The following is a 278,769-nucleotide window of genomic DNA, read 5'->3' as shown; positions in this document are numbered from 1 at the left end:
GGGGTAAAAATTGGTTTTTCGTATTTTTTACCCTATAAACTTAAAATTTAGCGATTTCTTTCCATACCGTTTTGTAGAGCTTAAAAACAATTAATTTAGTATATTAAACCGTTGTTAAGCGCCTAATGGTTACGGAGAAAATTTCAAAAATCTGTAAATTTAAAATGCTCATTTTATTCTCATGGAGACTAAGTAAACTGTTGTAGTTTGCTTGTTTATGAACATATTTTGATCAAATTTGGAAAATGCATTCATTTCATACCAAATTATTACATTTTACAAAAAAACACCTTTTTACCCTCCCTGTTGCAGCAAACCTAGGTACTCGTTAAACTTTTATTTAAATGGGGAATAAATGTGATATTTCTAAGGGGACATTTTAGTGTAAATCCAATCAGGGAAATGGAAATTCGCCTAGTCTGCATTTTTGCTGTGGCGGGGGTATTTTTAAGTGTGTTTCAGTTTGTTTATCATGAATAAATAGTTAAAATTATCGTAACATGGGTTGTTTCCATGGAAACCTAATGTAAAACGGCTGCATTTAGCAATGTTTTTAATTTTTTGTAATTCTGGCCTTTTTTAGTGTGCTCTAGTGGCGAAACGGTTCGTCGTAGAAACAAACAATATATAGGAAACTTGTAGTAAATTTTGTCATCTTTAATTTTACATAGCAGGATTTTCTCAAAAACCCATACTTACAGAGATTTGCCCGAAAAACCAAAAAAAGTGCCAAGATTTTAAGGTTTTTCACAAAATAACCAATGTTCCGGGAAAAATATCTGTCAGCAAACCTCATATTCGTGTTCAGCGACCCAAAAAACATAAAGAAAAGTGATGATTAGGACTGTACCTAAACTTTCTGCTAACTTTCCTAATATGCCTAGACTATTTATGATGTAACTCAATATATTTTCATAATCCTCAAAGGCATCTTGGTAAACAAACACAAAATTATAATGTTAAACCCACTTCCATATGGTAATTTTCAATGGATTGATCCAATATTATTAGGTGATGTAACAAGTATCCCAAAAAATGGAGACACCGGATTCATAATGGAGTGTGATTTTGAATACCCATCCACACTTCATGATCATCACTATGATTTACCTCTATTAGCTAAATCTGAAATACCACCAGACGGAAAACATCCTAAGCTGATGATGACGCTTAACCATTGCCCACCCATATAAGTTATTGGCGTCAAAATACCCTAAATAAACTGATGGGTCCTCCTTCTTGAAGTTTGGAATGTGTTTATTATTTGCTTTGACATGCCTTGTTACACTCTGGGTAAGTCCCCCACGGATACTAGATTCAATCATAAGCACCATATCAATGTCTGTTAACAGCTGTAACTACAGCATATTCTTCCACAGATCTCAGTAATCCTATCCATGACTTCCCGTCCGTCTATACATTTCCTGTCCCACGGTGGTGTAACGTTCAGCTGCCGATGCATCAATCGTGGAGAGAGACAGAAGACAATCTGCAAGCTATGTACTTTTTGACATCTGCACATCAGTCCACGTGGACTGTCTTAACCAATCAGAGAAGATTAACCAACGATCACACCCTCTGATTGGCTGTCTCTATAGGCGGACAGGGGGACGTCTATTCCACCAAAAACCCAGGAAAAGAGTCTCCAGGAAGTCTTCGGTCGGGTCACCGCGTTCGGGAGTCGAAGTTTTCGGTCGCGAGTGATTCGCGAGGTGAAGTGATATTTTAACCATGGTCTGTTGCCTTTAAAGGCAGATTAAAAATTATTTTGTGAAGTGTCCAGTGCATCAACCCAAAAGTATGTCAATTTTATAATTATTTAATCTAAAAATGTAAGTCCTGCTCGCTTACTCAGGGATAATTAATTTAAGGCTTTAGAAGTTAGATTTTCAAACTTTGTTTTAATTCTATTCAATTCACTTCCTTATTTTTGAAGGTTATTTAATATTTTATTTTTTTGTTTTACATTTTTAATTCATATTAACTCCAATTACCAATTTATTTGTTAGGATAAAGTATAATTTTACCTTATTCATTTGTCTATTCACTGTGCTGGTTCATTTCCCCTTGTTTAACTGTATTCGATTTATATATTATCATTATATTTTGTTTGATTGACTTTAGCTTCTCCTCTTTTTAATAAATTGTAAATTCATTTAGTAACTCTAGTTTTATTCACAGTCCCGGCCCTCACGCAATAGCCAAGCGAGTACATTAACTAATCTTCTATTTACTTTTCTTACAAAATAACAACAAAATGAGTTACATGGTGGAGGCCGGTTTTTTCCGTTAATTCGGAATGATTTCTGGATAAATGGTTATTGGAGTTTGATAGGAATTTATTCCTGAGTTTGCGAGCACAATGTGGTCACGCACAATAGCTATAAATTAATTTAAGATAATGATTATGTCCATGTAGGTCTACAATGCCTAAAATCTCAGATCATGTACAATAAAGCATGACAAAACTTATATTTAAGATGAAAATAAAAACACTAATCAGTAGTTAAACGAATTAAATAAAATAAAGGTCCTATGAATAAATAGTTTTCTGCCACTATAATAATAAATTTTAAACAAATAAATCAATTTTTTCCTTAACTTAAACAACAAGGTTGATAGTCAAGTTTTTAAATGACCAATTATTTATGGATTTTTCAATTATTGATATTGATGTTTACGCTCTAAACAAAGAAAATGCGCTTAGATTAGCTAGGGACTATAAACTAAAAATCCCATCAGATCCCCAATCCATTACTGTCGCTGAGCTTAGGCAGAAACTATCACTTGTCAAAGAAATTTACAAAAAAGCTAAACGAGATGTTGTATTTCAAGCAATTTTACACAATTTCCTACAAGGCGGTAGTATTTCGGAAAGAGATGGTGAAGAGTATCCACAACTTTTACAATTGAGAGAAGCATCAGAGAATATTTACGACAGCGTAGCCGAAAGTTATATACAACCTATACAGCAACTTCTAACACCGCTTCTAACATTCCTAACTACGAAAACACTAAGGCTAACTCACCAGATAGATTATTATCTCGAAGAAAATCCTTACATCTAGAGAATGCTTCACAGCCCTTTGACGCTAACTTAAACAATAACGAATTAATTTTAAAGTCATCTTATCCACCAGAACAAAAGATTCAACCAGCTATTCATTTAAGTACTAACAAAAATATGGACGAATCAGAAAGACTAGCATCCATACAAAATTTGGGTAATACAAGGGACCCCAATGCTGAAAATATACCCCTTGTAAAGCCTACAATATTTAGTGGTAAACAGCATGAGAATGTTTCAGAATTTCTAAAAAAGTACGAACTAGCAGCTAAATGCAATCGATGGTCAGAACGAACTAAACTAGATTTATTTGGAACTTACACAACAGGAGTAGCATATAAATGGTACTCTGATTTTATGGATACTCAGCCCACCAGTTCTTGGGATGATCTCAAAAGTAACTTTGAAAAATCATTTGGCCAAGCTGGATTCAAATTTGACCTTCAAACTACCCTTGACAACAGGATTCAGAATGAAAATGAAACACCCTTACAATTTTTCTTTGAAGTTCGTAGCTTGTGTAGACAAATAGATCAATCCATGGACGATGAAAAAATAATCAGTTACACTATTAAAGGCTTACGTCCTAACTACTTTGATGAAATTGTTAGGATGGAAAGTTCCAATTTGCAGGAATTCCAAGAAAGACTAACTAAATTACAAGCCATGCAAGCCCTCAAGCAACAAAACACTAGAAAATACAATTTGCACTATGGATTTGATTATGTACAGAGCGTTAACCCTGTTGAAAATTGTACCAGCACAATACAAATTCCCAAACCAAAGAGTGTACATTTTGACACAAATTCAACTCAACAACAAGCTAAAATCCCTGAACTACTAAACGCAATAACTGATTTAACAAAAGCTGTAAATGATTTGAAAGTGAATTATAAAACTAGCAGAGATCCATCACCCAGGATGGATATATCTCAGGTTAAGCATGATTCTTCGGCTCGACATTATAGTCGATCACCCAGAAGAAACACTGGTCAGGCATATTACAGGCGAAACTCACCTTCTCCAGGACGGCATTATAACAGAAGAGAATACTATACAAGCTATAACCAAAAACAACCACATTATTATCAGAGAAACTACACGTCCACCTACTACAGACACCAGGCGAGACGATTCAATTGTGACATTTGTAAAATGGATAATCACTCAACTCAAAACTGCTATTTTAATAAAAGAAATCCATCTGCTACAAGTTTTGCAGTCCGTAACCAGGACTCAAACAGATCGAGGCCCAGAAGCAACAGTTATGACCGAAATCGGAACAAATCCCCAAGCCAACCTAATCAAAAAAACTAGGTTGTCGGCGGGACGCCCGGAACGAATCTCTTAACCAGGCATCTCGCCATTGGCATAATAAGTCCTACGACAAAATGTATACACAGAACAGCAATAATCATGTTTTTAATGATGATTCGTCTCCATACCATGGTGAAACATTATGTTATGAAAATAAAAATAACTACCATCAAGTCTTATTTCCTGGTAAAACATACAATGAAACATTTCCCACATTAGATGAATCATTCAAGTCAAAGCGTAAACAAAACTACACAAGTCGACAACTAGAAGACTTGGCAACACTGGTTGAATCAAACAAAATGGCAACACGGCAGTGCGTAACACGAGATGACATTGTATACAACACGCATTCGCACAATTCCATGAGTCCGCAAGGTCGACAGTGCAGCGACTCACTGATTACCTCCCCACTTGAGATAACACCTTCTTCAGTATCCGTGCATTATGTAAACAAACAAGAAAATAATATAGGTAATATTTCGGAAACTACATTAACAAATGAACAATTACTGTTAACTCAAGAACAGGAAGTTAACTTTCAAAATCAGTCTTCAGTAATAAAATCAGATAATGTATCAACCCACAAACTTCTATCACTAGATGAAGCAAGTATATTATCTCAAATTATAGATAACAGTAATGAAAAGGCAAAAGCCGAAACCTTAAACCTAAGGAACCTAATTAAAACAAATCAAAGAGAATCTAAATCTGTTCTAGTAGAAGTTTATGACATATTATTTGGGACCAAAGAAAATGCAGCTTGCTCTACATTAAACTTTAATGTACTAATAGATGGGCTAAGCGGCAATTTGCAATGTCACATTGACACAGGCACCAATTATTCATTCATTAATGCAAACTTAGTAGGCAACAGAACTATGCAAACAGATAATTTGCCCAAAATAGTATCAGCAAACAATCAGCCAATAGACATATTAGGTCGAACTTCCTTAGTTATAATCATAGATGATAAACCCTACACCGCATCATTTTTAGTAGTACATAACCTAGCACTCGACTTAATAATTGGAAATAAATTTCTACTGGAACACAACATGGAGATTTCCTTCAAACATAAGGAAATTCGTATTTACAACAGCAAAAGAAACATTTATGATATCATTCCTATGTCCACGTCTTGGATACTAAATTTGGGTAAGAAACATATTCTTTCATCCATTATTGACTCGTCCAATACAGAAGAAATAACTGAAGTTAGAGCAGACAATAGTTATTTGTGCAACTAGTGAGAAAAGTGAGCAATTGACTCACTCGAGAGAAATCCTTACTCACGAGCCGTAGGCGAGTGAGGAATGGGTTCTCGAGTGAGGCAATTGTACTTTGAACTCGAGTTGCACATTATACTTTTCCTACAGTTACCATAAAAAAATAAATTGGTGAAGAAACATAACCCATTTTTACACAGAAGTGAACTTTTAATATAACATTTAATGTGAAGTGACAAATACAACAGTACAACAGCTGACCAGCTGATTTACAGCCAGTGCTGCCAACATATTTCGCGCGCATATGACGTTGCCTGCATGTTACGCGCTCACTATTTCGTGCCTTCACGTTGCAAATCTGGAGTGAGACAAAGCAATTAGAGTGAGACAATGTTAACATTGTCTCACTGATGAGCGAATTGGCCACTTTGCTTTCTCAAATCAGTGAGAGAACATGTACATTGTTAGGTAACTGTAGGAAAAGAATATTTTGTAAAGCCCAGACAACATTTAAAAGTAATTGATTTACCAAATAGTATAAACACATTTGAATTTGAACAGAATTTGGATCTTCAAAATAGACGAAAATTATATGTATACATTGGCACTGACTTCCATACTGACACAAAATGTATTCAAGTTTACAATTCAGGAAGCTCTTGCAAAAAGATTAGGGAAAATGCTTTATTAGGATATTTGAAAACTGGTTTTAAACCCAGCAACGCAAAACCCCAATCATCTTCAGCTACAAGTGCAAGTATACGGAGTAACTATGTAAACAGAACGTTGTCTCAGCCTCAAAACCCAGACAAAACTCAAGTAACTGACAAAAACGGCGACAAGTTAAACATCAATCCTAACTTAACCGTAGACCAGCATAATCAAGTAGCCAATGTTTTAAACAAATACAAACACATGTTTACGAACAAAACAGAGGATCTCACACAATCCACATGGCCTCATGTAAGATTAAAACTTAAAGAAGACGCAAAACCTTGTTATATCCCTCCCTACAGACAACCCTTATGTGAAAAACAAGCTCTTCAGGAAGAAATAGATAAACTGCTTAAAGCTGGAGTTTTAGAGGAAGCAACTGAATACACAGACTTCCAATCTCCTATATTTTTAGTCACGAACAAAGATAAAACTAGAAGATTAATATCTGACTTACGTCAAATAAATTCAAGAATAGCACAAGAACAATTCCCCTTGGTTTCAATCGACACAGTACTAGCGTCTTTATCTGGCATGCAGCACTTTACCAAAATTGATGTAAAAAATTCATTTTTTCAAATCGAAGTAGATCCTAGAGACAGACATATTTTGACTGTTGCTTCTGAAATAGGAAAATATCAGTATAGAGTATTACCTCAAGGATTGTGCAACAGCACAGCAATATTTCAAAAAGTATTAAACAAAATATTATCAAAACATTTGTTCTCAAAAGTTTTGAGCTACATTGACGATCTGGCAATTCTCGGAAATTCATTTCAATCACAGCTAGATAACTTGGAAACGATTCTACGAGAATTGGACAGGTTCAACATAAAACTGAATACAAACAAGTCAGAGTTCATGTCTGAAAATATTGAAATCTTAGGCCATGAAATAACAAAACACGGAATTAAACCACTTCAAAGGAACATAGACGCAATCTCCAAAATTGAAAGGCCTAAAACAATCAAACAAGTTCGATCAGCGCTGGGTGCATTTAATTTCTTTAGATCACATATTCAAAATTTTGCCGAAATAGCTGTACCGCTCACTAACCTCATTAAAGAGTACAACAAAAATAAACAGTTTAAATGGTCGCAAGAATGTGAAAACGCCTTAAATAAACTGAAAACCATATTAACCACAGCACCTCTTCTCGCTCACTTTAATCCAAACTTGGAAACTAGAATTTACACGGATGCAAGCAATTTTGCAATTGGCGCTGTTTTTTTTTAACTACGACCCAGAAACCAAAAAAGAAAATCCTGTCCAGTACTTCAGCAGAAAACTTCCTACACAGCTTTCCTTGAGTGTAAGTGAGAAGGAATTTTACGCATTAGTAACTGCATTAAACCGATGGAGAGAATATTGCCTTGGGAGAAAAATTCATATTTATACAGACAACTCAGCACTACAGTTTTACAAAAACTTCAAAGGTTCCTCCAGTAGATTAACAAGATTAGCTCTTCATATTTCCGATTATGATTTGGAAATTAACCACAAGGCAGGAAAAACACTCACACTACCAGATTTTCTTAGCAGAAATCCTATTTCCACAGAAGAGAAGAATGAACCGGATACAATAGAAATTGAAACCCTGAATGCATTAATTCATGTCGACTTAGCAGAGCTCCAAAGAAAAGATGACAAGATTAACAAACTTATAATTGAAATTGAGAACCCATTGAGAAAAGCAAGAAATAAATTTAAAAAATTCAAAATCCTAAATAACATTCTTTACAGAACAAAGGAAGGGGTAAATATAAATTATGCAGTAGTACTCCCTCCACAGCTGAGAGCAGAAGTACTTAAAAACTTCCATGATGACCTTATGTCAGGAGGACATCTAAATGCCGACAAGACGTACAGAAAAATCAAAGATAAATATTATTGGTACAAAATGAGGAATGACATTGAACAATGTATAAGATCATGTGATAGCTGCCAAAAGCGAAAAACTCCTAACCTAAAACCTGCTGGTTACCTACAACCCATTGCCCCAACCCTCAACCCTTTCACTAGAATACAAGCAGACATAATTGGACCTCTTTGCCCCAGTAATAAATATAAATATATTCTTTGCATAACTTGTGTCTCCACAAGAATGGCTTTTGTATTTCCTTTAACATCAGCTGATGCACCCTCGGTAGCCAAATGTTTGTTAAAACTCATTCTTACTTACGGTGTATTCAACATTTTACAAACCGACAGAGGCACGACATTTACAGCGCAAGTAATTAACAATTTGCATACAGCTTTAGGCATGTGCCAGATTTTCTCATCAAGTTATTCGCCTAACGTGAATGGCTTAGTTGAATCCTTTAATAAAACTTTAATTAACATAATTTCACACTTAATAATTTCATTTTTGTAACGCAAAAACCTTCACAATGGTCAAGTTACCTGCAACAAGCAGTCTTTGCATACAATAACACTCCTCATAGTTCCCATAATTATAAGCCTAGTTACCTGTTCTTTGGATTTGAGCCGAAAATGCCAAGTGACACACTTTTAGTTCTCCCAAACACAGAAAAAGATATTTTAGATAGTTTAAAAATTATAGAAGATGTGCGAAAAACAGTTCCTAACTTGATAAGAAAAGAACAAGCTAAACAAAAGCATTATTATGATAAATATAGAAGGGATTTAGAATTTAAGTCAGGAGACGAAGTTCTTGTTTGGTTTCCGAAGAACTTAAGGGACAATACAACAAAGTTTTCTTATAAATATAAAGGTCCATTCATGATAATAAGAAAATTAACTCCAGTATCCTACGAAATAGAAATGCTCAAGAATGGCAAATTAGTTAGAGATAATATACATGTACAGAGATTAAAACTATATCATAGGCGTGATCACATTGAGTAAGATTAAAACAACTGTGCTAAAAGTAAGTAAAGAATGTGATAAACAACAGTATTTCAGTGACACGGTATTCATTTAGAGCCTAAATAACTGTTTATTTTTTCCTTTGTAACGATTTCTTAGAGAAACAGTCAATACACGTTAAATATTAATACAATAATATAAACAACCTTGAACTAAATTATAAGTTTTTCCTTGTTATAAGATAAGCAATTTAAGTTTGTAAAACACAACCACACTTCACGCACGACCGAAAACGGAGACTCATGTAAATAATTGTAAATAAAGTGGCCACTGTAGAATAGGAAATATATTTAAGAACACATTATCGTATTTTAATCATTATCTCTAGTGCACTCAGTGTGCTTCGTTATATTAAACAAAACGTGATTACCATGTCAATATATTGAGACTTAACCATGCAATGTATAAACGACAACTTACATGACAAATACATTCCCGATAGTGACGCCTTAAGCATTTGTTCAATGCAATATTGTAAATAAATACTTGGCCAAGACAATCATTATATACATGAGGATATTCATGACCTCACATTATGAACACAAACAAAACTAGTTTGACTAGACAAAAAAAACCTCTTAAAATAAGAAAATCTTCTCACCATATTATTTTATTAGCCTGATCAACTAATAATCGTAATTATTTGGCTAGGGAAATTATTCTCTAAGACAAGAAACCACTATGAAGACTGAGCTCAGCAATTAAATAATACCAATATGAGACTAGTAAAGTCATAAGTCATATAAACTTATAACTTATACATATAAGTTTAAGTTTACTTATATGTAGTTATATGTAGTTATATATGTAGTTAACTTTATATGTAACTAATACATATAACTTAAGTCAAAAAGGATAAACTAATTTGTATATATATATATATATATATATATATAGAATTATGGAACACTATAAACTTATTAAAATAAAGAAGTAATAGATAAGAATGTTAGCTAGGAATAAAGGGTTTTAACACTCATAAAACAAATAATTTTGTAGTTTAAACATATGTGTATAACAATAAGAACAAGGAACAATTTATCAGCAATTCGTGTCACTGAAACTACTCTCAAATGTCAAAATAGTTCAAATCATATTACTGTAGTTATTAGCTCACTCATTATTCTTAATAAAAGGGGAAAATTACCAGCACATAAGTAGTAAAGCAGCAGGATTTTTTCTTTGTTTTGTAATTACAGCTCAGCTCAACAGAGACAACGCCAACGAGTGACGAGTCCACAACGCGCCGTCATCAGAACCTGACCTCCTGTCATCTGCTCTACTACGGCGGCGACCCCACGTCATCTGCTGAGTCTGACCAACGCTGCACAACAACACACTGCACCACCTGATCTCTACCCGCTGACCTAGAAACTCAACCACAATGAACTCTTACACAATGGGACTGTGCATTTTAATCATCTCAGTCTTGTCACTATCATCAGCTGACATACCTATACATATAATCTCCGGTGTGCAATTCACAGAAATCCCAACTATAATACCCTACCACTCAACTACACAGCTCCTTTATAAATTCCCTTATCACACTAAATCTTCTTACGAAATTCCAACTTCAACTACAAGAAAGACAACCTGCCAAAATTCCTTCTTCAATTCAAACAAATTCTGTACCAACCAAAACTATCTTCAAGAAATCCAAAATCAAATCAACTCAATTTTTAATACCAACGAATTGAATCTCGATCCTAAATTCAAATTACAATCTTACAACACCACATCCCGACCACGAAGAGCGCTTGACTTCATTGGATCTGCATTATCGTGGTGCTGTAATACAGCCACCATGACTAATCTGAAAGATTTATCTAAAAACGAAGAACAAGTAGATAACAAAATGAATGACCTGCTTGACTATGTGAAAGAAGAACATACAGATAGTACACTGGCCGACGAAAAAATGAATAATTTTTCAAGTAATATAGATCATGTGTTAAAACAGCTGCATGATTCCCTAAACAAATACGAGAGGACCATCCAAGAAGATATTAATATTACAAGCACAACAATCGATGAAAAAATTCTCCAAAACAACCTCGAAATTATGTCCTACATCTACTTGACCGCACACTACTCATCTCTCTACAAGGTGGAACAAGACTGCCAACACAACTACATACCGGAAGATCTCCTTAATATGCAAACCCTCCAATCAGACTTAAAAAAACTCTCATCAAAACTAAAACCATTCAATCTAACAATTGCCCTTCCTTCTTCCAAACTATTCCAAATTTATGGTCTACCTATTGCCAAATGTTATTTCGAACAAAATAACCCTATATTACAAATCAAAATCCCACTGATTCCTTCCAATACTTCATACAACGTATACTCCTACAACCCTTTACCATTAAAGTGGGAGAACAACATCTGCAAATTGGTGGAACACAACTTCATCATAATAAAATCTTCTTCAGCACCCACAGTTATTGTCGACACAGATGACAACCCTCATTGTAACTATCGTTCTTCTAATTTATGCCTCATCCCACGTTATTCATCCATTTCCTCGCCAGCCTCAATATGTGCAAAATATCTAATTAATGACACCAACATTTCTGAACTTAAGCATCACTGTGAATTTCATTGCACCCCTGCACCGGAACATCCTATTGTCACCGAGTTAAACGTAAATAAATTCCTGATAACTAATTATAACCATCATTTACACATAGTTTGTAATAATCATGAGATGACAACAACCCTGCCAGAAATTAAGTTTGGCACGCTTGAAATTGAACTGCCTTGCAATTGTAAATTATTGGACGGATCTGACATAATAATTTCTTCTATAGTTCCATGTGACTCCAGAGACTTTTCTTCTCCTTCAGCCTTTCATCTTGTACCGCTTCCTTGGACAAACCTAAATCACCTAAAAATTGATCCTTTCACATCTGATAGAACAGAATTTCTAAACATCAGTTCTTATTTATTACCTGCCTGGAATATTTCTGTCCCTACTTTCTCTACAAATAAATTAGAAAGAGTATCACTGTTCAAACATATTAATTTAACAAATACTTGGGCTGACATTGTCGATGATAGAAGAATCATGTTATATATACTAATAGTTTGGTGCATAATTTTAACATTACTGCTACTTATAGCTCTCTACAAACAAGACCTTCAACCACCTAGATTGCCACCTAGACTTCGTCCAGCACCCTCAGCTGCATCTATTCAAAATTCTTCCTTTTAAATTTTGCACCACGCCAAACCCAGTTTGTCGTTTTTAAGCAGGGGGTGTAACTACAGCATATTCTTCCACAGATCTCAGTAATCCTATCCATGACTTCCCGTCCGTCTATACATTTCCTGTCCCACGGTGGTGTAACGTTCAGCTGCCGATGCATCAATCGTGGAGAGAGACAGAAGACAATCTGCAAGCTATGTACTTTTTGACATCTGCACATCAGTCCACGTGGACTGTCTTAACCAATCAGAGAAGATTAACCAACGATCACACCCTCTGATTGGCTGTCTCTATAGGCGGACAGGGGGACGTCTATTCCACCAAAAACCCAGGAAAAGAGTCTCCAGGAAGTCTTCGGTCGGGTCACCGCGTTCGGGAGTCGAAGTTTTCGGTCGCGAGTGATTCGCGAGGTGAAGTGATATTTTAACCATGGCCTGTTGCCTTTAAAGGCAGATTAAAAATTATTTTGTGAAGTGTCCAGTGCATCAACCCAAAAGTATGTCAATTTTATAATTATTTAATCTAAAAATGTAAGTCCTGCTCGCTTACTCAGGGATAATTAATTTAAGGCTTTAGAAGTTAGATTTTCAAACTTTGTTTTAATTCTATTCAATTCACTTCCTTATTTTTGAAGGTTATTTAATATTTTATTTTTTTGTTTTACATTTTTAATTCATATTAACTCCAATTACCAATTTATTTGTTAGGATAAAGTATAATTTTACCTTATTCATTTGTCTATTCACTGTGCTGGTTCATTTCCCCTTGTTTAACTGTATTCGATTTATATATTATCATTATATTTTGTTTGATTGACTTTAGCTTCTCCTCTTTTTAATAAATTGTAAATTCATTTAGTAACTCTAGTTTTATTCACAGTCCCGGCCCTCACGCAATAGCCAAGCGAGTACATTAACTAATCTTCTATTTACTTTTCTTACAAAATAACAACAAAATGAGTTACACAGCTGTAATGTACATTTTGTTTCTTTTAACATAGCTTGCCAAGCTAATCCAGGCGAGGTGTATGAATGTAGAGGGTCTAATCCGTAGGCCGCTATACAGGTGTTACGGAATTCCTCCATTATATCACAAAGAAGTGTTACATCTAACTTCACATAAAAGTCACTATACTCGCCTAAGGTGTTCATGTTTAACTCACTCCATACCTGACAAGCATGTTGATAGTCTTAAGGGTCAATATTAGAATCATTTAACTGACTGTAAAATGCCTCAATGGGTGGTAGTGAGGTCTCGTTAAATCTTTCAGGATTATCAATATAATCATAAGGGTACACTCCTTTACGAAGAACCAAATCCATGTGATCAGATGCGACAATCTTTTGAGTTTCAATAAAATGTTCTCTTTGCAAATTAGCTGTCAATTTCTCTAAACTAGAAGCCATGAATCTGAAAGAGTCTACAAACCTTAATTTTATTTTACCCACTTTTTTCGAAAAACTAATAAATTTCTCCGTACTTGTAGCTAAAACATCAATCGCCCCTTTGTCCCTACCTAATTCAGGAATTATGAAATGAGAGTCATATCCACTTAAATTGTGGAACACTATTGGGATAAACTTTGGTAATTTAAAATTAATGTTACAACTGTTGCAAGCAGGGCCTTTGTAAAAACCAGTCAGGTGATCATGATCCCGAACACGCCTGTTGTCTTCTGTAAAACTACAGTCACAAAGGTAACATCTATCCGCACTTTCATGGAATGTCAATTCATCATGTGTAAGATTAATCATTGGAACTACATAACTATACAGTTTTTCCACCTTATTAGCTATATCATAAAGGTTATCTACAAATGACTTAGCAGCATTTTCACCGCGATATACAAGTGGTTGGGTTGTTAACCCGTACTGACGTAAATGATCTTCATCCAAAGTTGATTTAAGCATTAAACAAAAGCTGTTTGGTTCATGAAATTGAATTTTTTTAATTTTACTTTGATCACACTCATCTAAAACTAAAGGAACTAACGATGACTCAAAGTCTGCATATATAACAATTGGTATTCGATATTGTTGAGCCGTTTTGTTGAATTTAATAAAAGCTCTATTAGGGTGAGGTAATTTAACCCTTACTTCGTCCTTACTATTGCAGAGACGTTGGTGGTCAAGTAACCATTCCTTACCCCCCAAATGAAATGGTTTGGCAGCGTAGCAAAAACACCGTTTGCAAATGGTGAGACTCATCTTCCTTTTGGATAACTGTCTTGATAAAAGTGCGTAAAAGTTTTTTATGTAAACATAATGTGAGATTTTACCATTTGTAAGAAGTTAAAGATCTGTTTGGTCTCTACGTTCATGAGATGTAATCTGAATAGGAAACACATTATTAGACTCATCCAATCCATACACATTAACGGATGAATTAAGATTTTGTTTTTCGAATTTCTTGATATCTTTTAAAGACACTGGGTAAGCCAAACCTGTAAAATTATATTTATGAGCCACTTCACTATAATAACGGCTTGGTCTATAGGCATGCCTGTCTTCAACAAACTTTGCTAAAACAGCATACTTAAAACACTCATGGTCCTCATTTTGAACATTTATGCAAGTTCTTGTATTAGCAATCTTTTTGGGCAGTGGGATGAAACTACTACCTCTATCACCATACCCATGTTTATGTACACGTATATCTAAGCTGTCTACGCTTAACAAAGACCACCCAGATCCTCTTCCTTCATGTTCAGATATTTTAACAACAATTTCTTCCAAGCAACTGTCGACTTCAGCCTCCAGATCAGTGGTTACCATGATGGATTTATTTCGTGTTATAAACCCCCGAGGGGACACCTCATTTTGTACATTTGTAAATCTAGTGTCCAAGAGCAAGCCAAATTTGACAAAATTAAGTCTGGCATGAGGATGCAGTTGCTACCACATCATGTTTTAAAGAATCACGTATCTCTCATGTTCCGGAAAAACAGGTTAACACACGTAAATTTATAACAAGTCCAATATTCAACTCAAAAACTAAATCTCAACAAGTAACGTTGCTGTGTGCTGGATGTGTTGGCACTGATCATAAAACATACAACTGTGCCAAATTCTTAAAACTATCACCACAAGACAGATTCCAGGCAGTAAAATCACATCACCATTGTATTTCTTGCTTAGGAAATCATAGTTCTCAAACATGTCAGTCTCAGTCAGTTTGTAAACATTGTAGTAAACGTCACAACACCTTATTGCACTTTCCAACTGAAGAACTGACATTCACAAATAAAGCTGGACAATCCAATTCACACAAACGTAATGAACAGTTTCGTCCATCTAATCTTAATACAGATGCACAAAATCCAATCAACTTACATGTCCGTAATCCTCGAACCACTGTTTCACAAACAGCAATGGTCTTATTGGGAACTTTGTTAATTAACATACGTAGTTCCAGTGGACAGGTTCAAACATTTCGTGCGCTTATTGATACAGGAAGCATGGCGTCTCTTATTTCTGAACGTGCTGTCCATTTACTGAATACTCCTCGAAGTAGATGTTTTACTCAAATTGTAGGCATCAGTCAGCAAAGTACGAAAACAAAGGGGCAAATTACAGCAAACATTGAGACTTTATCGGGAATTACACTACAGCCGAACCATTCATTTGTTATACTTGATAAGCTTACACTGAACATTCCTCGTTGTCCAGTAGCTCCAGAGGTCGTTTCACGCTTGAAACATGAACAATTAGCAGATCCTAATTTTCATCTTCCTAACCGCATTGATGTCATTTTAGGAGCATCCTTGGTACCTCATTTATTCACGGGTCCTGTTACATCACTCGGCAGCACATTGCCATCAATAATTGATACTCCATGTGGTAACATAATTATTGGTACTACTCCATGTACACCTGATACATTGCAATCATGCACATCTCAATCGAGTACTTTAAATATTTGTTTGCATACAACAAGTTTAAATGACATACACGATTCCATTCAAAGATTTTGGCTTTTAGAAGAAATCCCAAACCACAAAAAACAATCCCAAGAAGATATTCATTGTGAAAAGTTATTCGCAGACACTCATACCAGAGACGAACTCGGTAGATACATTGTACGGTTACCATTTAAAGGCTCATCCAAAATGTTAGGTTCGTCCATTGATGCAGCTAAGCAACGTTTAATTGCAATGGAACGTAAGTTTTCGCGTAACGAACGTTTTTCTATGCTGTATAAAGATTTTATGCATGAATACTTATCTCTTGATCATATGTCTCACATAGATGTGTCGTCATTAACTCCGCAACATTATTATTTACCTCATCACGGGGTGTTAAAAGAATCTAGTTCAACAACTAAGCTTCGTATTTGATGCAACAACTAAACTGTATTTGATGCAAGTTGCAAAACTGATTCTGGCCATTCACTCAATGACTTGTTACTGACTGGTCCAGCATTGCAACCTAACATAGCTGACATTCTGACTCAGTTCAGAAGACATCGTATTGTCATGTGCTCAGACATCAAACAAATGTATCGCCAAATTGTGATTCATCCTTCGGATCGTAACTATCAGCTGATTCTATGGCGCGATTCACCAAATAAGCCTATGCAAACATATCAACTTAACACTGTTACATATGGTATGAATTGTTCTCCATATCTAGCTATTAGAACCTTGCACCAGCTAGCTACTGATGAAGGTCACAAGTACCCTCAAGCAGCCTATGCAATAAAACACCATACATATATGGATGATATTATTACTGGCTCAGACACTTTGGAAGAGGCCATACAACTTAAGACTCAACTTACTCAGTTATTGCAATGTGGTCAATTCGAACTTCGCAAGTGGATGTCAAACTCAGAACAGTTGCTTCAAGATCTTCCTGAGTCACATCGCGAAACTCCAAAATTTGTGTCTGAATCCTCCTGTCCTCAATTTACTGTATTAGGTCTCCAATGGTCACCTACGTTGGACGTTTTCACTTACGTTACCACTAATCTAGATTCTAACGCAAATCTTACAAAATGACATGTTCTTAGCGCAATCGCTAAAATCTATGACCCGTGTGGATTCTTAACTCCATGCATCATGATAGCCAAGTGTATTATGCAACAAATCTGGACTCTTGGAATCAGTTGGGACAGCATTTTACCTGATTCTATTATCGATCAGTGGAAACGATTCTCCGATGATACTCAATATTTATCAGACATCACCATACCACGTTCTTTAAATCTGCATTCTTTAAAAAGCATTGAGCTTCATGGTTTTGCGGACGCCTCAGAAACAGGATTTGCTTGTTTAATTTATTTCAGATGTGTTCATCTTGATGATTCAGTCACCATAAACTTTGTTATGGCAAAAGGTCGTGTCGCTCCATTACGTCGCACCACAATACCTCGTTTAGAGTTATGTGCAGCTCATTTGCTGTCAAAGTTGACATCACATTGCACATCATTGTTTCCCAACATGTTTAATACAAACAACATCTTCTTGTGGTCTAAATCCACAATTGTCTTAACCTGGATCAAAACCCCAGCTTACCAACTTAAAACTTTTGTCGCCAATCGAGTTGCCGCGATTCAAGAAACGCACTCCACTGAAGTGTGGCATCACGTTAACACTAATGACAATCCTGCTGACTGTGGTTCTCGTGGTTTACGAGTCAAACAGCTGGTAGAAAATCATATGTGGTGGTCAGGGCCATCATGGCTTTCACGTCCATCAACAGATTGGCCAAAGCAAGAGCATCCAAAAACTGACTTTAATTCTGAAGTTTCGTCCGAATTAAAACCAACACCATTGCCTGTGTTTGTAACTACAGGTATCACTGAATGGCAACCACTCAAATTTTATTCATCGTGGACAAAACTAGTACGTATAATTGCAATTGTTTTACGATTCAAACACAACTGTTTGAATAAACAGAATCGTGTTATAGGTTTCATCACAACTGACGAATTGCGCACAATATCTACATTGAAGATCTTTCACAGAGTCCAATCAGAAGTCTTCGCCACTGAAAAACGGGAACTTCGAGCTAACCACACTGTCCTAACAAACTGAAACCACTCCATCCGTTCATGGATGACAATGACATTATTCGTGTCGGAGGGCGTCTTCAGAATTCTGAACTTCCATACCCGTCAAAACATCCGATATTATTACCTAAATCTCACCACATCACAAATATTTACATAGACTACTGGCACATTACCTACTTGCATGCCGGTCCTTTATTCATCCAATCCATCTTATCTCGTTGTGTATGGATCTTAAACGCACGAAACATCATTCGAAAACGGATCCACAACTGTGTCACATGTTTCCGACACAAACCAACAAACACCATTCCATTAATGGCGTCTTTACCGAAACCCAGAGTCACCCCATCTAAGCCATTCTTGCATACTGGAACTGATTTCATGGGACCATTTGATACCAAAATAGCTAACATGAGATTTCTTAAAATTACCAAAACCTATGTCTGTTTGTTCATTTGTATGACTACTAAAGCAGTGCATCTAGAACTTATAACTGACTTGACAACAGAAGCATTCATCGCAGCGCTCACTAGATTTATTAGTCGTCGAGGAATTTGTTCTCACATCTACTGTGACTGTGGCACCAATTTCAAGGGTGCTGCTAATGAATTAAACCGTATCACACAGCACACCATCGCTTCTTCAGATGCACGTGATAAATTACAAAGCCACTTTGCTCCATCAGACATCAGGTTTCATTTCAATCCTCCTTGTGCCCCTAATTTCGGTGGCCTATGGGAAAGAACAGTTCAAAGCGTTAAACGACACCTAGTTAGAGTTATTGATAAAACCATCCTCACACTTCCTGAAATGATGACATTATTAACGCAGATTGAGGCAATTCTTAACTCAAGACCTCTTACACCTCTCTCGACCGATCCTCAAGAACTAGATGTACTTACTCCAGGACATTTCTTGACAGGTGCACCATTAGTTTCCATCCCTGAACCACGTCTACTCGATGTGTCACCCAATCGACTTTCACGTTGGCAACAAGTGCAACAATTTTCACAACATCTATGGAAACGATGGAGCCTAGAATATTTGCATAATCTCCAGCAACGTCACAAGTGGACAAAATCGACTGAAAACATCAAGATTGGTGATCTAGTTCTCCTGAAAACCTCAACCCTACCATGCCATTGGCCAACCGGCCGTATCAGTGAATTACTTCCTGAGAAAGACAACATTGTCCGTGTGGTAAAAGTCAAGACCACTGATAGAGAATACATTCGCCCAGTGTCCCAAGTCTATCCAATGCCAATGAGTGACACCAACTTTGGTTGAACCAGACGTTCAACGGTGGCCGGCGTTGTTGCGTACTAGTTCATCACTTTTCCATATTTTCATTCAAAATTGATTTCAATATATTATAATTTTATTTCTTCTTTGTTCTGAATACAATTTCCTATTTTTCTTTCCCATCCCAATTTCTTGACAGCTGAAAGTTATTTAATTTAATGTTTATTTACATCATATTCTTGATTATTATAAAAAAACATTGCATTTCTATCTTCAGTACAATCACTACATATCATTTTTATTCTCAATTTTATTTTATAACTCACATACAATTTTCATGGGATTTAGGCAAATATTAATCATTTTAATTTCAACTACATTATACAATCCTTATTGTAAACATCATTGTTAAATTCTACAAGAAAGAAAGACATTTTTTAAAAGTGATATTTCAATCATCAAGACATGAATGAACTTGAACTTAAACACCTCAAGAAACTATGAATCCATCAAGACGGTTCCACCAATGAACTTGAATATAATGATTGACATTCTTGGTGAGTTTCATCAATATTAAGTTTTTTTTGACAAATTATTTTTCAGAAATTGAACAATATTGTATATTAAACAGAAAACTAGTCTTGTTACTTTTTTAATAATTATTTATGTAAAATATTTAGCTGACAAATCCCAACATTATCAATTTTGAATTGTTTCACTCCTTTGCCTAATTTAGGCTGGTCCTTCGATTTATTTCCTTTATTATTTTTCTTATTTTCAACTACCTTTCCCCCACAGTGACAAAGTGTAATGGTTGCTAACCATTTATATATTTGTTTTCTATGTCTTGTAAAGTTCAACACTACTTAAGTATAAAATGTACAACTACTATTCAAGTAAACCTGTTAACGAAGATTAAATGTAAAGGAATTAACCTTAAAAAGTTAATGCAAATAAATTTTGTGTTTGTTTACCAAGATGCCTTTGAGGATTATGAAAATATATTGAGTTACAACATAAAGTGTTACACTTAATTTATACAGAATGGCAATGAAGATCTTTGCAAAACACGAGATAAACATAATATATCTTTTAAATGTCCTTAGAATAGTTAATTTTACAATATAGAAAAATGTTGATGTAATATTGGACAACCTGAACAATCAATATGTTTTCTAAAATAACTTTGTCAAAATATTATACACGAAACTTTGGGAACACATTGTTAGGATATAACAAATTTGATTCTAATGTTTTATGAGTAAATTAGATGGAAATCTCTGATTAAAATAATTTATTTCCAAAATCTCAAGGTCACTCTTTAAATGCAAAAATTGGGAACGCATTTGTTAGGCTATAACAAATGCGTTCCCAATTTTTGCATACTAAAGGAGAATTTAGAGGATAATTAAGATCAATTTGAAACTAAACCAATTTATAATGTTACAGATGCCCATCCCGAAGACCGATCACGAATTATATAGTATCGGTGGGTTGTATTCGGGATGGTCATGCCTCTGGGTAATTTAAGTCGGAACCTGTCATTTCCTTCTCTTAAAATGACTTCACCGATTGGTGTCATCAGTAGAATTTCGAATTTACGGTTTTTGGGTAGCCTATCAATTCTGGTTTTTTTCGCTTGAATTTGTGGTGGACGACAGGGTCGAGCAAAGCCTGACGTTCGTGGTTGGCTACGCAAAATCTTGTCTATCACAACAACACGTGAGGTGCTCGGTGTTGGATCAGATGTACAAGATTTTCCCTGAGCCTGGCTTTTGACGATTATTGATGGTCTTTCAAATGACTGAGGATTGGTAGCGACAGGTTTGCTGCTAATAATTTTAGGTTGAGTGGGTACCATCCTGCTTTTCCCCTCAGTGTGGAGGCTGCACACATTAGCATCGGAAAAGCAGGACTTTTCACAACGCTCACCTTTTTTCACCCCTTTTTGGAAAATATAAGAACATTGTGGCTTGGGCTTAAATGCAGCTCGTCTTTTGGCCATGAGTTTTACCAATTTTTCAGAAGGGTTTGAATGGGAGGGAAGGGATTCTTTTGAGGATTCAGTTTTAGTAAAGAGTTTTCTAACAACGGTGGGTGCAGCAGGGAGGGATTTGGGTGGGGGTTTTGGAATGGTAATTTCAGGAGAATCTATGTCAGGCATTTGGTTCGAGGAGGAATTTAAATTAGGAAGAGTTAGGCTATGTGTTTGAGGTTTTGGAGATGGCTTACGTTTGGGAGTGGATGGCTTTTCTGGAGATTTAATAGGAGATAGCAAGGAGAGAATTATGGGAGAGAGAAGCATGGATAGAGGGGACTTAATTGTTTGATTTTTGGACGATGACGTAGAAGAAGAGGACGAGGACGATGAAGAAGACGAGGAAGATGATGACGAAGAAGAAGAAGAGGAAGACGATGAATCAGACCGTTTCTTCGACGAAGTGTTACCAGAAGAAGATTTCTTCAATCTATCTTCAAACAAAGCAGAAGAAGATCCTGGCTGCGAAAGAGTCTTGGCGGCAAGGGATGATCCAGGCTCTTGGGAAGATTGAGTTGATATTGTAGTTGTTTTCTTTGCATCGTCAGACAAAGCAGAAGAAGAGGATCCCGGCTGCGACAGAGTCTTGGTGGCAAGGGAAGATCCAGGCTCTTGGGAAGATTGAGTAGATATTGTAGTTGTTTTCTTTGCATCGTCAGATAAAGCAGAAGAAGAGGATCCCGGCTGCGACAGAGTCTTGTTGACAAGGGTTTCAAAAGGAGTTGATGATTTCGTCTTCTTAATACCTCCAGTCAACGCCTCCTGAAGTTTAGATCTTTTGATGCCTGCCACTGGCTTCATTGGCTTGGTAGTCTTTCTTAAGCAGGGGTCCATGGCTTTTCTGCAGGCTGGCAACAGAATTATGTTGTTAACCAATATGCTCTCTCATTTATACCCACCCTAAGTGGTGGGGGATATAGATAGACAGAGTGGGGGAAGATATGAGTGTGGTAAAGAGGTGGGGGAATAAGTACATCTAAAAGGAGGAGTTGCATGTGGGCAGAGAAACTATTTTAAAGATAAAGTTTCAAATAACCAATAATACAAGTAGGTCAAGGTCATTAGTTATTTAAAAAAACATGCAAAGATTCAAACCACTAACACCAAGTCACAACTACTAAAGCAAATTATCTAGCAAGAAAGACTAAACAGTACATGCATGAAGAACTTTTAGACATATAACATAGGCAAGGGCTTGAAAGGAGCAGCTTGGGTTTACCACTGCTGCGTGTTAAGGAAATGCAAATGGTTTTTCCAGTTTGCACGTTTAAGAAGGATTTAAATACAGCTTGGTTTTACCACTGCTGTTAAGGAAGGATAGAAATGCGACTTGGTTTTACCACTGTCGCATGTTCAGGAAACGCAAATGGTTTTTCTAATTTGCAAGTTAAGGAAGTATTTAAATACAGCTTGGTTTTACCACTGCTGTATGTTAAGGAAGGATAGAAATGCGACTTGGTTTTACCACTGTCACATGTTCAGGAAACGCAAATGGTTTTTCCAATTTGCAAGTTAAGGAAGGATTTAAATACAGCTTGGTTTTACCACTGCTGTATGTTAAGGAAGGATAGAAATGCAGCCTGGTTTGACCACTGCTGCAAGTTAAGGAAGGATTTAAATACAGCTTGGTTTTACCACTGCTGTATGTTAAGGAAGGATAGAAATGCGACTTGGTTTTACCACTGTCGCATGTTCAGGAAACGCAAATGGCTTTTCCAATTTGCAAGTTAAGGAAGGATTTAAATACAGCTTGGTTTTACCACTGCTGTATGTTAAGGAAGGATAGAAATGCAGCCTGGTTTGACCACTGCTGCAAGTTAAGGAAGGATTTAAATACAGCTTGGTTTTACCACTGCTGTATGTAAAGGATGGATAGAAATGCAACCTGGTTTGACCACTGTCGCATGTTCAGGAAACGCAAATGGTTAAGGAAGGATAGACAAAGATTCATTCAAACCCTAGATAGACAAGGGTTTGAAAGGAGACGGAACATGATGTGTACCGTGCGAGTACACAAGATGTACAGTGAAGTTTGAAAGAGATTCAACTAGTTTTGTGCGCTCTGGTGGGGGTTGGACTAAGTGGAGGCGTGGTCTACTCAGCCAATCACAGGACAGGTAGCGTAGTGGGGACGGGGCTTGCTGGAGGCGTGGTCTACCCACCCAATCAAAGGATATGAGGTGTAGTGGGGGACTAGCAAGAGCAGCCATTAATTATTAATATTTATTTTGATATTAATATTATTTGAAAGATAGCGGAATAGCCGTTTTAATAATCCAAAACAAGATACGTGATTTTATAATGCTTATGGAGATGCAAATTACAATTTAAAATATATTTTTTAGCTTAAGAATGTTCAATAATACAAGAAACAATATTAGTTCGGTCTCAAGAACGAGATATGAAGTCAATTAAATTATTAACCGAGCTAAGTAAAATAAACACATAACAATCGTAGCATTTTACAAATACTATTAACTAAAATATATTTAGTTGTACATGTATTTTTTAAGGAAAGATTACAAAGAGATAGAAACCATCTGAACTATGCGTAAACTAAGATTTTTCATATAATTACCTGTAGTAAATCAGGAATACTCCGTGTTTCAAGTAAAGCTGCGTTAGTTAACTCTAGAAGAAAAAAAAACACACTAAGCAATTAAGTATTAGAACCATTTTATATGTTTATTTTGAGAAGAACAAATCATATGTTAAGAAAATAGTATAAAAAACAACCAATTGAATCGAGCTGTATTTTAATAAAGTCAGCAACTGACTATGAGAAGTACCTTGATTAATATTATAATTTAAGAGCGTAACAAAAAGTGAGTCAATTCATGTACGTGAGAAAGCAATTTGAGATAAAAGAACAAAGAATAATTTAATATAAAAATTGTTAAGTAAAATATATAGTTTTCTATTATGATTATTAGAATGTGAAGAAATTTTTACGTATGTCAATAAAGCAATCCTCAATAAAAAACAAAGTATAATTTTAGGCAATCACATTTTACCTTTTTTAACCCAAACAAGTTAATAATTAATGTATTAGAGTCATATTTAGATATCTCGTTTTGTGAAGAACAATTTATACGTTTATACATTGTTAGTTAAGAAAATCGGTAACCATTTTTCAATCTTAAAAATGTTTAGTTATGGTAATTATTAATATTATCATTAGGACTACAACAAAATATGAGGCGAACTTGAATAAACATACATTTATTTTGACAAGGACAATGTATATTATAAGATTTTTTTTTATCCTAAATCATTTATTTTTTATTATAATATAATGATTTGAGGTAAATGATATAGTTTTTTGTTTGTATATATCACAAGAAAGATTATTTGCGGTATACATAACATCTGTTACAAAATGTGAGACATTAAATACGTATAGTGATTTAGCGATCGTAAATAAATTGTGCGATATTGGAATACCAATTTTCTTAAAAACATAAAACCATTGACTATACACAGAATAGACTTCCCAAGTAATGTAAAAATTTGAAGCAAAAAAGAAACGTAGTGCAATCTGTTAAGTGATAAATCAATCAGCTGTTTGCTATGTACTGCATTAGTTTTAATTAATATTCAACAAAATACACTAGTAAACTCTAGTGAGATGGTCCAGAACTTCATCTATTTTATTGGCCTCAAATTTTTATATCACGTGAGAAGACTAAAAACTCACTGCCAATACCTAAAATATTTCTAATCGAAAGCCGTTTTATTCTGTAGAAAAGTATTATAAGATAGGCGGTAAAAATGGTTGTAACGTATATTGTTGTATTCATACAGCAAAAAATTTTTGAGTAAAGATAAGTGTTTTGTAAGTGCAAATTTACCGAAATATTTGTTTATAGCCTTGTAAAGTTTTCATATAATTAGGATTATATTTGAAAGATATGTTAGTTTCGTTTTTATATTATGAGAAAGGTTGTATTTAAATGATTATACGAAATAGTCGTAGGATCTTTCATACAAATAGTTGAGCTAATTTAAGTAATGATTAAGGAGTGAGGTTCTTATAAATAAATAGTAAAAGCTAATATATATTAGGATACTATATATATATATGTATATGACAAGAAAAATTAATTACCTGTATATTTAGAGAATATTCCACAAATCACAATGGGGCGACGTGTATCACAAACTGGAAACACTTAAACTTAAAATACAACAGGGAAATATAATTAAAACTCCAGAAATTACAAAATGTGACAGGATAAAATTGCTTGACACAAAGCAGTACGCAATACGAATGAAGCGTGTCTAGTTTGCACGACAAACAACAATCTTGATCACAATGCAGAAACAATAATAGGTTTCTTACCTCCTACATAGATAAAATCATCCATTAACAAAAAGCCGTAACACCGCTAAGCGTAATCAGTGACGCTAGAAAAAGTAAAGCAATAACAGTTAATCACATGTCGGTCCCCCGCGAGAACGAGTAGGCCTAGTTATTTATAAGCGCACACATGCGACCACTCACATCCGTTGTCGTTCCGTGAGAGTCATCTCTCGGAAAATTGAAACGTCTTTGTCTTTGTGCAAACATTTAGAACTTCTGTAAACACTATATAAGTGTTAACAGAGTAAACTACAGATCATTTGACTCTTAGCTACCGTCAGGAAAACATGTCTACACGAAATTCAGCCATTCAAGATCCCAAAATATCTTCAACTACTAATATCTCAAATAATAATATTCAAGAACAAAACACTCAAGAACAAAACGCAGTAGACGTAACTATGTCACCGATACAGAACGCACAAGTATCTAGTACCTCGTACTTTCTCCGCCCAGAGTTCGAAGATTATATGAGACAGCTAGTTGATGGATAGTTAAATGGAACAATACATATTTTTACAATCCAGTACATGGTATATTTGAAACATTAAAGCTGAACATTAAAAAAACACATTCAGACAACCTTGACCTAATAACAATACCAACCAATCTACAACATACATCGCCAGAGTCGCTGCGTAATCCACGCTGCTCTACAATCTCAAAATACTTACCAATTACCTAATTATGACGTCACGGGATTACCCCCGTGTTTGGCTACTACTAAGAAACTATCCAAAATGGAACTGGATTGGCTAACCTGAATTCAAACGAGAAGCTCAAGTATGAAAAGCTGCTGAAGGAGAAAAATGTTTCTCTTTTGGCTCAAAATGTAGAAATGAAACTGAAAGAGATGGAAGGACATCTGCACTACTTTTCCCGAGTGAAGAATATATAACACTATCTGAGCTGGCTGGGTCATCTGTTTTTTTTATTGTTGTCTTTGCACTTGCCTTCTTGTTTTATAATTATTTTTATTTCAATTAGTTTTCTTTCCTTAGCTTCTTTTTTCTTTCTTTTCATCGTCCTTTTTCTTCAAATATCCCTTGTATACACCACCACCAGTTGACGTCTGGATCTCGTCATATATAAAGGTCAATTAATGGACTAATTTCTAGTGTATTTTTTCTGCCTGATTAGTGACTGTTTCTATCATTAATTTATATTTATCACATGTTACGCATGTGTCCTTACTGGGCTGGTGAAAATCTAAATTGTATTCATGGTTGAACACATTGCGATAAAATGACTCTGAAACTGGCTCTTCATTGTTATCAGTGCAACAATCAACATACAAGTTGTACATTATTTTTATATTTAGATTCTCTTGTAAATATTTTTTATTAGGATTATGTGCTCTCGTATAGTGTTATTGATGAGCTGGGAATGACTCAATATGAGCACGTACTTGTTGAACACGATTCTCATCAATTTTATTAGCTGGTGTCTGTTTTCCTCTCAAGTCACTACCAGGTTCGAAACCATCACGTACTTTTTTTAGAGTACGAAAAAGTCTCCCATCTGATATCTTAAATGTATCCAAGAAATACTTTTTACATACATTAACACTGTCATATGGCAACTGAATGTAATATTTTATACTAGTACTACGTGCTCCACGGCTTCCTGTCCGTATTCGGTGTTTTTTGGTGTGTTTTGCTTACACAAGCCAATAATGTAAGCGTTTTGTGCGCTAAATTGCCCAATCTTATAGAAATTTTCAAAAACAATTTTTCTTTGATCATTTGAAATTTTGTTGTTGCACTTCATTTTACACATACAAGGTGCATTGCTAAATTCCTTTTCTGCTACAATCTTACCTTTCTTGGTAGTATATTGCTTACCACTATTTCTTTTAATTTTCCTCATGTCTTTTTTATTTATGTTCCTTTTCCTTTTTCTAGATTTTTTCAGGACACCAGGGCCACCATCATCATTAGTTGCTTCAACTTCATCAACAGGATCCTCAGGATCTGTAGAATTTTGATCTGAATTTTCTTAAAAGAAACAAATAGAATTAGCCTAGGTAGGCCTACTTACAGGTAAATAAATACTTAGGGAAGGAAATTTTCAATTATATTTTAGGTTTTTAAGTATAAACTACAGAAACCATTTTATGAAAGGTTATTGAATTCTTAGTTCACAGCTAACTCTTAGGACTCTTTTAGGACAGAGCCACTAGGCCTAGGTATAGTCCTGATAACCTACTTTAAGAGGATTTGATCTCATTATGCCTGATTGTCAAGGTAGTAAAAGTGATATACATATAAAAAACACACAAAAATACTTTAAATCCTATTTTTGTCCAAAAGATATAAAGTAAATTAAAATTAATAAGCACAAATATTTTTTTGAGGTTAAGTACAAAATAGCAATAACACTTACCTGATTCATTATTAGAAGGTACATACTCTGAGCCTGAATTCTGCAAAATAGAGGGTTCTGACACATCAGAATCACTTTCCATAACTTTTGTTTTAAATATGAGACAATAAAATTAGTCAGAATACAAAATATAGCACTGTCACAGAAAGTCGACAACCTAAAATGGTAAGACTGTTTATGGAAAAGTGAAGTAAGTCACTATCATGTTACTTACACCACTGTTCCTAGCAGTTTAACAGCTGATTATATTTTGATACTTTTACCTAACCCGCCATGTTAATCTTCCATATCCCAAGCGTGATGTATGTAACTTCGTTACTTCTCGAGTGATGTAAAGTTGGAAAAAACTCACTCGGTGATGTAATGAAACCCATTTAAATAACATTGAGTGCTTAACTTAAAAAATATACCTCTATGGAGCCAACGACGTTCAACGCTAGAAATCACCTGTGCGCTTGAATTTTACTGTCATGTTTTGAAGAATGTTCTTAACCTAGCTTTTGTTTGTAAATGAACGTTACTGTTAGAAGGTGAGTGAAATGGATAATGAAAAATATTGTTCGTAACCAGGTAAAACCAAGGTGTAACCAGGTATATTGTCGGGTCAGGTAAAATCTTGTACGTTACACGTTACGCAAGAGCGTGTTTACATCACTTCGGTAAATTATGCAACTCGCTTCCGCTCGTTGCACAACATTCACCTGCGTGATGTAAAAACGCTCTTACTACACTTGTAAGGTAAATAGCTATTTTTGTGCTGCCTTCTAGATTATTATATTAAGCTGAATGACTTACACCACTATTCCTTGGATATATATGGATGAAAACTATCATTTTCACTTATTATCTGAAAAATTCAAGTTTGTGACTTACACCATTTTTCCTCTCACAGGCTCATATAATAACAAAATCTCGATAAAGATTTTGTTTAATAATAACATTCTCAAGACTTAATTAATTAATTTATATTTTATATTTCTAATTCAAGCACACCATGATGACAATTAAAGTGAATGGAGGTGTTGTTTCCTCTCATTTTTTGTATGTACACAAAATCTTTTCATCATAGGCTTACTTGTAGCATTGGTATATGCTTCCTCTATAAACTTTGGATTTTCAGGATGGATCTGCCTATAATGTGCATTTAATCCCTAGGACTTATAAAACAAACCAGATAAAGATCATTTAATGATATCTCTCTGCCACTACTCCTGGTGAAAAATATCTCGAGCTATAAAAAATACGCTTATATTCCTATGATGACATCCTTTGGTAAATATATCAACTACTGCATTTTTTCCTCAAACATCATATCAGTTATAACCACAAGTGTTGGATCTTTGCCTTCAAAGTCTTCTAAATTAGGAAGCCCCTTCTATGTAGTTTATTTTGGTAGCATTTGTATTACCTGCACCGCCTCCGGTGGTATAATACCAGTATATCTTAACAAATTTTGTATCGCACATTTCTTTTACATGATTGAAACAAAGACTGACTTTCCACTACCCAACGGTCCTGCAACAGTTGCAGAGAAAGGATGTGACCACTTCAAACTCATCATTAGTGCTGAGACCAAACACTTTCCTTAAATCTAAAGTATAATTTTGGTTAAGGCACATGTAAATCAATACAACTGATTGCATATGTTATAATGTTACTATGTTATGCTTACAAAAACTATCAAAATGTATAAAGGTTATTTAAGCATACGTCTAATACATTCTTGCTTTACATTAGAATATTCAAAAACTCCAATGGTGTGTATCTGCTACCTCCCCGGGCTGCGTGCTTCACCAAGCGAAGACGGTCACCAAACCCGTTGTTGTAGGGATCGATATCTGTATTGCTCAGCGCAGCGTTGAATCGTCTTGGTAGATAGACCCGCAGACAAATCATCTCCGGCTAGAGACTCCAGGGTCACAACGACTGTCTCGCCGTATGGAGATTTTACTCCCTCAAACATGGTGATTAAATAAGGTACTTCCATCAACAAGTCGCCAACTCTGGTGTAGGTGGGGTTATTGGACTAGAAGAAGTCGAGTGCGTCTCTGAGATCCATCGGTGCGGCTGATAACATCAATGGAGTGGAAAGCATCGACTCTATAGGCCTAAAAAAGACCTGCTACTGCTCAAGGTTCTGTGGAATGCCAGTGTCCACCTTGTCGAAGTCTGATCTAATCTGACTGGTGGACTATCCTTACTTTATGGGCATCGATTAAGGATTGAATGAACAATCCTACTCATACTTGGTTTTCAATTTGTTAAAATTATAAAGGATACTCAACTGGTCATCTTCACGTATAACCTGGAAGCAGATATTCTTATTGCAGCTGAAAAATGAAAATCCTGGAATACTGGTATGCAATAATACAACCTTTAACATAAATTACAACAGTATTCCATTTAAATGACAAGTCTTTGAGAATTGGAATCGACCACTTTTAAACCCTTTTACGGGAAAACAGCAAATTTACGCAAAAATAAAACCCCATTATGAAATTTTACTTATAATAATCTATTAGTAAAACATAAAAAAGGTAATTTTCTATTAGGTAACTTAAACTGCAGTAGACTGTACTGGTATTTGTCATATTCAATAAGCTCTCATAAAAGAATGATGTAAAATATTATCATTAGTTGATGTAGTGTAAGCCTATGCTAAGTAAAAGATGAATGAAATGTAGTCCCAGTCAACTACCGATGCGAGTTCAACGAAATGTTTTATGTTGATATTTTTCAAATCTCTGTAAGACACAAATTTAATCTTTTTCTTTTTGACCATTTTATGAGTAACTTTATACGTTCTATTTTTTGTTGGTTCTTTTGTTTCCTAATGTCTTTTGATTTTTTTTTAAATTTAACTCTTTTTTTCTTTTAGTTGGGCCGATAACCAAATTATTATTCTGATAAACCTTTTTCTTTATCTGGAAATGCTATGTTAAAGTAGTACATAAAGCTGTCCAAAAAAATATCAATTTTTTTGTCTACTGGTGCCTGATAAACTTCCAGCCATGATTCATTTTCGAATAATGATTTGAAAAGGTAAATATTTTCCTGATCAAAATTTCTTTAAAACAACATAATTTTCAAACATTGGCCACTATAACATGGTTACAATTCCATCAACATACATTAAATTACTGTATCTCAAGGTAGTTCACGAATTTCTCGTTCTTCTTCGATCACATTGCCTATACCTCATCATGTGACCACCGTTATGACAGGGCTTTTGTATTTACCGCTTGCCGTCTTTAGAACAGCCTACCCCTACACATTAAATCCCTTGCAGTCGGGTAGATATAGGCACTTGAGACAGAAAAAATTCCAACAAATGGTTTTTCAACGGTTTTTGGTTGTAATAGATGTAGAAAGTACTAGGAAAAAAGTCTACCAAAATCGGACAACCGGAACTCGGGTTTTTCCAAGATGGCCGCCGTGAGGCTCTCAAATCTACAAGATGGCAAATTCGTTTATTCGTTGTTTAGGATTGGCCGATTCAAGGGAAACAAAATACTGCCCTTTTGGAGTTCCCAGATCCCGCCCTGAATCAGGGTAATCAAAACAACCAGTGCGAGTGCCCATGATGCAGTTCGACCAAGCGACACCAGACGCCAAGATGCACGCCTTCAAATCCTAACCTCTTTCTTTGTGTTTGTCAGTTAAGACTCTACTCAGTTCAGTTTGTCATTTTGCGTCGTTTGTTACTCGCATTGTTGCAATATCAGAGTTTTAGTCATAAAGTATTTCCAATCAAGTGAAATACGTATTTCAATATTCAATTGTTTTTGTCTATAGTTAATTCTATAGTGCCTGTACGATTTTAGAAAATTAATTTAAGAAGACTAACTGCAACAAAAGTGCTTGTGAGCCAACGAAACATAACCAAAGGTGAGTTTCAACAAATCTTTACATTCTCTTAATAATATTATTTTCCATCCTTACGATGAACCGTTCCCGTTCGTGTGTGAATGTAAATCATGACAAAAATTTAAAATCTGATGTAAAATATTTCGGGAGCCTGATTTCAAAAGTAAAAAAAATCATTGACAAAATTTTGATGAATCTTTGATAATTTAATTTCAAGATTTAGAATGACATCTATATTGATCCTTCTGACACTGCCATTTTCGTTTTTTGCAGTAAAATGGTCATAGATTTGTAAGTCGTCAGCGTACATGTGGTGTTTACAGTTGGTTAAGGTCGAGTTTATGACAGGATTTCTTTATCTACACACCACGAACACCAATGGCTAAATATCGTACTACCAGCAACTAAAGACATTGTGTCAACCATGTTAGGAGAAAAAGAGGCGAAACAGATTGATTCACTTTCGCTTTCTAACAATACAGTTTCAAGAAGAATAAGTGACATGGCTGCTAATGTAAAGGAAACACTACTCATTAAAATTTAAAAAAGTAATTATTTTGCTATTCAAATTGATGAAACAACTGACGTAACTAACATGGCTCAGCTAATGTGTTATGTTAGGTACGAAGATGGAAATACTGTCGGAGAAGACATGTTATTTTGCGAAAATTTGCCTTCACACACAACTGCAGACGAGATATTTGGAAAATTAGACAGATTTATCCGAGAAAACGAGCTGAACTGGGAAAAATGTGTAGGAATTTGCACAGATGGGGCAAATGCAATGGCTGGAGTTCATAAGGGAGTTGTTACTCAAGTGCAGCAAGTAAGCCCAAAAGCCAAATTTATTCATTGTAGTCTTCACCGAGAAGCCTTGGTTACAAAGAGTTGTCCAGTGGAACTGAAAACTGTATTAAATGAAGCAGTAAAGACTGTAAATTTCACCAAAGCCAGAGCACTGAACTCACGCCTTTTCCATAACTTGTGTGATGAAATGGATAGCATTCACAAACAATTACTTCTGCACACAGAAGTAAGGTGGTTGTCAAGAGGAAGAGTTATTTCTCGAGTTTTTGAACTTCGACATGAAATATTAATTTTTCTATCTGACACAGACTTTCAGTATCGGGACCGTTTTTCAGATGAATTGTGATTGGCGTATTTGGCAGACATATTCAGTATGTTAAATGATGTTAACAGGGAATTACAAGGAAGCTATAACACCCCATTCCAAGTTATGGACAAAATCAATAGTGTAAAACTAAAACTAAGCTTTGCAGAAGGGGAAGCAAAGAAAAATAAAGTGTCATTGTTCCCATCTCTAGAATCTTTTGTTAAAGAAAACGAACTTCTCCTGAATCAAACAATTTTGAATGATATATCAGATCATTGCAGCTCCCTCCGAGCTAGCTTTACAAAATACTTTCAAGAAGACCTGAGTTCGTACTCATGGATAAAAAACCCTTTTGCTGATATTGAGAAAATTGTTCAAGACAGCTTTTCTCTGAAACTCAAAGAGGAGCTTTTTGAGTTAAACTGTGATTCGGACCTAAAAGAAGTATTTAACAAAACTACGCTTATTGATTTTTGGATCCAACGACGCTCAGAGTACGGTGAAATTGCTGACAAAGCAGTTGAGTTTCTACTCCCGTTCCGAACTTCCTATCTATGTGAGGCGGGATTTTCGCATCTGTTGTATATCAAAAATAAATACAGAAACCGAATGCATACAGTGGAATGTGATCTCAGACTCAAGTTAAGCCCAATTATGCCAGACATCAGCAGTTTAAGTCGTTCCATTCAAGCTCATCCTTCACATTGAATAACTGATTACTTTCGTGTGACAGATTTATCGTGTGACATTCACAATTCTGAATTTTGTATTTTGTAATTTGATTATAATTAAATAAATGTATTAATGTAGTTTCTTGCATTTTATCATTCCAACCTACTAAGTTTCAACATCAATAACTAAAACAAAAGTAACTAGGTGGCGTTCGCAGAGGCATCCACAAAATTGAGCGGAGTCATCAAGGGTTCATATTATATTGTTTTTGTCATACTGCAGTAAAATCGGTCGTTTTTAATACCTGCGTTGCGGGTCTAATGTAGCATTTTTACTCTTAAGGGAGTAAAAATAGTTTTTAGCCTCTATGGAGTAAAGATCAGCTGTTGTCAACTCAGTTGTAAATTTCTATTATAAACGACTGCATGTATCGAAATATGTATCGATTCGTGCTTCGTAATCATTTTAACCCACAGTCTACAGTCTCTTCACATAGCATTTTAGCATTGCAGATACATCAATCCATTCCCTCACTCAACACTTCTCACCTTTACTACTTCCTTCACCACCCCCTACGTCGTGGACCTGTTTCCCTCTCTTCCCATAGCCTTTTAGGATTACAGATACATTAATGCAATTGCCAAAGACAGTTCCCACACTCAGCACTGCCAGCCTTTACTACTTCCTTCACCATTTCCTACGTCGTGGGGCCTATTTCCTTCCCTTCTCATGGCATTTTAGGATTGAAGATACATTAATCTAACTGCCACAGACGGTTCTCACACTATGGCCATACTTTACTACTTCCTACATCGTGGACCTGTTTCCATCACTTCCCATACCATTTTAGAATTTTAGATACGTTAATCTAATTGCCACAAACATTGCCCACACTCCGCACTGCTAGCCTTTACAACTTTTTTTCATTATTTTCTATGTCGTGGGCATGCTTTCATCCCTTATCATAGCATTTCAGCATTGCAGATACATTAATCCAACTGCTACAAACGGTTTCCAGTTCCCACACTCCACACTGCTCACCTTACTATTTCCTTCACCTCTTCTTACGTCGCGGACCTGTTTCCCTCCCTTTCCCTAGAATTTTAAGATTGTAGATACCTTAATATAATCGTCATAAACAGTTCTTACACTCCAGACAGCTCGCCTTTACTACTTCCTTCACCACTTCCTACGTCACGGACCTGTTTCCCTCCCTTTCTACAGCATTTTAGGATTGCAGATACCTTAATCTAATCGTCATAAACAGTTCCCACACTCCGGACAACTCACCTTTACTACTTCCTTCACCACTTCCTACGTCTCGGACCTGTTTCCCTCCCTTTCCTTAGCATTATTGGATTGCAAATACCTTAATCTGTTGGTCATAAACAGATCCCACACTCCTAACAACTCGCCTTTACTACTTCCTTCACCACTTCCTACGTCTCGGACCTGTTTCCATCCCTTTCCATAGCATTATTGGATTGCAAATACCATTAATCTATTGGCCATAAAGAGATCCCACACTCTGGACTGCTTGCCTTTACTACTTCCTTCACTACTTCCTACGTCACGGACCTGTTTCCCTCCCTTTCTATAGCATTTTAGGATTGCAGATACCTTAATCTAATCGTCATAAACAGTTCCCACACTCCGGAAAGCTCGCCTTTACTACTTCCTTCACCACTTCCTACGTCACGGACCTGTTTTCCTCCCTTTCTATAGCATTTTAGGATTACGGATACCTTTATCTAATCGTCATAAACAGTTCCCACACTCCGGACAACTCGCCTTTACTACTTCCTTCACCACTTCCTACGTCTCGGACCTGTTTCCCTCCCTTTCCTTAGCATTATTGGATTGCAAATACCTTAATCTGTTGGTCATAAACAGATCCCACACTCCTAACAACTCGCCTTTACTACTTCCTTCACCACTTCCTACGTCACGGACCTGTTTCCCTCCCTTTTCATAGCATTTTAGGATTGCGGATACCTTAATCTAATCGTCATAAACAGTTCCCACACTCCGGAAAGCTCGCCTTTACTACTTCCTTCACCACTTCCTACGTCACGGACCTGTTTTCCTCCCTTTCTATAGCATTTTAGGATTACGGATACCTTTATCTAATCGTCATAAACAGTTCCCACACTCCGGACAGCTCGCCTTTACTACTTCCTTCACCCCTTCCTACGTCACGGACCTGTTTCCATCCCTTTCCATAGCATTATTGGATTGCAAATACCATTAATCTATTGGTCATAAAGAGATCCCACACTCTGGACTGCTTGCCTTTACTACTTCCTTCACTACTTCCTACGTCACGGACCTGTTTCCATCCCCTTCCATAGCATCATAGGATTGCAAATACCTTAATCTAGTGTTAATAAACAGATCCCATACCCCGAAAAGCTCACCTTTACTACTTCCTTCACCACTTCCTAGGTCACGGACCTGTTTCCTACCCTTCCAATAGCATTTTAAGATTGCAGATACCTTAATCTAATCGTCATAGACAGTTCCCACACTCCAGACAGCTCGCCAGCTCACCTTGACTACTTCCTTTACCACTTCCTACGTCGCGGACCCGTTTTCCTCCCTTCCCATAGAATTTTAGGAATGCAGATACCTAAATCGAATCGTCATAAACAGTTTCCACACTCCAGACTGCTCACCTTTACTACTTTCTTGACCACTTCCTACGTCACGGGCCTCAAGCTAGTGCCGTCATTTGATTATATATATGATCAATACCGTTTATGTTCTAATATCTGTGAAATAATGCTATCAGCTATTTTTTTATCTACTGCATTCAAAAGTCAACAGCTGATCATATGTCTTTGTTTATGTGTCAAATACTGCTTCCATAAGGATTACATTGAAACTTTGAGACCCAGTGGGGCGGATTCCTGAGAGACTTTTTTAACGCCATATAGATGTTAGCACTCACCGATATGGTCTTTATCACCATGCAAAATTTGAAAACGATTGCTCCAGCCGTCTAGGAGGAGTTTGCGTATTACGAAATGCATAAAAGTCGGTGTATAAGAGCTTCGCTCGCTCCGCTCAATAAAATAGTAATTTTATATAATATTAAAAATCTTGTGTTGCATTTTATCGTTGAAATTCAGATTTTATAACATAGGTCATAGTAATGATGAATGCATATAATAACTTGGATTTCTTAAAGCAAACTTATGATACGTGTACATTTTTAAATTAATTGTATTGTTTAATTGTGTTGTTAAATTAATTGTGCCTTAATACATAGTACGAACTAAGGGGTACATCACCAAAAAAGTTTGGGAACCCCTGCTCTAATCTGCGTTTTTTTTTTATAAAGCAATAGGTCTTATTTACTTATAAAAGTTATAACCAAACAAGTTGAAAAAACCAAAGTGAATGAACTTAACCAATTTCAAATAATAATAGGCCTAAGTTAATACTATCTATAACCCTTTAAAATTTAGCCAATACATAGTGTAGGCTACTTGAGTTAAAACTTTGATATTCGAATTCATCGCCTCATATTAGTATTGGTGTCTACAAACAAGTCAATCTATTGATTACCGGTTCCTAAGTTATTTCACCTTCAATTAGTTACGGTAATCATATAGCCTAGCAATAATGGTACATTCATTGAGTAGACGTAGGCCTATTAATGAAAAACAAAAGTAAGAATGTAATGCACAATACGCTATGGTTGACGCGCCGAGACCCTGAGTCCTTATCTAACCCAACCCAACCACAATGCAATAATATCATTGTTTTAAATTATTCAAAAGTTTTATTATCATTAGTCGTAGAATCAAATCCAATCGACAAATTATAAATATGAACGACTAAGATTGATTAGTAAGAACAAAGTAACTTACATATAGACTAAATTTTGTGTAGGCTACTTCAATGTTTATTGGCAATCAAACTGTCGATGTGTTCACATTTTGTGTTTTTCATACTAACCCATTAAACTGTCAGCACATTCAGGAGCCCGGAACATTTAAATTCGAAGATAATGTGTGTTTTTAATAACTTAGCTGATTTGTTGTCACGTCAATTTATTACACGTTCTTATTAGAATATTTTGAAATAATGCCTTAGGCCTATGCAAATATCCTATCCTATACTCTAATACGAGCAATGTTTGCTTGTATGTATGTATGCTTGCACCAAGATCTCGAAAACGGCTCCGACGATTTTCTTCAAATGTTGTCCTATACTCTAATACGAGCAATGTTTGCTTGTATGAATGTATGCTTGCACCAAGATCTCGAAAACGGCTCCGACGATTTTCTTCAAATGTTGTAAATAGTTTATTTTTGGCCTAAAAACGAGTTTACTGCAGTTAGAACTGCCAACAAAAATCTAATTACGTAGAAAAATGAAACTGAAAGTCACATTTTTTTAACATTAGTCTTATGGGTTGCTAAGTAACCATGTTGGTTGTATTGAATAACAAGGAAAAAGTAAACAAAAGACTTGTAAGTAGTCTATCAACAGTATACTAGCAATTACAAAATACAGTACAAAAGAAAAAACATCAGTTGTTACTATTGAGCAAAGATTATACTGAAGATTACTCGATACATTGTAGCAGGGCTTTTTATCTATGATTGTAATAAAGACTAGAGGTGTGGAGTGTGGGAACTGTTTATAACGATTAGATTAAGGTATATGCAATCCTAAAATGCTATGGGATGGGAGGGAAAGAGGTCCGTGTCGTAGGAAGTGGTGAAGGAAGTAGTAAAGGCAAGCAGTCCGGATTGTGGGAACTGTATATGACGATTAGACTAAGGTATCTGCAATCTTAAAATGCAATTGGAAGGGAGGAAAAAAGGTCCACGACGTAGAAAGTGGTGAAGGAAGTAGTAAAGGCGAGCTGTCCGGAGTGTGGGAAGTATTAATGACGAATAGATTAATGTATCTACAATCCTAAAATGCTAAGGGAAGGGAGGGATACAGGTCCACGACGTAGAAAGTGGAGAAGGAAGTAGTAAAAGTGAGCATTCCAAGTGTGTGAACTGTTAATGACGATTAGATTAATGTATCTGCAATCCTAAAATTTCATGGGAAGGGAGGAAAACAGGTCCGTGACGTAGGAAGTGGTGAAGGAAATAGTAAAGGCGAGTAGTCTGGAGTGTGGGAACTGTTATGACGAAGAGATTAAGGTATCTGCAATTCTAAAATGCTATGGGAAGGGAGGAAAACAGGTCCGCGACGTAGGAAGTAGTGAATGAAGTAGTAAAGGCAAGCAGCTCGGAGTGTGGGAACTGTTTATTACGATTAGATAAAGGTATCTGTAATCCTAAAATGCCGTGGGAAGGGAGGTAAACGAGTCCACAACGTAGGAATGGGTAAAGGGAGTAGTAAAGGTGAGCAGTCCGGAGTGTGGGAACTGTTAATGACGATTACATTAAGGTATATGCAATCTTAAAATGCAATTGGAAGGGAGGGAAAGATGTCCGCGACGTAGGAAGTGGTGAAGGAAGTAGTAAATTCAAGTACGGCAGTCCGGAGTGTGGGAACTGTTTATGACGATTAGATTAAGGAAGCTATAATCCTAAAATGCAATGGGAAGGGAGGGAAACAGGTCCGCGACGAAGGAAGTGGTGAGGGAAGTAGTAAAGGCAAGCAGTCCGGAGTGTGGAAAGACGATTAGATTAGGGTATCTGCAATCCTAAAATGCTATGGGAAGGGAGGGAAACAGGTCAGCGATGTAGGAAGTGGTGAAGGAAGTAGTAAAGGTGAGCAGTCTGGAGTGTGGAAACTCTTAATGGGGATTAGATTAAGGTATCTACAATCCTAAAATGCTATGAGAAGGGAGGAAAACAGGTCCATGACGTAGGAAATAATGAAGGAAGTAGTAAGGCTAGCAGTGCAGAGTGTGGGAACTGTCTATGGCATTTATGTATCTGCAATTCTAAAGTGGTATAGGGAAGGAGGGCAAACAGGTCCACAACGTAGGGAGTGGTGAAGGAAGTAGTAAAGGTGAGCAGTGTGGAGTTTAGGAGTGGATTAATGTATCTGCAATACTAAACTGCTTTCAGAGTAAACTAATGATTTCCCCGAGCAAAGCTCGGTCCCCAGGTACTTTAAATAAAATGAATAATGTTAAACTCTACTCTTTGACAAGCAGTCCTGGTCATTCAAGACCCCAGCATGATTAATATTGACTACAATCATACCGATAATTAAGTTAATCTATTATATTTGTTTCAGAGCAAAAAGTGTTGATGTCGCAACCATCAATGATTAGGATTGGAGTGGACGAAGAAACATTTATTTCCATTTTATTTGATTTTAAAAGTGTTTTCAATTTCTTTACATAATTTGGTTTTAACTTGCATAGAATATAATAAATAGTTTTGTCTAAACTTTGAGTTTTTATCCACCAAAAGTTGAAAAATAGATTTATTTTTTAATGTAAAATTTATAGTTGAAATGGATAACTGAACCAGACACTTTGTGTGTCACCAAATATTGCGGCTTTTCACTGTTTTAGTCAAATAATTGTAATGTCCAATTGTACATAAATCGAATTACAGTTTTATATAAAATTGATTATCAATTGGACTAAATTTACACATCAATGTTTGTGACGTTTGTACATCCATTGAACATTAAATAGTCTCAATTTGTACAAACATGAATGTGCATATAATGTTCACTAGATGTCCAATTGAACCTTAATTTAACCTAAATTGAATAACAATTTGATGTAAAATTGATCATCAATTAATTGATCGAGATATGCACATCATATGTATATCGATGTTTGTGACGTTTGTACAATAATTAAACGTTAAATAGTCGTAATTTGTACAAACATGAATGTGCATACGATGTTCAGTTGAACATTCTTGAACATCAATTTAATGTTCAATTGATGTACATGTGTTATATGGGGTTCCACTTGTCTAAGTTTGACTGAACGAATCAAGAGAGAAGTAGATATTGCAAAGAAGAACCGTCTTATTACGGAAAAGAGGGTGCACAGATTAAAGTATAAGGCGTTTTATGAGAAACTGCAGGATCCTGATGAAAGAACATTAATTCTGTCTTATGATTGTCAGAAAAATCTACCACTCCCTAAAGTTTTTTGATCAAAGCACTTATTATAGCAGACAAGTCTACGTACATAATTTTACCATTGTCAAAGGAAATAGCAAAGCCTAATTGACGCCAGCAAATGTAACTTCATACTGTTGGACGGAAAATGAGTTTCCGAAAGATTCCAATATTATTTCGTCTTGTGTATATGATTTTTTGAAGTCGACTGATATGTCAAATTTTAAATCCATTAGACTAGTGTCCGATGGATGCATTGGACAAAACAAGAATTCAACGATTGTGACTGCGGTGAGCTTTTGGCTAACTTCACTAGGAAACGAGCACATCAAACAAGTGGAAATTCTGTTCCCAGTGACTGGTCACAGCTTTCTCCCCCCCGACCGTGTATTTGGAAACATAGAGAAGGAGCAAGACAACAGCTGTATCGTACGTGGAGAAGTCTCCTATAGGTGTGATTTTCAAAAGTACAGAAGTTTGATGAAGCAAGGAAGATCATTTGTCAATGTGAATCCAGATGTAATGCTTAAGAGTAATAAGCTAAATGAAGCAAAGAAAAAAGATGTTGACAATCTTTTAAAAAAACATTTTGGCGACCAATGGAGAATGATTCCTCTACTTCAATTTTATATTCACATCGTCGATAACTCAATGGAAGCTACAGAGACTGAAGATGTGATTATGTGTGAAATGAGAGAGGAGGAACCTACTCTTATAATTTGATTCAAAAGAACTCAAGAACAATCTCTAAACTAATAACCTTTCAAAGAGTAGTTTTTTTTTCAATTTTAACATTTTAGCCTACCAAATTAATATTATTAATAGTAGTATTAATAGTATTTTACCAAAGTAATATGTTAAGTAACGATGTTACCAAAGTAGGCCTACTTATTTTTAAAGTGTTGTAATAAAGTTTTTTTACAAAGAGTAATTTTTGATCAATCCCTGATACAGTCATTAGATAAAGCCCTTTTTATTACCTCAGTCGGTAATTACAATAAAGTCTCTGCTTCAAATTAAGAGTGGTAATTTTAGGCTATTTTAAATGTTCCTACAGGTAATCAACAGTAGTAGTAGGTATCAACCCTCAAATTAAGATCAAAACTCACATAATCCGTAAGTGTTAGAATCAAAAGTTACTTAATCCAAGTGTCAGAGTCAAAACTAACATAATCCAACATTTAAACTTAAATCTAACTAAGACATAACTAAGTTAGCTGCTTTTTATCACGAATATAGCTTTTTAAGAACATATTCTATAGATTTACATATAAAGAGTTTATTTAAATGAGTTTTTTTTTAATAAGACAGCTACTTTGAGTTTATTTAAATGTGCTGGATATATATGAACTAGTTTTTGTGGTTTCCTGAAAAATCGACTATTGGGATTTTGTGACTTTTGATTCTAGCCCCCTCAAATAGATAATCTACAAAGATACTATGGCCTAGCCATTATAAACGATGTGGAAAGTGAAGAAAAAAAATGAAAGACGCTGTGTGGACAAACTTGTACCACAGGATCAGCGCATAGGATATCCACTGCCGATGAGAATCCCTGTCACGAGTACTGTCTGGTGTTAGCTCATGGTCCAAATGTAATAAGGCCCAAGCAATAAATGTCCCTTTTCATCACAGTTCAGTTCACCCAGAACCTGTTATGTCGGCCATAAGACCAACACTGGACACAATGATTCCAATCCAATCTAAAGAGAACATTCTACTTAAATGCTTACAGAAACGTAGGCAAAACCCAAACGAAAGTTTCGACAACTGCATCTGGAAAAAATACCAAAAATTGATGGTATCACTGTTTCTTCTATGGATCCAATAGACACCTAAGAAATGACTATCCTGCAAGCAATTCTTACTGTAAAGGTTGTGGTAATAAAGGTCACCTTGTTAAGATATGAAAGTCTTTATCTCAAATATATAAATAACTATCATGAAACTCAAAAATTGAGCATACAACTTCATCAGGCATAAGACACATAAGTTATTCTTCAAGTTAGCTCTAGGTCTTTCAAAAGCATTTGTCCCAGTTAATGTAAATGGTAAAGCAGCTCTAGCTCTAATTGACACTGGTAGTAACGTACCATTAGTTTCCTGAGTAGTGACTTAGTAAATAAACTGAAAATGAAAACCTATCAGTCAAGTATCAATGGCAGCATCTGAATTAACTTCTAAAACTAAAGGTGAATACAAAGTTAGTTTGAAGATTCTTGGTAACTTATACAATAATGTGATTTTGTGCATTTTACCTAACCTCTTTTGTGATTTGATAATAGGTCACGATTTACTCAGTTGTCATTCTAAATTAGAACTTACATTAGGCGGACCCGGACCAACAACGTCATTTGTTTATGTTTATTATTCATACCGGTATTTTTATAGTATTCATGGCGGACCCGAATCACCATTTGCTATAGTATCTGTAGCAGCTGCAAATGTACCACAAGCTTCCTTTCACATGATTGTCACCCTTTCTTGCATGAAGGGGTAATAGAACCAAGACGAGTATCTCCATGGAGAGCTCAAGCTTTTGTTACCAGCTCCGAAAACCACAAGCAGCGTAGGGTAATAGAAACCACAAGCAGTGTATGGTAATACACTACTCTAACACTATAAACAGATTTACAGTCTAGATGCTTATTCGATCCAAACTCTTGAAGATATTGCCAACAAAACTGCTAACTATGAAAAGTTTGGTGCCATAGATTTAAAAATCGGTTACCATCAAATATCGATCAAGGGATGAAGATAATCCTTTTACAGCCTTTAAAGCTCGTGGTCAGCTCTATCAATTTACCAGAATTCCCTTTGGGGTGACAAATAGTTCCAGAGAGTTATTGATGGCATAATAAGGGCAGAAAATCTTAATGACATCTTTGCTTATTCTGACATATGTGGTAAAACATAAGAGGAGCATGACAGGCACCTAAACCGGTCAATGAACGCTGCTAGTAAGTATAACCTGACTATTAATGAAAATAAATGCTCTTTATCAATGAAATCTATTAGCATTGATTATTGTATACTAAAGGCTATTAGCCTCAATTTTGAAGAACAACCTTCCTGGAGAGGAGTTTTTTTACAGAGATGGATTTTTTACAGAAATCCTGACCTCCACCTGCGAATGAGCCGCAACACAACACATAGGCGAGCCAAAATTGGCCATGAAGAGGTCTCACAGTATTTCGAGAACCTAAAAGAAAGCTCAAAGAACAACTCCTGCGACCAACATCCTAAATTACGACGAAACAAACCTTAGTGATGACCCGGTATCTACCAAGTGCATATTTAAAAGGGGGACAAAGTACCCTGAAAGAATCCTCAACAGCTCAATGAGCTGCATTTCTATGATGTTTGTTGGCACGGCGAGTGGACATCTATTGCCACCTTCTGTGTGTTACAAGGCTGAGAGGCTGTATAGTGTATGATGCTTGGGTGGCTGGTGGCCCACCCGGAGCCCGTTACAATCGGTCAAAATCAGAGTGGATTAATGAAGAGACATTCGCCGATTGGTTTAAGACAGTAGCACTACTATGGGTAAAATCCTTGGAGGGTAAAAGGGTAGTGATCGGGGACAATCTTTCAACCCATTTTTCCGGTGATGTTTTGAAGATGTGTAAACAACACAACACACGCTTTGTGTGCTTGCCACCTAATGCGACACACTTAACGCTAGACGTCGCCTTTTTTAGGCCTCTAAAAGGAGCTTGGCGTCAGATACTTTGCGATTGGAAAGTGAGAACCAGTTCCCTTCTCTGCTCGCAAAGCTTTGGGAGACCGTCAGTGCCAATCAAGCCAAAAATCTGCAAGCTGGATTCCGGGTGTACTATTTTACTAAGAATTAAGTGGATGCACTGTTTTATGTCATAACTCAAACTCAACTAACTTTATTTACCTTTTTACAAACATGGAATAACAAATACATATATGATTATAATTAATAGAAATTAACATGTGGTATTAAATAAACTGTTCTCACAACATCGGGCATGTGGCATTTATCCGCTCTATCCAAAACATGTTCTTGACAAGTTTGCAAAGCGAATGGAAAACCAAGTGATGGAATCGCCTTCCAAGCAACCAAGGAAGCTTGTCGGCGAAGCTGTCATTCAATTTTTATCTGACTTGCGTCACAGCCCAGGGCAAACCAAGCCAATGAGGTAGATAAAATTGAATGTTTCTCCTGGATCGAGTATCTCTGCCAGCGCCATCCAGACTCAAAACCCAAAACCTTCAACCAGTGCGGAAGAACCGGTAAAGAAGAAGGTCACTAAAAAGAGACTAGAGTAGAGTCGTCCAGTTCAAACGATGAAGACGATTTTTCAGTTCAGACTTTTCTGATGATTTGAACTTTTCCGACCCAGATGAACCTCAGCCGCTTGGTAGTGATGGAGTTTTCAAGGACCTGGCTGTCGGGGATTGGTTGCTGGTGAAGTTCCCTGGTGAACGAGAAGTTAAATATTACTTGGGAGTTGTTGAGCAAATTGTTTCAGAAGATTTGGATATAAAGTTTGCTCGCAACATCAACACCACATGTTTGTTCAAGTGGCCAGAACCGGCGGATAGGTGCATCGTCAACTATGACCAAGTAGAAAGAAACATTGGTGTGCCAAGTTTGAAATATAAAAATGATAGGTTGGTCAGTTTTAAGTTCCCTTGTTCTTTTGATGGCTTCGCCATTCAATAAATGTACAGTGTAATGTCTCTTTTGTGTTCAATTACTTATTGTTCTTTTGATAACTATACCATTATATAAATTTAGGCCTACTATGTAATGTTGCGTCTTACTCTATGCAATCTCTCCCAACCTCTCACCAAATAACTTTAAGCACAGAATTATATTCTCTCAAATGGCGCGTTGTTCTTGGACCATGGTTTTTCTTGTTGTTTGGCAGATTTGTGAGCCAATCCTTGTCCCTGCACATGGGATCACACTTCCAATTTGTTTTCCTGGGTGCAGGTGCGAGGGCGTGGTTCAGATGGTAGCAGAGCGTGGTTCAGATGGTTAAGGTCTTGGCTCCTTGTTGTGGACTTCACAGTTTCACAACTAGGAGACTTACTAGGAGGGATCCGGTCACTGTCCACGTTCCGTAGTGTTTTGAAGGACCGTGGATGGATTGAGTTCTCAGAGAGTACTAGCCTGGCAATTTTGGGAAAATTGTTCTTGTTGTTGTGGTAGGGGGAGTGCACACTGATTATTTTTTTTATTCAGAGTTAGTTCGCCCTTTAGCCGAGGAACTGTGTGGAATCTAGTTAATGACTTGCATCCTCCGGGAGCAAGAGTTTCAAAAGCATGGTCACTCTCTCAAAAAAAGAAGAGAAAAATGTTTGTGTGTGTTCACCCCATCACACAAGTGTTAGGTGTTGTTTAGTATATGTTTCTGTGTACGTATGTGTATATGTGTATGTTGCGGTATAGGCGGTATGAATGGGCAGGTTCTTTTTTTAGGCCTCATCAGGTGCGTAGGCATTCACGTCCAGAACCATTAGGAGTCAAGTTGTGATTACGTAATGTTTCTTGAATGTGTTGAGTTTGATACTGATTGGAAGCAAGATGGGTTTGGAAATGTTGTGTCGGGGGGAGATAGGGGCGCAAACTCAAGGGTTGTTTGCATCTCTGCGTCTGTTTTAAGTGGGTATTGTCCGGTTAATGGGTTGGAGGTGGTACCTTTGCTGGGGTTTTTGGAGAAGGGGCTGTACCTAAGGGAGTTTTCGGGTGTGACGGGCCCGGTAGTGATGGAATTACTGGTTCCAATTTGCTTGAGGCCTCTTAGTGAGAGGTTGTTAGATTGTTTAACACGGAGTGTGATTTTGACACCTTCCACAGTGAGGTGCTTGAACTCTTTGTCACCCTCAGGGTCAGAAAGAGATTGAAAGTTGAGAAGTTGTTTCGCCCTCAAAACTTTGATGAAGCTCTTAGTCAGTATTTTTGTGACATTCGTATAGTGGAAAGTGTCTTGCGTCTGGGAATCGGTGAGCTTGAGCTCATTGACATTGTGGTTCAGGGGTTGAAACCTGAGGAACGCTCTCGGTTAGTTTTGGCACCGTAATCATTTGCGGATCTGGACAGGCTCTCCATTGTTTTGAGAACTGTCCAGGACCATGGGGTACCCAGAGAGGGGAAGGGGGGCAGCTGCCCCCCTGGAAGCCAGGATAAGGTATAACAAATTGATTGACATGAAAGCGTTTCAAATTTATTCCAGGATGTAATGAAGCCTGATGCGTATTTAAAATAATACTTAATTATGGATTTCAATTTTATTTAAAATAAACTAATATCCAATTTGTAAACTGAGGCTCTTTTTATTCATCTATCCTATTTTGGTCTCAGTACAGTTTGTCGGCTACCATATAAATACCACATTTGATCTAATCATAGATTAAAGACAAAGAGTAGACCTTCAATGTCCGTAACCGATCGGGGACGCTCGGCAATGAATTTCGTTCGTATATTTTCGTTTTTGTTCTAGCCCTAGCGCCGGTCGAAGGCGGACCTATACCACGTAAGCGTGTAGTGTGTGACTTGCTTTTTGTTGTGGTGTAGGTTGGCCCAAAAAATCCCCCTTTCTCCCTCCAATTGGCAATACAATCACAATGGTACCGGCTACGTTCCAAGCAGTGCTGCAATCTGTGGGAGTTTTAGTGAACTACGTCGACTCTCATCGTAAAGCAGGACATCTCCGCACGTTATTTGCTATTCGTCAGACCGAAATTTAAAGCCAATCACAAATCACATACGGCAAATCGGGAGTGTTCGACCTTCTGTATCCAATAGTCAATGGTTCGACGCTGCGGGCTGCGCGCGCCGCATTGGGGCTACGTCTGCCATTTTGATGTGCCGCAGCGAAGCGAACGTGTAAAGTTATTGCTGTTCTTGAGACTCTGTAGTCTGTATGGAAGTAGAATCAATGTGATTTATGATTTGCTGTTTGAGTAGAGAAGCCGAAATGGACATTCAGAAGTGGTTTCAAAAAGGTAAGTTGAATACTAAAAACCAATTATACGTATAAGCTGCAATTAATTATTGTAGGCATAGGCCTACACAGTACACATTGTTTTTTAGTGAGGTTAGATGACCAGACTCTGAGATTCTTAGTCCTACTGGCTCACAGTGTTGCCAACCTCTCATTCTCAGATAGATGGAAACATGGTTAATTGTAAAACGTTTTCGTACCTAATTTAAAATCCACATTATTGATATATAACAATAAAAATATTAATATACGGGTATTTCCAGCCAATGAACCTCACAAGAGGAAAAAAGACCAAGATGATGTCAGAAGTGGAAGCAAAGATGGCAATGAAAATAGATCTAAAAGGCCTGAACTATCTGGACCAAACACGCATCCTGAGACATCCAAAACAGTTTCTGGACATGATGGCTACAATGAAAATGATATTGGTAATTATATTGGTCAGGCCACCAAAATACAGCCAGAAAAGAAGAAGGAATTACTAACCAACCCTTGGGTCCCACCATCAACTTACGATTTTAGTTCTGATGCCAGCCATTTAAAAAGAAAATTCAACCATTCCTGGTTGGATCAATATTTTCCTTGGTTGATTTATTCAAGCAGTTAAAAAGGTGCTCTTTGCTTGCACTGTGTGTAGTTCCTCCTGTTAGTGGTACAATTAAAGGGGTTTTAGGATCGTTTATGGTAAGGCCATATGTAAAGTTTAAGGACATTCATGAAGATTGCAAAAAACTCGCCACCAGTCAATACCACAAAACTTCAACTGCCGCTGCAAAAGCTTTCCTTGACAGTGTCGCTGTGGATGTCCAGCTGCAAAGTGATCACCAGAAGACTGTTGAAGAAAACAAGCAGATATTTTCATCTATTATCTCATGTATTATATTTTGTGAAACACATGATTTGCCGCCTAGAGGAAAAAAGGAAGACGAGGGCGTGTTCTTTGATTTATTAAACTTGAGAATTGACTCTGGTGATGTAAAGATGAAGACTCACTTGCAGAGATGCCGAAAAAAACGCAGTCTATTCTTCACCAAAAATTCAAAATGAGATAATAAGTTTATGTGGTGAAGTAGTCAAAGAAATGATCATTGAAGATTGTAAAAAAGCAAAAGCTTACTCTGAAATGGCAGATGAAACCGCAGATATCGCTGGGAAAGAACAACTGTCTATAGGCTTGCGGTTTTATGATGAGAGACAAGAAAGAATCAGAGAGGAATTTGTAGGCTATGTTGAGTTGAAATCTCAAGATGCCGCTACAATTACTAGCACAATTGACAGTTTTTTAGTTTAACAGAATCTTTCCACAGAGAACTGTGTTGGATTTGGTTTTGATGGCTGCTCCACGATGGCTGGAAAAAGAAGGTGGTGTGCAGGCTATTCTTAAGAAGAAATATTGTAAATATTCCTTTTTCCATTGCTCAAGCCACAGACTAAATCTTTTTGTCAATGATGCTAGCAAACTACCTGAAATAAGGAACGTGATTGCTACACTTAAGGATGTAATAACCTACATTAGAGAGTCACCAGCTCGCAGGAATTCAGCTCCCAGTTGTTCAAGACTCTGTGAGACCAGATGGTCCGAAAATTACAAAAGTATTAGAACATTTTCAGACAACTTTAATGAAATTGTAAATGCATTAGAACAGCTTTCGGTAAAACTATACAACAAGAAAGTCTGCCTACCAGCTGCACTCGGCAGTTACTAAACCATTTTTCATTGTTGGTGTAGTCATCATTGCTAAGTATTCAGCAATTTTGGAACCGATTGTCAATGTGTTCCAAGGTAAAAATATGGATTTGATTATGGCGAGGAATCATATTAGTCAAATACTTGATGTCATCAAGAAGAACCGACAAAAAATTTATCAAGTTTCTGAAGAATTGCTTGAAAAATGTCATGCAATGGCATCAACAGCCGGGGTTGAATTATCAGTGCCCCGGACTGCACAGAAACAAACACATAGAAGTAATCCACCATCGGAGACTGGGGTTGAATACTGGAGACGATTGTTGATGATACCATATTTGGATTCTCTTGCCATGTCACTAAATGTTAGATTTTCTAAAGACAATACACCAGCATTTGCCTTGTCTTATTTATATCCTGCTTACATGCTAAAAATGCCATCCAAAGATTTAAGAAAACAAGCAAACTCTTTCATAGACTTCTACGAGTTGGGTGGCATTCAAGCAGAATTGGATGTGTGGTACAATGCTTGGAGAAAAAGGGAATTAGCTGAAGATCAATTGAAGGACATTGAAGTGGCAGCTCTTTTCGAGGAGGCGAATATTTTTTTTCTTTTAACAAGACACGCACTCTCAATTGTAAGTGCTTTTCCGTCCACCACAGCTACTAAAGAACCTTCTTTCAGCACGCTGCGAAGGGTGGAGACCTGGCTCAGGAATACCATGGGAGGAGATAGGCTGACAGGGTTGTGTCTGATGAGTGTCCATAGGAAAATCTTCAATGAAAATCGGGTCTTGATTCAAAGAAAAGTACTAGAAAAGTTTTCTTCAAATCCCAGAAAAATGTTATTACTGTAGTATGAGAGAAGATAAGTAAGATAGTTCACAGAACTTTATGAAATTTTTTGACACGTTATCTATTGTGAGCCGCCCCGAGCGAACCCCGGTTTCAAGAGCGCTTTTGTCCCCCCCCCCTAGTTTTGGTCCTGGGTACACCCTTGTCCAGGACGCTGACTTTCAAAGAGACTAAGCTACAGGGCATCATCCCCCAGTTGGCCAACATCCCGTGGTAGCACCCGTGGGGTTGGGTCCTGAACTGCCGCAGTGGCATTGGCAGCCCATTGTTTGTTTCGTTTGTGGTCAACCAGGGCATATCAGGTGGTTTTGTCGTTAAAAGTTGCATTATGTGTCTTGGCCAAAAGCACTTATGGGAGTGAAAGTGGCGCACTCAATTTGCCCACGTCTCAACATCTTGATAGGTTCCACGGTGCAGAAGGCCCTGGTGGATTCTAGGTCAGTCCGTTGTCTCATTTCCTTGTCCCTGTTTGAAAAGTTAAAATCTTCTAGGCTAATCAAGCAAATTGAGGGAAAACCCCTATCTGCTGGACCGCGTCAAATTCCCCTCTTCCTATCATCCATGAAGCCCACTTAAAATTCAAAATTGAGCATTTTTCTTGGGTTTGGAGTTTTTGAGTGGCAAAGGACCTTTGTTTACCTACCATTTTGGGAGCGGACTTCATCAACTTGGATTTAGGTAGAGGTCAGTGTTTCTTCCAATTTGCGAGACTGGTATTAATTTCTTTTGCTGATGAAATTGGTGGGGGTGCTGCGGTGGTAGAGCCTGAAACACCCAGCAAACCAACAATTGATCCGTTAGGGCATCTGACTCCTTGTGAGTCGAAGCTATCAGAACCTTGTGTTCTCGTTTCCCTGATGTGCTGACGCCAAAGCTCGGAGTCACGAACCTGTTAGAGTATGAGATTCGTCTGACACCGTCCTGTGCGTTCTCACACATACATATTAGCTCCACCCAAAAAAAATGTTTGAAACGCTTCGAAAAATCGTTGTTGAACTTTTGGAAAATGGAGACACTGAACTGTCTCTTTCTAGTTACGCAAGTCCGGCATTTCTCGTCCCAAAGCCCAATGGCAAGTCCTGAATGGTCCTGGACTATCCCAAATTGAAATCTAATCTATGCCTCTCCCCGATTTGCATTGGGCGTTTGATTTCAGTAGCTTTTTGATGGTTCAAAACTGGACCCAGCTGTTCCTGATCATTGGGCTTTAAATAAATGATCCTGGCTAATGAAACAGCTGATCTTAGTCAGTAGCAAAGCTACACAGATCATCTCACTCCATTCTACACTCATCCTTCACTCATATTTGGGTTAAAATACGCACCTAAGTGGCGTCCCCATCTTAATGATTGATAATTGATAATAATTGGTTCGGTAAGGCCAAGTATTTTTCTGTTTTTGATCTGAATCAGGCCTATCATCAGATTCCTTTGAAACCTGAGTCTTGACCTCTCACTGCTTTCTGTATTCCGTGGAATTTGTACCAATTCACACGTGGTACGATGGGTCTAGCTGTGGGGGCCCAGACTCTCACCAGACTCCTTGATTCCATCTTTCATGACGTCAAGTTCAAATTTGTGTTCAATTATCTCGACGATCTTCTGGTGTACAGTGAGTTTCAAAGACCATCTGATTCATCTAGAAAAAGTAATGAGTAGATTGAATAGGGCGGGCCTTACAGTGAATCCTGACAGGGTTAGTTTTGCGAAGCTGGAAATGTTGTCCTTGGTCATCATTTCTCATAGAGGCGACTGCATTGACCCAGCTCGGATCCAGGCTATCAGGGAGTTTCCTCCTCCCAAGGATGCCAATGGTGTTGCCAGATTCATCGACATGGTAGGTTTCTACCAACATTTTATCCCCAATGTTGCTAAATTATAGGCTCCTATTAATGAGCTTCGGAAGAAGGGTGCCAAGTTTGTGTGGGGTAAAGCGCAGCAAACCTCTTTTGACCTTCTGAAGGAGGCCACCATGCAGCCCCCTGTTTTGGCAATACCGAATTTCAAACTAAACTTTGTCCTTCAAACTGATGCTTCCTCCGTCGTAATTGCGGCTGTGTTGTCACGAGAATTGGATAGTGTTAGGCAGCCAATTGCGTATGCCTCGCGCGGTTTGAATCTCTGCAAAAAGAAAAGCTCTCCTGTGTATGAACTTGAGTGTTTGGCTGTCGTGTTTGGAGTTAATAAATTCAGACGTTTTTTGGAGCAAAAAGAGTTTATGTTGGAAACCGACAACCAGGCACTCTTATGGCTCCTTGCCCATCCTCGCCAGCTTGGGAAAATTGGTCGTTGGGTTGTCCAAATATCAACCCTTAAGTTCCAAGTGCAAACATGTCGAGGCGAACAGAATGTGATTGCGGACTCGTTATCTAGGATGTATCACTCACCCGACGACCATCCTTCTGATCAAGAGAAACCGGGGTGTGCCGTGCTCTTGGAGTTTCCCCTTGCTTTCTCAGATTTCATTCCCCACCAGTTGAAAGATCCTGAGCTAGCTAAGATTATTGGTGAGCTTCAAAGTGGTTCAAGGTGGCCCACCGCACCCCCCCATATTTTCTGTCCCAGGGGACCCTTTGCTGCCGTGCTCGGCAGCGAGGTAAACCTAAAGTTGTGCTGCCTAGTCTTCTAATACCTATGGTCGTTGAGTATTTTCATTCTTCTCCTGTGGGTGGGCATTTAGGGATCCACAAAACCATCGCGAAGGTTAGGGAAATGTTCATCTGGAAGGATATGGATTGGGACCTTTCTCCTGGGGTACGTTCTTGCCAAACGTGCTCGCTAAGCAAGCCCGCTCAGAATTTTAAGTTTGGTTTGTTGTCATCTGAGGTAGTGGAGAGACCTTTGGAGAAGGTTTTCATTGACTTTTTTGGGCCTCTCCCATGTAGCAAGTCAGGATATAAGTTCTTGCTTGTTTGTGTGGATGCCTTCTCCAAGTTTTGTTGGCTTTTTCCCAGGAATACCACTGCACAACACCGTTCAGGTACTTCGCACCCATCTTTTCCAACATTTCGGAATACCTGCCACCATTGCTTCCGACGCCAGAACCCAGTTTATTTCCCATCTGTTAAAAAAAATGTGCTTTGGGCACGGTATTCAACATGTGATTCCCCTTACGATCCACAGCCTTCTCACGCTGAAAGGTTCAATCAAAATCTTCGATCCGCTCTCATAGCTCTCCATGCTGACAAGCAGACCACCTGGGATCAGGAACTCCCCTGGCTCCAATTTGCTTTTAATACTGCTCACCATGAGAGTCACAAGGCGGTCTCTTTTGAGCTGTTTCTAGGCTATCCGCCTAAAAACCCGTTAGCGAATGTGTGAGGAATTGGAGACCTAATGCCACCTCCTGGTGCGGCTGATGTCAGGGCAACTTGACAAGCGGCCAGGAGAAATTTGATCAGAGCTAGGGATTTGGTCCGGAGGAAGCATAACCGTGGCAGAATTGACAACCCTTTCCAGGTGGGGGATTTAGGTGTTTTGAAAGGCTCATTCAGCCAGTCCGGCTGTGAACAAGAGAGATGCAAAGTTGTGTAATCGGTGGTCAGGTCCAAACCGCATCATGAGGTTTTCGACGCCTGTTACGGCGGAGCTAGGAGACCCGTGGACTGGAAAAGTGTTCCGGAGGGTGCACATTTCTTATCTAAAGCCCTTCTGCAGAACTCTCCCGTAGGTAATTTTTCCTTCCTCTTGTGTCTGGGTGGGAAGTGCAATGGGCCAGAGAACCTGATCAATTCTTCTGTCCACTGTGTTCTGCAAAGGTTTTTCCTCTAGTAAATAGTCCAGCTCTAGCGAGAGCAAACCCTGGGGGTGAGTTTTCCCCTCAGTTTCCCCTAAGTCCCTTGGCGTTCCCCACCCCAGACACCTGAGTTGTCTTATGGTGTCACTTTTCTTCAGGAATGGGGAGAGTGGCCTTGTTTGTTTCTTTGGAGAGGAGTGTACTCTTTTGGGGGGGGGGGGAGGTTGAGCCGTGACTACTTTCCACCGACGAATGTCACGACTCATTTTCTGTTTCAATGTTGAAGTTGTTTTGTATAGTATGTGTTTTGCCATTTAACTGTTCCGACGTGACCAGTGAATCTGCGTGTCACACACTTCTTCTTTTTCCTGCCGGGCAATTGTCCTGGCTGCCCCATGGATTATGGCCCCTCTCCGCCCTGCTTTGTCACCTCTTCGGTGCTGTGCACCTGCCCAGAACCAGAACTAGTTACCGTCCTACCGCAAGTGTTATTAATTGTTTTTTTGTTTTATATATATATATATAGATTTATTTGAAAAACAAACTTTATTTATTGTTCAATTTTTTAAGCACACAACTATATTCATTGTTATTGTTTTTTCTTCCAAAGTTTATTCAATAGCCTTTTATTAATCTTTTAATTTATAAATAAATAAATAATAAATAAAAAGGCCTTTATTTACAAGCGAGTTTCATATACATGATTTTCAAACTTACTCAAGTCAAACTAAAACTAAACTAACCTAATATATACAGAAATTTAAAATACAAAAAACTACAAAGAAAAACATTAACAATTTACATTTGTTTTTATACATTGCGGCCCTGAATGAGCCATACGATTTGGAGCTCTTTATGTCCTGAGGGAGGCCATTATACAACTGCGGGCCAAAATAAGAAAATGACTTTCTTCCAACCTCAAGCCTCACTTTAGGAAAGTGAAGCCTGCGGTCGGAACGAGTACCACGCAGGCAGATCTCCCCCCTGTACTTAAGCCTCTCGCTGAGGTACTGAGGCTCTCCCAGCGTGAGCACTTTGTGGACCAGGCAGCAGGTCAGCCTCCTGCATATTTCATCCATTGGGATGAGCTTTGCAGCATCTCGGAAGGAGGACACGTGGTCAAAGCGGTTAAGGCCAAAAATGAACCTTACTGCAGAATTTTGAATTCTTTGAACTCTTGCCATATCCTCCTTAGAGATGCTGTTTCCATATGCAGGAAAGCAATATGTAAAGGCTGGGAGGACCAAGGACCGCATGAGTTGCATTTTGGCATATTCTGGCAGTAGAGTTTTAAATCTGCTAAGACCTCTCAGTCTACCCACTGCACGTTGAACTGCAGATGTGACATGGTCAGAAAAAGAGAGGTCTTTGTCAAGTACAACACCAAGTGTGTTGACAGTGTCGCAAAGTTTATTCAAATTGGGGCCATTTAATTTTTTTACCAGACTAAATGCTTTAAAAGGAATATCTTAAATAACTGTTGTAATTTATTTGAAAGTTAAAACTTATTAAATTCTTTAAATGAAAATATTTTTTTGGATTATTTTAAAGAAATGGTTGTGAGCTAGTAGTATAGATGGGAATTCTAATTTTCTGAGCTTTGAGAATTATTTAGGCCCTACATGTATTATTATTGATGTTTTGTTGTTGTTTTCTTTAAAATTGTTATTGTCGTTACAGCTGATTTCTCTCAAATGGGGCGTTATTCTTGGACCTTCCCCCACGGTTTTTCTTGTTGTTTGGTAGATTTGTGAGCCGCTCCTAGTCCCTGCACATGGGATCACGCTTCCAATTTGTTTGCCTGGGTGCTGTTGTGAGGGCGTGGTTCAGAGCGGAAAATGCCAGGGCTTAAGAGGGCATTAAATAACATTGCAAGGTGTGCTGCAAGGACGGGGGCACAGAAATTAAGAACACTAGGTGGTATCTCATCCGGACCAGAACCCTTGTTGCAATTGAGAGCCTTGAATTTAACTAGGATTTAAGTTGCAGATACTTCCAAATAAGACAAGGAGGAGCCAAAGTCAAACAATTTCACAGTAAAAAGCTTGAGAGAAAACGGATGAGAAGTGCTGAGCAAATAAGCATCAGCAAGAGTAGTCCAATGCCACAGACTCGTCCAGCATCAATTTAGGTGTTATATATGGATTTCCAAGGCTATTAAGTATTAACATATGACAAAAACTAAGTTCTCCATATTAAGGGACTCCCCAATGGAACTAACAATACCAGACCTCTTAACTAAGGAGAACGACTTTGATTCCTTACCCGCTATGAGACTATAGGCGATAGGAGAAACAATGACTAGCAACATGGCAATCTTAAGATGGTTAGAGCATGCCTGGTATTTCACATAGATGGTAGTCAGAATGATGAGAGTTTGGGGTTTGGGATTTATGATAGCCAACCAACATCTCCCGAGCACTGGGAAGCACAGCGACAGTTTTTCAATAGGAGGTCCTGGCGATTGAGTGCTGTGCGAAAACCATCATGGACAAGAACCTGAGAAAGGGGAAAATACTGATCCCCTCAGACAGCCAAGCCGCAATAAAGGCACTGGGGTCTTAAGCGATAGTGCCACAAACAGTAAAGGGGTATAAAAACATCCTTAAAACACTAGCAAAGAGGAATCAAGTTAATACAGGGTGTTCATTTGAAAACTTTCCATATCTGTTGTGTGCAAAGGTAAGGCTTTTAACACTTGTTTGATCTCATTTCCCCCTAATTTGGACATGCCAAATCCAATAAAATTATTTTCAATTTTGAAAAATGCCCCAAAAGGGCCCAATTTGGGGGGTAGGGGTGCTTTTTGAGAAATTTTCAAATGTAAACATGGGTTGTGTGATACATCAATTTAAAGGTCTAATCACCCCGATCATTTTGGTGCAAAAAAAGTTTAATTATCTTTAACCGTATTTACAGGGTGGGTCAAAACGTTTTAAAAAAGGACTTTGAAGTTAAGTACCGTATTACCCTAACTACTGAACGGAACAGCGCCAAATTTCTTTCCAAGCTTATTCTTGAGCTACTCTTTAAGATAACTTGTAGTAAGGGCATTTTCCAAGTTATTTTCTAATTTTTAAAAAATCTCAAATTTTAAGAATAAAAGAAAGCTGAAAACTCAAAATTCTTAAATAGCAAGGTATAACAAATTTCATACCACGTGAAAGGTCCTTTTTTAACAAACATTTTACGTATTTAAGTTTTCTTTCTATCTCTTACCGTTTAAAAATTGCAGTAGAAAAACATAATTTTTTGTGGTAAAATTGTAACTAGTTTTCTAATAAAACAGCCAAAATTCGTCTCTAGACACATTAAATGGTGCAATAACTGAAGGAAACAATTCATAATTATTTTTAGGCAGATAGGCAAACAAGTCATTACGTTTTACTTTGTGAGAAACAAGTTTTATAGCTGATGAGAAAAACCCAAGCGTGGGCCGCTTTCTGTGGTACCATTGACTAGTCAATGGTAGTACTAATTTCAAAAGTACCATTTCCTGTAGTACCTAATCAAATATGGTGTAAACTTAAAAAAATATACTTTATTTTACTTATTGGTCATAACAAAAGTGTTCCAGGATAACTGCAAAGTGTTTAACAATAGATATCCAGGTATAATCTTGAGTCATATGGCTGTAAATGATTTAGTTAGGAAGTTTTCTGAAACTGGCTCAGTTACCAATGAGAAAAGAACAGGATGAAGGGTCCAAGATGAATTCTGACACACGTAAAAGTAGTCGATCAATTTGTTATGAATCCTACTACATCGTTGAACAAAGTGCAATGTGTTTTATTAGAAAACTAGTTATAATTTTACCATGGAAAATTATGTTTTTCCACTGCAATTTTTAAACGGTAAGAGATAGAAAGAAAACTTAAATACGTAAAATGTTTGTTAAAAAAGGACCTTTCACGTGGTATGAAATTTGTTATACCTTGCTATTTAAGAATTTTGAGTTTTCAGCTTTCTTTTATTCCTAAAATTTGAGATTTTTTAAAAATTAGTAAATAACCTGGAAAATGCCCTTACTACAAGTTATCTTAAAGAGTAGCTCAAGAATAAGCTTGGAAAGAAATTTGGCGCTGTTCCGTTCAGTAGTTAGGGTAATACGGTACTTAACTTCAAAGTCCTTTTTTAAAACGTTTTGACCCACCCTGTAAATACGGTTAAAGATAATTAAACTTTTTTTGCACCAAAATGATCGGGGTGATTAGACCTTTAAATTGATGTATCACACAACCCATGTTTACATTTGAAAATTTCTCAAAAAGCACCCCTACCCCCCAAATTGGGCCCTTTTGGGGCATTTTTCAAAATTGAAAATAATTTTATTGGATTTGGCATGTCCAAATTAGGGGGAAATGAGAACAAACAAGTGTTAAAAGCCTTACCTTTGCACACAACAGATATGGAAAGTTTTCAAATGAACACCCTGTATAGTTGGGTGCCTGGACACTCGGAGCATGAGGGAAACGAGAAAGCTAATGCATTGGCCAGGATGGATCCATAAGAACAGCTTACAGGGCCAGAACCCTACTGTGGTACCTCGATTAGTTCTGGAGTAGCCCAAGTCTGAGACTAGGTAAAGGTCCAGAAGGCAGAGGCTTGGAGGACCAACCCAGGACCAAGGACCTCAAAAAAACAAATAGACCCCTCAATGAAAAACTAAAAGGCTTACTGAGCCTAAATAACGGGGCAATCAGATGATTAGTAGGGATGCTAAGTGGGCACGGACCTATTAGAAAACACCTTAAAACCATAGAGAGGTCACAGACAGACAGGTTCTGTGAAAACAAGGTGGAAACCTCTGAAAATTTAACTTATGGCTGGAATGTCCGGCGTTGGCCCAAAAAAGGTTGATATCTCTGGAAAGGCCACAATTGGAGCCTATATAGATGAGGAAATTGGGTGTCTCACAGCTCCTAAGCTATGCCAAAAAACTAGGACTGTCAGACTGAGTTGAGGGGTGCAACAACAATATTTTGAAAGGGCGAAGTAGCAAGGGGAGATTACTTTATCATCTTGACATTTGCCAGTTTTTATGTAATTCAGTTAATATACAACTATTTAGAAGGAAGTCCAAAAAGGCATGCTGCATTTGAAAGCATCATGAAATCAACAAACTTGAAATTGAAATATCTTAAATCACTGTCTGAGACCTTTTGGGCCTGTCGTTCTGAAGCAGTATCTGTGGTTCAAGCGCAGCTGAACATTATCGTTAAAGCTTTGGAGGAATCCCTGGAAAATTTGTATGATGCCAAAACTAAGGCAAAAGGCAAAGGTATTCTGTACCAAATGAAGTCCTTTGATTTTATAATCTGTTTGGAAGTAGTTCATCATATTCTTCAACTTGTAGTGCGTGTTAGCAAGACTCTGCAGTCACCTGACGTAGATCTTTGCCAGGCTGTTGATTTAGTATCAAGTTTGGTGCTTGCCTTGGAAGAGTTCAGGATTGAAGCTACTGTGTTTGATGGGATATTCTCAAGAGCAACAGATGCATGCCACAGTCTCGGCATTGATATACCTGAGCAAAAAAAAAAAAACGCAACATTTCTGTTTAAGTTGGACAGCAATGCAAGTAATTCTTTCACAGTAGGAGATATGAAAGAAGAATTTAGACTGTTTGTATTCTACCCTATTTTAGACAAGATGATTGAGTCATGAAGTTCTAGATTCAGCCAGGAAACCAAAGAAGTTGTTTGTGCTGTGGGAAAAGCCATGTCTTTAGGTGTTGGTTCCTACAAGATGGAAGCCAATGATTTTGAGTACCTCTCAAAACAGTTTAGCATAAACTTCTGAGCTAGAGGCAGAAATTAGAGTTCTGAAAACGAAGAAAGTGAACACTTCCCTCCTTCAAATGCACCTGGTTGACTGTAGTGGTTGTCAGAATACAACAGAGAAACCAGGTTTTCAAACTTTAAGACAGCAATAGAAACATTTTCTACCATTCCTGTGACAAGCTGCAGTTGCGAAAGGAGTTTTTCAAAACTTAGCATCGTGAAATCAAAACGTCGGTCCACTATGCTGCAAGATCGTTTTGAACATCTTCTGATTCCTTTAGTCGAGTAAGAACTCACTGCAAACAATGATCTGGACAATGTCATTGAAGAATTTAAACAAATGGTGCACTTCAACCGACGGATGAATTTGTAGATAGTAAATAAGGCTTATTTCTCTCTTACAAAAACTCGTTTGTTTCATAAGGATAGTGCCACGTAACAACTTTACACATGTTTTTTCATGACAAAATAGTTATAAATATTAATAATATAGACATATTTTTTAGAGGAAATCCTATGTATTTTCTTTAAATTCATGCTTAAAAATGGTGTTTTCAGAGACAATATTTTCAAAAATTTTCCCGGACCCGTTTGCTTGGGGGGGTATTCTATCCCCCCCCCTCGAAGGTCTGGCACCCAATATTCCAAGACCCTGCGCACGCCTATGTTAATGTAGACTTTCCATCCTAGTATTGAAATAATTGGCAGAAAGATAAAGGAGAAAGACTGTCCATTGCAAAGATTTACCAACGTCAAATTCAACATGGCGAACTATGCCGTTTCTCAATTCAATGTTAACATCTGTGCCACACAGTCAATTATGATGAATTCTTCAAAAGAAATATAATTTCTGGACAAAAGAGATATAACAGAGGTTAAAATGTCCTCTGAGCTTCTGAATTTGAGGGCTCACGTACAAGAAATATATTAGCTGGTTCTTGAATAAGGGAGTAATGTCTCCCTTTTACAACCCCTCAAAATTGTGTTTGATGTGCCATTTTCACCACAATTGTGTCGTCTTTGCTGCCATCAAAATATATTCCTTGAAGCCAGTGGCGGCAGTAAGGACCCAAAACCCCCTGGAAGTTTGTTTACCGGACCCAATAATCTTTCAAAATTTTAACAGGTATTTCCATCTAAGCTTGCTCTTGGGCTTGGTACGGCATCTCCCGAGGCGTCATCGTATTCCATAACCGCCAAAATATTGAATATATCCCGCAGCTACAGGGACATTTTCGTCGTCACTCGCAGGGGATTGATCTCGTCTACATCCGCGATTGCGGTAAAAGCGTGAATCTTTCAATCTTGAGGGCATGATCCTCGCAGACGCATACTGCAGTCACTTATCGTGGCCGAATCCAAATCACTCCAGTAAATTTTTTGTACTTAGGTTAATAGATAATTTCTATCAACGGGTCAAGTAGTATTAGTTAAACAGTTGTAAACTACTTGTCCTAGCGCTCTTACTGGTTTTAATCAATTTTGTCAACATATTACCTATGATAGTGCTCATATAAATATTATGCTAGGGGGCCATTGTTATGCTAGAAACACCATAACGATCTAACCAATGCAGTTTAATCCTTTCCCATTTGCCTACCAGAGGCTTTAGATTTGGAATTTCAGGTAAAGATTCGTGGTTGCTGTCGCTGCAATCGTCATTTTTTATTGGTGAGCACAGGGATACATTATCAGCACCAACCTGTTGTTCAATTTCGGAAACTTCAACTTCGAAGTTATGGTTTGAAGTACTTTCACGAGATTTTCTTTTTAATGGTTTAATGTGTTTCTTTGTTTCACTTAAGTCTACCCCTCCAATTTTAGTGATCCCATCTACTCGTGAAGAGTAAATAAACTTTAGCTCAATATATGGTATCTTATTTGATTTCTCACAAATACAAGTGATAGTACAGTTGCACTAACATAGCCGGGAGTCTCATTGCACTTGCAGCTAAGAACAATAGGGCATTTGCAAGCTACAACATCAAATAGTAGCGAACATTTTTTTCAAGTCTTCTTATGAAAGATTTTTAATTTTTATTACCAGTAAGTGATTCTTGCAAGTCATGGTATTTATCATGTAGTGTATTAAACGAATACAAACATATGATCTAATTGTATACCCTAATCGTAAATTTACAAGTTGCACTGTTCTTTTATCTTTTCTCACTGTTGAATTGATGACTATTTATACAAACTAATTACTTTGTTAGCTAAACTGTGTTGTTAACTATGAGTGTCCACGGTTTTAATAATTTAGTTGTGTAATGTGATTGAGAGTTCAGAGCTCAAGAAGCGTTCAGGAAATCCTGCAGACGCTCAAGTAGAGCTATATCATCCTCACCCTCAAAAGTGTATTGAGAATTTTGCCTGGCTTAGAGAACGACTGTGTAGGTCTGACGAGTATGCCATCCAGCCAATTTGATAAATCTAACGTCTTTCACATAAAGTTGTCAAACAAAAATTAACTAAGAGAGATGAGTGAGTGTACAAGACATTAGTTTACAAAAAAGGAAGTAGTAGTGAAAATTCCTACAGAATACAAGTCATAAAAGGCCAACTTAGTATAACTGAAACAGAGAATTTCTTGTGGCTTAAAACCTAACACTATCATTAAACAATAAGGTTACCAATTAAAATAATTTATGTAAGGATTTATCGACATAGTTAGACAAATAGAACTAGTCGGTTCTAGAATGTGACAAATAGAACTGTTCAGTTCTAATTTCTAGAAAGATTACTTTATGCCTAACAAACGATACGGTAGTCACCGCTGGTCGCTGGCAGGCAGGGACTGGCCAAGTCTAAGATGAAGATGGCAAAATTTATGGAATATAATAAGATATTTAAAATCAAATTTTGCAAAAAATCGTGGTAGAACGTGAGTACTTATATAGTCTAAAAACAAAATCAAGTAAGATAGGCTTAACTACCATTTGAATAAGTATCAACATGTAGAAAACTTAATAAGTTATATTTGTAGGTTATAAGTGAGCTATTTGGTTATACTATTAAAGTGTGGTACTATTCTTTATTTTAATAAAATTGTGGATACTCTCAACACTTGGCTAACAGTTGTCTAAAAAAACATCTAAATATTGTAGATTGAATTTGATTGTAGCCAACAAACACTTAAAATATTTCTTTATTCATAATATGTAGAGATAGAATTAAAAATTCATCTATCCTTCTAATTGATGGTAAATTTTCTTGTATTTCTTGGGCTTTCTGCAACATAAACCTGTTTTCTGTGTCACTTGTACTGTGAGATTAAAACTATTAATAGAGTTAACACAATAAAGTTTTCTCTAGGACATTAATTGTTTCAACATTATTTTGATCAACTACGATTGACAATCAATAAATAATTTGATATCTACTCTTGATAATCCAATTTCAAGTTACAGTTAAAGTTAACAGCTTAGAAAAATGTACAACCCATGTCCTTGACTCCAGCCAGCTGACTCTTTTTCTTACTAAAAGAGAAAGAGCTTCTTTATACTCACAACATACATATTTAGAACATCAGTTTTTACAAATACAGCTGAATATAATAAGAAAAACACTCTTTTTATACCTTTGAGTAGTCAGTATTATTTTTAAGTCAAATTTCACCTGTTAAAATTAACTATATGTCAAAGTAAAAAGATTGTATCCTGAGGAAAGTGAAGAAATAGAAATAGATACTTCTGAAGTATTTATTTTGATTATGTAACAATAAATAGCTATGAACAACTGTCAATAGTACTGAGACAACTACCCTCAGACCAGAAAAGAAACAAACAAAAATTGCAAAGAAAAACAATTCCTAGGCTAAATAAATAAATTAAAAAAGGACAAGACATTCTAATAAGGTGAAAATTGTTTGTTTAATGCAAGTAATGTTATTTTAAATATTGTACAACTGTTAAGTATAAAAAATGCAAATATAGGCTTGGTTTTATGATGTAGTAGATATATTTTTTACTGTAATAGAAAGAACAGGATTTAATTTGTGCATTAATTTGAATAATTTTTGTCACCTATGATCAATCTTGTTACTATATCATTAGTAGTAACTGATCTTGAACGCTAGAAAATAATCATACAGTTACTAAAAACTACTTCTTTGGAATACAATTTTAGTCTTAGATTCAACTTATGTTTTGATAAATTACATTGTTATAAAACTCTCCAATTCTTGTATAAGCTGATCTCTCATTAAAAGGCAACATCGATAATAGATTACTATTGTATGCGACTTATACTCACTTACAGAAACTTTCTATATGACAAAGTAGAAAATAATCAGATAAAAGTCTGCCTACTTTACCCTAAAGTTTCAGCTCTGTGTTTGACACATTCGTATTAAAATAATAAATATCACAGTTACATTAGTCATAGGGAATACTGACAAATGGGAAAACCCGTCTTCAGATGAAGAAATATGTTTAAAGAAGATAAACGTAAACCTCAAACTGAAAGCATTTTCCCTCAACCAAAGTAACTAGGATATGACAAAACTAAAAATAACACAGAACTAAGAGACATACAAATAAACCCTGTTAGACACTGCTCAATGGCATCAATTATTTTTAAATGCAGTTTCACATTAGGCACAACTTCAGCCAGAATGAAATAAAAGGTTTAGAAAAATGTGAACTAGACTCAAATAAGTCTAAATCAGCTCTTACATTAAAAATGTAACATACAACATAATGGACTGGGTTTTACAATTTCCTTAGGATAGTAGGCTTATCCAAAATGGAAAGAGCCAAGTCTGACACAAAAAACACAAAAAAAAAAACAATTAGCCTACACACAAAAATTTGAATATTTTACTACTACTAACATTTCTCTGACGACTAGGGAAGACGACTCAAACCTTCCTCGGTTAAAAATGCTGCCAGCGACAGTGATATTATCTAATTTCTGTGTATAGTTTAAATTTATTTGTGTTTCTTGTGCCAATGTTAGTTGTGTTTCTTGTGCCAAGGTTAGTTGTGTTTCTTGTGCCAGAGTGGACTTTCCACTCAGGTGAGACTTCTCTATCCTAACAAAAATCTTTAAACACAACTCTTAGATTAGTTGGTTAAGATATCAAAGGCTATGTCAAATAACCAAATATCAATTTTGTCAACCTGCAATTTAAATTATTGGAATGAAAATCAATCATCCATAACTTAACAGTTTTGAAATTCATTTTCACTTGACCCTCAATAGATCTGAAAAACATAAAAAACGTGAAACTGCAAGAGGAAAACCGAAGGAACAATTTGATAAACAAATTACAAAACAAGTCCACAACCGTCAGATTATTTCACAGGTGTTATCAACTCGTGGTGATAGTGTACGTGACAGACTCTCCCAGCCTAACTGACTTGCCGTTCTCTTGGGCCAGAACAGACTTGGTATCAAAGTCAACAAGCAGGACGGTGTCCCTCGGCAACTGAACTCTCCCCTCCAGAGGACTGGCACAGTTGGGGATCTTACGAGGCCCCAGGTCAGGATCTGCCCACCTCCATAGCTCCACTGTGCTGGCGTCTGACAACCAAACAAACTGTTAGCTGCTTAATACCTTTACAATGCAACATAGTGAAGAAGTAGAAATGATAGTAGTACTGATGGAATCAGCTACATGTTGTCAGCATGGAAGTATTGGATCTTTAACTACCTTAAGTAGTTCAGTGTTGATCCTGAAAATACAAAAATTACTAATTCTGGCAAATAAATAAATATAGGATGGAGAGGACACAGCTAACTCACCTGATGAAAGGTTGCAGACGAGTCAAAGAACACATAAAATCACACACATAAAATACTTAATATTTCGCCTCTTTCAGAGGCTTCTTCAGAAGTAGGCCTAGATGGTAGTTACAAAACAACAGTTTAAATAGGATGACACAGTTTGAATTCAAAATGTCTGACAGGTTGTCCAACTGACACTGCACAAAGCACTAAATACAGGCACATTGCAATATTGTATTTACATATAATATGTATATTGAAAAGCAAATTAGTTTTGTCCATGAAAATAAATACTTAAGAGTTAGCTGTGAGGGTGAGGATATGAGGATATTATCTAATGTTGAGGTTAGGTGGGGTTCTGGAGTTGGTCACAAACTGGTAAGCTAATTCCCATCTTCTGAGCATTGAACTATTGCATTGGTTCTTTGGCAATGATTTTAGAGCTTTTATGGTGAAACAGTCATCAAATAGAAGTTGGTGGGATAAGGCATGTTGTGCAACTGGTTTTTCTTTGCTAGTTTTAACATCATGTCGATGGCCGTTCATGCGTTTTCGGAGAGTCTCGGTTGTTAGGCCTATGTACTGGGCTGGACAATGTGAACATTGAAGCTGGTAGATAAGGTTCTCTGAGCTGCAGGTATGATGGCCTTGGATTCTGTAATTTTTATTATGGTGTGTGCTGGTAAAAGTTTCTGTAGGATGGTGTATCTGGCAAGATTTACATCGGTTTTCATTGCATGGGTATGAGCCCGGTCTTGGTTTCTCAGATGGTATTTTTGATGGATTTGGGAGTTTTGGGTGGACTAGCATATTTCTCAAATTTGGGGGTTGCCTATAGATTATGGAAGGGGCTCTTGAAAGGAGGTTTTTGGTTTGGCTGGAGGACTCTAGGATTTTGAAACCTGTTTTAAGGAGGTTATTTAGTTGTTGCAGGCCAGGGTGGTAAGTGGTTATCAAATTTACTTGAAGATGGTTGGTATTTTTCTTTGTAGTTGGACGTGGGTTCTGAGCCGCTTGGATCTGAGATTTTACGAGAGTACTAGGATAGCCTCGGTTTTCGAAGGCTTTTTGAAGTTGGGTTTGGTATTGTGTACGGTCTTTCGGTTCTGAAATTAGGCGATTTCCCCTTAGGGCAAGACTGTAAGGAAGTGATCTCTTGGTGTTATTCGGATGACAACTAGAAAAATGGAGGTATTGTTGGTGGTTGGTCGGTTTTATGTGGATAGATGTGGTGAGGTTATTGTTCCTTAGATGAATTGTAAGGTCTAAAAAGTTGATGGAAGTCTCAGAGAAATCCCAGGTGAAATTTAGCGGTCCAAAACTGTTGAGGTCTTCCAGGAACTTCCGTAGTGATTCTTCACCGTGGGTCCAAATTATGAAAATGTCGTCAATGTATCTAAACCAGCAGATGGGGAGGTGTTCACGGCTAGACAAAAACTTTTCTTCATAATTCCCCATGTAGAGATTAGCATAAGATGGGGCCATTCGTGTACCCATGGCAGTGCCCTTGATCTGTAGGAAGTGTTTGTCCTGAAATTGGAAATAGTTCTTTTCCAGAATGAATTTTATCAGTTGAGTTATAAACGAAGTGGTGGGTAGGGATCCTTTGGGTCTGTTTTGAAGGTAGTTTTCTGTTGCTGTTAGGCCGTGGACATGAGGTATGTTTGTGTAGAGTGAGGTGACATCAATAGTGGCCATGAGAGTGTTAGCGGGGAGTGGTTGTCTGACATTGTTAAGTTTTTGCAAAAAATCATTGGAGTCCTTGATATATGAGGCCAAGTTTTGTACTAGCGGTTGTAGATAGGCGTCTACGTATGAAGAGATACGTTCCGTTAAAGAACCGCAGCCTGATACTATGGGCCTTCCTGGCGGTGGTGTTATGCCTTTGTGGATTTTTGGTAATATGTAGATTTTTGGGCAGATGGGTTCTTCTGGTATTAACAGATTTGTTGTTTCTGGGGAGATATTGTTGGATTTGGAGTGTTTGTAAATTATTTCCTTGAGTTCAGCGGTGTACTTTATAGTTGGATCTTCTTTCAGAGGGAGGTAGGTGGAAGAATCACTGAGCTGGCGTTGGATTTCTGACACATAATCAGATTTATTCATTATCACTGTGGTCGAGCCTTTGTCAGCTGGAAGGATCATGATATCAGTATTTGATTTTAAAGTTGAAATGGCTTTTTTCTCGGCTTCGGTGAGGTTATGGAGTGTTGTAGAGGTTACGTTGTTTTCGAAAGTGGGATCTGAGATGTTTTGTACCAAGAAGTTGATGTATTGTTCTATCGGATGGTCTGCTGGTAACGGTGGGGGATCGAAGTCCGAGGGTGGAGCAAACTTCGCTAGGGAGGGCGCCACACTGTTGGATTTCGAGTTGTCTTGATCTTGTGAGTTGAAATAATGTTTGAGACGTAGGTTCCTAGCTAGCGACATGATGTCTTTCACTAGGCCAAAATGGTCAAAGCGGGGTGTGGGACAAAAACTGAGACCCTTGGTCAAAACTGTTTTTTCTATTTCTGAGAGCTGGTGGTTGGATAAGTTGCAAACTTGTTGGTCATTTGTAGAGGTTTCAGGGTTGTTTGGGACAGAATTGCTCTTGAATGGGGAGGTAGGAATCTTCGGTGGTTTAGGTAGAAAGGGTTTTTGGCCTACTGGTATAGGTAGTCCTAAGAGGGAGGCCAGACAAGGCCTATCTGAGATTAGAGGAACCTGATGTGGTTGGGTTTGTTGGACTAGGCCTATAGATCCATATTGATGTATATGTTTGATACAAAGGTTAGAGAGTTTTCTGAGTTTTCTTTCAGCTTCTTTGTTCATATTAATTAAGGCTTTCTGTGCTATTGAATTGAGATTATCTGCTAGTTGTGGTTTGTCATTCAAAATCAACTTTGTGAGGTCAGAAAGAGCCTTTCTGTGGTTATACATTTGTTCAGAGTACAGTTGTAGGACAGATTTAGTAAAATCTATTGATTGTTTGTAGGCTAGGGCTAATATAGCAGGCCACATATTAGGGGGCATGCCACTGATGGCTGGTTTTACAGTTAGGCCCACTGGAGTTAGGCCTAGAGTAAGGCAAGAACTCAGGAAATGTACATGACAGGTAACTTTTGATAATTTGAAAGCATGTTGTTTGGCTTGTTTTAGCCAAAAGGAAGATAGGTTCATAGTGGATAGGATAGTTGGACAGTAACACTAAGGAAACAAAGGAGTAAAGGAAAGAGTGAAAAGATTTGTCACTTTAAGGTTATGTTTTTAGGAAAAAGCATTTAGCTTGGATTAAATAAATAAATATAGGATGGAGAGGACACAGCTAACTCACCTGATGAAAGGTTGCAGACGAGTCAAAGAACACATAAAATCACACACATAAAATACTTAATATTTCGCCTCTTTCAGAGGCTTCTTAATTTCAGAACCGAAAGACCGTACACAATACCAAACCCAACTTCAAAAAGCCTTCGAAAACCGAGGCTATCCTAGTACTCTCGTAAAATCTCAGATCCAAGCGGCTCAGAACCCACGTCCAACTACAAAGAAAAATACCAACCATCTTCAAGTAAATTTGATAACCACTTACCACCCTGGCCTGCAACAACTAAATAACCTCCTTAAAACAGGTTTCAAAATCCTAGAGTCCTCCAGCCAAACCAAAAACCTCCTTTCAAGAGCCCCTTCCATAATCTATAGCCAACCCCCAAATTTGAGAAATATGCTAGTCCACCCAAAACTCCCAAATCCATCAAAAATACCATCTGAGAAACCAAGACCGGGCTCATACCCATGCAATGAAAACCGATGTAAATCTTGCCAGATACACCATCCTACAGAAACTTTTACCAGCACACACCATAATAAAAATTACAGAATCCAAGGCCATCATACCTGCAGCTCAGAGAACCTTATCTACCAGCTTCAATGTTCACATTGTCCAGCCCAGTACATAGGCCTAACAACCGAGACTCTCCGAAAACGCATGAACGGCCATCGACATGATGTTAAAACTAGCAAAGAAAAACCAGTTGCACAACATGCCTTATCCCACCAACTTCTATTTGATGACTGTTTCACCATAAAAGCTCTAAAATCATTGCCAAAGAACCAATGCAATAGTTCAATGCTCAGAAGATGGGAATTAGCTTACCAGTTTGTGACCAACTCCAGAACCCCACCTAACCTCAACATTAGATAATATCCTCATATCCTCACCCTCACAGCTAACTCTTAAGTATTTATTTTCATGGACAAAACTAATTTGCTTATCAATATACATATTATATGTAAATACAATATTGCAATGTGCCTGTATTTAGTGCTTTGTGCAGTGTCAGTTGGACAACCTGTCAGACATTTTGAATTCAAACTGTGTCATCCTATTTAAACTGTTGTTTTGTAACTACCATCTAGGCCTACTTCTGAAGAAGCCTCTGAAAGAGGCGAAATATTAAGTATTTTATGTGTGTGATTTTATGTGTTCTTTGACTCGTCTGCAACCTTTCATCAGGTGAGTTAGCTGTGTCCTCTCCATCCTATATTTATTTATTTAATCCAAGCTAAATGCTTTTTCCTAAAAACATAATTCTGGCAAATGTAATCATATTCCTGCTTGAATGATAAATTTGTATTAGACCTTACATGTGCCAAGAAAAGCAAATTATAATAATCAAAATTATTAAAGATTAAAGCATTATTTAATTTTTTCATATTGGCATTACTGAACACAGTGGCGTTGCTTGGTTAAATTCCGGGGGGGTAGAAGCCTCAAATTTCCCAACTGCTTAACATAGATTTCCCATTTTTTTAAGAAATCAATTTCTGTACTATTTTTAAAAATCTACATATTATTATACAGGGTGACACAAAGGAACCGGACGTTTTTTAAATAAGTAGTACACAGTAGTTAAAAGGAATAAACTGGTTTTAATACTGTACATAGTGAGGTAAACATTTGCCATTTGTTACAAAACCGTCATTTTTTGAAAATGACGTCATGCATACGGCGGCCATGTACTTATCTAAAAATGTTCATTCTGGTCTGAAAATCCTCTGAAACTCGGGTCAGGAGGTTCAATGCCATTGATATCTTCTGAGATTGCAAACTTCAAATCCTCTAGAGTGCGTGGTTTTCTGAGCATGAACACGCTCCTTAAGAAACCCCCAAAGGATATATAATCACTAGTGGACAAGCCAGATGATCTTGGTGGCCATGGCATGTGACCAAAGCGAGAAATCACCTTGTTAGGAAACATTCATTCAATACTGCTCTCACTCTGGCGATGTTTTCGGGTGTTCTCAAAGTTTTAACAAGGCCTGGTGGTTGCTTTCTTGTTATATTTCCAGTTGTTCGGAACCCTGAAACCCATCTTAATAGCGTATTTCGGCTTGGAACCGTTCCATGGTGTTCAATATTAAAATATCGACTAAATTCCCGCTGGATTTGACGACGGATTCACCATTTCGGACTAAAGTATTTTATGCAAAAACGCGATGGTCTAGGGTCCACTGACCCATTTCAACAAAAATGGCAAGCCTCACTGAAGGAAATGACATAACTTCAATCTTCCTACCACGTGCAACAACAATGGAACAGCTGTTTAAAAAAACGTCCGGTTCCTTTGTGTCACCCTGTACTATAGTCACACTCAATACAGTTTATTAACTTGCATTAACAAAACATAGCTAGTTTTACATATATACAAAATTTCTCAATTCAAATAAACTTCTAAAACTTCTACAGTTGAACCTCGTTTGTACGAACCTCGATAAAACGAATTCCTCGATAAGACGAATTTTTTTAATCCCCTTGACACTTTCATATTGGTCAATGCTAAAAACACCTCTATACAACGTAGTAATTAAGTTAAAAACCTCCATTAGACGAATTTGTTTGTGACATGGTCTAGAACTGATTAACCTCTATACAACGAATATTCTTAGGACAAAACCTCTACAAGACGAACGTAACCTCTATAAGACGAATTTATCATAAGCTTAACCTCCATAGTACGTAGTTTTCAAAACAAACACAAGCTTGTATCAACATGAAACCCCCACCCATCCCTCCCCCTTCCTCAGTCATTGTTTGGAGAAACCTTGGAGCGAGGAGAAACCTCTATAAGAAGAATAACAGCAGCATTAAACCTCGATAAATCGACCCTCTTTATTAAGAATACCTCTATAGTACGAATTTTTCCCGTACCCCTTGAAATTCGTCTTATAGAGGTTCAACTGTACCATAATCATAATGAAATTTTATGACTTAAAAAAACTTGAATAAGTATTGTTTCAAATCCAAAAAACTTTACAAACCATCGTGGTAGCAGACGTAGCAGTGTACAATTTTAGGTATATAAAATAAGCTTAGTACAACAAATTAGTATAGAAAAAATATTTTATTACAAAATAATGAAATTAAAATACTTTTAGAACTTGATATCAAGATCAACATTTTAACTTTCATAAAACTTACAACTAGGCCTAAACAAGTTTGTTATGATCAAATATTAATATCAGTGATGTGAATAACATTATTCTAGTCTAGAAAAGAAAAAAGAAAAAAACCTAAAATAAGACTCATATCAAATAAAAACGTTCAACTTGGTTGATAACAAACTTACACATACAATAAAAATGTTAACCTTCATCTTCATCAAACTAGAACTTAGACAAAAATCAAACTTAGACGTGAAAGTAAATAATCAAACTTTAGGTTATGTTTTGTACACGTAGATCTGTTTCAGAGTGATTAGTTGATTCATTTTTGTAAATCTTTAATTAAGAATGATAAATAACTTTTGTAGATTTTTTAAATATATTCAGAGAATAAATATTTCATTTAGGTTATTAAAAAATAAGAGTTTTAAAGGTAATACCGATACACAAAACCTATCTTTAATGTTATTTTAATCTACTTATTAGCAAGTATTCCTGTCAGTTAGCCTGCTCCAAATACTACAAAAAAAGATATAAAATATATTTCATGTTACTGAAGTGAAAAATATTTTTGAATTTCTTGTAAACACAAACAAACAACATAATTGAACTGAAGAGCTACATCGCTTGCACTTTCAAAATTCAAACTCGCAGTCTCGCAGACGAATCATTCAGAATCATCAACACAGGACAGGATCACAAACTATACCGCTAATTGATTAGTTTAAAAATATATTTTTCTTGTATCTGACTTCCCAACTGTCCCAACTCGTGGCAAGGAAATTCCCAACTTTTCTCTTTCCCAGATTCTGGGAGCCCCCTTACCCCCCCCCCCCCCCCCCCACCGCAACGACGACGCCCCTGACTGAACATGGTCTAAACCTGAATCACCCATTGTTCTGTTCTACTGAGCTAAGTTAAACCAAAGATGGGAGACCCTATATTTGTTAATTAGAATTATCAAACCTCATTTATTGTAATACCATATTTCTTGGTTCATTATTAATAAACTTGTATTGTAAAGTAATCCTTAAGATTTGCCAATTTTTATATTTTAATAACTTAGGCCTAGCTTAATCCAAAATGCAAAGAATAATAATAGGTAAAAGGTGGATGGAGAATCAAGATTTATCTGTCAAATTCAAAAGGCACTACCATTAACAATTTTGTATAACACCTGAGCCAATTGGGTAGTGACAGATACATTATTTTCACAACGTAGGCTAGCATTAGGCTACCATAACAACATACGCATCAGCTAACAAACTAGATTTTATTTTCCCAGAATCCATACTCACCCTTGATATTCTTGTCCTGGCGGGCCAGTGCCGTGGCTAGCTTGGCCGCAGTGTCGCCGTGTCTGACGGCCAGCCAGTGTGTCAGGTGACCACTCAGAGGCTGAGGGTTGACAAGCGCGAGCGGCACGCTCGGTGGCGGCGCTCGGAATGTGATGAACGGCGCTCCAGGACAACAATCCTCCTTCACATTGTCTGGCGCTCCTTCACTGGTTGAAGATGCGATCTCTATCTCCTCCAACTACAACAAACATCAAAGGCATTATTTAACTTGTATAGTGGTAATGTTGGGCATATTACTTATAACTAATAGAATAAATTCATTTCACAGTCAAAACTGTCATTAATTCTTTGGTAAATTATTAGTTATAGGTAATTTTTATACGTTTACATATTTTTATACGTGATCATTACCCAACCTTCACTGTCTTCAGCAATGCCGGATAACAACCTATGTATTGGTAATTAATTATTGTGTAAATAAATTTCTTGATTGATTGAATGGTTGAACACAGAAAATAAAAGTTGTTGTACATATGGTAAAAATAATTGATGAATCACGTACCTTTGTTGTCAAACCTGATCCTGGCTCTAAGTAATTGTCTTCCATTGAAACACTTACTTTTTTGAGTTGTTGGTTATAAATAGTATAAGATAAAGTAATTCTCCTTCAGTAAGCCCATTTCTGCCCAAAATAACCTTTTCAGATTGTTGAGTTAAAACATAAGTTAAACAATTCACACTATGCCAGAAGCCACAGTAGTAGGTATTCAAATTTTAAGCGGCCTACACACTACACGTGCATTGCACGCCGTGCCAAAAACTGACAAAACGTGCAAGTGTGTGGTGAACACCGTGCAAGCACGGCGTGCATTGGCATGGCACGGTGGAAATCAAAACGAGTTTGATTTTCGGCGTGCCGTGCCAAAGCACGCCGTTCCAACGTGCTAGTGTGTAGGCGATCCCCGTGCCACGTGCTGGTAGTTCAACCACTTTTGACAGGATTTGGCCCTATAATAGTACTTTCTTATTAGTGAATCAACGGCATTTTGTCTTGGCCATTTGCAACACAGATTAAATACGCACATAGTGGCGTCCCCATTTTAAATAATTGATAATTATTGATAATTATTGATAATTGATAATTGATAATTATTGATAATTTATAATTATTGATAATTGATAATTGATCATTTGCACGACCATCGAGATTATAAACATAATGGATCGCGCGCTGTATGTGATGCGTGACCCGAGACGCAGTCATAGATCTCTATATAATATATCATATGTATATATAATATACTATCATATGTATATATAATATACATCCTCCACCACAGTATTGTGAACCAAGTGCCCTGCCGGCGTATATCTGTACGGCAGCGAGGTGCAAGGTCTGGACTAACCTAGGCACTTAAGGCGGCTTAGTGCTGCTGCCTTGTGTCTATTTTTAATGATTAATCAATAATGTCTTTGAAAAACACGTGTGTGTTCTGCATTTCATTTGTACGAACAGACGATGTAATTTAGCACGTTGCAGGCTACACTGGAGATCAAGTGTGTGGGCAAAATGTGCCGTGCAAAGCACGTCGTGCCAATATAAAAAATGGCACGGCGTGCAATGCACGTGTAGTGTGTAGGCCGCTTTAAGAACATGGCAACAAATATAAATTGACAAAGAAAATTTAGGTTTCAAAAAGCGTAAAATTAAACATTTTGATATATATTTTAATCAGTTTCTGTGAGTACCCCTAGGACCACCCTTTTTACTGGAGGCCCCTCCTATGGAAAAGTCAGAGGGACGCCCATGCCCATGGGGGCATATTGCTGCAATTAGAGGAAGTGGTCATGATGTCTTTGCGACCAAGGCAGGCTGGGAATGTCAAGATATTGCCTCAATCACCAGTGGTGGTGATTTAGTTTTCATGGTTTTGGGGGAATTTGCATGGCTATGGAATACTTTTTTAAATGTGTATTACAACTATTGTATGATAACTACATTTCATTATATACATTTGTCATTAGAACTCTTTCCCTTAAAATTGTAATGTTTTTTTGTTTGTTTATAAAATGACTCAGCTGACCTTGAATTTTCAAGTTAGCAGAAAAGGAAATGGAGAATAATTTAACTACTAACCCAACAAAAATATATTAGTTAACATGATTGCCAACATCTAGCCTATAACTTTAAATTCATTCTTAATATAAGTCAATTCATTGAGTATGACTTGAATACAGGGTGATTGATATAAGTGTGCCAGCCGTTTTATTCGAAAACTATAAGAGATATCAAAAAATGTTAAATGGTAAGTGCCTTGGATTTTTTATTAAAAAAATTATAGTCAAGTCAAAAATTATTTTAGCCGCCATTTTTCCAATATGGCCGCCAACTTTGATTTTTCTTATGGAACACCCTGTATTTTATGATGTATTCTGGTAGAAAAGGTAATTTTAAGACAACTTTATTCTTGTGATTTTTTTCATAAACCTAACCGTTTCAAAGATAATAATGGTTTAAGTTGTGAAATTTTGAATGGTTTTCGAGCAAAACAGCTGGCATGCTTGCTTCGAAACTCTTTCTCATGCAGAAATTTCAAAACTTTAACCATTATTATCTTTAAAACGGTTAGGTTTATGAAAAAAATTACAAGAATAAAATCGTCTTAAAATTACTTTTTCTACCAGAATACATCATAAAATACAGGGTATTCCGTAAGAAAAATCAAAGTTGGCGGCCATATTGGAAAAATGGCGGCTAAAATAATTTTTTTGACTTGACTATAATTTTTTAAATAAAAAATTCAAGGCACTTACCATTTAACTTTTTTTGATATCTCTTATAGTTTTTGAATAAAACGGCTGGCACACTTATATCAATCACCCTGTATATGTAAATACTGGATTGGTCATTTAGTGACCAAGTGACCAATGACAGTACACAAAGAACCCTGATAGGCCATTAAATGACCGATCAGCAGTTCAAGGGTTAAGTCATTTTGATTCTTAAATTTTCCAAATTTCCTTAAGTTAGCGTTGTATACTACTACTAATATTTATTTTACCTATTTTTTCACAGTAGATATTTATTATTATGTTTATTCAATAGTGTGTTCTGTGGTGAAGTGGGTAGGTTTAAGCCTATGTTTTAGAACATTAGATGATTGAATGTAATTTGTTTGCCACACACAAAACATTTTCCATGTGGGGAACATTCAATGTATTTGTCAGTTATATGTTATTTGTAGCTGTGTTAACATGACTTGAACAAAACTGCCTGAGGGTGCACATAGAAGTCTGGTACTGAGGTGTATTTTATGTTCTGCTCACATCAAGTGTGTACTCCAAGTAGTTCTTGTTGATGGTGAGGACGTGTATCTCGTCAAAGTCGAGTGTCAGGTTGAGAGCCTTGATGCCGCTGTTGGTGACCTTCTCTCTCGTCGCTTGTACAAACGGCATCACTCGCTTCATGTACTTCTTCAGCTCAGGCTTGGCCGACAGTGCCACTGAGATCACCTTGTTGTCAGGGAAACTTCCGTTGTTGGTCTAAACAAAAAGGAGATATGATTTTAGCATTTTATAATTTTAAAAAATTTAAAAAAGTTAAAGATACGTTTACAAAATGGTTTCCTCCATTGCCAGATTACTGTTTACCACTACATTACAAAATTATAACATCTAGTTATAGTATGAACAAGTGTGAAAAAAACTCGCAAGAACAAAAACTCTAGGTCTGTCAAAAATAGGGGTCTGCGGTACAGAAAATTTAAGGTCGGTACGGTTCGGTACGGTACAATATTTTGTACCTCAGTTCTCGGTACAAAATCGGTACGGTACGCGGCTACCTGTATTTTTGCGGTTTTCTTCTCAGAACTGTATCCAAACCATTATTTTTAACTTTAATACATAGACATTACTATGAAAATGGATAGTATCCTACATTCATGGTTTTCTAACAACAATTACTGTACCACATATTATTAAAACAAAACCTTTTACTACTACGAGGATTGTGTCAAGAAAAATCACAGTTGAGATAAAGGCTTTACCTATTTTACTCTGAGATACTTTGAATAGCATGATAAAGTAGTTTAAAAATAGGATGAGAGTTTTTATGAATAAACATGTTTGAAACATTTATTGACAAGATAATTTCACAAAACTGATAAATTATTTCCAACCAACACAATGTCTAGTTGTTTTTTTTTATTTTAAAAACATATAAAAGCATTCAGTAGAAGACAGTGTAGTTTTGCCAGCTGTTCACAGCAGATGACAATGAAAAACTGGAGGTTATGATGAAGTAATGGCAAAGACCATTTTTTTTATCAGCTTCAAAACTAGTTAAGTTATAAGATGGATAAAATTCTTGCTAAGTTTTTTTCTGAAACTAAAATTTGGATTATCACAGAGTAAGATTTGATGTTGGGCAATTAGACTTTATAACTGTGTAAAAGGTGTGTATCCCTGAATTTATAAATTGCATTCTACAATTATTCACTGCCAAACATAATTCAGTAGAACCTTGATGAACCGAGAATTACACTAGCCTACATAACTTCATTACCCCAAGTAAAATACCAAGATAATTTTTATAATTGTATTTGAATCGTATAATCTTAGTTTGTTAAAAATGGATTGTATGTTCAACAATAATTGCAGTCCATTATTGTTAAGCAGTGTGGTCCCAAATTATTGTTTTTGATTTTGAAACATCACAGTTCATTTGACAAAATTATAGTTGAAGCAGCTCAATGTCAAGTCACGCACGCTTGTGCAATAGTTTGTTTACATGCTTTCTCCAGACCACGGGGGAGGGGAGGGTCTGATAAGCCGTCTATTGTTCACCCCCAAGAAGGTCCGACCCTCATTAGTGCCACTCGGCTGCACTCAGTGGGGAACCCAATACCACAAATCAATCTTTTAAATGAATACAAATTTTTGGTAATAATTGTTTTATTAATATTCACCTTGAAATTTCAATAAATTTGGTGTAAAATTTGACAAAAATCTGCCATTTGGACCGATTATTAATACAATACCAAATACCAATAAAGTAGTACCGTACATTCATTGGTAATTAAATAATAGTTAAAAATTTACCGATTTTCGTCAAGTTTTACCCCCTGCTGTGCGCTATGTCACAAAAGCTGATAACGATATGGGTGATTAGTAACCATGGCAACTTGTTGAATGCGTGATGAAGGGAAACCCAAGAAATAGAAGAACAAAGAGAAAGAATGCCGTTGTTATCTTTATACCCTTTTTACAATTTCCGTTATTGTTATCTTTATGTAAGATTTTATGATTTTGTTTTATAGGTTTATAAAATAATAATTCTTTTTAACTACGGGAATATCAATTTATAATTTATCAACGTGCTTCTCTTCTGAAACAGCAATACCGGATGCATAATAAAGGTCAATGGCCTAAAATATCACGATTGTGCAATATTGTATTTTGATGTTGAAATTAAAATTACGACAAAAGTTTGTATATATCCATGGTCGTCAATAAAAAGATAAAATATCCATAACAAATATTTAATTTATAAAATAAGATTGTAGATTTGTTACAAGTTTAATATGTAGCCATAAACAGTTTTATGGCAGTAGGCAATGGCCAGCGGCAAATTCAATATTCACGAAAATACTGATTAAGTTAGAGATAACATTTAACAGTCATCATAAAACTATTATTTTTATGATAAAACAGAATTGGGGAAAGTCGTAAAGAAATAAAAGTGATAAAACTCAACAGTTCTTGGAAGTACTTCAATACAACAATTATTGTCGTGATAAAATGTTAATGGATTTGGGACTGCTAATGGGTTTTTTATTGCATCATCAAGCTAGTAATAAATTATGAAGATCGTAAACAAACATCTGATAAGACTTTTATGTGCTCGGAACCAACTGCCGTTGACTACGATAGTAAATTGAAAGTAATTTATTATTATAATAGGCTGTACCGAACCGAATTTGTACCGTGTAAAATGCTGTACCGAACCGATGACGGTAATTAAGCTTGTACCGTACCGTACCGACTTTTTCGGTGCACCGCAGACCCCTAGTCAAAAACCAGTTACTGATTCACCAAAACTGATCATTAATATGTTGCCTACTAGGCATCACACTCCAGCTGTATGAGTGGTCTCGTGTCCCTGGTAGTGAATGTGTTAAGCTACTTAATGATAGTTTCACGTGGAAACTTTTGAGTGTGCCGATGTTGACTAAATATAACCACGTGTGTTTCATAGCAAAAATATAGAGTAATATTGATCTTATGTTAATGAGAGTTAAAAAAAAAACAATTTTAATAAGCGGTTTTTAACGAATAAAGCATATTATTAAATTCATGTTTACGGAAAAATTGGCAATTATCAACAGAACACGAGGTTTACCAAACATCTTTTTGATGATAGTATCATGTTGCCAACACACTTGATAAGCCTAAAGTAATTTTTTATGTTTTTGTTTTACAGTACAAGAAAATACCTAATTCAGGGTTTTGAAAGTTCTTATTGTGGACAGTTTCAGAATGCATAAAATATGCTTAATTTTGTAGAAAAGGAAGACGAGCAATAAATGCCCGAAACGCAAGAACAACTACTTCTGGCAATGTTTTGAGATAGTTGAATGTAGAATACTTGCTTAAAAACAATGCTTTTCAATATGTATGTTAATTTTACAAAATTTTAAACAACAGACCTTATAAGGTATGGTAAAAACTATCTGTGTAATTCTCTCAAAACAGACCAGTCTTTAACAAATTACATCTTCTAATCATATGCATCCATGCAGGATTATTTCTGCCTGAATTGCCAATCTGGCCAAGGTAGGTATTTCACTCCGTTGACAAGAATGGATAGAAAATTGCCGTATTGTTTCGAATCGAGTTGCATCGATTCAAATTGAAAATCTTTTGAATCGAATTGAAAATCTTTTGCTGCTTCGCACACCCCTAATAATTGTGATCTGAGACAAATTGCTAAGTTAAATTATTTTTTAGGAAAAAGCATTTAGCTTGGATTAAATAAATAAATATAGGATGGAGAGGACACAGCTAACTCACCTGTACAGCTAATGGTGAGTTAGCTGTGTCCTCTCCATCCTATATTTATTTATTTAAGTTAAATTATTGAAATAAGATGTAACTTATTATATCTACAAATGTTGTTTTAGTTTATTGTTTTATTAAAAACCATGAAAAGTGATCTCAACTAGCTTTCACTGCTATGAAAGCAATCCTAGTCATTAAGTCCTTTGAAAGATAATGCACTGTGAGGGACTAGAAGGAATCATTGGCCCTTGACATGTGTCTGTAGTTATGGGCATTGATGGATGGGTTTCCTGTATAGTTCAGGAAACAATGATTTAGAGAAAGTTATTCTTGATATTGGTAACTGATCTCTTGGTTCAAGAATGTGGAGTTTTTTTTAAAGAGGCCTCTTCTACAAGTGAATACTTGTGGAGGTCTGTTGTTACGAGTCACAGACTTGGTAACATCGATGAGCCTCGGATGTGAGGTGGTAAAGTTGTCTTTTTTTAATATCTACAACTACAGGTTGTTTTGAGGACGAGTATAATGGTTGTCTTTTTTGGCCTTGTTGAGCATAAATGGCATTTAATTCTTAAAATAATTTTAAGCACTTAATGACATGCAAGTAAGGAGAAAATTTAGTATAAATATAGTCATGGGAGGATTGATTTATGAGGTTATTTGCAAGTGTGTGTCTAATGACTAACCGTGTGCATCTCCTTCATGGTGGTAAGCACGGTGGACTGCCAGGGCGGATAAGTCTTGGCCACCCAGACAGTGGCGTGGGTGGGCTTGTCTCCGATCTGGTCAGGCGGAGGAGGCTTCTTGCCCTTCTTGCCTGAAGTCAGATGGTTCTTGTACTGCAGACGGAATGAGTGAGCCGCTTCCATGAGATAGGCACTGGAGCGAACCAGCGTTTCATCTACCGGACCTGCGACCGGCCAATCTGCCCGCACTATACTGTTGGTCTGGAACATCGAATGGAAACATAAAAAACTTTGTCTATGTGCAGCAGTAGCTTGTAGAGTAAATAACATACCTGTGTATCCTAACCATTTAAAATTTACTTGATGGAATAGAAGGCTCACCTAAATGGGGATAAAAATTAACAATATGTACAAAATTATTTAAATGATTTACTGTCACCCACAACAGGATATTTAACCAAGGAAGGTTCCATCTTGGTTTTTGAAACATTCCTTCATATAAAACATTGTCAAATTCAAGTACGCTACTTGTCAATTCTTGAAAGGTTTTATTTACTATGTATGGTAGTAGGGTAAATATTTGGTTTTCATTTGCCCAAATGGAATCCATCCCATTCAGGTAGGCTTGCGTTACCAACAAACATTCTTAAAACCTTGGCCCTTTGTGTCCTTCTTGCATCAATAAAACTATTTAATACGATGTTTTAGTTGATTTGAACATTAAGTCTAAAATGCCAAAAGAAGTACCACAAACTAAACTTTATCGTCTATATAGGTGAAACTTAATGCACAAGTTTCTTCTTCAACCATATTTTTTTATATAGGTAGCTATAATAAATAATATCTTCTAGGCCTAGATAGATGTGCTTTTAAAAATTTACAACTTATTTTAGATCAGTAAAAACCTAACCTTTGCCTTCATTGGAACAGAATTCAATGGATCAAGGCTTAAATATTTTTATCATTTATACAAGCAAAAGCAGAAGTAAGAGACATGATTATCTCTTGATTGTAGCAAAATACCTTTCCAATGAGAGAGTAGACGTGCTCAGCCACATGTGGACAGATCGGTGACAACAACAAGGCTTGTAACTCAATAAACCTGTAACATGTTTAAGAGATCAGACTTACAGGTGGATTTAGTTTTATTCAAAAACATCTTAAATTTTATATTACACAGTAGAAAACTCATAAGAGAAAGTTTGACATAAATGATATAGATTGGCAAAGTGTTAACTTTTAGTCCATTAAAATTCTTCTTTCTACTCACATGTTTCACTGGGAGGTAAGAATTAGAATATTGCTCCCTCATGATTGAAACTCTTACTTGCAAGACATATTACAAGTGTTTCTCCGTCTTTTGGACTAGACACCACTGTGTAAAATCACCAACATTGTATGATGGCATTTCAGCCCTGTTGCATATAGCCATATTCAGAGATGTAAAGTCGCATGATCTGAAGATGGCCATATGCAACAAAGCCAAAAAGTCATGGTTGTACATTAATAGCGTCAAATAAATTAAAACTAATACTTAAAACTAAGATAAAGCCATTTTCAATTCATCTAAAGAGTATAAGGACAAGAAGGACAAGTCCATTAAATAGGCCTTAAAAGGTATTTTTAATACTGGGTTTTAGTTCTGTTTTAATTTTAAAAGGAATAAATTTTAAGATAAAATCACGTCCTGCATTGACAGTCTTTTTCTTTAAGAGCTCTAATTTATGATTTCTATTACACAGTTAGGCCTATTTATATAACATGTATTATAGTTACAATTGTTTTCTTTGTTTGGTGGATTGAAATTTTGTTCTTGACAAACATAATAGTCGAGGACAATTAAACCGTAAACAGTGAGGGTTCTTAAATTCCTTGTCGGCTAAACTCACATTCTAGCAATTCAATCCTGTATAATGTGCTGTTACCTGATGATAAGTTGACGATGCATACCACCGCTGACCTGACAGAGCTCTCGGTACTTGTCTCTCACAAGCTGCATTTCAAAGAAGCCAGTCCTCAGTGCCTCCTTGAACAACATCTTGTTGTAGTTCTCATCCGTTTCCTTGATTTTCTGGTTCATCTCACTAAAACACAACCGCAACTTGTAAACAAATCACTTTCTTTGTAGATATTTGATAAGATTATGAAACAGGTTATAATGTCAAGGGAAAGTGTTTGAAAATATTGTGCAAGTAGGCTGAATGTGTTGTTGGATTATAAATTGTTGTGCTGACTGACATAAGCATTCCACTTCTTGACCAGTTAAATAAGGTCAATATATTTGATCTGGAGATCAGTTGACAAGATGACCACAATAATCTACACCATTACAATGCAATATGCTGTACAAATCTTAAACAATCCGTGGTCTTACTTGAGTGGAGTAAGGACAGTTATTTAGTGTTGGCATATAAAACATTCAACTGACTTCCAGTCAAAGTCCACAGATTAATCATCATAACCGCTAAAAGAGAGAATTACTTCCAGGCTTTTAAGAGCTTGAAGAATCTGTAAAAAGTTATTACATTTTCTTAATATTGGCCTAATTTCCCCAAATAACATTGAAAATTGAAACAATGTTGACAAATATTAAGACAACATAATCAAGAAAATTTATTTTTATATCAAGAAAACGTTTTAACAATATTGTTACCAAGTTGATTAGTAATGGGGCAATATTGAACTAACCTTGTTTCAATGTTGATAACATTGAGACAATATATTTATGCTAGCATCCAATAGTGACCAAACTATACCGATCATAAAATATCTGAATCGGAACCTCCCAATATCCAATCCGAATCGAGCCTTAACTAATCAACCTGAATCTGATCCAAAATGAAATTTCACTATCCACACACCTCAGGCAGGACAAGATCTGTCCATATAACCTAGGGAAGGATTGTACTGTTTGGTGTGATATGTAATAGCCTTATCCAGTTGCTTACTTATCAATACCAACTGAACCCACTTTAGGGTAAATGCAAAGTATGAATGAAAGGGCCAAATATTGAAGGACATCCCCAGTCTGGGGACAACCATAGAAGAAGCAAGATATAAAATGATAATGGGGGTGAATTGTTGGCAAGGCTGAAAACCTCTTGACACATTAGATGCTGCACATTTGCCATATTGTGCACGCTTGGAGCTGCTCAGGCAGACGGTGACCTGGTCAGTGAGTCAAACCTATGGCTCTACTATCTCTTTGAATTTTTTTTAATGGAAGAAAATTTAGAAATGTGATGATATAAATTAACTTAATTTTATTTTCTATTAATTTTCATACCAAATTTGAGGTGAGTAGGTGAATTAGTGAATAGAATTTTTACTTGTTTCTATCTTATACTATCATATTAATACCTAACGAGGTGTTAGCCCGTCCTACGTACGGGAATTCAGTAGTCAGTTAAAACCGTGTACAATTCAGATCAGCTAGTTTACACAAACAAAGGCAAAGTTTCTTGCAGTTTTAATGTGAAAAATCATGTTGTAAACACATGTTTAGTGATCAAATATGTTTTTATTCCATCATAGGCCTATACGATATGCATTTTAAATCCGATAATTTTACAATAAAACAGCAATTCTGCAATTTTTACGATGTTAAACGCGTTGAAGTGAGATTTGCAGCCGATTCGCACAGACGCACACTGATTATAAGTAGCCTACAGTAGAGAGAGAAATAGTCAATTGAGAAGTGTATAGACCTAGTCAACGATACCACCTTCCATAGCATACATGCCTCTTCCATAATTATTATCACCACACTACAACTACTATACACAATTTCCAGTAGGTCTGAATAGAAAAGACCTAAAACAAAACGATAGTATCCAATAAAATTCACAGTACACATAATTTAACTTTGGTGTCCTAACATCAAAACTAATCGTCACACCTATCCTTTATATTAATTTCACTGCATTTAATTGCTAAATAAATAAGCGTAAACAAAGAAAAGTAAAAACAATAACAGTTTGTTTTAAAACAGCTGTTTGGTTTAAATAACATTCATTTGAAAAAAAAAACCGGTCACATGTAGCAGGAATATAAAAAGTAAACACGCTAGTAAAGCTAATGACGTAATTGTCAATGTTTATTATCCATACCATTATCAGTTCTATCCTTGATAATTACCCACCCTCATTGAATAAATGTACATCGTCATTTCCCATATTAGTTAATTTAAACTACAATATATTCATAGTCGAAATAAAAGTGATATTTTCACGTTTGGGGGCGCTGATATAGGCACCCCCAAACGTAACCACAACTGAACACGATTTCATAAAAAGGATGGTTTGTCTAATTGCAGTATCCTAGGTCAATGTTGGTGTTGTGTTCAATCTATGTCATCCATCTGTTTCTTTGTATAAAACCCGGCTGAGGTTGTGGTGGTAATTTAAAATCGTGATTCCTGATTATTCTTGATCTTCTTTGAATGACATCAATATTTCCGGGCCTAATCCAAACAAAGTTAAAGCAGACAAACATTAATTGTAAACAAAAAGCTACCATGAAGAATTAAAACATGTAAACATTGTTATTTGTCTAATCTTTCCTTGAAAAGTGGAGCAGTAAAATAATTTGCTTTTATCCTTTTTTATTAAGACTCGTGTACAGAGCCTCGATTTGTACTGTGGTTTAATTAATTTTGGTTAAAACTGTGGTCTAATTATCTCTACTAATCTTACTTATTTCCTATAATCAATGACAAAAATAAAATAACCTCATAGTCCCATAGTTTATATGTAACCAGCTGTTAGTTAAAACAAATTATATTGCTATAAAATAAATCGAAGATTACAAAGATTGCTTTAAAAATAATTTGAACATCCTAGTATTTTACTATGTATATTTCATTAATCTCTCATCCTCCTACAGAAGAATTGAACGTATCAATGATTAGCATTACACATAGTATAAATAAGTCAACCCTAAGTATGTCTTTACATTTTTATCCAAATGCTGAATTTGTGACACAAAAGCTGAATGTTTACAGCTGTTATGTTAAGCAAATTATTTAATGCCAAAAGCTAGTTTAGAATCTTAGCGTCGGCTGCTAGACTTTTTAAAAATTAAAACTTAATTTCTAAAAAACTGGGACCCTAAACTAAAATTATGGCTTCGACATTCCCTAGTTTTCAAAATTATCTTGCTTTCAACACAAAAATCGTGAAAATCCGTCGAGTGGTTGATTCAGAATCGTGAAATAAAAAAACACACTTTCGTTTTAATATTATAGATTACATAATTCACCTTAGTTCCAAGAAATATTTAGAGTAGTAACATGACCTACAATATTATTATTTTCCGTCTTAAAATTTAATGTATCAAAGAAGAGTTAAGTGGGTTATTTTAGTTTATTTTTTCGTTCCATAAGATGAATTCCAAGCCGTGATGTTTCTTATAGTTTCTAATTGTTTAATGAACAGTGATATTGTCTACAGAATCAAATGAATTGGTGAGAATTCAGATCAAATTTACTGACAGGTTGTAATTGTAAACAAACTTACCTGAGGAATACAAGATCGTTGAATGAAGTAGCCTGTCCAGTGCGGTATGTGTTTTCTGTGTGCATCACTTCTTTAACCCACTCAATGAAGTTGTACAGTCTAAGGATACCTGCAAGAATTAATATGGCAATTTGAATATTTTAAAATGTAGATGTAAATGTAGATGGCCTACAACTTATCTTTCTGTTTTTGTGGTGAGGAATTGATAGTAATGTTTGTTGCTGGCTTGCATGTTTAATTTGATTGTTTTAGGTTAAGTCGTCAGATCGTAAATTAGTAGAAAAATACAAAACAGTTACAATGTTTAGGAGGACAGTTAACATCTTATGTTTTCATATTGCTACTACAAGGTGGGTTAATTGTATCATTGACTTTTAGACACAGGGTCCTATTCATAGTCAACGGCTTTATTGTTAACATTAAGAGCACCATTGCACATAAAAACTACACCACTATGATAGTATGAAACTGAAAATTATCCTTTTATTTGTTTGATGAAGCAAAAAACAGACACCTGAGAATACCTGACATTAAGAGGAGTGATGAAGCTGTGGTAAAAACAAATATGGAATGAAACTTTAGATGGAAGAAGACCCTCTGGATTCCCAAAGAAAAGGTGGGATCAAAATACAAGAGAGGCTAACCGAATACATGAGATTGCTTTGTGAGGACATTTCTCATCACTGTTGGTAAAAAAGGTTGTCACGATGTTTCAGCCCTTAGATAACACATATATAATGTCAAGTAAACTCATCAGCACAAAAAAAAGAACCTTTTAAACAGAGTTCACAGAGCCAGTGATGAACGCAGAGGATCGGAGGAAGTGAAGGCAGTTAGTTAACGAGGCCAAACACTTTCTTGGGTATTAAAACCTTGTAAGGGTAAGTTCTAAGTGGTAAGTCACATTTTTTATAGACTTGAATAATTTTACAAATAATTTGTATTCAATGTATTTTTTTATAATCAAATAACACACCTATTTGTTTATTCAATATTTTGTCACCAGGATTGATGCATCTACAATGATAAACCAGGTTAGATGTCTTATTGTCATCAACCCACAGATTGTTACATAGCAGAGGGTCAACACAACAAGCTATGTAACCTACTTTATCGTTGACTTCTCTTAGATCAAATTGTAAGTGTTTAAGTCCTATAAACCAAAGTATTAGTGAATAAAAAAAAAACACAATTTAAAGATTTTCTCAAAATAAAATTTAAATGTAAATGTTGTAAGTGTTAATAACAGTTGTTTTTTCTGTTTATAATAGGTTAGGTTAGGTTTTCTCACCTGCATCTGCAGTGCTCTCGACAAAGTTTGCGTCTTCAACAGAGTCTCCGGAGTCTGCCAGACACAGTCGCATCCCGTCTGCACTGAACTTGTTAACGGCATCTGTCAGTGTTAGGAAGTTACCTTCCGATTTGGACATCTGTATAAAACAATCATGAAGATAGAGATTATGAAATCTGCAGTAACAGTATATCTACATTTATTGTATTTCTATTATTTTACTGAACAAAAATTGAAAAGAACAGTATATCGTCTCAGTTGCATATTGGATATAAAGCTTGGCATCAAATCTAAAGGTTGCTGGTTTTATTTGGTTTATTTGGACCAAATAGCCAATTTTCATTGATACTTTCTAAGTAACAAAGTACGAGGGTCGTCTCAAAAGTAAGTTACACCTATTTCCAAAATAAATAAAAAAGCCAAATTTGGTTTGAAAAGGGTATATTTTAAAAGATACATACATAGACTATTTTTCTACGTAGTCGCCATCTTTTTCAAGGCATTTTTTATAACGTGGCAACAGTTTTTTTAGTCCAGCATCATACCACTCTGCCGCCATTTTGGTTAGCCCTTGTTCCACCTCCCGTTTCAGTTCGTCTTCGTTTTCGAAGCGCTTCCCGCCTAAATGCCGCTTCAACTCCGGGAAGAGATGAAAATCACTTGGAGCCAAGTCAGGAGAGTAAGGTGGATGGCCAAAAACATCCCATCGGTGTCAATGACCTTGCGGACATCTTCAACAACTGTCAAAGCGCGGGAAGTGGACGGGCGGCCACTTCGTCGTTCATCGTGTAACGATTTTCGTCCATCAATAAACGATTGACGCCAGCGGGAAACCATTGGACTAGACATCACATTTTCACCATAAACACTTCACAATTCTCGATGAATTTCGATCGCATTTTTATTCTTTGCAGTCAAAAATCTAATTACTGCACGGATTTCACAATCGGCGGTGGGAACAAGTGGTGTCTCCATGATGGCCGGAGCGATACTGGAGGGGCAAGTGCCGTAGGCGGCCGCGACCTTTACAGTGTTGCCACTACATCCAGATGAAAATTCCCCGCGACTCCCAGCTTTCTAGCGCTCGACGCTGTGATTTAAAACAAACTAGTGAACCTGTGCGGCTCAATGCCCCGCAAAATAACATATGAATTTAGAAAACAAATTCATCCTGTTATTAATATTGACTCGACGTCGAAAATTTAATACAGTAATAATAAAGCCTTAGAAGGGAAGCAGTCCAGTCATTTTCTAGCTGTATGTGTATTATATTTAGTATATTAATAAGTGTTCAAGTTCAAGTGTGTTCCTAGTTATTTGTTAAAGATTTTAAAACACATTTAACAAAACATTTTATCATATCAAACCAAAAGGCCTATGAAGCATATTTTGAGGGTCTTACAATGCTGTTTGAAGAATATACTTTTAAAAATAAACACTAAAAAACAATATTTTTATCACAAAAGCACTTCCACGAATACTACGATTTTAGTCTTAAAGTTACCTTCAGGAAGATTACCCTGGTCAGAATTTTCCGTAATGAATATGCGTATCCTATTAAAAGATGTAGCCTTACTTAAAACAACATACAATATAGTTGCTCATGACTGAAATTGATCTGGGTAAGAACAGTGCTGATCTTTAAATAAAGGGTTTGTGCTGCAAATGCCAAAGATAACATAAATTAGCATCTTTCCATTTTAAAAGGTAACTTAAGTTTGTTTCAGACGGGCACATTTTTATCCTCGAAATCAACATATGTCCCCACTTACTTGTCCCGGTTAAGACTTTACATTCTATTAAGCTGTTAACCATTCTGATCACATGAAGCCTTGTGCCATTAATGAGGCCCTTTTGATGTATTAATATTCCACATCAATAAAACCACTGCCCCCTTTTATTAGTCTAATCTGAGTCTTGGCAATACACTGACCTCTATATTTAAAAACTCAGTTGGATTTTCTGATGGATGTCTCCGCCTTTGTCTGTTTTCGAGGACCCACTCTTCTTCCCCTTGCCATACTGACAGTTAATTACCTAACTTGTCAAGTTCATGTACTAATTCATTAATACTGTTAGTTTATAAAGAAAATTAGATAAAAGTTACTTGCCTCGGTGCTTTCATAACTGCAAACTCAAAATACACCCAGAAGTAAAAAAGACTCAAGTTATTGGTAAAAAAAAACTATGTTTGTGTAACAACATTATTCACATGAAGTAGATGATTTGTTTGATTTGTCAATCAGCTGTTTTATTTACATAAAACGATTTAATAATGTCAAAGATTTGTGAGTTTAAATACATAAACTATTATAGTAAAGTTTTCTAAATCATGGTAACTTATTCTCAACTAAATTTTACTATTCCCAACATTAAAATAAAGTAGGGCCTATTAAGATCCATTATGGGTAAACTTTAAGGTACACAATCCTTGATTGAAATGTAGTATACATTAACAGTCATAACACACAGCAATAAATTATTATGTAGTAGACTTTGACTATTTTCAAGTAACAAACATATGTTTCTGTAAATAAAAATCATCTCCCATGTTATCCTTATGGAGAAATGTGAAACTTTAAAGGGCCTCAGGGCCTCACTCTCTAATTATTTCCTTAAAAAGAAAGTTTCCTGCACAACTTCACGTTACGCTCTTTCCAATGACACCAAAAACATGACAATCGGTTCAGTAGTTTCGGAGGAGTAATTGTCACAAAATATCTGCTTGCGTATTAAATAAGTATAGATGTGTAACTTACTTTTGAGACGACCCTCGTATTTTACCTAACATTTCTCTTCAGTATACCCTCTGAGATTAAGTCCTAAAATAAGACAAAATAATTATTATGTGTGACAGTTTTTCATGATGTAATAAACCCCTGTACTCCAAGGTACTAAGCTACTCAAATATACTCCAAAATAGTGTCTGAATCCAAATTGATATTGAATTTGAGGATTGCAAGTGGGAAGGTAGAGGAGACGTCACCTTTGCTGAGTTGAGCAGAAGATGTCCGTTGGCTCTGATTCCTCTGGGCCAGAACTCCTCGTGGTTCTCCCAGATGGCGCAGTGGATGTAGATGAAGAATGTCAGGTGGTTCTAAAATAATAATAATTAGATATTGCAAATTCAAAGAAATAATCAGCAATCAAGATAGTTTAAAAAATATTTCAAACGTGAATTTGGAAAACTGTTTCTTGTTTAAGGTGATGATTTTATAGTATCTAGGTGGATTTGGTGAGTTGAATTAGAAAGTAGGATTCCAGGTCAAAAAAGGCTGACAAATCTTAGTATTGTGGGAGATGAGTCTGTCGCACAGATAAAATACTGGCGACGTTTCAAATGAGTTACAGCAATCCATCCAAATCGTTGACCAATATTTTCTCCAGTTAAATGAAATGTTAATCCTTATTAAAAACCACGATTGGAAAGAATAGAGTACTCGTAATTTCACTCTAGAGATTATTTTATGTCTTCACTTGCCTGTATGAGATCCTTGCCGGAGCAACGAAGGTCCACCGGGTACCAGTATTGGAACTCCCGCTTCATCAACTCCAGACTCGGCCGCTTGATAGTGGTGTCTGATGGGAAGGGAGCCTCTGGAAGGAACACATAGTCCCACACTGCAGGAGTCAACTGCTCCGCCCTGGGCAACATTACACTTCATTAGTATTGCCAAACACTTGGTTTGATTGAGGGTGATCATCTAGAAGACTCACAAGAACCTGAATGTTGAGTCAAATGCACCACTCCTCTGAGAAAAATCTCTGATAATCTTACTGATGGTATATTTCTGAAACTCATTATTAAGGCAGGGAAGTACTTTGAGTACATACGTTAGCGCAAAGTATGAATGCAGGGAGCAGAACGGGGTGAGGCTTGTTACAGACTAAGATCGGCTGTGTCTTTAGTCTGAAGTTTTTCCTATAAGTCCAATGTTTAAGGAAAGCTCAAAAGGTTCAAAAGGCTACTGACTTTTCTTCTTATTGAACCAGCCACCTTCAAAATATAAGGCGAGCAATATAACCACTCAGAAACCATGCTTTAAATACCAGAGTCAAATGCAGTGAAACTAACAAAGTCTAAAATCTGTTCCCCAACTTTTGAAGTCCTAATTTCCCTTTCAGAATTCTGTAAAGGCCTAGTTACTGTAAAACATTAAGGAGTATCAACATTATGTTCAGAGCCTAAGAGTAACTCTTTGGACAAAGAACCTGAAATTCTAACCAAATTAATGGTGTTACAAAGAAGAACTACTAAGAAAAATGTATTAAGATTGTTGTTACACTTCAATAAAGAAGTCAAAGGTATGATGTACCTATTAAATTGCTGGAAAAGACTCTATACAACTATCCTTGACCTGTAATTTAAGAAGTTGGGAGTTCTACATGTCCTATTGGGAAACAACTACCAACTTTATGTGTTCTAGTTTTAGCAATTTTAGTATATCTTTTTAATACTTAATGATAAATATGTTTAATTTTTGTTGTTTTGATACCAACTTCTAGTAGAAACCCACAACAGCATAGAATGCTTCGTGTTCTAATGACTAAAACCATGTTGGCTCCAAACTGACTGTACACTATTGTTACCAAAGTTTGATCAATGAAATGACAACATACTTGATTTTGAGCTGGTTTCCTTTCTCTCCCTTGAAGGTCCCTCCCTGTAGGAGATGAGCCACAGTGTAGTAGGCATTGTAGATGGTGGAGTCTGATAAGGACTCTATCAGCCACTGCTCGTCCCAGGGCAGCTTGGTGCCTACAAAACATGAGATTAACAATAACATATGTAACACAAGTCTACGAGTGTTAGTAGGAGAAAAGATTTGAGTACTCGCTAAAAATAGAACATGAAAAAGAAGCGGCGAAAGACAAGTTTGTGCATGCAGTATACTTTGCACTCTGCGCCAAAAGAGAAGAATTGCAGATTTAAGATTGTGTCATAATGAGTAAGAGCTATCTTTATTCATGTTATATACATCTATATAATTAATACGCTACACGAAACTTTGTCGGTTGAACTCCTCCGCTATTTCTTAACCGATTTTATCTATTGACGTCTTATTGGAAAGAGCGTGTCACGTAGATTTGCAAACTGGCCTTACATTTTTGAAAAAGTCCCTTGGGCTCTGCCCCAGTGGCTTTGAAAGTTCCCATGTTATCCTTATGAAGAACATAATTGTTTAAATTTTGATCAGCTGTATAATTTAAATGTTATTTATTTTTCAATTCAATGAAACCATATGAAACGCATTGAGTACATTTATTTACTATTTGAGTTTGTGTAAACATAACCCCTTAAGACGGATCGTGTTAGTATGGTTGTATCTTAGATTTGTGTATTTGTCATTGTTTTGTGTCGCTATGATGGGTCGTGTTAGTATGATTGTAACTTAAATTTGTGCATTTATCGTTGTTTTGTGTTGCTATAATTTGTTTATTTGTTGTTTTTTCTTTTAAATGCCTCCGACGTGACGACAACGAAACATAGACATGAGGCGTAATCGTGATAACGACCGCAGCTACAGAACGCTGGCGCGTAATAGGCTTAACTCATCACAGTCAGCACCTGACCCTGGGCAATCTCAACTATTAGGTTACAAATGCACCCTTAGCACTAACCCAAAACGACTTTTCGTTCTCAATTGGCTCTCTATCAATGACCTGTGTTTTGAGAAGGAGAAAACCGGCCGGAATGCTTTAGGTTTATCAATAACGAAGATAAACATGGTCTGAGTTACACATCAGTAATCTTTGAGTTGACTCTTAAATTCATTGTAAATATGACTGTTATTCGTTTTTAAATAACTGCAATTGCTCGAATTCGAGCAACATGTACACTAGTATTTTATTAATAGGGGTTATTTTATTTTATTTTATTAATAGGGTAAAGTAATAAATTAGTGTATTTTTTGTACAATCTATGCCTAGGACTAGGCATTATGAAAACTAGCTTTTACCCACGGGCTTCAACCCGTTTGACTTCATAAGTATTATGAAAAAACTATTGATAAAAGTTAAGCTGAAATAAACAAAACAGAATACAGCATTACTAGTCAGGTTGGGTAGCAGGAAAATATTTCAGTTCTGGCAGAGAGGCTGCAATTTTATCAATTATTCAATCAATTATCAATTATTTAAGATGGGGACGCCACTATGTGCGTATTTTAACCCAAATATGAGTGAAGGATGAGTGTAGGATGAGTGGCGCGATCTTGTAGTCTTGTTAGTGACTAAGGCCGACATGTTCCTTAGACACAGGTGGTTATAGTATACAAGTTTCTGAACCTAAAACCACCCAGACCCCAATTTTTAAGGACCTCGGTCATCCGTAATGACGTCATCAAAATGGCGGCCGTAAGAGGATGCTGGGTCCCCATGAATTGGCTATAATGACCGAATGCCTGAACCGATTTTCATGAAATTTGGCACACAAGTGCTTGAATACATTATGTGGCCTGGGTTGAAAATGGTCAAGTTTCATCAAGTCATTTCAAAATGGCAGCCATTCAAAACTAAAAAAATTATGAAGAAAATAATTGTGAATTGTTTTATACAGGGTGAGTTTTAAATGAGTTCCCCCCCTACTTTTTTATACATTTCTTAAGATATCAACTCCGAACCACGTCAGATAATTGTAGAGTAGCGATTACTTCATTTCGACTAGTTTTTATTTTATCCGTTTTTTGTTATCAAGCTTTCTTGATAAAATTTATAACAATTATTTTGATTTAAAATGTCAATATTTCAAAAACCAAACATGACAATGAAAAACGGATTGCGGCATTGAATTCAACATAAAAAAGTAGTTCAAAATGATGGGTCACAACACCACCTTCATATTTAAAATAATTTATCACATTTCAAAATGGCGGATCCAAGATGGCGGCTGAAAAAAATACATCTGTCATAACCGAGTGAAAATAGGTCAACAATGAATGGTGGTGTCCACTTATCTTTATCTAGCACTATTTTGAGATTATGGCCTTAGTTTGTAAATGCACAATGTTATAATGGACTAAAAATAAAGTTATAAAAAGTTCTCATAACTTTAGAATGGATCAACATTTTTTTTAACGAATTGCAGCATCGTATTCAGCGTAAAGGTTTTGTTTGAAACGGTGGGTCACAACCCTATCTTTACATTTAAAAAAATAACTTTGTATCCAAAATGGCGGATCCAAGATGGCGGCCAAAAATGTAAACCCAGTCAAAATGAAGTACTTGCTACTCTACAATGATCTGACATGGTTCAAAGTTGATATCTTAAGAAATGTATACAAAAGTAGGGGGGAACTCATTTAAAACTCACCCTGTATAAAACAATTCACAATTATTTTCCTCATAATTTTTTAGTTTTGAATGGCTGCCATTTTGAAATGACTTGATGAAACTTGACCATTTTCAACCCAGGCCGACATAATGTATTCAAGCACTTGTGTGCCAAATTTCATGAAAATCGGTTCAGACATTCGGTCGTTATAGCCAATTCATGGGGACCCAGCATCCTCTTACGGCCGCCATTTTGATGACGTCATTACGGACGACCGAGGTCCTTAAAAATTGGGGTCTGGGCGGTTTTAGGTTCAGAAACTTGTATACTATAACCACCTAAAATTGCAGCCTCTCTGCCAGAACTGAAATATTCTGCCACTATATGCAGCTATACGACCCCACTATACAAACAAATAATCACACCAGATTTTAATAAGGTAATAAATTGAAAGAATAACATACAAATAAGAACAGCTGAGGTATTTTTAACATTAAGTATATGGAAAGTTCCCTTTGGAAAGCAATTATGACCTTAAAGGGCAATTTATGGAAAAATTCATAATTTTGCGCAAGGTTTCTCGTCATGACGAACATTTTAAGTATATGGTTTATGGGGGTGTGACTTGTAGTTTTCTCAAAAGTTCTTGGGTACTTTTGGCTTTATATATAGATGTTTGTAAGGGAACATTACAAACCCTGGTCTTGTTTCTTGTTAAAATATTATGTTTTACTGTATTTGATCCAAAAAGTCCAATGAGTAGTTGCTTTGTTGATGGTTTGAAACTGGACCTAACTGTCCTTGATCGTTGGGATTTTAGTAAATTTACCTGACTAATGAAACAGCTGGTCTTAGTCAGGATCAACACAACAAAAGGCAACTCACTCCATTCTACACTCATCCTTAACTCATAACCTCACCTATTGATAATGAATCATGATTTGATAGTCCAGTGACAGAACTGGGAATGCTGGCCTAAAATTGGTCTCGCTTGAACAACCTGAACTGTACTTCCCATTTAGATTAGGCCTATTTTTTCCTAGAACCTGAGAAATTTAAGACCATTCAAAGCAGTTACCTACATTTCTGTATAGATTTTGTTTGACGTTCCTGTGTAGGCTTCCTCTGTAGGGGGTTTATCAGATAAATTAAAATCTTATATATATATATATATATATATACACAAAATATATTGATTAGAGTAATTCCAGGTTTCACAGTAGTGATATGCACAAAATTATCATTCTAATCTCCTTTCATGTAAGAAATATTTCACCCACCAAGCCCATAGGTCCTAGAGCAGGCGTACTCATGCAGCCAGTTGAGACAGGCTCGGAAGTTCTTACGCACTTCTTCATGGTAAGTGTTCATGTTCTCCAGACACTTCTCCGCCTTGGCCTTCCACGAGGGTTCACCGTAGTCCAGGTACCACTGGTTACATAGGGCTACTACACACTCGTCCCCCGACCTACATCAAGAATGAATAATATCAAAACTATAAATTGGTGTAAATACATGCATTTATGCGATCCTGTTTGTAACTGAGTTGCTACCAGTTTCAACTCACATAGGAGTCATCTTCAGGCTGTTAAGATGTCTTCTCGCTTCATTCTAAGGTTGTCAATTTATAATAAATAAATAAACAAAACACGAACACGTGCAATGACATAAATAGGAACATTTAGGGCTAAAAAATACTGAAACGGTAGGCCTACGGGACACAACGTGATCGGGTGATAGTTATGTCTAGGGAGCCCGAAACAAACAGGAAAACAAACAGGATCGCATAAATGCAGTTATTTACACCAATTTATAGCATTTAAATGCCATCAGGAGGCTAAAATTCAATAATGAATAACAAAACGTCACTGAAATATTTTTTGAGATTATATGTTTTTACAGGTAAAAAGGAGTACTAGTATTAAAAGTGGCTCATAACTGAATGAGCTTGATTGCAGGGAAAAACATCAAACTAAGAGAGCACAGCTGTCAAAATCACCATTACTTTTTAACTTAATTGTATTTATTGGGTGTCGTGGAAGTTGATACTGATGTTCTCTTACAGCGGCGGTCATTCAGGGTTTTGCCGTGACCGCGAGAGACAATGACAATGTCTACACACACGACAGCAGGAAATCAGAATTTTGCGACGATCGCAGAAGACGATGGTGTTCCGTTACCGCGGGGGGTATTCAGAGTTTTGCCGTAATTGCAAGAGATATTCAATGAATTAAATATTTATGGAATCAACCCATCACTAATTTATACTATCTACCGATTTCATGTAGTTCCAATAGGGATAGGGTTTTAAGTGAAATTTGGCTTTTTTAACACACCCGGTCAACGAGACAGTGTGCGTCTGTTCACATCTTCAATTCAGTGCTGATGCGAGAGTAGGTGATCCAAACTACTAACCTTGACATAATCTGTTTCTCTGGTTCATAGTAGATCAATGCTTCACTAGCATCTACCAGCTCTTTTTGTATATCTTTCTTTACATCTTGTACTTTCTTTCCACTGTATTTTCCAACAGTCAACACCTAAACAAAACAGCCTGTTTACAATTTAAAATTGCACATAAAAGTATAAGTGATGATTTAATGCCTTTTTTACAGCTTCATAGATTAAGAATTACCATTGATTGAAACTTTGAATAATTGAATTTATAGTATTTCGCCACTGAATAATCATATAATTTTTAATTAAAACAATATCCTTTAAATTCAAATGAAAAGTGACCATAATATCCCCTCAAATCAACGGTTGTGCTTGTAGAAACGCAAAAAGCCACACATCTAAAATAACTCAGACAAGTTAACTAAACTGAAACTATAATTGAGCATCATCTACTTGAGCAACAAGGCCTTTTTTTATTATTTACCCCATCATAGAAACTCTTGAGGTAGACAAGTTCCTTGGCTTCTTGCAGCTTTTCTTTGTCGTTTTGACTTTGAATCTTCAGTTTGTCGTAGACAGTAACAGCACTCAGAGTTCCAAAATCTGGGACGTCGATTATTGGGATCTGAAAAATTGCAAATTATAGCACATTGTTCTATAATTATATTTAATTAAGGCCTGTAGTATCTGTGTAACATATTTATTTTGTTATAGTCACTTTAATTTCTTTATTTAAAAAACGTCTTTATAACAAGACACAAGATTACAATGAATCATGCAAAGTTAAACTATGGACTTTTCTATTGGTAAACTCTAGGTAGGCTATATTTTTTGAGTCTCTAGATTTATTTGTTGTCAAAGTACAAACAAAGTAGTTGTATTCCATGAAGAAAAGACAAATCAAGAGTATTGTCATTAGACTACTGTCTTGTCAGTTTTGTTAGGAAAAGAAGGCCTAAACTACTTCAACATTTTCATTCCCAAACATATTTTATTAGTGTAACAAAATAAACTGCAATCTAATGTGCAACTGAGAGAGTAAGCTTAATTTATATCATCACTGTATGAATTGTGTGTTACCTATAGCAAAATTTTTCATAAATTATATTTTTAAAGAAGTTAAAAATACCTGTTGAACTGTCGAGTGATTCTGTTTTTATCTTCAGAGGCGACCATAGGTGTTGAACCTGAAGGTTTATTATCAAGTTGAATATCAAGTTATTTATAACAATTCTCTTTATTTGTGGTGGTATGAAGAGTTGCCACACAAATTGACACAAAATTCCAGTTTTTTATACAGTTTTGTTTATGTATTTACGTACTGCCATATATTTGAGTTCATGTGTGTTTATGACTCTTGAGCTGCTTAGCTATGAAACTTTATGTACATAATGTATTTGAAACCTTTTTGGGTATAAATGTGATCCAGAGGATTAAAGTGTTTCAATTGCTTTAGATAAAAAATCTATCTTTCTTACCAACAAACTCAAGGTTTTCTACTCACAGGATCGTAAGGGAGGACCATTTCATCAGTGATGCCAAACTTTTGACGGAGAGGTGCCTTCTTCTTGAGGTCCATCAGGGCTGCGTAATCGTCTGGACTGTCTGAAGGCACACTGGTCACTACTCCCGTGCCTTTGTCCTCCTTGATGCTCAACATGGGGAGAGTGTAGATGATGGGGTGGGGGGTGTACGGAGCCTTCAGACCACAGCCCATGATGTCCTACGTAACACAAAACAAACTGTTTACTGAGGAGAGTATGGCTAATTACAATTCTTGGAAACCGGTGGTGTCGAGGAATTGAGGATGTTCAATACTTTCTGACTTTGGATTGGATACAGACTTAAAAATCTCCTGTAAATGTGGAATAATCTTTATCATTAAGCTTTGAGGTAACATAAAACGTGTTTGACAAACCCCATTGCAAACATATATTTATCACCACATGTTCCCTACACTTCACTTTTTTGCTTTGTTCAGAAGCATTAATCAAACCTTGTTTATTTAATACAGTAAAGGATATTACCTGTCCAGTGACGTAGAACATAACCTCCAGCACTCCGTCATCGGGTGTGAACCCCTGATAGGCCATGTTGCGTGCTGAACGCTCAGTACACACAAACACCTCCTTGTCTGTGGTCTGGAACACTGCATAGCGGATGTCCGGGTGTACCCAGCAGTTGGTCTGTCCGTACATGGTCTCCGGCCTTAGTGTGGCAGCCACAAGAAACACTGGCTGATTGTCCACGGCGCTGTGCAAATAACAATGTTATTGCAAATGAAAACCAAACTGCCAAGTTGTCAATTAATTTTCTTAGGTTAGTAGACAACGTTAGCCACAATATCAAGGAAAACTGTTCTTGGTTTTCTACAAAATCAATATAAATATTTATTATTCCAAAGACTCTGAGGAAGTGTTGGTTGTGTTTGAGAATATAGTGTGATGAGAAAAATATTTGGCACATTCTATGATGATAAATGGAGATTTAGGAAGAAATAAGTTTTGGTAAGTATATTCAAACCCAGACATTGTGGCAATGTTTTAGAGCCTCAGATTGAGGATTGGGCTTAACAGAACATGTGTGGAGGAAAGATCTTCTAATAGGCCTTATCACAAGTGTCTACCTAAGAAACACTAACCTGAAAAGCCTAATTTAAAAGGACAAAGATAGACTTGAGACTACAGTGAAGACTACTCTGTATAAGAGGAGAATCATTGTTGATGAGACCAAAAGCCTATTGAGGTGGTAAAGGCCAAATAAATAAAATCTTGAAAAATGCATTAATTTTAAACCTTATTTTGAATTGTTATTTATTTTAGATTACAACTATTCAATAATAAAAATAAACAACATAAATGCACCCTAATTGAGTCTTGTGAGAGTGACTCATACCTCCTCTAAGGGTGGATGACGATTTGTTCTTCAGATTCATTGGCACATCAATCTTTACTCATATTGGATCGTCAAAACATTAAATACTCACACACAAACTTACATAAAACATTAAAATGAAGTATTTGACTACTACTGTCACCAATTACTATTTTCATTATGGCATTATGGCAGTGCTCGGTTGACATGGCCCAAAGTCATAATAAGACGGAAATAAGGTAAATTAACCTCTTATTTTCAAGATGTGAATCAAAATTACATAAAGATGAAAAATTTGAAATTATTTTTAGTTTGACTTGTTTTATTGTAATTTAGTTGTTGTAATAACTGCTTACCTCAGTTTTTCTGGGTAGGGTTTGAGCATTCTCATTTTGATGAGAGTGTACTCCTGAGGTCCAACCCCTTCTCCAGTGGCTCGGTCGTGGTCCATGCAAGGTTGATTATCTCTGGGTGAGAACACTGTATACCGCTTGCCATACTTTATCTACAACAATAAGTTGGACAAAAGAGTATGTCTGATTTAGACTTCAGATAGTTTGGACCGCCACATGCCTATGGCTAACACCATTACACACTGCTTTGTCCGTGGACACTTAGAAACAAAGTCACAACCTGTTTGTCTAGCACTTTTTGGTAAAGCTAGAATAGAAGTTATTAATTGATTTACTTATTTTGTAGTTTGATACTGTAGTGTGCTTATTTTTCACACAAATTAAATCGCATTAACTTCTGAAGGATTAAACTTATTTTGGTTCAGACAATGGTCGGACCCTGTGGCCAAAGAATGATCCTGACAGTTTAGAAACTTTCAATTGTTTAAAGAAATTAAACAATCTAACTTGAAAACAATTTAAGAGGGACAAAACTGTTTAACTACAATCACATTTGAAATAAGCCCTACCTTGGCTTTTTCCCTCAGTCTCAGAAACTGCCATCGGACGAAGCTGTCAAAGAAAGGGTTGGCATCTGTAGTGATGAACGTACGTCTCCAATCCACCTGGACAAAGATGGAACTAAATTCAACTTACCTCAGAAGTATTTTAAACACTAATTTGCATATATTGTTATTTTTGTAATTGAAAAATATATATTTGTAGACTAAGAAACTATAAAAGTGTAGGCCTACTGTAATTGTAATTTGAGCAACAATTTTCTATCAAAAACTTAATTAAAACTGACTGCATTTCCCTGTTTCAAGATTACAATATTAGAATAACAAAACTACCTTGATCTGTTATTTGGAAAAAAATGTTAATAATTCTATTTTCGTAAAAAAAAAATTAATTCTTGGTCACCAGCAAAATTGTCAGTTTTTAAATTGTGCTATAAATGAATTGATAATGTAATCTAATACAATATTGACGTTAATAGGATCTGGTTTGCAACAATCCTCTAGAGAAATGTTAAAATACCACTACAGTATACACAAACAATAAACAACTGAAAACTGATGAATGAAAACAAATATACTTTAAACATAATTTGAAATGAGACAACTCTCTATGTAAACTAGGATTTCCCCAAAGTTTTGTCTCCATAGTTTGTTTCATTTTATAAATGACTTCAACCCAACTAAACTTCAATTCAAAGGTACAACATATTTAGTGTAAAAGAAGTAAATAATGTAACATTTTCTTTAATATGAAGATCTTTAAAATTGGTACAAACTCGCTTAAAATAACAGATTTTGTTATTGGACATAAACAAAAATTGGTTTACAAGTTCAGTGTTAGCAAAGGATTTTCAGATTGAATTGTAGGAGCTATATAGTGCTTTCAAGTGTTTTTACGTTGTAGATTGGCTAAATTATGACAAAGGAATATTTGTTAAATACAGGTTAATTCTTGGATGTTCTCGTTATTAAATCTAGGCCTATGTATTTTTTCTGAATAATGTCAGAATGCAGCAAACAATAAATAAAAGAAAACATAAATCACAGATAGTAGATGTTATCAGTGTTAATGGCCTACAACAATGTTTCTTATCAGATACCATTTTATGCACTAGAAATAACAGTCAATAATACTTCATATTGCACAGTTTCTATCACATTTAAGAGGAGATTCTTGACACATTTTATACAAAAAATGTGATGTTTTTACTATTCATTAGATAGTACAGCTCATATTGTCCTTTACTTGTAGCTCGGGAAGAGATGAGATTTTTATTTATTTCCTGATTTTTAGGATGGGAACGGAATAGGATTTTTCCTCCAGTGCAACAAGGATTTGTTTTTAAAATTGTTGCAATTAGCATTAATAGCAAAGAAAATCAATTTTCTGAATTTATATAAAAATTGTAGTTTATAGAAAGGGAACGCACATGTTGATGTTCCATGTCAACATGTCTGTAATCTCTACCATTATTTTCTCCTGCGATTGCAGGTGCATTATCATAATCGTAAAATTGTTGAACATCTCATGCAATTGCAGGGAAATAATATTCCACTGCAGTAGTGACGATATCTTCTGTTATCGTCTCTAGCAATAGTCACAATTTTGATTATCTTAATCTTGACTCTTGAGCACCTTGATTATGTCCGGCAATCGTTCATCAGTCTCACTGGCACTTGCGGTGAAATCGTTGACAGTTAGATCAAATACCGTTCCAAGAAAATCCGGTATTAAATGTAATCTCGTCCAATGATAAGCAATATATTTTTCCCAAAAACTTCCTGAAATGTCAAGACCTTTCCAAATATGATTAGCAATGGAATAACAAATAAAGTATGTTGCTATACACACTGACATGTAGGCCAATGCTGAGTAGATCGTTGACAGCCAGGGGAGGGAAGTGATCCAGCCAGTGAGAGGCATTGGCAAACTGTTTAATCTCATCATCCTTCAGTCCAAGGCTCTGCATGATCTGCCACTGGTACTTGGCTGTGCCTGCCTTCGCTACTGCCTTGCTCTGTAATAAAAAAAAACACATCAACAACGGACTAGCTTCATCACTACATTGTTATTTCACAGCCACTGATAGCATTTTCCTGGAAAACATCTTTATTCCCAAACTCAAATCTATTTTTGGTAAAACATTGTAAGTGACATTGAGATATTCTAATTTGTGTGTTTGTATAGAGTAAAGTCTTTGTATTTCTTGTTCCAAAGTGAACCCTTTCCCATTCAGATAAGCCTGTTATAATAACCCAAATCTTTGAATCCTTTGGATAAAACAGTTTCATATTCCAAGCCCCTTGCCCCAGCAACAGGAACCAAAATTTCAACGTCAACCTTTAACAATGTGTACAATACCCCCGCCGCAGCAAACCTGCCGACTAAGCAAATTTCCATTTGTCTGAATTGATTTTCAGTTAAATATATTTTAATAACATTAGGTTTAACGAGTACCTAGGTTTGCTGCTACAAGGAAACTAATAAAGTGTGTTTTTGAGTAAAATATTGATAGCTTAGTACAAAATAAATAAATTTTTGAAGTTTGATCAAAATATATCCATAAACAAACAAACTACAACATTTGACAATATTCTCCATAAAAATAACATGGGAATTTTAAATTTAAATTTTTTTTGATTTTCTCCGTTACTAATAATCGAACAAAAATACTTTTATATACAAAATTATTTGTTTTTTTGAGCTCTTTAAAAAGGTCTACAGAGAAATCGGGAAATTTTGTGTTTTGAGGGTCAAAAGTGAGAAAAACCAATTTTTACCCCATAAAACCCCCCGTAAAGCCCCGTTCCCATGGGCCGATCGTGCTGGTTCGCGAACTCATTCAAGTTTATCCCGCTTTACACCTTTAAACCAAATTTCATCAAAATCGGACAAAAATTACTCAAGTTATCGCGTTTACGGACGTATATATGACAACATTCATACATATATAAAAATTTGAACGAATGGTGTTTTTGGCCTCTGGGGACATCAAAATGAAAAAGTAAATCGGTCCCGGGTCTAGGTCTTACCGTGCCACCTACGGTAATAGCTACTTCCCTATAGGGAAATTCGCTAAATACTTCCCTATAGGGAAATTCGCTAAAAAAGCTACAAAATGTCTAAAACTAGACAATTTTTCATAATTTTTGATAAGTTTCTTTACCAGGCCCAATTGTAAAATTTAAAATGGCGGATGGAAAACTATACTAAAATATAAGTTAAATGTGCTGTTTATTGTATCCATTTCAAAAGTAACTTATAAATGCAAATGATGTCAATCTTTCATATACCGTACTTAAAAAAAACAACTAATTATAACAATAAAATTGAATACAAAGTGGCTAAATACTTATATTGTCTAGAATTCCATCAATATTTAAACTTTTTTTCAATATAAGAAGAAGTGAGTAAGCTAAAAAAGAAATTGTATGATGGGGAACACAGGCATCTGCCTTAATTTTTTGCATAACGAAGTTAATGTAATTTATAATTTTTTTAAGAAAACTTACTGCACAATTAGCTGGTAATGCAAAAAAATAATGAATAGATCACTAATCTATAAAGATTGAAATTCATTTGGACTGTACCAGTATTAGAAACACTAAGACAATTTTAAGTAATATGGTTAAATCTATGCACCTGGAATTTAAGAAATACCCTGAATAAATAATTATTAAAATTATTAGAATTCGTTTCATACTAAAGGAACGTCAAATAATAATGAATGTTAATGTTAAACCTACCTTCTTTCCTTTGCTCTTGTCCTTGATTACCAGATCATTGGTAGTTTCTGTAGGGGTTTGAGGCTCATCAGAAGGAAAGTTAGGTGGAAACCCAAATGTCTCCATTTCCCGCTTCAGTTTGTCAGCACAGGCTTTTATAGGCATTCCAGTGCAATGGAAACCAAAGGGGAACAGAACTCTCTTGCCCTTGAGCCGATTATAGCGAACTGCAAACTGAGTAAAAAAAGAGCTAAACAACTGAAGACAAAAACTGAGAATACACAATAAACATTTTTTAATTTATTTATAAGAACTACAAATAACTTATTTTTTACCAAACAAACTGAAATATTTCTTACATTTACAAAATTAATTGGTCCATAATTTATTTAAGTTTTACTAACCTCACATTTTGATAAAGAGAATGTGTGTCCTAAATGAAGTCTACCATTCATGTAGGGAAATGGAAAAGTTGTAAAGAACTTTTCATCAGGCGATTTTCTTGGTTCAGAGGGAGCCTCTTCTTCGTATATCTTTTCTCTTTGCCAGCGTTCTTGAACATCTTTTTCAATTTTTTGTAAATATTCAACCTTGAAGGTTCCCTTTCTATCTAAGTTGGTCGTCTGAAAATAAACGTATTGTATTATTTACTTTTTATTTAACAATACACAACGTTTCGGGATCTGGAATCTGATCCCGTCCTCAGGTGAAAAAACTTAACTTAAGTTGGAATACTACAGAGGGTAGGACTACAGAGGGTAGCAGTCAAAAAATTGTTGTTGTTGCTTGTTTGTTGTTGTCGTTGTGTGTTGTTTTTTACCATCGTGATGGAAAATGTCCGCAATAAACCTTAGAACAACATTAACTCACCATTCAAACACAGAGTTCAATTTAATTATTATTATTTTCCCCCTTTTTGTTCCTTCTTACTTTTATAATGTTTATTATATCTTTCTTCTTGATTTGCGTATTTACTCATTTATTTTTGCGAATAGCAAACAATGTTGTGTTGCCATGGAAACCATATCACCAAAAATCAGCTGCGGTAAGGTAAACAAACAATTGTTTTTCCAACAGTTTGTAACAGTCTGATTTATGTATCGAATTGAAATACTGAAATGCTATGAGAAAGGATGGAAACATGTCCACGACATAGGAAATGGTGAAAGAAGTAGTAAATGCTAGCAGTGCGGAGGGTGGGAAATGTTTGTGGCAATTAGATTAATGTATTTAAAATACTAAAATGCTATGGAAGAGATGAAAACAGGTCCACAACGTAGGAAGTGGCGTAGGAAGTAGTAAAGTTTAGCATCGCAGAGTGTGGGAACCGTTTGTGGCAGTTAGATTAATGTATCTGTAATACTTAAATGCTATGAGAAAGGAAGGAAACAGGTCCATGACGTAGGAAATGGTGAAGGAAGTAGTAAAAGCTGGCATCGCAAAAGCTCAGTCCCCAGGTACTTACTTATAAAAGTACACAACTTTTGATTTTTATACGTAGGGAAACAATTGAACATTATAATAGTAGTGTCATTTGGTGTCTGGATTATTCTTGGAATTTTTAAAATCAAGTTTACTTTCAAAAATTTGTTTTTAAAATTTTTATTTTTAGCCTAAAATCTTTGTAATTTTTGATTTTTTTAGTTTTACACTTTGACTATCCAATTACCGTCACTTTTCTGTAGACAATTTTACTGTGAACAAAATGGTGAAAAAATTATTCATTTATTACCAAAGGATTTCTTTCAATAGCAATTAGAGTAAAAGCTTCTGTATCCAATAGTCAATGGTAAAAGTCTACAAATTCGGTAAAATTAATTACCAACAGAGGGTGCTGCATGCAGTGCATAAATTCCTTCCCCCAATGGGTTAAAACATGAAAATGCCCAATTTTACTTACAGCCATCGTTTAGAGCTGTACATATATATACAAACAGTGAGCGTTTTGTTTACGTGTTTTGTTATTTGTAGTGAGATGTGACAAGCATGATGCAAATTTTATGCTTTCACGTACCATATTTGAATATTTACATTGTAGCAAGAATATTGAACAGAAACTGTCTGGATAAATAAACATAAACAAATACGTCCCTGGCCCGAATGTCAATAGGCCTACTAATACAGTTCTGTGCTCGCGGACGGGTGGGCGGACCGGGCGGTCGCCCAGGGCGGCGGGGCCGGGGCGGCGGGGCCGGGGCGGCGGAGCCGGGGTGGCCGTGGCGGGGAAGCCCGGGTGGTGGAACTGGGGCGGCAAAGCCAGGGCAACAAACAAATTTTAGGGAACAGTAAATTTTTAATACAAATAAAATAATAAATTCATTAAGTGAATGTGAAGAGTACAATTATCTATATTACATTTGACGCAAAGAACAAGCCTGAAGATAAACGGCAATTCAAACATCAATTTAAAATTATAATTTAAGCCCAAATATAAAAACCAACCACTCGGCTTGAGTATCGAACAACCGTCGCCACCACGTTACGACGTTACCCAGGACGAGTGACAGCGTCAAAGTAACATTGCAGCGGTTGGGATTGACCTCGACGTATTCCTCTCTCTCTCTCTCTGCCCCCTCCCACGATGTTGTGTTTACTTTATTATTGATTATTTTGGTAGCATGGGCTTCCCTTCCCTCCGAGAGAGAGGAGTTGCAAAAATGAGATATTTTGCAACTTTTTATCTTAATAAACAATGTCGTAATTTGCTTCAACAATTAATTTTTTAACATTGCCATTTTGGGGGAAATCCAAGATGGCCGAAAGTCCTGCCGACTCTTAGGTCAGATTTTAAACAAAAACCAAAAAATAATTGATATCTGCAACTGTAAACATAAACCACCTTGAAATGAAAATAATTTTAAAATGTTCAATTTACACTTAGAACCCTTAGTACATAATTAAGTCAGAGTTAAGGGAGACACCATAATTCGGTGATCGCTCAAGAAAAGGGTGGAGCCCAGGAGTAAACAATTAGGCGGGACAGTGACATAGATACGGTGGGGGGGGGGGGGGGATCAGGGGGATATATCCCCCTTCAACCTATAATGGGTAAAAAAATTGTAATAACATTTAAAAAATAATGTTTTGACGTATGCAATGAAATAGTGAACCTTTTTAATTTTATATCTATTATTGTATTAAGCTTGTTTTTCAAAAGTATACTTTCAATATCAATAAATCGTAAATAAACTGCAATGCCAGTGAAAGTAGTATGGTTTTTTCGCGCAAAACAGAGTACAGACACAAGTCACGGAAGGTCAAAAGCCTTAGCCTCCCCCTACCACCACCACTTCACCTTTTACACCTACCTGAAATTAATCGTTTTAACGTGAGCAATAAAATAGTTAATCAAATGTCATGCCTATAGTACTGTACTAAGCGTGTTTGTTTGTACGTATACTTTCATTGTCGATGAATAAATGGTAACAGATAAACTACATGCCGGTAGCAGTGGTGGGGTTGGATATTTGCGCGCCAAACAGACGTGAGTCACAGGACGTTCCGCGTTCAACCGCCCATCGACACCCTCCTCCTCTACCCCGTCACCCACACAACGCTTGATCTGCTGTCTGGTGTTAATTATTGTGCCAGTGTGTTTTTATGATTTTCGTATTACGTGGTGTCTCATGAGTGTTATTTTATGTCGAAACAAAGTAAACTGATCGGGTTTTTCGCCCCGAAAAGAAAGATTTGATGGGTTTAGCTGGTGTGGCAATGGAACAACGAAGTTAAGTGATTTTATTACTCGCCTTTGAAATAATTTTTTTTTAATAGGCCAAGTCCCGTTAACATATTAATCAAAATATTCAGTGTTAAAGTGTTACAAAATTGCATAAAATTGTATTAAGTATTAACACCAGATTTCACTTCCTAAACGCTTAAAAATAGTGTTTAGAGAAGTTTTTTTCTAAAATTTTCCCCCCGGGGCGGCAGTCGCCGATCTCGCCAAGGCGGCAAAGTCCCTAGGGCCGTGCCTGGTACAAGCCGAACTAAAACATACGGGTACCGGTTATTGGCAGTGCTGGGGGTAGGGTTCGAGTGAGTAGCAAGACACAAAATGTTTTCACAAAAGTACCCCCACCAACCCCCTCGCCTAGACCCGACCGGATTTGGTCGCGCGCACAGAAACTTTGGCCGAACTGTACCCATAACAACTGGATTTGGTCGTTATTATTCGGAGGCCACCCTTATACAGCGTGCTGCGGCGGTTATGTTAGGTTAGGTTATATCATAAATATGTTTGCAGGACTTTTCTCATTTCGTTATGAATCAAACGATACCAGATATGAGTCATACTTTCGCACGCCAAATCGCCTTCAAGTAGGCCAAGGTCAGGTCGTTGACCGGAGCGCGCGCATCACCTGTATCTGGGGCGGGCGAAAATATTACTCACCCGGTAGGCCTATCATTTGATTATAACGAAACGAGGAAAGTCCTACAAACATATTTATGATAACCCAACCTAACTAAACCCAAATTGCCATTTGAAATTTTTGAGATAACAGCTTTTGAAAATTCAACAAGTTTGAAAATGTGTAACATAAGTAAAAATATAGGAAAAGGGTTGAAACCAGAGTTTTTTGAAAGCTCATTTAGCAATTATAGTTTTATCAAAATTTGAACCCCTACGAAATTCCACCTCTTTGCAGTGAAAAGTAGTTCAAAGGTCGAAAGGTCTATTTTTTGTACATTTTTGAACACCCTGAAAATAGGGATGAAAAAATTTAAAACTTTTACCACTAAAGGTACTCAGGACTCAAGGACCTTTAAAATGAGGTAGGTACCTATAACACGACCCCCCTTTACATTTGAAAATTTTCCTAAAACCACCCTAACCCCCCAAAATCTGCCCTTTGGGGTGCTTATTTGGATTTGAAAATAATTTACCTGAATTCCTTGGGGTCAAAATAGGGGGTTCCAGTTGCAATTAAGTTTCCATTTGCTTTCATAATGATCTATAGAAGCCAACCGGGTGGTCTGAGACACCCTATATATATCCCATATATATAAATATATATGAACTTGAACGGATAGTGTTTTTGGCCTCTGGAGACCTAAAACGAAAAAGTAAATTGGTCCCCGGGTCTAGGTCTTTACATGGGGTAATAGCTTATTCCCCTGAGAAATCCCCTGGAGCTAAATTTTAAAACGTCAAAATCCGACAATCTCCAGGGATATGGCAACCCTAGCTCAAAAGAGCCCTACAATCGTTTACACTTATAATCACTCCCACGATCATTCACAAGCGGAAAAAGCTTTTACTGTACTAACATTTTTACTCAATTTTGTGTTGTTTTTTACAAACCACATTGGCACAAAATTGTAAAAAGGTTGAGATCGCCTACTTGGTTTTGCTTTGTGGTCCATTTGTCCTGGAAACAAGTGACATATTTTAAGGCTGACACATCATCTTTCAAGATAAGTTTTTAAACGTCCAATAGTGGTTTAACCCTTAAGTTTTGTGTGACATGAAGATGATGTTTCAGCATAGGAATGTGTAGTCCGTTCAGAAAGCAAAAGGATAACTTACCGGTAACAATACTGAATCAGGTAGGCCTAAGTAACTTCAACTGTTTTGCGATCATTGTTAACTAAACTGAGTTCCTAGTTTTTATACTAACTTAAGGAAGGAAATCCTCGAATCTATGAGTCAATAGCTTATAACAATCTTTGGGTACAGTTTCTTAACTGGGCTATGCTAATATTGATTGAAACTATCGAATTGAAAATATTGATTAATAATCAATATTTTTAAATAGTTTTATTATAAAATAAAACTATCATAACCTAACCTAACCAACCAAACTTGCTGATGGTGAAAAAATCGCATGAAGGTTTACTAATCGAATCGATAGTTTTAATCAATATTAGCATAGCCCAGTTAAGAAACTTTACCCCAATCGTTCCATACCTAACTGTTATAACTGTGCACTTTTTACATAGACCTAACAAAGTGTGGGTAGGCCTAACCTTTTTCCTAACCTTAAAACAAGATTATTTTACTTTACACAATATACAGTAAACAATATATTAGTCATCAACGTTTACTAATGTTTCTTAAAAAAAACGGACGAATCCAAAACAAAAAAAGATAAACTTGATGTATAAAGTTCCAAACAACATGGATTCATCGGTAGGTAGGCTATAAAATGCTCTACCGGACGATAATTTCTTAAACGCAGTAGGCCTATGCCTAAACCTTAAAACAAATTTTGATTATAATTATCAACGGTTACCATTTTTGTGTACTGGAATAGGTTCGTTCAAATATCTCAGAGATTCATAACAATGTCACTAACAGTAAAGACAATTTTTGGAGAGATTTCCAATAAAACGAGGCGAGAATCGTCACACACTCAGGCACTCTGTGGACCTAACCTCAAATAAATTACTAGCTGACGACGTTGATTACATCACTCGAGACTCGACTCATGTACCAAAAAACTAGATCAACTTTAACGTCAATAGTAATGGTACTATATTAAATGTCTTTTACATTTTTAAGAGTAAATGTTTTAAATTGATTAATTGTGAAGGGATATTCCTCCTAAATTAAGCATAGTTCTTGTGTTGAGTTATAAATTAATGACTAATGACTATATCTTTGTCCAAATTGTTTTCAATTAGAAATCCATCCAAATTTCCTGGCAGTTAACCTCCTCGACAATAGTGAAGCTACATATAGGCTCAAAAACAAAAGAGTTAATCCAATAGACCTTCCAAATCGTTTTTAGTTAAACTTTTAAAAAGTTTTTGTATGTTAGTGCACTTGATGGAGTGAAACTAACCCATGTTAAAATGGTTAATAAATTTACTTATTGTTCTAGTATAGAATATTACGACGGCGCTGAAGGGCCACCAACTATAAAAAAATATTTGACTTCATCTCTGAGAAAAAACTTAGAATTCTGAGATTAAAGTCAGAGCGCGGGAAGTCGGCTTCCTCTCTGAGAAAAAAGTCAGAATTCTGAGATTAAAGTCAGAATTTAACAAGTGGGCGTTCCCTATGAAATAAACGGTATCAGCAATCTGACACATACTTTCTCCCGTAAGTTTGTCAACAACCTTTATCATGTGTAAGTTGTGAGAGTAAATATACAGAAATGGGATTTGTACAATTTTGTTCAGAATTTAAAGGAATATAACATGCTAAGTTTTTATCAAAATCGTTTGGGCCATTTTTGGGAAAATCCGATTTTTTTGTTATTTTATGGAGGTTTTATGGGAAAATGACATAATTTACATTAACTTTTGAACCGTATTTTTAAAGAAATGGGATTTGTACCATTTTGTTCAGAATATAAAGGACTATAACATACTAAATTTTTATCAAAATCGTTCGGGCCATTTTTAGGAAAATCCTATTTTTCCGTTATTTTATGGGGTTTTATAGGAAAATCCCCATTAAAAAATTTCTAAAAAAATTAAAAAAACCATCAAAACTGTAAGGACTATAACATACTATGTTAAATCAAAACAGGATTTTTTCTAAAATCCTATTTTTAATTCCCCATAATTCCTATTATGGGGTTTTTATGGGAAAATAACATATTTGACCATAACTTTTGAACCGTAATTTTTACAGATATGGAGTTTGGACCATTTTATTTAGAATTTAAAGGGCTACAACATACTAAATTTTTATAAAAATCGTTAGGGCCATTTTTGAGAAAATCCGATTTTTCCGGTTTTTTATGGGTTTTTATGGGAAAATTCCCATTAAAAATAAAAATTTCAAAAAAATGAAAAAAACGCCTGGAGATACCATGGATTAGAACCTACATACCAAATTTCATCGAAATCGGACCACAGATGTAGTCTCTAGCTCTGTACACATCCAGACACACAGACACACAGACACACACACAGACACACGCACACACACACACACACACACAGACATCACTTCGAAAACCACTTTTTTGGGTCCAGGGGGACCCAAAACGAATATATCCACTCAAAACTCAAACTCGAAAATTTTGACGAAAACAATACTTTCTCCATATACTATGGTATAGGGGGAGAAAGTAAAAAGTTAGAATTCTGAGATTTAAGTCAGAATTTAACTTGTGGGCGTTCCTCTCTGTGAAAAAAGTTAGAATTCTGAGATTAAAGTCAGAATTTAACTTGTGGGCGTTCCTTGAATTGGACGATCTTCTACTGCCTAACAAAACGGCGAATTGAGCACCGAAATGGACACTAATGAAAGAGAAGCCATTTTGGTGATTATTTTAGATTAGGCTTGGCTCAGGCAGAAATATAGCTTTACTTTGCTTGTAAATATAACACATCTGTGTTGAGTATTAGACAGTTGAAACGTACTGTATTTTAAAAAGGTTTAGGTTTGTTTAGGAGGATTAATTAGTCTTCAATTGAAGAGGTGAAACATTTCATTAGGAATGAGCTTAACTACTCAGACCAGTTAGGCCTACATGGATACAGATGGATGCATTTGAAATGTATCCAAAATGGCTTTGTAGTAAAACAAAACACAGTTAGTTCGATTCATAAAGCACTTGACCCTGTAGGATTTGACCTCAGGACCCGCAAACGTTTACGTCGACGAAAATACAAGAACAAAGGTCCAAAGTATCTTTGGCATTTAGATGCATATGTTAAGTTAAAGCCATTATGGCATATGTGTCCATGGTTGCAAAGACTGAGTTTGAATAGACTATAACTTATTCTACTCATTCACTCAGTCAATACTCAACTCAAACTCAAGTCTAGCCTATCGCTAAAGGGACGGGTAGACAGAGAGCAAAGAGTTAAAATCTGACTTAAATCTCAGAGGGGAACGCCCACTAGATCTAGTTGTAATTTCTGACTTTAAACTCAGAATTCTGACTTTTTTCTCAGAGAGGAAGCCTACTTCCCGGGCTCTGACTTTAATCTTAGAATTCTAAGTTTTTTCTCAGATATGAAGAAAATATTTTTTTAATCAGTTGGTGGCCCTTCAGCGCCGTCGTAGAATATATTGTAAATAAATACTTGTTAAAAAAAAAATTGTTTTCATTATTTTCAATAGTAAGTTCAAAAGTTATGAATGCGACCATGTGAAAAGACAATAACCGGGAGCGCTTTTGAGTTTTGAGTTTTTGGGTCAAAAAAGGGAAAAACCAATTTTTACCCCATAAAACCCCCCTAAACCCTCTCGTAGTCCAATCATGCTGGTTCACGAACTCGTTAAAAATAAATGTAGGTTTACACGTTTATGTTTAGGCTAAACGTTAGGTTACAAGTTTGTTTAGGTACACGTAAATATGAATTTGAATGGATGGTGTTTTTGGCCTCTAGGGGCCTTAAGACGAAATAGGAAATCGGTCCTGGGTCCAGGTCCTACCAGGAGTACTACCATAGATAGAACATAGTCCCTTATTAGATTTTCCATCCTTATGGATCAATTGAAGAAAAAAAGGCCCTTGAACTCCAGGTCGCGGCCTTCGAAGTGGCAACATCGCAAGTAGGGTTGTAACTGATGTTTTTTTGTGCAGCTAATGGCATTTGTGTATATATTTTTAAATACGAAAGCTTGGTTACTGGGCTATAAAAATATTGAATTCACTTTAAATGTACAAAATAGATTTTCAATTTAAATATTGTTTTGGTTTTAAATTATATATGTTTTACTTTCTTTATTTAAATAACTTTATGTTCATAAATTTAAATTTAAATTAATAATACGTGAATTAATGAGCTGGTGTCACCTGTCTGCCATGTTATCTTATGGGATGTCTGGCTCTAGCCACGGATGCCTTTAACTCCAGGCCGCGGCCTTCGAAGTGGCAACGTTGCAAGTGGTGTTGTAACAGCTGTTTTGTTTGGAAGCAGCTAATGGTATTTGTATATTTACTATAAGTTCTATTTACTGCCCACCTAGACACAACATTACACGCCAACAGTTTAATGATTTCTTCTGCACTTTAGGCTGTAAATTTTTGTCAGGAGGAGACTACAATGCCAAACATCCTACATGGGGCTCCCGTCTGGCAACTCCTAGGGGTCGACAACTATTGCAGTCAATCCAAGAACGGAACCTTGATACTCTATCGACAGGCGAACCGACATATTGGCCCTCTGATCGTCAAAAAATACCAGATCTTCTTGATTTTTTTGTTACAAAAGGTGTATCCCGAGATTTTGTGACAATCGAGCAATCTCTGGACCTTTCCTCAGACCACTCACCTGTAATTTTAACGATCGCTTCAAATATTATATTCAAACCTATTCCACCACATTTATGCAACAAAAATACAGATTGGAATTATTTTCGTGAATTAATGGATCAAAATTTAAAGATTTCTGTGTGTTTGAAGAGCGAAGAAGATTTGAATCTTGCTGTTGAACATTTCAACAAAACAGTTCAAGACTCCGCTTGGAGAGCAACTCCAGACCAGAATAAACATAATTTAAAATCAGGAATACACTATCCAATTGAAATTAATAGGAAAATTGCCGAAAAACGCCGACTCCGTAGAATATGGCAAAACTCTAGAGACCAGACGGATAAAAGAAATCTAAACAGGGCCACTCAACAACTGAAAATGTTACTGTTTAAATTAAACAATGACAGATTTCAAGATTTCACATCAAACCTTTCTCCATCTGAAGCTAGTGACTACTCCCTTTGGAAAGTTACAAAAAACTTAAAACGTCCACAAATTTGCATTCCACCTATTCTAAAAGAAGACGGTTCTTGGGCCAAAAACAACATCGAGAAAGCAGATGTATTTGCTTCATACTTCAAGGAAGTGTTCAAGCCATATAATATTAATTCAAATGTTGAGCAAGAAATTTTGGAATTCCTCGATTCTCCAAATCAACTTGATTTACCAATAAAATTGTTCACACCATCTGAAGTAGCTAAAGTGATAAAAGACGATTTAAACGGTAAAAAAGCCCCCGGTTATGATCTGATAACAGGTAAAGTGTTGAAAGAGCTTCCTAGAAAAGGAATAGTTTTCCTTACAGTACTTTTCAATGCAGTTTTACGCCTTGAATATTTCCCAATACAGTGGAAGGTTTCACAAATTGTTGTTATTCCGAAACCTGGTAAACCTTTAAATCAAGCATCCTCGTATCGGCCTATATCTCTTCTTCCTGTGGTTTCTATAGTTTTTGAAAAACTTTTCTTAAAAAGACTCCAAATTATAATTGATGAAAAAGAATTGTTGCCTTCCCATCAGTTTGGGTTCCGCCGAAGGCATTCCACCATTGAGCAAGTGCATAGAATAGTGAATGTAATCAAGGAAGATCTTGAAAATAAACGTTTTTGTTCATCTGCTTTTTTGGACGTAGCCCAGGCGTTTGATAAAGTCTGGCACACAGGATTATTGTTCAAAATTAAAACTTTGCTGCCCCATACATACTATGGAGTGTTGAAATCGTATTTGTCCAAACGCTTTTTTCAAATTAAATATCAAGATATAGTTACAGATGTGCATGAAATTGAATCAGGTGTACCACAAGGCAGTGTTCTTGGACCTATTTTGTATATTTTGTTCACTTATGACCTTCCAAGTACTCAGGGTATTACGGTTGCAACATTTGCAGACGACACTGCTTTTTTATCATCAAATCAGGATCCTATTCTGGCATCATCAAACCTTCAGGCTGCATTAGACGATTTGTCTCAGTGGCTACAGAATTGGAAAATTAAAGTAAATGAAACAAAATCCGTTCAAGTTACATTTACTATGTCTACAAGAACTTGTCCCCCAGTAACATTGAATAATGTCATGCTTCCACAATCCAACGAAGTTAAGTACCTTGGTATGCATCTCGACAGACGGCTTACATGGCATTCACACATTTGGAACAAACGACTTCATTTAAATTTAAAAACAAACAAACTAAATTGGCTCATTGGTCGAAATTCAAAATTATCTGTTGAAAATAAATTACTTTTATACAAAATTATATTGAAACCTATTTGGACCTACGGTATCCAACTCTGGGGAACCACTTCCAACTCAAACATAGAAATAGTTCAAAGGTTTCAATCGAAAACATTGAGAAAAATTTTACAAGCACCTTGGTTTGTCACAAATAAAGTAATTCATCAAGATACAAAATTACCCTATGTTAAAGAAGAAATAAAGAAACGAAGTGAAAAATACCAAAGAAAATTAGAGACCCATCCAAATTTCCTGGCAGTCAACCTCCTCGACAATAGTGAAGCTACATATAGGCTCAAAAGAGTTAATCCAATAGACCTTCCAAATCGTTTTTAGATAAACTTTTTAAAAGTTTTTTTTTATGTTAGTGCACTTGATGGAGTGTAACTAACCCATGTTAAGATGGTTATAAAATTTACTTATTATTCTAGTATTGAATAGATTGTAAATAAATACTTGTTAAAAAAAAAAAAAAATTTGTATATTTACGAAATCTTGGTTACTGGACTATGACAATATTGACTCCGCTTAAAAATTTACAGATATATATTTTTGATTCATATTCTTCCTGTTTTCAATTCTGTATGTTTTATTTTCAATATTTTAATCTATATCTATAAAAGAGGAACTATGTATGTATGTATGTGTGTGTGTATGTGTGTATATACGTTATGGACTCCGAAACCGCTAGACAGATTGTAATAAAACTTTCAGGCATTGTTAAGCATCTTTCAAGGATGGTTCGAGTGAAGTTTGGTGCAGATCCGTCAAAAGGGCTCTGCCCTAGAGGGTTTTAAGTGGGCCAATGTCAGACTTTTTGATCCACAATGTTTACAAATGAATATAATTTAAAAGCAGATGTTTACTTTCACCAACTGTTTTGTAGGTTTGAATAATCACAACATTCTGTATTAGCATTAGTCATGATTTGAAATAGTGCCACAGTGTTTCTACAGAGTGCAGCACAGAAAACTATTTTACTTTTTAATAAGTCCAAATGTATTAAACCCCAATCGCAGCACACCTGTGCACTCAACAACGTTTAAATTCTCCAATGTTAAATATTAAAACATAAAAATCTTTATCAAAGTATTATGAACAATAAAAGAGATGACTTTTTTTTAATTTATGACAACAGTTAATTTGCAACCAAATGGTGAGTGAGCGTAGCGAACGAACATCAACCTGGAGGCGAGTAAGCGTAGCGAACGAGCTAACCTGAAAACAAGTGAGCGCAGCGAACGATTTCCAACCTGAAGGTGAGTGAGCGTAGCGAACGAACTTCAACCAGGACGTGATTGAGCCATGCGAATACTTATGAAGTTAAGCGGGGCAAAGCCCGCGGGTACAGCTAGTAAATTTATATTTATAAATTGAAATTGAAATCAATAAAGTGCGAATTAATGAGCTGATGTCACCTGTCTGCCATGTTATCATATGGGACGTCTGTCACTAAACAACACCGCTTGTGACGTTGCCAATTCTACCAGGCTGCGGCCTGGAGTTAAAGGCGGCCGTGCTCGAGCGCTAGACAACACCACTTGCAACGTTGTCAATTCTACCAGGCCGCGGCCTGGAGTTGAAGGTGGCCGTGGCTGGAGCCAATTTTATTGTTAGTTCTGCGTAGGTCTCTGTAGATGTCCTGTTTTGCTTACAATTTGTTGCTTGTTATTTCAGTAACTTAAAACCTCGTTTAACCAAATAAAACTATCTAACTAGGTGGCGTTCGTAGAGGCATCCATAAAATTGAGCGGAGTCATCAAGGGTTCATATTATATTGTTTTTGTCATACTGCAGTAAAAACAGTAGTTTTAATGCATGCGTTGTGGGTCTAAAGTGGAATTTTTACTCTTTAGGGAGTAAAAATCGTTTTTAGCCTCTTTGGATTAAAAATCAGCTGTAGTCAACTCAGTTGTAAATTTCTATTGAAAACGATTGCATGTATCGATTCGTGCTTCGTAATAATTTTAACCTGCAGTCTACAGTCTCTTCCCATAGCATTTTAGCATTGCAGATACATTAATCCATTCCCACACTCAACACTGCTCACCTTTACTACTTCCTTCACCACCCCCTACGTCGTGGACCTGTTTCCCTCTCTTCCTATAGCATTTTAGGATTGGAGATACATTAATGTAATTGTCAAAGACAGTTCCCACACTCTGCACTGCAAGCCTTACTACTTCCATAGATAAAACATACTCCCTTAGCTACTTCCTTCACCATTTCATACGTCATAGACCTGCTTCCTTCCCTTCTCATAGCATTTACATGTTAGATACATTTATCTAACTGCCCAAACGGTTCCCCCACTCTGCACTGCCAGCCTTTACTACTTCCTTCACCACTTCCTACGTCGTGGAGCCTGTTTCCTTCCCTTCTCATAGCATTTTAGGATTGAAGATACATTAATCTAACTGCCACAGACGGTTCTCACACTATGCTCATACTTTACTACTTCCTAAGCCACTTCCTACATCATGGGCCTGTTTTCATCACTTTCCATAGCATTTTAGTATTTTAGATACGTTAATCTAATTGCCACAACCATTCCCCACACTCCGCACTGCTAGCCTTTAATACTTACTACCTATTATTTTTAAGCTATTTCTTTATCTACTGCACTAGCTGTGTGCCCGTTCTACGCACGGGGATCTTATTAATTGTAGTCAGTTATTTATTTATTTATTTATTTCCTCTCAACGGTTACACCATTTTACAGCGAATATATGGTATGTTACATGTTGTATCTAATTGGCCGCAAAATATTGATCAACAGTAACTACTCTAATAATAAATATACAACAAATAACAAATAATATAACAATAACAAAAGCATAAAGAGATTTGCACACAGTTTATCCTGCTTTACACCTTTAAACCAAATTTCATCAAAATCGGACAAAAATTACTCAAGTTATCGCGTTCACGGACACACACATATATATATAGCCTATATATATATATAAAAATTTTAACGAATGGTGTTTTTGGACTCTGGGGACATCAAAATGAAAAAGTAAATCGGTCCCGGCTCCAGGTCTTACCATGCCACCTACGGTAATAGCTTACTTCTCTATAGGGAAATTCGCTAAAAATCGGTCGGGCGAACGTAAAAATAGTGAGAAATTCCGCCGATTTTTAAGCTTTTTGGAGGTGATCCGGAAGGTCACCGAGGTCGAAAATTTGGATTTAGCATCTCGGTACTATTACAAACAACATACAAAAATAAACCTACTACCCCATTTCATGCAAGGTAAAATGCGTTAGGTTACTGGATTAATAGCTACGTTGACTTCATTGTTACACATGTTCACACATGTTAAAACTATAGAACTATAGTTAGTAAAATTATGTTTTATTTTTTCTTATTTTTGCTTGAAACCAAATGCTGAATCATGCTTGTACCTCCCGCAGACTGGAGAAGCAAATAAAAAAACGCTTCAAGCAAATCGTTGTGCAACATTTTGGTTCAGGTGAAATGCTGGATCAGTGTGCGCCCAGCCATTCACTAAAATAAAAGTTTGTTTCCCTTGTCTGTGGCCCAGCCTAACAAGGGCAAGTGTGAGTTCGGAACGACATCCGACCTTACATTAGTATTTAGTAAAGTGAAAGTCTGTGAGCTATAGAAGACCAGAGCAGCGAGGTGGCGGAAGGGCAGCAGTTTGTGATGTTCAACTCCCACACGAATCCATACATTCCCCTTAGGGTTGGTAGCAATGTCCAAAACCGGTTTTGGGGGCGGCTCGTTCAGCGCACCACTGGTGAAATATGGAACTACGGGGACTGTTGGCTAAACACAGAAGTTGTACAGATGAGTAGCCACGGAGGTATAAAGCCCACTTAACACTAACAGTAAAAGTTTCAACAGTTTTGACTAGATCAAGTAAGTGTAAGTTATTGACGTTACAAACATGGATGATATTGACAAACAAAACAATGAAGAAATGAAAAAAATAAATTGTAGGACACTTACCTTAATTGTAGGTTATTGAAACCTTCTTATTAAGAACAGAATTTGGTTTGCATATTTTCAGATATGATGGCAAAACTATTATATATAAACCTTCGCAAATACAGTATCTGACAGTTTCAAGCCAAAACAAATGCTTCGAAAATAAATGTAACCTGGGTCGTGTTGGTCCATATGTTAAATCCAATGATTAAACTAAAAAATGCTTTTTTATAGATCTATGAGGCATAGCCCTAATGTAGGCCTATAATTGAAAGTTACCTTCCACAATTAATGGTTAAAAGTATTTAAGGTACTACCTCAACCTCCCAATTTAACACTTTATTCGGGTTGACATTTTCATTATAACGGTACTTTTGTCCTTTCCGTGAAACACTGAGAAATAAGGACATTAATGCGTTACCAAACAGACATACACACAAAAATACAGAACTTAGTTAGGGAATTTGCTACGCTTTAAGCATAACAAAGTACTTGTAAAATTAGTATCTGAAATATTTGTTAATGTCATCAAATTTCATCATAACAATGTATATTTGCTTGGACCGATGATGACCCGTAATGACGGCTTACTATATGAAATGAAGTACTATAGACGATTGGTAATTTATAGTAAATATTACCAAAATAGGCCACGAACTATTGATACATAAACAACGTAATGCGTTTAAACAATTCATGATGGTTTGCTGAATAAATGTTTTACTAAAATGCGTTATCGTTTTCTTAGCATAAACTAACATTTTGGAATCAAGAAAGAAAAAGCAAAAATTGTACAGTTAAGAAATCAATTAAATTGAATATGCCTGTAATAATAAATAAGGTGCAACGCCAACGATAACTAATTTGTAAAGTACAGTGATGTGTTTTTGGTACCTACTTAAAAATGATTCTTGCTGCTACCAACAGTACCAACGGTTCTAAGGAATAGAACCGGTACCAAAAACCAACGTTCACAGTTGAGAACTATAGTACAGCCGACCAATTATATGAGTTAATCAAGTCCCGAGGTTATTGATCTCTTGGTTTTGGATTTTCTCGTAAAACGTTTTAAAACGGCAATCAAAGTTATTTCCCATTAATTGCTTTATTTGTAAACCACTTTTAATGTAAGCTTATCGGTGTCAGTTTAAAAAAAAACAACCTCATACAAACAACTTTTTGTTATTTAATAGATTACGTACCTATTCTCTAAACAATGATTGGTAAAGGCTATCTATTAACATAAGAAGGAAATGTGACAAAAATCACACAACGTTGGGTTTTTGGACGTTTGTAATTTTATTTCATAAGTAGGTTGGCCGTGTATCCTAGGGAAAAGTACCGGTATCAAGGATCGTCGTCGAAAAGGTTGTTATGAATAATTGGGTAGGCGTACGTACCCAAGAGATGGGCTATGGGCCTATTGGCTGTATGGTCCAGCGATTGCATCACACGGTGAGTAGGTACTATTGACTATATATATAGTCAATGGTAGGAACCGAAAATAACACATTAGAAAAGTGGGTTTAGCATCATCCGTAAACCTCTGTTACAATCACCCACTGTAGTTGTGATTTTTTACTTTACACTTTACACAACCGCCATGGAAGCGTCGTGTCAATGAGTGGAAACCATGTTTCTAAGCTATTGGCGACGATAATTATAAAATTTAAGTTTCCCAGCCGTATACAACACTGATTCAAGGTCTTCTTTCTGGTTATCAAAACTCAAGAACAATTTATACACAAAGAATCTCTGGTTCCTGAACTGGATGATGCCTAGTTATTTAATTAAATTTAATTTCATTTACACGGTTACACTATTACACTATATTATTGCACTTTCAATTAATTAAATCCTTTATGTAAGAAAAACGTTTTAATCTCACTTGGTTGGGATTTGCATTCAAACGTGATTGAAAAAGGTTGCGGTATTTGTAAACAACATTTGTAAACATATCAGTGACAGCTAGGAAAAATAATCTTGATCCGAACAGTTATGCAATAAAAATTGGACGAAAACTTGACATAAATCGCACAAAACTACATTTTTGAACGTTCGTAATATTATTTACAAAGTAGTGAGGCCATCTTTTAATGGCTAAAGACAATCTCTCCAATCCAGTGAATACATTAAAATGACTTGGATCTTGATAGGTACTCTCGTATTCCAGGAGAAGATAGCGTAAAATGCCATCTTGAGTGTTACAGACAGAGGGAAAGACAGACAGACAGACAGACAGAAATTGAGATAAGACTCGTTTCTGCTTATTTAATGTATAAGACGTAAAAATAACCTAAAAATATATAATTCTGAGCAATGTACAGACAAAACTCTAACCAATTTTATTTATATAGATTCAAAAGTTAACAGCTGATCATATGTCTTTGTTTATGTGTCAAATACTGCTTCCATAAGGATTACATTGAAACTTTGATAACCAGAGTGGGGCGGATTTCTGGAGAGACTTTTTTAACGCCATATATGTTGACACTCACCAATATGGTCTTTATAACCATGCAAAATTTTAAAACGATTGATTCAGCCGTCTAGGAGGAGTTTGCGTAATTACGAAATTCATAAGAGTTGACGTATAAGAGCTTCGCTCGCTCCGCTCAATCATAAACAATAACACGTCCACTAGCTATGAAACCAAACAGTGAGACACAAATACTGTAATGAGAAACTAACCCTAAAATAATAGATAACAGGATGGGAAATCTACTAAAGGACCATGCTTTATCTATGATACTACGGTATGGTATTACGTTTACGTTATAGGTGTTATAGCTTCTTGCCTCAGTTTATTATGTTGTTACCTATTGCCATATTTTATTACTTATTTATTTATTTTACCTTCCAACGGTCAAGAACCAATTTACAATATGTTGTATAAGATGACTTAATCTAACTTAAACATATACATACAAAAGTAATTTTTGACAATGACATGCAGTAAGTAAATACAATTCGAGCAGTCTCAAAATAGACGTACACAAAGCAAAACTTTAAATAACAACCAATGAACAAGAACAACAAACAAGAATAGTAAGTGAAAATATAAATGAACGACAAACAATATGAGTTACAACAATAACAATAAATATATGAGTTTTAACAATAACAATAAATATATGAATTTCAACAATAACAGTAAATATAATTTTAATAATAACATAGAAGACAAGATTTGTAAAAAGAGAGAAACATTTATTGGTTTGAAACAAATATAATAACAGTAATTTTGGGTGGTAACTATGATGGGCGGTGGAAGTCAGCCAGTACCCTCTACCGGATTGTTTTTTGGCTCTCTCTGGGTTTTGTTTAATTATTGTAATGTTTAGTAAACTTATTGCTGTTAATTATTTACAATGTTGTAATTTATATACTTATTTACACTGATTGTGATTGTTGTTAATTATTCACTCTGATTGTTTTGTTGTTAATTTTTTAGACTGTTTGATGTTATTGTTACTAACTTATTCACAATGTTGTCATTTTGATAATTTACTGATTGTTATTATTGTTAATTATTTACACAGGTAGTTGTTATTGTTGTTAATTTTTCACAATGCTGTAACTGTTGTAATTTCGCCCACATTGTTCACCACCAACACCATAATTTTTTACGCATCCATATCATGTTTTTTTTTGTATTTTGTATCTTGTTGCATGTAAATCATCTCATGTATTATTTTGTAAAATGGCGATTCCCGTCAAAATAATGGTTAGGGTTCACTTACACTAGGAATCATAGACAATATGAGCCACTTTCCTTCCACCATGCATGCTATGAGCCTCCAAATATGTAATTCTTGAAATACATGGCTCACTTACTCTACAGACCATAGTCTACGAGCCTCGTAAATAATATTGAAGGTTCACTTACTCTACAGATCATAATGCCATTGCCTATACAAGGTGTATAGTCAATGATAGTGCCCATGAGCCTCGTGTCTTATATTTAAAAATACAGTAGGAAGGTTCACATACTCTACAGATCATAGTGCTTATGAGCCAAGCGTATGAATATTTTTTTAATTCAGAATAAAGACGGCTCACTTGCACTACAGTCCATTTAGCTACACGTCACGCGGTTTGCAGCGCATCGTTGCAGGCGTTTAAGGTAAACCAATACCGCCGTTCTGCTTTACTTCTGCCGTTTACTAGTCGTGCAGCATTAAAGAGAGCTTATTATATTAATGAATTGAATTGAATTTTTATCAAGTGTACTCGTTACTCGCAAGCAATTGCCAAGTACCAGTATTACAGGAGCTATTTTAAGACTTATAACAGTCATAATTTTAAAGTGACTAAAAATACTCTAAGTGTGTATTATACAACCTGATATTACTCAAAATGTGTTTTATTCCATAACGTTTCATTAAATTTAACATAAAAATCACGCTCCCTCCATTTTTTAAAGTATTCAGTCAAAAATTTAATAAATTTGCTTGCGCGTATAGGCCTAGTAGGCCTACATATTTTTCCTAAAGTTACCTAACAATGTACATGTTCTCTCACAGATTTGAGAAAGCAAAGTGGCCAATTCGCTCATCATTGAGACAATGTTAACACTGTCTCTGGAGTGAGACAAAGTAATTAGAGTGAGACAATGTTAACACTGTCTCACTCTAATTACTTTGTCTCACTCCAGATTTTCAACGTGAAGGCACGAAATAGTGAGCGCGTAACATGCAGGCAACGTCGTATGCGCGCGATATACGTTGGCAGCACTGGCTGTAAATCAGCTGGTCAGCTGTTGTACTGTTGTATTTGTCACTTAACATTAAATTTTATATTAAAAGTTCACTTCTGTGTAAAAATAGGTTATGTTTCTTCACCAATTTATTTGTTTTATGGTAACTGTAGGAAAAGTATAATGTGCAACTCAAGTTCAAAGTACAATTGCCTCACTCGAGAAACCATTCCTCACTCGCCTACGGCTCGTGAGTAAGGATTTCTCTCGAGTGAGTCAATTGCTCACTTTTCTCACTAGTTGCACAAATAACTATTTTTCACGATTATAAATAATTGAGGTGATGCAATACACTTATGTAGGCAGTATTAGCTCAGTGGTATTAGTATATTATAGTATTAGTATATGTATTAGAGGTGGCTGTGCCAGTAGCCACTTAAGAAGAAGAACCAATTTTTGTCTGCTTCTGCCTTCTGCTTGATTGTGATTAGATTTGAAGACGAAGACCTAGGCTAAATGTTTATATTTTACATTACATCAACTAGTATTTTATTTTGATTTTGTCTATTTCATATTTCATTGCAATTATTCATTTTGTTTCTATGTAATGGTTAAAAGAAGTTCTTTATTTATTATGGCTGGACATGAAAAGAATCGATTGGACTTAAGTTTCTGCTGTGAACAGTGCGGTAAAGTATTTAGCTACAAATACAACTTAACTGCCCATTTAAAGAAGAAGCATGGCCCTGATAGTCATTTGGAAATACCAAGTAAACTATTTATCTGCGACTTTTGTCCTTCTCGGTACAAACAAAAGTGCCACTTGTTAGCGCATCAAAGGCTAAAACACGACCGACCAACCACTAGGCCTGGTAATTTAAGGTGCCCTATTGTTCAATGCAATGTGCTTGGAAGTAAAATGGATTTAAGAAAACATTATAAAAATAATCATGGCATTGTCCTAGGCACCAATTCACTTGATTTTACCTCTTTTGAAGCTTTTTTTAAATGGAAAGAGGAGGAGGAAGCCCGAGTGAGGGCAAAATTTGTTAAAGAAAAAGGCTCTGTTGAAAGTACTGGTGGCAAATGCCACACATTTGTTTGTCATCGAAGTGGATGTTATGTCCCAAAAGGAAATCATAAAAGGTGCTTAAAAACTCAAGGCTCAAGTAAAATTAATGGTTATTGCCCTGCGAAAATGTGTCTAATTGAGAAGTCAGATGGCATCTGCTACTTAAACTACTTAAATACCCATATTGGACATGACGACTTATTGGTCCACTTGACTTTAAGCAAAACAGAGAGAACGAATCTTGCTGAAAAAATTGCTAGTAAAATTCCTTTTGACGAGATCCTGGACGGGGTTAGAAATTCTGTAAAGGGAAAGTGTGACAGATTACATTTATTGTCTCGGCAAGACCTTTTTAACATTCAAAATGAATTCAACCTTAGCAGCAGTGGCATAAGTCATGAAAATGACGCTATAAGTGTTGAGTTTTGGGAAAACCATAATTTGAATGAAAACCATAGTTTGGATCTCAACAAAAAGAACTTCCTTACTCACATTGAAAAACTAGTGGCTCAAGTAAACTCCACAGAAGAAATGTCATCTCTGTGGAAAATCTTTAAAAAATCAATGATCCATATAAATACAATGAGGAAAATCAAGAAGGAAGCAAACCACCAAGAATTAATGAAAAGAAAATGTAGTAAAGAACCTGCAAACAAAAAACTGAGTCATCAAAGGCCATATTTTAAGGCTAAGGATAAGAGGAAACCCAAGTTGACAAACAGAATATTTAACAACCCTATTCAAAAAGAAGAAATAGAAATGATTGAAGAGCTCTCAAAAGTCTCTACTTTGCCAACTGGTAAGGCAATTTAAAGTTAGGCCTAAGTTTTTACAAGTACTACTTAGATCCAACAACGGGTGTAGTTTGGTACCGTATACAGGCATATTTTTTTAAAGAGACCTGCCACTGTGCATCACTCTGCAGTTAGGTTAGGTTATGATAATGAAGGTAGTTTGGTGTTTTCCTGTTAAAGGTAGCCTAAATTATTATCAATGATTTTTTTCTCAATATAGGCCATATCGATAACTTAATTTTTCGATCTGATATATCAAAATTAACAAATTGAAACAGGCTATTTCTGATAGCTGGCTGGCAACTGACTTAAATAAATATTGTTCAGTAAGTATCAACAAACAATTTACAAAAATATATACGGATTAACTTATATTGAAATGAAACTGAGGGTACAGTTTCTTAACTGGGCTATGCTAATATTGATTGAAGCTATCGAATTGAAAATATTGATTAATAATCAATATTTTTAAATATATCTAGGCTATTATAAAATACTATCATAACCTAACCTAACCAACCAAACTTGCTGATGGTGAAAAAATCGCATGAAGGTTTACTAATCGAATCGATACTTAGTTTCAATCAATATTAGCATAGCCCAGTTAAGAAACTGTACCCGAAACGGAAGCTAACACAACTACACTTTCATTTCACTACATTTCAAAATTCTGTTTGATAGGCCTTGAACTTATTCCCCACATGCCTTTTCTATTATCAAATATAAAGGCTGCACTTTACTTTACGTCCTACACTCATTCGAATGAAAATATCGATTGATATTACGATTACTAAACTATTTCGATTGCAATATTATACATCGATTATTGCATTGTTTTTGTTTTAATATTTACATTTTTGTTTAATTCATTGTTTTTGTTGGTAGGCCTATAAGTCATTTTTAAAGAACTTCACCATGAATTATCGAGAATTTGGTCAGAGTATTTATGTAATCCAGAAAATTTTTTTAAATGGATGCATGATCAAGGATTAGTAGCTTACCTGATACTAATTAATGTGACGTCTGTAACGAAGATATGAATGTTAAAATACGAGGTGAAAGTCAGGTAGATTTTAGATGTCAGAAATGATCTAAACCACACTCACTATCTATAAATGCATTAAAAAACACCTTTTTTGAAAATTCTCGCTTTGGATTTGTATATATTTTGACATTAATGTACTTTTCACCATAAACATCACTAACTACGAGTTTCTCATTTGTGAAACTAGCACTAGATTGATCACTACAAGTAGTAAATTTCTAGTAGATTTCTAAGGAAGACCCTTTCTTTTTCTTCGTTAAAGCTGTGAAACAAAAGCTGTGAAACAATTATATCCTGGAAGATTTTAACTACCTACGTTTAGTAGGCTATCTAGAATGAGGATATAATTTGTAGTTTGGTTTTTGTTTGGATTTTTTATCCTATTAAATTGTTTTATTTTTAAATTTGTTTATTTACAAATTTAAGATAAACTAACTGATCATAATTACAGCTGATGTATAATTTAAAACGCCTATTAAAAATCAATAAAAAATAATCGTAATTAAGATTATTCAATATAGATTAATCGATATCGAACAATCGATATATCGATTAATCTATATATAGGTGTATATTTAGTTTTTCAATACTTCTATATTAGGACGGAGGCCACTTATTTTACAACGCGCTGTGGTGGTTATGTTGGGTTAAAAAAAATATCTTTACAGGACTTTCCTCGTTTCGTTATGAATCAAACGATACCAGATGATTCATAAAGAATTTATGATGACCCAACCTAACCTAACCGCTGTAAACCAAACTTTCGCCCTAATTTCTCTGAGGCCATATTTCTACTACCAACAACAATTCAGGGTACCTCTCAAAGTGACAATCCATTTTGGATGACTTTTTCAGTTAATGCGTTATTTTCCTTATGTGATCTGTTAGGGCCTATCAGCCATGTTATGTTTAATTGACCCAGCCAAGTCGTTTTTACTCCTCAACTTAAAATTAGATACCGTAGTATCGAAACAGAATATTAAAATATGAATCATAAAGAAATAGTGGAAAGCCATGTTTACTCGTTTTATTGACAAGTACCTGGGGACCGAGCTTTGCTCGGGGGAAATTATTAGTTTACTCTGAAAAGTATTGCAGATACATTAATCCACTCCCAATCTCCAAACTGCTAACCTTTACTACTTACTTCACCACTCCCTACGTCGTGGACCTGTTTGCCCTCCTTCCCTATACCATTTTAAAATTGCAGATACATAAATGCCACAGACAGTTCCCACACTCTGCACTGCTAGCATTACTACTTCCTACACCATTTCCTACGTCATGGACATGTTTTCCTCCCTTCTCGTAGCATTTTAGGATTGTAGATACCTTAATGTAATTCCCATAAACAGTTCCGAGACTCCAGACTGATCACCTTTACTACTTCCTTCACCACTTCCTACGTCGCGGACCTGTTACTCTCCCTTCCAATGGCATTTTAGGATTGCAGATACCCTAATCTAATCGTCATTAAAAGTTCCAACACTCCGGGCTGCTTGCCTTTACTACTTCCTTCACCTCTTCCTACGTCGCAGACCTGTTTCCCTCCATTCCCATAGCATTTTAGGATTGTAGATACCTTAATCTAATCGTCATAAACATTTCCCACACTCCGGACTGCTCAACTTGACTATTTCCTTCACCACTTCTTACGTCGCGGACCTGATTCCCTCCCTTCCCATAGCATTTTAGGATTGTAGATAACTTGATCAAATCGTTATTGACAGTTCCCACACTCCGGACTGCTCACCTTTACTACTTCCTTCACCACTTCCTACGTCGTGAACCTGTTTCCCTCCCTTCCCATAGCATTATAGGATTGCAGATTCCTTAATCTAATCGTCATAAACAGTTTTCACACTCCAGACTGCTCGCATTTACTACTTCCTTCATCACTTCCTACGTCGTGGACCTGTTTGCCCTCCTTCACTATACCATTTTAGAATTGCAGATACATAAATGCCACAGACAGTTCCCACACTCTGCACTGCTAGCATTACTACTTCCTACACAATTTCCAACGTCATGGACCTGTTTTCCACCCTTCTCGTAGCATTTTAGGATTGTAGATACCTTAATGTAATTCCCATAAACAGTTCCCAGACTCCAGACTGCTCACCTTTACTACTTCCTTCACCACTTCCTACGTCGCGGACCTGTTTCCCTCCATTCCCATAGCATTTTAGGATTCCAGATTCCTTAATCTAATCGTCATAAATAGTTTTCACACTCCAGACTGCTCGCCTTTACTACTTCCTTTACCACTTCCTACGTCGCGGACCTGTTTCCCTCCATTCCCATAGCATTTTAGGATTGCAGATTCCTTAATCTAATCGTCATAAACAGTTTTCACACTCCAGACTTCTCGCCTTTACTACTTCCTTCATCACTTCCTACGTCGCGGACCTGTTTCCCTCCATTCCCATAGCACTTTAGGATTGCAGATTCCTTAATCTAATCGTCATAAACAGTTTTCACACTCCAGACTGCTCGCCTTTACTACTTCCTTTACCACTTCCTACGTCGCGGACCTGTTTCCCTCCATTCCCATAGCATTTTAGGATTCTAGATTCCTTAATCTTATCGTCATAAACAGTTTTCACACTCCAGACTGCTCACCTTTACTACTTCCTTTACCACTTCCTACGTCGCGGACCTGATTCCCTCCCTTCCCATAGCATTTTAGGATTGTAGATAACTTGATCTAATCGTTATTAACAATTCCCACACTCCGGACTGCTCACCCTTACTACTTCCTTCACCACTCCCTATGTCGTAGACCTGTTTGCCCTCCTTCTTTATACTATTTTATTTTAGAATTGCAGATACATAAATGCCACAGACGGTCCCTACACTCTGCACTGCTAGCCTTACAACTTCCTTCCCCATTTCCTACGTCATGGACCTGTTTTCCTCCCTACCATTACATTTTAGGATTGCAGATACCTTAATTTAATCGTCATAAACAGTTCCCACACTCCAGACTGCTCGCCTTTACTACTTCCTTCACCACTTCCTATGTCGTGGACCTGTTTTCCTCCCTTTCCATAGCATTTAAGGATTGCAGATACCGTAATCTAATCGTCATAAACAGATCCCACACTCCACACTACTACCCTTGACTATAGAATCTAGTAATCTTCAGTATAATCTTTGCTCAATAGGAACAACTGATGTTTTTCCTTTTGTACTGTATTTTGTTTTGCTAGTGTACTGTGGATAGACAAATTACAAGTCTTTTGTTTACTTTTTCCTTGTTATTTAATTCAGCCAACATGGTTACCTAGCAACCCATAAGACTAATGTTAAAAAAATGTGATTTTCAGTTTCATTTTTCTACGTATTTAGATTTTTGTTGGCAGTTCTAACTGTAGTAAACTCGTTTTTAGGCCAAAAATAATCTATTTACAACATTTGAAGAAAATCGTTGGAGCCGTTTTTGAGATCTTGGTGCAAGCAAGCAAGCAAGCAAGCAAGCATACATACATACATACAAGCAAACATTGCTCGTATTAGAGTATAGGATTCAATGAAATGTTGTGAAACCACTTATGTTGTATTTTAACCAAAATTGACATCACGGTAATTGTGCAGGTCTATCTGACATCAATAAATCAAACTCTCTATACCGTATATTTCAAACTTCCCTTAAAATAATTCAAAATACAGTAGAACCTTCATAACAAGTTCATTGGGATCACAAAGTAAGACTTCTTATCAAGGTTGACTTCTTATCGAGGTTTGCAATAATATGTGATTAGGGGTAAAATAGTTTGGATTTGAAAACAACCTTTGTTATCAAGGGTGACTTGTTATGGAGGGTCTTCTTATCGAGATTCTACTGTATTAGGTACCTAGGTAGAATGACATAGGGTGGTATCAAATGAGAAGTGGTTATAATTGACTGACTTTGATTTATAATCTTCATTAATTTTTCAGGTACCAGTATGATCGAGAAATACGCACACCAACCTTGTTGATACCTCCTCAATAACCTCCAATTTGATGTAACTTGCCTAATGTCTATACCAATTACATTTTGTTATCCTATTGTGTAGTCTTTTGTAAATATTAATCTTGTGGGCAGTACTATACATTTTTACTGTATAAATTAAAATCCATTTCTGTGAATAAATAGCGTGTCTACTAAACTTTATAAAAATGTACTTTTATCCTTCTGCAATTTTGCCCTCTAGTTTTTTTTGTGTATGCCTAAGCTTACTCAATTTTTGCATTTAATCTTAACTAGCTGGCCCGACAGACGTCGTCCTGTCCTAATGTGGTTTTATGTCATAATGCTCGTTCATTTTCAAGATGAGCTCGTTTGCATGGCTCAATGACGTCCTGGTTGAAGTTTGTTTGCTACGCTTACTTACCTTTGGGTTGGAAAACAGGAGCGGGCGCATGCGGAGTTTTATTCCGCAACACTAAAGCATAAATTTTATCCATTTTACTTGTTGTTATAATGAAAAACTAGTGTACCTGTTGCTCGAATTCGAGCAATTGTGATAAACGAATAAAAGTCAACATTTCCGATTACTTTAAAGACTCAACTCAAAGATTATGGAAATACTCACGATGTACATAACAGTTCGATATAATCATAATTTCTTGTAAATATCTATCATTTTTCAAAAGCTGATCTTGTTTTTTAGTGTTTACTACAAATGTTTCCCACTCATAGCCGCATTAGGTTGTCCAAAGCAACGATTATAAATAAAAAAAAAAACATTATTTCTATTTCTTCTACTTGGTGGTGTTCTATGACTTTCACATGTTTCCATAGTTTGCAAATCGGCTCTTTCAATGATTGCTCAAGAAATGCAGCACAATGTTTATTCAGTTTTATTTTTAGTATATCAAGTTGTCCAGGCTTTCTCGGTTTTTTCCATTTTAATATTTACGCCAACCCAAATTAAAATAGTAAATATTTCATTTAAACTAAAGTCAGTAAATGTTTGTATAAGATGTTTAATCCAGTAAATTTGTATTTAAATTTACTCATAGTGAGAAAGTTTTGGGGTAGTTTTGATTTTTTTCATTTCTCAAGTATTTTGGGGTGCTGAATCCGAATCTGAGGTTTGCCAACAAAAATTATTGACGCAACATTGACAAAAATTAGAAAAATATGGAAATAATGTTGTTTTTTCTAATATTTGGCTTATAACTCAGAAACTATCAACTTTTCGTAAATAGTCTATATTATAAAAATTAAAGTACACAAAATTTGCTACAAAATGTACCCCTAATGTGGTAATCTCCGATGAACCATTTAGGCTCCAGAGCTATTTGAATAATTGGATAATTATCTTATATATGTACTGTATAAGATAATTATACAGTAAAAATTATCTCGCCTTTACTACTTCCTTTACCACTTCCTACGTCGCGGACCTGTTTCCCTCCATTCCCATAGCATTTTAGGATTGCAGATTCCTTAATCTAATCGTCATAAACAGTTTTCACACTCCAGACTTCTCGCCTTTACTACTTCCTTCATCACTTCCTACGTCGCGGACCTGTTTCCCTCCATTCCCATAGCACTTTAGGATTGCAGATTCCTTAATCTAATCGTCATAAACAGTTTTCACACTCCAGACTGCTCGCCTTTACTACTTCCTTTACCACTTCCTACGTCGCGGACCTGTTTCCCTCCATTCCCATAGCATTTTAATGTTGTATAAGATGTTTAATCCAGTAAATTTGTATTTAAATTTACTCATAGTGAGAAAGTTTTTGTATATAAACAAATATAAACATTTTGTTTGTATTTGCTGAATGTTCAAAAAACTGAACAGATTGTAAATAAAATTGTGATAGCAAAAAAAATGTTGTATTAATATTTATATCATTTGCTTAGTGTTCACTGTTGTAAATTAAATAAAGTTAATCATAATCAAAAGCTTTACGATTCATCCTGCAAGTTCCGTGCATGAATTTATAACAATATATCCCTCACAAGGACAGTGGAATTCCGACGGTTGAGGAGGAAATAACCAAATTTAGTGCAAAATATCTGAAGAAGCTTGAAACTCACCCTAATCACTTGGCTCTGAACCTTTTGGACAACAGTACCTCTATATACCGGCTGAAAAGGATCCATGTTTTATTTTATTTTATACGTCAGCTCACGTTTTGTTTAAACAATTTAATTTTCTCTTGTTTATTTACTTATTTATTTTTTCATTGAAATATTTTTAAATTAGATTTTTCGATGGACAGAGACTAACCAACGTTTTATTAATAGTTGTTATTGTATTTGCTGAATGTTCAAAAAACTGAACAGATTGTAAATAAAATTGTGATAGCAAAAAAAATGTTGTATTAATATTTATATCATTTGCTTAGTGTTCACTGTTGTAAATTAAATAAAGTTAAAAAAATACAACATAACATTTAGCCGTATTTTTAGTTCATCTATTCCACTGACCATTAATGACAGTGAAAATCTCAACATATTGGCAATATATCCAATATTGGCTAAAATCTTTTATCCCAACACTAAACTATTCAGAAACTCAAAGGCTAAAAGTATAAGCATTTTCCTGTTGCCTTAAAAAATCTTCTTTTGGTGTTAAACATTTTGTGTTAATATTAAAATTTACGTAGTTTGGACTTATTTGCTACCCTTTTATTTAGTGGTACAGTCATTAGTAATCAACGTTGCTTTTTTGGAAATATGTATTAAAACTAGATGTTGCCTGGTCATATAAGAGAAGTATGTACACAAAAATAACTTAATTAAATGAATTAACTAAATTAATTAATTCTTTGAATTTTGTTCGTTTCTCTTCTATTTTGCTCTTTATGTGTAGTTGGACACTGGACAGCCTTCAGAATAGCCGTCAAAAACCTCGACCAACATTGTCTACAACGTATACTGCAACTTTTTATAGTATTTTTTGTGAGGACGTTTCCCCCAGACACGGCCACCTTTAACTGCAGGCCGCGGCCTGGTAGAATTGACAACGTTGCAAGTGGTGTTGAAAATCTATTTTTGTATATTTAAAGTGGAGTCAATATTTTCATAGCCCATTACACAAACCATTAGCTGCATCCAGAACAAAACAGCTGTTACAACCCTACTTACGATGTTGCCACTTCAAAGTCCGTGGCCTGCAGTTAAAGGTGGCCGTGCCTCCAAAGCACTAGTTCTCGTAAAGGGTCACTAAAAAGAAAATCAGAATTTTGTAAGACTTGCGTTTATTCAATCTTCTCTATTCCTTGTCACAGGTTCTCTATTTACAAATATGTAAGGCTGCAGTTCAGCAGAGAACCTGGGATATATTTTATTGGTTTTAATATCAACATTTCGGGTTTTATACGGTAAGATATTTATTTTTAAGAAGAAGATTTTTTGAGACAACAGAAGAATCACGAAAAGGTTTATACATTTTGTTTCTGAAGAGCTTAAAGTGTTGGGGTTTAAACCATTGTTGCCAAATATTGCCAAATTTTCCTTGTATGATCAACTAACATCCATGAAAAAAAATCAGCCTTTCACTATAATTACTTCCGACAAAGCACTATTTTTCCCTTTATTGCCTGGGCTATCATGTCGATGTGGCCCTAACTGTGCCTGTTAATACAAAGGATTTTAATGTAATTCCATTTCAAATATTGGGAAAATCGAGCATATTAATGGACGGTTGCGTACTTTTTGATTAATAAATTTTGTAATAAAACGTCTACCCAAAATGATACCGAACGACCCCGAAAAGTACGTCAAGGACAACAATAAAGTAAGTGCTTAGTGCTTAGCCGCAACTGGTGGTTGAGTAGTGGAATGCTTGCCTGTACCACAGACAAGGGAAACAAAGAAACTTTTTATTTCCTTAGTCAATGCCTGTACGATTTTTAGCAAATTTGCCTATGGGCAAAGTGAATTAGCTATTACCGTTGGTGGCACAGTAAGACCTAGACACTTGAGTCGGAACCAAAATACTTTTTCATTTTGATGTACCTAGAGACCAAAAACAATATTAATTCCAATCTATATAAATACGTACCCATGTATGTTTGATACATACATGGGTACGTAATGTATGTGGATATATAAGTTTTGGGCTCCCTGAACCCAAAAAAGTGGGTTTCGAAGTTATGTCTGTATGTGTGGATGTGTACAGAGCTACAGACCACACCTGTTGTCCGATTTTTATGAAATTTGGTATGTAGGTACTAGCTAATGCATGGTATCTCTAGGTACTTTTTCATTTTTTTGAAATGTTGATTTTTAATGATGATTTCATCGTAGAATTTTATCGAAAATGACCGGACGATTTTGATAAAAATTTAGTATATTGGAGCCCTTAAACTTATGTTATTTTCCCATAAAATAAGAGAAAATAAGATTTTAAAAAGTTTTGATTGAAATTAGTACCTATGTGGTCCTTATAATTCTTATTAACATAGTGCAACCCCCATTGCTGTAAAAAATACCTTTCAAAAGTTATTGTAACAAGTCAAAATGTTATCTATACTTCTATACTAATATATAAATACCCCCGCCGCAGCAAACCTGTCAACTAAGTGAATTTCCATTTGTCTGAATTGATTTCAATTAAATATATTTTAATAAATTAGGTTGAGTACCTAGGTTTGCTGCTACAAGGAAACTAATAAAGTGTGTTTTTTTTGGTAAAATATTGATAGCCTAGTACAAAATAAATAAATTTGCGAAGTTTGATCAAAATATATCCATAAACAAGCAAACTACAACATTTGACAATATTCTCCATAAGAATAACATGGGAATTTTAATTTTTTTTAAATTTTCTCTGTTACTAATAACCGAACAAAAATACTTTTATATACTAAATTATTTGTTTTTTTAAGCTGTTTAAAAGGGTCTAAAGAGAAATTGGGAAATTTTGTGTTTTGAGGGTCAAAAGTGAGAAAAACCAATTTTTACCCCATAAAACCCTCCGTAAAGCCCCGTTCCCATGGTCCGATCATGCTGGTTAGCGAACTCATTCAAGTTTATCCTGCTTTACGCCTTTAAACCAAGTTTCATCAAAATCAGACAAAAATTACTCAAGTTATCGCGTTCACGGACGTATATATATATACATATATACAAATTTGAACGAATGGTGTTTTTGGCCTCTGGAGACATCAAAATGAAAAAGTAAATCGGTCCCGGGTCTAGGTCTTACCGTGCCACCTACGGTAACAGCTACTTCCCTATAGGGAAATTCGCTAAAATGAGATGGTGTGTGTTTGTGTGTCTGTGTGTTACTCAATAACGCAAGAACCACTGTACCGATTGAAATAAAATTTTGTATGAAGGTAGCTTACATACCTGGTTAACATATAAGCCTATTCCGGTTATCATATTTCCCTTGGGCTACGCCTCATGGCAGTGACGTAGCCAGGGGGGTGGTCCTGGGGGTCTGGACCCCCCCTGCCGGTCTTAAATAAAATATAATTTTTTTTTGTTAAATTAAATGTAAAATTATATAATCATACAATATTGACGTTGGGGTTGATTATTTTCAAGGCCAAGAGAGCTTAAAAGGACCGTTTTAGGGCCTATATTTTTAAAAAATTTTCCTGGATCCCCCTTTTACCTGGGGCCCCCGGTCGGTCGACCCCCCCTATTTTGAAATCCTGGCTACGTCAAGAGGCTGTTGAAAGAGTGTAAATAGTCAAAAATATTAATTGAAGTCAGCTGTTAATACTAAAATTTGACAATTGAAACAGCAGAGGTTAAGAGGTTCAGTTTCTGCTCCCAAGATGCTAAAGTTTTATGATTATGAGAATAGTTAAATTATGATTTTTAAGAAACATTATTTTCATGGAAACAGAAGGATCATTACAATGTATACATGTTTTGGAATAATTTTGATATGGTTGCTTATTGTTTACAAATTTGAACTGATCAACAAATGTTTGTATTAGGATTTTAATAGGTTTTAAAATATGTAGGGAGTTTTAAAAATTTTACTGAATTTTATTTCAGTTTTAATTTAATTTACAAACTAAATTTCAATTATACCTAATTTTATTCTGTCCAGAGGTAACTACTTCTTATATTTTCTCTATAATCTACTTCACATTCGATTTTTTACATTTATTTACAGAAACCTCCTTAGTAGTTGTGTTTTTTACAACAATGCTTTAATTTCACTTTGGAGAAATCACAAAATTAAGCTGCACGCAATTAACTTTTTTTAAATCAATTAAATATGTAATTGATGTAATTAAATATGTAACTATGATTTTTACTCAATGTTTTAAATAATTATGTAAATTTATACAAAAACGTACACATTTTGAACTATGGAACGAGAAAATAATAACTGTTATGTATTATGTTGTTAAACTTTATTTAAATTAATTGATGAAGTTATGTATTATGTTGGTATGATGATATTTGTGCCCTGATTAAAATAATAGTAATTGGCTTTGTAACAAAAGGTAATGCAAGTTTTCCATTAGTTTATTTTTGCTTATTATTGTGATGTATACACACTGATCTGCATGTAAAGATTGAACTTTCACAAAATATCAGTAGTATACGGTAAAACAGATAAATTATACAGGGTGAGTTTTAATTGTCCCCCCCCAACTTTTTTCTACATTTTTTCAAATATCAATCCCAGACCACTTCCAAACATTTTTGGGTAGTAAGTACTTCATTTTGACAAGGTGGTAATTTCCGGCCGCCATCTTGGATCCGCCATATTGGATGAAAAATATTTTTTTCAAATGTAAAGGTGGGGTTGTGACCCATTATTACGAACTAGACTTTTACCCTGATTACAATGCCGCAAACCGTTTTTAAAAATCTTGATTCATTCTCAAGTTATGAGGTCTTTTTAAAACTTTATTTTTAGCCCATTTTTACATTGTGCTTGTACAAACTAAGACCATAATCTCAAAATAGTGCTAGATAAAGATAAATATACACTACCAGTCATTGCCAACCTATTTCCACTTGGTTATGAATGATGTATTTCGGATTAACTTTTTAAGCTGAACTCAATTCCATGGTCTATTTTTCATTTTCATATTTTGATTTCGAAATATTAACATTTTTAACAAAAATATTGTAATGTTTCATAAATAAAACTTGATAACAAAAAATGGATTGCGGCATTGAGTTCAGCTTAAAAAAGTAATCCGAAATGATGGGTCACAACACCCCTTTTATATTTAAAATAATTTATCACATTTCAAAATGGCGGATCCAAGATGGCGGCCGAAAAAAATACATCATTCATAACCAAGTGGAAATAGGTTGGCAATGACTGGTAGTGTATACTTATCTTTATCTAGCACTATTTTGAGATTATGGTCTTAGTTTAAAAAGCACAATGTTAAAATGGGCTAAAAATAAAGTTTTAAAAAGGCCTTATAACTTTAAGTGGGTCACAACCCCACCTTTACATTTGAAAAAAATATTTTGCATCCAATATGGCGGATCCAAGATGGCGGCCGGAAATGACCACCTTGTCAAAATGAAGTACTTACTACCCAAAAATGTTTGGAAGTGGTCTGGGATTGATATTTGAAAAAATGTAGAAAAAAGTTGGGGGGGGGGACAATTAAAACTCACCCTGTATGTAAAATCAATACAAACGGTTCTTTGCTTTACTACAGTGACTATGTTAATGCGATTATTTTTCCTTCTTTACATGTACGTTTTTAAACGAAATAAATGTTTAAGTAAGCTTATTATTTGAAAATTTAATCGTGAGGGGACATTATTTCCATACATGCATCAGCGCATCATATCATTAGTACTAAATACATCGAATTATGTAACACAACCTAGATAGCCTTATAAGTTAGCCTAGCCTTAGGCCGGGCGCGCACTATCCCGACCACGACCACGACCACGACCAAACGCCCGACCAGTGGTTGTCATTCACCATGCGACCAGAGCACGACCCGACCACGACCCGACCAAGGCAACGAATGATTTACAAACTTCAGTGTCAAGATGATTGTTGAAGAAGTAGTTGTTATGGTGCATTTGTATTGTAAGTACGTTAAGCGGAAGAAGAAACTATACTGGGTATATCCAATGTTAACTGTCAGGTCTGAAAGGGCATTTTACAACATTTTATGAAGATCTACGTCAATATGAAGACAGGTTTCAAAAGTGTCAAAATCCTGCAACATTTTACCTAATGGGTCACTTCGCAGACCGGCGCAAAAAACTAGTGCTCACCGTTTGATTGGTCAAGGAATACTGGGGGTTGAGTGGTGTACTGGTCGGGTCGGAGGCAAGTCGGGGGTAGTGCGCGTCGTCCCATTACATTGTGTGCTATTTTTGGCTGCAACGACCAGCGGGTCGGGCCCGACCAAACTGAAAAATTTTGGTCGTGCGACCAGGGCCCGACCAGGGTCCGACCAGTCGACCAGTGCGCGCTGTTCCATTTATTCCTATTATAAAACTGGTCGTGTCCGACCAGTCGGAGTCGTGGTCGTGGTCGTGGTCGGGATAGTGCGCGCCGGCCCTTAAAGAAAGATATTTTTCAAACTAAGAGTTTCAATTGAGCTATGTTCCTTTAACCAAAAGGGAATGTGTAACTAATTTATACAACAGGCTTAAAGATCGTAGTTTTCGCTTCAGTGTCATCTCCGTTGCGAAGCACGGATACAGCTAGTTTTCCTATAAAGCCCACAACAAATTTTGAAAAATGGATTTTTGAACAAAAAAAGCTTTTCTGATTGAAATTTGTCTGTTATGGTCCTTATAATCCTTAAAAAATAATGCAACCCCCCCCCCCATTCCTGTAAAAATTACAGTACAAAAGTTAATGAAACGTTTGTGATTTTACCTGTTAAATATCATAGTTACTCTCATTGCTTACCATGATAAAGGTTTTTGACAAGCTAATTGGAGAAAGTATCTGTCGGATTGCTGATACCATTTATTTTTAGTAACACAGGACACCAAACCATGCCAAACTCCCGTTCTTTAATTTGCTTATTGGTTTTCCGGCACCTTGACTTACACTTTAGTTACCTTTCAGTTGGAACGTTATTTTTTTGTCATGTTAGGTATTAATACATATTGAAGAGGAGGCGCATAGTTATAAAAACAATGTTGCTATAGAGAAAGTGAATCATACCACCACAGATAATGGGTGCAGTTTCTTATTCAGGCTACTTATCGATTAAAAAAATATCATTATTATCGAATGGAAATAACATTGTCTTAACAATTGATAAATCGTATCTCCGGTTCATGTAGAAAGCGGTTTGCAGTTAATTTTTCCTTATTATACTTTGACGTATTTTAAAACTATTTTGAACAAATACTGTACAACTATTTAGTTGTAATGAAATACATACCTAAAGAGTAAAGAAAAAAAATCTACCCTAAAATAAGAGAAAATAACATGTAGGTAGTGGACGCTAGCGCTTGATGTCACAAATGTGAAGCATAATGAAGCTTGTTGTAATACGAGCTTCATTATTTTGAAATAGGATCAGAAAATAAATCCAACTTTACCATTTAAAGTCAATGATCATATAACATATTAAATAGTGTATTATCCTCCATTAACCAATCAATCAAGAAATTTATTTACACAATAAATTTACCAATACATAGGTTACAAAAGTGCAAAAACCACAAATGGTTTGTCTGCACTAAAAATATTGTTTCTTATTTACCATACAGTTTTTTTGTCAGTTTGAATCAATAGCATGCAGTTTTATGAGTCCTTGATTGATTGTCTCTTGAGTGAATAATAACAAAAAAAAAAAGACAACAAAGACACAAATATCTGTAAAAATTCAACAGTAACAATAATAAATAAACTATTAGAATAAATAACAATAATATAGTACTTAAACTTCAACTAAAAATGTAAATAAATTAAATGCATATTATTGTAATAAATTAAATTTGTAACAAATCATTCTAAACAAGTTCCTTTAAATAATTTTTAAACATGCTATAACCATTATAGCTGTGAGGTTATTAAAACATTTGGGAACAAAAACTTCAAGTGTTCTACTTCCATACTTATTCCTGTGCTTTGTACAAAATAATAATTCCTTCTAACATCATATGGGTGATTATTGACAATTTTCAAGCTGTCATCAAATAAATGATCAGTGGATATAAAAAAAAAAAACATACAACTTACTAACAGGTAGCAGTCTAACAAAATGAAAAATCTTTATTATTGGTAACTGCTTAATGTGCACTAGAACAATACATTTGAGTGCTTGCTCCTGCAGATGCTCAATTTTCCTCAGACAAGTCTGAAGCATTGCCCCATGCTCTCCACCATATCTTAAAATTGATTCCCACAGTGACTGGTAAATCACCAATAGAACATTAAATGGCAGGACACTTTTTAAATAAAAAATTTTGCAAACACATGCCCTGTTTTTTTACAAACATAATTAACATGTATATCCCATTTAAAATTGTGGTCAACATGAACCCCTAAATATTTAAAACCGTGCACATTCTCTAAACTCTTACATTGACAACTTTTTGGGATAATTAAATAAGTATGATTATGTAAACAATCAAAATTATGGTAAGTAATGCTTACATTAGAACATTTATATGCAGTAGTAATGCAGGTGAATGCACATGCATGACCTTGGACTTTTTGTAATTTATTATCAATCCATAGTCATGACACCATTCTAAAAGGTTGTTAACAGCATTCTGCATATTTTTTTCTGCCTCTATTATATTTTTGTTTGATACGACAATTGCAGTGTCACCAGCGTACATAAAAACCGTGGCTTCTTTTGGTATATATTTTGGAGGGGGTGTATGTGCATATATTATATATAAGATTGGGTCCAAAATAGGTACTTCCTTGAGTTACCCCAGAAAAAAGTTCTGCCTCTTCACTAAATGTACTATGCACTTTTTACAATAATTTTTCTGTTTTTCAGATAGTCTCTAAACCATTCTAAAAACCTGCCAGAAATTCCTATGTCCTTGAGTGCTGTCATTTTTTTTATCGAACTGCAGTGTATCAAAAGCTGTTAAGTCTATAAAAGTTACTATTACCGGTACTTGATTGCTCTACCCTAATTCTTTGTTAATATTGTTAGAAAAATCTTTTAGCAATAGCTCTGTACTTTTGTTTTTCTGGAAACCATACTGACTTTTATTTATAACATCATTTTCTGCTAAGTATTTATTTAAATGGTGTGCAATGTACCTTTCCATTATTTTATCTATTGAAGACAGAATTGATATTGGGCGATAGTTCTGGTATGAATTGTGGCAACCTGATTTATAAACAGGTCTTATAATAGCAGTTTTTAGCAGAGTCGGCATTGTGCCTTCATCAAGTGATGCATTTATTATATTAACCAGCACTTCTAATAATCTATGACCATCTGAAATTGCCCTTCTCCCACATAGCTCAGTGCCTTCTCCCCTTGGCTATAAAATTTGTGAACAAATGTGTCAGTCCAGTCGGAGTCGAGAGTTCATTTCAGTGTTGTCGGTGTCTTTGTCGCTTATCTGATACTATTATTGTTTTGTATCAAGGACTGAGCAGGTTATAAATTTAAAATTAACATGATTTAATTTTTAATTTTACTCAATCACACAATTTTTATTTGGATTCACAGACTTTGCATCAAATTCATCTGGCCTAAGTACCATTTATGGTAGGGCATAGGTAACCTAAACAGTTGTCAATCTCGCAAGTTTAGAAATAGGCCGCCAATGTTTTGTTAGCCTGACTTATAAAGCTACATCTATCTACACAATTATTATTACATTTTGTTATGAAATAAAGCAAAATAATTTCGATAAAAGACTAAAATACCAGTTAATTTGATTTAGGTACACTTTGTATCTGTTGTCAAAAACAACCAAATGAAAAATTATTCGATATATTGATTATTTCATCCTAACTAACCAAACGATGGGTACAGTTTCTTAACTGGGCTACGTTAATATCGATTGAAACTATCGATTCGATTAGTAAACCTTCATGCGATTTTTTCACCATCAGCAAGTTTGGTTGGTTAGGTTAGGTTAGTTTTATTTTATGACAGATATATTTAAAAATATCGATTATTAATCAATATTTTCAACTTGATAGTTTCAATCAATATTAGCGTAGCCCAGTTAAGAAACTGTACCCCGATATATCAAATGAAATAATCGATATATGTCGATTGATATTTTCATTCGGTCGTTTTTGACAACAGATAGGGAAGTCTACCCTTTGATTTTTATAATAGATTTTCTAATACTTACTATAGTTAGTTAATTATTCAATTGGGTTGTACTGAGCTGGGTTTGGTTATATCGTTTACTTTTTGCACAGGTACCGGTACTTACAGTAATAATTATTCACTTACATGTTCATACAACAGAGTTGTGTCATTAGGCCTTACTTAAAATAAGTGAACTCTCCCTCAACATAGATTTTTTGACATTCTGATAAATTTAGTGGTTGTTTTTAGCTACCCTGCTACTTTATTTAAACCAAGAAGAATATACATTCAACTAAGTGTTCACAGTAAACTCTTATTTCTAAAATTAAAGAAATGTCTGTAACTATGTTACTATGTTTCTTAAATCAATGGTGAGTGAGTAAACAAAGGAATGAACTATGGAAATGGTAAAGAACGGGTTCACATATGTTATTCGTTAATAGTCTTCTCTAATTCACAGGGAGATATCTGTAATCGGCAGACTACGATCTTTCTGCCAATGCCTGTCTCTCGATGCTTACTGCATGTTCTATGTAATGTAAACAACGAAAGATGTGTCTGCTTCTGCTAGTGAGTCACCGCGTTCACTTAGTTGTGTATTAGCGTTTGCGTAGTGTAATATTGTAAAATGAATTGCAGTGACATTAGACGTTATCTTGATGATGATGTTAGTGATGAATCTGAAGTGGTAGAAGATGCTGATGATCCCGTAAGTGACTTTGAATTTGACATTCCACCGTATGAATCTGACTCTAAAAGCTCGGCAACAGGCTTCTCAAGTGGTAGTGATAACGGTTACAGACCAACCAAATTCTAGTGAATTAAAACATCTGAGAGGAAAGAATTAAACAGAAATATACAATTAGATGTAGCAGGTAATTCTACACTAACTCCTATTGTTCTTGCTCCTACAGTAGAACCGAGGGTTAAGGTTTATCCCCCAGAGGAACCGACGGACATAAGCCCTGAGTTTAGGGCTAGACAAATTCAACCTGTAAAGACATTTCACCAAGAAATAGTGCCTCTCTAGCCTATTTGCTATTGTTTCTAACTACCTATAATTTTGGCAGCTTATTACTAGAGAAACAAATGCATATGTTGACAGTTTTTTCCAAAAAAATCGTGACACCTTGAGCCCAAACTCGAGATTTAGAAAATGGACAAATGTAACGGTCAAAGAAATGAAAACATTTATAAATGTAAAAAGGAATATAAGACATTATTGTGACTCTAGATAGTCGCAGCTGAATCCTTTCTATGGAAAACACCCGACTTTAAACCGATTCCATTTGATTAGTAGTGATCATTTGGCTTTAAATAAATTACCCTGGCTGATAAAACAGCTGATCTTGGTCAGTAATAAAGCTACACAGATCAATTCACACCATTTACACAGATTATCTCACAACATTCTGTATACATAGAAATCCGGGAATTATGCTTGAGTTTTTTTTAACCGGCAATTATGCGTGAATTTTGTATATCCACCTAGCGATCGCAATGACAACAGTGACGTTTCCGTGACCCCGGTAGACGACAATATGTCTACACACGGGTGCGAGGGATGATCCGAATATTGCCGCGATCACGTAAGACGATGATAATGTCCACACGAACAACAAAAACTGAAACAGCAAGAATTTTGCCGCGATTCCGGAAGACGATGATGATCGCCACACAACTGCGGAATGTAATTAATATTTTGCCGCAATAATTTGATATAATTTTGAAACAATAACTACGATGTCTTCGCAACCGTTAGAGAGGATTACGATATCTACAGGACCGCGGGAGATACAGTAATAATTTCTACACGTCCGTGAGGGATGATCAGAATTATGCCGCGATCGCGCAAGACGATGATAATGTCCACATGACCGTGGAAAAAGATCCAAATTTTGTCTCATTTGCGGAAGACGATGATCTATACAATACATGGCTGAGGGAGTGGGAGATGATTACCATTTTGCCGCAATAGCGGGAGGCAATGACTATGTACAAGTGACCTCAGGGTACGATATAATTATGTCTTCAAGGTCACTAGGGGTGATCAGTATTTTATCTCGATAGCGCAAGACGATCATAATGTCCATGCGACCGCAGGAAAAGATCTGAATTTTGTCTCATTTGCGGAACACGATGATGATCTCCACAAGATGGCAGGAAATGATTATTATTTTGCCGCAATCGCGGGAGGCGATTACTATGTACAAACGACCACGGGGGACGGTTAATGATGTCTTCATGGCCGCGAGGGGTGATCATAATTTTGCCTCATTTGTGGTAGACGATGATAATCTCCTCACAACCGCGGGATATGTTCATATATTGCTGCGATTATGGAAGGTAATAGTTATGTCTACACAACCGTGGAAAATAGTCAGAATTTTGCCTCAAACGCGGGAGACAGTTACGATGTCTACACGGCCGGTAGGAATTATCAGAAGTTAATCGCGATCATGCAAATACAACCATCAAATTTTTTTATTTTCCAATTTTTTGGCGCCCCCCAAAAAAGCCAATTATTGCCTAGGCAAGTGCCTACCATGCCTATTCGGTAAATCGGCCCTGACTTCCAGTTGCCTGTAGGACATAAGTAGGGAAGCAATCAAGATTCTTGACATTCATCTCTCAGGTCTAGTGATGATTGGAGTGTCCAATCAAATTCGATCATCACTTACCACCGTCTTTTTTTTGCTTATTTACTATTATACCCGGAATGAACATATGTTTAAGGTAAAACTCTGCTTATGGCAAATGCACAAATATCCTACTAATATTATAAATGAGAAAGTTTGGATGTATGGATGTATGTTTGTCCTACTAATATTATAAATGAGAAAGTTTGGATGTATGGATGTATGTTTGTGACAAGTGAACGCGAAAAATACTTGTCGGATTGGGCTGAAATTTGGCATGATGATAGCTCACATTCCCGATTAACATATAGGCGTATTCTTATTTCAAAAATCCTTTCGGGCTCCGCCCCAGTGGCTCTGGAGTTTCCCATGTTAACCTTATGAGAAATGGAATTATTGAATCTTAACAGCTTTTTCAATTAAACGAGTTGGTTCTGTTCTATGATGTTGAATAGCATTAAAGTTACAAGGATTACCAACAGGGTGGAGCACTATTATTTCTTTTACATTTATGACAACAGCTAATTTGCAACCAAAAGGTGAGTGAGCGTAGCGAACGAACTTCAACCTGGAGGCGAGTTAGCGTAGCGAACGAGCTAACCTGAAGGCAAGTGAGCGCAGCGAACGAGCTCCAACCTAAAGGTGAGTGAGCTTAGCGAACGAGCTCCAACCTAAAGGTGAGTGAGCGTAGCGAACAAACTTCAACCAGGACGTGATTGAGCCATGCGAACGAGATAATCTTGAAAATTAAGAAGTTAAACGGGGCAAAGCCCGCGGGTTACAGCTAGTTAAATATACTGAGAACATTAGCATAGGTCTTCACGTACCTGGATCATGACTGAGACTGCCTCTTATCGCTTGGCTTCATCCTCTGATGGGTTATAGGGCGGACAGGTACAAAGTTCATTTTAGTCCCTATAGCCCATTATGCTATTGTTCTTAGAATGTCTGTTTCCTGATAATCGTAGGAAACTAAACTAAGGCTCTTCTACCTTTTCCATAATATTACTATTGTTCCTCTGTTGTGGTGATTGTCTTGGACTAACAAGTCTCTGTGATGAAATTGGTCTTGAAATGGTAGGAGAACTATCATGGTCAGAGGTTTTCTCAGGTGTCGTTTGAGGTGTTACGACCTTTTGAGCTTTTTCATATAATTCCCTGGGAAATTGGATCACAATGTCGTCATCGTCATCTTGGCCTGATGGGTTACTCCTCAAGTGGTCTGCATGAACAAACCGAATGCGGCCCTCTACTTTAACTAAGTAGGTTACCGGACTTATAACCTTAGTAATGATACCTGGCTGCCAATTTACTTTCTCGTTACGTACAGTACAAACATACACTGCTGCTCCTACTTCAAAGGAATGAGCTTGGCCTCTGTACTTGTTGGCCTCTTTTACTAGGATTTCTTGTTCATCTTGCATTCGTTGAGGCAATGAGTGTGGCTTCAAGAGGCTAAGATGAGTCCTAGGCTTGAATTTGTATATTGCTTCAGATGGTGATATGCCTGTGGTAGAGTGAGGGGTGTTCCGGTACGGTAAGTAAACAAAAATTAATCAATTCGGTGTTGTAGAGAGCGGGTCGTGTTATGCTTGGTATCATGGAGCATTTGTTTGAGGAAGGCTTCCTTGACAGTTTGCACTGCTCGTTCGGCTAAGCCGTTTGATGCAGGGTGATAGGCCGGTGATAAAATGTGGTGAATACCATTTGATTCAACAAATTCTCGGAATTCAAGCGAAGTAAATTGAGGTCCTCCATCCGTAACCATGGTAGAAGGCAAGCCAAAGGCTGCAAAGCAATGACGTATTTTCTCAATAGTTTGTTTTGAGGTAGTGGTCATCATATAGAATATTTCGATCCATTTCGAATGTCCATCAACTAGGATTAAAAAGTCTTTCCCTTCGTATAAAGCAAAGTCCAAGTGGACTCGTTGCCATGTGAATTTTGGCCATGACCATGTCTGTAGCGGTGCGAGTGGAGCAGATTTCCGAGTTTTCTGGCAGATTGAACAATCTTTGATGGTATCTTGAATTTCAGAATCCATTCCTGGCCACCACACAAAGCTTCAGGCTAGAGTCTTCATTCGGGACTCCCCCGGATGTTCGTTATGTAGCAAAAGCAATATTTCTTTGCGATGTGTCGGAGGGACAACCACTCTACTCCCCCATAAAATGCAGCCTCGTTCCACCATAGACTAAGCAACACAAGTAGACTCCTCATCCCATTGTAAATTTTGAAGCTTTTTTTTTGCTTCTAGTTCATGTACGTCCACACTGATCGCTAGTGTAGACAACATTTTGTTTCTATTATTTTAGGGTTATTTTCATGAGTTGTGCTTTACTTTTTGGTTATATAACTAGGAGACCAGTTATTGTTTATGATTATATCGTTTTATTAGGTTAAACGAGGTTTTAAATGACTGCAATAACAAGAAACAAATTGTAAACAAAACATAACCTCTATAGTTGGACGTACAGAACTAACAATAAAATTGGCTTCAGCTGTTCCATTAGGATGACTAATTTACTAAGGGAGTATGTTTTATCTATGGTTCCACCGACAATTGGGAGCTTTTGTTGAGGTAAGGGGAAAGATCTTTATCTTCAACGAAGTTAGGCCATCCGTTTGTTGTATATTCTAACACTCTTGATAGGGTAGGGTCAAACTTTGAAGCGGTTGCAATTTCCTTAGATGTTATTGGAAGCTCATAAGTTGAAGAGAAGAACGCAATTGATCCTTCATCATCAGTCGCCTTGCTCGGTAAATGGGACAATGTGTTAGCATTTTGAATTTCTGAACCTTTACGATACCTTATTTCATATTGGTAAGCAGTTAATGTCAATGCCCATCTCTGGATCCGAGCAGCAGCAAGAGTGGGGATTCCCTTAGTTTGGCCAGAAGGAAGATCAAGGGTCGATGGTCGGTCACCAATGTGAATTTTCTAGCGTAAAGAAAGTTGTGGAACTTTTTTACTGCGAGGGCTTCCTTTTCTATCTGGCTATATTTTTCCTCGCATTTAGTGAGGGTCCGTGAAGCAAATGCAATCGGACGCTCTGAGCCGTTAGGTAAGGCATGTGATATGGCACAGCCTACACCGTAGTGAGAACTATCGCACGTGACCACTATGTCCTGACTGGGGTCAAAGGCATCAGCACATTATCCCATAACAACAGGCGCTTACTCTCTTCAAACGCCTTGTCACATTGATTACACCAAAACCATTTGACATCTTGGTTAAGTAGCCTATACAAAGGGTGAAGTAGGGTAGATAGGTTAGGCAAAAATTTTCTATAAAAATTGATTAGTCCTAGATATGACCTCAATTGAGTTAGATTTTGGGGCCTAGGTGCAGTTGCAATAGCTTCAATGAGTTGCTCGCTCTGGTGGATTCTGTTCTCATCCAGGCGAAAACCTAAAAATGTGATACTCTTTTTGAACAGTTCACTCTTAGAATTGTTAACTTTGACTCCGTACTCCAACAGTCTCTTCAACACTGCTTCAACTTTTGTCTTCATTGCTGGGGTTCTCAGAAATGCTCAGAATGCCGATCGTCCACGACCATCTGAAGGTGGAGAACACTCGCTTCACCTGGGAGGAGAATAAATTGATGGCTGGGAGAGAAGACGGAGGGTAGAAGCTACTACACATCCTCGGCAAGGACTTCACGGATTTTCTTAAGAATCTCGCTGAGAAGGGCCCTGGGAAGAGGACAGACCGCAACCCAGGTGTGAGAACAACGTACGCGGAGGCGACGAAAGTGGCGAGGGAGCAGCAGCACGTGTCGACGGCGGCGGGTACGACCAAACCGACACCGACAGTATCGCCGGTTGAGTCCATGGCTTCATCTCCAGGTGCCAAGGTCTAGGGAGTGGACGCCGATCCTGTAAGTTTCACTACTTTCAGAGCGAACAAGGAACTTAGTATATTAGCATACAATGTTTGTGGACTTAAAAATAAGCTAGAGGATAATTTATTTATAGATTTTGTCAATGAGTATGATTTAATTTTTTTACAAGAAACATTTATTAATCACGAGCAACATGATTTAGTTTTAAAAAGACTAGTTAACTTTAAGATAGATCTTAAATTTGCAGTAAGAAATGCAACACTAGGTAGACAGTCAGGTGGTATAGTTTTAGGAATAAATAAACAGTCAAAATTCTTCAATAATATTAAGTTTGAATATTTTAGAAATATAACTGCTTTTAAGTTACTGGAAGAAAACTATAATAGAGAATTTATTATTTTGCCAATTTATTTGAATTATAGCACTTGGGAAAATGATTTCGAAAATTTGTATGAAATAATCCATGGTAACAATGGTAAAAATTTAATCGTAATTGGAGATCTAAACAGTCGAATTTCTAGTGAGCAAAACATTACTGAAGATACTAATATACTGACCAATGCATGCCTAAATTATGATCGAAAGTCAAAAGATACAGTTTTAAATGTAAATGGGAAAAAATTTTTAGAAATGTGTGATGATTTTGGATTACTTGTATTGAATGGGAGAACAAAGTGTGATTCTAAGGGCGAATTTACTTTTGTAAATAAATTGGGAGCGTCAGTGATAGACTTAGCACTTGTTTCAATTCATTGTTTACAAATAGTTAGTGATTTTAAGATAATAGAGTACATTGGGTCAGATCACTTGCCAATACAATTAACTCTTAAGATAAGGAAAGAATTAGATTCCAGAGTCGAGGGACAAGTTTTATCTTTACTTCCAAGATTAAAGTGGACCAATTTTGATGATTTTAATTTTAAGGAAAGAATACACACTGCTGCTTTAAATTTACAATTGGACATAGACGAGGAAAGAAGTGTTAAGAGTCTCATTCAATGCATTACAGAGTCAGCTCATGTTAAACAAGTAAAGTCAAATACAAATAACTCTTTCAAGTTTGCAAGGAAACAGCCATGGTTTGACTTACAGTGCGCTAAAGCTAGGCACAATGTGTTTAAACTATTGAGAAAGTACAGAAAAAGCGATGAAATTGAGATAAAAAATGAGTATATTGAGGCCAACAGATCATTAAAAAATTTACTTAAAGCAAAAAAAACTGCTTACTTTGACAATATGTATTTATCTTTGACTCAGGCTAAAGACAGTAAATGTTTATGGAAACTTATAAATAGTTTTAAGATTCAAAGTCCTAATACAGGTGGTCAAGTCAGCCCAAACGAATGGTTAGAACACTTTAAGAGTCTCTTGAACCCGCCCCTGCTGTCAGCCAATGTCTGTTATGCGCTTCCTCTTATTCAAGACGACTTTCTAGATAAAGAATTTAATTTGAACGAATTAAAAACAGTTTTATTGAAAGTAAAGAATGGTAAGGCACCAGGAGCTGACGGAATACCCTACGAGTTCTTTAAAAATGGTTCAGAGTCATTTTTAGTTAAGTTGCTGAATTTTTATAACAATATTTTCAAAACTAATAAAGTACCGAAAAGTTTTAAACAATCAATTATCTATCCTCTGTTTAAGAAAGGTGATAAAAACATTGCTCAAAATTATAGGGGTTTATCATTTATAGATTGCGTAGCTAAGTTATACACAAGTTTACTGCACAACAGATTAAATCTTTGGATAACAGATCATGATAAGCTGTGTGAATATCAAGCTGGTTTCAGGAGTGGCTATTCGACAATTGATAATGTTTTTATTCTTTCAAATGCTGCAAAATTGTGTCTCAGTAAAAAAAAGGGTAAATTATATACTTTTTTTGTAGATTTTACTGCAGCTTTCGATACAATAGATAGAAATGCTTTGTTTTATAAGTTATCATGTCTTGGTATTTCTACGCATATGTTACGCGTTTTAATGGATTTATATAATGGTACTTCGTCAGCTGTCTGGTGTAAAGATGGAATAACAGACTACTTTGAAACAGGCCTCGGTCTAAAACAAGGAGATGTTTTGAGTCCTTTATGTTTTAACTTATTTGTAAATGACATTATAGATTCATTAAGTGGAGGCTGCATTTTTGGAGATGTTCAAATTAAGGCTTTGTTATATGCTGACGACATTGTGTTGATGGCTCCGACGGGAACCAGTCTGCAGTTAATGATAAATGACCTTGAGAGATATTGTCAACAATGGAACTTGACTGTGAATTTAAGTAAGTCAAAGATTATGGTTTTTAGGAAAGGAGGGAAACTGAGGAAAAATGACAAATGGTATTTTCGAGGTGAACGAATCGATGTGGTTAATGATTATAAATATTTGGGAATAAACTTAAATTCTAAACTATCCTGGGGTTTGCATTTAAAACACAAGTGCAGCTCTTCAAAATTAGCAATTAACAGTATTTGGAATACATTTCTAAATAACAAAAATGTACCTTTAAGTAAAAAATTCACTATTTATTTTTCAATTGTCAGATCAACTCTTTGTTATGGGTGTCAAATATGGGGTTTATGGGAAAGTGATTATGTAGATGGGACTCTTTGTTATTTTGTAAAGAAAATTTTAGGATTGGCAAAAAATACTCCCAACTATGCATTGTATCTCGAAACTGGACTAGAAAAAGAGTACATTTATACACTCAGCATGCATGCTCGTTACATCATACATGCTCTGTCACTGCCGCCGAACCGTCTACCAAATAAATTAGCAAAGAAAATAATCAGCGAAAATATTTATTGGAGCAGAGATTGGAAGGGTCTTGGAAGTAAACATGGAATTGAATTATCCTTTGATGTGAATTCCATTGAGGATACCCAGCGACACCTGTTATCAGTAGTAGAGGCAGGGCCGCCCCAAGGGTAATAGACGCCCGGGGCGAGATTTAAATTTTCGCCCCTCCCCAAAAAAGGTATTTGGGGGGTTTGCGTCAACTGTCATTAGACCCAACATCCGATATATCGATATCTAACGTTTTGCATAGTATTCTTTATAAATGTAACAACTAAACTGAACTAAATTACTAAAAACATTGAATCTACGACCATAGATAAAACATATACAATGTTTTGTTTTATCTATGCTACGACTGACAACGGACAGCACAAAACTACTATGAGTTGACGTGAGTTTGTTGAGCTTTCAGGTTAGAAACAAGCAAGTGTATGTGGGGCGTCGCGAATACGCATTGAGTGTCTTGGACTCGCAGTATTGCCAATTTTTAAGTCACATGCCAGACGTAAAAGTAGTAATAGTACGAGTTGTATATTAAATAACGGTATTTATTTTATGAATAAAAAGAAAGCTATATATTGCCTTTTTTTTTAATAGTCATTGTCATTGATTACATGTTTGCGAGTTTCCGGTAAAATATTTGTATGCAGTTTGCCGATAACGTTGTTAATTTTTTTACCTTCCAAAGCCGCGGCGCCCCCCTAGCTGCGGCGCCCAGGGCGGTCGCCCCGCTCGCCCTGCCCTCGGGGCGGCCCTGAGTAGAGGCAGTAAGGGGGGAGAGCAGGCGGGGGTTAGTCCAGGCGGCATTGGCCTCACGATACCACACAACTTATGCTTCACTGAATCTTGACCTTGGAGATAATGGATATCTATCAGATAACGTTCCTGATATTGTTAGACGATGGGTATTCAAAGTAAGGACAGAGACTATTTCCTTAAATTTTAAACCTTGGATGACAGACGCTAATTTTATATGTTCTTTGTGTAATCTAAATGAGAATGAGGACACTTATCATTTTGTTGCTCGTTGTCCAATTTTAACACAAATTAGAAATAAATGGCTATTGAAACCTGTTTTAACTCGCTCAGAGTTTATAAATTTTCTTAAAGGTAAGGATTGGCGTTCGCTGGCAAATTTTCTTAAAGAGGCTTGGAAGTATAGGTGGGATTTGGTTTTAGAATTCAATGTCTAGCAGCAAAACAATATAGAGCAGGCCCATAATTGAAAAATCCCTCTCTATAAGGTGCAAGAAGCATTTCATGTAACAATTGGGGAAACAACGATTTTAGGGTATTTCGACCCTGCTGAGTACGAATCTGCCTGTTGCCAACGCGAAATTTGAACCGGAAGTGCGGTATCCAAGATGGCGGCCAAAACTCTGTTTGCCCCATATCTCCCTTGTTAGTTGGCCTAAAATAATGGTTTAAACGTGTATATAGGGGGTTTTCAGATGCCAAGCACATTAAAACACTCAAAATTTACTTAAATTAAGTTTTGAGGGCATATCTTCCAAAATGGTGCCCAAGATGGCCGCCAAAAACTCTAATTTCCGCATATCTCCCTTGTTTTTTGGCTTAAAATAATTATTTAGACATCTGCATAGGGGTTTTCTCGGATGCCAAACACATTGCAACACCCAAAATTTACTCACATTAAGGTATGGGGGCATATATTCCAAGATGGCACCCGAGATGGCCGCCAAACACTCTTATTTCCGTATATATTAAATTAATTAATTAAACGTCTACAAAGGTATTTTGTCGCATGTTAATCACATTGCAAGACTCATTATTTACTTTCTTTGAGTTTAGATTACATATGTTTCTAAGATGGCAATAAAAACTTTATTGTGCTTACGTGAGCTCCGTGCGTATTATTGTATTTAGTGTTTAAAACCAGTCAGATATATATTAGTGGCTGAATATTTACTACTATTTTTGAAATACCAATTGACATTTTGCAATGTTAAAGTAGAAGGCGAATTGTTTAATGTACTCTGGTGGCACCGTAGATAACGCGTAGTATATCAGAACCTATAATTAAGTAATTGTAGAATTAATTGTGTATGATGTTGATGAATTTATCACTTATTTAAGGTGTCCAGTTACGTAAATAGATATTTATTGTAAAATATGACGATGCCATACGTATGTTTTGTATCTTTTACGGCAATAAATAATTTTATTTTATTTTATGAAATTTGAACGTTTAGTCCAACAGAACCTGTAAAAATTCTTTTTTAGACCATACCTCGAATCCGCAAGAGGTGGTGCATGTAAATTAAATTAAACAATGGTTCTTTATAACACATTAATAAATAATAATAAACAATTCGGTTATAATATTTACAATGATAATGTACTGTTATATTGTATTGATCTTGTGGTACCACCTATCAATGGAGGTTTGTTTACCATGGGTCTCAATGGATGAAATAGATTTTTTAAAGGTTTTTTTTATGGCAGCATTGTGTTGGCTGCACTGATCAACATTAATCAGCAAACAACTGTTATTCTTTTTAATAACCTATGTTGGCCAACCGTCTATAAAAGTTAGTTTATGAAGAGAAAGTAAACAGGTGTATACTTGTGTACAAAATAAATGTTAATAAGGTAACATCTTTTGTTTTCCAACCGCCTATAAAAGTTTGTTTGTGAAGAGAAAGTAAACATTTGTAAATTTATAAGAAATAATTATTTGCGTTAAGTACAATTTGTATTAAGTCCTTAGTTTATTCAAAATTAGCAATAGGGAGTATTTGAACCATCCGTTAAATAATCACGGTAAACGCTATTCGTCATGTTTTCTCGTTTATTAAATGTGAAAATAACGTATTGCGTTTACCGTGATTGTTAATAATATTTACAGGTTCTGTTGAACTAAATGTTCAAATAACATCAAATCAAATCAAATTATTTATTACCATAAAATATAAAACATACGTATGGCATCGTCATATTTTACAATAAATATCTATTTACATAACTGGACACCTTAAATAAGTGATAAATTCGTCAACATCATACACAATTAATTCTACAATTACTTAATTATAGGTTCTGTTATACTACGCGTTATCTACGGTGCCACCAGAGTACATTAAACAATTTGCCTTCTACTTTAACATTGCAAAATTTCAATTGGTATTTCAAAAATAGTAGCAAATATTCAGTCACTAATAGTAACTGGCTGGTTTAAACACTAAATACAATAATACGCACGGAGCTCACGTAAGCACAATAAAGTTTTTATTGCCATCTTGGAAACATATGTCCTCTAAACTCAAATGAAGTAAATAATGAGTGTTGCAATGTGATTAACATGCGAGAAAATATCTTTGTAGACGTTTAAATAATTAATTTAAACAAACAAACAAGGGATATATACAGGTTGTATATAAAGTCCCGCACGGGCTTAATATTTTCTAAACGACAACTAACAGGTAAATCAATAAGATTTGGTACATCAACACCACACCTAAAAATCTACTTTTACTAGAAACTATCAATTTTCTGTCATATCATGGGGACGTCCCACAAGGAGTCGGATGAAAATCTTAAAAGGAAGCATAGGTCAATATGCACATCAAATGAAAGGTCGTTTTAGTAGAATACAATGCAGCAAATTGCACTTCAAAAGGTTGATCCTGCGCAAAATGGCAGCCGTTCAAAGATTTCTTGAATCTGCCATTTTGAATCTTTGAACTACTGCCATTTTTTTACCCAGACGTTCTTTTGAGCTTGAATTTACGGCATTGTAATCTACTAGTGAAGACCTTTAATTTGATGTGCATATCGACCTATGCTTACGTTAACAATTTTGTTCCGATTCCTAGGGCTGTGCGCCCTGAGGAGTAAGCGTATAATAGCAATGTAAATTAAATAAATCTTTGAACAACTGTCATTTTGCGCAGGATCAACCTTTTGAAGTGCGGTTTGCGGCATTGTATTCTACTAAAAAGGACCTTTAATTTGATGTGCAAATTGACCTATGCTTCCTTTAAGATTTCCTTCTGACTCCTTGCGGGACGTCCATGACAGAAAATTCATAGTTTCTTAAAAAAGTAGATTTTTAGGTGTGGTGTTGATGTACCAAATCTTATTGATTTATCTGTTGTCGTTTAGAAAAACTTAAGCCCTTGCGGGACCTTATATACACCCTGTATATACGGAAATAAGAGTTTTTGGCGGCCATCTCGAATGCCATCTTGGAATATACCATAACTTAATGTAAGTAAATTTTGGGTGTTGCAATGTGTTTGGCATCCGAGAAAACCCCTATGCAGACGTCTAAATAATTATTTTAAGCAAAAAAACAAGGGAGATATGCGGAAATTAGAGTTTTTGGCGGCCATCTTGGATAACGCACTTCCGGTTCAAATTTCGCATTGGCAACAGGCAGATTCGTACTCAGCAGGGTCAAAATACCCTAAAAACATTGTTTCCCCAATTGTTACATGAAATGCTTCTTGCATTGCCTTTTTTTGAAAACGGGCCTAGTCTAATATACATATTACAGCTTATTAGAAATATTTCACATTTTTTGTTGTATAAAATAAAATGTTGTCAACCCGGCAGACGGTCTTATGACCATTGCTGTAATGTGCTGTTTTTAGTAATTTTGTTGTTGTTATGCAGAAGATTATGTTTAGTTATAAGTTCATATGTATTTATGCAGTTTATTTTTTTGTTAATAAAGCACTTTTTCATTTCATTTTTTTCATTTCATAATGTCAATGCCCATCTCTGGATCCGAGCAGCAGCAAGAGTGGGGATTCCCTTAGTTTGGCCAGAAGGAAGATCAAGGGTCGATGGTCGGTCACCAATGTGAATTTTCTAGCGTAAAGAAAGTTGTGGAACTTTTTTACTGCGAGGGCTTCCTTTTCTATCTGGCTATATTTTTCCTCGCATTTAGTGAGGGTCCGTGAAGCAAACGCAATCGGACGCTCTGAGCCGTTAGGTAAGGCATGTGATATGGCACAGCCTACACCGTAGTGAGAACTATCGCACGTGACCACTATGTCCTGACTGGGGTCAAAGGCATCAGCACATTATCCCTTAACAACAGGCGCTTACTCTCTTCAAACGCCTTGTCACATTGATTACACCAAAACCATTTGACATCTTGGTTAAGTAGCCTATACAAAGGGTGAAGTAGGGTAGATAGGTTAGGCAAAAATTTTCCATAAAAATTGATTAGTCCTAGATATGACCTCAATTGAGTTAGATTTTGGGGCCTAGGTGCAGTTGCAATAGCTTCAATGAGTTGCTCGCTCTGGTGGATTCTGTTCTCATCCAGGCGAAAACCTAAAAATGTGATACTCTTTTTGAACAGTTCACTCTTAGAATTGTTAACTTTGACTCCGTACTCCAACAGTCTCTTCAACACTGCTTCAACTTTTGTCTTCATTTCTTTAATCGTTTTACTAAAAATCAGAATGTCATCCAAATAGCAGTAAGTGTCATCCGGACCAAACAGAATTTTGTCCATGGTGGCTTGAAACAAGGCACCGGCACTGGTAATACCATATGGCAAAAAGGCGTACCTAAAAAGACCTTTGTGAGTGTTGATAGTTAATAACTCTTGAGATTGTTTATTAACTCTAAGCTGGCTGTAGGCAGAGCGTAAATCGAGTTTAGAGAAAAATTTCGCTCTGGAAATTTTACTTAAAATATCCTCAGGATTTGGCAGAGGATAATAGTCAGTTCGCAAGTTAGGGTTCAACGTTACCTTGAAGTCGCCACAAATGCGAACACCATTGTTAGGCTTAGGAACAACTACAATTGGGGTGCTCCATTCCGCAGTACTATCCTGATAATTAGACAAATTCGTATATACCAAGGAAAAATGTGGTTCGGATTCCACTATAAACTGTAGGTCCCTTAGTTGCCATTAGCTGTATTGGCTATTAATTAACAGCTGTGTCTAAGGAATGTCGGCCTTAGTCACTAACAAGACTACAAGATCGCGCCACTCATCCTACACACATCTCCATTCATACTTGGCTTAAAATACCTACTATGTATGGTCGCCATTTCATAAAACAGTAAACAGTATGTTTTAGTGACCGGGTAAATGACACCCGATTTTTGCAAATCTTCGAGTTCTTGTTCTACAGCCCCACGAAGAGCATAAGGCACGTTCCTAGCCTTACAGAAAACTGGAGTTGTCTGATCCTTTAAAATTAAATCAAGTGACATGTTCTTAATTTCTCCGTGATCATCATCGAAAACTGTTGCATAATTCTCCATTAAACTTGTAACTAAGTCTACAGAAAGGAACATCCTTACCGTTTATCAGGTGAACTTCCATGTCCTTATACCAACCGTCTTGCATCATATTATGTCACATCATATTATGTGTTGTCTTGTATTATTTTACCGTCTTGTAACTTAACAGTATAAGTGTAAATATATGTATCAAGTGTTATTAGACTATTTTTATTTATTTTCCATACAGTTTGAAAAAAAAATAGTTTATAAAACACGTGTGTAAAGCATTAAATGAGTTTGGGTAAACAAGAGTCCAATGTATTGTTTACAGCTGGGCGGAGGTGTCAATGGCCTGATTACAGCAAGGTTATCAGCTGGTCTCTGTGGAAGTAGGTCATCCATCAACCAGTACAACTCCTGGCCCAGAGTTTACCTCCAGTCACACTGCACCGCGGGCTGACAACAACTAACTGTGAGTGTTAGGCCTAGATCTTTAATAAAAATGTTATCATTTTCCCAACAGTGCAACAATATTTATTATTTTTAAGTTTTTTACAATTTTTACCTGCATTAATCTAGAAATCAACTCTGGGGTGATTTTCCTACAAAAATTAATTTGAGTTTATATAATTTTCAATAAAAAAACATTGTATTAGTATTTCCTCTTTATTAATTAGGCCCCTACCTGTACTTTTTAATACCTTTTCAATGAAATAATACCTGTATGGAATGCTAACGTGTTGAGTGTAAGAACTTGCAATGTGGCCCTAACTTTGCCAATTAAATTTTGTTAGATTCTTTTTCTTTTTAATTTGATTTAACTTATTTAAATAATTACTCATGTTGTTGATGGTACAATAGGCCTATATAAATTGAATAAATATTTGAAATGTTGTACTATATTATATTTACAATATTACTATAATATTATCCTTGCCTTGGATATTATTTTGACCTATTTTCAATAAGAATATTTTTATACATTTTACAATTAATAATCGCAGTTGTTGTTATTAGATCATATACATTTCAGGAATAGTATATTCCTACTATCTACCTTCATGATAATAATAAATAACTAGGCTAGTCAGTGAAAGATCATCTAACTCTATTCTTCACTATTTATATTCAGCCAGAAAATGTGTTATGATTATAATAAAGTAAATCACTATTATCAATAACCAAACTTTGAAAAATTAACAAATAAAATCTTCCTGTCCACTTTTTATTACAGATGTATGAGTTTAGTGTACTTATAACAATTATTTTTGTAAAAGAAACAAATATTAGACTATTAGATTGGCCATTTTTTGCATCAAGTTTGTAAATTATGTTGACAGATCAAGTATGAGGTTGGTGATTCTAGACAATACAGCTCAAGTAGCAGAGTGGTCAGCCAAGTATGTACTCAAGAAGATCAAGGACTTCAAGCCCGGGCCTGACAAGTATTTTGTCCTTGGCTTGCCTACAGGTGAGGCATATAAAATAATACTGGGCTGCTGTAATAGCACTATGGATTTACATCAATTTAGAATAGCAGGGTAGCTGGATTGGTTTTAGTAACCACATAGTAATCAGACGAATGCCAGTTAAATCCTGAAAAGATACAAAAGTTTTAACAGTTTAAAACTGGACCAACATGTTCTTGATCATTGTGCTTTTAATAACTGACCCTAGCTGAAGAACCAGCAGATCTTAGTCAGTGACAAAGATGTCATCTTATTCAACACTCATCATTCACTCATCCTCCCCTAAAATACAAATATTGCATGCTTTCAAATATGACGGCACCGTAAATTCCAATCTTATCCAATTTATTTGTCAGTGGCCAAAATAATATCACAACACCCTGATACTATTTTTGTTTTTAGCAAATTTCCCATATGGGGAATAAACTATTACCGTAGGTCATGGTAAGACCTAGACCTGGGACCGATTTACTTTACAACTCAGTTGTAAAAATACTTAACTAACATACTCTCTTACCGCAACTTAAAAAATGATTTTTTTATGAGGTGTTCCTTAAGGTCGAGCTCGAAGTTAACTTATATAACTTAATATTGACGGTTTCACTTCTTGCTTTGTTACAACTTAACTCTAATCTACTAATGACGACTAACAGCTAGCTGGATTAGCTGTATACTAATGACGACTAACAGCTAGCTGGATTAGCTGTATACTAATGACTACTAACAGCTAGGGGGCCTGGGGCGAGTCTATATATATAAAATCCAATGTATGTATGTTTGTTTGTTTGTCCTTTATGGACTCCGAAACCGCTTTGACAGATTGTAATGAAACTTTCAGGCATTGTTAAACATTATTCAAGGATGGTTTGTGTGAAGTTTGGTGCAGATCCGTCAAAAGGGAGTTTCCCGTGTTAACCTTATGAGTATTCATATTTAAATGGAATTAAAGAATCTTAACAGCTGGTTCAATTTTATTCTGTAATGTTCAATAGCATTAAAAAGTTAATAGGTTTACCAACAGGGTACAACACTATTATTTTTAAAACGTTTTTATTAGCTCGCTTTCTTGTCCGGTACAAATTTTGAAATCAATTTTATACTAACTTCCCGACGAGCTAGAGACTTGAAACTTGAAACATAGCTCACAAATGGAAGACAATGCAATATTATCATTTAATTTTCATATTTCCCCTGGACTACGCCCCATGGGCTTGTTTTTATTAGCTCGCTTTCCTACAAATTTTGTTATCAATTTTAAACGAAGTTCCCGATGAGCTAGAGACTTGAAACTTGAAACATAGCTCACAATTGGATGACAATGCAATATTATATCATTTAATTTTAATATTTCCCTTGGGCTACGCCCCTTTAGCTTCCAAATTTTCCATTTTTACATTTTAAAAGAATGTAAACATATAAATTTGTTGATTCCACTAATTTTACTAATAAAATTTCACATTTTGTATAAGAAAATAGAAGGTAAGTTTTTATTAAATCACAATCTGTAAGTAAACATAAACAATTCAACAAGTAAACAAAATAATAGTTTGAACACATGTTAGAAATAAAATGTAAATAAAACATATGTTAACACCTCCTCCTCTATTTACTGTGCTGCGGCACTTTACGAAGAATCAGCTGGTCAACATGTCTTCTTATTATTCGTCCATCTTCCAGCTGAACTACGTACATTACATGTCCTTGCTTTTGAGTTATATACCCCGAATACCACTTGGACGAACCATTTACATATTCCCGCGCTTGCACTTTATCTCCAACTTTGAAATTCCTTTTTATACCGACTTGGACTCCCTTCTTCTGATATTTGTTCGGTTCTAATGTTGGAACAATTATTGCGAGGTTTGTTCGTACACTCCTTCCAAACATGAGGTGATATGCTGATGTACCAGTTGAATTCGGGGATTGCCTGAGTTGCATTAGAAGTCTTTGGATTTTATTTTGCAGTGTACCCTTTTCTCCCTCCATGGATTTTAACGCCTTCTTGACAGTCTGCACGTACCTTTCAGCCTGGCCGTTTGAGTTTGGATGGTATGGTGCCGTTGTTCTGTGAATAATCCCACATTCATTCATGAAGTTTTTGAACTCTTGAGATACAAACTGTCTTCCATTATCTGAAACTAAGATGTGAAGAAACCCAAAAGTTGAGAAGATTTTCCGTAATTCTTGGACAGTCCATGTACTTGTAGTTGTTTTTGTCTGTATCACATCCACCCACTTACTAAAGACATCCACTAATATCAGGTATTGTTGGCCATCTGTTGGTCCTAAGAAATCAATGTGCACCCTCTCCCATGGATTAGAAGGTTGTTCCCATGGATGGATAGTTTTCCTCGGGTTGTTGCATTTTTCAATGCATTGTCGACATTCAGCTACCATCTCTTCAATATCCTTGTCTATACTTTTCCACCAGCAAAAACTGCGAGCTAAAGCCTTCATTTTTATTTCTCCTAAATGAGCTACGTGTAGTTCTCGAAGCACATGAGGTCTGAGAGATTGAGGTATCATGACTCTCCAGCCCTTCAGTACACAATCATCTTGAATGGACAGCTCGTTATCGTGAAATCCGTATTGTTCAACAGATTGTCCTGATTTCAAGGCCTGTAGGACTGGACCCAAAACAGCATCGTTGAGAGTTTCCTTAGCCACCACAGTACTGTTGATATTGAGTGTTTCCAGTTGATTTATGTGGTACTTCGAGAGGTCATCTACAGAATGATCTTGTACAACTTCGATAGGGAATCGAGAGAGATAATCTGCATTGCAATGATGAGCGGTTTGCCTGTACTCTATATCATAGTCGAACCTGGAGAGAAAGTGAGCATAGTTGAATATCCGTGTTGCCGAGATTGTTGGTAAGGTCTTTGATGGATTAAAAATTGACACTAGAGGTTTGTGATCTGTGATCAAAGTAAATTTGCGGCCATAACAAAACGGGAAAAACTTTTTCAGGCCCCAATATATTCCCAAGGCTTCCTTATCGATTTGAGAGTATTTTTGTTCTGATTTTGATAAAGATCGAGAGGCGAAGGCAATTGGCCTGTCTGTTCCATCCCTATAGCGGTGCGAAAGAACGGCTCCTACACCTACAGGCGAAGCATCAGTAGCTAAGACCAGTGGCAAGCTAGGATCAAAGTGTACCAACACGTCATCACTTGTAATAATTTCCTTAATCTTCAGAAAACTCTGTTCACAAGCAGAGCTCCATGTAAAAGTGTTTCCTTTTCGTAGCAGCCAATTCAAAGGATGTAGCAGTGTAGCCAAATTCTTTATGAATTTGTTGTAATAATTCGCAAGGCCTAGGAAAGTTCGGAGTTCAGTTACGTTTTCTGGTCTTTTACATTTTAAAATGCTCTGTATTTTAGCATCTGACTTGTGTAGTCCTTTGCTATCGATCACATGACCTAAGTACTCAATTTTGTTCTGGAAAAACTTACACTTTTCTCTATTTAACCTCAAATCATTTAACTTCAGTCGTTCAAACACCTGTTCCAGTCGGCGAAGAAGCTGTGTCCTGTTAGATCCTTGGACAATTACGTCGTCAAAGAAACATTGTACGCCTTCTATGTTATGTAGTGTTTTGTCCATGAATCTTTGCCATAACAAGGGTGCCACTTTTACTCCAAACATTAGTCTGTTCACTTTAAACAGCCCTTTATGAGTACTGATCGTTTGCATGATGGCACTGTCTTCGTCCATCTCCATGTGCAAGTATGCGTTACTGATATCAAGAGTACAAAATATCTTTCCACAATGCGTCTTTGACATGATATCATCGATCCGAGGTATAGGGTAATGTTCGTCTTTAATAACTTTGTTCAAAGTCACCTTGTAGTCAGCACATATTCTGACTGAACCATTGGGTATGACAACCGGCACAATGGGTGTCCCCCAATCGGATGATTCGACACGTGTGATTATACCCAAAGTCTCCAGTCTTTCAAGTTCCTTCTCTACTTTTTCTTGTAATGCATATGGCATGTGTCTAGGTTTGATGTAAATTGGCTGGGTTTCGTCTTTGACATTAAAATGACCCTTTTCGTTTGGTATTTTCCCAATGCCTTCTTTGAAAATGTCTTCGTATCGAATCATCAAATCATCTAGTTCTTGAATGTTTTCGTTTTCACTTGAATTTAATGAATGTATGTCAGCTGCATCAAGTTGAATCTCTCTTATCCATTCTCTTCCGAATATAGAGTCTACACACTTGTTAACAATGTACAGTTTTCCAACAAAACCTTGATCTTTATACTGAACATTTACAAAAACAACTCCTCTAGGATTGATTATTTCCCCAGTGTATGTTTTGAGTTGAACATTTGTCTTGAAAATCCTTTTTGGAGAGTTTAAGAGCCTAAATGTATCATATGATACGATGCTAAGAGCCGCTCCTGTATCTAATTCCATTGTCATGAGTCGTCCTTCCACTTTTACCTCGAGCATAAACTTGTCATTTGATTTTGAATGAAGTTGGTAAATTTCATGAGTGTCATCATCGCTTGTATTTTCTGCGGTTTCATCTGATTGTTTTACTTCTTTGTTTGGTTTTCTTAGACATACTCTTGCTAATTGACCAAAACGTTTACAAGAGTTGCATTCTGCATTTTTGAACTTGCATTGATGTGCTCTATGTGAATCATCACCACATCTATAGCATTTGTTCCTCAGTTTCTCCAATCGAGTTTGATACTTAGAGAGTTGTATATTGTTAGATTTACATAGTTTCCTATCTGGTTGTTTGTTCTTGCTTTTTACTTGGTGTACTTCCTCTTGATTCTCATTTGTTTTTACTATTCTGCTCTCACTTTTTGCTAGTTCCAATGTAGCAGCCTTTTCGACTACTTCTTTAAAAGGTTGCAATAGTTTATCTTGAAGAAGTTGAAGACGTATTTCAGAGTCTTTTAGTCCCCTGACAAACTGCATTCGAAGTAGAATTTCAGATACAGATTCATTACAACTTGTACAAGTAAACTGACATTCTACACTGAGCTTTCTAAGAGCATTAGCGTATGCTTGTACAGATTCGTTACATAATTGGGTACGTGTCGTAAATTTGTGCTGACGAGCCCAAATACTGGGTTTTGGTTCTAGTTGAGCCATTAACATTTGAATCAATTCCTCATATTGCTTGTTATGTGGGTCATCTGGTATGCAAAGATCGTATAGCTGTTCATGTATTTGTGGGGTGATTGCCTGTAAAAATAAATCCACTTTGACTTTTGGACTTAAGTTTCCCCGTAATTTTGCGTAGTTTTCAAAGCGTCGAGTGAAGTTTTGAAAACTTTCCTCTGGTGTATACGGCTGGAAAGGAATATTAGATACATTTTGACATGTTGCAGAAGCAGAAATTGCTGTATGTGTATCGTACTTTTTCTTTTCTGCTTCAAGGAATGTCCGTATCTCTTTATATATTTCTTCTAACTGCCATCGAATTTCTAATTCACTTTCTACTGAATTTGTGTGAAGTTCAATATTTGACTGTGTAACTTCAATTTCAGCCCATATTGCTAAAAGTTTATCTGTGTAGTAAGTGCATGTATCTTGAGAATGTTCACATGCTGGTAAATCCTCCTTGAGTTTGTTCAAGCGTAGTTCTATTTCCTTTTCTTTAGACATAAGTCAAATTCTTTTCTACTTACCATTTTACTCGTCGCCATTGTTGATTCCACTAATTTTACTAATAAAAGTTCACATTTTGTATAAGAAAATAGAAGGTAAGTTTTTATTAAATCACAATCTGTAAGTAAACATAAACAATTCAACAAGTAAACAAAATAATAGTTTGAACACATGTTAGAAATAAAATGTAAATAAAACATATGTTAACAAAATTAATTTAAGTCAGCTGTAAATACTTAAATTTGACAGTTAGAAGAGCAGAGGTTAAGAGGTACAGGTTCTACTCCCGAGATATTCTAAAAATATAAAACAATCATTTCAAAGTAAAGATAAAACATGTGATTACAGATAAAAAGGTTTTGGGTTTTGGTTATGTATTAAGAGGCTATATAAAATAGATTTAACATATTTACACATTAAAGACTAAAAACTAGTTAATAATTTATAAATAAAAATACTTTTAAAAAATGCCACGTTTTTAAACACACTAAATAGTATAAAATAATTTATAAAATGTTGAGAGAATAAATACTTGTAAGATTTAAAACGAAAAACGTGGGGGGCATGCAATAGATCATAATAGTTCAATAAGTGAAGTTAATTGTAAATCAGCATGCGCCCCACGTTTTTCGTTTTAAATCTTACAAGTATTTATTCTCTCAACATTTTATAAATTATTTTATACTTTTTAGTGCGTTTAAAAACGTGGCATTTTTAAAAAGTATTTTTATTTATACATTTTTTAATTTATGACACAGCTAATTTGCAACTAAAAGGTGAGTGAGCTTAGCGAACGAAATTCAACCTGTAGGCGAGTTAGCGTAGCGAACAAGCTAACCTGATGCAAGTGAGCGCAGCGAACGACAAACAACAACTATAACAAATTTATAACAAATTTTTACAAATTATAACAAATTTTTATAATAGTTTAATTAATGTAAAGGTGAGTGAATATGGTGAACGAACTTCAACCAGGACGTAATTGAGCCATGCGAACGAGCTCATCTTGAAAATGAACGAGCATTAACATAAAACCACATTAGGACAGGACGACGTCTGTCGGGCCAGCTAGTAGGAAATAAATCAGACAATTTTAAGGGAATATCTTAGTAGAAATCCAGCCAGGAAAATGTAAATTTGCTTAGTCTGCAGGTTTGCTGCGGCGGGTTTTTTTTCTAGTGATAATAATTGCATGAAACTTTATTTGTTTCAGGAGGAACTCCACTTGGAATGTATAAGAAGCTCATAGAGTTCTACAAAAATGGCAAAATATCCTTCAAATATGTTAAAACCTTCAACATGGATGAGTATGTTGGTATGTTTTACTTGTACCTATTTGCTAGAGTCGGAGTTGGTTATAGATATGGACTTCTGTCCTGGAGCCAGGGCCATATTTCCGAATAGGCGGACTAGGCGCGTGTCTAGGGCGACAGATTTTAGGGAGCGGCAAAATTTTGGAGGATAAATAATTAGAAAGGAGGGTTTAATATAAAAAAAATATATTGTAGCAATTAATTTTGAGAACAAAAAAAATGCTATTTTAAATACTTAGAGTATAAAATTATTTTAGAACATATTAAAGTCAAAGTTGATCATTTATTGTGTTTTCCGTGCTGCCCTGTTGGTCTGGCAAACACGTTGCGGCTCCCCATGCTTTCAATCGTTACTACGCAGCGGCATGTATGGCATCTGTAATATGGACATACTGATGTAAGATAAGAATACTGATGTGAGCTGGTGATCGATCTCATCACTTATCAGATGTTGAAGATAGCTTCTTTTATGAGGTTGTACACTTTAAATCCTATATTGAAAGTGTCAAGGCAAGACTTAAAAAATAATGAAAACACCAGCTAATATGAAAAACAAAACTGATATTAAACTCGAACTTGAAGCCAAATGTCCAAGAAAAATCCTAACAAAATCACTCCGCTGAGGCTTTTGAAGGAAATCAGAGAAGAAGATCTTCAATCAAATTTTCCAAATGTAGATATAGTCATAGCGTTAAGGATATTTGCAAACACTTTTAGTCAGATCTACTTACTTTTTTCCATTTCAATTCATAAAATAAAACAGTTTTGCAAATAAACGTCTTTGTGATTGTATATCTGACTAAAATTGTTTAACGAAAAACGTTATAAGAAAGATTCTATGCAGACTTGTTTTTTAGCCGCAAAACGCGTTTATATGACTCTTTTGATTGGACACAACAACATTGTATTCCTTGTATCCAAAACAGGATCGCATTTTGCATGAAAAAACGTCTGTAAAAAGGTCTCAAAATGTTATTAGATTTGTTGATGCAGCATGCAATTGCCGATTAATTTCTTACAAAATCAGCTGACAGGGAGTGTATTGCGGTAATCTTTAATGATGTCGGAGAGAGCGCTGACGAGTGGTGGGGGGAGGGGGCGGCAAACTTCGCTGCCTAGAGGCGGCAGATAGTTCAATATGTCCCTGCCTGGAGCTTGGGTTATTAAAATCCCCCAAACTTGACCTTTAGCTATTGTATCTTTTAGATATTTAGTATAGTAACTCCATCTTGACTTTTGTTATAAATCTTAAATCTTCTTTTGTTTATTTGGTAAAAAACCGGTTCAGCCGACCTGGAAACCGAAAACTGGTAATTGTACATCAATTTTGATAAGTGGGAAAAAAATTTGAATTGTATGTGAATTTTGTAAAGAACTGGGAAATTTAAATGTTTGAATAGTAACTGATAAATCTGCCCGAAATCACAGATTTATCTTGTCTTGCTTGATCTATCTTGTTGGAAAATCGCGATCGCGGCAGAAACTATTACGAATAAGGGACTTTGCTGAGATTGCAAGAAATGATCATTGCTGATTCCGCGATCGCAGGAAATCATCACGTGTGTTGCAAGAAACTTTTACAGATTTAGCCGCAATCGTGTTTACAACGTTACTGTATCTGACGTTAAAGAGATGGCAAGTAGTAATCAGGTTTCGTTTAGTTTTTGTTTCGTTTCTTTTGGTTTAGTTTTGTTTTGTGTTGAAAGAGCCAAAGCCCCCCGGCTGCAACCCGGTACCTATAATTAAACATACCCGGGCCCCATGGTGTAGGCCGGAGCATACGCACCAACCTTAGACACACCATGGGTGGATGACTTAAGGTCATCAGGCCCACCGGCTGCCGGAGCAACCCTTCGGAAAGAGGGTTGCCCCTCAATCCTAACTAGGGATACCGGTTACTTGGTCTTACGTCCCTCCAACTGGGTTCCCCCAGGGCCGAGACCCCGACAAACCATGATGGAGTACATGGACGCAACATAGTGCAAGCGACACTCGGGACCTATCTAATCCCTGACAGGCCATAACCCGCCATCAAAGCCAGGAGGAAGGGGACCGTCCCAACCTCCTATTTACACCACTATCCGATCGAGGCCATCCCATTCGCTGGGAAACCAGGGATAACTAGGGCGATAGATCCCCAGATACCCCCAGCGGGCTTGATCCCAGCACCCGATCTATTTATCTACTATTTATCTATTTATCTACCGATCTACTTCATTTGCCCATCTAACCCAATATCATTGCCGGGCCATCAGGGTTTCCCAAAAGGAGGCAGGTATAGAAGTGGAACCCACCCAGATGAACCTATCCACCAAAGGTGGCGACACCCTTAACTCAATTGAGGTTCCATGGAGAACCCCCCACACTCTAGATAACCATACCTTCCGGGCTCAGAGACAGGGATTGGCTGATGGAGTGCGCACTGCCGTTGCCCTCACACTGCGGAAAGATCCGTTCCCCTAGAGTGTCCCCGTGAGCTTACGGTACTTGCCCGATTTCACCTCCAGGAAAGGCTACTTCCAAAGTCGAGGATTTGCCACACAAAATGTTGGTCGCACAAAGCAAGCAGGCCGAAACCCATAGGACCATAGTCACAGGTAGTTGGGAGAATTCATGGCGCACTTCCACCTCTCCGAGAGCTATACACCCCACCAACCTGGATGGAGGAATGTCACTGGGGGCTCCCCCTAAGGGGCTGGCGTTTCCCAGACGTACATGACTATGGCCTACTTGAAATGCCGATTCCAACACCGTACAGTTACCTCCCCTTTGGGGGCTTAGCAATTGCCCGTCTTTCACCTCCCAGGAAGAGGCTACTTCCAGAGCCAAAGATATGCCTCACAAAATGTCAGTCGTACACAACAGGCAGGGCAGGCCCATAGAACCACAGCCACAGGTAGGTGAGAGAATTACACTCTGAGAGCTAAACACCCCACCATCCTGGATGGAGGAATGTCACTGAGGGCTCCCCTAAGGGCTGGCGATCCCAGTCGTCCATAGCTGTGGCCTTACCTGAAGTGCTGGTTCCAACACCGAACAGTTACCTCCCCTCTGGGGCAGTAGTAATCACGACTGTAAGTAGTGATCACGACTGTTGTCACGATCACGGGGAATCTTCACGAATTTCGCCACGATTATAAGATGATTTGAGATATGGCCGCAAACAAAAAAAAATAGTTGCAGGAGTTGAAATAAACCCTGGAGATGATTGTGGATGTTGCCCTGATATAATAAATCATCACAGCTGTTATCACGATCGCTGTATATTATAATTTGTGTTGTGTGTTATTTCTATAAGGTATATTATAATAAAAGATGGGCCGATACCAAAAATCGTCGATACCAATACCGATACCACCAAAGTACTCTCGATACCTATCGATACCGATACTTCCGATACCTATCAAAATATTAGCTGGAATCAAATAAAACATTAATTTTAATATGAACACATTTATTGTCAACGCTAAATAAGCAGAATATCTTTGTTTATACATACACATTTTTGTACCTGTATTAGTGTGTTATGTATGATTTAAACAAACCCTATTTGAAACACAAGAAAAAGCACAACAAATTGTAATTTGTTGGGATCATCTACACTTTCATCTTGGCCTAGGCCTATATTTTCTTCCCCAACTGTTGGTTTGTTCAATTTCCTCTAGAAAAATTAACGTTGATGGTGAAGTTTCAGATGTTTAATGTGGTTAGAAGTCGCACAAGACTTACCCCCACAAGAAATATCTTTTTTGAACAGTTTACATTTTGTCACATCACTACTTTCACTAATAAAATTAAAAAGGCCCACACATTACTTTTATGCTTACTCATATTAAATTTAAAAAAAAACTATATCATTCATTAACTAAAATCAAAAGAAATTCAATTAGAACCAATGTGAAAAAACAATAACATAACCTCAACAGTCAACATACGTATGGATCATACAACATACACTGTAACTGCAACACCCCGATCGTGCATATAACAGGGCTACTGCATCTCTAAAACGCTAACGGTGATTGGTTTATTGTCGTCCTCCGATTCAAAACCAGCCAATGAGAAAGGTTCTAATAAGTTAGTAAAGACACTAGCACTCGGTGCGGCGTTCAACAACAATCCAAGTTTCAATGTCGCTAAAATATAGTACGTGATTGGTTGATCGTCGTCGCAGGGCAGTAGGTGAGTCAATGAGATCGTGTCTATTAAAATGCCAAGGACACTAGCGCTCGCAGTGGTGATCAACCAAACCAAGTATCATCCCTAGAGTTGAAAACTAGCCAATAAGGTTGTCTCTACTACTAAGTAGGCAAACAGCTAGGATTCGTAACGGCAATTTACCCCCTCTGAACTAACTTAATCCGCACCGATTCATACAGTTCAGTGTCAGTAATCAGTATCGGTATCGAACCCAAAACAGGCAAGTATTGAGTGAGAGTATTTTGGTATCGAGTATCGGTATCGGCCCACCTCTAAATAATTATTATTACTGCGATCATGAGAAATAATCGATGGTGTTGACATGATCACCGGGAAGATAAAAAGATATTGCCGCGATCGAAAGGCATTATCACATGTGTTCCCGTGATCGCGAGAAATTAACATGGATTTTGTCAAGATCGGAAGTAATGGCCCACCTCTAAATAATTATTATTACTGCGATCGTGGGAAATAATCCAAAGGTTTTTTTGGGATTTTAAGATAAGTTTACGGATGTCCGACATCGCAAGAAATCATCACGAGTGTTACAGCGATTGTGGCAAAGTAACCCAGTTATTTCCACGATTGTAGGAAATAACCAGAAGTGTTGACATGATGATCACAGAAGTATTGTTTTTTTCAGCGGCAAATTTTGTCTTGGAAATTTAAAATTTGAACCTGGAACTGGAATAGTCCTTGCTAGCTGGAAAGCTAGACACACTGGAAACTGAATTGACTTAAAAAAAAAAATTGATCACACCATGGGCGCTGAGAGAAAATTGTTTGGGGGTTTTGTTATTATTAATAATAACTTAAAAATATATTTTGTTACTTTTATTTCTTTTGTGATTTCAATCGTAATTATTTTTCTATCAATCCCATCTTGTAACAAAACTTCAATCTATATACATTTAATATAATTTATGATAGGAAAGAATTTGAATTGACTTCCAGAACAATTTTTCTAGATTTCTTAGTTTATTCATTTTAACACATAGACAACAGTAAAACACACATGATGATTCATTGTTTGGCAGGGTTGCCAAGGGACCACCCTGAAAGTTACCATTTCTACATGTTTAACAACTTCTTCAAGCACATTGACATAGAGCCGAGCAACGTGCACATCTTGGACGGCAATGCAACAGATCTGGCGGCCGAGTGTGCCAGCTTCGAGGCCAAGATAACTGAGGCCGGCGGAGTGCATTTGTTCATTGGGGGTAAGTAGGCCACCTCAAAATATATTTATAAGTTGAAAACATATCCTCTAAATTTACATGAATGACTACTATAGGATAATTACTTGATTTATAGTTGATTTATTTAGATTTATTTAGTGGTGCAGCTTGTCTCCACCACTGCAGAAGATGTTTACAATTTCACCGCTAACGCAGAAAACTGAGAAAACGTTATCAATTTTGCTGCTACTTCAGGAGATGTTAACAATTTTGTTGCCAATTAATTGTGTCGCAACATAACTGGGAAAGGATGTTCATGATTTCTACACCAATGCGGGAGATAGTGTACGCTGTTTTATAAACCAGTAGTATTAGTATAACAATTAATACTTGAAAAATCAAACAGTACTTTCCCAAGTTATTGGTTTGGCTAGAGACCCCAAAGGTCAAAAATGTTATACAATCCTTTTTACTACACCTACTACTTTACAATACCATAAATTGAAATACATGTTGAAGAAAGTACATGAACTTCTTTTCCCCATCAAATCGAGGTTATGGATTTTGACTGACAGATTACCTGACTAGGCTTCTGGAGATTTTCAGATATGCGTGACTCACATATTCTTCATTCACTGATTGTGATATATATGTCTAACTGTGCAGGTATCGGCCCAGATGGTCATATAGCGTTCAATGAGCCGGGTTCGTCGCTGGTGTCTCGGACGAGAGTCAAGACCCTGGCACAGGAGACGCTAGAAGCCAACGCTAGGTTCTTTGGCAATGACCTCAGCAAGGTGCCCAAGCAAGCCCTCACTGTGGGCGTGGGCACAGTCATGGATGCCCAGGAGGTATGATATCGTTGTACAGAGTGTTTTTAAAAGAACGCCGGTCTTTTAAACAGGACTATTCAAGATAATTAAACGATTTAAAAGTCAAATTAAAGGGAAAAGAAAAAAGTTTTTTCTCATTCTTTGATACAATATGGAATGATTTAATAAAATTCAGATTTTCATAAATCTTATTTGAGTGTAAAACTGGCAAAGTATGAACGCTTAGGGCGATCGGTGGGTTTATCTGATGTGATTTATAAACATTTATCCAGCATGTCACCAGCTGTAGTCTACAGGCCTATATAACTGAATCTTTATAGGCACAAAGACTCTATCTTTTACTGATAACACCATAAAGTGACCAATTTAGGTTTGTTCAACTGAAGACTTCGTCGGGCAATCGATTTTTTTGGGCTTCTGATGCAGAATTGTCGAATTTCTTCTACTATGTCATCGCTTGTTTTTAGCCGGCCAGGTGAATGTCTTTTCAAAACACTTCAGTGCCACAAAACTCATTAAATCAGCTTCAAGTTTCTTTATCATTAAGAAGATTTTAATTTAGTTTAATTTAACAATGGATATTAACTCTGCGAACCACAGATTAGGATTTGTGCCTTAAGTTGCGCCGTAAACGTCATACCGGCGACTGGTGTCAAGCGTATGAGTCAGAATAGTGGCCTACCACCGCGCACCTGTTTTGCGCATGCCAATGTCAAAATTTCCCCCCTTGCTACACGGGAAACAAAACTTAGTTATTTGTTGTTGTGTTTTACTCTGTAATCAGCATGTAAACGCTATAAAGTTAAGACAAAACGGTTGAGATGACTTTACATATTTTAAAAGGATACTGAACTACAAACAATTTTGATCAAGGCTAAATAACTAGCACTATTTCTAGTACAGCATTCATTAATTTAAATTTACTAACATATTTACCTAAATTATACAATGATTGGTTAGCAAAGGGGATTGTTAATATCTCTGTTGTCTCTTGTGTATCATTGGTATATCACAGGTCGTGACTGACAATTGTACAACCCATTGTAGTATGGTGATGGAGCCGCGCAGATAGCAGTGGAGGTAGGTCTGGTGATGATGGAGGGGAGTGAGAGGAGGGGCATGTCACCAGCTGTAGTCTACAGGCCTACCGCCCTGATAGTGATTAGTGAGTGACCCTGGTTCACGTTCACACTGCTGCCTGCCTTGCCCCTGACTACACGAGGCATAATCTGAAGAAGTATTTTGTTGTATAGGCCTATATTAAAATTTGCAAAAAAAAATCACTCAACTACAAGTTGAAATCACCCATTTTAGTGTTTGAAATCCCGGCTGATCAAAACCAATTTTTACATTTTTCATTACAATAGTTTCTTGGTGCAGTACCACACGGATAATAGATTCCATTATATCTTGTTGTCTGTTGTCACGGTAGGTGATGATCTTGATCACAGGGACACACAAAGCGTTTGCTCTCTACAAGGCAGTGGAGGAGGGTGTGAATCACATGTGGACCGTGTCTGCCTTTCAACAACACCCTCATACCATCATGGTGTGTGATGAGGATGCTACTCAGGAACTCAGGGTCAAGACTGTCAAATATTTCAAGGTACAATCAATGTCAATCCCTTTTATTAAAGCCCATTATTGATTTTATTAGTTATTTGTAAATACAATTATTGGTAGAGTTCAGAAAGAATAGTAAAATACATTGTGCTATGCTGCAACCAGTGAAGTTTAAATTGTTATTTGCTATCATCAGTTCTTTGTATATTTATTCAAACATGCAAATTTCTATATTTAGTATGTATACCAGTAACAGTATTTTATATCTGTAACTCAGGCACAGTTGTAGGGATACAGTAAAATATAGTTGGGATTTGCATATGCAAAATTGATGAAATGTTACAGTGACTTTAAACTACCAGTTAACTTGTTGGATTTATGTATTGCTCTGTTTTCGTAGGGTTTAAGTGCCGTTCACCAAAAGCTCATTGAGGATTTGTGACCAATCAAATGGTATTTACAGCTTTTTCCTAATGTGTGTGTTTTATGTTGCTTTTGTGTATTGTGTGCTTGTTTCAGTCATGTTTGTTTTATTACAAATGGCTGTTTTTCTGTGGAATGTATTGTTTGTAATATGACAATAATGTTTTAATTTACTATTGTTTCAATTTTTTTTCTAGGTTATTTAGTTTATTTCACAATATTCCAACAGTTGTACTTTACCTTAGCCTGTTATAGTATTAGATCGCTATTATTTTTGTATTGCATGTTATAAAAAGTATTCCGTTTAAGTTATTTTACTGCGTATTCCAAAATCTTTTACTTGACCCGACCCAAATTAGAAAAAGTCCCCTAACACAAACATAATAAAATGGCACTTACCTTGCAATGCACAAAATTTCTACTTTAGAAAAAATCAAAATGTTCTCCCAACGAAGAAGGCTTCCAAATATTTCAATGACTTAAGATAAGATAACAAACAAAAATCAGCTGTTTGATTTTAATTTGATTGTTGTGTTTAGCAATGCTACCAATTTAAATACCACACAACTAAAGAAGTCATCCTTTTCCATATATATATACTTGAACAAATTGTAATATTAATTGTTAATTATTTTATGCTTGAGCTTTGAATTTTAATAAAAAATGTGTTATGAATGGATTTATCGCTTTTGAAAACTAGCATGTTTCACTATTAATTATAAAACTATCATATACCTAAATTAATGTGTACATACTAACTCCTAATAGTGTGCTAAAATTGTTGTTAAATACAATATCACCATCAACTGTCCGTCTTTTATATTTAGGATGTTTTTAGTCTGGTTGCATGTTTTATGTCAAACCAAACCATTTTAAATGTATGCCTATCCATTCATGTTTTCACAATCACTGGAATGTTGCTGTATCTGTTCAAATCCCACTATTTACCACTGGCTTTCAGCTATCTGCTGTAGCATGTGGTAAGCTTTAGATGTCCATCTAGGTATATTATTAATACCGGATACCGTACTTAACGTTTATTTCCAAAACAATTGTATAGTTAATAAACAAAAGTGTCTTTTATGTTGGGGATTTTATTTCTTTACACTTAAAGTATGTTTCCCCTTAAACCATACAACTATTGCTATAAATCTTTGAGAGAGTCTAATCAAAGCTTATTTTTTTCAGAACCTAGAGAGTGTTCACAATCAACTGATTGATACAGAGACAGCACAAGATTCTTCTCCAGTGTAAAGGGAAGGAAGTGGCTCAAGCAAATAGAACTGGTTATTATGTATATTGCTAAATATTTTGTACCTACTAAACTAATATTAAGACTGCTGGAATTTTATATGTATGTAATAGTTACCTATAAAAAAGAGTAAGAAATAAATTTTGTTTGAGTATAAAACTTAATTGGGTGTTTTTTTATTAATTTTCAACCTTAATTAATATTTTTAGCTGTAAAATAAGGCAAACTAAGGTGCAACCTGTCTAGCTTGGCCTCATTCTACCTCATTTTGTAGATAAATTGTGATATTTCAACTATTTATTAATTGGATCTTTTTGAACTCGGTGTCGTGTGATGAGGATTTTTTTACATACCTGGGACCAGTATTTACTCAAAGACAATTTATTTGTTGATTAAGTAGAGTTGAAACTCTAGAATAAATAAAATAATTTAATGAAAATAACAACCAAAGAGAATGTTCCTACGTGAAAAAAATTTATTGAGGTACATTCATATTCATAGATTATTTGTTTCTTAGTTTGTTCGATTTATAATACAACAATAATATATTTTATATCTGTTTTTTAGAGGCTTCTGTCCCTACAAGCCACTGGTGTCTATTTTATGGTGGAGTATTTATAGTAAAATGAAGCTCTGACTATACTATGAATAACAGTTATTATGGGAGGAAAGTAAAAGATTTATATTTGGAAATGGCATTTATTTCATTTTTTAACTTCATTAAATAATATAGCACATAGTTACATGAATGATAAGGTGATGTCTTCTTTTATTCCTGTTATCAGAAACTTTATACTCACAGTAAATCCCTATGTGAAAAGGAGTAAGTCTTCTCTCGACATAGAATATATATCAGATTCACAGAAACTAATGAATGTTTTTGAAAGCTCAAGACTGTTTTAAAATTATTTTAAAAGTGACTTTTATGATTTTCAGAACAGAAGTGGATAGTTTTATTCAATGTATCCAACCATGGAATTATTGTATACAAAGAACTATTATAAATATTTGGAATAATATCACATAAATCACAGATACTCCTATCTCGATTCCAAGAACAGAAAGTGTTGTTAGCAACTTAGTTTATGATATAAAAAGTACAGTAGAAAATATAAATTAAACTATAGCCAAAGAAAACAGCAATTAATTACAAATTATTATCATTTAAAATACATAAACAACTACTTTAATAGACACCATTATTAACATAAAAAATGATTAACACGACAAAATAAAAAATTATATATATACTAAATGTTTTAATCACAGAAATTAAGCCGATACTGTACAATAAATGATAGATTACAGTATATTTTAACATTTAAATTTACAAATTTGGATTTAATAAATTATATTTCAAAATATAATAAAGACAACGGAGGGAAAATATAAATAAAAACTTTATATCATGTGAGACTAAGTTTAGTATTGTTTAAGTTATTCGTGGAACACATTTGCATAAACAATACATCAACAAGAACATCAAACATTCAATAAACAAACTGCCAAGGAGTGGAGACACCAAATGCAAAATTTTTACTTGATAACAATTTAATTTTTTATAAACTAAATAAGTTTTTATGTGGCATTTATTTGCTGTTAAATAAACAAGTATAAAGAACACTTTAATTTAGCAGTAAACAATAATGATTACATGTCAATACTTTTCTATAAATATATCAAAATGGCCAGTACACTTTTCACGCCAAGTATACATCAAAATCCACTTAACCTACAAAATTTCCTTTCAAAGTCATTTCACAAAAATTTACAACAAACACATGAATCCTAATCGCAAACATCAAGATTTAAGTTGAATTGTAGTCATCTAGTGAACTGCCGATAAAAAGGCATCGAGTCAGTCAAAATGGATGGAATACGATATCGGCCGTTTAACTTAAGGTAAAAATTATCAATTAAATTATACTTAAAAATAAACGAGCATTATATACAAAAGAACGAAACGAGCGGTTGACTAGTGACGAGTGGTGAGTTTAGCAGCAGTGTGATGCTACTGGCTACAGTTGTCCAGACTGAGCGAGCGACGCAAGGCAGAGCCTGGCACAGCCAGCAGTTCGTTGCAACCAATCGACGTCTGTGGTCGCACTATGGTCCCTCCTGTCAACAATACAGATTTATAGAAACTAAACTATGCACTACTACTGGCTACAGTTAGTTGTCCAGACTGAGCGAGTGGACTAAAAGTTGACTGAAACTTGCTTATGTGACGACCCATGCGCTTTCAACTGTAGTATATTGTGACCGAAATGACAGTATGAGCTGTTAATCCTTCAATATGCATAAAGCTAAGTGATGCATGATAAACAACTATATTGTGTGTTACCTGAGTGAGGGAGAGAAGGTGTGAGCTCATCAGGGGAGGAGGATCGGCTCAGCTGGTCAGCACGGCTCGGAAAATCAATTCCGATCTGAAACTGAATTTGACAAAATTAATAATTAACTTACTTTACACTTAATTACTGATTGTAACAATATTAGTGGAGAATGCTGTTAAGCAATGGAAGAACCTTTATCTTCCTCAAGTAGACAAAATTGAAAAAAAAAATTGCGGAAGAACTCTTTCTTCATCCAGTAAGATGGTGCAACATTTTACACAGCAGATGAGACTTTTAGTTCATTGTGAGATACGTTTGATAAATGATTAATTTTTCATAGTGGCGATGTTAACTGGCCTCCACAATTGTATGATATCACAATGAAAGACTATTTTCTGTTGGAATAAGTCAGGGGTGCCCATCCCCCCCAAAGCTCACGTCGCAGAATCCCCCCCAAATTCGTTGTTTAACCTATGCCGGAAGGTCTGGGGGCTAACCCATAGTTATGTTTATGCGGGGAGGGAAGGGGTGCCCCCTACACTTATTTAAATTTATGGGAATTTAAGAGTTTGAATCAAACTTTTAACCCAATTTAAAAGGACAATTTTCCTTTAAAACTCTAGTAGCAAACTATTTGTTAGTTTAGTTTTAATTTAAATGAGTTGGATTTTTAACATGCACACAATTTGAATCAAAATTGGCCATGTAGATTTTTTTAATCCGATTTTCCATGAGTTGATAGGTTTTAAAAGGGAAAATCACAAAAGTTGCAATAACTTTTGAACCATAATTTTTACGGCATAGAGGGTTTATACAATTTTTGTCATAGTTAAAGAGTATAACATGTTAATTTTTAATCAAAATCGTTCGGGCCAATTCTGAGAAAATTTTATTCATCCATTATTTTATAGGGTTTTATGGAATCTCACTATTAAAAATCCAAAACGAAAAAAAAAATCTGGAGAGACCATGGATTGGTACCTTAAATACCAAATTTCATCAAAATCGGACTCGGACCACAGGCGTGGTCTGTAGCTCTGTACCATACATACACACATACAGACAGACACACACATCACTTCGAAAACCACTTTTTTGGGATCAGGGTTTTTACATAAACAATTCTTTTACCATATTAAATGGTAGGGGAGAAAGTACTTGAAGTTATGTCAAAAAGTTTGAGATATTTTCTAAATTGCCCTTTAATCCACTTCTGAGTTTGGTCCTTTTTAAATAAGTGTAAAATATTCAGTCTCAAAAATATTACTAGGCCTAAACTTAATAGTATATTTCGTGCCTAGGGCCAAAATGAGGTTTTGCTGGTTCGAGGTAGTTTTTAAGTTCGATACGAGGTCGAGGACTTAAAACGATCGAGAACTGAAAAACCATTTCAGTCCGTGGTACGAACGCTATTATTCACCACACTATACCCTATTACCACTAATTCACCTCAATGATAATGCACTGCACACTGATAATAGTCAACACAACTACAACTTTAAGGTCATGTGGATAAATAATTTGTGGAATCAGCAAAAATAATAATAAATAGTTGCTAGGCAGTGGTGACAATAAAACAACTCTATTGCCATGATATGGATACTGATTGTGTATTTTAAACGGGCAGCTGATTTTGCGGCCCTAGGGATGTAAAAACCTGCTCGATCCCCAAATGACGATGACAGCTGGCATGGCCTGCAAAACGTAACTTTTAGCCACCAATTAATGTACCAATATGTAAAACAGTTAAAAACATCATAGTGTGGTAAATAGTATATTACGTTACTAGTCCTGAATCCCGTGCGAGACGAAGTCGAGTAGTGGTTTTTTTATACGAGTCCGGCCAACACATTTTGGACGAGTGACGTACGATAGTTTACGCCATACTACTAAATCCGTTCAAATCCCAATATTACCACCAACTAAAGGACTAAAAATCACTAGTCATAACCTCTCGTTTTTGTTATAACCACTCATTGCCACCCAAATACAGTATAATCAGCTGATTGGTATCCGGCAAAACTCATTACAGTACAGTAGTACTGTATGAAACCCCATTTGATTAAGGACAAACAGCTGTTTCTGGACTAAATCCTTGCATGGGAAGTTCGTCAAAATAGTGTAGTGTGGCGTAAAAAAATAATTATATATCTATCCTAAGACTTGTAAAATTTGTTTGAAGCTCTTTCTAGATTCAAGAAAAGACAATAACAAATACAATTACATAATCCAGAATCATGTGTTTCAGTTCTTGAAGTTAACGTAAACACATAGCCTATCAAAAACCTTAATTATAAATTGTCACAGTACTGTATGTCAATTTCTTCCAATGAATAAATGACCCAGGCATATTTATTTGGGAGAGCCAAAATATTATCACAAGCTTTCATGTTGTTGTTTATGTTGTAAAAATAGCAAAATGATTATCATTATCATAATACTGGTTTTTTATGAATCAAGAATATATTATAATAAACAAACCTTAAAAAACCATCAATAGGTCCTCAAGGCAATGAGACTATTTGAGAATGAGTTCATAATGAAAGGTAAAAACAAACTCAAATTGCAGATACAATTTAATAAGCAACCATAATCCTTTGACAGCAGTTGGCATGGAGTTGTTCTCACTGTCAAACATGATAGAGTCAGAAAGTGGAAATCCACATAAAAGTATCTATATATTTTATAGCAATTATAAAATGATTTATTAATCAAGATAAAATGTCAAACGGGATTTTGATTGCATAATTACCCCAGTAATAAATTAAGGAGGTCGTAAAAATTATCTGATTAATCTTTTATGTGCTTTTAACCAACCACTGGCTTGAATCCCCCCCAAAATCATAAAATCCCCCCCAAATAAAATTCTGATGTCGCATTTTGCGACATCAAACCCCCCTGTGGGCACCCCTGGAATAAGTCATAAGTCTACGCTGACAAGCCACAGACTCTAGACACCTTGAAATCAACACATGTCTTGTTATTTATAGAATATGTCCACAGCTGCTGCAAAAAGTGCATTAAAATTTGATTTATAGACTGAGCTTTCTACGAGCACGCCATAGCGCTTGATTGTTGATCTTAACACTGTCAACAAGTTTACCATAATAATACAAGTTGTTCTTTTTTTATTTCATTTCATGTTAAAGGCCTACCTGAGAGATAGGCCTCGGGGAGGGGCTGAGACTTCGGCTACGAGACGACACCGGCAGATGGTGCAGACTCTCCGACTCACTTACCACCTCCTCTATGTCCATGTGTAGGATGCTCTCCTGGCTGCCAGTAAACTGTAACACACAAATATGGTATCATTAACAATAATCCTGTTCACAGTAAAAATACCTTTCCGCTTTGAAGGTGAGTTGTTGTGAAGGAAAAATACCCTCGCTGCAACAAACCTGCCGACTAAGCAAATTTCCATTTGTCTGAATTGATTTTCTATTAAATCTATCTAAATAACATTAGGTTTAACGAGTACCTAGGTTCGACCTGTAGGTTGAGTTGTAATGCCTAGTATTAAAAGCGTACAACTACGGCAGTAGTAGATAAGTTAAATAAACAAACATTTATCAGTTATTCCAATACAAATATAATTATGGTACCATGCTACTAACTATGCCGTTACTATAATACAATTCAAACATTTGGTCAGAATTTAAATATCATAATGCAAAATATAAAGTTTCAATTATTTTAATTTTGTGGTATTTGAAATTACAAGATACTGTTTATAAAAATATGTAAAATTAGTGATGTTTCAAGAACGATTTGCAAGATAGAATTTATTGCTTATTTGGACTTAAGCTGCTCTATTTACCTCTCTTACCTGTTGACCACATTGTTGATGCGATACCAGTGGGAATACTCCAAGTTAGTATCCAAGTATTTTAAGTCCAAATTTTAAAAATTACCCGTCCCCCTCTTTGATCCCCAAGTGCACAAAGGAATGATTCCTCAAGTTGTTCTTTTGTCATTTTCAAATTTTAAGTTAGATACTTACAACAAAGCCGTAATGCTTGAGGATGTCCATCTTGCACATAGGGCAGGTACGATGCTCCACCAGCCACGGGTCTATACAGCCGCGGTGAAACTCGTGTCTACAAACAGACCAATCAACACAGCAATCTTTGTCCTTGTATGATTAGTAAGTATTGTGACGATAGTTGTTTTAAAAAGCAAAGTGCAAACAGAGAATTAATGTAACTCATTATGATTCATTTTTTGTATCATTGAAACTTCAAGGATTCATCAGAAAGATATTTACAAGACAATAATACAACAAAGTGCTTATTTAAAGGCTGAGATAGGATGAGTGTTGAATGGATGAGTATAACTTTTTACAGCCTATTTCTGTTGGTTCTTCAACCAGGACCTATTTCAGCCTAATGATCAATGGCACCTGGGTCAAGTTTTAAACCATCAAAAAGCGACTGACTTTTCTCAGGACTGGAACGGCAACCTGACAGATTAAAATAAAATTAACTTTTTATATCCCTTAATGCAACGCAACCAAAAACTTTTTCTTATGTCCTACAGCAATGTACGATATATATTTTCTGTATAATAGGACGGTTTAGTGTGTTGCTAGCCTTGTGATTAGTATTTAGAACTTTGGTGTGAGAATAGAATCGATCCCGGAATATGTACAAGAATATAAAGAGTTTGGACCATTTCCCCTGAAAGTGTTAGTGTTCTTTAGCAAAATACCACCAACTTTATTTGGAAAATTTTGAAGAGATCTTAAAAGAGAAATTTAATGTGGAAATAAAATGCTCTCATACCTGTAAACTACAATTTTTTTACTAACTTTACATAGTCTAGTTCGTAATAAGTACCATTGTAATGTTCTATCGAGTAAAATCTTAAAATATTTAACCATAAATGCTAGAAGAGTTAAAAAATCAATTCCACATATACTTAAACAAATCAAGGTCAACAAATCAGCTACTTGTTGATGAAATGTTACAAATCAAAGACGTGAAATGTCATGCAATTTACTGGCTCGTCAAGAATCTCTTGTGACTTAATAGAAGAGAAGAAGAGAAGGGGTAATGAAGAAGAAAGTGAGAACAGATTTGGGAAAAGGAGAGGAGGAGGGGTGAGAAAGGGCGAAGAACAGATTATTGCACTGTTTGACTTGACATTCTATTCAACTAAAGCTCGCTCACCTTGGGGCTCTAAACAAACATTTAGGCTGGCCTTCAAGTATCTCAGGAAATGCTATTTTAAACCAGAATGTTGCTAAATTTCAGTAGGTAGGCTACTCAATGATAATCTGTCTTATAAAGTTGAATCAAATAAATAATTAAGGTATAAGAAAAGACACATATTAGTAGGGTGTTGACTGTTGAATGCATATAAAAGGTACATATTATACTTATGTCTATTTGATAAAGTTTTTAAGGAAGACGATAAACAAAATCAAATAAATTATTGAGGTTAATGGGTACTGGTAATTTTTGGTCTATAAAATAAGGTGTTGTTACATAACATGTATTTAGACATTTTGATATTTTATTGATATTTGTAAATAAGATTTGGTTTAGATAGTATACTTGGAGAGGATCAATGTATTGATTGCAGCTCTAAATTCCAAGATCAATAAACTGTTTAGCTTCACTATTAAGGACCCAGCACCAACCACTTAACTTTATAGCTTCCTAGCAACACTGAAAGCCATTGACAATCAGCTGATTAAAAAATGGAGATCCAGAAATAAACTTCCAATTTCCACCTTCTAGCAAAAAGTCCATCCTATTTTGGCAAAGATAAGATGATAATCCCTGGCAGGTGACCTTCATCACAGCCAGTGATACAAAATATAGGCCATCATTTGGTTATTAAAATAGGTAATGCAGATAGTTGGTTTTTGACTGGGGAAAGTGATACCAATCTCTTTTAATCTTATTAAATTCTTCATCACAAAATCGGCAACCAAAAGATCCTATTTTTAACCATTGAGAGTGGAATATTTTTCAATCCAGGAAATGTTCAACCCATATATGTCAAATTAGGCAATACTTAGTTTTTATTTATGAAAATTAAAACAAAAAATATGGGTGGGTCTGAATGGTTATAGTGCTTGCCAGGCAATCAAAAGATCACTGTTCGATAATGAGAAAAGGCAATAGCTTTTTGATGGTTTTACACAGGACCCAGCTGTCATTGTTGACCATTGGGCCACACTTATCTTCCTTGTCATATGAGTAAAGTTACCTGCAAGGCAGTATCCTGACAACTTCTGTTGTTCTGTATGGCTCTATACAGATGGCGCAACATTCACCATCACCCTGCACCTCCTGCCACAATAAATACACATGTTAAACCATCGACTATAGACTGGTACACTGCTGAAAGAAGACACTCCATTCCCATGTTAGGTGTAGCTACTTCAACCAAAACATAAAATAAACTGGATTGAACTGAGCCACCAGCAGAGTAGGCCTAAGCATCTGTAAGACTCTGATTTCTTTCTTACTCACCAAATTTTTTATTATGCCAAACAGAAAGGACAAATTATTGTCAACTATAATAACTTATTTTTATACCCCCTTCATACTGTAGTTAGTACAAATCCAATAGTAGCATATCAGTCAGAAACTCATTTAACTGTTTTCATCACACTGTCTGGAAAGCAGCCGTTTTTATTTCCCAAAATCGCCAGCAAAATCATCGGTTTTGGTAAACATTGAGGACGACTTTGTATAACCTCAAGTTGTGTGTTCTAATTTTGTGTAATGATTAGATGTTTATTTCCATAAGTATGATGAAAATACTTGTTTATCACAAGGATCGAAAGTGTCAATTGCGTACCAAAAAGTGAAAAAGAGCCACTTTCGCTTCCTAGTGATGAAAACTACTATATTCTTACATAGGCTTTCGCGGCCGGTGTCATGAGAGTTTATGGGGGGTGTATTTTAGCATTTTTAGCGTCAACCGTGTTGTCAATAATACCATAATACAGTACACAGTCCCAGTCTAGCCATTGAGGGTGCCACTTCAGAGTGATGAAGCAGTTGACGCCGAAAAACACAACCCCCATTCAACTGTGTTTCCTTTGTGTAGAAACTAGCTACAACTGATCCATATACATAAATGGGATGTCTACTTCTGTTTCTAAAGGCAATGCTTAAATCCAGCCCAATACAGCACAAAGTTAAATATTTTCTCTACTAAACATTTTATAAGATAAATATGTAAGCTATAATTCTTAAGTAGCCAAACATCACTCAAATAGGTACTTATATGACTCATATTATTCAACTCATATTATTTGGTTTTTTGGTATGGTATGAGTTTTATAATGTTAATTTAGTGAAAATAGAGATTCTCAAGCTAATCTGTATTTTTAACTAAAGAATTATGATAAACCCAGAAATTTGGAAGTAAAATTTCAAATTAGGATTCTCTATATAAGAAATACTTACATGGAGAATATCCAAAATTTGTTTGTTTGCAGAAAAATAATAAGATTTTATTAAACGATTTTATATTTTTTTGCCTAAGTGTAGAGGAATTGGCAGCTAACAAGAAGACAAACAGCCTTATAACATAGACAAAAAGAATTAAATATAGTCAGCCGTGCTATGGTTACCATAGGTTTTGACGCACACCGCTGGGAGCGCCGTGTAGTTACGTAGCGCTAAAGCCGTAACTACATGGCGCTCCTAGGGGTGTGTGCCAGAACCTATGGTAATTGCAGCACAGCTGACGGTCTATATTTAATTCTTTTTGTCAATTTTTATAAGTAAGAGTAGCCTACTGTACTGTAGTTTGAACATAATTTTAGTTGTTTTGATTATTCAACTCATTGTTCTATTAAATTACTGAATTTTATTAGTACTCGTATTAGAGTATAGGATATTTGTATTGAATCCTTTCTATTGTAAATGCACATTTATAGTAACAAATAACTGTGATAAGTTATCTTAACTTTTATAATCTAGTAGCCTATCATATACAATAATCTACAATATGATTGCACTAAACACTTAACGAAAACAATACATTCAAGAAAAATATATTACCACTAAATTTGAGGGCTTAAATTAAAAAAAAAAAAAAAAAACAGGAATATTTCATGCAGACATTACGAAAATGCTACTTTATTCTTTTAGACAGTAAGAGTACGGGTTTAATGGAAATAGATAGTGAATCTGAATTCTTAGATTCTTACTCCTTGAAAGGGCGCAACATAAAATAGGGATTTATTGAATAATAATCTTTATTAATAGTAATCTTTATCATGTATAGTATATACATTTCCCTGGACATGTGGATGTAACACCTGAATACAAAAGGACCTACATGATTTTAATGTTTTTAGAATAAGCTTTTGACAAAAAAAGGACTCTTTGCTAAGTCTTTAATAACATATTTGTTCTGCTAAATACAAAAAATGTACTTCTAATAGTGTTTTAAAAATTGAAAAAGATTACCTGAAATAAATATACTGACTAAAATGGGCCGATGCAGGCCATAAAAATATTTAAAGAAATGTTACCAGGATTTTATTAACTTGGAAGCAATTAATTGTGATTGTCAGTTTAACAGATTAAAACAAAGTGTTTGTAATTTTTCAGGATTTGGAATCTGATCTTGTCGTAAGGTGGGAAAGTATCACAAAATTAACATCGATAGGCAGAAAACACTTAGTATTTTTTACTGATCTTGATAAAAAAACTTCCTTATTGATTGATCATTTTGTCTAAAAAAAATATAATTAATTAGACTTCTTATAAATTAAATTAAAATACAATACATCTAATATCAATATATAAAGAAGTAATAACTGACCTTGTCATCCAACTTGATATGTTTGGTGGGGATTTTAGAAAGAGCTTTCTTAGCTGCGCTGCAAAGTCTTCTCTGAAACAATAAAGTGTTTATTGAAATACTATGCTGTTGTATGTAAACAAAGTAACAACACCATAAAGGTAAAACAATGGTTTACAAGTTTGTACACGTGGCTGTTAAAAACCTAATGACACTGCAAATGAACAAATAGATTGGTAACATTGTGTCCTCTTATACAGCTCCTAGATAATGGGGTTTTGATTTTTCCAGCTTCACATTTGAAAGATCCTTATGAAGATCAATGCCAAAATAATTAATCTGTTACTATCACATTTTAGCAATGGGAAGAAGCTATTGCTGTAGGTGGCACAGAAAGAACTATACCCCCGGACCGGTACTTTTTCATTGTCATGTCTTCTGAGGCTAAAACACTAATAATTGTTCAATGCATATTTACCCTGAAAACATGGAAACGCCTAATTAATATTACAGCCATAGTTTAAAGCATAAAAATAGAAACATTTCTACAATATTACGGGGGAATTAATAATATATTCAACATTTCGGTGTTATTTTTATGGAGAAAAAAATATTGTACTTTTCTTGTTAATAGATGTATTTTGATTTGATCAAATTTGGTAAATATATCTATTTCATCCCATATATTATTGACAATTGACAAAAAATAACATTTTTCCTTCCCGTGTAGCATCAAACCTAAAGTAGAATACTCCAATATCACACAAAACAAACCTTTGGTAATCAATTTTCTGCTATTGTTGTACATATTTTGATTTCATAGAGAATGTAAAAATTATTTAGAACTAAATTATTAAAATCAGTCATAATTAATCTTTATTTGTACTCGAATAGTGTCAATTGAATTATGTCAGTGTCAAACTATCAGCTAACAACACTTTTATTTCATTTGACAGAAAAACATAAAATTAATACATTTTTTTCCAATAGAGCATCATTATTTTTTCAATATTTTCATTACATTGAAAAAATATTTAAAGTTCTTTGAATGAAAAATGATAATTCTTTTGAAGCAGCTTTTCCTTGAATAGTATTCTGAAATTATTTCAGTTTATTTTAATTTTTAATTTGGTTGCAAGGTGGTTTAAAAAGCTTATATTTTTTATTAGTTATTTATTGATTACAAATTGGTCTGTCAATAGAGGGTTTACAACCATGTAATCAAATTTCATTGTGATTTGTTATACTTTTACTTTTTTTTTATTTGTTATACTTTGCCAAGGCAGCGATGTCGTGGGTTCGGATCCTGGTCACTACCGATAACATTTTATCAGTACAGTTCACCTTTGTACTGTACCGGCTCACTCCTTGCTTTGCTGTAAACGATCCACGCACGGGCTTATAGTCTATGTGGACGGGCAAATGCAAGGTTAAAAGAGGCCGCCAACCTCTTTAAAAAAAAAAAAAAAAAACTTAATAGAAACATAACTAAACAATAAAATTTGCTGTGTACTAATGCTTACAGCTTGATAAGGTGTAAAGGGTGCATAATCAGCAAAGATAACACTGATAAGGCCAGCTTGATCCTTTGATGGTAAACAAGTAAACTTGTTAACCCAGCAATATTGATCATAAATTTTATGATCCATCGGCATCAAAGTCTAGACTACTCATTTTGAGGGGTGATTTGGATGTTCAAGTTTTAAAACCTATTTAGCAAAAAAGCTTGAGATAAGTTTTTAATAATATGCTTAAATAATTTTCACACATTTTTAGTCTAATATAAATATTCGATTTAAAATGGTTTTTTAAGAGTACTTAACTGAATTTATCAATATACAAAACTCTGTACAATTTTGATTATAAAACAAAATACCAAATTTCATTTCTGGTGAATAATACTTTATGGGCTATCTTTTTGCACTTAAGAAATTATGCACATTTACAGGGGTTTGGAATTATTTCAAAGTCTTTTATAAATATAAACTAATTGTATATGTACATAATTTTCTTGGAGTACAGCCTTTGAGGACTTAGCAACAAGCAAAGAATCTAATTAATCATCATATTTACTATCATTTTCGAACCTCAGGAAGATATTATGCAACTAAAAAAAATTCTTTTTCCTACAGTCACCCGACAAAGTTGGCTTCCCTGTACTGTTTATAGTACAGAAAGCTGATAATTGCTGCATATTTATACTTTGCCGTACGGTTTATACTTTGCCGCACGGTTTATACTTTGCCGCACATCAGGATTCCAACCAAACAACACAAAACAGCGTGGTTTTATTATGCACGTAATCCGTGTACGCTTGGAAATAGGTTGGCAACACTTAAAGATAATAATACTATGAACAGCTGATTGACTATTATAACTACGATTTAACCTGTCATTTCGTGTTTATAGTTTTGGTATTTCTGAACTTTCTGGACTTTTCTTTTAAACGTTTTTAAAACATTCCTACGGTCTTAATAAACAAGAAAATACCTTTAAAGCATTTTTTTTAGGCGCGGAAACCACTTCAAATTACAAAAACATACGGAACTATATTCTCAAAAGACGGAGCACATTTCTTGCCGAGGAAAAATAGCGGAGTGATACGGACCACGGGTACTACTTTCTTCAGGGCACCATTTGTGTAATTGTGTTGCTAGCTGAACCTAAAAACGTGTTGTATAGTGTTTGAAAGACTAATTATTTATGTTTTATAGTGACTGTAGGAAAAATATAATGTGTAACACGAGTGAAAAAGGCCTTTGCTGCACTCGAGATCATTCCGCACTCGCCTGCGGCTCGTGCGTAAACATTGCTCTCGTGTGCAGCAAAGTGCCACTTTCACCACTAGTTACACAAATAACTATTTCATACTTATTTTCTTTATAAGTTAAGTAAAACTGAAAGGTAATATGGACCAAATATACGCTTTGGTAAAGTAAATTAAAAACTCTATTTGTGAAAGCCTTAGATACAAAGACACAGATTTATTTCTCCATGTAAATTTAATTTTTTTTATCAGACTGAAATTATCTTTGAATTTTTTGTTTGTCATTTTAAATTAAATAAATGTTAAGCCTAATAGATGGTTTATGGTTTCAAAATATAACAATTAAGAGATTAAGTGTTTAACTTTGTTCCACTAAACATTTATCAATGCAAAAAACAGGACTCTAGAAATGTTATTAAAATTTAACAACACCTTTATTGAACCAATGCAATTTAGTGATATACATTAACTTGTACTTTATTATAAACTGAATAAAACTATTTGCCTCTCTTTGGTAACCTTCATATTTACCTTAGCCATGACTGACCCTACATAACTCAAGTGGAGTATTACAAGGTGTGTCAGTGAGAACAAAGACATGAGTGAGAGAGAGGGAGATAACAGACAAGAGCCCAGCTGATAGTATCAAGGTGTCAAACTTGTCTGTCAAGACCATCAGACAGGCCTTGAGGTCAAGGGCTTAAGTCATATCTCAGGATTGAAAATCACTGTATAGATTTTATTAAGGCAAAGAGTTCTCCAATTTAGAGAAATTTCTTATAGTTTGAGAGGTCTTTTTTATTTCTAGACAGGCAGACTTGCAGACGGACTTCCTTACTACCAAGTCACAGCATTAATTGGCAAACGACAGGATTTGAACTATGACTACCAGGATTGAAGTACTACATTCTCAAATTAATCAAACAGTTCTAAAGATATAATGCCTCATAGATAAGTCTGTGAATAAGCAAAAAAAGAGACAAGGAGCAAGTCCTCCTCACATTCATGGCATGAAAAACTTTTTGTTGCGACTTCTCTACTGGTATTGAGCCGAGTGAAATATTTCAGGTGTCAAAATTATTTTCCTGGTGTTCAATTCATATGTAATACGAAATATAGATTTTCTAATATTTTTATCCTGAAGAGTGTGAGCCACCCACAATTTTTTTGAGGATTACAGTACTACTTAGATCCAGCATGATGAGATGTTAACTATGTGGTCGTCATTGCCGCACCATGCATTTTATTAAAATATTGTCCCATACAGCCTATCAGTAAGATTATAGTCAAAGGCTGAAACCAGTAAACCAGCGACAACCCATACATAAAATATAGGGGCCTACAGAAAATTTGTCTAGGAAGTAAAGACTAATTATTAAAGTGTTTTGAGTAAAAGTAAATCAATTTTAATGAGTAAAAAACTTGTATGGTTAAAAAATGAATTTAGGGAGGTAACAATCGTTGGTATAATTTCTTTTAGCTGAAAATCCTAATTCTCTTGGATAAACATTTTCAAAATGTGATAAAAAGCTATAAGGGAGCTGTAAAAATAAATGAAAAAACATTATTGTATGTTTACTTTGTTCCAATGATTCCAATAAGTAGTCTCCAGTACGGTCTGATAGTGTGGTCAATTGATCACCTTTGTAATAAATCTTGTATAATGATGTATGAAAAAATAAAACATAAGCAGTATTAAAAATTGTCAAAAATACAGGCCAGGTAATATATTTCTTAGTTTTAAAAGCATTAATTTTTTATAAAAAAAAGCCAAACAACGAATGTCAAGTTTTCATCTTGTTTGTAAGAAAGTGCTACTTACCCTTCTCAAGCATAAAGAAGCAGTTTGAAACTTTGGTCTCCAATGTTTCATAAATATTTAAGAACTCAAAAAGGGAGACAAGAGTAAACTGGTGCTCACTGGAGATTAAAGACGACATTTTGCTATGAATGCGTCCAGTGATAAATGTTCAGGAGTTATACAAAATTTATCGTCAAGAGTTATACAACATTTATTGTCTAGAGTTCTACAAAATTTATCGTCAAGAGTTATACAACATTTATTGTCAAAAGTTGTACATTTTGATAGTGACCTTTACTTCAGATGACTAAGCAAATAGCAGTTGTAGTTTGACCTTTATTTATGATACGTTTAAAAGTGTTTACTGTCTAAATAATCTAGGTTTATAGAGTATTATCTATTAATTTTACCAAAAATTTGTACTAGTAAATAACAGCTCCTAGTATGGAGCAGCTCTCTCTAATACTGCAAATCATGTGATATAACAGAAAAAATGTTGATAACAATCCTACAATATATAAACAAGAAGAGGAATAAACAAGACTAGACAAATAGCCCGTATGACCAACAAATTTATTTTCATTACTCTGTATTTGAAAATGGCCCACACAGCTGAGATCTTCGAAAATCTTCAATTTCCATACACCAAAAACAAATAGTGAGCAACTGACTTTACCTGACATAAACATTACTTTCCCTACATAAACATCACTTTCGCTACACAAACAATACTTTACTTGACATCAACAAAGTTACAATTAGCTGAATTTTACACTAAAATTAATTGTACAGCCGTATTGTGTTTAGATTAGAAAAATGAAAGGATTGCGAAATATCAGATAAATTGTTAAGTTTGATGAAGTAGTTTTTTTTCATTGTGATAAAAAGTATCGTTCAATACTCGTCACCAAAGTCCCATTTAGGGGCTTGATAGTGTTTTCCATGCTTCTTTTTTACTCGCATATAAAACACTATCTCGCCCCGAAATGGGTAGCCCAGTCACTTTAGGTAAGAACCTAGACATGAAAGATGTAAAGCTGATTTTTTGCATGGTGATAGTATATAATAGGAAAGGTGTTTTCTGAAAGTTCCCTGAATTCCCCCCCCTTGCTTCCCCTTAAAACCCCCCCTCCCCCGAAACACTAGGTTGAAAGTGTAGTGTTTTACTAAATCACCTATATCTTTTGATGTAAACAAGCTATCAGCATAATTGTTTTTTCTTTGAACTCCCCGTTAAATTTACTTTAATAAAATAACCTTACACGTAGCATTATCTCTATTGGGTGGGATTTTATATGTGATACAAAATAAATATTATTTTATTTAAAACGTGAAGTTGTAGATTAGGCCAAACGTCGGTTTTGCAGTAGGTAGTACGTCAATGTAACAACACTTTTTACCTGTTTGATGAGCTTTCCAAAAATGTATAACAATATATATTTTAATTTAAATTGTTACCGAATGAAGCCATTTAAATCCACGCTTCAAACAGCCACAAAGCGCATTTAGCGCACCATTCCAACTTGTCCAGTAAATATCTATTCTATATATAGGGTTAGTAAAAAGTGTGGAGACCCCCTGTTAATTTTTTTAACGGCCCATACTACAAAAAATTAAACTCGGCACACCTTTGTGGCATGTTATGAAGTACTTTTTGGGAATAACCGCCACTTGGTGATCATCCCCAAAATGTGGGATTTTGGTGGAAACTCTAAAATTTCAAATTTTAAGCCCCATTGAGTGACCCCTCATTTTGAAGGTCCTGGTAAAAGAAAGCCAACAACGCAAATTAGAGGTATCTACCTCAATCCAGTAAAAAATGGCAGCCAATTGAAATTCTCATAAGTTAAATTTAACTTGTAGCTTTTCAAGTCTGGAGACCCCCTGTAAATTTTGTAACGGCTCACACTAGGAAAACTAAACTCTACACACCTTTTTGGCATGTTATGAAGTACTTTTGAAGCCTAATAGCCACTTGATTACCAAACCCAAAATGGGGGATTTTGGGGGAAACTCAAAAACTTTAAATGATAAGCCCCATCGAGTGACCCCTCATTTTGAAGATCATAATAAAAGAAAACTAGCAAACTAGAGGTCTCTATCTTAACACAGTAAAATATGGCAGCCAATTTAATATTAAATTGCAAGTTATTTCTGATTTCTAAAGATTTCAATCAGCTTCCATTTTTTACTGGATTGAGATAGAAACCTCTAGTTTGCGTTGTTAGTTTTCTTTGACCAGGACCTTCAAAATGAGGGGCCACTCAATGGGGCTTAGCATTTAAAATGTTGTTTTTAAAGGGTTGTTTGAGTTTCCCCCAAAATCCCCCATTTTGGGGATGTACACCAAGTGGTGGTTATGCCCAAAAAGTACTTCATAACATGCCATAAAGGTGTGCCCAGTTTAGTTTTTCTAGTATGGGCCGTTAAAAAAATAACAGGGGGTCTCCACACTTTTTACTAACCCTGTATAATTCAGTTTTAAAAATATTTGTACAACTAAATCTAGAGTTCTACTGGACCTATTTTATTAATTATTGTGTCGTTGGAAAGCTTAATTCATGTAAATTTGCAAATACTTATGAAAGTTTGTTTTTGTTATGATTTATGGTGAAAAAAATGTTTTCCATAAGAAATACATTGAAAACTGTGTTTTTCACACGTTTTATTTGGGTGCGACTTTTGGCTACTTATTTTGAGTATTTCCAAAAAGTGCATGGTACCAATTTGTAGGAAATTTTATTCTCTTTCAGAATATCACCTTCCACTCTGGTGGATTTCCTCACCATTTAAAAGTTATTTGCTAAAAGGCTAAGCAACCTCTGAATTTATAGTAATGATAAAATACTGAGTAAGGGATATTTTCGTTAAACTTTGTACAGCTAAATCTAGACTTCTACTAGACCGATTTTGTTAATTAATGGGTCATTGGAAAGCCTAATTCATGTAAATTTGCAAATAATTATGAAAGTGTGATTTTATCAAATATTTGTGGTGAAAGTTTCTTTTTTCAAGTTTCCGTTTTCAAGTTTCTATTTGTAGCCAGCTTTTGCCTGCCTTTATTAAGAATGTTCAACAAATGCATGGTAGTTATTTGTAGTAAATTGTATTCTCTTTCAGAATATCACATCCACTTTGGTAGATTTTCCCTCCATTTAAAAGTTATTGGTAATAAGCTAAGTGATCTACAAATTTTAAGTGGTGAGAAAATACTAAATTGTTTTTCTTTTAACTTTGTACAACTAAATTGATTGTATAAATGATTGTATAAAGCATTGATTGTATAAATTCACTCCCACCCTTCATTGACGAAGGAACTGACGATGATGAGGGAAAAGAAAGTTGATATGTACTGTATTGTTTATGCCTTACTTAAGTGTTTTTTAACTGTAGGCTAATTAAACCTGTTGAGCATATATTTGCCTTTTCTTATAACTACCGAGTACTTAATTTTTAATCCTTGTGAGTACTTATTTTCTTACTATTTTGTAATTCAGTGTTCTTATTTTGCTTGTTAAACATTCACACAGGGTGTGTAAACAATAAATAAATCAAAAGTAATCATTTAGTAATATTTATTGAACAATTTGGAATGATGTGCTAAGTGAAGCATGGATTTAAATAGCTTAGTTCGGTAACAACTTAAATTAAAATATATATTGTTATACATTTTTGGAAAGCTCATAAAATAGGTAAAAAGTTTTGTTAAAAACACATTGACGTACGACCTACTGCAAAAACCAGGGTTTGACCTAATCTACAATTTTATATAAAAAAATAATATTTTTTGTTATATTACAGATATAAACCCACCCAATAGAGATAATGCTACATGTAAGGTTATTTTATTAAAGTAAATTTAACGGGGAGTTCAAAGAAAAAATAATTATGCTGATAGCTCGTTTACATCAAAATATATAGGTGATTTAGTAAAACACTACACTTTCAACCTGGTGTTTTGGGGGAGGGGGGGTTTTAAGGGGAAGCAAGGGGGGGAAATTCGGGGAACTTTCAGAAAACACCCTTCCTATCATACACTACCACCATGCAAAAAATCAGCTTTACATCTTTCATGTCTTTGTTGGCCTTGATTTTTAACTTAAGTTACTGGACTAGGGGTATTTTCATGACTAGTAGTGAAATATACTATTTAATTATACTGTTCGGAAAACAGCAGTTTTTAGTTCCCTAAATCTTCTACAAAACCATCGTTTTCGGGAACAATCAAAACATATGGTAATTTTTTCCTACAAATTTTTTATGTTTTTCATTTGGAAAAAAATTACATTATGGAAACACTGCTAATTCTACAATGTTACGACTAGAAAGTTATTTTCACAGTATGATGAAAAGGTTGTTTGTTCATCACATGGAGCAAGTGTCTTTTTTGGTAAATCGTATTTCCAAGCTCGGCTGCGCGCATCACTTGTACCACACTTGTAAAACATGATTGCGTGCAGGTACCAAAAAGAGCCACTTTCGCTCCTAGTAACAAAAACTACTATTATGGAATTAAAAAATCAAACAAAGTGTGCTATCTTTTTTTTTTGTATGTATTGACGTAATACAAATTATTTGTTGAATGGATGTCTTTAGAAAAAGAAAAGACAATTAAAATATGGTGATGTGATTTATTACTACAATAGGCTTACATATACTGATTATTTTTTTTGAATATATATTTAGAAAAAATTAAAGATGAAGAACTCTCAAAATTGAAAAGGGAAATAAATGTAAAAAGAAATGGAAAATATTTTGTAGTTAATTGACTTGTAGTAGTGCGAATGATTCAATAATATTAATCTCCAATTTGGCCTAACTATGTACAAAATATGGACAAAACAGGGTGGGCCAAAATCTATGGTACATTGACATTGGACTAAAAAACAAATACTTGTTTACATCAAATCTCCAAAACGTGAAAAAGGGATCAAAACAGGGAGGTGCAAAATTTTCAGTATATTGAATTTTGACTAAAAATAAAAATAATTTGGATACTAAATCTTAAAAAAAGATAAATAGGAAATTAAAAAGGGGTGTCCAAAATGTTTTGTATATTGACTTACTTCCAGTAAACTTACATTCACGACTCTAAAATCTATAATAGAGAAGTTAGAAGCAGGGGAGTCCTGTGGACTGGAGGTAAGATGACCCTGAAATGGAATTGAGTAAAAAATTGCAGAATTTTTTGTTAAGAAACCCAAAACTAATAACAAAAACTGCAGTGGAACCTCTTAGTGTTTAAGTTTGCAAGGCAGTTGCTAAAACCAAATAAAAACACAAAGCTTAAAAAACTCAGATAAAACATTTTTTTTCCTTGCATATTTAAAAAAGAGCAGTTTTTCAATGTGCGTTACTGTACTGGCTATGACTAGTGTGTACTAAACGATTTATTTTGAGGTTATGCAGGTGGGGTATGAAAATAGACCAGCGCCAACCTGAGAATGTAGTAATTACCAGAGTGATTTATGTGTATTATTACAAGCTAGGAAAATGAGTTAGTTCGCTTAACTGCACTTGCTAATAAGTGTTTACTTTTGACTATAGATACACTTCTGTGACTCAGGCACTTTTCTCATGTTTAATGTCGCCAGTTTTAGAGTGAAAGAGAACCCTTCCAATTGAGTTACCGACAGAATGCGCTGCAAAATACAATATTCTTCGTTATTCTCCAACTGTTTAATCATGCCGAACTGAAAATTCATCTGATTGTAAACTGTAGCATCTTTTATGACTCCAATTACCATAGTGTAAAAAAACTGAATGAAAAATAAAACTTAAATAATAGTACTGTATGATAAGCTCAATGTCTTTCAAATATTATGTTCCACTTAAGTAAATAACTAACTTCTTGTTTAGCATCATACATGTTATTAAATGTACCTACAAACACAAAAAATACGTCAAATAACACTTTTAATAATATAGCTATTTCCACTTATACTCTGTTTACTCACAAGACGGTAAATACATACAAAAGATGGTAAGTGGTGATCGATTTCGATTGGACACTCCAATCATCATCAGACCTAATAGGCGAAAGTGATAGCATTGACTATATAACCAGTCAATGGTGATAGGCAAGATTCGCCTATTGGGTCTGATGATGATTGGAGTGTCTACTTACCATCTTTTATATGTATTTACCATCTTATGAGTAAACATTAAGTGTAGTAAGTATATTAAGTGTTATTTGACATATTTTTTGTGCTTTCAGGCTACTTAAGTAAACAACTTACTACAGTGAGTACAAATAGATGTTATGTCTACTTAAGTACCAAAGTCAACTCTTGTATAACATTCAAAGATAACAGTTAGTTGTTATTTTTAATATTTTAAGTATTTAAGAAATCTATTGATAACTATTTAACTTGTAAACAAATTTTATACCAGCAAACATACATCAGAGCTGGACAGTTTTGAATATTTTATACTTTTTAAATTTGATTATACTATATGATTGTAATTTAATTTGTCGTTTACATATCAAAAATAATTGTACCACAGAAACATAGCAATACAAATAAATTAACATATTCAAATTTCAGTACCAGTACAAAAAATTCTAAAAGTTTCCTCGAAATTCACTGCGGAATCTGCCAAAATATTCAATTGAACATCACAATAGAAACCCATAAAAAAGGCTCAAACGTGTTTGTTAAATAAATTTCTCTAAATACACCCTATAAGCTTTTAGGTAACCTGGTTTATTAGACTCTCAATCGTCACCAAACTCAGGACCCTGATAGCTGAAACTTCAAGCCTGAATATGTGTGTAGGGAAAAGGTTAGTTTTAACAAAAATGAACAAACAATTTGTATAGACTTACCGATAATCTATCTTTTGCATGGATGTATCGAAACCTCTGCACGTAGTAGAAGACGAGCCAAGCAAGTGAGATCAACATGAGAACGACAAACGATATGCTGACGAACAGCACGGACGTCCTGCAAACATACAGAAACGTTGGGATAAGAATACAGAACTATTATAGCAACTCATAATACAGGAAAAATTAAAGTAGTAAGAGGCCTTATAGATTTACAATAGCATTGCTAGATCAATTAGCAGAATCAGATTGTCACAAAATATGGCGAAGCAATGAAAATGGGGGCATTAGTCTTAAAGCTTGGCTCTAATCTCAAAACTATAGCAATAGTCCAGTCAAAATATATAAATTAATGACCCAAAAAATTGAAACTTTGCACACATATTTCTAGGTACCCAGGGAAGATTATACCGAAAGTCCCCATAAATACGAGGCGAGCTCTAGCGGCAATTATTGAAAACAGGGCACCTTTTTAGATTTTTGGCTGAAATATCAAAAACCGTCAGTCATAGCTAAAAGTATTATAAATATAGATACAGTCATCTAATTAAATATATCTATATTTAAAATACTAAATAAAATATCATTAAATTTTCAACAAAAATGATATATACACTGTTATTTTATTCCTAATGGCTAACGAGTTATAGGGCACTCAAATATGGCGTTATTTCTCAACGCAACGAAATACCTGTTTTTACCTTTGTTGGCACCTAGCCATTTGGGGAAAAAAACAACATATTTTAGCGCCTATAACTGGGTAGCTATTAGGAATAAAATAAAAGTTTAAATATAATTTTTGTTGAAAATTTAATGATCTTTCATTTGGTATTAGTCACATTTATCTCTGACCGACGGTTCTCAAGATCTTAACCAAAAAAGGTGCCCTGTTTTGCTAATTGCCGCTAAAGCTCAAATCATTGTTATGGGGACTTTTAGTAATATCTTCCCTAGGTACCTAGAAATAAGTGTGCAAAGTTTCAAAACTTTCGGAATTTTTTGGATATTAAACCTTTTTTTGACTGGACTACAAATGGTAATAAAACAACTTGCTCTGTTCTTGAACGTCACATGAAAATGTCTATTGACAATAGTATAATCAATTGGCTTTAAAGCTACAAAGTACATTAAACTATTGACTAAATAAAAAAATAAAAAATTGACAATAAAAAGCTTCTTAAGGTTTATAGTCAAAGATTTAACTTATGGAGAAAGTTGTCCTGTAGCCTTAAATATCCTTTAAGATTACTTATATACGTGAGAGCTGTTAGCTTACCTAAAAGAAACATTAAATTTGAATAAAAAGTCTCAACAGTACAAATGTTTAATAAAACTAACATATTAATTTACATTCATTAAAAAAATTAGGAATCTATGAAAATATTTTTGTTAAAAACCCAATAAACGAGCAAACTGCTACAAAAAGCAACTCCTTGCAAAAGTGATCGAGTAAGGAACCTAATATAATGTGATTGACAATTAATAATAAATATAATGGTTGAGCTCAAGTTTCTTTTAATCGACCACAAACAAGGAAATTGCTGTGGAAAGTGGAAACCTGAGTACTTGAAGGCACGTGAGAAGAAGCCCTGAGAGGTGATGGCGACCCAGAGCCAAATATAGTCTCTACTGACAGCTGTCACTCTAAATATAATTTCCACAAGTTTAAAGTCAAAAGTTGCACCCAGGAACTGAGATAAAGTAAATCCAAGGTGACAGTTTTGGCAATGTCAAAGTTGACATCAGAGTGGGTGAAAAACTCAAGCTATTCAGTATTTCAGTTATCTATTGAGTAGCAATTTTACTCAGTTAAGTTTTTAAATTGTTTCAAATACATTTTTCCTTGCAAAGCTTTTTAGTCGGGTATTTTGATCAAACATAAATAGCTTGATTAGATACCAAATAATATTAAAAATTTAGTAATTAAATGCTTTGGTATTTTAAAAATGTGAAGTTATTTTCTACGGTTGTGATTTTACAATTTACATTGTCTAAAGTTCATGGAAATCGATTTTAAGTAAATGTAAACAGATTTTTTTACTTGTAATGTTTAGAGTAAAATAATCTGTTTGTTCGTGCTTATCTAATAACCAAAGAGTCAAACACATTGTAAAATTTACCCTTAAATAAAAGAAAAACATTAAATCTACATCAACACAGTCATCATATGCAGGCATAGAAAGCAACCCAAAACAAGCTTAATACTTTGCAGTAGGACAGGATGAGAAGTCTACTTTCAGTATCCAAAGTCAATGGGAGTTCAAATCTAAGCTCAAAATCTCTGATTTAAAACATATTAGTGTTACTTCTGAAAATCTGTAAGAATGTTGGTCAATTTTCCAAATCTAAACCTCACTTAACTTTATTTTAGTTAGGTCAACATACTAACATACACACTATTTAAATTTACAAATCCTTGTAAATAATCAAAAACCGTACACTCTATTATAAGTCAAGAAACTGTAAACATTATTTAACCTTAACAAAAGTTAACACCTAACTAAAAGGTACAACTGAAAATGCATTAAACGTTAATGTAAACTACTGGGTTTGAACACGGTTTTACCAAAACTATCAAATTATTATTTCTTAATAAATGTTTAAAATATTTGTAATATCACCTAAGAAATCCGGTACAGGAAGGAATGTTCATTTTCAGAGGGTAGGAAGTACGGTTTATAACAGGGACAGTAAAATTATTCTGCCTGGGGCTGCAATAATATAAATCCACCCTGCACCCGGTATTGTATTTCTTGGTGAAGCTGTATTTCATTCTAAACAAAATTAAATAGTTTAGCTACTTATATTATTTGTCGATTTAATTTCAGTCTGTGTGGTAAGTTTGCTTTGATGAATAGTAGTGATAAAAAGGACTTTAATATCCTTTATATATCCTTAAATATCCTTTAGTATCCATATAAAACGGCTTTGCATCAGTTGTTAAACTTAAACTCGTGTTGAAAAGAGACACGTCAGGTCCTAGTAAAATAACATAGGCCTACCATTGTTATTATTTATTATCATTTTGGTTTAAAGTCACTTTGTGATATATTTTATTTCCCAACAGATTCCTTATAAAAATACGCCTGTGTAGTGAATATTTCAGTTCGTTGTCAGCCAATATTTTAACAGATAAACAATATCTTGGAGATGATAATGATGATGACATTGTATTGTAATTAGTCAGAGTAGCAATATTGCATTTTTCACTTATCAAATAAGTGATTAGTCATCATGTTTTTCTCAGTCAATACTAATCATTATACAGCGTGGTAGAAAAGTCCCGGAACGGTTAAATATTTTAAAAAATAATGCAGATAGAGCTAAAATACTTGGTACAAAGTAACAGGGCATAAAACTCTATTTTAACACATATTCAGTGATCCAATAATTCTTCAGGGGGACGGCCCACAAGGAGTCGGAAGAAAATCTTACTTAAATAGAAGCATAGGTCAATATGCACATCAAATTAAAGGTCTTTTTTAGTAGATTACAATGCCGCAAACCGCACTTCAAAAAGGTTGATCCTGCGCAAAATGGCAGATGTTCAAAGATTTCTTGAATCCGCCATTATGAATCTTTGAACGACTGCCATTTTTTACTCAGGCATTCTTTTGAGCTTGAATTTACGGCATCGTAATCTAAAAGTGAAGACCTTTAATTTGATGTGCATATCGACCTATTCTTACGTTAACAATTTTCTTCCGATTCCTACATCACATACACATACATACATACATACATACATACATACATACATACATACATACACATACATACATACATTTCCACATCTACATACATTTTCTTCCGGTGTTTCCCTGAGGAGAAAGCGTATAATAGCAATGTAAATTAAATGAATCTTTGAACAACTGCCATTTTGCGCAGGATCAACCTTTTGAAGTGCGGTTTGCGGCATTGTATTCTACTAAAAAAGACCTTTAATTTGATGTGCATATTGACCTAAGCTTCCATTTAAGATTTTCTTCTGACTCCTTGTGGGCCGTTGAAGAGTTATTGGATCACTGAATATGTGTTAAAATAGAGTTTTTATGCCCTGTAACTTTGTAACAAGTATTTTAGCTCTATCTGCATTATTTTTAAAATATTTAACCGTTCCGGGACTTTTCTACCACACTGTATTTTCAAAAGTAATCATAAAATTATAAAAAAATTAAGCCGGAATGGTTAAAAAAATCCCCACTAAATAACAAATGCAACAGTAAAAGTTGTTTACAGGTTAGTTATTTTCAGGTTTACAGGCGCCGTTATGTTCATTATTATTAACACAAAGGTAAACCATGAGCGGTCGCCTTGGGAAAGGTGCCAAAACTGCCTGGCAGCCTTCTTCTGATGCCTTCCCGGTATACACAGCATTGGTATGTCAATTGTTGTGTTCCGACACTTATGGCAGAGCTCCTAGGTCAATAAAAGCATTACAGACCAGCTGTTGGGCCGAGGATCCTTTAGAATCATTGTTGACATACGTTTGAACTGTTTTAGAACGAGATTTAAAGGATCACTGATGACTAAATGTGAGAACGGTTTTAGGTTAAAGCATTGTTAGGTAAACAACATTATCATCATGCAACTTATTTATAGCAATGTTCTGATCTATTGTTGAATTGTTAGTCATTAAAATAACAAGAGCCAGTTTTAAAGGGTTAAAGATTTTCTGAATTTTCTGAATTTTAAAGTCACTAAATGTGTGGTGGTGTAGGTCAATATAACTTGCATAAGAGATTTAAAGAAAATACATATAATACTTTAAATAAGTACATCATTATGAATGGTTCCCCATATATACCAGGCATCGTAGGAAGGCGGAGCTACAAGGTTACAATCGATACCAAAAATAGCCCTAATTAGCACACATAACTATGATAACATACAATAATCAAGCTACTAACCAAACCACTGAATTCAAATCCATTATACAACCAAACAGGTAGGCCTAAATATTATTGTACAGTTCTTCTCTTACAAAACAATGACTCCTTGATCATTGCAAGCACTCAAGCCTTTTATGTGGTTGTCCCATTAGTAAAGTGGTTGATATGGAATACTAATTGAGACACTCACTACCAGGTGGTGAATATAACGGAGAAGTGTGAGGCCTGGGAGGGACGTTTTAACAACGTCTACATCAGAAAATTTGACAACTCAAAATATTTCCAACTTCGTAGGCAAATTACAGCATTTTTACTGCAATAGCTAAAATTTTTTAAAGACAAATATTTGTCACACATTTTACATTACAAAAGGGTTCAGATGTACTAAAAACAAGGGGGACTTGCCCTATACATTTGGATGTGGGGACCTACAGCAGACCACTTACAACACGGCACACTGATGGTACGGCATGGAGACACCACATATGGTAGCCATCAGGGGTCCAGGCCTGTACCTGTACACATCTGGACTGTCTCCATCTCTGTACAAAACAATAAATAATGTCGTACAACACGGCACACTGATGGTACGGCATGGAGACACCACATATGGTAGCCATCAGGGGTCCAGGCCTGTACCTGTACACATCTGGACTGTCTCCATCTCTGTACAAAACAATAAATAATGTCGTACAACACGGCACACTGATGGTACGGCATGGAGACACCACATATGGTAGCCATCAGGGGTCCAGGCCTGTACCTGTACACATCTGGACTGTCTCCATCTCTGTACAAAACAATAAACAACGTCGTACAACACGGCACACTGATGGTACAGCATGGAGACACCACATATGGTAGCCATCAGGGGTCCAGGCCTGTACCTGTACACATCTGGACTGTCTCCATCTCTGTACAAAACAATAAACAATGTCGTACAACACGGCACACTGATGGTACGGCATGGAGACACCACATATGGTAGCCATCAGGGGTCCAGGCCTGTACCTGTACACATCTGGACTGTCTCCATCTCTGTACAAAACAATAAACAATGTCGTACAACACGGCACACTGATGGTACGGCATGGAGACACCACATATGGTAGCCATCAGGGGTCCAGGCCTGTACCTGTACACATCTGGACTGTCTCCATCTCTGTACAAAACAATAAACAATGTCGTACAACACGGCACACTGATGGTACGGCATAGAGACACCATATATGGTAGCCATCAGGGGTCCAGGCCTGTACCTGTACACATCTGGACTGTCTCCATCTCTGTACAAAACAATAAACAATGTCGTACAACACGGCACACTGATGGTACGGCATGGAGACACCACATATGGTAGCCATCAGGGGTCCAGGCCTGTACCTGTACACATCTGGACTGTCTCCATCTCTGTACAAAACAATAAACAATGTCGTACAACACGGCACACTGATGGTACGGCATAGAGACACCATATATGGTAGCCATCAGGGGTCCAGGCCTGTACCTGTACACATCTGGACTGTCTCCATCTCTGTACAAAACAATAAACAATGTCGTACAACACGGCACACTGATGGTACGGCATGGAGACACCACATATGGTAGCCATCAGGGGTCCAGGCCTGTACCTGTACACATCTGGACTGTCTCCATCTCTGTACAAAACAATAAACAACGTCGTACAACACGGCACACTGATGGTACGGCATGGAGACACCACATATGGTAGCCATCAGGGGTCCAGGCCTGTACCTGTACACATCTGGACTGTCTCCATCTCTGTACAAAACAATAAACAACGTCGTACAACACGGCACACTGATGGTACGGCATGGAGACACCACATATGGTAGCCATCAGGGGTCCAGGCCTGTACCTGTACACATCTGGACTGTCTCCATCTCTGTACAAAACAATAAACAATGTCGTACAACACACTGTAGCTCTACATTCGCTTAAAGTAGGGTAAATGGATCTGCGTGAGGTTTTATCCAAGCGATCTTGAAGATGAATTTGTAAACCCAATAGAAAGAAATTTGATAGTTAAGAAGATACTTTTTGTAACACAAGTGTGTGCGCAAGAGTTTTGTTTTTACTTTCTCCCCCTAAATATATGGAGAAAGTGTTTTTTCATAAAGGTTTTAGTTGGAGTTTTGGGTGAATATATCCGTTTTGGGACAACGACAAAATATGAAAACAGAGTAAAATTGTTTCATATCAACCTAATTTCATATTTTTCCAGACTGGTAACAGGAACATTTATGGTACAGTATTATTATTGGGAAGTGTCACATGAATTTTGATTAGTTGGAAAATTAAAAGCAAGTTTAATATTATATCTGCAAAGCACGGTTCATAACGTGGTTAATATTTACGACGCAATCTCTGGCTGAACATAATATGGAACAGGTTAAAGCAACGTTTAATTAATACAGGTTTCTGCAGGTTATATCTTGCCAGTCACTGCACCAGCTGATTTACCGAGATACAAGAGATAGAAGAAATAATTATCCCTTAATGCTATCTTGGCAAATGTCATTATTGGATCTCTTCTATCAGCAGAGATAACATCATTATCTCTTATAATATATCTCTTTATTGGGGTGATTATTATTTCAGCGTTATCTATATTGCTAGTCATATACAGTTGATGAATGATGAGTGTACTAATATGAATTTAATTTAGGCTACAACAGTGTTTAGTGTTTATTTTTGTGGTTATTGTCACTCTGAAAACATAATTGAAAATTATCAACACAGAATCAGTAATGATTAAACTATGAAAACATCAATTACACTAAATGAAATTAAACTAGTTCGTTTACCCTAATTTTATTTATTATATTAAACATATAATTCCAGTTAACAATCAAAGCTAAGTCACATCTACCAATTCCTTAGAATCCAGGTAAACGCTAATGACTATTAGCAGAAATATCTCAGTGTTGTTATAAAGCCAATCTAGTTTTAATCTAACCTAAATTGCACTAATTCATCAGGGCTGTAGAGTTGAGCTCGCCTGATTGAGTGGTGAATTTAATTTATTCAATTTAGAAGAAATTTTGTTAATCATTATAATCAAACATCTCATTAACAAACTTACAGTATTAATAAAAAATAAACATACCGGGAAGTAATATTTTACTAAGACCAATGCCGATTAATTATACAAAAGTGACAAAATCAGATTTCCAAATATATCTGTTTCGTAATCCACGTCTTGCATGACAATCTCCCGACCTCTGTCCAGTCCAGGGGTTATCAGCTTTGGTGACAAAGACAAACTCTGTATACATGTCTAGTGTGTCTACCAACCATCCATCTGTCAAGATATGTCAGTGTGCTACCTCCGAATATTGGATTGCTTTAATTTCGCATGTATCCAGTATTTTCCAGCTCACACTGTTGTTAAATATAAAATATATGGAGATTGTTTTGCCCTTAAGATTTTTGAGCACATTTTAGCCATCCAGAAACTTACAGATTACAGAAACCTAAAACTTAAATACATGTGATCGATGTCTCATTATAATACCTGAACATGAGAGAGAAGTACAATAATTATTGATGATTATATAGATTTAGAATATAATGAACAGTATAAATATATATGAAGTATGATCCAGAGGAACCAAGAAATTCATGACCTAAGCAGTAACATTGGCCATGACTAACAGTGGCCACCTATATGAGTATTTATAAATGGAAACAAATGAATAACTTTATCATCTGTAAAGATTATTCAAGCAAAATTGAAACTACATTCAGTTAAGGTATTGGTAAATTGACTTAATATGAATTTTTAAGTAAAAAAACGATTTTTTTTTTTACTATTTTGTATAACCATTGGTAATAGTAACTATTCTGTAGCAGCTGAAAAGAACTTTTTTATAATTTTAGGCTCATACACTTTTGCTAGGCGGCGTAAGCTACTGAACTACAATAAATATGTAAACAAATCTGTAGTGAAAACAAATGCTTTGTATGAAAACGCAAAGACTAAGTAGAATTCATACATAAAGATGGCTGTGAGACAGAGTTGTTGCACACAAAGTGAAGGACAGCATATCAAGCAGCAAAGTCAAGGCTAGACCACTCAATGGAAAATGTCCACTTAGTGAGAAAATACTAACTGGATACATATTATAGGAAAGCAACATTTCGTACCTTGATTAAGCTAAATATTTAAATTTTGGACTGTTGGATTTTATTGGAGAATAACTCTACAAGTTAGACTATATTGTTATTAGGTTTTCATTAGATTTAGAAATGGCTGACTGATTTTAGCTTAATCTATTTGATTCGAAATTTGAATGTAAACTGACTTCTTCTAAGTTATTAAAAGTGTTTCAATTTAACAGTGCATAATGTTTTAAAAAAGTTCTAAATACATATTCAAAGGTTGCAAGAAATATCAATTGCAATCTTTGCTTTACGCACATCACATGGTTTAAGCTAAAAGTGCTAGGTTTGTAAAACAATTAATCAAATTAAATTGTTTTTTGAGCATAAAAGGTTATTGTTAGAAAAAGGTTATTGTTAGGCTTTACTACAGTTGAAATGGTTTTACAAATTCACAACATTTTATCAAATTAATTTGTGCTTGGGGAAATTTTATCATAGGCCTAAGGTCGTCAAATAAACCTCATAATTGTTGATAGCTGACACACAATGATATCTGAAGCTGACAGCTGAAAAACTTGGCCTCACCATTCAACAATATAAATTTACTTATAAATAAACGGTATCAGCATTCTGACACATACTTTCTCCCATAAGTTTGACAACAACCTTTATCATGTGTAAGCGGTGAGAGTAAATATAAGGAAATGGGATTTGTACAATTTTGTTCAGAATTTAAAGGACTATAGCATACTAAATTTATAATCAAAATCGTTCTAGCCAATTTTGGGAATATCAGATTTTTCCATTATTTTATGGGGTTTTTATGGGAAAATAACATAATTTACAATAACTTTTGAACCGTAATTTATACAGAAATGGGATTTGTACCATTTTGAGGTAAATCCCCATAAAAAATCAAAATTTCTAAAAAATGAAAAAACGCCTGGAGATACCATGGATTAGAACCTACATACCAAATTTCATCAAAATCGGACCACAGGTGTAGTCCCTAGCTCTGTACACATCCAGACACACAGACACACAGACACACACACAGACACACACACACACACACACACACACACACACACACACACACACACACAGACATCACTTCGAAAACCACTTTTTTGGGTCCAGGGGGACCCAAAACAAATATATCCACTCAAAACTCAAACTCGAAAATTTTGACGAAAACAATACTCTCTCCATATACTATGGTATAGGGGGAGAAATTAAAACAATACTGTTAAAAGATTAGATTAACAGTAATAAACTTAATCATTAAATAAATACATTTTCCTCTGAAACCAGTTTTGAACACAATTTAAAGTACCTATGCATTTTGCACACGGGTTTTTATAGTATTTTATTTTAACATACAATCAATAGGTTATTAAGAACCTTTGGATTAATATTATTAAGTAAATACTGCTCTTATAAAATATATTGGTGATCTTCTTCTGAGCAAAAGCTCAGCCCCAAACAAGTGTTGAAATAAGTAAGACACTTTCCAGGTCAAACACACCCCTAGTTTGATCTAATTCATGACAACTCCAACCCCAACAACAACTACATTGACCTGATTTAAGTACACAGTATGCCTGTTGTTGTAGAGCGTGTCTCTTGATTTAGCAGCTGCGGCTAATGGACGAAGCTCGTATCCGTTAAAAACAATACCAGTGACAAGATGAGTTATGGACCTCTCTACAGTCTACACTGTGTCTCCAGAGACTGGCTAGTAGTTATAGTAGCTCGCTGGTTTGCTAGCAAAGTGCTTTACATGGACCTCTCTACAGTCTACACCGTGACTCCAGAGACTGGCTAGTAGCTATAGTAGCTCGCTGGTTTGCTAGCAAAGTGCATGGACCTCTCTACAGTCTACACCGTGTCTCCAGAGACTGGCTAGTAGCTATAGTAGCTCGCTGGTTTGCTAGCAAAGTGCATGGACCTCTCTACAGTCTACACCGTGTCTCCAGAGACTGGCTAGTAGCTATAGTAGCTCGCTGGTTTGCTAGCAAAGTGCATGAACCTCTCTACAGTCTACACCGTGTCTCCAGAGACTGGCTAGTAGCTATAGTAGCTCGCTGGTTTGCTAGCAAAGTGCATGGACCTCTCTACAGTCTACACCGTGTCTCCAGAGACTGGCTAGTAGCTATAGTAGCTCGCTGGTTTGCTAGCAAAGTGCATGGACCTCTCTACAGTCTACACTGTGTCTCCAGAGACTGGCTAGTAGCTACAGTAGCTCGCTGGTTTGCTAGCAAAGTGCATGGTCCTCTCTACAGTCTACACTGTGTCTCCAGAGACTGGCTAGTAGCTATAGTAGCTCGCTGGTTTGCTAGCAAAGTGCTTTACATGGACCTCTCTACAGTCTACACCGTGTGACTGGCTAGTAGCTATAGTAGCTCGCTGGTTTGCTAGCAAAGTGCTTTACATGGACCTCTCTACAGTCTACACCGTGTCTCCAGAGACTGGCTAGTAGCTATAGTAGCTCGCTGGTTTGCTAGCAAAGTGCATGGACCTCTCTACAGTCTACACCGTGTCTCCAGAGACTGGCTAGTAGCTATAGTAGCTCGCTGGTTTGCTAGCAAAGTGCTTTACATGGACCTCTCTACAGTCTACACCGTGTCTCCAGAGACTGGCTAGTAGCTATAGTAGCTCGCTGATTTGCTAGCAAAGTGCTTTACATGGACCTCTCTACAGTCTACACCGTGTCTCCAGAGACTGGCTAGTAGCTATAGTAGCTCGCTGGTTTGCTAGCAAAGTGCTTTACATGGACCTCTCTACAGTCTACACCGTGTCTCCAGAGACTGGCTAGTAGCTATAGTAGCTCGCTGGTTTGCTAGCAAAGTGCTTTACATGGACCTCTCTACAGTCTACACCGTGTCTCCAGAGACTGGCTAGTAGCTATAGTAGCTCGCTGGTTTGCTAGCAAAGTGCTTTACATGGACCTCTCTACAGTCTACACCGTATCTCCAGAGACAGGCTAGTAGCTATAGTAGCTCGCTGGATTGCTAGCAAAGTGCATGGACCTCTCTACAGTCTACACCGTGTCTCCAGAGACTGGCTAGTAGCTATAGTAGCTCGCTGGTTTGCTAGCAAAGTGCTTTACATGGACCTCTCTACAGTCTACACCGTGTCTCCAGAGACTGGCTAGTAGCTATAGTAGCTCGCTGGTTTGCTAGCAAAGTGCATTACATGGACCTGGGAGTGGGAATAGTGTTATAGAGGAGCTCCTCTTTGAGATTCGGTAGGAAAGCTAGATAACATTGAAATAAAACGAAGTAATCCCATCACTACAGAGTTTTTAAAACCGTTAGTCCCTTAAAATTGCTATCAAATTTCGCACATGTGACTCATTGGATCGATTAAGCTATTATCTTATTATTAATAGTTTAAATAGCCTCATTCAAACTTTACATGATTATGATTAGGCCTAACAAACAAAACGTAATCTTTGGTTATGTTTTATTAGTGGTTTAATGACAGGTCATTTGAGTGTGGTGGCCTGCGACGGCCTTATTGCCATTGGAGACCTCCCGAATTCAAACTATTTATTTTTATCGCTTATCCAACAGTTAGGCCTATAGGGAATTCCAATTGCGTGATGGTGGTGTCCAAATTGATGGTGGTGTCCGAATTAAAAGCCTCCTGTGAGGAATAAATGTAAAGAGCTCCTAATCCTAAATTGTTAAAGCTTTAAAAACAGTATTTAGTTCACAATCATAACCAGCTCAGTAATACTTTATACTTTATCTGAAAATACGGACCATACGAAGGTACTGTATGGAGATGAGTGTGGATGAATAGCGCATTTTTATTGTTTAGCCTAAAAATGCCTAAAAGGATATTAAAATAAAATTGTACAAATAATTAACGTGTGAATGTTTATCTTTTAAACAAAGTGTGTGAAATAACATATTAAAATTGTTATCTGTTAGTGAAATGTTCCTTTAATGTTTGTTGGCTTGAGATCTTGTTGGCGGTGAAGTAAAAACAAGTGCCGTAAACAACGCCACAATAACAACTCCACCAGAGGCTATATACTTGGCCAAATGTTAGCTCTGCCGTGTTATCAGCTTCAATGGCCACTTCGCCAGTTGTTCTACTTATATTCCCCGCACATTCTAAACCAATGGTGTGTTTATAACAGATTAGGGAGCTAGCTAGGGAAGAGAAAGTCTTAGAAGTCGAATGCCATTTTGGACTCACATATGGTCTAATAATTATCCCACGTGTTGTTTTAATAATACTTTATTACCAAGCTTGTGGATATTGAGCATAATTACTTGCTCATTCACAAAAAAATCTACCTTAGGTAAAAGTTGTTGAATCTGCATCCGCCGCACATAAAACCCAACTTTAATTACAACACTTATGTTGTCAAAAAGGTGCCAAATATCTGTTCAAATTTCCTATTCAGTAAGTGCTCAGCCCTTCTAACCTGCTTGATAAACTTTTCCAACACAAGTAAAAGAGTTTGCAAAGGTATAAACAGTGGTGAAATTCATGCCTGCTGTTCTAATATCCCGGTTAGATTGGTGCCGTAGGTGTGTGCTGGCAGCGTTAGAGTAAAACAATTCTTGTAAACAATACAACAATAACATCTCAGTCTCGGCTATTACTGTATTGCATTGTTTGGTGTTTGTAGTCTAACGTCAATGCCAACCTTCATCTGACATTAGCAATCCTGGCGGGTTGATTACTTTGTTATGCGAGCGTCAACGATTGAATTTTTTACTTATATAAACAGGCATTTAAGACTATAATACATTGTTTTTACTCTTACGTAAAGATAGTCAATATAACAGTTGCAAACGATTAAAGTTGCGAAGTAACGAATTAGATAACATGCTGTGATTTTTTTTGTGCTATTGAATGGCTTTAAGTGGAGAAAGTTTTCCGATACAAAGAAAGTTCTCCACTCCACGGGCACCCGTACGAAAGGAGGGGTGTGATAAAAAAATAAACAAAAAACACTTTAGACTTAGTAAGGTTTTAGTGGTTTTAGACCGCTAATGGTTTCATACATACAAACAACACCAGCCACAATAAATATAAGTAAAAAAATCCAAAATTGTATTCAAATCATAACCTTCTTTACACACACAGAAATTTTAGTGTCTATTGATTTTGAAAAAAATAATTAGGCCTACCAGGTAAAAAAAATTTAAATTGTATACTGTAAAAAAGTGTAAAGAGAGTTCTCTGGCTTTTAAATAGCCTACAAATATGTCTAAAAAGCAGTTTTATTTTGTAACTATGTCTGAAGATGGCCTTTTGAAGGATATTCCATAACCATTCCCGAAATCTCAGGATTAAGATACCTGTGTACCCTCTGTAAATATTTCCTACGCATACACCCTTGCTCTTCTAGTATTTTCTAGATTGTGCTCTGACCATCGGAACACTGCATTATCATATATGCAAGGTTTAGCCTGGGATTCCAAAACAAGATTCCCGCCCCAACCACTAAACCTCCGGTGTTGAGTTATTAAGTTATGTACAGAACATAATCCGTAAAGCAGAGTTTACAACCGGCAACATAAATGACGTTGACAAGTTGTTCAGGTTTAAGTGCAAAGTTACCCTGACTTGTTGAGGTTTAGTTAATATTAACTTGGAATCCCAAGAGGACTAACTCAAATCACAAGAACACTCCCAGATTGAATTTTGATGAGGAAATACCTAACTAACTATTTGTATACTGAATAACTAAATAAAACATAATTTTCATAGATTTCACACGCTTTAGAAAAACTAATAACGATGAATAATTATCATTTCCAAATATTCTCTACACACTTGAATTTGTTGTAAGAGACAAACGAAGTTTAATTGAATATCAATACTGCAACGATAACCTTTGAATTAATACATTATACACAATATTGATTTTTTTTGTAAGTATAACTTGGGACATAATTAATGTAAAACTTATTAGCAAGTTTTATTAGACGCAGCCAACTTGTTAAAGGAGTAATCAAACAAACAGAACCGCAGCGAAGTTATTTAATTACAAGGCACTCTGAGCGCAAATTACATTCTAGTAATAAAACACTCTGCAGCACATTCACAGACAATGGAGTAGAGTACTCCAGAGACACGTATATCACCATGGAGTAATGAGCATAGAGTAATGTACAGAGGACGCTGAAGATGATAACTACAGTATAGAGAAAGAATCTAACGACGACATAGGCTGTACGGGGAGGCGCATTATAGGTGTTTACAAAGGGAGACGGGGGTTAGTGTTTCAATTCATTCTTTTTGAAATTATCAAGACACATAATAATAAACACTAACAAAATTTCTTTTTAAATAGGTCTACGCTCAAGCTAGCATTATATATTTTTTTTCACTTTAGATTTTATATATTGTATTAAATTACCCACAAACGAGTTCAACCAGCGATCACGTAAGATTGGTCTTATGTAATCGCTGATTTCAACTCACCCCTAGCTCACAATTCTCCCAGTATGATAGTCCTGGTTTCACTATACTATCTAACCCACATTGTCTAAGCAGCTACCTGCTATTAGCGAATTTTCCATATAGGGAATTAAGCTATTATCGCCTTACCGGTACCGTAGTACTCATGGTAAGACATAGACCCGGGACCGATTTACATTTTTGTTTTGAGGTCCCTAGAGGCCAAAAACACCATTCGTTTAAATTCATATATATGTATGTGTCCGTTAGCACGACAACTCGAGCAAAAATCATCCGATTTTGATGAAATTTTGTATAAACGTGTAAACCTACGTTTATTCGAACGAGTTCGCAAACCAACAAGATCGGACAATGGGAACGGGGTTTAATGGGTTTTTTTCATGGGATAAATATTGAGTTTTACAATTTGTTACCCTAATAACATAACATTTTGCAATTTATTTCCAAACTATTTTGTAGCACTTGAAAACAAATAATTTAGTATATTGAAGCGTTATTATGCACCTAACTCTTACGGATAAAATTTCAAAATATAGAAATTTATGAATGTTAATAATTTGCTTTTTTATGATCATATTTTGATCAATTTTTGAAAATGCATTTATTTCATACTAAATTATTAAACATTTCACAGGAAAAAACACTTTTTTACCCTCCCTGTAACATAAAATCTAAGTACTCGATAAACCAATGCTATTTAAAAAGGGAATACATGCGATATTTTTAAGGAGATATTTTTAGAGTAAATCCAATCAGGCAAAAGGAAATTCGCTTAGTCTGCAGATTTGCTGCGGCAGGGGTATTTTTCTCTTCATTAGGCTGCGTGCGTACTGGACTACTTTCTACTGTAGCTCCTTTTAAACCTCTCAATGTCTAATTTCGCGTTATGTTATGAAACCGACTCGCTGGGCCACCAGAGTTTGTAACTCTTTTTGTATGTCAACGTCAACTAGAAGATAGCTGTCCAATATGAGCTCGAGGATTAATAGACCATTTACATTACGTAGTATAGATCACGCACAGACCTTGCTGGATGCATAGTCCACTCTTCATTTAGGTGTAAAGCACTCAATGTTTACATAACCACCCCATCACGCTTACTTGCATGCAAGGTCTGACCACAGGTCATCAGCCCTCCATTACATTTACACAAGCAAATAACAATCCTACCAACTGTTGACAACATTAGATTATTAAACCATCCACTTCTCAGGATGTGAATATGGAATAAGCGTTGTCAATTATAAGAAGGGAAGAGTGACATGTGCAACTGAGATAGAAGTTGCTCAGTTCTCAAACTTGTGTAACATTTCAATGACATCGATTGAAGCCTCTAAACTTTGGTAACGAGCGTTTACGTTAACCGTCACAAGAAACTTGTTAGTGCAAAGTACATGTGATTTTACGCACAATGTGAGTTAGTAATAATTTTGTAACAACATTGTTTGTGTTTAACAGCATTATGTTTGATCAAGGACCTATTTAACATTATTTTCTACGCTTTTAGTTGGAAAATGGCACGAATTGAATAAAAGAAAAAGCAGGTAGTGGAATTGAATTAACTGCAAGCTAAATTATACGTTAGGTTCTTTAAGTGAGATGGGAAAGAGAGTAGAGGAGCCACAACAAATTCTTCCTGTATAATATCGAAGAATATTATGTAATCATCGTTCCCTGTATTTTCTGCCTCAAAACAAATCTTGAATTCTTTTAAAATGCACAATTTGTGCACGCGCCCCTCGTTTTCCATTATTCAAATACAGTAAACAACTTATGCACATTTTTAATATTAAATTATAGTAATTGTATAAAAACAAAGCTACCGGATATTTCAGCACTACATGTGTGTGTAATTAGAGTGACGTCACTGATAAGCAACCTTGTACACGCTGGCGGCGATGACGTCAGCAATCTTTGTTCTGCGACACTGACACAGGTTACACGAGGGTCAAGGTCAAGTCAAAAATACAGAAATGCCTTGTCAAACGTCCACCATCGCCCACCATAGCAGTGTCATCTAATCTGCACTTCCGGGTTGACAATCAAACAACAAACGACACGACAAACAGCAAACAACGGAATCACTGAATGAGTGTGTTTGTTTACTCTGCTCCAAGGTCAATATCCACCTTTCTACAAGTACGAGCCACACTACATTTTACATTATAATGATGGAACAGCATAATTAATGTAAACAAGACTTTATGTACGATAGCATGAATGATCCTAAATAAATTCAATATCGTAGGACTTTTTAGTGGAGGTAGTTTTCTAATATAGAGAAAGTTATTAGAAAGTCTTCGTATCATATCCAAGTGGTTGGACTTGCAGCTTAGATGCGCTCCGAACCACCAATCTAAATACAGTAATAAGTCTCTCAATGTTTTTAGACAAGGATCCGTATTACACAACCCCCTTTGTCAAACGAGTTTTGGTCGCTTTTGACCAACGTTTCTGTAAATGATCTTATGTCGTTTACTTAGATAGAACACAGACCATTAGGCAAAAAGAATCATTTTTATTGCATTAAATTGGTAACTGTTATCACACGCTTAGTTAGCTTTACGTTATTTGTGTGTATAGCTTATTACACTCAATATTCAAAGTGCATACAACGCAAGCGCAGTACAACTATATAACTGCTTACCTGTATCAAACTCATTTATCATGCAAAACGTCGAAATGTTGGTCTATTTAAACTCAGGAGTAGGCGGAACCAGTCGACCGTACTAATACCCTCACCCCTTGAGTCTATTGTGCGAGTTCGGGTAGGGGCACACGTCGTCGGCCTTTGTCGGTGAGTCATTGCTGCTGGTCCCAGTGTCAATATGCAAACTTTTTTAATTGAAAGAAAAACTTAAAACAAAGTATATCACGTGCTGTGTTTTGATCGCCTGATTATTTTGATACCAAATATGAAGGAAATCGGTTAATTTTGGGGAAGGCAAAGTAAATAATTAAATCGTATACGTGTTTTTCAAATCTATATATTAATAGGCAAGCACAAATCGTTTCCTCCTTTTTTCTCAGCTTGCGTGCATCGTAGGGGAAATTCGCGCATACCGTTAGAAAGGTAGTGTCCTGTAGATAAGCAGAATCCCATTATAATTTACATCGGCCCTCAGGGCTACACCCGACAGGCCTTCAAAGTTTCAATGTTAATCTTATGGAAGAACGGTAATTGATTGAATCATTATATTTTGAAAGCTGTTGTCATAACAAATGCTAGCAAATCAGGAAGAACAAAATGTTTATATCAACAAAATATATTTCAAGTAAATTTTTAAACTGGTCGAATTTCGACCACCGGGCGATCTCTAGTAATGTTTAATGGTTATAAATATGTCAATAAATTTATTTTGATTAAATTATTGATGAGTTTGATAACAACCGCTTAATTACTACTTTACACAATAATGATGTCTATTTCTTTTTTTTTGTATATATATAATATTAAGATGTATTTAATTTTAATAGAGTTTGTTGTCAATATCAAGTTAATGAACAAGTGTAAATAAATGCACACTGATAACAGTATAAATTTTATGTCTATATTTTAATAATGAATTTAATGAACAAAAAACTGCCTGTCCACTGTACTGTATGGTGATATTTATTGTGTAAAGTAGTAATTAAGAGGTTGTTATAAAACTCATCAATCATTTAATCAAAGTCATTCGATAAAAAAATTATTTTATGACCATTAAACATTATTTGAAAAACACGTATACGATTTAATTATTTACTTTGCCTTCCCCAAAATTAACCGATTTCCTTCATATTTGGTATCAAAATAATCAGGCGATCAAAACACAGCACGTGATATACTTTGTTTTAAGTTTTTCTTTCAATTAAAAAAGTTTGCATATTGACACTGGGACCAGCAGCAATGACTCACCGACAAAGGCCGACGACGCGTGCCCCTACCCGAACTCGCACAATAGACTCAAGGGGTGAGGGTATTAGTACGGTCGACTGGTTCCGCCTACTCCTGAGTTTAAATAGACTTTAGTGTAAGCTTGATTTGATTGTCAATAGCAATTTTATATCGCTACAAGAAACGTGATATTGAATCCAATTTAGTGTTCTGTCTGAGTCCAAGCATTTCATATACAACTTTCATACGTGTCGAATAGAGCGCGAAAAAAAACTACTGTTGCTTACATTACACATTGTTTATCAATCAATTATACTGTATATTGTAAAATAAATCTTTTCAAATGAAGCAACCTTTTTCAATTAGCCTATCAAACTCAACAATATAGGCGTGCATACACAAGGCCACGACAAGTTGATTGTAATGTCTCATTGTTGGGATTTGTGACGTAGATTAAACGTTTAATCAAAATTCCCTATTTAAACTAGTCATCATGTACATATTAACTACACTAACATTTTCTGTTACTAGTTTCTCAAGGTGCACTACTACAACCAAACCAATTCTTTTATCTCTTAGATTTTAAAAATGTACATTCGTTCAACAACTGAATATAAAATATGTTACGTAATTTAATTAAAAGTAATCTTGAGAAGTAATTATAAAAAGATTCACAAAAGTCTGATAAAATCCAACCTCAACTGACACAAAATTTGTAAATGTGATTCATATTAATTAACTGCAATGCGCTTAAACGCTATCCTAGTAATTAATTATCATCCACCCAGCTTGGCGAGGCTTTGGAAGTGTAATTAAATTGGTACTGTAATAAACTCTCCAAATTACGTGTTCATCTTATAATCCTACAAGCAACACACTGATGGTGACATAGATGTTAATGTCCCACAGTTAACATTACTTTACACTTTCTGGTTAAGTTGTTTACTTCCTGCTCAGATGTTGTGTGTTTGCGGTGCTTGAAACACTCTATAAAATAACAGATAACTGAGAAAGTACTGGTGTATGTTATTTTATCTAGATTTATATTAATTGAACTAGGTTGTAGATTAAAGGATGTCTACTCATTTAAGTAGATACAATTGTCATGCACACGCACAGGTCCAGAGGGGCTAAATAATAATTTACTAATAATTAAATATCAATATTTCTTGTCCAAGACTGTTGGATTTTGGAATACTGCAACTGTAAAATAGAATCAAATAATTTTACAACAATGATACCCTATCCTCAAATTACCTCTTAAATATGCAGTTTCCTTATCGGTGATGTCTGTATGCTTCCATGGTCAGTACTGATGTACTGACTTTATATCTCTAGGTATCTGACATAGCTAAGGCACAAAATTACACATGCTATGCAAAATCAGTTATCTTTGCGTAGCATGTGTAATCTTTGCTAAGGCGAACTAAAGACACAACATGTAACCAATTAGACATTAATAAGGAAATTTATTGTCATACATACAAACTAGATACAGTTGAGAAAATAATCTATAATATTAGCAATTCACCGAATGAAAACTCATTAACAATTTCAATGTAATTTTGTAAGTTTAATTAATTAATTACATTGAAACATTTGAGTCAGGGACTCAGAGCTGTGTATTTTAGCCTGACTAAGAGTGACGGACGAGTGTGGAACAGAGTGAGATGCCTTGTGTAGCTTTGTTACAGACAAACACCAGGACCAGGTGTTTCTTTGCCAGGATAATTGATTTAAAGCCAAATTATCAAGGATAGCTAGGCACAATTTCAACCCTACCCAGAGTAACCGAGTGATTATAACACAGAAAACATACTTGTTTTCTGTGTATAACGCTCGCCTTCAAACCTGGATGTTGCTGGTTCGATATAGAGTAGATCGATTCTGGATCTAGATGCCATTTATTGGGTTATACATTTTCCTACCTTTTTATCCTATAACACTAGGCTTTGGCACGATTGTTTTTCACATGACTTCAAACTAAACCTAGGGATTGCGGCTATCATTTACATAAAATCCGTTGGGAAAAATTACATAAAATCAATTTTGCGGGATTTGAACTCCGGTACCTCAAAGACCACAATCTACCACTGAACCCGCCCCTCTACCAGCTCACTCCCCATTGGTCCACACATTAGCTATGCCATCTAACGAAATGTCGACCTAAGGTAATAACAAAACCAGGGAGAAAGAAAAAAACACACAAAGATACAATTTTTCTCTTGTCTTGCGGTTGATCCGCAAACCTGATCAATAGGCGAATACTAAATCTAAAGATCTAACGGAGGAAAACAAATTATATCGAAAAAGAAGAGCAACAATAACATGATCATAACAAAAGAGTTTTGTTGCTATTACGCTCAAACGACTATGGTATTTTCTGGACAATTAACACCGGGTTTCCTATAATGTCACGTGACAACTTATTGTTATCTCCGACTACGTGAGGCGGTTCTCGTCCGCTGGAGGATAAAGAATTAGATAACCGATTCGTCAACCTTCGCAGTGTTTAAATAAAGACCTTGATTAGCCATTATACAAGAACAAACCTCCTTATGTAAGTCACCAAACCTGTAACGCCTTTACCCAGCCGGGTCTATAAAGCAAATTTCGTTGGATAAAGAAGTTCACCTCGTTCTTTGGTTGTTTTAGTTTGAAAGACAAAGAGTAAACATCGTCAGATTGTGGACGATTTGAATACTCAAGATTATAAATTAATCTTAGATTCACCAAGGTTACAACTGTGCTGAGATTTTACGATCTGCAATCAATTTTCCTGCTTCGAGTCAAAATCGTGCAAAGCTCTAGTTTAGTGAATTAGCATTGCTAAAACAGACGCGTTAATCCTCGCGATTACCAGATTTTATTATTCATTAGCCAATCTACATTTGCGAGGGACTCCAACTTCCTCTAAATTATTTACGTCGACAGTTTTGAATGCCATTTTCTTCGAATACATGTGCGAATTTGCATGAAATAAACCACGCCTACAATAAGTATCTTGTTAACTTTGAAATGGAATGTTTCAAGGATAACTTCATCCTTGGTTTCCAAAAATGGTGTATTTCTTATCCATGTACCAGTTCCAGTACTGTCTCCTTACAAGGGTTTGTCTAGCAATACCAATCGATAGACTACTGTCCGTGTCGGTGGCGTGTAAACGAGAACTTCCTATTCCGTAACCTCGATCGATCTCTTTGTTTTGGCAGGCGATCCGTGCTTGGATTACACAATATTGCTTGACACAGAAGGTACTTTACAAGGCTTGATTGCATTGCAGTAGTTTGTGTTTTCGTTGAATACTATCATAGTGATTTAGTAATGCCATCGTCAGATGTTCACAGCTTTTTGAGTGATGTCACTGCAGATAGGCAAGGGTCATTGGAGGGCAGTCGTCTCCCTCGTTCATCTAGTGTCTCTCTCAAGGCTATACATGGAGGTCTGGGTGAGGTTTAGGTTTCCCGAAGTAACTTCCGCGATTCGTAACGTCTCAGGGGGGGTAGGTTGGTTCCGCATTTGCTACCTACACTAATCCGGGTCCCGTAGGGTGGGTTATAATCTGGTAGGTCAGTTCCGCATTTGACGGCTTCAACAATAGATCTCTTGAAATTGTAAAGATCAGTGAAGCGTACAAAAATGCCAGTCAACCGAAATAATCCATAAAAATAAGCAAGTTCTGAATGAGTTAAAGTTGAAGTAGCATGTTCCAGTTGTAACGATTTCTCTAGTTTTTTACCATAGCTGATGCAGATATTTCTTTCACCGATCCCAATCTTAAAGGGCGAAGATTATTATTGATTATTATTATATTGAAGATTATTATCCCAATCATTATTGCGAAGCCGCAATCTTAAAACTAAAAAAATCACATTACACCAGCTGCTGCTTAAATACGCTTATGTTACAAAATGCTAATAGCTCAGTTGGTAAACTAAACCTGTCACAGGAAAAACTTTAAACTTTGTAAGCATCTTATAACAAATTAAAAATATAAAACAAAACTAGTGTACCTGTTGCTCGAAATCGAGCAGTTGTCTAGTACCGGCACTACAGAAGCTATATTAAAACTAGTAGTCATAATTTTCTATGAGTTTAAAAGACCTTATTAAAAGCGTATGCAACTAATGGAAATACATACGCATAGATACGCACAGATACGCATAGATACGCATGGATAATAACAGTTATAATAAACACGTCTTGTAAATACTGACAACAAACTAAATATGTTCTCTGCTGTATTCCCTGTAGTAAACAATGCGGTGTAATATTTCTAGGAATTCCCAAAAAAATATTTCCTAAAATATGGGAATCGGGGGAAGAGAGTATTTGTAGTACGCGAGGATGGTATGTGGCTGCAATCACTTGGAGAATTCAAGCATCTAGACCGCGTGCTATTCTGTGTGTTCATAGATTTTTTACATAACTATTATCACAACTAATCATAGTGTGTACGGTATCTGTGCAGTATCTATCTATATATTAATAGGCAAGCATGTTTCTTTAAAACCTTTTTTCTCAGCTCGTGTGCATCGCAGGGAAAATCTACGCATACTGTTGGAAAGATATTTTCCTGTAGATGTGCAGAATACTTTTAAATATTAAAATAGGCTAACAAATAAGAACAAAAAATGAATTTGAAAACTTCAAAAAATTAACATGGACCATATGGGTTGCCATGATGGTGACGAAATAACAACAAAATGTAAACAGAAAATCAAAACAAATGGAAGAAATTACAATCACATGTTTTATTTATAGTGTGGGGAGAAAATAGAGAAGTCTGTACTTTAATTATTTTTGGTCGAGTTTCGACCACAGGACGACCACTAGTTATTACTAAATAGTCAAATCAGTATTATTACTAAGATCAATTTTGTTAACATTTATGAAACAGGTGATTTTCTTACATCCTAAACCTAAAATATGTAGAGTTTGTATCATAAATATTCCGAATTTCGAATCGGATACAAGCGTATCCAATCTTTGGATATTTAACTTAAATTTGTTCAATATTCATTCTACGTCGCCTTTTAGTGAGGCTAATTACCCTTGTCTAATGGAGTGTAACCCACCTTTGTCAATATAAATGCGGAAATAACCTACCTACTTAAGGGGCCCACCAGATTCAAATGCGGAACGAACCTACCCATTTATGGCCCTAGGGTCATTATCTGCGGAACTAACCTACCACCGTCTCAGGATATGCGGTCCAGGTATGAAGTGATCTGATAAGGTTTCCGGCCTCGTTGCTCGCTGCCTAGAGGGTGATTCCACCTGAGTTCGTGCATTACGAATTTCCCCTACGCAATAAGTAAATGTTTGTATTCTTACTCATGTGTTATTAGGATGGAGAGAAAAGTAACATGCAATATTCCGAAAACCTCATTCCGTTGTCAAATTTATAAATCACCCCTGGTACAATAATCCTAATACAGTACTTAAATAAAACTGTCCTTTGGCTTTTCTGCGTAGAAGTAAAAAATCGGATCGTTTATATGATTAGAGTTTTAAGCAACTCACCATAATTCTCACTACAATTCTTCCTGAAACAATTCTTTAATAAGTGCAATACAAGACTAATATGACAATATTTTTCACAAGCAACTACAGTAGTAAGTTGATACGTCGTAGCAGTCACACTTTGTCATCGGTTAACATACAAGTTGTACAAGATGTGCAGTGAATGGTTGGTCCTATATTTAGGACGAGTGTGTGTTTGTGTTAGTTCGGAGCATGCAGATTGCAGACTACAGTAATGCCACCGACCGCACATGCAGACATAGGACAACACGGATACCCACATTTCGACTAACCTGTTGATGGAGGTCCTCATGCTGCAGTGATGAGCGACTGTAACCTCCGTCAGCACGCGGGTGCCGTTGTCCGCCAGCGCTGCCAGTTGTTCGCCTTTCCACTTGTACGTGAACACTGCCCCCAGCGGTCGTCCTGCAACAAGCAAGAATTTGAAGATGATAACATTTGCAATAGTCGACAAATGTCACTTTAGTTTACTGTGCAGTGCTGCCAGTTGGTCACAATTCCACTTGCTCCTGAACAGTGAACACTGCCTCCAGATAAGAGACCAACTTGCAAGTTGCAAATCGATGAGGCTGAAGATCGACCAAACTTGAACTTTATAATAAAAATGCGAATCAACTTATAAAAATGACTGTACAGTAGTGAACAACTACCTGACACTTCTACCAATTGACCAATGACTTTTTTATACGAATTTCAACAATGTATTAACACCGTATATTGTGGGCTACCTAGAAAGGGAAACATACTTGAGGAAACACATAATTTAAATACATACCGGCAATCTACACTTATTCTTTCAGGACACCCTCTCACCAAAGCTGTCATTAACTTAACTCTAATCGGTAGAGGCGAGATCTTGAGGATTCTTTGGTCGGTTCTGTCTGAGGAGGATAATGACAGTCACACTCCACTGTCACAATCCTTCAGTTAACATTTCACGGAACCCACCCATACAGAGCCCCCTCTCTTTGGACACTTCACTGTTTTCCAATTGTCTACTTCCAGCTTTACTAGCTTATATAACTTTGTAAAACGTTGTATCTGTGACACAATGGATGGCGGATCAGCCAGCCACGGGCAAGTGGCTTCTTATACTCTCCCCCGTCCTTCAATTTAAGACTAATGCCCAAGAATGATTGATAAATTAAGAAACTTTATGAAGATAATCCCTGTAAGTATTGTCTTTATGTTGTCAATTTCAAATTTCACACACTCAAAAAACTACCAATTTTAATAATTTGCTTATATAATTTGAATGTAAATTAAATTTAAAATTGGAAATGCAAAATGAAAACCATTGACCTAACATTCCTATGGCTTTTAATCGTTTGTGGGATATGAGTATCGTTGAAGATTCCGTATAATTACCCAACGTAATTATCAGACAACTAAATGTTTTCCTAATGGAATTATATGACGAATCTCTTGGCCAAGATTGCTATTATCATCAGCGTAACTATGCAATTTACGATGGCTAAACTTGGATAGTCATTTCTTGGATCGTATAGCGCAGCTGAACAAACAACGAAGTCGTCGAAAACTGGGAGTGTGAATGACATGCAATACGACGGATCGTAAAGATTGCGCAGCGCCTTTTGTACCAAGCACCGCCTCTCCTCAAGTAAACTGCAGCTGATAATACCATAAACGACTATCTATCATTGCACTACAGTGCTTCACTTGAAGTTACTTACTACTGTACTAAGAAGAATATGTGATGACAAGAGGAAATAAAAAAGTGGAAAGGTGAACAAGTAAAGTTATGAATAAGAGACTATGTGAAGAAATAAAGTAGTGAAGTGATGACGAGAAGAAGTGATCAAGTGAAAAGACGAAGATGGTAAAGAGGGGAGAGCTGAAGAAATTGAGAAGTAAATAAGTTATAAGGCGAAGACGCCAAGAAGTAAAGATGAGAATACGTAACCGTGGGAACGTTTGTTAACTGTTTAGCCATTGTTCTTAAACAGTTTTCTTGCAAAACATTAGAGGAATAAACAACTGGCTTAGTGGCACGTTTCATAACTATTAGCATGATTCAGCGCTCCATGAAGTAGAACATCCATGTTCCCACTTCATAATGCACGCATTAAACCAATCAAGAAACTGTATTGTAATTAATTAAATGGCTCGCTCTTCCGGCGCATGCGTCCGACAGGGGAACAACCTCAGAGGAACTGACTCATCCGGTCCACGTTAACTCAACTGTAGACTCATGTCTAGTAGGAGTCACCGTGATCATGTCATACTAGTGTCACTGCGTGATTGCGATTAATTTTACGAATTATATAAATAAAGGTTTACGGTTATGTGATAATAGCTTTGAGCATAAGTAATTATTTAAGACGGGGTTTTACGGGTATAATAAGAAACAAACTACAAAAGCAACAGGGTCTTGATAACTTACAATTTTTCCTTTTCAAATTTCAAATTAAGGTTGGATGAGTACATGTTCTTATTATGTAATGTAATCCCCTATACATTCCACCTATATTTAAGCGAAAAAAGATTACGTAAAGTATTAGTAAATAAATATACAAAAAGTTCAATTTTTTGTTTGTTTGGAAAATCCACTGAAAGTGCAGCAGTGATATTCAGGGAGAGGTTCACGGCTGATGACCATATTATCTAATTCCTAACAATTTATTGAACCATTAACCTGAAGTTTTCTTAAGCGTTTCGCTAAAAATCTACTCTGGATCACTCGAATTTGCTCGCTCTGCTGTTTGGTCTGAGTTCTTCCACACACCATATCGTAGTAGATCCGACCGAGCACCAGGGTGGGTCTAATGCTTAGGCCTTGTTCAGGGTAAAGCCTGATAGTGTGTGACCAGTTCTAAGAACACAGTCGGGCGGATAAACCAACGGCACGAGTATAATCATTAATCCACATTTAGGCACAGAAATTAACCTTGACAAATCCCAATACGTTGAAAATTACAGAGGATATTGCCGAGGGATAATGACACCTCATTACACGGAGCCTGGCTGGAGCTGGAGGCAGGAAATCATCTGATAATTGAGACACACGTCACCGCAGTGTAACTACCTCACTGCAGGACACTCCTGGCCGGGTCGACGATCTTTGGAGTGGAGCAGAGGTGAAGGAAAGGAGTGAAGGAGTAACGTAGTGGAGGAGGAGGAGAAGTGAAGAGTTAATGGAGTAACAATGGAAAGTGAAAAGAAAAAGAAGTGAAGGAATAAAAATGCAAATACATAAATGAGCGGAAAGAGAACAAAGAGTAGCATTCGGTGAGTAGAGAGACAGAGAAGTGAGGAAGTGAAGGAGTGAAGGAGTAAAATAATGATGAAGGAATAAAGAAATTGAGGAGAGGAGAGGAGTGAATAATTAAAGACATTATTGAAGTAAAAATAGAAAGTAAAGGGACAAAGAGAAGGAATCAAAATTTTTAATGTGTGAATGAGCGAATGAAAGGGCATGTAGGATTAGATGAATGACGATACGATAGAGAAAAAGCACCAAGGGATGACAAATTTAAGAAGTGAATATGTAAAGAAGTTTAACAATAACACTGATATGAAAGAGTAAACAATACACGTAAAGAAGACATGTAATGAAAAGAAGGACAAGTTGCGTGCAGCACACTCAAACTGTACCGAGCATCAGCTGTACCGAAGCGCTGAGATAAGATCAAATTGCATTGTAAGCATGTTTTATACATGGATTAGTCACTCCATGAGTCATTATGCACTATAAGCCTCGCAACCATCAGATGGTCTCCATTACACTAGTGGTTTACGTCATTTGGTACTCACAGTTTGTTGTTGAAACTATCGGCTCGTTATCAGGAAGACAAATATTATGATCACGTTAGAGTGCATGATATTGATCGTTGAACATCTCATATTAACACGTAAAACTATTTTAATAAAGGTTTTTAAATCACATTTGGGGTTCTAAGAGTAAAATTAAAAATTGTTTAACTGAACGAATAACAAACTATGTTGTGGTTGTTGTATACAGGGGTGTGAGACACAACATTTAAGTTGGAGTGTGTTCATGTCAGTTCATTCATGGTAACTATAGCCTGGTATAATATTGGTTGTAGTGATCGATTACTTTTCGTATCATCAGTATTATCATCAGTTGGTGTGAAACCCAACCCAGCCAGTTGGTCATCGGGATTTTATATATAATTAGCTCAGCAACGTAGACACAATTAGCTTGTCTTCCTCAGTAACAAAGCAACAAATAAAATCCGATCCTGACAAAGTAAATGTAATTGATTAAACGCCTTTTCGCTGTAAAAATATCAACATTGGTTTTCATCTCATAAAAGGAACTACCTTTTTTTAAAGCAAGCTAATTAGACCAAATCAATAAATCATGAAACTAAAACTGAAAATACAACTAAAACGGCATTATAAAAAAATAAATAAGAACTTTGCCTGCAGCGAATTTCAAGAAGTAAACTATTTAGGGAAATGCGGGAGTTATAGCTAAACCCCAAGATAACATGATGAAATAGTTTACTCTAAACAAATAACAAATAAAAGTATGAAACAATAGTCGATTACCGCAAACGCAACATGTCATATAGAAACTACAAGTGAGTATGGATCCTTCAGCAAATTTGAACGTCAATTCAACAGGTGCTAATAGTTATTTCTCTCCGCATGTATTGATCAAGACATCTGATCTACAGTCATGACTCAAGTTTACAGCTGCAGCTCTAGTCTCGAGTTTACGAGGTTTGCCGCTGTGTGTCATGTGTCGTGTGTGTGATGAATGTCGACGGCGACGGCGGCGCCTCAATATTTACACACTCTGGTAATAAATACCGCCTTGTTTGGGTTTGTTTGTCTCATTTTGACATTCTAAATGTGGAGCCTTGCTAACACCTGCGGCACAGTTGGGGTTCTGTGGCTGCGTTCTTCCACGAAGTACACTAAACAAAAGTAGCTTATCCCACATTATCTTGAAAAAAAAACTACCTTCTTCTAGCTCCTAAGTTTTTTAGTCCCACATTAGTGCTTAGTAAAAGGATATGATCCTAAAGTTATACAATAATTCCGTTAAGCTGCTATAAAAATTTTCAATGCCAGCATTTTCAATTCTTAAGTTAAAATCAAGTATTTTGTCTGAATTGCTGTTTATGTTTTCACTGTTGTGGAAACCAAGAAATTAAATAAGTCTCATGAGCATGGGAACTTGTGGTTAAAATTTGGAATTCTAAAATTGAATGTCCGGGTTTCTGATCCCCATGGTATTTTAAGATTGTGCTATGGAACGCTATCCAAATGTAGAATAATTCAGATTCACGGCGATCGGGTGCGGTAAGATAATCCCATTAGCAGTTGTCAACGTTCCCGTTACGTTACAAACGCGCTCACACATAAAAACTTACTTTAAATGTTACAACAGGAGGAGAAGTCAACATGCACTATGCTATAGCACTACGATATTAGTGATACAAATCCACAAGAGTAGCCAGATGGAACAAAACACCGTCTGACTACAACAGGGCAACGTCCTGGGAGGCGGGAGGAGGGACCGGTTGTTATGTCGGGTAGGTCGCGGTCTCGGTAACCCGGCCCTGCCATTGTGATACTGATATATTGTGCTGTACAGGGGGTGCCGCAACCACATATACACACTAGTGTATGTAACACAGGGCGCGGTGTAGACAAAGAGACTGTCTGAACAAAGAAGCACGCTCGATAAATGCGGATTAGCGTTAGCGCTGCGATGTGACGGCGCTTTTGTTCTGTTAATTTATTCACGCGCTGTATCAAAATGTAATTTATAGTCGTAACGGTGAGGAGATTTTACAGTCTGTAGTAGACGGTTTAATAGTGTTGACTCGGCCAGTATACACGTGAAATTGACTATAGGGCCTACAACAATTAATTTACACTTGAACTGAATGTTTTATATACGCTAGGTGGAAATTGAAATTACTTATTTGGTGAGAGCCTATTTATCATTATGATAAGTTAGGTGAAGATAATTGAAAAGTTCTAGTGTAGAGTGTAGAGCTATGATATCTTTGTTACCGCGACTGAACTCAGTTTATTCAAGCCAGGATCAATACAAAGCCAAAGAATCGAGGAAGAATCAACATAATTACGAGAATGACATGCTTAAACATATTGGAGATCCCTAATTCTTCTGATAAATATAGACTGGAAGCTTGATGTGTTAATATATCTTATAAATGACCAAACATCAAATCGTTGTAGAACAAATATATTTTTAATCCAATCCCTAAACGCCGTTCCTGAGTGAATAAACAAAATACTCAACGTGTCAGCATCACTCATTGAATAAATTAACATCTTTAACCCCTTTGAAACTGCTTACACTTGTTACACGCATGAAACTCTCCTCGAGTATAATATAACAAGACAATATCAATAATCTAGTTTTATATATCGACCAATCAACGTCATAGTTTTAGTTTTACGTAATAAAAGAGGAAAAATATTCAGCTAATAATGATAGCCTACACATTGTACATTGACGTCATATAATATTTGGTATTGAACATTACTGAAATAAACATACACTTCACTCAATCATTGCTCTACAGTTTTAATATCGTGGAAGTTGATTATATAAAGTAACAATTCTCCCACTTGAGATAAGTACAATGTGCAATACAAGTGCATTTGTTATAAATAGACGGTAAAATACACCTCTTGATTAGTTTAGAGATGCTTAAAACACAATAAGTTCCCGAGCTAAATTAACTCGCAGGATTTCCCTAACGGTATCATGACTAAATGGCGACTCTCTGCAAAACAATAATATCAGGCGATATCATACATCCACCGCCCTGAAGCCAGCACATTAGAGCGAACGGTAAGATTATAGAATATTGTTATTTTAATGAGGTGAATGTTGTGATAGATCGAGACCTCTGGCTGTTTAGAGTTTGCAACTAACTGTTTATATAGTTGAAATCGATAATCAATAAGTGGAAAGTAAATCATAACAACGTTCTATACATTAAAATAAGCTAAAATTATTTTATGATTGGCATACATGATTATGTGTTATGGTTTAAAAAAGTATACATAATGAAACCAACTTTAAAAACTGAAGTTGACATCTCATGTACCGGTAATGTATTTCTAGAAACTGTTCCCAGTTTTTAAGATAAATACCCTTTAGTTTAAAATGAGGTGGCGCGGTGGTTCAATCTTGGTTCGGCTCAATCAACTAATTGATCTAGAAAACGACGAATCTCCTCGGCCTCGACAGTGAGAACTCTCTCTGCATTTAAGAATTCCCTCTTAAAACCCACGAAATCATTTTGTTTTACGATACGATGGAGTTACTTCAATGTTTAAAGTTATTTCACAGAAACTAATCATTGTAAGTAAAACTAATTGAGTCACGAGTGCTAGCTTAAACAAGTTCCTAAACAATTAAGCTACATAAGTACAATAATCTGTTTAAGTTTCCAAATTATTACCAACCCAAGTCTATTCTCACACGACTCTCTCTTCCTTCCTGACTTTCTCCCTTGTGACCAAGCCAGCATTCTAAATGCATACATTGTTGGATTGAGAACATAGAAAATAATGGAGCTTATTCTTAGCGACTCGGCACAGCACTGGACGGAAAAGTATTGTATGATATAAATTAAATTCATATATTTTTCTGCACAAGGCAAAGACAACTTTACAATATTGAAAAAGTATGTAAACAATTTTCCTCGGAATTGTTTCAACTCTTGTCATGTAGGAAATTGAAATATGTATTATGTTGGGGAATCGATGCGGAAAATGAAGGGAGGGCCGAGCGCTCTGGCAGCGTTATTGCATTGCAAGGGGAAATCGCACTCTTATCACTACATCATAATACAAGAATTATTAGAATTACCAGTAGAAATATTAGGTTTTTACGTATCTCAGTAAACAGTTACCTAATTAATAAAGAACACGTATGTTGACAAATGTCTCACGCAAAAAGAAGGAAACTCCAATTAAACCGACACCCACGTTTAATGCTGTGATGTAGAGGTTGAAGTGAAATGCCGAGGCTAAACTAGCTCAAACCAACGTACACCGGTGTATTATAGATATAGAGTACACTGTATGGTACACGAGTGTAAACACATATACTCAAATCTGGCTGCAGATTGATAAACAATGAAATTCTCTATTCCATGTGATATTTTGTTTTCCAAGGCTATGTCTATGTAGATAACTTAGCTTTATGTATATGTGTATTTTATAGCTTAACACCGTGTGTGTGTGAGAGAGAGATAGTCTATGTTGAGCCCGAAAGCGTCATGAGTCATGATGTGTGTTTAAGCAGCACAAAGATGTGGATCATGGCATATCCTCGCCATGGTTACGTTTGTCGGCTGTGCAATACTTGCTAGTGTGTATTGTATCCGTACCTATGTTACATAATACAACAATTTCATTCATACATGTCATTCTATAAACATTCGTTGTTCGTCTTAGACTTCGACTTAATACGCGACTGTTTTTTACTTAATCGAACTAAAACAAGTTATTACAGTATTACTTGTAGGCAGTGTCTTTGCAGCAGAAGACATTGATTTAGACTTCTTTACCATGACTACGGTCGTTTGCAGAAGGTATTGATCATGACCTATCGTGTACACTTGTGTATCGATGTCTACTGTCAGACATTGTCTGTGAGTGTCTACGTTGTGTCTGGGTACGTCAGTGTCTGTGTATATGCAGCAGAAGATATTGATTTTGACTTCTTCACCATGACTACGGTTGTTTGCAGAAGGTATTGATTAGGACCTATCTTGTACACTTATGTATCGATGTCTACTGTCAGACATTGTCTGTGAGTGTCTACGTTGTGTCTGGGTACGTCAGTGTCTGTGTATATGCAGCAGAAGATATTGATTTTGACTTCTTCACCATGACTACGGTTGTTTGCAGAAGGTATTGATTATGACCTATCTTGTACACTTATGTATCGATGTATAGTGTCAGACATTGTATGTGAGTGTCTACGTTGTGTCTGGGTACGTCGGTGCCTGTGTCTATGCAGCAGAAGACATTGATTCAGACTTCTTCGCCATGACTACGGTTGTTTGCAGCAGGTATTGATTATGACCTATCTTCTGTATCGATGTCTACTGTCAGACATTGTCTGTGAGTGTCTACGTTGTGTCTGGGTATAATACGTCAGTGTCTGTGTCTATGCAGCAGAAGACATTGATTGTGGCCTAACCTCTCCATGGCTACGGCGATGCAACGTCATCGAGCTTTTATAATTGAAACCTTGAATGTCTAGTACACGTGTGGTTGCTTTTAAAGCTCAATAAAGGACAACGCATACAGTGTGAGGGCTTTGCTCTATGGCGACATAAAACAGTTTTGATAGCATGGCAAATAACAAACCGTGTCTCTGAGAGATATATCAACACACGAGAGGTATATACGCCTCCGTTATTGTAGAACTTGGCTTAGTTTTATCATTCAATTGGTAGTAAGTTTGTGAAAAATTTTACTATTACTTTTCTCAATAGTTTACCTGTAATAATATTAATAACAGTTTTAAAACATTTGTTCAGAACTCGAGTTTTCTGCTTATCGACTTTTGTTCCACATAGTACATGGCGTTACGTCAACGACTTTGTAATAATTCACTTCGCAACAAAACTAAAGTTTTATTGTACATATTGTTTGTATACCATTTCCAAAAAGTAACGTTACTCCCAGGTAACCCAAACACTTATAAGCCTATTGAATGCAATTCCTTGCACATCGCTTAAGTGTGTTTCTGGGATATTGTAACCAGGAAGCACGCAATATAAAGTCTGTACTCTTTGGTTGAAATTTATAGTTTGTATAGTTAAAATAATTTATCAACGATGTATTCTATAATTAACAAGTTCTTGCTCGGCTTCTTAAACGAAGATATTTTCCATTTCATTACCTCTTGTAACTCTGGAACCTCTTTTAGAAAGATTATGGAGATCATTAGTCTTGTTTGAAAATGTAGATTTATTTTTGTATACAACACTTTTGGCACTAAAGATACAAGTTTTAGATAACTTTCAGAAAACTAAATACATACCGATCCATTTAAAAAAATCCCCCTCTTCTATTCAAACCCGACGCTCAAAATTGTTTGAGTTTTTACTAAAAAAAAATTGGACACACAAAATGTTATGGAGTGAAGGGAAACTTTTACTTGGGGAATTGAGATTTAATGCATGCACCACACACAACTGGGAGTAAGTTATTTTTAAAAGTGAATCATCAATGAGATCTAGAGTCGACTCTTTATTTCGCCAGTATAATTAACAGCCCAGTGATCAAATCAACTGAGACAAGTTTCAAATAATAAAAATTCTGCTCCTTGTTCTCAGGATCAAACTGGTGACCTTAATTGTTAAGGCGAGCATTATCACCACTTATATACTCAGCTATTAATTAGTACCGTAGTCGCATGGATGGTAAAGAAATGTAATACACGTCGTAGAGTAGGTAAGAGACTATTACCTTTGGAACTGAGGTAAAATGTAACTGTAAGTGGAAGTAGATGATGGTAAATAACGTGAAATGGCAGCGAGCAAGTTAAGTTCAACGTCCGGGAGTTTATCTACCCCGGGCTTGTGTCGTATCCTATGTAATCTTCAGCATTAGAGGAAGCTGGCTGGTGTCAGGAGCAGCCATTGTTACAATAGAGGGAAATCTTTGTCTCTACTAAACAGCCACTTAGTTATAATGGTATTAAATAAATTCTAATATATACAGACTTGATGCTATGCGTTTGTTCTGTCGTTTTACCTTACTATTGACATTTGTACCATTTACAAACCAATATAAACACCATACACACGAAATATATGTGGATAATACAGAGCAGTAAATAAAAAATTCACGATGTTAATCGACATCCAAACAGGTCATGTCATTTCAAGTACACAATAGTTTTTTGTTAAAAAGTAAACATAAAATATGAAACATACATTTTTTACTCGTTGATTGATAAATATGAAAAGCCCGCTTTCATCAAATGGAATGAAAAAGTACAAATTGTACATATTACAATACAACTCTTGTGTGTTTGGAAATCTCTCAGAGAACTCGGTTTGTTGTTTGCCAAGCTATCAACACTGGTTTTAATGTCGTCATATAGGATTGTGTGTGAAGCTATGCGTCTGAATGGATTTTTAAAAGTACCTCAGTATTCAGTGAGGGTTTATACACTATAATTTGGTTGGATTAGGGTTTTGGTTTGTACCAAATGGTTTGGTTAGGTTAGGTATATATAAGATTTAGAGCTAGGTTTGGAATAGAATAGAGTTTGTACACTATGGTCAGGGTGACCGTGAAAGCACGTGTACTGTGTTGGTGGTTTTGACTCGTCATACGGTCTACGGTGTTAGCCATTGAAGTGATCTAGTTGCTATGATACAGTCCTAGGTATTGGATGGTTGAGTGGCTATTGATTTATTGGTTAATGTGCAACAGGTCAACAGTTCAACTGATGTAAATAATTCAATGATCGATTTCTATAAATAAACAGAGCCTGACGGTAAAATCAACAGTTCGATAGAATTATTTTTATAGTAGTTATAATTATATCTGTTTATAAATACATTACATAGACTACAAATAACAAAAAATAATAAAACTTTTACATTTTTTTAAATTTATATAAAAATAATTTAATTTGTCTTTCCAAATAGACTTCAGCCAAAGATGTGGGCAAGGAATTGCAGTGCACTACAAATTTACGCATTTAAATTGGATTTTTCCCAACTTGTCTTTTGTTTAAAACAACATTGTCATCATCATTAAGCAAACTAAAAGAACTTTATTTCCAAATTGTACTGTATTACAAACAAAAACTAAACACAAGGTTAAATTGAAACAATAAGGTAGACAAATATTTGTGGAAAACGTATTAAAATAGTTTTTGTTGTTGACTAGATAACTCACTGATCAGTCACGTAGAGTATTATACATCGATGTCAGTCACTTCCTAGCCAGAAACAGCTAGTCTAGTATACAAAAAACAATCTGCAAACTTTTCACGAAATAATTTCAATTTTAAGAATACAGTAGTTATTAATTTTCTGTCATATTTCATGGTAAGAGTTCAAGTAATAAGCTAATGTACGATGATTGTAATATAAACAGTTTAGTTCTAACAAACCAAGCAATTTACGAGCAACTATCGCGTGCAATATTGCTTTCCATGGAAAGGGATTCTAACAAAACATTGCAGCGTGGTTTTCGCTAGTACAACTGTGTACTTTACTGCATTATGTCGAACTGCATCCAGTGATACCAGCTTTGGCTGTTATACAAATTGTATGTATGTTTTTAATTGATGGAAGTGCAGTATTGTATAGTTTAAGAGGCCTATTGTAAATGTTTTTTTCAATATGTGAATTATTTGACAGATGGTTGCTTAAAGCTCGTGGATTTTAATTTGCTTTGAGATAAATATTTTGAATAGTATGAGTCAAAATTTTATTTCTTACATAAGTTAAGTGGGTACCAGTATTAGTTTGTAGTAAGGTACATTGTTTAATTTATTTGGAATATTAGGAAAGTCCTGTGGTCAAATCTCATGCCTGTTTGATGCATGTTTAATGATGGTTAGGGTTGAGTGAGCTGATTTAGACCAAATCTGGCTAAATATTTTTCAATCGAATGTAGAGCTTTAGAGTAAGTACCTTGACATATTAAAATACAATATTTTAAAGTTGGGAGAAAACAAGAAACAAAATTCAAAACAAAGAAGGTCCTTTACATAAAGCAGAGAGAATCACACCTTAAAATGAATTGACTTAATCTGAGGAAGGATGCTATTTTTATTCTGCAACACTAATCTGTTTGTTGATCCAAACATGTTTGTTGTTGTAATGTAATCACGTACGGGTATAGTTACATCTGTCCGGTAACGTTTGACAAAACATGAAGTCGACATCAGCAGATTAAACTATATAAAAACAAACTACATAGAAAATAAAAATGGAAAACTATCAGATGAGAGACGACTGTTCTCTAAATTGAAGAACTTCCTAACTAAAATCCATACAATAGTTTGTACAATAATTTAAAGTCCATACGATATTTATACAATAATTTAATATCCACACAGCAAAAAAGCGCATGACGTTAGTTAGAAACAGGTTGATTACAATTTAACCAGGTTTAATTTTCTTGTTTACAATGACCAGGCAATTACACAATCGCAACCCAACAATTACACTAGAGTGGTCTGTGATTTGACCGGCTTTTACGGTCGGTTTCCCACGAATTATGAACTGAGAGTATTAATTTGAAACAATAACTTGACTGAAGCTACTCTCTACTCGGATGTAAACATGACTACTTGTATACTTGACTTCGACTTGTAGTCACTTGACTTCTAGGCTACATGGACATTACGTCCAGACTACCTACACTGGACCTTGAGTAAGCCTAGCCGACGTCATCAGCAGCTGATGAGAATATTTAATTAATTGCACGTGGTCTAAGAACAATGTCATTGTTTAATCTTCGGAACCTCCAACGATGCTGACTCGACAGAGACTTGTTTATTCGTTAGGTCGTAGATTTAACATACTCCATTTTAAATTAATCAATCTATGGATTGACCAAACAGTCAAAAGACAAACATAATAACACAAAATAAATTAGCGAAGTACAATAACTATTGTTTTCCAAATAATGTAATTTAATTTTCTGCTCATACAATGCACATATAGGTTTCTAAGTGTATATAAGTACTAGCTGGCCCGACAGACGTCGTCCTGTCCTAATGTGGTTTTATGTCAAATGCTCGTTCATTTTCAAGATGAACTCGTTCGCATCGCTCAATCACGTCCTGGTTGAAGTTCGTTTTCTACGCTCACTCGCCTTTTGGTTAGAGCTTGTTCGCTAGCTCACTTGCCTCCAGGTTGAAGTTCTTTCGCTACGCTCACTCACCTTTTGGTTGAAAATTAACATATGTTTTTCTTAACACAAGTTTTTTTTTAACGCATATTATTGTATCCCACAGTTTAATGAAAACATTTTCCTCCAACGCTAATGTAAATGAAATTAAACAAAGATTTTTAAATCAAACTACTAAATAACGGTTGGATGGATTATAAATTTTCTGACATAAAAACCTTCTCCTGCCACTAAGGAACACAAAAAAAAAAATAATCATCCAATTCGGTCCACTCTCGTTCTCAAGTTTAAAGAATACAATTTTAAAAAAGATTCATTTTTATTTATATAAAGCTTAAAGGAAAGGAAAATCAGACTACATTAAAATATGCAACTATCATTACGTGCGGACGCACATGAAAAGAGCCCAAAAACTCAGGCAGACGCTTGAAAAGCGCCCGGACTTCCAAGGTCCCACCCAGGACGGTACGAAAAGAGCCCAGACTCTTCCTAGAACTTTCACAACGGGTATTCAAAGGAGGAAGAACCATTAACACAGTTGAAATACATGAACTTATTTACAATATTAAAAGATATACTGTTAAAAGATACATTATTAAAATATAGATTATTAAAAGATGTTTACATTACTAAAAGAAATAGTCTGTTTACCTAACCTAACCTAACTTAACCTAACCTAACCCAACCAAACACAACACTATTTCAGAACACGAGTCAGCGTCCTCTTCCTCAGGTACCTGTGGAGACCCGGGCTCTTTCCATGCTTAAGATTTGTGAACCTTTTTGGGGATTAACATTTCGGGCTCTTTTCATGTGCTCCGTTACGTGCTGGGGTTCCTAATGACCTCGGCAAGCCCCAGTAAACTACCAAAGACCCTATATATCAACCGACGCTGTTTTGCATTTCCTCCAAGGATTCCTACTTTACCGTTAGTACTTGACTATACTCTTCTCTTAATTTTCTTTCGTGTGTTTTAAAAATTAAGATTTTTGCAGTTTGTTGAATTAAGATTAAGTTTTATGCGTAAATAATAGCGAAACAAATAATGTAACACGTCGATCGACAAATTTTAATAACGATACGATTCTACAAGCTAATTCGGGGCTATTTGCTTCTTCGTAATATATTTATATTTATACATCTGATGTCCTCCACTCCAATTGCTTCTTGTTTTCCCTAAGAATAACTTAGAAAAGAGAAGAACTAATACTCCAGTCTAGATATGTAACGTACATATTGAAGCAGCCATTTTTGCTACAGTATGTCAAGCAAATTATTTGTTGTACAGTAGTTTAATTGGCTGATGTTAGAAACACGGCAAGAAGATAGTGAAGTTATCTATAATACGGATAAAATATGTGTTTGAATGTGTTTTTAAGCAAGATGAGCCTCAACTACTGAAAGAACGTTGAAACATACACATACATTCAACAAAAACAAACACATACACATTTCATGAATACGGTACATAGTGTTCTCTAGGAGGGCGCCGTAGGAGCTTCGAGGTGCGAATGTTCAAGTAAATATTGATGATTGGTTTCAATGAACCAATTGCATCGTTTATATTTGTTCAATTTCCATTTATCATCAGTTTTATTCAGCATCTGACTGAATGGAGTAAAAGTGGTTAACGAAAAATAAAGTGTATAATTTTATAACCAAAGGAAAGTATGTTACTGTTCCATTCAATGTCGTGAAAAATCACATTGTTCTATTTTGCGTAATTATCCCGCTACGAAGCATGCACCAAGTAATATTACATCTGCACAAGGGTTAAAGGGGTTTGATAAGTAACATGTTATTGCCCATCGTTATCTTAAAACTGATCGTTAAATGTGTGCTTTACGATATCGTTTTCGCTCAGCAACTTTACAGGCTGTAAAAATATCATCACTGCAATAAATGTTATTAAGGTCAGTAATTAAGTGCGATCTACGGTTGTAACCAAACACAAAATGTTGTAATGAAAACATATTATCAGATTTGATTACAGCAGCGTCAGTAACATTAAACTAGCTTATTTACTTAAATGTAATTGCCAATGGTGTACCAAGTCAAATAAACTAATTTAAAGGTATTCAACGCTAGCCAATCTATGAGCATTTGAACACCAAACACTGGGATTGTTTACATGATTGTCGGTCTAGTTATGGGGCAATAACAGCACAAGAGTTGACCTCGAAGTATAAAATAGATTAATTCGCGTAGCTTATTATGGTTTGGGTGGTGTGAGTTCTCCGCTACAGTACAGGTTATCCTCGTCCCTCGTGTGATACGCCTAAACAGTATGTTTCTTAGATACGCGAACGTATAGCTTACTGAGGACTCCGAGCCCCCGGGTCATAGTTTTATTATACCCAGCTAAAGCCGATGGTCATTAGCATGATTTGAACCCAGTTCACTAGGGTAGAAATGTCACCCTCTAACCACTAGTCGAACCATATGAAGGAGGTAATGTTGATGCAGAGAACGGGTAAACTGAGGTTTTATGGGTGCCAAAAAATCTAAAGTATGTAAAAACTCAAATACACACATCTGTGTGTTTAAAAATACAAAAAGATAAGTTACTTGCACTTGAATGGGTACTACGGGTTTATGTTATGAAGAAACCACAAAACATATTGAGTTTATTATGTTGGAGTTGGGTTGGTACACCAGATCAGATCAAGGTAGGAATAATCTTTCTAAATCAACTAAACAGTAAAAACAATAATAAACATTAATACTGTAGGTGTTTTCAGCTTTTAATACTAATTTTGGAAAATAGCCATAAAACTAAATTTGAATGACATATCTCCTCGTAAAATACTTCCAGTTAGAACTGACCGGTCTATAACCTCCAAAACAACTAAAGCAATTCATCTTGATCAATAAAATAATCTAAAATAGCGTAGCTTGAATGCATCATACTAAAGTACCTAAGTGGAACAAGTGTGACAGAACGCAGAGCAATAGTGTGGTTATATAAGCGACACTATTATGGCAAATGCCCTTGCATTGCCATCGCTCGGTCCCCATTAGTCACGGTAAATCTAGCAGACGTTACATCTGAGGCTGATCACCGAAACCTGGCCAAGTCTACGATCCTTGACACTGGCTTGGTAACTCCAATTTGAAATTGGTAGGAGATTACATTTATAACTAAACCAAAATAGTAAACTTATTTTTCTATATAAATAACAAACCAGTAGCCTAATACATTTTTGCATAATGTTTCTAGTTGGACAATTATTACTCAAATGAGAAACACAATTGATTGCTTCGAAAACATTAAACTGAACAAGTACACGTAACACTCATACTATATTATAAAATAAATAGAAAATCTGCCTAATTTCAAATGGTGGTCGTGGGTACATTTGCATGGGGATATTGGATGTATTGTACAGTTGTGAAAAATGCATGTATGTGTGCGATATGAGATGAATAAAAACGAGTTCAGCATTATTGCAGCTATATAGATTTATGCAAACAGAATCTTATGTCAACGAAATCCTTTTGTTTGTTGTAAAGCTACGTTGGCAACATTAATTACGTTCAATATAAACCTCGAATCGAGGAATGATAATAATATCAATAATCTAAAAAAAGATGTTATGTCTTTGGATAGAAAAGTGCTCCAATACAGACCAGGTTCTCCTCACCTGAGATGCGTATATTTTTTTATCGATAGACAAACCTAGGCCATAAAGGAAGCTCCGAACCATTAACCATTATCTATGCATAGTCTATGCAATCGTTAGTCGACGATTTTTGAGCCCAGGTCTTTAAGGAAAAAAGGTATGACTCATCGTCAATTGTTTTTCTTCAATCGAGAAACAGTAACTCTAGTAAAACCAATATATTGATGTAGATAAGTTAAATTGTTAGGTCAATGGTTGTAACCAGCCGTAACAGAATAGAAAAACGTCGTTGACCACCAAATCATATTGATAGTGATATAACATGTCAGAACTAATACCCTACTTCTAAACAACATACCATAACAGTAAAACAAAGAGGAGACAACAAAAATAATAAAAAAGTATACAGTATATAGAATCACACAATAGACAGGCGACGGAGTCAATGTCGAGATATACCCACGTGTATGTATTGTATCCTAAACGATCTTCTGGTTGCTAAGAGGTCAGCTAAACTGATAACAGGCAGGTCGCCAGCAACTGATATAGGCTATGAAACAAATCGTCAACCGCACCAAACATTCAGCGCCATCAACCTAATGTTTACAAACACTTTAAAACATCGCCTATAGCTTCTAGAGAGTATCTTCATTTCTGTGGGTTAGTTTTGGAAGTTGAAATTTGCAAAAATGGATTTAAGGTTTTGCTAATTTGAAAATGAATAAAGTACGAAGTTGCACAAATAAAAGTGTTCTGTCAGATAAGACACAAATAATATAATTATTTGTATGTGGAACTGTCACTGGACTATGAAATAAATAAGTTGTCCTTCATCTTTTGTTCCTCCTTTGACTAACGGATAGAACTAGTAGGCAGTCTATTTCCAAGCCATTATAGTGTTTGATCAGTTGTAGGATTAAATAGTTAAGTAAAGTAGGTGAATCCAAAAGAGTGTGTTGGTGACCGTTTGTTTGCGCTGATGACAACTACATATTTTTCTCTTACTTGTGCTTTTCTCAATGGTTATAATACTAGAGGCCAAGCTAAAGATGCCAAATAAATTGTAATATTGAAATAAAATAGTCTTAAGCTGGTTAAAAAGTAAGAAAAAAAATAGTAAACAAAACGCTCATTTCATAAACCGGATAACCTTAAAACTTGGCCTCCGCTGACACGTAGGCTGATGTACAAGAGAGTGCGTTTAGTACCTATATGCTTAAAGACAAAATGGTAAGATAATTTTTTTTCACAACAATGTAGATAACCCTATCTGCTTTTTAAACTAAAATGCATTTTCAGTCCAAATTCAAATACACGCTATAACTAAATATAGCTATACCCTAATTAATTACATATTTTCCAAACTAACTCATTTAATTTGTATAAACTCATTGAGCTGGTGCTATTATTTCCAACAGTACAGAGTGCATTTCATAAAACATCAATAAAGTATTATATTTTAATTTTGTAATGAAAGGCAAATCCGACTGCATTAAAATAGAACTATCATTACGTGCTGGGGTTCCTAATGACCTCGGCAAGCCCCAGTAAACTACCAAAGACCCTATATATCAACCGACGCTGTTTTGCATTTTCCTACAAGGATTTCTGTGGTTTTCTTACTACTACTTTTCTTTTATAATTGAGTTTTGATCTATAAATGCTTCGAATACAGACTTAATTCGCTTAATTTGAAAAACCCCTTTGAGTGGAATTTTTTATGTTTTATGTACTTAGCACAACCTTAAATATATTATTATTTCTTGATCCAAGACGTGATTAAAATTGTAAAAAATATCTCTAGTAAGACGTGTTTGTGCTAGTTTTCCAACGAAGAAAGTCTAATATTAAACAAAAATGTACCTCACATAATATCCTTTATAAAAAATCCTTAGGTATAAACTATTCCAGCTTCTCTCATACTGCGAAGACTAAGCAATCAACCAGTTCAAGCCATCAATGCGCAATCATGCATGATTCATATTCTGAAGTTCCATATACGTCTACATTACGGATCGTCTGTCATTCCCCATTTCTTTCCTGCCTCAGTGCGTAAGCGATCGAACACGTCCACACATCTCGGTCCATTTTACATACTCCCGACAAAAAGTCATAGGGGAATGTTTCAACTATGAAAAAACTTCAAAATGGAAAACCAATCACAAACTAAAATCAGTCTAACAACGACCTAACATTAATTCCCAAAGCTAGTTCGCGGATGAAAATAATAATTTGACCTTTTTCTGCTAGATTTAAGCTCAAGTCGGGATCACAGGTAAAAGTGAGTAAATGTCCCAAGACAGTTCAGCATTCCCTCACAAACAGTGTCTACTGCTGGAGGAATGCTGGGAACGGGGTCAGACGAAAAAGTATGGCACGACCGTGCCATGGACCAGTATAGTTGTGGTTTGTTAGTTACCACAATAATTAATCTGTATTAGCTCTGAATGAATCTAAGCAGTTCGGCATGCTTTGAAAGGCAACTTAAATGATACACAACGATCATGAAATATAGTGCAAAAACGAGACCATTTATCGTAGGCAGCCTGAGTCTAGTTTCAGACTGTCAAAAGCTACTGATTTTTCTTAGTCTCGAACCGGCGATCTCTTAATTGTCATGCAAACACGATTATCAATCGGCTATTTTGACGGTGATGATGATGAATTTAGTAAAGTTAGACTAATTTAATGAAAATTAAACTGCTCAAACGCTTATAAGAACGTGTAATATGTGTGTTAGATTTTTAGGTCATAGAACTGACTGAGTTGATTCCATATTCAGTGCGATCATTCCACAAAGGCTATGCTCTATGAGGCAAGCACCGTCTCTATGGGTGCGTTCACAAAGAAAGCTGGTTACAAGTAACTTACTTTCAGCGCTTGTTCCAAGCGCTTGAGAATGGTGTTGTGTGTTCACAACAAACGCTTGCATTTCAAGCTCAAAGTCTCAGCTCTGGTTGAGACAATATCTTTTTTAAGTGATGAAGAGTTACTTTTGATTAAAAATGTAGAATTAAAGATTCGCAGAAGGAAAGTAGGTGTTCATGTAATTAGCCGTGGAAGAGGTAGGTTCGGGGAAAACCATCTATTTCCTCAATTGAACTTGGACAAAGTGAGGTTTTTTTCTTATATGAGAATGGAGTTAACTACGTTTAATTACATCCTCAAAAAAATTTAAAGTGTTTTAGTGAAGTTTTGGGGGGGGGGAATTGGCATAAGCAACCTATCCATGCACTAGAACGAATTTTGTACCAATAATACAACCTAAAAAATACTTTAAGGGAGTTTTAAACACCCTATGTAGCTGTTTAATTACAAATATGTTGTTAATATTCAAATGCTTTAATTGTCTAGGTAAATAAAGTAAAAGTATACAAGTTTCATCTATAAAGAATCCAACACTGAATTAATATTGAATTCAATGTGTTAGTCTTTCATCTTAATACATAATTATATGTTATATTTGCCCTATTGGTTACGTTATTGAACATTCTAGGGACAACCACAATGCGTGGATAATGTATTTTTTTGTAAATTGGAAGCTCTAAATACTTGAGCTATCAACTCATCGACATCCAAACTGCACTGTTAGTAGTTTGTAACTGACTGGTTCGGTCAACAAGCGCCGGAAAACAAGTACGAAACGTTCTTGCGTGCTTGTCAGAGCTTGTAACAAGCACTTGCTAGCCGGTACAAGCTTTGTCTGTGAACGCACACGTTTGATACCATGTTGACTTTTCTCACGCCGGTTCGAGCTTGCAAGCGCTTGCCAACAAGCGCTTGCAACAAGCTTTCTTTGTGAACGCACCCTATTACACTTAAGTGTTGCAGAGTTCAAAGTTCAAGTGCTCGTATTGGCACTGTGTCTAGAACTGACCCTCAACCAGCGAACGGATTCAGCAGATCGTGTAAATAGTCCACTTTCTCGAATCTAAAACCATCAAAGCTATCAAAAAGCTCCGAGCACTATGGCAACTCACCTTCTGTACATTATCAATTAGCATGATAAACTATAGTCTTTTGTAAATTACATTTTTTAATCAAATAGGACACATACTTCGTACATTTGGATAAGCGAGAATGGATCGAGATGGTCTGTGTAGCTTTGTTACTGACTAAGGTCACCTGTTTCATTAGGATAATTTTTTAAGTAATGACCAGGAACAGCTTGGTCCAGTTTTGAACCTTCAATAAGCTACTGACCTTTCTCAGGCTCGAACCGGCGATATTTTGATTGTCAAGCACGATAAGCAATTAGCTATCCAGCCACTGTAAAGTGTCGATTTAATATTGAGGTAGCATTGTCTGATGATTGGCTCCGGATATTGAGTCAGGTGAGTTATCTCACCAATACCAGTTAGATAACACGCAATATACCCGTTATCACTACATTGTATGAGGGTTGGGTAAGGCTATCACCTGGTCCTCTCCACAGACTCTAGAGATTAGTTCTACTACGTCACTGCAGAGTTTTGTAGGTTTAAACAATGACTTTCCCGCCAAGTACTGTATACACATCCTATCTGTACGAACCAGATGAAGCCAATTTCTTAATCATAAAAAACTTATTATCCACTCATTGACTAATCCACCATTTGTATAGTTTTTGCATGAAGTATGACGAAGGTGTACTAAGAGTCAAAGTTTACAACAAATTTCACTTTAGCATAGCTGTAAAGTTCGGTACAAGAGATAAATGATAAGTTCGGTACAAGAGATGTGTTTACACCAACACATTCTGTCGGTAGCTCATTAAAAGTAAGTTATAGTACAGTGGCTAAGGCTTAAGAATCTATATATCTAATTCACGATCTATACACAAAGGTAATATTCTTAGTATTGATTACGCCTGACACTATATTGATAAAAACACAATAATTATTACAACTATTGACTATACAAAATTTAAGTCCTCTTTGTTTACCTAAATGCGATGTCCACCAGGGGTAGATCTTGGGAGGGGGATGTGGTGACAGCCCCCTCCCCTTAATATGTTAAAGTTTAAAAAATCCAAAAGTTAGAAGGCAGAGTGAAGTTCAAGTTGACTCTGCGTTATTCCTTTGTATTGCCTGCAAATGCATGTTTACTGTACTATGATACACATTTTCCCGGAGGTATTCAATGACCCTAGCTTGTGTAATTATTTGAAAGCAGCCCCCTGTTCAACTGGCTGGATCCATCCATGTGTCAATCACACATTCTCAGTTGTCTCAAGTTAAATGCACGAAACGTGTACGGGAGTTTATCAATTCACAAGCATCAATGCGTGAAAGTAGACTATACCCTAGCCACAACGGGTTGTCCTGCCAACTAGAGTTCGGTTTCGTTGGACTACTTCTACCTTCTATTACTATACCGTGATAACATCCCCCCCCCCTTGTACTACTACAAGACTGCTGAGGATCAAGGACACAAAACTAGTTCCCACTTCCTGATCCTTCTGTTAATCACTTCGGCCTTTCACAACCTCGATTTCCCTACGCCAATTTCGGCGGAATCCCACGATTGTAACCCTTCAACTAACTTGTCAAGTGACTATCATCATCTGCATGTTGACGGGTAGGTATACGTTGGGATACAAGTTCCACCCTGTTTTAAGTTATTGAATTTCATACAATAGTTTTAAGATTACTTATAAGGTTTATTAGACTCGCTGATCATTTAATAAAACAATATAATAATTCGAATATTCGATTGTTATTGTTAATATTACTAGTCTAAGAACGTCGAAGATTCACTTATAACATGTATCACTTGAATGTTTAACAATAATCGTTTATTAACTGAAGCACTATTGGAATGTCATGGGCAAGTATAACAGTAATTGTATTTTGTTGAATATCGGTCGTGTTATTCACATTAGTATGCAACTCAAACTACATCGCTTTGTCAATAAGCCGAGTCTGAGAGCTATATTCAACGATCTAACTCAGTTACATAGTTTGAATAAGTGTTGTACCGTCATTGTCTTTAATGTCAAAGTTACAGCGTGCTTTGCATTCAAATAACTTGTACATGAGTTGGAACTATTTTCAGTTATACTTTTGGGGCCCTTATAACCTACTTTCGTGTTCGGTGTTAAACCTAGGAATAGATTGCACTTTAAAGATTTGCACTTAAATAGAACATACATCAACGCATTCAATCACTGAAGCCATACTTGAAAACACCAAATAAAACTTAAGGTATTACTATTACAATAGTATGTAAAGTACCATAAGTGATATATCCAAATTATTAGTTAGGTTTTATCAAACATCACTACTATTCTAGTAATACTGTAATGTTTATCACATTCTCCTTCAATATACTATTATAATACATAGCTAACTTCAGTGAAACCAAACTTTAAGGTTATGTTACTTACTATAACCACGGAACGACCAATAAAATAACATCTTCAAGGAGAGTATGAAATTTCAAATTCGTTCAATTCGTCATTCTTGAAACGAAAGCACGACGATAATTCTTATCTTCTAAACATCGCGAAGATGTAACTTTGGTTCATTTTACAACTTATTTTACGCACCATTTCACTTATTTTGTTTTGGTTATTGGTTGGACGGGTGCCCAGACACAGACAGCTGAAGTGGCGATGTTTGGCATTGCACCAACCATTGTTGTGGGACAACACTACATCTACATCGCTCTGTGGGAATTGCGGAACTGGGCTTCTGTGTTCTGTACACTGCTAACTATAATTTCATTATAACTGTCTCTCATCCAGGGCAATCTATCTATATATTAATAGGCAAGCATGTTTCTTTAAAACCTTTTTTCTCAGCTCGTGTGAATCGTAGGGAAAATCTACGCATACCGTTGGAAAGCTATTTTCCTGTAGGTGTGCAGAATCCCTTTATAAATTTAAATAGGCTCAAAGATAAGCACAAAAAATGAGTTTAAAAATTTGAAAAAATTAAAATGGATCTTATGCGTTGCTATGCTGGTTACGAAATAACAACGAAATATAAACAGAAAATCAAAACAAATGGAGGAAACTCCAATCACATGTTTTATTTACAGTGTGGGGTGAAAATAGATAAGTGAGTACATTACATATTTTTGGTCGAGTTTCGACCACTGGACGACCTCTCGTCTATATATTAATAGGCAAGCATGTTTCTTTAAAACCTTTTTTCTCAGCTCGTGTGCGTCGTAGGGGAAATCTATGCATACTGTTAGAAAGATATTTTCCTGAAGGTGTGCAGAATCCCATTATAAATTAAAACAGGCTCAAAGATAAGCACAAAAAATGAATTTGAAATTAACAAAAATTAACATGGGCTTTATGGGTTGCCATGATGGTGACGAAATAACAACGAAATATAAACAGAAAATCTAAAAAAAATTCCAATCACATGTTTTATTTACAGAGTGGGGTGAAAAATAGAGAAGTATGTAAAGTGCAATTGGATTTTTTTTAGCTAGAAGGGGTTAATCTGTGGTGGAATATCTTTGAAGATGGACCTTCTTAATACGATCATGAGTTCATACGTGTCCAATCAAAACAAACAAACTGGCATAATATATTCTTGGAATTTGACATTCTTAATCTACTTTAATAAAATAACTTAGTCATTAGCTAATCATTAGAGAATATTACCCAAATCAACCAATGAATAAATTGTTATTTACTTATTGCCTTCAAATTAAGTGATGGTTAATTGCTTTGAAAATAATTAAATTACATATTTATGTACATATTTATGGCCGAGTTTCGACCACTGGACGACCTCTAGTGGACCTTTAATTGTCACTGACTCAGTGAGACCATCGTTGAATTAGCTTCTCATTGAGTATAGATGCCGTAGATTAATAATACTCTACAGTGTTATCTTTATCAGAATTGAAAAATCTAATTTTCTGGTGAGAGTATGTTTAGAGGTGTTTGGTTAGTGAATAGAAATTTCATGTAAAAAAAAAATAAATATTTTAAGTCAATAAAAAATACATTTACAAACTTTACTTAACTTAACCAAGCAATAAGCTACCGTAAAAGTTCCCGGTATCCTAAAAGAGACATCAGCGATAGTCTACGTACGTTACCAACATGAAATACACATAAGAGATAAAACAGGATTTAGATTTTACGATTTTAAGAATCCTAAATACACTGTTCAAAATCAATGGTAGAATTTATTCAGGCTCGTTCAAAAAATTGTCTTTGAATAAAAAAAAACTGGCTACAACTGGCTCGTTTATGTATACTACTTTAGAATCCAAAAGTCAATGTGTTTGTATAATTAAATGAACTTAACATTAATGTTTTTACGTACACGTTATCCTTAGTTTCAAAGAGGCGTTAAATAAGCGAGTGGTTAAGGAAGTCGTAACAAAATTAATTTTACCTGTTTATAGAGGGTTGTTTATTGAACATTCTCGTTGGAATAAAGTTTACAAACGAAGTACTTCAATTATTTCCCAGATAGTTGAAGTTAATTAAAAACACTACACAAATATTTGCATATAGATTTGCAGAGGAGTGGCAATTAAACGAAACCTTGGGTTTAACGGGATACAATGAACTCTTAAAAGCACTAGGGTTGTCTTAATTGTATTGCATTCCATTAAGCCCATGAAATCCTACCACAAACATTCCAGTCGAGGCACAAGCAATGCTATTACAAAGTCGTTTGGGCCAGCTGGTTTATTGTTATTGAAATGTGCAAACGTAAAGCACAAAGTACAGGAACTTACAACAACTAACTACGATTAAAGTCGACTTAAAACTACAACAGAGACGATGCATTTAACCATTGACTTGAAGGTATTGACTTAAGTACTCGAGTAGACAATCAATCTATATGAACCGATTGTAGCAGTTTATTACCTTTCGTTCGAGGATAGCATGTCGAATAGATTGTGCTACAATAATAATAATGAATTCATAATTTCTTTTCCACTTGAATTTTTCAGACTAGTTAGCCAAGGGGAAATATTTGGTTCAAAAAACTGTTTAAACTAATTATTAGAAAAGAAAATTCTAATATCCACTTTGGATACGGAGTTCGACATCCCAACTTCTTGTGTATGAACCTGCTTTTGCGAATTTGTAAACTTCAAAAGAACACGATTGGACCAGTCTCTCACATAGTTCGCAACTATAGTATTTCTTTACTTTTTCAACCACCAATAGTTAATATATGACATAAAGGTACTATTGTTATATATCACAATATAAGTTTATCTATAGTTTGGTACGATTCAATGTTAGCAAATAATAAATCAAACGGTTTTTACATCAGTACACTGCTCAAATCAGCAAAGTTTGTTTTTTTTATTCTCAACTACAGTAGTTACAACTTTAAAATGCAAATATATAATCGAGTGTTATGTAATAGTTCTGCTCTAATTTTATGCTATGAAGTGGCGTCATAATTTTCTTTAGACAAAAAGATCATTAACTCACGAGGTTTGTTTGTGGAAGCGAATTTTTTATTTGCATAGAAAATTAGAAAAGGAAGCTGCACACCAAACAAAGTGTTAAATTTTATTACAAGGCAAAATAGCCTTACAGAATGCTGTGGGTTAGGTTAGGTAATTGCATAAATCATTGTTTCATCAAAAAGCAAAGTGCCTATTTTACGTAAGCGTTATTTTTATTGCCTGCAATTTAATTAAAGCTTATTGTGTGTTAAATCCTCAAAACAGTCGACGATTGTAAACTTCACACTTCATTTCCACGGAGGTTATTTCACCCATTACCGAAATAAGCAATCTTGAGAGTGTTCAAGACAAAAACACAGGACCAAAGTGAGAATCCCAAATTAGTAGTGGCGCTTCAATGAAGTTTCGGCTCAGCGTGGTGGGGTGTCGGCACGGGGGGCACCGCCGTGGTTATAAGTAGATCACACACGTGTGAAGCGCCCCCTGTATCAGCTGACACGTGCATTGTTACTGTTACATTGAGTTGGGGACCGGGGATCGCGCCCTTGAGTGATCCATGTGAAGTGAAATTCTAAACATGTTTACACAAAATGAGTAATTGGCAATCTTAAGATTTTAAGGTAAGAACTATGACCAATCGCCTACTCAATTCTTTTCTGGATTACTTTCTTTGTGTTTCTTAAGTTTTACTTGAAATATTACAAATTTGTATCTTTGTTAGGTTGTTGTTAACAAAGTTACCTTACAACTCTGAAATACAGTTTACATAAAATCCGCACGCAATATTTTAAACCAAACAGTTACACTGTAAACCATTGTCACACGTTACGAAAAAGGCAGTTGGAGGTCTCCGACTCTGGTGCCTGATTGAGAAATATGTGTAGCGAGATGGTTCCTCAGTTTTTTTTGTACAGTAGCTATTTTTTCTATTATTACTAAGCTTGAAGCTTATAACCACCTGAATAAAAAAAATGTCTTTGAACAAGTCAATGCCGAACTGGCACTGGTAAAGAACGCAAAGAGTAATCATTCACTACGCGGTGTATTGTTGGATCTTCAGTCTTATAGCAGATCCGGAGAGTGGTCTCATTTTAATTTCTAGGTGTCGTTAGAACTTAGGCGTTGAATTGGTCAAAGGGTACTTCTAATGAGGGTACGTCATTGCATCCACTGCTGTCAGTTCATAGGACCCTCGTTCACAACACGTCGCATTCTGCATGATGTAGCGGTCAGCAGGGTTTGTCTATCCCTGTTGGCCACTGAATGTCGACGCCAGCTGCTTCAGCAGTTAGCCGTCAGCACTCACCGCACTCAGCAGTCAGGAGTCAGCAGTCAGCACGATGGGACCGAGGACACGACCTTGTCTGCTAACGTAGCGTAGGTTGTCCGTGGTCAGGTCTTGTCACTTTGATGTCCGTGAAGAACACATGTTTTGTTTGACCATCACACCGCAACATCAGTCTCACTTTAGTTCCGGGATTACGAATTATAGTTGGCAATTCAATTTAGTGTTTTTCATTCAGGTCTTTTTGTAAAATATCTTTAGAACATGTAAAAACTAAGTATTAGTCGAAATTGCCTAACCTACTTAAAAATTGTTTTTATCTATTTCGAAGAGAGATGAAGACTTAGAGACGTTTTAATTTGTATCCTTACTCTTTAGGTTTAGACAAAATACGTGATGGTTTTAGACAAATCGCATGCAAAACCTATACTGCATTAGTACTGAATGAGTATTAAATATAAACATACTAGTGCAAACAAACAAATATGCACCGCATGGAAGCAATAGGCCAGGGAATCAAAAAGTACGCTTTAGCCTACATATACTTAGAACGATTGTCTACAGTATTTGAAAATAATTCTTGATACCTCGTTAAGACTATTTTTACATTTCATCATAATTTTATCATTTTACAGTTACATAAAGCAACATTAAAGATAAGGAGCATCTTGTTTACTTCATCGTCAAAAGTTATGTCATAAGAGGAAACTCTCAGTAGAATTGAGAGTGATGAAAATTGAGGAAATGGAGTCAGGATTTATGAATTGAGAAAATCCCATCTTCCTTCAGCTATGACGTATCTCTTATTCGGAGCTCTCGAAGGAGTTTGTGTTAGCATGAACATTTTATTAGATAAACTAGCATCTTTATTTAATTTAAAATAATGGATATAGACTACACAGATATTTTAAATTATAAAGTTTGTGACCGGTTCTATTCGCTTCGTATATTTTTAAAGTAAAGAATGTTTTCGGAGAGTAATAAATTCTAGAGAGTTGGACGGTGTCCAAGTGTTACAATGTTTCAATGGTTTTTTGCACTACCTTATCATTCAGACTTGGACCATATGCAATTCATATGCTATGACTAAGCTATTGCAAATAAATGACATGTTGGAAAAATGTAATACGAATTTGTATTAAATACATATTTAAAACAAATTGCAAGTGACTACATTAAGATTAGACTGGAATACTACCTACTGACAACGTTTAAAACAGATCAGAGAGGATATTGTATGACAAGGTAGTAGAAAGGTCGTATAGTATGATGTTTATGTGGGTTAGCTGATCATATTTATGACTTCTGCAGAGGAGAGGGCAATAGATCATGACATTTAGTGAGTATGAGTATTGACAACGGTAGTCGATGGTGTAGAAAGCATTGCCTTAACTCGTGTTGATTTGATTTGATATTCTGAAAAAGAAGTAGTTACTGCAGTATTCACTGTAGGAACTACGTTTCAACAACGTTAAGGTTTCGTTTCAAAGCCTCTGAAGTATAAAAGAGCGTTAATTTAAATTTGTAATTATTTGCAAATTATACATTTCCTTTGAACGATACAATTCGTCGTACACAATCAAACTGTTCGATTCTAATCAAATTTGTGATACAATTTGGCATTGTAAACCAACTCTTATGTTTAGCAATTACTAGCATTATCAAAGGTAATGTTTAGTAATCAAGCCAGTTGACAAAATCTAATTCATCAGTTAAATAACAGTTAGTTTTATTTTAATTTGACTATTTGCATTATTTTGCGAACCCGGGTAATCTGGCTATGAGGCGAGTTCTGATCTAAAACCAGTTTGTGTTGAAGGGTAAATCAATTACTGGTCTGTAGATTGCTTGTTTATGGATATAGCATCAACATTTTTGGTGGTCTGTTATGCCTTAACAAACCTTAGAATAATCAAAAAAGCATTTTTTTTATTTGGCATAAAAAATATACATCTTCTGTTATTACGATCGTCAACACAAAATCTCTTGCTTTTCAGATTTAAATTTAGCTCAAAGTCTTATCAAAATGCATTTTTAACATTTTTACCTTAAAATCTCCATAACATTTCCTTGTCATAGCAGCGATTTGTAGCGGAGCTAACAAACTCTTCCATTGGCAAGTCCTACCTCGATGGTCAAAATATTGACCGACCCGCAGAGCAGGGTCAAGCGTTAATTCGCATTTAATTGTGTGAAAGCGGACACTCTGCACTCGTCATTTTTTTTTTTTTTTTTTTTTTTTGTCCTAAGGACGCTAGGCACGAGCCTGGGATTGTTTTTCACATTACTTCAGGCTAGACCTAGGGGTTGCGGCATTATCACTTAGATAAAATCCATTGGTGACTTGGCGGGGATCGAACCAGGGACCTCAGGGACTGAAGTCCCGCGCTCTAACCACTACGCCAGCTCGCTCCCCCTGCACTCGTCGTAGACATAAACTGCGTCACAACACATTACCAGTATCAGCTGAGTCACCAGAACGGCACAGAATGCACGGTTATTATCTTAAAACAGCGTACTGTAGGCAACTTAACTGTAAAATAATATTGCTGTTTAAGAAATTGTGCTAAAATCTATATTTAAAAAACACGAATGTATCGATAAGCATTGTGTCCGTCAACTCGATAACTCGAGTAATTTTGGACCGATTTTGATTGAATTCGGATGAAGAGAGCTGATTTGATTTGTGTAGAGCTATAAAGTTGTATGCGAGTTTGCGAACCAGCAAGATCTCTGTACTGTGGGTTTAAAGTTAAGACAATTTTGGTTTTTGCAAATCTTTACCCTTCAATCACGGAAATTCACAAATTCCATTGTAGCCATCGTAGAGCATAAAACAATCAACTTTGTACTGTACATCGAAGCATTGTTTTAAGATTAAAGGGTATGGAGAAAATTCCAAAAAAACTGTAGGCATTAAAAATCTTTATGTTGTTCTTATGGAGTAAAAGAAAACTGCTTGTTTATTGATAGAGTTTGATCAAATTTGGAAAATTTATTTTTTTATCCTACGCTATTCACTTTACTAAAAGCTCTCCTTTCCTTCCCAGAAGCAGCAAACAATATGTGTACTACCATAAGGTATTTATAATAATAGTCAATGGTAGGCCTACTAGTAAAATTTAGTGTTATTTAAATCGGAGTAAAAAGGCTTGTTTATGATAAATATTTTACTTAAAATCCAATCAGACGACTTGAAATTCGCGTAGTCTGCAGGTTTGCTGCGGCATGGGTATTTTGAATGTAGATCTCACAATGTCATATTTCCAAAAGTAATTGGACCAATTGCCTTCTCTCTATTATATTATTAACTAGCTGTAACCCGCGGGCTTTGCCCCGTTTAACTTCTTAATTTTCAAGATTATCTCATTCGCATGGCTCAATCACGTCCTGGTTGAAGTTTGTTCGCTACGCTCACTCACCTTTAGGTTGGAGCTCGTTCGCTGCGCTCACTTGCCTTCAGGTTAGCTCGTTCGCTACGCTAACTCGCCTCCAGGTTGAAGTTCGTTCGCTACGCTCACTCACCTTTTGGTTGCAAATTAACTGTTGTCATAAATGTAAAAGAAATAATAGTGCTGCACCCTGTTGGTAATCCTTGTAACTTTAATGCTATTGAACATCATATAACAGAACCAACTTGTTTAATTGAAACAGCTGTTAAGATTCAATAATTCCATTTCTCATAAGGTTAACATGGGAAACTCCAGAGCCACTGGGGCGGAGCCCGAAAGAGTTTTTGAAATAAGAATATGCCTATATGTTAATCGGGAATGTGAGCTATCATCATGCCAAATTTCAGCCCAATCCGACCAGTATTTTTCGCGTTCACTTGTCACAAACATACATCCATACATCCATACATCCAAACTTTCTCATTTATAATATTAGTAGGATATCTAAATACAGTATTTTCTTTAATAGCTTCATTCACTACTTTGCCCTTGTTTCGATAGCAAATTTAGCATTATAAAACAATAACTAGCCCTTCCCCATTTTATCGTAGACGTATACGATAATTTAACATATTCCTCACAGCATTCTCGTGTTTGTACCATAATCCTAGTCCTTTGATCTGGTAACGGAGGAGTGAGTAAAGAGGATCTGGAGGTGAATGAACGACGAGACGTACGCACGTGGACACGAGAGACACGCACACACACACACACGCAGACCACTCAGGGGGTCCACAAGCTCCACGCCATTTGTCACAAGGAAATAAATGAAATCATCAGATGATGCATGACCGGGGGTTAGAGGTTAATCAAATGTTATGGGAAACAATCCCTAGGAGTTGAATGACAACTAGGTAGTGGGTCACGACTATAAATTCTCCAATTCATTTAACATACTTGATTTTTACAAATATAATTTGATTTTATAACACCTAACTAGGAAACTTAGCTGCTGGACGTTTGACAGAACGAATAATATTGTTGTAGGTAACAGTTTTCTGAATCTATAATGGTGGCACTGCTTTTATCACGATTTGCGGCTCTACTCTTTGTAAAATGAAAATCACCATCTTGCAAATTGTAAAGACGTAATTATGATTTTCTAGTAGATTATCGCTGAAGTATAGGCCTAGTCTTTTATATTCCTAAAAATAATATAGGCTAAAGCGTTTACTCATAATTCGTCTATTTCAATATGAATTAAACAAGAAAAATTATCGAAGTTACGTATAGCTTGATCGAAGTACAGATAGCTTTGTTCGTGACAGACTCATGCCATGGTATGCCAAGGCTCTCTGAGCAAAAAACCTTCCTGATAAAGTAATTGGATATACCTTATTTGTGGCATATAGGTTCTTGCTAGTATAATTTAATTTGGATTCTGAAAGTTATTTGTTCACCCTTTTAGCGATCTTTATTAAATTTAGCCTTCGAAATTTATATAGTAGTTATTAATATTTATGACCATTACGTGTCCACACCGTTTCACAACATTAAAGTATAACAAGTCACATTACGTTATGCATTGATCTTATAATTATTTAAATTCAATCATGGAATAAAGATACCACCAACAACAGTACAATAGTTTTTGTATTGTTTTGTATCTTTACTGAGGTCTCTCATTCTATATGTTATGGTGCAGTGGACTACTAACCTAAAACACAACTACTTTTTTAAAACCAGTATTATTTCAAAGCTTTAAAGTAAAGTTGACCTATTTAACTTAGATAGCTTTTTCAAATCTTCAGTGAATATTTTAGTGGTGTTTAGTGTTTTCCATGTAACAGCTATTCCATACAGATGGGATCCAAAGTCAATGGCTTCACATAAACTAAAGTATAGCACTACTCGCCTTTGGCTCGCTGGGGGCTCCGCCCCCAGGCCCCCTTTTTTTGGTAGGGGGTAAGTAGAAATGGGCCATGGCGCAAGACCTGCAGTTGAGCCAAATTTCAGATCTTTAGCTATTCTAGAAGTGGGTAAAATTGATTTAGACCGATGCACCTGTAGGAATAACATTGGGGGGATTCTATATTTCGTGGGGGAGGGAGTTATATTTGTAAAATGTCACTTTTCGGAAAGGGCGCAAGATCTACAATCATGCAAAATTTCAGATATCCAGTTAATCTAGAAATGTGTAAACGTGATTTAGGCTTATGCACCTGTAAGAATAACATTGGGGGGATTTAATATTTGGGGGGGGGGGGGGTTGTAAATACGATAGGGGGATAAAACCTTAAGTAAACCAGAGTAAATCTATAGCATGAACGGACCATGAGAACGGGGACTTATGGTGGTTTTTATGGGGTAAATGTTTTCTCCATAAGAATAACATGGGGCTCGTAAAAACTTTCAAATGTTGACATTAAACCTAAGTTTTGGGGGTTAAGGAGTAAAGTTACGAAAAAACACGTATCGTGTAAAATTTAAACTAAAGTAAGGAGAATAATAATATTTGCAAAAAGGAATGATTTAAGTATGAAAAAATAGCGAAAACCGGTAAAAAGTTGAAAGAAATTTACCAAATTTTGAAAGTAGGGAGTTTTTTGAACCCGAAAGAGTGCGATTTTCGGAAAACACCTAAGAGGGTTTTGTAGAAAATTTAATTCCTGTTCCTGGATATTCTTTCAAATCTTTTCTAGCTCTTACTGTTTTCAAGCTAAATCCGTTTGAAAAAAACGTGTTTTATCGTTTTCAGAGGTCCGCCATTTTGGATTTTTGGCGGGGTTAAAATTTGAAAATGGGGCTTTTGCAAAGTTTACCGTTAATATAAGATCCCCTACAACAATAATACCAAGTTTCAAGTCTCTAGCACGTTTCTAAACGGTTCAGATGAGCACACCAAAGTCGACCACTTTCAATATTATTCTCCATAAGAATAACATGGGGCTTGTAAAAGTGGTAAAAAACCTTCAAATTTTGAGATTAAAATTAAGTTTTGGGGGTCAAGGAGTAAAGTTACCTAAAAACATGTAATGAGTAAAATTTAAAGTAAAGTAAGGATAATACAAAGCAATAATAATTTTCAAAAAAAAAAATATTTAAGTATGAAAACATGGCGAAAACCGGTAAAAATTTAATAAAAATTTACCAAATTTTGAAAGTAGGGCGTTTTTTGAAGCTGAAGGAGTGCGATTTTTGGAAAACGCCGAAAAGGGTTTTATATAAAATTTAATTCCTGTTCCTGGATATACTTTCAAATCTTTTCTATTTCTTACCGTTTTCGGGCTATATCCCTTTGAAAAAAACGTGTTTTGTCGTTTTCAGAGGTCCGCCATTTTGGATTTTTGGGGGGGTTAAAATTTGAAAATGGGACTTTTGCAAATTCCACCGGTATTTTAAGACCTCTCACTACAATACTACGCAAATTTGAAGTCTCTTCCACGTTTCTAAACCGTTCATATGAGCTCACCAAATTTGGCCACTTTTAATGTTATTCCCCATAAGAATAACATGGGGGGGAAATTCAAGATTACGGGGGGGTTAAAATTTGAAAATGTCACTTTTTGGAATTTTATGGGTGGTTTGGGCACTAGACCTACAACCACCGAAAATTTCAAGTCTCTAGCTCATCAAGAAGTGGTCTAGAATTTGTATACCTGAGTGAGTAACAATTGCGGCTGTATAGTATTTAGACTCGCCTTGTGCTCGCTGGGGGCTCCGCCCCCAGGCCCCCTTTTAATAGTAGCCGTGATGAGAAATTGTCACGGGGGACAGGATGTTGTCCGGAAACATTTTTGCTTTTTGCGTAAAAGACGTAGTGATAACTTGGCAGTTGCGAAGTATTCCATAGGGGGGTTGTTTAGTGCAAACCAAACCAGTCTTGGCATGTTAGAGTCTCGATGTAGGGCCGGTGCTATGATGAATTAAATTTGCTAAGTCACAACCTCTAACACTTTCTTCACATCAATAAGCATCGATATAAAGTCTTAGGAGTAAAAGTGAGGTAAAATAATATTTTAAAAAAATTTAAGCCCCCTTCGGGGGCGGGGGGTTGGTAAAAATTATCGACATGAAGAATGGACCCCTTGCGCAGTAAAAATCACCAAAAATAGGGGAAAAAGGTAAAATTTCAGGTTTAAACACGAATTTGGGGTGGAGATGGGAAAAAAACTAAACTAAACGCATGGCTCAATCATATCCTGGTTGAAGTTCATTCGCTACGCTCACTCACCTTTAGGTTGGAGCTCGTTCGCTGCGCTCACTTGCCATCAGGTTAGCTCGTTCGCTGCGCTCACTTGCCTTCAGGTTAGTTCGTTCGCTACGCTCACTCACTTTTAGGTTGGAGCTCGTTCGCTGCGCTCACTTGCCTTCAGGTTAGCTCGTTCGCTACGCTCACTCACTTTTAGGTTGGAGCTCGTTCGCTGCGCTCACTTGCCTTCAGGTTAGCTCGTTCGCTACGCTCACTCACCTTTAGGTTGGAGCTCGTTCGCTGCGCTCACTTGCCTTCAAGTTAGCTCGTTCGCTACGCTCACTCACCTTTAGGTTAGGGCTCGTTCGCTGCGCTCACTTGCCTCCAGGTTAGCTCGTTCGCTACGCTCACTCACCTTTTGGTTGCAAATTAGCTATTGTCATAAATTTAAAAAAATAATAGTGCTGCACCCTGTTGCTAATGGTAAAATTTTATTAATAGGGATGAAAGAGGGGGGGTGTTAGAATGGGATTGGTCTAAATATCCATAATTCACCTACTTACATTTAGATCTCGTTTGCGTGTAGGTATAAGCATGTTAATTTTCTATAAGGAATACGTTAAAAAAGCGTTAAAAACTACCTTTTTGAATGAAAACCCGCCATTTTTAATTTTTTAGTACGTTGAAATTATAGAAGGTCACTCAAGGAACTTTCTTTTCAACGTTAAGACCATAAAAAGTACAAATATATGTACGAAAAGTCGTTTTATAAATTAAAAACACTTAAAAAATCAAGAGTTTTTAAAATTTTTGGAAGTAAGGCGTTTTTTTAAGGTGAAGGAGTCAGATTTTCGATATGACCCCTACTCTGACAAAAGTGTCTTGTAGAAAATTTAATTCTGAACCTACGATTTTCCCTCAAATCGTTTCTAGCTCTTACCGTTTTCGAGCTACAGCAGTTTAAAAAAAACGTGTTTTTCCCAAAAACTAGGGTTTTAAGGGATTTCTTTTGGTGGGTTTCGGTTGGAAAAAACTAAATTTTGGGACTTTCTGGGTGGTTTGGTACCCAGACAAACCATCAGAAAAAATTTCAGCTCCGTAGCTACTCTAGAAGTGACAAAAATGTTTTTTCTGTCGCCAAACGCCCATATTTCACCTACTCACGATTACTTCTAGTTTGCTTGTCGTTGCATGTTAATTCTCCATAAGAAATACGTTAAAAAACGATCTTTTTTATTGAAAATCCGGCATTTTGAATTTTTTTTCGTAGGTTAAAATTATAGAAGGGCACTCTAGGGACATTCCTTTCAACGTTGGGAGCATTAAAAGTAGAAATATATGTGCGAAAAGTCGTTTTAAAAATTAAAAACACTTAAAAAAAATCAAGAATTTTTACAATTTTTGGAAGTAGAGCGTTTTTTGAAGGTGAAGGAGTGCGAATTTCGATATGACGCCTTCTATGAGAAAACTGTCTTGTAGAAAATTTAATTGCGAACCTACGATTTTTCCTCAAATCGATTCTAGCTCTTACGGTTTTCAAGCTACAGCAGTTTTAAAAAAACATGTTTTTCCCAAAAAAGGGCGTTTTTAATGGAATTTTTTTGGGGGGGTTGCATTTTGAAAATGTAACTTTTTGGCATTTTCCTGGTGGTCTGGGACCCATACGGACCTCCACCGAAAATTTCAGCTCCCTAGCTACTCTAGAAGTGCCCAATCTTTTGTATACCTGATCAGTCAGTGAGTCAGTTACACATGCGGTTGTATATAATATGGAAACACTCCCCTGATCCCCATAATATTACGAAGCATAACTTGAGCCATAAACTTATCCATTAATTGAGCCGGATCCTCATGGCTGGGGCTGGCTTCTTGCCAGGTCTTGTGTTAAACTTTGACTATTGTTGTATGCTAACTGTGTATCTTTGACCCACTTATTGGGAAACTTAAATTATCTGCATCTTACTATAGGGACAGTCGTAGCAAGATGGCAGAGGAAAATAGAAACTTTTAAAAATCATGTAATGAGCACAAAGTGAAATTATGTGCGATGTGACGAACAAAGAAATCAGATATTTGTGTTAACGTCAATGGAAGTTTGTACATTTTTTGTCAATTTAAAGGAACAGAAATAACTAACCTTGGTCTTGTTACTATCTAAAGTGGACCTTTTGTTATATGGCATCATAAATTGATGGCCCAATGGCAATGTCATCTGGGTCCAGAATTGATCTTGCTTGGAATCTAACCAGTAACCTTCAGATTTGAAGGCGAGCGCGATATCCACCATCACTCAACTAAAACAAAAACAAAACAACGATCGCACACGATTTGTTTCTAGTTTTTAAAATGTCTGGTAAAATATTCTAAAATGGCGGCGTGATTCTGCAGATAATTACTCTAATATCATTAATAACCTTTTATAGTAAACCTATTAACATATCAGCACCCCATCCTCCAGGGTAAGGTTTTCTTTCCTGCGAAAAAGTTTTCATAAAATACCAAAGATTTTAAGAGCAAGTCACGTTATATATCTGCGTAGTTGGCTTGTGGATTACCCAATTACATGAGGTTATATTGTACCTTTGATCAAATAGTCAACGATTATAATCACCATGGGATGAATTCTAAGGCTTGAGATGTAATTAAATTACCCTATTTGATCGTTTTAAGAACTTAATTTATCGAAACGATTTTTTACAAAGCGTGTTTGGTAAACTGAAAAAATACATGAGTCACATCTTGCTATGGCCTTCGTCTCAGACATCAATTTATTGGTTGTATTATCTACTGTAGTTTTATGGAGACCTATTAGAGATTTTAATGCGCAACGTTTATGTTAAAAACAATAAAGCTGTTGTAATTGTTGTTGTCATGACAGGGCTGTAAGATAAGTTAAGACAAAGTGTAAAGCTGAATGTAAGTAGTTAAGAATGAAATTGAAAGTGAAATTGTCTGCGTGTTACTGATTAACAACAATTATATCTTTAGCCCGAAGTATCATTATAAAAAACTCAACGATAATATTACAGTTTGGTCAGGTTTCGAACCATCTTAAAGCTACTGACCTTTCTCAGGGTCGAACTAGTCACCTCCTGACCATACATACTAAACGAGCATCATCTACTCAGCTACTCGCATATATCGTGTATACATCTGCAGTCAAATATGTAACCTTTGACTATAATCTATAGTCAATGGTTCCTATTACGTAGCCAGCTGGACAGTTCCAGCAGTGTAAGTAGTAGGGCAAGTAGGTATTCCACAGTCAATGGTTCCTTTTATGTATCCAGCTGGACAGTTCCAGCAGTGTAAGTAGTAGGACAAGTAGGTATTCCACAGTCAATGGTTCCTATTATGTATCTAGCTGGACAGTTCCAGCAGTGTAAGTAGTAGGCCAAGTAGGTATTCCACAGTCAATGGTTCCCATTATGTGTCCAGCTGGACAGTTCCAGCAGTGTAAGTAGTAGGACAAGTAGGTATTCCACAGTCAATGGTTCCCATTATGTGTCCAGCTGGACAGTTCCAGCAGTGTAAGTAGTAGGACAAGTAGGTATTCCACAGTCAATGGTTCCCATTATGTGTCCAGCTGGACAGTTCCAGCAGTGTAAGTAGTAGGACAAGTAGGTATTCCACAGTCAATGGTTCACATTATGTGTCCAGCTGGACAGTTCCAGCAGTGTAAGTAGTAGGGCAAGTAGGTATTCCACAGTCAATGGTTCCCATTATGTGTCCAGCTGGACAGTTCCAGCAGTGTAAGTAGTAGGAAAAGTAGGTATTCCACAGTCAATGGTTCACATTATGTGTCCAGCTGGACAGTTCCAGCAGTGTAAGTAGTAGGGCAAGTAGGTATTCCACAGTCAATGGTTCCCATTATGTGTCCAGCTGGACAGTTCCAGCAGTGTAAGTAGTAGGCCAAGTAGGTATTCCACAGTCAATGGTTCCCATTATGTGTCCAGCTGGACAGTTCCAGCAGTGTAAGTAGTAGGACAAGTAGGTATTCCACAGTCAATGGTTCCCATTATGTGTCCAGCTGGACAGTTCCAGCAGTGTAAGTAGTAGGACAAGTAGGTATTCCACAGTCAATGGTTCCCATTATGTGTCCAGCTGGACAGTTCCAGCAGTGTAAGTAGTAGGACAAGTAGGTATTCCACAGTCAATGGTTCCCATTATGTGTCCAGCTGGACAGTTCCAGCAGTGTAAGTAGTAGGACAAGTAGGTATTCCACAGTCAATGGTTCCCATTATGTGTCCAGCTGGACAGTTCCAGCAGTATAAGTAGTAGGACAAGTAGGTATTCCACAGTCAATGGTTCCCATTATGTGTCCAGCTGGACAGTTCCAGCAGTGTAAGTAGTAGGACAAGTAGGTATTCCACAGTCAATGGTTCCCATTATGTATCTAGCTGGACAGTTCCAGCAGTGTAAGTAGTAGGACAAGTAGGTATTCCACAGTCAATGGTTCCCATTATGTGTCCAGCTGGACAGTTCCAGCAGTGTAAGTAGTAGGGCAAGTAGGTATTCCACAGTCAATGGTTCCCATTATGTATCCAGCTGAACAGTTCCAGCAGTGTAAGTAGTAGGACAAGTAGGTATTCCACAGTCAATGGTTCCCATTATGTGTCCAGCTGGACAGTTCCAGCAGTGTAAGTAGTAGGACAAGTAGGTATTCCACAGTCAATGGTTCCCATTATGTATCTAGCTGGACAGTTCCAGCAGTGTAAGTAGTAGGGCAAGTAGGTATTCCACAGCTAATGGTTCCTATTATGTATCTAGCTGGACAGTTCCAGCAGTGTAAGTAGTAGGGCAAGTAGGTATTCCACAGCTAATGGTTCCTATTATGTATCTAGCTGGACAGTTCCAGCAGTGTAAGTAGTAGGAAAAGTAGGTATTCCACAGTCAATGGTTCCCATTATGTATCCAGCTGGACAGTTCCAGCAGTGTAAGTAGTAGGACAAGTAGGTATTCCACAGTCAATGGTTCACATTATGTGTCCAGCTGGACAGTTCCAGCAGTATAAGTAGTAGGACAAGTAGGTATTCCACAGTCAATGGTTCACATTATGTGTCCAGCTGGACAGTTCCAGCAGTATAAGTAGTAGGACAAGTAGGTATTCCACAGTCAATGGTTCACATTATGTGTCCAGCTGGACAGTTCCAGCAGTGTAAGTAGTAGGACAAGTAGGTATTCCACAGTCAATGGTTCACATTATGTGTCCAGCTGGACAGTTCCAGCAGTGTAAGTAGTAGGACAAGTAGGTATTCCACAGTCAATGGTTCCCATTATGTATCCAGCTGGACAGTTCCAGCAGTATAAGTAGTAGGACAAGTAGGTATTCCACAGTCAATGGTTCACATTATGTGTCCAGCTGGACAGTTCCAGCAGTATAAGTAGTAGGACAAGTAGGTATTCCACAGTCAATGGTTCACATTATGTGTCCAGCTGGACAGTTCCAGCAGTGTAAGTAGTAGGACAAGTAGGTATTCCACAGTCAATGGTTCACATTATGTGTCCAGCTGGACAGTTCCAGCAGTGTAAGTAGTAGGACAAGTAGGTATTCCAGTCAATGGTTCCCATAATGTATCCAGCTGGACAGTTCCAGCAGTGTAAGTAGATATTCCACTCTCTCCTCTAAGCTTCTCTGAGGCTATTTTTATTTTTCTGACACATTGAGAAACAGCTTGGCAAACGACTCTTTCGCCGTGTTGTACTATTATTATAGTCTTGATATTGGGGTTAGTAACACGTGCATGAAATCCCAACAGCAAACTACCCTGTTAGTAATTATTTAACTAGATGAAAATAACTACAATAATGCACATCAATGTTTAGTTTACCTAGCTTTGAACTGAATGTATAGATACGAGAAACGCGTAAAAAAACTAATAAGAAACTTGATCAAACCCTGCCACACTTGGCTTGCAGATCTTTTAAAAATATGAGTAACTGTACGATCGTTACCGCAGCTTTATCAAACATTTAATCTGATTTGTGTCAATCATTTGAGTGATAGAAAACGTAAAAGTCTTTGAAACATAGTTATCGGTATCATTCGTTAAACTTTCCGTGGAAATCATCTACAGTAGTAACATAACTATCCTACGCTATTGTAGATATGAAAGCCCCGGGAGCCCCAAGGGGTTTAAAAATGAGAAAATGAGACAAAAATCTTTATTATGACTACATTTAACTTCCGGTTCCGACATTTAACTAGATATCGCACAACTGTACCGTAGTGTAAAATGTACTCTCTGGTAACGAGATTTCATAAACTAATTTAGTTTTAAGTAAAAGATCTAGATGTGTTCTCGAGTGATTTTAAGCTAAACCAACGAACCAGACGTGTGTTGATGTAAAGTGTGATGTATTTGATAATACGATATGGTTCTCACGTGAAGGGGATCCTCTAAAGAAGGAAAACCTCAAAGCAGAAGATCCCTTCCCAGAAGTTTAGCATAAATCGATAAGGCCAATATCTTTTGTTTTACGTTTTCCTTAGACATAAATTAGAAGTAGCTTTGTACCTTAGGCTGTAAGTTACAAGTATTTTAGTTTGAAGGTTGTAATGTATCTAGGCCTATAATGTACTGTTGCATATTATAGAATTTCTGTATGTGTGTTCTGCATTTTGTCGAGCAATGACTTGAGAAACCACCACTGAATGTTTGTTTTACTTTGGCTGACACTTGCAAACAAATCATCAATCGTACCAAGAATCACGGTTACTGTATTTCCGTTTCGTCATCGATCTAGCACTACGACCTTGGGCTTTCAAGATTCTTAGTGCCGATAAAATAAAAATGTGTTGCAACTACTGTTCTATGAACAATGACGAACAAACTATACAATAAATCTTTATTTATCTTTTAGATTTTCTTATAACAGCATTTATCAAACCAGATGTATTATTTGGCAAGCATTAGCTTATTACCGTAACATATAGGTCGGTGTTCCATAGCAACACACTCTGGAGGTTACATTCTTCCTTAGATTAGTTTGTCTTTTCTATTTCTGTTAAAGTTATGTCTTTTATTATAGGTTGCGTTATGTTAAATAATACTATGCGTTATGTCCACAAAGTTAATGATATACAACATACTCACATGTCTCTGAGCTTAAAGAATATTGTAGATGCATACAGTAAATGTGGACATCAACACAAGACGTACACATTTACAGTTAATCTATGTTTATTAACACACATATCAGCCTTAGGCAAATACAGTACGAGAGACAAGCTTTGAGTCATTGAGTCGTTCGCGAAAGGTGGACCGGAACCTAGGGAGCCGAGACGAGGTTAAGTATGCGATTATTATGATACTATATACGAGGAAGTGAGTGAGCCAAGGCCCGGGTCGCAAGGCTAATGCTCTTGTGCAAAAGTGCTTTAAACTGCATGGACTGTACAGTTACAGTGTATAATAGAATGTTGGATTTAAGAAACTAGAGTATACTTAACACTGTACTGTACTGTGTCAGACTGTGTCTACCTTGCACTCTACCGTACTCAGAACATTCTCAGTCAACGAGTCAACTAACAACCTCGTCTCTTGAGAAAACGCCAACACAACAAACTAAACCGTGTTTTAGGTTGGTTGAACTGCCATGATTATTGCAATAACAAAGTTATGAGCTATCGAACCTAAAACCATTGACTATTGGATATTAATAGTCAAAGCTAAAACGCTTTATTCGCACAATGAGTTTTTAGGTTAGTAAAAAAATGTCGTATAGCTACATAAACATAGCTGTCGAACTTAACATTTCTTCGGTGACACAATGAGTTTTGATGTTAGTTTCACCGTTATGTTGCCAGTAGAAATAAAGCGGACTGTCTGTTGTACTTGTACAGTGCAAAACACTTTCTTATTGACACAATTTGATTATAGGTTAGTTAAAACGTTGGGTGGCTTCAGAAACAAAGTTGTTCAACTGCTTTGAGTGAACTACTTCATCACGATCATATCATTGTAGCTTGAAGCTTACCTTTATCACTACAGCTTTAATCAGAACTAGCTGGTTTACGTATCACGAAAAAGAAACATGAATTGATTATGGTTTTAGATTACATTCTAAAGAATTGGATTTTTTAGTTCTATGTAATTATTTCTGGTAAAATCCTTATTTGTATATGAATTAACTACTATCAAACGAGCAGTGTATGACTTGTACAGGTACACATCTTCATGCTTCATTTGTGGAACTAGAATGTTGACCAAGGGAAACAAAACTAGCCTCGAAGTTACTTCATTTGCGTTGCATAGAGCTACCCTACTTCTATATATCTCAAAAAACGTCGTACCTCGCAGCTTACTTTTGTCACCACCCATTTACAAAAGTAAACTCCAATTTTGTAAAGTTGCATAAGTAATATGGCTGGGGTTGCAAACATGGTAACATGTCTTATGTTTACTCAGCATGTTTAGGTAATAGATTTGACAAATTTAATTCCAAATACTTCTGTAACAGTCACTCTATCAACGAATTACAGTCACATCCGGCACAAACAAAGAGAACGAAGCTGCAATAGCTGTAATGTATCGTGACACATTTGCTAATTACACCAACACAACTTGTGTGTTCATTAAAAACGACTCATCTACACGGAAATAACAAAAATGGAAGTTTACATTCACGGTTTAGTACGAAATTAACTTTAGTCAAATCGCGAATAAAACGAGTTTATTAAAAATTTTCCGAGTCGCCGAAAAGCTGTACGTGTCACGGTAGCCCTACGAAATTTTGCTGGCGTGTGTTTGTTTCATTTACGTTTTCATAAACCACCAATAATTTAATATTTTCCTAGCATCAGATTCAAAAACAATATTAGTTAGATGCGTCTGTTTGGCCATTATAGGGCCATGTGCGTAGTGCCATATTGTTACTTCTGTGAATCTACGTTATATTCACCATTCACCCATAAGTGAAACCGTATAATCAGTGATGGTAATATAGATTTCTAAAGTCGATTCAGTTGACATTTTGTATATGTGGCAATGACCCGGTTCCCAAGGAAACGTAGAAGTAGACCAGCAAACTAATCCTAGGCCTACTGAGTTTTCGGTCATAACATCGAAGCAAACAAAAAAAAAACTTATGAAAAAGCCTTGTTCTTTTTATAGGCCTATTCTCGAATTCGAAGGTTTTTTCAGCAACCTTTGCACACGTCTAGCAGCTGTTGATTTCCGTGACAAACCAAACCAGACCAATCAAAGAAACGTGATGATGAACAAACAAAACTAACCAATATTTCTTCAAAGCTAAGATCCTTCCTTGTTTTTATTCACTGTACTGTAAATACAAGCAATATAATCAGCAAATCAGCTGCATAGAATCAACTTGCAACCACAACACGCCGTTTTCTTTCACATTGATAACGGCGTGGGATTTTAGGATGAGGTTATCACGTGGGTTATCATGACTTCCGTAATTGTAATTGTTTAGGAAATGTAATTGTTTTAAAACAAAGGTTAATTAGCACTGTAAAGTAATTAGCACGTCAGTTATCATTCCCTTATTAAGTTAAATATACTATGCGAGTAGGCCTTTTGTAAATAAAAATATTAAAGACGACACTGTTAGAAAACTTAGAAAAGTAAATCTTTTAGTTGTATAAATAATAAATAATCTCTTGATACGCATTTTACGTGTTATTAAATTAACGGAAAGTAAATAAAAATACGTCTAATAACACTTAAAACATATATTTCCATTTATAATAACTCACAAGACGGTATATATATATATATATATATATAAGTCTTTTTATATTTACCCTCTTGTGAGTTACCATTTTAAGTGTAAATATATGTTTTAAGTGTTAGCCTTGCACGAGATGCACTGTAGCCTTTTTAAATGTCTTAAAGTAAAAAAATCTTCAAGCGTTTCCTGTTACTAAATAGACACCTCTTTTGAATGTTTAAGGGCAAATCTGAAGGAATTTCCTGACTAATCATCGGTAGCCTACTACAGACCGAAGATGAACACAAAACTAGAGACGTGGAGGCAGGTGCGGGTTTGTTTTGACGAGGGTCGAGTAAAAGAAGGATGAGAGTATAAAACCAGTTTCACAGATGGTCTTCCCAATCGGTCAGTTCACAGAACACCTGACTGAAGGCGGGGACACACTTGTCATACACCCTTCCGATCCGACTCCGATCCGATTTGCGGGAATCAAGTAGGATCGGTGCGGGATCGGAAGGGGTGAACACACATGTCATACACACTTCCGATCCATCACCGATTTCCTGCACCAGGTCGATTGTCCTTCCAAAACTCGTCAGTTGTTAGCTACGTGCAGAAGGTGAAACATGTTCAAAAACTTTGGACTTCGGGATTTAGCCATGATGGCGGTTTGTTTAGATGAAGAGGAAAGTCAGACATCTCTGGAGGACAGTGGGAAACGGAGAATTTGGGTCCATTCTGCATGGAAGGAAAGATCCTCAGAAGGAGAGTTTTCCACGATCATGCCTCATCTGTTGGACGACGAGACGAAATTTTACCAATATTTTCGAATGTCAAAGTCAACGTTCGACCAGTTGGAGCTCGAACTTAGAGAAACAATAACCAAGCAAGACTCGTACTTCAGACAACCGATCAGTCCTACACAGCGTTTGGCTGTTTTTTTGAGGTAAGTAAGGTGGTTTACTTAAGTGCCTATCTTATATAATAAACACTTTGGTTTTTATCGCTCGAGTTCGTTTGGCTCTTCTAGCCGTCCAATTTTCATTATAGAGGTCTTATTGAAGGTATGCACGCACAGATTTCACACCAAACATCGACTTATTTATATTAAACCATCACTCTTAAAACCTTAAGAATAAAGGGTGATTTTAAAAACCAAATTTGAAGGTAACACAATAATTAAACATTGGAAGGAAAACATGAAAAAATTTATTTTTTTGCCTTGAAATTTACATACCTAATCGTTGTAAACTTGCCTTGAAATTTATATAATACATGTAAACTAAGAAATCTTATAAAGTTTTTTATATTAAAAAATGTCTGTAAGAGAATAAACACAATTTATGTCTTGTTGTACAAAGAAAGAGAAAATACGAAAAGAAATCTTTTTGACTTGAATTTAAATAATAGATGTAAACTTATATAATACATGTAAACTAAGAAATCTTACAAATGTTGTTATATTAATAAATGTCTTAATAAATGAGAATAAACACGATTTTTTTTATGTCTTGTAAAAAGAAAGAGAAAATACGAAAAAAATTCTTTTTGACTTGAAGTTAAATAATAGATGTAAACTTATATAATAGATGTAAACTGAGAAATCTTATAAATGTTGTTATATTAAAAAATGTCTTAATAAATGAGAATAAACACGATTTATGTCTTGTAAAAAGAAAGAGAAAATACGAAAAAAAATCTTTTTGACTTAAAAGTTACATAATAGATGTAAACTTATATACTATATGTAAACTGAGAAATCTTACAAGGTTATTATATCAATAAATGTCTGTAAGTGAATACAGAGGATTTCTTTCTTGATCTTCGGAGATGTTCGGTTGGTTTGATCCAGTGGGAACCTGATTTTGATACAAATTCCTCTCCATCCACGGTCCACCTACGTGCGAAGGTGTTGAACTAGCGGATGCCTCGTCTGATGATAAATAGGTCAAGGCGGTTCTTCGTTCATTGTTGATACGAAGCTGCTCCAGTTCGCACTCCTGTACTATATTAAAAATCTTCCCTTTCGCTGAGATTTGGAGAGCGGGATCCAGAGCTTTTAGGGATGGAGCGATTCCTGCTAAAAACGCATCAACAGGATGTTTTTCAGCAGATTGTTGACTGGGGTTTTCAGCTTCTTTTTCGGCCAATATATACGCCATCAGCTGAGATGACGCAGACTGTTGAGTTTTTAATTGTATGTTGGGGTGCTTCCTTTTACGATTTGGAAGTGCATTTTTCTTTACAACTGAAGGTCGACTGGCTGGAGTTGTGGGTGGGGGTGCTTGTAAGGGTTCTTGGATTTCGGATTCATCTGCGTAGCCACCATCTAGTGTTTGCTGTGTTTCCTGCATGTCCTCGGGGAAATTCGGCAGTTGTGAATCGTCATTAGTTGTAGACAAATCGCCCTCTTCATCTGGGACGTTACTTAATGTTTTGCGGTCACCGATGAAAGGAATCAAGAATTCGAGCATGGATTCGTACTTGTACTTGGCTTTAGATGTTGCCGCCTGACCAGATTTTGTTTTAGTTTTTTGTCGAGATCTTCGAAGGCTGTCTCGAATGCCATTCCATTTTTTCTTGCACTCTTCCTCTTGACCTGAAAAAATTTAAAGATAGTAGCTCAATAGTAGTTATAATTAAAAATACATTGCAGTCCTTAATTTATTGTGATTAATGTTATCATTAATATAATGTTTTCCTTTCAGGTTTCTAGCTACGGGAGATACATTTAAGACAATATCCTTCAGCTACAGGTTGGGAAGAAGTACAGTTGCTTCTATCGTTCATCATACGAGCCAAGCAGTTATTGAGGTTCTTTTGAACAAAGTTATGCCAGTTCCCGATGAGGACAAGTGGAATGAAATAGCAGCCGAATTTTGGGACAGGTGGCAGTTTCCCAATTGCATCGGTGCAATGGATGGTAAGCATGTGAAGATACAAGCACCAAAGTCGTCGGGAAGTCTTTACTGGAACTACAAGAAAACGTACTCCATTGTTCTTCTAGCACTAGCTGATCCGTGCTACAATTTTATTTTTGTTGACGTGGGGAGCTACGGAAGGAACGCAGACAGTGGTGTATTTTCGAAATCCAATTTCGGGAAAAAAATGCTCCGAAATGAACTAAATATCCCAGGGAACAAGTGTCTTCCAGGTACAAACACTGAACTTCCAATGGTTGTAGTGGCCGATGAGGCTTTCCCTCTCACAAACAACATCATGAGACCCTATCCTGGGAAGAATTTGACGAAAGAACAAAGAATCTTCAACTACCGATTGAGTAGGGCTAGGAGGATATCCGAAAATGTGTTCGGCATTTTAGTGCAAAAATTCCGTATGTTCCTCAGGCCTCTCCAGGGAAATCCTGATAACATAACGAGAATTATTCTCGCAGCGTGCATTTTGCACAACTTTATTCGAAATCACGAAGGCTGGAAAGTGCCAGAACTCACTCAAGGTACTGATGACACAACTCCAGGAGAGAGATCTCGTCTTCAGAGCTTCCCTCGTCGACGAGGAAGGGAAAACCACGAAGCCTTTGATGTGAGGGAACAGTTTAAAGAATTCTTCAATTCCCCGGACGGTAGTGTGGAGTGGCAAGAACGAGTTCTCATGATGTAATTTGAATTGATTTACATTCTTATTTTGCAATTGTTTTGGTTTATACTAACAGCTATGTAAATCATTTCTTTATTTGAAATACAGAAATTTGTTTACTCAATTCCTAGTTATATTTATCGTATCACGCTTTTAACCCTCTATCTAGCATTTATAAATGTTATACTGGCAGGTCACTCCTTACTTTTTATACTAACATTACTTCAGAGCCGTATATTTAATGTTCTATTAACCAAAGGATATACAATTATTTTATACTTCCTTTCTACAGGACATTACAGGAAACAATTTTACACTATTGATGGATTTAAAAAAAAATCACAACTGTTCTATTGTAAAAAAAAGAAAAAAAAAATTATTTATAAATAAAAAAGTTTTTTAAAACAAAACGTTTCCAAACGCACTAAAAAGTAGAAAATAATTTATAAATATATGGAGAGTATAAATACTTGTAGGATTTGAAACGAAAAACGTTGGGTGTATGCAATAGATAATTTACAATTACCTTCATCTATTGAACTAATGTATAATTAACAATTGCATGCACCCAACGTTTTTCGTTTTAAATCCTACAAGTATTTATACTGTCAACATATTTATAAGTTATTTTCTACTTTTTAGTTTGTAATGTGTGTGGATGTTAAATCTATTTCAAGCATCTATATTAGGTGAAGACAGAGGCATGTGGGAAATCTTAGGTTTATATGAGTTTATTTTCATATAATTATGTATTAGATTGAATGTATGGCCTACCTACTAACCATTAAAAATACAAAATATTGATTGGTTAGAAATCTAAGATATAAAACGTATTAAATAATAATGTTTTATTTAAAATAAATAAAAGTAAAAATAATCATATTTACAATTAATTATTTATATGAAAGGTGCATTTCATTTGCATGAAAAACTTGAGACTACATGAAATTAAAGATAAAAATAAATGAAATCTAGTATAAGAAAAAGATTTTCTCCAATGTTTTAATTTGTATTTTATGAATTTATTAACTACTAAAAAACAAGAACATCAACGTTTTTAGCGGGTAACAATCTAAAAAATTCACAAATTTTGGGAAAAACTATTTTAATGAATTTCAACAATACATGGTAAACAAATAAATGAAGGTAAAAAGTGTTTTTTTACCATTCAACTCGATCAAATTTGTCGGGACCACGTAAAGTTGGCAGTTGGTGGCAGCCAATCACAAGACAAGGCTAGGGCGACGTTGCCACATCGCCCGTTGACAACACTAATTAAAATATACTAAGCAATATTTTCAAATCAGCTGTCATTATTAGATTTGGCAACACCGTACCGTTCTTAATAATTAATTCAAAACCATATGGTAAATAGGCTCCTCCCTCAACTGCAAACTTACGTGGTCCCGACTGGTTTACACGTTTAAATAGAATTTAATCAAATTCAAAACATTTGCTCGAGTTATATAGTGCTACCAAAACTGAAAACAATTAGAAATCGCATAAGCACAGACCGAATGAAACATTAAACAGCTAGGAGAACAAGTGATTCAAGTGAACTAAAAAAACAACATTTGTTCCTGTAGACAGTGAAGTTAACTACGCAGTGGCCAGTGATGCAACACATTTCTTTACCAAACTAAATTTACCACGCCACATGTGTGCCATGCCTATTTACCAGGTTAAGGTTTATTTTTAAAATGTCCCTAAACTAAATTAGGTCTTACCTTCGACATTTAATTCCTTTGCCACTCTTTTCCAGATCTGTTCTTTGTGTTCCGCGTTCCGGTACAGCTCCGTGGACTGGTCGTACAACACTGGATGCTTGCGCACTTCCTCGATCAGCTCCTCTGCTTTTACAGAGCTCATTTTGAGCAAAATAGAAGTTTAAACACAATAAAAATAAAAATTTGTACAAGCAACTAGTCTAGAAACAACCCGTCCTGCATCCGACAAACAAATAGACTGCAGTGTCGGTGCGTGATCGGAACCAAAATCGGAGTAGGATCGGAGTATGACATGACGCGTGTCGGAGAGGTGTGAACAACCGCGTTCAATGTTATGTACCATTTCCCTGTCCGACAGTCGTACCGCAGTATGATCGGAGTCGGATCGGAAGGGTGTATGACAAGTGTGTCCCCGCCTTGAGACCTGCATCTTCCCGAGACATGGACCCCTGGAGTGCGGCACGATGGGGAGCTCCTTTGTTTACATTATTGTCTGATCACTTGAGTATGAGACCAAGGCCAGAGTCGCTTGCCCTTGGGACAGCCCAGGGTGTTTACATTGAGACCTGGAGGGGGAGTGATATTGGTCCACATTGATCACTGAAGAGCAGTCTTGTTTTCCTTATGTGGAACTCGTTATTCTGGTTTGACACAATACCGTAGCTAGAGCTGTTAGTATATGTGGTATAATTATTGATTTCACTTTATATAAACCAATATACATGTATAATAACTATAAGAATTTGATTTATCCACAATCCAGTACTGGTACAGTAGATAGAAATTGGTTATCGTTTTGGAGTAAGCATATATTGTGACATCCCTTGAGATAAATCACGTTTGTCGTTAACCACCCAATCCAAACCATCACGATAATCTTACACAATCTTTAATATATTGTATATTGTATTGTCACTTGGTACTTACGTTTTGCCCTGAGTGTCAACTTCATCTTCTCCAGCACGCTGGAGTCTCGGTCATTGTAGACGATGATCCCGGAGGCGTTGCTGGCGTAAGCATTATCCACTTTCACTTGGAAGTTGCAGCCACCTCTTTTCACGAGCGCGATCCAGGACTCCTTGGGAAGCTGACCGGAGCCGGCGGTGCTCCGGAACGGGAGGGTACATCCGGAGTTGTCCGCTCCGGACCGGACGTGGACTAGGACTCCGGAGGACACTCCGATATAGGACTCACCGAATTTACCGATCTCCGTCTTCTCCCGGACGGTCCTGCCCGTGACGGGATCGACGAAGGTGATGTTGAGGTAGGCTGTGGTGTAGTAGGCATCCCCTTCGTCGTGGTGATGGAAGGACGAAGACACTCCTGCACTGGGTGCCCAGTCACCGGAGGACATGGAATACGTCGCAGAGGACAAACATAAAAATACAAGCACTACGCGAACTGACATATTCACAGGAGATAAAACACATAAATACAACTACTAGGTATACACATGGGGAACACTCTAGCGAGAACGGGCCCTGTCACCTCCAGGTCTACAGGCGACCCTCAAGCGTCTACGGTCATCTACGGACTGGAATCTGGGAGTATACGACTGACCGCTTTTGTAAGTGTAGGCGGTAATTCGATTTGTCCCGAGAAACCGCATAAATGAAGTCTTTCGATGTGCTATATTTATCCTGTCACGTGTGGAACGGATAAACAATCACAGCGTCAGACGACGGACGCGGAGCTAGACTGAAGCGAACTGCAACTGAGTGAACAGCTGTTCTGGTAACGATCGCCCCCTCCACCTCCCCCTTCCGATCCCACCACCGCCGCGCGGCGAATGTCAAAACAAAACACAGCGGCGCGGCGTCTGACACTTCCGTGATTAGTAGCAGACTTTCAGTCTCCGTGCTAAACAATCGTCCCTGGCTGTTCGTTGATTCAATACGGGACCTTTCTTTAAAACAAACCATCTCAATTCAATTCAGCTTTGAAAATAAAATAATCATTGCTAATATAGGCCTACGTACGAATTCTTTGATTGGAATCGATTAGGGCCTAAGTTTGATTAATGACACTCTAAAGCCTAATTCTACGTGATATTTTATACCGATCTTTAATTTTAACTATTAACTTATCAATAAACAAAACAATAGCTGTTAGACAAGAAGAAATATTAAGATTAAAACTTAACAGTTGATAACAGAAAGATATGAGGTAATTTGGGCTAAAGT

General features: G+C 35.9%; 7 protein-coding genes across 18 annotated transcripts; 3 read left to right on the top strand and 4 right to left on the bottom strand.

Moving 5' to 3' along the window:
- Positions 1-10,416: 10,416 nt before the first annotated feature.
- Positions 10,417-30,436, bottom strand: LOC128984392 (uncharacterized protein DDB_G0271670-like). The gene is made up of 5 exons (XM_054403709.1): positions 30,290-30,436; positions 28,474-28,513; positions 27,909-28,061; positions 21,290-22,573; positions 10,417-10,583 (listed from the first exon to the last, which is right to left on the bottom strand). Exons 1-5 carry the CDS (start codon positions 30,434-30,436, stop codon positions 10,417-10,419), a joined length of 1,791 nt encoding a protein of 596 aa, XP_054259684.1.
- Positions 30,437-63,924: 33,488 nt separating this feature from the next.
- On the bottom strand, positions 63,925-111,788 carry LOC128985554 (leucine--tRNA ligase, cytoplasmic-like). Its single transcript, XM_054405153.1, has 22 exons — positions 111,657-111,788; positions 105,825-106,043; positions 105,442-105,654; positions 103,551-103,712; positions 101,704-101,799; positions 101,138-101,286; positions 99,935-100,160; positions 99,412-99,630; positions 98,392-98,532; positions 97,926-98,050; positions 96,791-96,978; positions 92,858-92,996; positions 91,719-91,881; positions 91,224-91,334; positions 88,238-88,376; positions 86,947-87,055; positions 83,356-83,514; positions 82,454-82,532; positions 81,431-81,691; positions 77,013-77,228; positions 73,686-73,923; positions 63,925-65,757 (listed from the first exon to the last, which is right to left on the bottom strand). Exons 1-22 carry the CDS (start codon positions 111,657-111,659, stop codon positions 65,546-65,548), a joined length of 3,567 nt encoding a protein of 1,188 aa, XP_054261128.1. The 5' UTR covers positions 111,660-111,788; the 3' UTR covers positions 63,925-65,545.
- A 14,688-nt stretch (positions 111,789-126,476) lies between these two features.
- On the top strand, positions 126,477-132,939 carry LOC128985556 (uncharacterized). The gene is made up of 2 exons (XM_054405155.1): positions 126,477-127,842; positions 132,825-132,939. Exons 1-2 carry the CDS (start codon positions 126,579-126,581, stop codon positions 132,863-132,865), a joined length of 1,305 nt encoding a protein of 434 aa, XP_054261130.1. The 5' UTR covers positions 126,477-126,578; the 3' UTR covers positions 132,866-132,939.
- An 11,351-nt stretch (positions 132,940-144,290) lies between these two features.
- Positions 144,291-178,582, top strand: LOC128985560 (glucosamine-6-phosphate isomerase). Of its 5 annotated transcripts, XM_054405164.1 has the most exons (9): positions 144,315-144,508; positions 160,882-161,022; positions 161,891-162,021; positions 168,870-168,971; positions 174,207-174,389; positions 175,014-175,198; positions 176,613-176,786; positions 177,144-177,196; positions 178,355-178,582. In XM_054405164.1, exons 3-8 carry the CDS (start codon positions 161,898-161,900, stop codon positions 177,183-177,185), a joined length of 810 nt encoding a protein of 269 aa, XP_054261139.1. In that variant the 5' UTR covers positions 144,315-144,508; positions 160,882-161,022; positions 161,891-161,897; the 3' UTR covers positions 177,186-177,196; positions 178,355-178,582. The 5 variants fall into 5 exon arrangements, with proteins under 5 accessions (XP_054261136.1, XP_054261139.1, XP_054261135.1 ...); XM_054405161.1 differs by lacking the exon at positions 177,144-177,196 and having other exon boundaries at positions 144,291-144,385; XM_054405160.1 differs by lacking the exon at positions 177,144-177,196.
- A 515-nt stretch (positions 178,583-179,097) lies between these two features.
- Positions 179,098-278,299, bottom strand: LOC128985639 (E3 ubiquitin-protein ligase goliath-like). Of its 8 annotated transcripts, none has more exons than XM_054405369.1 (10): positions 277,514-278,299; positions 226,084-226,228; positions 200,927-201,044; positions 199,164-199,250; positions 189,551-189,622; positions 186,971-187,053; positions 184,755-184,851; positions 183,910-184,041; positions 180,763-180,853; positions 179,098-180,536 (listed from the first exon to the last, which is right to left on the bottom strand). In XM_054405369.1, exons 1-10 carry the CDS (start codon positions 277,992-277,994, stop codon positions 180,430-180,432), a joined length of 1,413 nt encoding a protein of 470 aa, XP_054261344.1. In that variant the 5' UTR covers positions 277,995-278,299; the 3' UTR covers positions 179,098-180,429. The 8 variants fall into 8 exon arrangements, with proteins under 8 accessions (XP_054261344.1, XP_054261345.1, XP_054261347.1 ...); XM_054405370.1 differs by having other exon boundaries at positions 186,971-187,044; XM_054405372.1 differs by having other exon boundaries at positions 199,179-199,250.
- LOC128985642 (uncharacterized) lies at positions 271,809-274,904 on the top strand. Its single transcript, XM_054405379.1, has 2 exons — positions 271,809-272,208; positions 273,971-274,904. The coding sequence occupies exons 1-2, from the start codon at positions 271,889-271,891 to the stop codon at positions 274,881-274,883; spliced, it is 1,233 nt and encodes a 410-aa protein (XP_054261354.1). The 5' UTR covers positions 271,809-271,888; the 3' UTR covers positions 274,884-274,904.
- Positions 272,904-276,985, bottom strand: LOC128985643 (uncharacterized). Its single transcript, XM_054405380.1, has 2 exons — positions 276,587-276,985; positions 272,904-273,861 (listed from the first exon to the last, which is right to left on the bottom strand). The coding sequence occupies exons 1-2, from the start codon at positions 276,726-276,728 to the stop codon at positions 273,041-273,043; spliced, it is 963 nt and encodes a 320-aa protein (XP_054261355.1). The 5' UTR covers positions 276,729-276,985; the 3' UTR covers positions 272,904-273,040.
- Positions 278,300-278,769: the final 470 nt, after the last annotated feature.

Source organism: Macrosteles quadrilineatus, unplaced genomic scaffold (genome assembly GCF_028750875.1).
Source record: "Macrosteles quadrilineatus isolate MER2022 unplaced genomic scaffold, UCM_ALF_1.0 Scaffold_2__2_contigs__length_208266976, whole genome shotgun sequence".
Classification (NCBI taxonomy): domain Eukaryota; kingdom Metazoa; phylum Arthropoda; class Insecta; order Hemiptera; family Cicadellidae; genus Macrosteles; species Macrosteles quadrilineatus.
Note: the sequence above shows the minus strand (reverse complement) of the source record. Positions and strands in the feature narration are given on the sequence as shown.

Bases quoted from the DNA above. Each gene is read 5' to 3' on its own strand.
- LOC128984392 (XM_054403709.1), bottom strand. From the start codon at position 30,436: ATGTTTGAGGGAGTAAAATCTCCATACGGCGAGACAGTCGTTGTGACC. The intron at 22,574-27,908 runs GTAAGATTGTAG...TTCTGTTGCCAG, and splicing joins GCAATATACTACCAAGAAAG to CCTGCAGAAAAGCCATGGAC. The intron at 10,584-21,289 runs GTAAATTCGAAA...TTGAGTTTCTAG, and splicing joins TGATAGGCTACCCAAAAACC to GTCAGCGGGTAGAGATCAGG.
- LOC128985554 (XM_054405153.1), bottom strand. The intron at 83,515-86,946 runs GTAAGTTTGTTT...GTTGTGTTTTAG, and splicing joins AACGATCTTGTATTCCTCAG to TGAGATGAACCAGAAAATCA. The intron at 77,229-81,430 runs GTTAGTCATTAG...CTTTTTGTTTAG, and splicing joins CCATGAAGGAGATGCACACG to ACCAACAACGGAAGTTTCCC.
- LOC128985556 (XM_054405155.1), top strand. From the start codon at position 126,579: ATGGTTAAAAGAAGTTCTTTATTTATTATGGCTGGACATGAAAAGAAT. The intron at 127,843-132,824 runs GTAAGGCAATTT...TTAATTTTTCAG, and splicing joins AGTCTCTACTTTGCCAACTG to GTACCAGTATGATCGAGAAA.
- LOC128985560 (XM_054405161.1), top strand. From the start codon at position 161,898: ATGAGGTTGGTGATTCTAGACAATACAGCTCAAGTAGCAGAGTGGTCA. The intron at 168,972-174,206 runs GTATGTTTTACT...ATTGTTTGGCAG, and splicing joins CAACATGGATGAGTATGTTG to GGTTGCCAAGGGACCACCCT. The intron at 176,787-178,354 runs GTACAATCAATG...TATTTTTTTCAG, and splicing joins AGACTGTCAAATATTTCAAG to AACCTAGAGAGTGTTCACAA.
- LOC128985642 (XM_054405379.1), top strand. From the start codon at position 271,889: ATGTTCAAAAACTTTGGACTTCGGGATTTAGCCATGATGGCGGTTTGT. The intron at 272,209-273,970 runs GTAAGTAAGGTG...TTTTCCTTTCAG, and splicing joins CGTTTGGCTGTTTTTTTGAG to GTTTCTAGCTACGGGAGATA.
- LOC128985643 (XM_054405380.1), bottom strand. From the start codon at position 276,728: ATGAGCTCTGTAAAAGCAGAGGAGCTGATCGAGGAAGTGCGCAAGCAT. The intron at 273,862-276,586 runs GTAAGACCTAAT...AAATTTTTTCAG, and splicing joins AAAGGAATTAAATGTCGAAG to GTCAAGAGGAAGAGTGCAAG.
- LOC128985639 (XM_054405369.1), bottom strand. From the start codon at position 277,994: ATGTCAGTTCGCGTAGTGCTTGTATTTTTATGTTTGTCCTCTGCGACG. The intron at 199,251-200,926 runs GTAAGTCTATAC...ATTCCATTTCAG, and splicing joins ATGCAAAAGATAGATTATCG to GGTCATCTTACCTCCAGTCC. The intron at 187,054-189,550 runs GTCAGTTATTAC...TTATTGTGGCAG, and splicing joins ATATCAAGTTGGATGACAAG to GAGGTGCAGGGTGATGGTGA.